At 33.5% G+C, this 261,681-nt stretch overlaps 3 protein-coding genes, 2 non-coding genes and 1 pseudogene across 11 annotated transcripts; 3 read left to right on the top strand and 3 right to left on the bottom strand.

Annotated features, from left to right (window-relative positions):
- Positions 1 to 3,011: 3,011 nt before the first annotated feature.
- Positions 3,012 to 57,018, top strand: LOC143237624 (developmentally-regulated GTP-binding protein 2-like). Its single transcript, XM_076477085.1, has 13 exons — positions 3,012 to 3,178; positions 4,571 to 4,656; positions 5,424 to 5,495; positions 7,136 to 7,225; positions 17,068 to 17,128; positions 17,600 to 17,690; positions 24,562 to 24,663; positions 24,887 to 24,975; positions 35,742 to 35,916; positions 42,190 to 42,278; positions 56,356 to 56,414; positions 56,596 to 56,649; positions 56,770 to 57,018. The coding sequence occupies exons 1-13, from the start codon at positions 3,115 to 3,117 to the stop codon at positions 56,854 to 56,856; spliced, it is 1,119 nt and encodes a 372-aa protein (XP_076333200.1). The 5' UTR covers positions 3,012 to 3,114; the 3' UTR covers positions 56,857 to 57,018.
- Positions 57,019 to 60,715: 3,697 nt separating this feature from the next.
- LOC143237844 (clusterin-associated protein 1-like) lies at positions 60,716 to 107,781 on the bottom strand. 3 transcript variants are annotated; one of them, XM_076477516.1, is made up of 11 exons: positions 107,758 to 107,781; positions 105,596 to 105,707; positions 89,984 to 90,068; positions 84,802 to 84,981; positions 79,166 to 79,261; positions 76,458 to 76,541; positions 64,898 to 65,031; positions 62,997 to 63,138; positions 61,560 to 61,695; positions 61,339 to 61,400; positions 60,716 to 61,035 (listed from the first exon to the last, which is right to left on the bottom strand). In XM_076477516.1, the coding sequence occupies exons 2-11, from the start codon at positions 105,694 to 105,696 to the stop codon at positions 60,898 to 60,900; spliced, it is 1,158 nt and encodes a 385-aa protein (XP_076333631.1). In that variant the 5' UTR covers positions 105,697 to 105,707; positions 107,758 to 107,781; the 3' UTR covers positions 60,716 to 60,897. The 3 variants fall into 3 exon arrangements, with proteins under 3 accessions (XP_076333631.1, XP_076333630.1, XP_076333632.1); XM_076477515.1 differs by having other exon boundaries at positions 107,615 to 107,778; XM_076477517.1 differs by lacking the exon at positions 107,758 to 107,781 and adding an exon at positions 107,728 to 107,746.
- An 11,424-nt stretch (positions 107,782 to 119,205) lies between these two features.
- LOC143237202 (glutamate receptor ionotropic, NMDA 2B-like) lies at positions 119,206 to 178,026 on the bottom strand (annotated as a pseudogene). The gene is made up of 16 exons (XR_013019915.1): positions 177,889 to 178,026; positions 164,083 to 164,639; positions 163,567 to 163,748; positions 160,835 to 161,088; positions 158,643 to 158,826; positions 152,231 to 152,357; positions 150,234 to 150,454; positions 149,114 to 149,252; positions 147,839 to 148,022; positions 142,040 to 142,165; positions 139,203 to 139,423; positions 136,926 to 137,085; positions 130,123 to 130,304; positions 128,870 to 129,105; positions 124,678 to 124,847; positions 119,206 to 119,678 (listed from the first exon to the last, which is right to left on the bottom strand). The product of XR_013019915.1 is annotated as a glutamate receptor ionotropic, NMDA 2B-like (transcript).
- An 11,025-nt stretch (positions 178,027 to 189,051) lies between these two features.
- TRNAS-AGA (transfer RNA serine (anticodon AGA)) lies at positions 189,052 to 189,133 on the top strand. The gene has a single exon. It is a non-coding gene; the product is annotated as a tRNA-Ser (tRNA).
- Positions 189,134 to 190,123: 990 nt separating this feature from the next.
- Positions 190,124 to 190,205, top strand: TRNAS-AGA (transfer RNA serine (anticodon AGA)). Its single transcript has one exon. It is a non-coding gene; the product is annotated as a tRNA-Ser (tRNA).
- A 4,845-nt stretch (positions 190,206 to 195,050) lies between these two features.
- On the bottom strand, positions 195,051 to 248,645 carry LOC143237182 (diacylglycerol lipase-beta-like). 4 transcript variants are annotated; one of them, XR_013019909.1, is made up of 13 exons: positions 248,313 to 248,622; positions 247,546 to 247,693; positions 243,787 to 243,952; positions 242,580 to 242,729; positions 236,136 to 236,302; positions 230,112 to 230,205; positions 220,490 to 220,598; positions 218,904 to 219,081; positions 218,078 to 218,726; positions 210,186 to 210,317; positions 199,144 to 199,247; positions 196,229 to 196,867; positions 195,051 to 196,143 (listed from the first exon to the last, which is right to left on the bottom strand). XR_013019909.1 is itself a non-coding variant. In XM_076476159.1 (12 exons), exons 2-12 carry the CDS (start codon positions 247,638 to 247,640, stop codon positions 196,750 to 196,752), a joined length of 1,962 nt encoding a protein of 653 aa, XP_076332274.1. In that variant the 5' UTR covers positions 247,641 to 247,693; positions 248,574 to 248,645; the 3' UTR covers positions 195,051 to 196,749. The 4 variants fall into 4 exon arrangements, 3 of the variants coding, with proteins under 3 accessions (XP_076332274.1, XP_076332273.1, XP_076332276.1); XM_076476159.1 differs by having other exon boundaries at positions 195,051 to 196,867; positions 248,574 to 248,645; XM_076476158.1 differs by having other exon boundaries at positions 195,051 to 196,867.
- Between the last annotated feature and the right edge of the window lie 13,036 nt (positions 248,646 to 261,681).

The raw sequence follows: 261,681 nt of genomic DNA, 5'->3' as shown, positions 1-261,681 counted from the left end.
ACTTCTCCAAATATTTTGCATACTTGACTAAGATCACCTATTTTCTTCATATCCTGCTCTAGAACTTACTTTGGATATTTCATTCTGGCGTGTCATTCCAGACCTATTGATTAAGGCAGCTATTAATGCTTGATCGTCTTAACACTATTTCAGATGGAATGTTACTTAATGTTGTTAAAACCGGTCATTTAAAATGGTATGAATCTATTGTAACTTTTTCTCTATAGTTCGTTTGTTTGTTAATTGGGTATATCAACTCACCGTAATTTTAAACAAGAACCGAACATCAATAAACGCAAAACAAAACGAAGTCATCATAACTGGACAAAATTAACACCAAGCAGTGTCAAAATACCTTTATTAAGCTGTTAAGCAATCTCTAGTCGAGTAACCTCTTTGTTCCATTATACATATATCAGGTCATCCCATCAATAATGTCCGAAAATTTAATACAGAAAGTGGATAATCATTTCTGTCTTTGTAGATTCTATAGAAGGTTTAATGGCGAAATGTGTAGTAGACGTGTATAAAAATATTCAGACAAATAAAAGAAATTAACCCAAGTCCACTTTTTCAAATCATTTATCCAATAAACTCTCATGAACATGGATGTGTTTGAGGAGCACATTAGGCTTTATGAGTTTAAAAAAGGCAATAGTGCAGTATAAACTACGCGAAACATTCAAAGGTGGTTTCAAAAGTTAAGATCAGGTGATTACAGCTTAAGTGATGCGTTACGTTCAGGTCGTCCTGTTGAGTTTAATGATAACTTGCTGCTGGCTGCAATTGGTGTATATCGTGCTGTAACAGTTGAAAAATTAGCACAGAAGCTTAATTCAACCCACAACAGTTCACCGTCATCTGAAACAACTTGGAAAGGTGTCAAAACGTGGAAAATGGGTCACCCATGATTTTATAGAAGCCAACCTCAGAGCAATAACGGAAATTTGCACTTCTCTGCATTCTCGTTAATGTAACTCACTTTTTTTCGGCAGGTTAGTGACTAGAGATGAAAAATGGATATCTTATGAAATTGTTAAGTGCCACAGACAATGGTTCAGTGCAGGTACACTGGCTAATGTACAGCTAAAAATGGACTTCCACCCTAAGAAAGTCTTGTTAAGCGTTTGGTGTGATATTATTGGTGTGGTTCACTTTGTGTTGCTGCCACTCAATGTAACGATTATATCAGAATTCTATTATCAAAAGTTAGAGGGCTTGAATGTTGCACTGAAAGAAAAGAGGCCTGCTTTGATCAATCTTTCACCATCAAATAGTGGAATTGACCGTCACATAATATCTCCCCCACGGCTGAAAGGGCGCGAATGTTTGGTGTGACGGGGATTCGAACCCGCCACCCTCGAATTACGAGTCGAGTGTTTTAACCACCGGGCCAAAAAGAATAACTAAAGGGGATTTGTTTGAGCTGTTTAAGATTGTTTAGGGAATAGAGTTGACGCCTCATCTTTTTCTCATATTAAATGGTGAGAGTGGTAAGACTAGGGGACACAAGTATAAATTTTAGCAGGGCAGGTTACATCTTCAGCTAATACAGTTTTTTTTTTTCTCACAACATGGTTGCCCATTGGATCAAATATGGCTGATGCAGTTAATTCACTGGAGTTTAAGGGAAAGCTTCATATATATTTGATTGATAAAGGAAGGATTTGATATTTTTAGTGTTCATTTTAACATTATGAATAAGGCGGGATAGATGAGTTAAAATGTTACTCTACTGTTATGATTACAGCAGGGAAACTAAAAACCGAAAATTGCAATAATCTCAATATTGCTAAAGCATGTAGAAAACATAATATATTCCTGTACATCACAATAGCATCAGTTGTAAGTATTCCCGGTTTGACTGCGGTCTAAAATTGATTCTTATTAATAAATTTAATTTTATCTTAGATATTAGGTATTATGTATGTTTTTACTTTTGTTTATTAATACAAGAAATGCAAGTCAAAGTAATATTACTAAACCGTAAAACTAATTATTGTCTACTATTGTAAAATATTCAATGAGTTATTTCTTCCTGTCTTTCAGATTATCTTTTATTTTTAACAAACTAAAGACATATCACGTCGTAAAGATATTCTTGAATAGCAAACATTTATCCAATCTTGGAAAAAATTTTGTGAAACGTAATGTTTGAGTTTGTTTAATAATTTAATTAGTAACATTTAATGTTTTATAGAGAATTTCCTTTGATAAAAGACAGTTTTTACCTTTTAATATTGGCATTTATTCAAGTATACATATTTATAGATACACACACCTAAGTAGCGTTACTTTAATTATTGTATGTTTCAAAGCTCTCTACGGACAATTAGTTTTAATTATTAGGTTTTGTTATTTATTATTTCTACAAAATGTAGCGTGGTGTAAAGATGTATCTGAGATATTGTGTTCTACATACTATACGGTGAGCTATTACTAGCTGAAGCAACATTTCTCTTCATTAACTGTTTAAAGTTTTGTAATTGTTTTTACAAGATGCAGTGTATACTAAATGCATTTTTTTGTAATAAAAATTACGTGAAGAAAAAACAACAACCATAAATAATGTATTTTAGTATTTGAAGTTGTGATTAATTTTGTGATTATTAAAAGACAGTTTTACCTTTTAATATTGGCATTTATTCAAGTATACATATTTATAGATACACACACCTAAGTAGCGTTACTTTAATTATTGTATGTTTCAAAGCTCTCTACGGACAATTAGTTTTAATTATTAGGTTTTGTTATTTATTATTTCTACAGAATGTAGCGTGGTGTATAGATGTATCTGAGATATTGTGTTCTACATACTATACGGTGAGCTATTACTAGCTGAAGCAACATTTCTCTTCATTAACTGTTTAAAGTTTTGTAATTGTTTTTACAAGATGCAGTGTATACTAAATGCATTTTTTTGTAATAAAAATTACGTGAAGAAAAAACAACCACCATAAATAATGTATTTTAGTATTTGAAGTTGTGATTATTTTTGTGAACACCAGAGGCCGCGTTATTATTTCTGTGTGGTAGTGTACTATAACTGGCGATAAGTTGTTTTTGAGATTAATTATTAGAGGGTGATAGTAGTTTGATACATTTAAGGTAAAAATGGGGATTCTTGATAAAATAAGTGAAATTGAAAAAGAAATCACACGTACCCAAAAGAATAAAGGTACGTCGAATGTAAAATGTAAAGGACATTTACGATGTAGTTAATATACGATTTACGATGCTAATAGTAATATTAACACTTCTAAGTTCTATTAATACTACTAGTATTAGTAATTAATAGTAATACAACTATTAACTATATTATTACTAATATTAGTAGTAGTTGTTCTAAAATACACTGTAAATTTATACGTAATATTTCACAATCACACTGCAAAGCAAATAAACAAGTGGAGAATCATAATTTACTGTTTGAAGGTTCCGAATACTTTTGCGAAACTGGTTAGTACTAAGAATGTGTCATTTTTCTTTAATAAATTAAAAATACAGTTATAGTTTCGATACAAATTAACATACGGTCCATCTGCTATCCTCCAGAAGCCTTAGAGGATGTGAAAATATCATGCTTTGGAATATAATGAACTTAAATGTCCCATATTATCAAAATTAATAAAGGTAGGCACTGCTATACTATGATTATGTAAGATTTGTTCTGCCCTTGTATAATATCTTTTATCTTCATATATTAACATTCAAACTGATTTAGGTGTTCTGCTTTGGACTGTAAAACCTGGTCAGTTTATGTAGAGTACATCTACATTTTAACTTCTTATGAAAAATTGATCTGTTATGTATAATTAGTTCATTGTGCAGAATCAACATCTTTTAGTATCAACCAGTAATGCAAAACTTGAAGAAATTAAGCAAATTCTGACACATGAAAGTTGTGTGAAATAGCACAATACAGTTTGGGTTATGAATGCACATACTGTGCAATATATGATTGCAACATCTACTGTTCTAGCAGATCTTACTTTGGATGAACTAGGACCGATATACTTTTGTCAAAATTTAAGCATAATTATATTTTAACAGATAAATGCTGACTTTCAGCATTCACTCAATTTATATAAAATCTCGTACTACTTTCACTTTTATCTCCTCTTTAAGTGCATGTTTTAGTTCTGAGAATATGTTTACAAGAGTGTTTTACTTGTTTTTTAATGTTTAGTTTTATAAAACAGTGTTGAATTAACATTATGATAGATTAGATATATCAACCCTGTGATAACACAACTGATGTTAATAAATTAAAAAATAAAGAATTTGATACGTTAGTGACATACTGTGCCTGTTGACTACTTAGACTATTATCATTGCCATGTGAATAGCAGTTCTTGTGCTAGAAAAAGGTATTTGTTTTGTGATTAAACAGAGCAATGATTATTATTAACCATTGAAATAGCATGACTTTGAAAACAGTGCATGAAATCTTTTATTTTCCTTGAAATAATACAAGCTATTTGTAGCTGATATGGGTGGTAGGATTGTCACAGTATAAATAAAAACCTTTGGAGGGTTCATCAATAAAATTATATTTTTGTTCTCATAGCAACTGAGTACCATCTGGGGGTTCTGAAAGCTAAACTAGCAAAATATCGTGCTCAGTTGATTGAACCTTCTGGAAAAAAAGAAAAGGTGAGGATACATCTATATGATTAGTTGTATCACATTGATAATACTGATATAGATTTATACTGTTCAACTTGTGCCTTATATTCACAATGAATATATTCTGATTCCAGTTCTTTTAGAATAGTTGATCTTATCTTAATCTGTATTTTCTGTGTTTTGATGAAACTTTGTGGACATTTCCAGCCAATTTTCTTTGTGTTAGGATGATATTTGTGCTGCTTGGTATTTTTTTCTAGCACTTAGTTGTGAATCATTATAGACTACACAGATATATCTAAGTCCCTCAAGCCTTTAATTGTGAATCTGTACTGACATGATCATCACAAACTAAACAGTTATATTTGGCTAAGTTCCTCAAGCCTTTAGTTGTGAATCAGTACTAGCTGGTACTTTATGATCAACATAGACCAAATAGACAGCTTTGACTGAGTTCTTCTTCAGGCCTTTAGTTGTGAATTGTTACTAGGGGATAATTTACAATCACCATGGACTGGAGAGAATTGTGTTGATTTATGTTTGTGTTACTTAATGTAAAAAAATATAAATATTTGTTATTGTATAATAATAATTGATTATAATGTTTATGATGACAAGAAATGGCTTAATTTGCTTCAATTAAAAAGACAGTGTTTTTCAAAAATTTTATATCAGATATCTGTGTGTGTATGTACATATCATTTTTTTCCATTTTTCTGGTTATTGACATTTATGAACAAGAAGTCTGCTGTGTATGGAAGAAATCAAAATCTGTTTCTGTGTGCTTCATTTAGGGGGAAGGTTTTGATGTTATGAAATCAGGTGATGCTCGTGTAGCACTTATTGGGTTTCCATCTGTTGGGAAGGTAAGAAAATTCATGTTTAACATCAAAGAAATTAAAGAAGACTTGTGTTTAAAGAAAGAATTAATATTAAAATAGTTGTAGCTTGCATTTAGTTAAATAAAACTAAATTTTCAATGTAGTTAATTTGGTCTTTAAAATGATATTGTAGTGACAGTTTTGAAATAATTTTAAACAGATGATTTCATAATTGAAATCATTTTTAACAGAAAATATGCATCATAAAAGTTAGCATTACTTATAATGTGTGTGTTAGTTGTGTTGCAATACCAGTAAATGATATTTTAGTCATGTTTCGTTACTTATAATTTGTTTGTTAATGATGTTTTTGTTACTTAAATTTTATTGTTCATTATGTTTTATTTTCTTATAATTTGTTTGTTACTCATGTTTCATTACTTATAACTTGTTTGTTACTCATGTTTCATTACTTATAATTTGTTTGTTAATGATGTTTTTGTTACTTGAAATTTATTGTTAATTATGTTTTATTTACTTGTAATTTGTTTGTTACTCATATTTCATTATTTATAATTTGTTTGTTAGTCATGTTTGTTTACTTAGTTGTTTGTTGATCATGTTTCTTTACTTGTAGATTGTTTATGATGTTTTGTTACTTGAAATTTGTTTGTTAATGATGTTTTTGTTACTTGAAATTTATTGTTAATTATGTTTTATTTTCTTATAATTTGTTTGTTAATCATGTTTTATTTACTTATAATTGGTTTGTTAGTTATGTTTCTTTTTTATAATTTTATTAATCATGTTTTTATTATTTATAATTTGTTAATCATGTTTTTATTACTTGGAATTTGTTTGTTAGTCATGTTTTATTACTTATAATTTGTTTGTTAGTCATGTTTTATTACTTAAGTTGTTTGTTAACCAATGTTTTAGTACTTACAATTTATTATTAATTATGTTTTATTTACTTATAATTTGTTTGTTAGTCATGTTTTATTACTTATAATTTGTTTGTTAGTCATGTATTATTACTTAAGTTGTTTGTTAACCAATGTTTTAGTACTTACAATTTATTATTAATTATGTTTTATTTACTTATAATTTGTTTGTTACTCATGTTTCATTACTTATAATTTGTTTGTTAGTCATGTTTTATTACTTATAATTTGTTTTTGTTAGTCATGTATTATTACTTATAATTTGTTTGTTAGTCATGTATTATTACTTAAGTTGTTTGTTAACCAATGTTTTAGTACTTACAATTTATTATTAATTATGTTTTATTTTCTTATAATTTGTTTGTTACTCATGTTTCATTACTTATAATTTGTTTGTTAGTCATGTTTTATTACTTATAATTTGTTTGTTAGTCATGTATTATTACTTAAGTTGTTTGTTAACCAATGTTTTAGTACTTACAATTTATTATTAATTATGTTTTATTTACTTATAATTTGTTTGTTAGTAATATAGCATTATTTAAGATTTATTAGTCAAGTTGCTTTGCTTATATGTTTCTTAGTCATGTTTCATTGTTTATAATTTGTGCGTTAGTCATATTGCATGACTTCTGATTCATATGTCAGTCATGTTGCTTTATGTTAGTTGTATGTCAGTGATGTGTGAAAGTGTTTGAGTGTGGGAAACGTCTGTTATCATGCATTCTTCTCTCTGCATAGTCTACTCTGCTTAACACACTGACAGATACCCACAGTGAATCAGCAGCATATGAGTTTACAACACTGACCTGTATTCCTGGAGTTATTCAGGTTAGTAACATGAAGAAATCAATTTATAGAACTGTACTTTCTTATTGTTAACACTAAATAAATATGTAAAGTCTGTTGTAGAAAAACTGTGTCAGATATGTAGACATCTAAGTAGATGTGAAGTTACTACAGATGAGCCATGTTTTAAACATGTATAAAGCTTTGATTAATAGTTGAAGTTACTTCAGATAAGCCATGTTTTAGACATGTATAAAGCTCTGATTAACAGTTGAACTTACTACAGAATAACCATGCTTTAGATATGTATAAAGCTCTGATTAATAGTTGAAGTTACTACAGATATTCCATGTTTTAGACATGCATAAAGCTCTGATTAACAGTTGAAATTACTACAGATAAGCCATGTTTTAGACATGTATAAAGCTCTGATTAACAGTTGAACTTACTACAGAATAACCATGCTTTAGATATGTATAAAGCTCTGATTAATAGTTGAAGTTACTACATAGTAGCAATGTTTTAGATGTGTTGCAATTAATACAGAGTAACCATGTTTTAAATATGTATAAAGGTCTGATTAATAGTTGAACTTACTACAGATAAGCCATGTTTTAGATATGTATAAAGCTCTGATTAATAGTTGTAGTTACTTCAGATAAGCCATGTTTTAGACATGTATAAAACTCTGATTAATAGTTGAAGGTACTACAGAGTAGCAATGTTTTAGATATGCATAAAGCTTTGATTAATTGTTGAAGTTATTACAGATAAGCCTTGTTTTAGACGTATAAAATTCTGATTAATAGTTGAAGTTACTACAGAGTAGCAATGTTTTAGATATGTATAAAGCTTTGATTAATTGTTGAAGTTACAACAGATCAGCCTTTTTAGATATGTTATAAAGCTCTGATTAATAGTTAAAGTTACTACAGAGTAGCCATGTTTTTAGTATGTTTGAAACTCTGATTAACAGTTGCAATTACTACAGAGTAACCATGTTTTAGATATGTATAAAGGTCTGATTAATAGTTGAAATTACAACAGGGTAGCTATGTTTTAGATATGTATAAGGCTCTGAATAACAGTTGAAGTCACTACAGAGTAGCCATGTTTTAGGTATGTATAAAACTAATTGTTTGTGAAGTTACTACTTAGAATTCACGTTTTAGATGTAGAAAACTCGGAGTTTGAAGTCTGTCACAGAGAAGCTATGGGGTCATTCCATGTCAAATCATCCAGGGGGCTGCAGGTGACCCCCACAGAATTCCTTGAAAAAATCTACATGTGCTCATCTACCCATATAATGAAAAATTGCCAAAGGTTAGATTAATATCTCTAATAGTTTCTGATTTACAGCCCTGTAAAATTTAGTTAATTTTTTGTTATTTTTGGCGAATTCATTTTCTGGCAACTTTGGCTGCTTAAAGCTGCAAGAGTAATGGTGGTAGAAGGCTGAAATTTGCTACACTGACTGAATTAATCTCACAAAATTCAAAAACGGTCTCAAACCAAGTTTATCTCTCTTAGGATTTTCATAGTGAGGTTGAAAAAATCAGCTGGAAACCCAAAATTGTAAAAAACATTTGTTTATTTAACAAGCCTTAGCTCTAAGACTTAATATGATTCAAAGTTGAATTTTGTTTTTAAATTTCCTATAATATATCAGTTGATAAATCAGCAATTGTTGTAATTAAAATTCTATTAGATCTCCTGTAAAATAATGTAGTTGCATGCAACTTTTTATGATTTAGCTAAAAATAGCCCTACTTCAGGCTACAGTTTAATCATGTCACCAGTTATTCAGCCTTTTCAGATTTTTCCCATATATTCTTACATCTCTGAATATGATCCACAATAAAAATCAGGGTGGTGTTCAACCTACTTTTTGAGTTATAATTTTTAAAAGTATCCTCTGTCCATACATTTTTTATTTAAAAACAATTCAGTTCAGGTGTGTTACTGTGTGCAAATATATCCATATAATTTTGAAAAATACCTGTCAGAATTTTATGAATTCCACTGAAATATTCTAACCAGCCTTTTACAATGTTATATAATGAAGTTGTAAGAAACAAGAAAGAATTAATTCATTTCTGAACAAGTTTATTGACATAACTAGTTAGATCACATGGCAATGCAAATATATTGTGTATGCATTACAGTTACGCATATATGGCTGAGTTTAAGATTCATAATATAATACATACAAAGATAAATCAGACACAAAAAACATAGTGCTACAACAGAGGATAACTGAGAAAAATTATAGTCATATCAAACTGCAATAATCGTGACAATGAAATGTTTCAAAAACTACTTTGGCAATAAATTAGCCTTAACAACATCAAATAAACACTGATTTGTTCAGACAGCTTGAATAAATTTCTAAAATTTGAGTTTGGTTATATTGAGATCACTTTGACTTAGAACATAGAGGCGAGCACTACTGCCTTGCACGGTAGGTGCACTTATCAGACAAAGAATATGTTGGAAAGGAATCCAACTTTCATCTTTACGTGACCTTGCAGGCCATGGGAACAGTTCATTTCTTGATTTCTTCATAAATAACACATCGGAATGTTCATCTGATCTATCTTTTATGTTTCCCACATACTATTCATGATCGTATATGCATGCCACATATTTCCCTGACTGATAATTGTCATTGCTCTCATTAGACCCTATTTGAGCTGCTGCAGCATCATTTTCACTGCTACTACCAACAGTTACAACTGTGTACAGATCATCACCTTCTCATGTACAATTTGTTGGTAGAATAAAGTTATGATGTGACCTAATACCTGCCACAGTTTTGTATTTTTTCATAGTGCTCAAGTAGATCAAACTTTACACAATTCTGCAGCACTGATTCCTGATTGATAAGAAAAAACTGAATGCCCTGAATGTGGTCCTTTGCCCAATGTTACATATCACAGACACTTAAAATTTGATAATTTATTATTTTACACAACCTTGATTTTTTTGAAGATCATGTTCAGAGATGTAAGAATATATGGTAAAGTCTGATTAGAATATTTCAATGGGATTCATAAATTATTTTAAAATTGAATGGATGTGTTTGTACACAGTAACACACCTGAATTTTTTGTCAAGTAAACAATGTATGGTCAGAGGATACTTTAAAATATTATAACTCAAAAATTAGGTTGAACACCATCCTGATTTTTATTGTCGATCATATTTAGAGATGTAAGAATATATGGTAAAAATCTGAAAAGGCTGAATAACTGGTGACATGGTCAAACTGTGGCCTGAAGTAGGGCTATTTTTAGCTAAATCATAAAAAGTTGCATGCAACTACATTATTTTACAGGAGATCTAATAGAATTTTAATTACAACAATTGCTGATTTATCAACTGATATATTATAGGAAATTTAAAAACAAAATTCAACTTTGAATCATATTAAGTCTTAGAGCTAAGGCTTGTTAAATAAACAAATGTTTTTTACAATTTTGGGTTTCCAGCTGATTTTTTCAACCTCATTATGAAAATCCTAAGAGAGATAAACTTGGTTTGAGACCGTTTTTGAATTCTGTGAGATTAATTCATCCAGTGTAACAAATTTCAGCCTTCTACCACCATTACTCTTGCAGCTTTAAGCAGCCAAAGTTGCCAGAAAATGAATTCACTAAAATTACAAAATAAATTAATTAAATTTTACAGGGCTGTAAATCAGAAACTCTTAGAGATATTGATCTAATCTTTGGCAAGTTTTCATTATATGAGTGGATGAACACATGTGAATTTCTTCAAGGCATTCTGAGGGGGGTCACCTGGAAAATTTTCCAAAATCTGGATGATTTGATATGGAATGACCCTATGTTCCCAAGACAATAACACCTATCTTTTCACCCATATGCATTCCACTGGGTTTGAGCTAACTTCACTCAAAGTGATTTTTAATGTGAACTGCACTTGTGGATGATATCATTCACCAATAGGAGGGCAGATTCAACAAAAGTTCTTCACCAATAGGAGGGCAGTACAATCTTCATGTGACTCTGTGGACTTGCACTTGTGAGAACATTATTATTTTCTTCAAAATTATATTAAACGAATCAAGTTAAAATTTCTCATCTGAGTTCAGTTTGAGGTTTTCATTTGTTAACAAAACTTTGATGTTCATTTGCTTTAGCTTTTGTTTCAAAAGCTTTAATTCTTCTGATGAATTCTCAAGTGGCACTGACTTTTACTTCTTCCTGTATAGGTGATAATGTTACACAAACAAGCCATATTTCTACTGTGGTGTTGGAAATATTGTTGACTGTTGAGCAATGTGCCTTCTTTTAAGTGCGATATTGAACAGGAGGGTGATGAATCAGATCACGTGTTCTCTCCATCCGAAGTTCCTCTCTGCACCTCTCTACTGGCTGTTTTTCTTTTATTCTTTGTTTCATGATCCTAAACCTTAATGATGTAATGCTTATTCCTTTCTAGAACAGTTTCACACATGGACCAACATGTCTCATTCTTCTTTGTTCTCATGCTTGTAGCTATCTTTCCATTTTAGATTTTCATTCATTGGATCTGTATTTTCTGCTTGGGAAGCAGACCTCTTGTGTTCTGTCTTGTTATCTGATGCTCATTTCTTGCATCTTCATATTTTATTCACCCCTATCCTGTAGTGCTTGTTCTTCATACACCTTGCATTTGAGATACTTCATTTTGTTTGAGAAGGGTTTTCAGGGGAGGTTTATCTCATTCCCAAGGTGGCCCAAAAATATTATTTACTTAGTTCTTTTGCTGCTGGGTTAGAATATATTTCTTACCTGCATGACATCCATCAGGGTTTATTTCTTCAACTTGATGTCTTTGGTAGTGTTCTTGATGCATTGCAGTCCAGAGCCAAAAGCCTGACATCAGCTCTCTTTTAACTCATTTCTTACCTTTCATAACCTTGCAATTCTACTGATGCTACTTATCCAGTTTAGTCTGCCCCTGATCTTCCCATTTTTACCTTCCAGACATTCTTCTTCTTCTCATCTTCCCCCTACCTTTCATCAGATTCATTGCATGTCTTATTGGTGATTATCCTGTTGTCTATTTTCACTGACTTTTGGTCACTCTGCTCTGCTCTTTGGTCTCTCCCCTCTATCCTCTTTCCATTTCCTTCCTTCTTTTCTCCAACTTGGCCCATTTTTGGAATCTTGAGGTTGTAGTATCAGATCTTTTGAGAATGTATATGACACTTTTCTTTGTTTTACTTGTATCTCTTTGTGTATCCCAAGAAGATTGGGGATTGGCATCTGGTAATTGACCTTTCTTCTTTCAACTAATATTTGGTCATTTCATGATTTCAGATGAAGATTCTTTTTTTGTCTACTGGTTCTTTTCACCTTTGCTGTGGATAACTAAGGTTAATACAATTGAACACCTTCCTCCACGTTCTGATCACACCATTTTCCTGATGTATTCTATGATAAGTCCAGTGGAATTGTGTCTTTCAATTCCCTCCATTTCCCTTTGTCATAACACTGGATTCTTGTGAATTCAGTTGAGTGATGAAGACTTTCTCTTGGCACTTTCATGGCCTGGGACTGAGATTCCACTCCGAAATGGTCAGCTGGCTACTCTTAGCTTGTTTCCAGGCAGTATCCTCTTCTGACATTTCTCTTTGTATACAGGAGGCTGTTTGTCAAGATATCCAAGTTGTTTTTCATGTCCACTCAATATTTGGTATATCTTGACATCATTTTCAGTTCTAGTCTTGGTTGAACTCAGCCTTCTCCCATTTGATTGTGAGCTATGGAATGTTTGGTCACCAAGATTTTTACTTCTTATTCTGCACAAGAGGTTCTTTTGCTCATGGGGACTATAGCTTTCATGGAACCATTTATTTCTTTGGGGGGACACGCACACGTGCCTCCTGTAGTGGACCTTGTAAGATCAATGGATTCTTTCTTAAGTTTCACTTTCCTTAATTGTGAACCTGCCCTTTCCTGTACTTGAATAATTGTCAAGGTTACTGAACTGTGTCAATACTATTTTGGGTATTCCATTACCACCCACACATGTGATTCATTCCTACAATTTCATGGCTGTTTCTTATGAACACAACCCAGTACCTTTTGTTTTTTGACATTGGACATACTATTCTAGATTCATTTACACTGGGTTTTTCTTGGTACTTGTTGTATGCTGGGAATTATGAACTTGGCAGAAGATTCTCAGTTGGGCATACCTCTTGTAGATACCTTTGCTGTTACTTTCTACTCCATGTTCTCTGTTCCTCATTCTTCAGCTTTGACTATCAGTGTTCTCAGGTTGAGTTGTTCTAACCCTTTTCTGTATGCCTATCTTCTTTCCTCAGTTCTTTGTGTTGATAAACAACACTTGTTTTAAAGTCCTACTGAGGGTACCTCTTTGGATATCCGAGTCTTAGTTTTCTGTGGTTACTTGCTTGGCATCCAAATCTTCACATTTTCTACCTAATCTTCTCTTTCTGTTGCTTCAACTTTATATCTACATTTCTTAACAAGGAATATCATCCATCTGGGTTCTGTGATTGTGCAGCATTCTTTTTTCTCTTCCACTATGTCTGTCTGTCAATGAAATTGGCAGATTTTTTGTTATTGGTCCATATGTTACTCCTTTTCTCATGGCTATCTTGTTGTTGGCTACTGTATGCCTTTTTTACTTGTCTGTCTGACCATGGTTTGCCAGTTTACACTGTAATTGGTTATCAGGCAGCCTTTGTCCAGTATATTTCACCTTTTCAGGTACCAAAGCATTTTCTTTGCCTGTTGTCTCTACTGTATTCCACTTTATTTTTTACTAACCTCCTTGCCTAACTGCCATGCCCGAGTAGGATCTCAATATGGTTTTGAACACATTCTAATGTGCCTCATTGAAGCTTATTTTATTTGATTATCTTTTTCTCAAAACTTTTTTCATCCTTCCTCCTCTCTTCCAGTCACTGTCATTTGAAAGTCTTTGTGGTTAATGCCCTCTCACATTCTCTTCCACTGCACCTATGTCTTCCTCTGCCTGGACTAGTTTTTCTTTCCTAAGGCTTCTGCTGTTTGGGAAGACAACTGTCATTTCTCTCTTTTACCCTAACTGGATGTTTGTTATTCATTATCTTCATAAACTGGCTTTTTAATATGCTGCAGGATTTTAGCTTCACCCAGTTGTCATTCTACAAAACAGGATTCTTCCAGTTGTCTGGTATTTCCTTAAAGTTGTGTTTATATCCCCAAATCATAATTTCATCATCATCAGGATAATAGATAGTATTCAGAATCTGGCTCTACCAGTTTCCACCATAAGATGGAGTATTTCGTTAGATCACTAGAAGCATATTCATGGTGAATTTACTCAGTTTGGTACAGACCATACCAATTCCATGGATTACCTTAGAAAAAGCTAGCACCTTGAAAGTGAGGTTGATTTATGCTTGATAGCTTTTAAAAGATAGGGTTTCATGGTCACTTATTACACTGTCCCCAGCCATTTCTGGCTGGCAGTCCAATGGGAATTTGCACACTTTTTTTAGATCTCCTAACAACATTACCAGCCCCTCTTTGAATGAAGAATGGGAGATCCTTGTTATATACCAGTTCCTAACCACTGTAATGGTGTACCATGGAAAATCCTTATTAGTTGGATTTAGCAAAATAAGATAAGAAGTAGGTTGATGGTAACACTGTCAATGTAATATGGGTCATCCCTTACACAACTGATTTGTTCTTCTGCAGCCATAGTATGTCCAGTAGCATACACGATACTGTCTAAGTGAGCCCTAATCTCACTACACTTCTTGATTTACTGACTGTTTTGTGCATGTGTTCATTTGGTTGGTTGTAACGCTGTCAGTGTAATACGGGTCATCCCTTACACAACTGATTTGTCCTTCTTCTGCAGCCATAGTATGTCCAGTAGCACACACGATACTGTCTAAGTGAGCCCTAATCTCACTACACTTCTTGATTTACTGACTGTTTTGTGCATGTGTTCATTTGGTTGGTTGTAACACTGTCAGTGTAATATGGGTCATCCCTTACACAACTGATTTGTTCTTCTTCTGCAGCCATAGTATGTTCAATAGCACACACCATACTGTTTGAGTGAGCCCTAATCTCGCTACACTTCTTGATTTACTGACTGTTTTGTGCATGTGTTCATTTGGTTGGTTGTAACACTGTCAGTGTGATATGGGTCATCCCTTACACAACTGATTTGTCCTTCTTTTGCAGCCATAGTATGTCCAGTAGCACACACCATGCTGTTTGAGTGAGCCCTAATCTCGCTACACTTCTTGATTTACTGACTGTTTTGTGCATGTGTTCTTGATCATGTTCCACCTACTTCACGATGCTTCCCTCCCTTTCATTTTGTATAGAGAAGAGAACACCTTGGTGAAGTTGAGATGCAGTCTGCCACAGGTGTATATCCCTTTGATGCTCTTGTTATCAGATGTCACATTTCATGGGCTTTTCCCTTCAGGCACTTTTTGAATTGGGCTCATATAGGTTTACTTTTTGCACTGGCTTCCTCTACTCACTTCAAAGTGGGATTCTAGCATTTCTTTGTGAGAGGTGATTTGTTGTATTGGAGATTAAAACTTTCCTAATCTGAAATTATATTTTCAATAAATACTGGCTTCTTCATACATTCCAGCCTATTTTCCCCAAATCTTGTGCACTTTTTTATCTTGCCTTGTTCAAGAATAAAGTTATCACAAGTGCAAGTGTATAGAGAAGTTACTTCACAGAAGATTGTGACACCCTCATTGTGGCGGAGGGCTTTTGTTGCAAGGTGATATCATCACATACCATGAATTTATGTAAAAAATAACTGAATGCTAGAGGTAAGAAGGAAATAACATTTTCAGGTTAGAAAATGTTAAATTTATTAAGTCTGGAGTATGTGAATGAGAATCTTTGTCTTAGATATGTAGACAGCTCTGATTGAGTGTAGCACAGAAAAACATACACTTAGATATGTAGACAGCTCTGATTGAGTGTAGCACAGAAAAACATACACTTAGATATGTAGACAGCTCTGATTGAGTGTAGCACAGAAAAACATACACTTAGATATGTAGACAGCTCTGATTGAGTGTAGCACAGAAAATCCATATTTAAAAAGAGAAGTAAAAGTGGGAAATAATTGAAAGCCACCTGCCCATTAAAAAGCACAGTATATGTGCCCAACATAAGCTTAAACAGAATTAAAGAAAAGTGCCTACAGTGCATCATCAGGTAAAGCACTTCAGAAGTTTTCATTCTTCAATGAAAATCTCCATCAAAGGTTAAACAGGTATCCAAAAGATTCCTGTTTCATATTTATTTTATCTTAAATGGACACAAAAGGTTTGATTTAATATATATGAAATTTTATGAAAATTTCCCGTAATTTCTAATAGATAAATCTGTTTTTTGTTAGTATGACTTTACACTATCAAACATAAACATGGGCCAGTCATTTATTTGTAGTAAAATTGACCACATTTAGTTTTTCATTAATTTTGGTTTTAATCTGTTGCCATAGAAATGATATTCTGTTTAAAGTGAGTTGCTTGTCATTTCTTCTGTTTGATATCATTAGAAGTACAGATTTCTAATATTTTGAAATATAACTATATTTGAAATGTTCCAACTCTTGTTTTATCTAAACAACTGGAGAGTGAGATGTCACTTTATAACAACATGTGTTCTCTAGCTTTACAAGATCATTAATATTATCCATTTCCAGTGGCCAGTACATCAGTTATAGTTCTCTACTGGAATAGTAAAATACTGGGTTCTGTATCCTCCTTAAATTTTATTATTTGTTTTGGTGCATGATCCTAAAATAATTGAAAGAGTGCTACACATTTCTGTAGATTTTATGATTTTTTTTCCTATTCAACACAGTATGAAGGTGCCAATATACAACTTCTAGATTTGCCTGGAATCATAGAAGGTGCTTCTCAAGGTAAGCCATTCATAAAGATAATTTCAGAAGTGTTATATGATGAGTTATTGTCATATATTCTGGAAACTATTGTATTCTGTTAATGAAGGGTGTAATTGTTGTATATTGTAGCCTACATGTAGCTTTACTGAATGTTTAAGTGTTTACAGCATTACTATTGGTTGTGTAAGGTGTTTACAGCATTAGTAAATATCTTACACCACTTCTCTTGGTTTGAATGGAACCAGTTTAAGATGTTTATAACTTTACTGATTGTTCAGTTTGAGTGGGAGAAATATAATATGTTTACAGATTTAATTATTAAGAAAACTGCAAGGTGCAGGTACCATATGAACTTTCAGTTTGTAAGACAAGTAAACACTGTTTAGGTGTTATAGCTGTAAGTAAACAGTTTGAGTTCATGTAGTTAGTTTCTCAATATTTTAAGTAAACTACTTCATACTTGATGGTATTTAAACACTTTCTGTGTAGGAAAGGGTAGGGGACGTCAAGTAATTGCAGTAGCACGCACGGCTGATTTGGTGCTAATGATGTTGGATGCTACTAAAGGTGAAATCCAAAGGTTTGATTCATGTTTTTATTTAATATTTGTGCTGAAGATTGTTGTGACAATGACATATTATAAAAAAAATAAAACAACTTTGAAGTGTTAACATTGCTGGATGTTCACTGTAGTGACCTATAAGTCTTATAGCACAGAAATCTTAATGTGTAGCGAGACAGATCTTAGTACCAATATGTGAAACAGCTGAAAGTAGTGGAATGTATATGAAAGGTATACAGAAAGAGTATAATTGTGTTTTTTGTTTATAATAAAATTCAGCAGAGATTAAATTAATCAAAAACTTGTTTTTAAACCTGTATAATTAAGACATGCATTTTATATGTAGTGTAAATAAAAGAAAACAAACTATATGGATACACAAGTGATTAAAGTGACCCATTAAAATTTTTGTGTTTAGATGCTCAAACTTTTCTCATTTTTGTGATTATTGGTAACATTATCTCTCTTGGGTAATAAGAATTGACATTGCTCTGAACTGGAAATCTCAGTTTGTTCTGGTGTGGATTTTGTTAGATTATGATTCCAAAACACACCTTTGCTAACACTTTGTCTGCCCATCTAAGTGTTGATGTGAATTCTATGCTTGCTCTTGACTTTATATCCCCCCGTCACGTAATCTAAGTGTTGATGTGAATTCTATGCTTGCTCCTGACTTTATATCCCCCGTCACGTAATCTAAGTGTTGATGTGAATTCTATGCTTGCTCCTGACTTTATATCCCCGTCCACGTAATCTAAGTATTGATGTGAATTATACTATGCTTGCTCATGACTTTATATCCCCCCGTCACGTAATCTAAGTGTTGATGTGAATTCTATGCTTGCTCCTGATTTTATATCCCCCCCGTCACGTAATCTAAGTGTTGATGTGAATTATACTATGCTTGCTCCTGACTTTATATCCCCCGTCACGTAATCTAAGTGTTGATGTGAATTCTATGCTTGCTCCTGACTTTATATCCCCCCGTCACGTAATCTAAGTATTGATGTGAATTATACTATGCTTGCTCATGACTTTATATCCCCCCGTCACGCAATCTAAGTGTTGATGTGAATTCTATGCTTGCTCCTGATTTTATATCCCCCCCGTCACGTAATCTAAGTGTTGATGTGAATTATACTATGCTTGCTCCTGACTTTATATCCCCCGTCACGTAATCTAAGTGTTGATGTGAATTCTAAGCTTGCTCCTGACTTTATATCCCCCCCCGTCACGTAACCTATAGAGATTTTGATCTTCTTACTCTCTTTACCTATCTTAATGCTACCTCTACATCAGATCCATATATATAAGCTTCTTGTTATCATTTCTTATTCACTTTTGGTAAATAGCAGAAATTACAATGACAGTCCAATGTGATTATTGTTGATTTCTCTTCAGTGTCGCTACTATGGTTTTATTCTTTGAGACCTGTTTTTCTTCTGTTTATTGTTTATTTTACTACAACAACATTGAGTGACTTAATATCTTTTGTGTCTTCCTTTTCAGGAATCCTTTCCTCATTTGCATTAGATATTTTTAAATTGTGCTCTAGCTACCAGTTGACCAGTCATTAATCTTCCTGGTAGCAATAAGCCCTGCAGAGATGGGAGTGTACCATAAGATCACATCATGTTCTTTCCATGTGGTACAGAGCTATAGTTGCACCACTGGGTCACCAGTCATGGACTATATGGATCACCAGTAATGGACTAAATAGGATTTTGCACATTCCTCGATCCCTTCATTAAATAAATCATGGTCAAATGTGTTTTTCAAACTAAAGAACATGGTTCACATATTGCACTATTTCTGAAGCATTGCTCCTCGGGGCTCCTCAATATTCTCCTCCCCATTTCTTCTGGTGGAGCATGGGAGCCACTACCACTTCGAGTTTCCATTTGCTGGAGTTGTGGATAGAGGTTATTTCTTCTCAGTGATGCTTTATTCTACTCAAGGAGAAATGGGTGAAGCTGTGCACTCACCTACCAATAACCCTGAATGTATGGTAGGAACAAGACAACCCTATACGGGAGTCTCCTTTTAATTTCAGTTCAGAGGTGTCTCTGCTCTCCAATTAGATTGTGCATGGTCCTTCTTGATAATCATTTTCTTTATTTCAGTGATCATGGAAGAGGGTCCTAGACTCCTTGTAATATCGAACGTGGAGTGTCACTTCTTGTGCCATAGGTTGAACTTTGTTTGTTCTACTTCCTCCTCGTAATTCTGGAGCAGAAGGGATTTTGCGTTCCCTCTCAGGTTGAAAAGTTAGGATTTGGGTTTGTAATCCCAGGCTGTTTTATACAGGTTGAGTAAAGTATGAATGGCTCCATAATTTCAAGTTTGTTTTCATAGCTTATGCACTTCTGTAGGATTTGTTCACTTGGGTGTTGCTTGCCTTTTCTTTTTAATTCTGGTGGCTTACAAGCAATATTTTGTAACTTCAGGTTGAGTGCCTTTGTCCATAATTATGAGTTCGATTTGTTGTATTTTGTGCTTCTTCAAGTTGGGGTGAGGACTTGTCTTCTTTTGTGTTGCTTATTGCTTACAGTTCTAATGGCTCAACATGCAACATTCTGTATCTTTCTGATTTAGTTCCCTTAATATTGTGTTACTAGAACATAGTGATATCTTACTACAGTCCACATGCCTTTGCCACTATAATTTGGATTTAGCTTTGGGTCAAAAGCCCTAGGATTTCAGCGATGAGACTTGTGAGTTTGTCTGCATCATAGGGGCTTGGATGACTCTTGTGTGCACATACAATATTTCCAGACCAGATGTATCTCCTATGGCAGGGAGAACCAGTTGTGGAATAGATGTCCATCATTATATGTCCCTTCTTACAGTGTTAGTCTAGCCATTACTACCCAAGTTTTTTAGGTCAGACACATTGAAGCCAATTGGCCATTACTACTCATGTTTCTTCAATTTAGACATTGAAGCCAGTTGGCCATAAACATCTGTTTTTAGTTTAAAGACATTGAGGCCGTTTAGCTATTACCACCCAAGTTTTTAGTTTAAAGACATTGAGGCCGTTTAGCTATTACCACCCAAGTTTTCAGTTTAGACATTGAAGCCAGTTGGCCATTACCACCCAAGTTTTTAGTTCAGACATTGAGGCCATTTGGCCATTACCACCCATGTTTTTCAGTTTAGACATTGAAGCCAGTTGGCCATTACCACCCATGTTTTTAGTTCAGACATTAGAGCCAGTTGGCCGTTATCACCCATTTTTTTAGTTTAGACACTGAAGCCAGTGAATTTGTATTATCCAGGCAAAGGGCATATATGTTCAAGTACTAGTGCAGACCCCATTGATGTGCTATACTACATCACATCTGTTTTTCGATATAGTCACTTTCTGCCTGTATTACACCCATATTGTCCCCTCCATCTTGTCATTATAGGATACAAGGTAAAGAGTGAGAGGATGTATCCCACTCTTCCTCCTCATGATGGCTTGTGTTGAGGTGTGGTAATTTTACCAGTGTTTACAAAGTGAATCAAAATTGGTAAAGTTGAGCTAATATACAGACGTGTTATAGAGGACTTGTTGATGTGCTTATATACAGACGTGTTATAGAGGACTTGTTGATGTGCTTATATATAGAGGACTTGTTGATGTGCTTATATACAGACGTGTTATAGAGGACTTGTTAATGTGCTTATATACAGACGTGTTATAGAGGACTTGTTAATGTGCTTATATACAGATGTGTTATAGAGGACTTGTTGATGTCCTAATATACAGATGTGTTAGAGGACTCATTGATGTGCTTATATACAGATGTGTTATAGAGGACTCATTGATGTGCTTATATACAGATGTGGTATAGAGGACTCATTGATGTGCTTATATACAGATGTGGTATAGAGAACTTGGTGTGCTTAGATACAGAGGTGTTATAGAGGACTTGTTGATGTGCTTATATACAGACGTGTTATAGAGGACTTGTTAATGTGCTTATATACAGACGTGTTATAGAGGACTTGTTAATGTGCTTATATACAGATGTGTTATAGAAGACTTGATGTCCTAATATACAGATGTGTTAGAGGACTCATTGATGTGCTTATATACAGATGTGTTATAGAAGACTCATTGATGTGCTTATATACAGATGTGTTATAGAGGACTCATTGATGTGCTTATATACAGATGTGGTATAGAGAACTTGGTGTGCTTAGATACAGAGGTGTTATAGAGGACTTGTTGATGTGCTTATATACAGACGTGTTATAGAGGACTTGTTAATGTGCTTATATAGAGACGTGTTATAGAGGACTTGTTAATGTGCTTATATACAGATGTGTTATAGAGGACTTGTTGATGTCCTAATATACAGATGTGGTATAGAGAACTTGGTATGCTTACATATAGATGTGTTATAAAAGACTTGATGTGCTTAGATACAGAAGTTTTATAGAGGGCTTGTTGATGTGCTTATATGCAGATGTGCTTATATACAGATGTGTTATAGAGGATTTGTTCATGTACTTATATAGAGATGTGTTATAGTGGGCTGATCTGGTTATATATAGATATGGTAGGTAGAACTTGATGTGCTTATATAGAGATGTGTTACATAGGACTTGTTGATGTGCTCATGTACAGATGTGTCATAGAGGACTTGATGTGTCAGAGGACGTGATGTGCTCATGTTCAGATGTGTCATAGAGGGCTTGGTGATATGCTTATATACAGATGTGTTATAGAGGATTTGTTCATGTACTTATATAGAGATGTGTTATAGTGGGCTTTTTTATGTTGTTATATAGAGAGGTGTTATAGAGGACTTGTTGGTGTGCTTACACGTACAGATGTGTTATATTGGACTTGTTGGTGTGCTTACACATACAGATGTGTTATAGAGGGCTGGTTGATGTGCTGAAATACAGATGAGTTAGAGAGGGCTTGTTGGTGTGCTTATATACTTATGTTTTATAGAGGACTTTTTGATGTGCTTATATACAGATGTGTTATATAGAGCTTGTGATGTGCTTATATACAGATGTGTTATAGAGAGCTTGTGATGTGCTTATATAGTGATGTGTTATGAGGACTTGTTGAGATTACATACAGATGTGTTATAGAAAATTTGTTGACAACCTTACATTCAGATGTGTTATAGAGGACTTGTTGATGAACTTATATATACGTGTTATAGAGGACTTTCTGATGAGGTTACATACAGATGTGTTATAGAGAGCTTGATGTACTTATTATAGAGATGTGTCATCGAGGGCTTGTCGATGTACTTATTATAGAGATGTGTCATCGAGGGCTTGTCGATGTACTTATTATAGAGATGTGTCATCGAGGGCTTGTCGATGTACTTATTATAGAGATGTGTCATCGAGGGCTTGTCGATGTACTTATTATAGAGATGTGTCATTGAGGGCTTGTCGATGTACTTATTATAGAGATGTATCATCGAGGGCTTGTCGATGTACTTATAGAGATGTGTTATAGAGGGCTTGTCGATGTACTTATATACAAATGTGCTATGAGGACTTGTCGATGTACTTATATACAAATGTGTTATGAGGACTTGTTTATGTACTTATATACAAATGTGCTATGAGGACTTGTCGATGTACTTATATACAAATGTGTTATAAAGGACTTGTTGATGAGCTTATATACAGATGTGGTTTAGAGGACTTGTTGATACAGGTGGAAGGAATCGCAAAATTAATCTTGCTTTTGGTAATATAGTGGTGCATAAATTCTACAAAAAGTGAGCCATAATTCATACCAATGTTTTGATGGGAAGAGAGGAGAAACCTTTATTGGGATAAAGCTAAACTGTGAGAAGAGGTAAATATTACTGGACATACATTGTTCATATAGGAGAATGTAAACTTTCATGTAGTTCTTAACCTGTTCTTGTATTTTGTTAGATGATATCGGTTTGTATGTTTTTATTTTTATAAATTTTTTAGCATGTTCTTGTGTGTATTTAGTAACATAATATCAATTTGCCTGTTTTCAATTTTCCTGTAGCTCTTAGCATGTTCTTGGATGTATTTTGTTAGTTAATGTGAATTTGTATGTTTTCATTTTTCATAAAGTTCTTAGCATGTTCTTGTATGTATTTAGTTAGATAATATCAGTTTGTATGTTTTCATTTTTCATAAAGTTCTTAGTATGTTATTGTATGTATTTAGTTAGATAATATCAATTTGTATGTTTTTATTTTTCATAAAGTTTTTAGCCTGTTGTTGTATGTATTTTCTTTGTTAATATGAATTTGTATGTTTTCATTTTTGATAAAGTTCTTGTTCTGTTCTTGTATGTATTCCGTTAGATAATATGAACTTGTGTGCATCCATTTTATTAAAATTTTAGCTTGTTATGGTAATGATTCTTTAACACACCCACAAAACCTTGCTGTTGTGTACAAAATGTATATTGGTTGTAAAGTAGCATCATTGGTCATTATATCTTACTGCAGTACACACACATGTACATATGTATTGCTTATTAAAATGTGTTTTAATCTTCTTTTATTGTTATTAAATGTGTTGATCAAAGCACAGTGTTGTTGTTGTTAGGATGCTTGGACTGTAAAGTCTGTTAACACAAAATTGAGCTCTGATTTTTGGAGTCATGGGTGCAGTATAAGAGTGACAGTCAAATCCTTGTTTTTTGTGAGAAAAGGATAGCCCAGTTAGCAGTAAGTAGTGTTGACTAACTGCCTTCTCTCTATTCTAGCAGTTTAAAAATGACTGCTCTATTGCACTGACCAACATTCTGTAGAAAATGAATGGGCAAGTTATTAAAATTCACATATCTTTTTCTTAAACAAGTTTTTTTTGTTATAGTTTTCTAAATTGTTATGGGAAGAGGCTTTGTTTAATACTGTTAAATATTTTGTTTCAGGAAACTGCTTGAGAAAGAGTTGGAGAGTGTAGGAATTAGGCTTAACAAAAGTAAGCCTAATATCTATTTTAAGGTTTGTGCCATTACAGTGAATATTATAGAGCTTTCGTGCATTACTATTTTATTGTTTTTGTTTTTAAAGATTGAATTTCATTGTTATATCAACCATATTATGTTTTGCTGTTAGGTACTAAAGTAAAATAAATTGTATTATTCAAGGTTTTTTTATTTCTCATAGAGATTTGAAAGATAGTAAACATTTCCATATAAATTTAGAATAATTTGTATATAAAATCTATCCATTTTCTATGTATATGTATAGGAGAAAAAAAGCTGGAGGTATTGCATTTAATTCAACATGTGCTCTGACCATGTGTGATGAGAAACTTGTTCAAATGATACTACATGAGTACAGTATCCTTTGATATTGTAATTGATACCATGTTAGTACATTATCCTATGATATTGTAGTTTGATACTATAAGACTATCTTTTGATGTAGTTGATAATACATGAGTACATTATCTTTTGTTGTTGTGGTTTGTCCTGCATGAATACATTATCTTTTTGTTGTTGTGGTTTGTCCTACAGGAGTACATTATCTTTTGTTGTTGTGGTTTGTCCTGCATGAGTACAATATCTTTTGTTGTTGTGGTTTGTCCTGCATGAGTACAATATCTTTTGTTATTGTGGTTTGTCCTGCATGAGTACAATATCTTTTGTTGTTGTGGTTTGTCCTGCATGAGTACAATATCTTTTGTTGTTGTGGTTTGTCCTGCACGAGTACAATATCTTTGTTGTTGTGGTTTGTCCTGCATGAATACATTATCTTTTGTTGTTGTGGTTTGTCCTATAGGAGTACATTATCTTTTGTTGTTGTGGTTTGTCCTGCATGAGTACAATATCTTTTGTTATTGTGGTTTGTCTTACAGGAGTACATTATCTTTGTTGTTGTACTTTGTTGTACATGAGTACAGTATTTTTTCTTGTTTTGGTTTGTCCCACATTAGTATGGTATATTTTGTTGTTGTGGCTTGTATGAGATGAGTACAGTATCATTTGTTGTTGTAGTTTGTCATACAGGAGTATAGTAGTTTTTCTTGTTTTGGTTGGTCGTTTACGGTTGTATACGAATATAGTATTTTTCTTGTTGTGATTTGTCCCACGATATCATTTGTTGTTGTGGTTTATCATACATGAATATGGTATTTTCTTTTGTGGTTTGCCGTTACATGAGTATTTGTTCTTTTTGTGGCTTGCCCTACATTAGTACAGAACGTTGTTGTTGTAGTTTGTCCTACGTTAGTACAGTACCTTGTTGTTGTAGTTTGTCCTACGTTAGTACAGTACCTTGTTGTTGTAGTTTGTCCTACGTTAGTGCCCCTCAGTGTGGATTCCTGTATGTGGTCAGTTTACCTCCTCTGGGACTTAAACATCCACCCACGTGTTTGCTGTGCGTAGCAACCCGTGAAGGGGAGGAGAGGATCCTGGTGGTTGAAGGGTCCAATCCTAACACACCACTTTGGCCTTGAATTTCTGCAGACAGGCAGTCTTGGAGTAGCCCCCCTTGGGTCAATCGGCTGGTCCAATTGACCACAAGAACCAAGTACCAGTGTTGGATGTTCTCCAGGTGTTGTGGACATTGTATTTGATGCTGATGTTTTGTATAGTGCTCATGAAACCCTGGCGTTGCTGCAGTGTCCTTGTTTGACATTGTAGTGCATCCCCTCGTAGGGCTCCATGGTGGGTGGGGTCAGTGGGTACCGAAATTTTTCTTTTTTCCTATGGATCCTCTTTCAGAAAATTTAAATAAAATAGTGAAGAAACAGTCAATGGGTAAGCGACCACGTCTTGAAGACTGAACAGCAATCTTCAACATCTGTAACACACGTACCTCATTTTCTTATATTACATTCTCTTTCGGATAAACCTTTAGGGCAAATGTCCCCCTTTTTTATTCAGAAGAGACTAGAGGGACTTGCTGGCTCTTCAAAGTCAGTAAAGAAGCTTCATTATGGTGACGTATTGGTTGAAACATCCACATTTCAACACAGTGATCTCCTGTTGGTTTCAAAGGCAATTGGGGATATAGCTATTGAGGTTATACCTCATGCTACTTTGAATTCATCACAAGGAGTTATTGGTGAGAGGGATTTCAAGGATATCCCAGAGTCAGAGATTCTTACTGGTTTCTACACCCTAGGAGTTTCTGCAGTGAAGTATATATTCACTCACAAAGATGGAATTATGGTGCCGACCAATGTCCTCATTTTGACATTTACATCACCACGTTCTCCTGCCACCATCAAGGCAGGTTATCTTAATTGCAGAGTACAGCCATACATTCCAAACCCTCTCCAATGTTTCCAGTGTCAACGGTTCTGTCACTTGAAGACATCATGCTGTGTTTCCCTGGTGTGTGCTTGTTGCAGTGGCAAGAACCATGATGTCTACGAGTGTGAAACGGACCCTCATTGCATCAATTGCAATGGATTTCACCAGTCCTACTTTCGTTCTTGCCCTAAATGGTTGGAAGGAAAAGAGGTGCAGCATTTGAAAACGATTCATAACATTACTTATCCTGAGGCTCGAATGTTGCTGTCCACCACTTCATCTCGGAGATATGCTGCTGCACTTCATTCCACTGCTATTATGGGAGTGCAGACAGATCTCTCTGTGTCTCCTAAAGAATCATTCTCCAAACAAATGAAAAGTCTTTTGACCTTCATGGTTACAAAAGTTGATGAGTCAATTTCGACACCTATCTCTGTCCCATATACCCATTCCACCAAACCCCAAGATCCACATGCTTTAGTTCCAGGTACAGGTATTTCTTCAGATCCATCTTCCTCTCTCACCCCAAGATGCAAAACAATCATTTGCGCTCATCCTCAGTCTCTGGAATCCCTATCAACAACAAAGTCCTGCCCAATCAAACCAGGGCAGGATACATGGAGGTTGATAGATCTCCCTCGAATAAGGAAAGTAAGGTAAAAAGACATGGTCATAAACAGAAGGGATCTCTGTCCAATTTGCCTACACGTAAATAAAAATGGCCACCGTGATACAATGGAACTGTCAAGGTTTACGTTCTAATCTGGATGGCATCAAAACACTGATTGTTTAATACCATCCTGTTTGTCTTTACAGGAAACATTTCTGAAACCTGTCGATACAGTCTTCTTTCGGCAGTTTTCTTTCTACAGAGATAACATGCTGTGTGATGGACGAGTGCATGGAGGGGTGGCACTGTTGGTTGATCAGCATATGATCACTGTCTTTGCCACTTGACACACCCTTGGAGGCCGTAGCCATCCATATTTCCTTGGGTTATACCATCACTGTTTTTTCTCTCTACCTGTCACCTGGAGAGACATATGATCAATCAGACCTTGATTCTCTCATTGAACAGTTGCTGTCTCCATTTTTTAATTCTGGGGGACTTTAATGGACATCATTCCCTCTGAGTAAGTGCTGATATTGACAGGAGGGTTTGCTCTCTAGAGCATATACTCTCTGATCATAATCTTTCTCTTTTCAGTACTCGTTCTTGTACTCATTTCTATTTGCCTAGTCAGTTCTTTACTGCTACTGATCTCTCAATTTGCTCCCCTTCATTATTTTCCCATTTTTCATGGAGGGTTGACAATAATCCACAAGGCAGTGATCATTTTCCTATAATCTTGAGAGAGACTGGCTGTGGTCGAAGCCACCTGACCCATGTGCCCTGGTGGAAGCTGGATCAGGCAAACTGGCCCTCTTTCACTGCTCTTGCAGAATTGGATCCTGCCATTGTCTGTAAGCCATCAGTAGATGTCTGTGTGTGTGGCAGCAGTAACTCACAGTATTATACAAGCAACTGCTTAATGTATTTCTAAAACCTCAACACCTTTTCCACTATATCCTCGTCCATAGTGGAATCCTGCCTGCCACATGGCACGGAAGGATAAAAAATGAGTCTGAGATACTCTCCATAGATATTCCACACTTTCGAACCTCACCACTTTCCAGCGGGCCTGTGCACATGCTCGATGGGTAAGATGTCAAATCCAGAAGGAATCTTGAATTAAGTTCACAACCAGCATATCTTCTACTACCAGTTCCAAAGTCATTTGGGACAAGAAAGGTCAGTGGACAATATAATTCTGTTCTCTCAATCTTGCTCTCTGATGGCCAGGAAGTAGCTGATACCTGAAGTATTGCAGACACTCTGGGTGAAAGCTTTTCCCAGATATCTAGCACTTCTGCTTCATCCTCCGCATTCTTCGCCATCAAGACTTCGGGTAGAGCGATCACCTTTTTCCTTTTGAGCTGATTGTCTCTATGACTATAATTGTCCCCTCACACTGGTTGAACTCAAAGTGGCCCTTCATCAGTCTGGCAGTACATAAGTCAGACCTGATGATATACACTATGAGATGCTGCACCATCTATCTCCTGTTTCTATTGCTATTTTTCTGATTATTTTTAACTGGATCTGGCAGGAAAATGTTTTTCCTGATACCTGGCACTGGGCTATTGTCATACCTTTCTCTTAGCCTGAGAAGGATCCCAAGATTCCTTCAAACTACCATCCAATTGCTTTGACGAGTTGTCTCTGTAAGACCTTAGAGAGGATGGTTAATGCTCATCTTGTTTGGTTCCTTGAATCGAACAACCTCCTCTCGCCCACTCAATGTGGGTTCCAATGACAACGCTCTATCATGTACCACCTGATTCAAATTAAAACATCAATCAGAGAAGCCTTTCTCAAATGAGAACATCTTGTATCAATATTCTTTGACATTGAGAAGGCTTATGATACAACATGGGTTACATGGCCATTTGACCATTTTTATTAAAAATTTTTTTAATGGACAGGAGATTCAGAGTTCATGTGGGCTCGACACTCTCCTGTTCTTTTCTACAGGAACTTGGAGTCCCTCAGGGCTGTGTTCTGAGTGTCACACTTTTCAGTATAAAAATTTATGCCATCACTGAACAACTCTCTCTCACTGTTGCAAATGCGCTCTGTCAACCACTTTTACATCTCATGTCAGTTGTCGAACATGAGGTATATTGATTAGCAGCTACAACTGCCCTCAATTGTTTACTGAAGTGGATCACAGAAAATGGCTTTACTTTCTCTCTCTCTAAAACTATTTGCATGCACTTTTGCCACCAATGGGTATTCACCCGGATCCTGAACTCTGTATTGGTGAAATTGTGCTGCCTGTGGTCTCTGAATTCTTGGGGCTTATATTTGACTGTAAGCTAACCTTTATACCACACATCAAGCAGCTGTGGGTCAAATGTACAAAAGCACTGAACATCTTCCATGTCCTCTCTTCCACCACTTGGGGAGCGGATTGACGTCCTATATTAAGGATATATTGTGCTCTTATTCGATCGAAACGTAACTATGGATCACTGGTCTAAGGCTCTGCCAGACCATCGGCCTTAAAGATGCTAGACCCTATTCGTTATCGAGGACTCCGGCTCTGCACTGGGGCTTTCTGCACTTCCCCAGTTTAGAGCTTATACATAGAGTCTCATGAAGCTTCTTTGCACCTACCCCATTTGCAACTGTCTTTACTATATGCTTTGAAACTTCATTCCTTACCAAATCATCCCACCTGTGGTTGTATTTTTCTTTCTTGATGGGCCGTGCTCTTTCAGACAAGATGGTCTGCCATTGCTCCTTTTGGCCTTCGTATCCAGGCACAGTTAGAAGAATTGGGTCTGTCCTTGGATAACATTGCTGTATCCACTGGTCAGCTCATCCCACCATGGCTTCATACAGTCCCCAAATGTGACTTATCTTTAAGTCATCTGAGAAAAGTAAACACTCCTGATTGGAAATACTGTCTGCTATTTGCTGAACATCTTTCAAACCATCCTTCCATTACTATTTATACAGATGGCTTGAAATCAGGTGACTGTGTGGGCTTTGCCATGGTTTGTTGTGGTTCGTGGTTGCTCGCAGAATCCCCTCTTCAGCTTCTGTGTTCACTGCTGAAGTGTATGCTATTTCTCTTGTCCTGGATCACATAGAAGCTAAACAGTACTCAAACTGCACGATTTATTCTGACTCGCTTAGTTCTCTACTGGCCCTGGAATCGCTTCACATTGGTTCACACTCTGTTCTTGCTGATATTCAAAACCAACTGGCCCATTTCTCTTTAACACCTACTTCTATCCAGTTTTTCTGGATACTGAGCCATGTTGGTATTTGCAGGAATGAGCTTGCCTGCACTGCAGCTAAGTCTATCTGTTCTGTCACTATCATCGCTGTGCCTGTCCCATATATAGAGTATGGTCCTGTATTTAAGGCTTGGATCAGTGCCAGCTGACAGTCGACTTGGAGTGAGCAACGCGAAAACAAGCTTTTCTAAATAAAACTTTATATTGGACTTTGGCCGTCTTGTTACCGTAAGGATTGGAAAGAGGAAGTTGTTCTAACTAGGCTACGCATTGGTCACAGTTTTTTAACTCATCGTTTTCTTTTACCTGGAACTGATGCACCAGTGTGCAGATTGTGCAACACTCAGATCACAATAAGCCACATTTTACTTTCTTGTCATCGTTATAATTCACAACAACGGCCCCATTTTAAACATGTTCTGTTCCAAGGTTTGTCCATGATGTTAGACAGTGTTATTGGTGATGGTAACACTGTCCACCTTGAAAATGTTTTTAGTTTTTTAAAGGCCATTAATCTTTATAATACCATTTAAGTTTATAATTTATACATTACGCCTTTTTAATGTGGCTCCCTTTTAAAAATCACAATTCATCTAGTTCAATTTGAAATTAGAAACTGACCGTAACATTAAGTACTGTGGTTTTTGTACAGTCATGCTACAGAAAGTCCTTTACAAACTTGTATTACTGTCGTTTTTCTCTTAACATTGTAGACTAGATGTAAACATTGGTTTTATGCTATTTATGTTTTTTTAAACTTTGTTTTGTTTTACGTTAATTTCCTTTTATGAATTTTACTGAATTTACTTTTAACTTTTTACTGGACGTTTGGTGCAGACAGCCTAGCTACTTTGTGTCGTAAAACACTAAATCAACCAACCTACATTAGTGCAGTATCTTGATGTTGTGGTTTATTCTACGTTACTGCAGTATCTTGTTGTGGTTTGTCATACATGAATATATTATATTTTCTTGTTGTTATTTGTACTACATTAGTTAAGTATGTTTTTTTGTTGTGGATTGTCATGCATTAGTATTTTTTCTTGTTGTGGTTTGCCATACATGAGTATTTTTTCTTGTTGTGGTTTGCCTTACATGATTATTTTTTCTTGTTGTGGTTTGTCATACATGAGTATTTTTTTCTTGTTGTGGTTTGTCATACATGAGTATTTTTTTGTTATGGTTTGTCCTACATTAGTATAGTATTTTTTGTTGTTGTGGTTTGTCATAAACGAGTATAGTATTGTTTCTTGTTGTGTTTTGTTGTAAATTAAATGAAAACAGTATTTTTTGTTGTTGTGGTTTGTCGTAAATGAAAACAGTATTTTTTGTTGTTGTGGTTTGTCGTAAATGAAAACATTATTTTTTGTTGTTGTGGTTTGTCGTAAATGAAAACATTATTTTTTGTTGTTGTGGTTTGTCGTAAATGAAAACATTATTTTTTGTTGTTGTGGTTTATCATACATGAGTATAGTATTTGTTGTTGTGGTTTATCATACATGAGGAAAGTATTTGTTGTTGTGGTTTATCATACATGAGTATAGTATTTGTTGTTGTAGTTTATCATACATGAGTATAGTATTTGTTGTTGTGGTTTATCATACATGAGTATAGTATTTGTTGTTGTGGTTTATCATACATGAGTATAGTATTTGTTGTTGTGGTTTATCGTACATGAGTATAGTATTTGTTGTTGTGGTTTATCATACATGATTATAGTATTTGTTGTTGTGGTTTGTTGTACACGAGTATAGTATTTTTTTGTTGTTTGTCTGACATTATTACAGTATTTTGTTGTTGTGGTTTGTCCCACAGTAGTACAGTATCTTGTTGTTTGTCCTACAGTAGTACAGTATCTTGATATTGTTTACACTACCTTAGTACAGTATCTTGATATATTTTACACTACCTTAGCACAGTGTCTTGATATTGTTTACACTACCTTGGTACAGTATCTTGATATTGTTTACACTACCTTAGTACAGCATTTTGATATATTTTACACTACATTAGTACAGTATCTTGATATTGTTTACACTACCTTAGCACAGTATCTTGATACTGTTTACACTACATTAGTACAGTATCTTGATATATTTTACACTACCTTAGTACAGTATCTTGATATTGTTTACACTACCTTAGTACAGTATCTTGATATATTTTACACTACATTAGTACAGTATCTTGATATTGTTTACACTACCTTAGTACAGTATCTTGATATATTTTACACTACCTTAGCACAGTGTCTTGATATTGTTTACACTACCTTGGTACAGTATCTTGATGTTGTTTAAACTACATTAGTACAGTATCTTGATATTGTTTACACTACCTTAGTACAGTATCTTGATATTGTTTACACTACCTTAGTACAGTATCTTGATATTGTTTACACTACCTTATTTCAGTATCTTGATATTGTTTGTCCTACATTAGTGCAGTATCTTGTTGTTTGTCCTACTTTAGTAAGTATCTTGTTGTTTGTACTGCATTTGTATAGTATCTTGTTGTTTGTACTACATTAGCATAGTATCTTGTTATTGGTGGTGTTTGTCCTACTTTAGTACAGTATCTTGTTATTGGTGGTGTTTGTCCTACATTACTTGCTCCAATATATTGTTGTTGTGCTTCCTTCATTGAAGCTCAGAAAAAAAAACAAAGTGTAACAAAACGTCATTGGGATTAACTAATACTGTAATGTTTTATATTCAGGTTTAGTGTTAACTAATACTGTAATGTTTTATATTCAGGTTTAGTGTTAACTAACACTGTAATGTTTTATATTCAGGTTTAGTGTTAACTAATACTGTAATGTTTTATATTCAGGTTTAGTGTTAACTAATACTGTAATGTTTTATATTCAGGTTTAGTGTCAACTAATACTGTAATGTTTTATATTCAGGTTTAGTGTTAACTAATACTGTAATGTTTTATATTCAGGTTTAGTGTTAACTAATACTGTAATGTTTTATATTCAGGTTTAGTGTTAACTAATACTGTAATGTTTTATATTCAGGTTTAGTGTTAACTAATACTGTAATGTTTTATATTCAGGTTTAGTGTTAACTAATACTGTAGTGTTTTATGTTCAGGTTTAGTGTTAACTAACACTGTAATGTTTTATATTCAGGTTTAGTGTTAACTAATACTGTAATGTTTTATATTCAGGTTTAGTGTTAACTAATACTGTAATGTTTTATATTCAGGTTTAGTGTTAACTAACACTGTAATGTTTTATATTCAGGTTTAGTGTTAACTAATACTGTAATGTTTTATATTCAGGTTTAGTGTCAACTAATACTGTAATGTTTTATATTCAGGTTTAGTGTTAACTAATACTGTAATGTTTTATATTCAGGTTTAGTGTTAACTAATACTGTAATGTTTTATATTCAGGTTTAGTGTTAACTAATACTGTAATGTTTTATATTCAGGTTTAGTGTTAACTAATACTGTAATGTTTTATATTCAGGTTTAGTGTTAACTAATACTGTAATGTTTTATATTCAGGTTTAGTGTTAACTAATACTGTAGTGTTTTATGTTCAGGTTTAGTGTTAACTAATACTGTAATGTTTTATATTCAGGTTTTGTGTTAACTAATACTGTAATGTTTTATATTCAGGTTCAGTGTTGACTAATACTGTAATGTTTTATATTCAGGTTTAGTATTAACAAATACTGTAATGTTCAGATTTAGTGCTGACTAATACTGTAATGTTGTATTAGTTAACACTAAACATAAACCATTACAGTATTAGTTAATACTAAACATCAATATAAAACAATACACTATTAGTTAACACTAAACATAAACCATTACAGTATTAGTTAATACTAAACCTGAATATAAAACATTACACTATTAGTTAACACTAAACAAAAACCATTACAATATTAGTTAATACTAAACCTGAATATAAAACATTACACTATTAGTTAACACTAAACATAAACCATTACAGTATTAGTTAATACTAAACCTTTATAGTGTTAAATAATATAGTTATTAACAATTATCATATCTAGGTATAGTGTTAAATAATATAGTTATTAATAATTATCCTATCTGGTTATAGTGTTAAATAATATAGTTATTAACAATTATCATATCTGGTTATAGTGTTAAATAATATAGTTATTAACAATTATCATATCTGGTTATAGTGTTAAATAATATAGTTATTAACAATTATCATATCTGGTTACAGTGTTAAATAACATAGTTATTAATTTTCATATGATAGTATAGTGTTAAATAATATAGTTATTAATAATTATCATATCTGGTTATAGTGTTAAATAATATAGTTATTAACAATTATCATATCTAGGTATAGTGTTAAATAATATAGTTAACAATTATCATATCTAGGTATAGTGTTAAATAATATAGTTGTTAACAATTATCATATCTAGGTATAGTGTTAAATAATATAGTTATTAACAATTATCATATCTGGTTATAGTGTTAAATAATATAGTTATTAATAATTATCCTATTTGGTTATAGTGTTAAATAATATATTTATTAACAATTATCATATCGTGTTATAGTGTTAAATAATATAGTTATTAATTTTCATATGATGGTACAGTGTTAAATATTATAGTTATTAATAATTATCATATCTAGGTATAATGTTAAATAATATAGTTATTAGTAATTGTCATAACTAGGTATAGTGTTAAATAATATAGTTATTAATAATTATCATATCTGGTTATAGTGTTAAATAATATAGTTATTAATAATTATCATTTCTGGTTATAGTGTTAAATAGTATAGATATTAATAATTATCATATCTGGTTATAGCATTAAATAGTATAGTTATTAATAATTTTTATATGTTTGTATTGTGTTAAATAATATAGTTATTAATAATTTGTATATGTAATTACAATGTTAAATAATATATTACCATATAATGGGGTAATAGTGTATTTTTCCTGTAAGTAAATTATTTCCTTACCACAAATGTGTTATCAGAGATATTTAATGCAGAAGTCCTGTTCAGAGAAGACTGCAGTCCAGATGAATTCATTGACGTAATTGCTCGAAATCGTGTGTACTTACCCTGCTTGTATGTCTTGAACAAGATTGATCAGGTGTCAATTGAAGAAGTGGACAGGCTTGCTAGACAACCTCACACTGTTGTAGTGAGGTAAGTGTGTATTTATCATTCTCAAGACTAAATCCAAGTCTAAAGGGGGATTCTAAACCTTAAAACCAAAGATATAGGAGGGAAAAGAAAAAAGGTGTGTATCTATAAACTATTGGTTGACATGGTTTACTACATCACTGTGAACTACAACAGTTAAGCGTTGTACAACACACTGGATATAGTGTACTATCACTGTACAACACACTGGATGGTAGTGTACTATCACTGTACAACACACTGGATGGTAGTGTACTATCACTGTACAACACTCTGGATGGTAGTGTACGATCACTGTACAACACTCTGGATGGTAGTGTACGATCACTGTACAACACTCTGGATGGTAGTGTACGATCACTGTACAACACACTGGATGGTAGTGTATGAGCACTGTACAAATACACTGGATAGTAATGTATGAGCACTCTACAACACACTGGATAGTAGTGTATGAGCACTGTACAACACTTGATAGTAGTGTACTGTTACTACACAACACTGGATAGTAGTGTATGAGCACTGTACAACACACTTGATAGTAGTGTACTGTTACTACACAACACTGGATAGTAGTGTACTATCACTGTACAACACACTGGATGGTAGTGTACGATCACTGTACAACACTCTGGATGGTAGTGTATGATCACTGTACAACACACTGGATAGTAGTGTACTATCACTGTACAACACACTGGATGGTAGTGTACGATCACTGTACAACACTCTGGATGGTACTGTACGATCATTGTACAACACACTGGATGGTAGTGTACGATCACTGTACAACACTCTGGATGGTACTGTATGATCACTGTACAACACTCTGGATGGTAGTGTACAACCACTGTACAACACACTGGATAGTAGTGTACTGTTACTACACAACACTGGATAGTAGTGTATGAGCACTGTACAACACACTGGATAGTAGTGTATGAGCACTGTACAACACACTGGATAGTAGTGTATGAGCACTCCACAACACACTTGATAGTAGTGTACTGTTACTAAACAACACTGGATAGTAGTGTATGAGCACTGTACAACACACTGGATGGTGGTTTACGATCACTGTACAACACTCTGGATGGTAGTGTACTGTTACTACACAACACTGGATGGTAGTGTACTATCACTGTACAACACACTGGATGGTACTGTACGATCACTGTACAACACACTGGATAGTAGTGTACTATCACTGTACAACACTCTGGATGGTACTGTACGATCACTGTACAACACACTGGATGGTAGTGTACAACCACTGTACAACACACTGGATAGTAGTGTACTGTTACTACACAACACTGGATAGTAGTGTATGAGCACTGTACAACACACTGGATAGTAGTGTATGAGCACTCCACAACACACTTGATAGTAGTGTACTGTTACTAAACAACACTGGATAGTAGTGTATGAGCACTGTACAACACACTGGATGGTGGTTTACACTGTACAACACTCTGGATGGTAGTGTACTGTTACTACACAACACTGGATGGTAGGGTACTATCACTGTACAACACACTGGATGGTACTGTACGATCACTGTACAACACACTGGATAGTAGTGTACTATCACTGTACAACACACTGGATGGTAGTGTACGATCACTGTACAACACTCTGGATGGTACTGTACAACACACTGGATGGTAGTGTACGATCACTGTACAACACACTGGATGGTAGTGTAATGATCACTGTACAACACACTGGATGGTAGTGTATGAGCACTGTACAACACACTGGATAGTAGTGTATGAGCACTCTACAACACACTGGATAGTAGTGTATGAGCACTGTACAACACTTGATAGTAGTGTACTGTTACTACACAACACTGGATAGTAGTGTATGAGCACTGTACAACACACTTGATAGTAGTGTACTGTTACTACACAACACTGGATAGTAGTGTATGAGCACTGTACAACACACTGGATGGTAGTGTACGATCACTGTACAACACACTGGATGGTAGTGTACGATCACTGTACAACACACTGGATTGTAGTGTACGATCACTGTACAACACACTGGATAGTAGTGTACTATCACTGTACAACACACTGGATGGTAGTGTACGATCACTGTACAAAACTCTGGATGGTAGTGTACGATCACTGTACAACACACTGGATAGTAGTGTACTATCACTGAACAACACACTGGATGGTAGTGTACGATTACTGTACAACACTCTGGATGGTAGTGTAATGCGATCACTGTACAACACTCTGGATGGTAGTGTACGATCACTGTACAACACACTGGATGGTAGTGTACTGCATCACTGTACAACACTCTGGATGGTAGTGTAATGATCACTGTACAACACACTGGATGGTAGTGTACGATCACTGTACAACACTCTGGATGGTAGTGTATGATCACTGTACAACACTCTGGATGGTAGTGTACATCACTCTACAACACACTGGATGGTACTGTACGATCACTCTACAACACACTGGATGGTACTGTACGATCACTGTACAACACACTGGATGGTAGTGTACAACCACTGTACAACACACTGGATAGTAGTGTACTGTTACTACAGAACACTGGATAGTAGTGTATGAGCACTGTACAACACACTGGATAGTAGTGTATGAGCACTCCACAACACACTTGATAGTAGTGTACTGTTACTAAACAACACTGGATAGTAGTGTATGAGCACTGTACAACACACTGGATGGTGGTTTACGATCACTGTACAACACTCTGGATGGTAGTGTACTGTTACTACACAACACTGGATGGTAGGGTACTATCACTGTACAACTCACTGGATGGTACTGTACGATCACTGTACAACACACTGGATAGTAGTGTACTATCACTGTACAACACACTGGATGGTAGTGTACGATCACTGTACAACACTCTGGATGGTACTGTACAACACACTGGATGGTAGTGTACGATCACTGTACAACACTCTGGATGGTACTGTACAACACACTGGATGGTAGTGTATGATCACTGTACAACACTCTGGATGGTACTGTACAACACACTGGATGGTAGTGTACGATCACAGTACAACACTCTGGATGGTACTGTACGATCACTGTACAACACTCTGGATGGTACTGTACGATCACTGTACAACACTGGATGGTAGTGTACGATCACTGTACAACACTCTGGATGGTACTGTACGATCACTGAACAACACACTGGATGGTAGTGTACGATCACTGTACAACACACTGGATAGTAGTGTACTGTTACTACACAACACTGGATAGCAGTGTATGAGCACTGTACAACACACTGGATAGTAGTGTATGAGCACTGTACAACACACTTGATAGCAGTGTACTGTTACTACACAACACTGGATGGTAGTGTACTATCACTGTACAACACACTGGATGGTAGTGTACGATCACTGTACAACACACTGGATGGTAGTGTACGATCACTGTACAACACACTGGATGGTAGTGTACCATCACTGTACAACACACTGGATGGTAGTGTACCATCACTGTACAACACACACTGGATAGTAGTGTACGATCACTGTACAATACACTGGATAGTAGTGTATGAGCACTGTACAACACACTGGATAGTAGTGTATGAGCACTGTACAACACACTGGATAGTAGTGTACTATCACTGTACAACACACTGGATGGTAGTGTACGATCACTGTACAACACACTGGATGGTAGTGTACGATTACTGTACAACACTCTGGATGGTACTGTACGATCATTGTACAACACTCTGGATGGTACTGTACGATCATTGTACAACACACTGGATGGTAGTGTACGATCACTGTACAACACTCTGGATGGTACTGTACGATCATTGTACAACACACTGGATGGTAGTGTACGATCACTGTACAACACTCTGGATGGTACTGTATGATCACTGTACAACACTCTGGATGGTACTGTACGATCACTCTACAACACACTGGATGGTACTGTACGATCACTCTACAACACACTGGATGGTACTGTACGATCACTGTACAACACACTGGATGGTAGTGTACAACCACTGTACAACACACTGGATAGTAGTGTACTGTTACTACAGAACACTGGATAGTAGTGTATGAGCACTGTACAACACACTGGATAGTAGTGTATGAGCACTCCACAACACACTTGATAGTAGTGTACTGTTACTAAACAACACTGGATAGTAGTGTATGAGCACTGTACAACACACTGGATGGTGGTTTACGATCACTGTACAACACTCTGGATGGTAGTGTACTGTTACTACACAACACTGGATGGTAGGGTACTATCACTGTACAACTCACTGGATGGTACTGTACGATCACTGTACAACACACTGGATAGTAGTGTACTATCACTGTACAACACACTGGATGGTAGTGTAATGCATCACTGTACAACACTCTGGATGAAACTGTACAACACACTGGATGGTAGTGTACTGCGATCACTGTACAACACTCTGGATGGTACTGTACAACACACTGGATGGTAGTGTATGATCACTGTACAACACTCTGGATGGTACTGTACAACACACTGGATGGTAGTGTAATGCGATCACTGTACAACACTCTGGATGGTACTGTACGATCACTGTACAACACTCTGGATGGTACTGTACGATCACTGTACAACACTGGATGGTAGTGTACGATCACTGTACAACACTCTGGATGGTACTGTACGATCACTGAACAACACACTGGATGGTAGTGTACGATCACTGTACAACACACTGGATAGTAGTGTACTGTTACTACACAACACTGGATAGCAGTGTATGAGCACTGTACAACACACTGGATAGTAGTGTATGAGCACTGTACAACACACTTGATAGCAGTGTACTGTTACTACACAACACTGGATGGTAGTGTACTATCACTGTACAACACACTGGATGGTAGTGTACGATCACTGTACAACACACTGGATGGTAGTGTACGATCACTGTACAACACACTGGATGGTAGTGTACGATCACTGTACAACACACTGGATGGTAGTGTACGATCACTGTACAACACACTGGATAGTAGTGTACGATCACTGTACAATACACTGGATAGTAGTGTATGAGCACTGTACAACACACTGGATAGTAGTGTATGAGCACTGTACAACACACTGGATAGTAGTGTACTATCACTGTACAACACACTGGATGGTAGTGTACGATCACTGTACAACACACTGGATGGTAGTGTACGATCACTGTACAACACACTGGATGGTAGTGTATGATCACTGTACAACACACTGGATAGTAGTGTACGGTCACTGTACAACACACTGGATGGTAGTGTACTGTTACTACAACACACTGGATGGTAGTGTACTGTTACTACACAACACTGGATAGTAGTGCACTGACACTTTACATTATACTGAATAGTAGTGTAATATTTCTGAACATCACACTGGATAATAGTGTACTCTAACTATACAATACAATGGATAGTAGTGTACCAGTGTAGTTGGCTGGTACTTATAAGGTAGAGAGGAATGTCTTGACTTTTCTATGTCAATGGCATTGTAACATGTAGGATTAAACAGTTGACACTGTACAATGACATGATAATATGTAAAATTAGACAGCAGACACTGTAGAATGACATGAAAACATGTAGGATTAGACAGCAGACACTGTAGAATGACATGAAAACATGTGGGATTAGACAGCAGACAGTGTACAATGATATGAAAACATGTAGGATTAGACAGCAGACAGTGTACAATGATATGAAAACATGTAAAATTAGACAGCAGACTCTGTAGAATGACATGAAAACATGTAGGATTAGACAGCAGACACTGTAGAATGACATGAAAACATGTAAAATTAGACAGCAGACACTGTAGAATGACATGAAAACATGTAGGATTAGACAGCAGACACTGTAGAATGACATGAAAACATGTAGGATTAGACAGCAGACACTGTAGAATGACATGAAAACATGTGGGATTAGACAGCAGACAGTGTAAAATATGAAAACATGTAGGATTAGAGAGCAGACAGTGTACAATGACATGAAAACATGTAGGATTAGACAGCAGACACTGTAGAATGACATGAAAACATGTAGGATTAGACAGCAGACACTGTAGAATGACATGAAAACATGTATGATTAGACAGCAGACAGTGTACAACGATATGAAAACATGTAGGATTAGACAGCAGACAGTGTACAATGACATTTTGAAGGATTAGCTTTCTTTTTGGAGAGAAACTTAAAATGTTTTTTCTGTTTTAGCTGTAACATGAAGCTCAACTTAGACTGCTTACTTGAACATCTTTGGGAAAATCTTGCTCTAATTAGAATCTATACCAAGAAAAGAGGACGTAAGTATATAGAAAACTAACAGAGACACCATGATCTTGTGTAATGTGACACAAGTTTTAGTTGTCTGTGGTGTATCATGTGTAATGTGACAATGTTTAGTTGTCTGTTGTGTACTGTGTTATGTGACACAAGTTTTAAATATCTGATATGTATTATATGTAATGTGATATAAGTTTTATTTCTCTGTTTTGTATCATACGTAATGAGACACGTGTTTTATTTGTCTGTTTTGTACCGTATGTAATGTGACACAAGTTTTAGTTGCGTGTTTTGCATCATACGTGATGTGACGCAAGTTGTAGTTCTTTGTTTTGTATCATACGTGACATGAAGCAAGTTTTATTTGGCTGTTGTGTATCATATGTAATGTGACACGAGTCTTAGTTGGCTGTTCTGTATCATATGTAATGTGACAGAAGTTTTGTCTGTTTTGTATCATATGTCATACGACAGAAGTTTTATTTGTCTGTTTTGTATCATATGTACTGTGACACCAATTTTTGTCTCTGTTGTGTATCATATTTCATATGACAGTAGTTTTTGTTGTTTATTCTGTATCATATGTAATGTGGCATGAGTTTTTTGTATGTTTTGTATCATATGTAATGTGACACCAGTTTTTGTTGAGTTTTGCATCAAATCATTTGACAAGTTTTATTTGTCAGTTTTGTATCATATATAATGTGATAAAAGTTTTGTTTGTTTTGTATCATTTGTCATCTCACAGGTTTTAGTTGTCTGTTGTGTATGATGTGTAATGTGACACAAGTTTTAATTGTTTCTTTTGTATCATCTATAATGCCACACAAGTTTTAGTTGTGTTTTTGTATCTTATGTAAGTTGACACGAGTTTTGTGTCTTTTATATCATATGTAATGTGACTCAGGTTTTAGTTGTCTCCTGTGTATTATATCTAATGTGACACAAGTTTAGTTTAGTATCATATGTAATGTGACATAAGTTTTAGTTGCATGTTTTGAAACAAGTGTTATTGCTTGTTGGGATTCGTGTGTAATGTGACACGACTTTTTCGTGTTTTGTATCATATGTAATGTGAGAAGGTTTATTTGTTTTTATCATATGTAATGTGACAGAAGTTTTATTTATCTGTTGTTTTACTTGTCTATTTTTTATCATACATTAATAACAGAAGTTTTAGTTGTCTGTTGTGTATCATATGTAATGTGACACAAGGTTTAATTGTGTTTGGTATCATATGTAATGTGTCACAAGTTTTACTTGTCTGTTGTGTATCATGTGCAATGTGACACAAGTTTTATTTGTTTTTTATCATATGTAAAGTGACAAAAGTTTTATTTATCTGTTTTGTATCATATGCCATATGATAGAAGTTTTCTTTTGTGTCATAGATAATGTGGCACAAGTTTTAGTTTTATATTTTGTATCATCTATAATGTTACACAAGTTTTAGTTTGTTTTGTTATGTACAGAATGTGATACGAGTTTTAGCTCTGTTTTGTATGATATGTAATGTGACAAAAGTTTTATTTTCTTTGTATTATAAAATGCATATGACAGAAGTTTTTTGTATTATAGATAATATGACAAGTTTTAGTTGTCTGTTTTGTATCATGTGCAATATGACACTATATTTGGTTGTCTGTTGTGTATAATATGTTATGTGATACAAGTTTAAATTGTGTTTGGTATCGTGTTATGTGACACTAGTTTTAATTGTCTGTTTTGTATCATATGTAATGTGACAAGTTTTATTTGTATGTTTTGTGTCGCACATGACAAGTTTTATTTTTCTGTTTTCAATCATGCATAATGTGACAGAAGTTTTAGTTTTGTATCATATGTTATGTAACACAAGTTTTGTTTGTTTGTATCGTATGTAAGTTGACACAAGTTTTGTCTGTTTTATATCATATAATGTGACTGAGGTTTTAGTTGTCTGCTGTGTATCATATCTAATGTGACACTAATTTAGTTTGTTTGGTATCATATGTAATCTGACACGAGCTTTAGTTGTCTCTTTTGTATCGTGTAATATGAAACAAGTTCTATTGCTTGTTGTGTATCATATGTAATTTGACATGACCTTTTGTTGTGTTTGGTATCATATGTAATGTGACAGAAGTTTTATTGATCTGTTATGCATGATATGCCATATGATAGAAGTTTTATTTGTTTTTATCATATGTAATGTGACACAATTTTTACTTGTCTGTTTTGTATCATTCCTAAAATGACACAAGTTTTACTTGTCTGTTTTGTATCATTCCTAAAGTGACACAGGTTTTACTTGTCTGTTTTATATCATTCCTAAAGTGACACAGGTTTTACTTGTCTGTTTTGTATCATTTCTAAAGTGATGCATCTTTTACTTGTCTGTTTTATATCATTCCTAAAGTGACACAGGTTTTACTTGTCTGTTTTGTATCATTCCTAAAATGACACAAGTTTTACTTGTCTGTTTTATATCATTCCTAAAGTGACACAGGTTTTACTTGTCTGTTTTGTATCATTTCTAAAGTGACACAGGTTTTACTTGTCTGTTTTATATCATTCCTAAAGTGACACAGGTTTTACTTGTCTGTTTTGTATCATTTCTAAAGTGATGCATGTTTTACTTGTCTGTTTTATATCATTCCTAAAGTGACACAGGTTTTACTTGTCTGTTTTGTATCATTCCTAAAATGACACATGTTTTACTTGTCTGTTTTATATCATTCCTAAAGTGACACAGGTTTTACTTGTCTGTTTTGTATCATTTCTAAAGTGATGCATGTTTTACTTGTCTGTTTTATATCATTCCTAAAGTGACACAGGTTTTACTTGTCTGTTTTGTATCATTTCTAAAGTGATGCATGTTTTACTTGTCTGTTTTATATCATTCCTAAAGTGACACAGGTTTTACTTGTCTGTTTTGTATCATTTCTAAAGTGACACAAGTTTTAATTATCTCTTATGTATCATATTTAATGTGACACATTTTCGTTCTCTGTTGTGTGCCATATGTAATATGACGTGAGAGTTAGTTGTGTCTTGTATCATGTGTCAAATGACACTAGTTTTGGTTGTCTGTTCTGTATCATATGTAATGTGACACGAGTTTTTTGTATGTTTTGTATCATATGTAATGTGACATAAGTTTTAATTGTCTGTGTTGTATCATGTGTAATGTGACACAAGTTTTAGTTGTCTGTTTTGTATCATGTATAATGTGACACAAGTTTTAGTTGTCTGTTTTGTATCATGTATAATGTGACACAAGTTTTAGTTGTCTGTTTTGTATCATGTGTAATGTGACACAAGTTTTAGTGGGTGTTTTGTATCGTATATAAGTTGACACGACCTCTTGTTGTGTTTTGTATCATATGTAATGAGACAGAAGTTTTATTTATCTGTTGTGCATCATGTGCCATATATCAGAAGTTTTATTTCTTTTGTATCATGTAATGTGGCACAATTTTTATTTGTCTGTTGTGTATCATCTGTAATGTGACACAAGCTTTAGTTGTGTTTTTTGTAACGTATGGAATATATGTGTTTTAGTTCGTTTTGTATGATATGTAATGTGACACAAGTTTTATTTGTTTTGTATCTTATGTAATGTGACACAAGTTTCAGTTGTCTGTTTTGTATCATATGTAATGTGACACAAGTTTTATTTGTTTTGTATCTTATGTAATGTGACACAAGTTTTAGTTGTCTGTTTTGTATCTTATGTAATGTGACACAAGTTTTAGTTGTCTGTTTTGAATCATATGGAATGTGACACAAGTTTTAATTGTCTGTGTTGCATCCTGTGTAATGTGACATAAATTTTAATTGTCTGTTTTGTATTGTAAAAAATGTGACAGAAGTTTTAGTTGTAAGATTTGTATCATCTGTAATGCATCACAAGTTTCAGTTGTATATTTTGTATCACATGCAGTGCGACACAAGTTTCAGTTTGTTTTGTATCACATGCAGTGCGACACAAGTTTTAGTTGTCTGTTTTGAATGATATGTAATGTGATACCTGATCTTATGTCTGTTACATAGGATAAAGGTTAAACTTACAACTATATGAACTTGTATCTGTTACACAGGATATACATGAAAGTAACAACTACCTGGCCTTTTTTCTGTTACATAGGTTAAACTAACAACTACCTGACCTTGTATCTATTACCTTAGTTATAGGTTAAACTACAACTACCTTATCTTGTGTCTGTTACTCAGGATATAGTTCAAACTAACAACTATAAGAACTTGTATCTAATACACAGGATATTATGTTAAAGTAACAACTACCTTATCTTGTGTCTATTGCATTGGATATAGGTTAAACTAATAACCATAAGAACCTGTATTTATTACAAAGAGGTGCAGACATTGTCTATACGTATGAGTTTAACCCTCATGTATGTCAGAAAGGTTTATAGGTGTATTCAAAGTGTAATTAATATTGTTTATAAATAAGTTTAGCATTATCAACAAACCAGTTTTTTATGTTATGTAACTTTTAAGTTATTAATATTTGTAAGGATATTTTTAAAAAGTCTTTCAACTTCTTTCAGTATAAGAATTGTTTATTTACCACTTCTTTGACAAATACATAATTTAATGTATATTAATCATTATGATGTAGATGCTATTAATATTTAGTCAGCAACATTATTTCTTTTATAGAGACATAAACTAGAAAATGAGACACATGCTAAACCCACCTGTCATTATTTCTTTAATAAACTGTCAGTAGTTCTCTCCAACATTTTACTTTATACTATTTATAAACAGTAAAAATATTTTATCTGTATAATGCTACAGTTCACGAAATGTCAGTTCTTTATAGTATAAATATATATATATATATATATATACTGTGTTGTTAGGCTAAGGTTTCATCTACAGTAGGTGTCTGTGAGTTGTTGGTGATATATACAACAATGAATGAACAGCACACATTCCACTTGTTTACCAAGTAATATATATATACACAAACACACACGCTTGGAGCAAGTTAACTGTATGTATAACAAATTCTTTACACTGTAAATATCATAGGAATATGATAAACACTTTGTGGTTCTCTTCGTCTTATCAAAAATCCACTTAAGCATATTCAATTAGTTTACAGTTTCAGTTTACAGACTGAACTACGTTTTCCTGTTTCTATTACAGTAGTATTCTGTGTATAGTATACTTACAAGTGATATATTAACTCTTTTTACCGCTGTGGTTCAATTTGACTGATTACATGACTTCTTTGTACTTATTAAAAGTTTTTATAGATTTAATACTTGTCAGTTTTAAATAGATTGTATATCTTGACAAAAATGACAATCTTTATAAGTCACATGCAAAAATCATATTTTTTGGTTAACTATTTTTAATAAACTAAAATACAGGTTTCTCTATTAATATATTGAGTATTTATTTTCAATAGTTTGTGGTCAAGTTAATTTACAAGTGAATATTCAAAATGTTTTTTATTTTAAATTTCCTTTTGTACAACAACTATACACATTTCCTTTTGTATAATCCACAAGACATCATAAATACATTTAAAACTTTATGTACAACAACTATACACATTTCTTTTTGTATAATCCACAAGACATCATAAATACATTTAAAACTTTATGTACAACAACTATACATATTTCTTTTTGTGTAATCCACAAGACATCATAAATACATTTAAAACTTTATGTACAACAACTATACATATTTCTTTTTGTATAATCCACAAGACATCATAAATACATTTAAAACTTTATGTACAACAACTATACATATTTCTTTTGTATAATCCACAAGACATCATAAATACATTTAAAACTTTATGTACAACAACTATACATATTTCTTTTTGTATAATCCACAAGACATCATAAATACATTTAAAACTTTATGTACAACAACTATACATATTTCTTTTTGTATAATCCACAAGACATCATAAATACATTTAAAACTTTATGTACAACAACTATACATTTCTTTTTGTGTAATCCACAAGACATCATAAATACATTTAAAACTTTATGTACAACAACTATACATATTTCTTTTTGTATAATCCACAAGGCATCATAAATACATTTAAAACTTTATGTACAACAACTATACATATTTCTTTTTGTATAATCCACAAGACATCATAAATACATTTAAAACTTTATGTACAACAACTATACATATTTCTTTTTGTATAATCCATAAGACATCATAAATACATTAAAACTTTATGTACAACAACTATACATATTTCTTTTTGTATAATCCACAAGACATCATAAATACATTTAAAACTTTATGTACAACAACTATACACATTTCTTTTTGTATAATCCACAAGACATCATAAATACATTTAAAACTTTATGTACAACAACTATACATATTTCTTTTTGTATAATCCACAAGACATCATAAATACATTTAAAACTTTATGTACAACAACTATACATATTTCTTTTTGTATAATCCATAAGACATCATAAATACATTTAAAACTTTAGTTTTTCAGTGAAACTTTTAGTTTTGTGTTTTATTTTCTCTACGCTTACTCAAAATGAGATCTATCAAATTGACAGGCCAGGTAACTGTCAAAAGTAAAGAAATAAATCTAAGTTATCTTTTTTTCTTTCTAAAATGACTTCAGATTGTAACATGAAATTTCATTTATCCTTAGTTGCTTTAAGTTCATTACAGTATACAACTATTTATAATAAAAGTGAAGCACATTTAGCTTGTGTTGAAGTACATTACCCCATTCTGCTTGCATGCAACTTATTATTCTTATTTACTATACCTAATCTAATCTCAGCTAACCTAAAAAGATCACAGTTTTTACACATTAGTTATTTTTATAATATTAAGTAAAGAATGAACATGAAAATCGGGAAATAAAAATATTCACCCAATTGTTGAGGTCAAATTATCATACTTTTCTTTATATTAATGGTTGTAATGCACCCAAACCATAAACTAATAACATGCAAAATGTGGACAATTTCCTCTAACTCTCAGTTTTTCTGGCTTCTTAACTATGTGACAAGATCCATTACAAATTCATCCAAGCTAGTTATTAAGTTTCCCACTGGAGCACTCTCCAAAACACAACATTATGCAATACATTTATTTGATAGATAAAAACATCGACTTTTTGTCAGTTACATGTGATATATAATTAAACATAAGAGGAAACCAGGAATATATCCTCAAAGAGAGGATATGACAGGTGGGTGTAGCAGGAAAAGTATGATTTTCTACTTGATAGCTCTTTATCCAAATAAAATTGAAGGCTATAAAAATTATGGTTTGTCTGAACTATACAATGAATAGTTTGTGTTTAATTTCTTACTCTTTCAAGGGGTGGTAGAAAAAATAGAAAATGTGCCTCAAGTAAATATATTGTGTTTCATACTAGGGGAATTTGTAAAACAATTACTTGTAGAATTAAAAACTTGTATACAAGTAAAATATGGATTATTACCTAAGATTTTATGCTATAGTAATTGGTATAACACATAAACCAAAAGTAATTTAATAACACTTTGGATATAAGACACTGAAACTTTGCAGAGTAAAGGATACCTGGATTGAAAATGTTAAAAGTTAGGCCTATCACTTCTGTTGTAGTTAACTTCACACCAAATATTTCTTTGGCTATGGGTTTACTCTTTCCTGCTTTTGTTTTTGGCTTTTCCTGCTAATCTCACACTACGTATACAGTGGTACCTCGGTTTTTGAACTTAATCTGTTCCAGAAGGCTGTTTGAAAACCGATTTGTTCAAAAACTGAATCAATTTTTCCCATAAGAAATACTGTAAATTAAATTAATCTGTTACAGACCTCCAAAAATTATGTATTATGAAGCATTTTAAGTAAAAATATTGCTTATTTATACCTGTATAATAATACTTACATGTATAAAGTCAACCACAAAAACTATAAACACAAAAAAAAACAATAAATGAAAATTTAACTGAACTTTACCTGTGCTGAGGAGAGCTGATGGTGTAAGTGAAAGGTGGTGAGGAACATGGAGAGTAGGAGGGTTATTATTGTTTGGAAGGTGAGTCATTTGACATTCTTGGGTTCTTTCTCTTTTCTGTCTCTTTGCCTGCTTGAGACTCACTGGACCTATTTGTCACTAAAAACTTGTCTAATGAGGTTTGTTTCTGCCTGCATTTTAAAATGTTTCTCAAGTAAGGCATGACATTGTCATTGAAAAGGTTTATGCTGCAGTTTGCTACAGCTTTGTCAGGGTGAAAGTTTCCACAAAACTTTGTAACTTTTTCCATTTCCCACTTGATTAGTGAACTAGGAACATCCTCCCTTCCCTCCTCCTCATCTGAAGACACTTCCTCAGTTGACTTCTGTTGCTGCTGCTTCTGAAGGTCTTGGAGTTTTTCCGTGGTGAGCTCAGTGTTGTGGTCTTACACCAACTCCTCCACATCATCACCACTCACATTCAAGCCCATACACTTGCCTAGTGAGACAATATCCTTGACAACAGGCTCAGCCTCAAAGCCTTGAAAGTCTATCTGCTACTGAGTCTGGCCACAATTTCTTCCAAGCTGAGTTCATGGTCCTCAAGTAATGAAGGATATTAAAGTGATTTTTCCAGAACTCTCTGGAACTCTGAGGGTTAACTCTGTGTCAGAGGTCACTTTAAAGCACCTTTGAAACAGTGCTTTGGTGTAGAGTTTCTTAAAGTTTGATATGACCTGCTGGTCCATGGGCTGAATGAGAGGAGTCGTGTTAGGGGGCAAGAGTTTCACCATAATGAAACTGTACTCCTCCACCAACCCATCCTCCTCCTAGCCTGGTGGGTGAGCAGGTGCATTGTCCATCACAAGAAGGGCCTTGAGTGGCAACTGTTTTTCCATGAGGTTATTCTTTACACTTGGGGAAAACACTTCATGGTCCCACTCCATAGAAAATTGCCTGGTTACCCATCTTTACTATTGGCTCTCCACATGACATATAGTTTACTTTTCAGGACATTATATTTCTTAAAAACCATCGGGTTCTCAGAATGGTACTCAAGCAAAGGCTTAAGTTTTAAGTCCCCACTTGCATTACTACATAACAATAGAGTTAGCCTGCCCTTCATTGGCTTGTGCCCTAGCAGTGACTTCTCCTTGGTGATGTAGGTCCTCTTTGGCATTTTCTTCCAAAAGAGGCCTGTCTCATCACAATTGAACACTTGTTGGGGAATAAAACCCTCAGCTTCTACATAGTCCTTAAATTCCCTAACAAATTTATCAGCAGCATCTTTGTTAGAACTAGCACCCTCCCCATGTCTCACCACACTATGTATGCCACTTCTCTTCCTAAATTTTTCAAACCACCCCTACTAGCCTTAAAGGCATCAATTGTATCAGCCCTCATTCCAGGGGTGTTTTTCAGGAGGTCAGCATGCAACTGCTTTGCTTTCTCACAAATGATGGTCTCAGAAATGCTATCACCAGCTAACTGTTTTTCGTTTACCCGACTCAACACCCCTCGGTGTGGATTCCTGTACGTGGTGAGGGGACCTCCCAGGAAAGGTTCTGTTCTATCTGGTTACCTTCTCTGGGATCTAAACATCCACCCACGTGTTTGCCGTGCGTGGCGACCCGTGAAGGGGAGGAGAGGATCCTGGTGGTTGAGGGGTCCAACCCTAACACACCACTTTGGCCTTGAATTCCTGTAGACGGGCAGCCTTTGGGTGGCCCCCCTTGGGTCAATCGGCTGGTCCACTTGGGCTAGAGTCAACCAAGTACCAGTGTTGGAAGTTCTCAACGGATGTTGTGGACATTGTGCCTGATGCTGGTGTTTGGGTATAGTGCTCACGAAACCCTGGTGTTGCTGCATTGTCCTTGCATGACTTTGTAGTGGGTCCCCTTAGGGCTCCATGGTGGGTGGGGTCAGTTGGTACTGAAATTTTTCTTTTTTCCTATGGATCCTCTTTCAGAAAATTTAAATAAAATAGTGAAAAAACAGTCAATGGGTAAGCGACCACGTCTTGAAGACTGAACAGCAATCTTCAACATCTGTAACACATGAACCTCATTTTCTTATATTACATTCTCTTTCAGATAAACCTTTAGGGCAATTGTCCCCCTTTTTTATTCAGAAGGAACAAGAGGGACTTGCTGGCTCTCCAAAGTCAGTAAAGAAGCTTCGATCTGGAGACATATTGGTTGAAACATCCACATCCCAACACAGTAAACTCCTCTTGAATTTAAAGGCAATTGGGTATATACCTATGGAGGTTACACCTCATGCTACTTTGAATTCATCACGAGGAGTTATTGTTGAGAGGGAGTTGAAGAACGTCCCCGAGTCAGGAGATTCTCGCTGGACTCTCCACTCAAGGTGTTTCTGCAGTGAGGCGCATCTCCACTTGCAAAGATGGAGTTACACTGCCAACAAATACCCTCGTTTTGACATTTACTTCATCAGCGTGCACCTGCCACCATCAAGGCAGGTTATCTCATTTGCAGGTACGGCCATACATTCCAAACCCCCTCCGATGTTTCCAATGTCAGAAATTCAGCCACTCAAAGACATCATGTCGTGGTTCCCTGGCATGTGCTTGTTGTGGGGGCAAGGACCACGATGCCTATGAATGTAGCATGGACCCACATTGCATCAACTGCAATGGTTCTCACCTCTCCTACTTTCGTTCTTGCCCAGTATGGTTGGAGGAAAAATAGGTGCAGCATTTGAAAACGACTTGTAACATTACTTATCCTGAGGCTCGGAAATTGCTGCCCACCACTTTATCTCAGACATATGCTGCTGCACTTCATTCCACAACTACAGTGGGAGTGCAGACAGATCTCTCTGTGCCTCCAAGAGAATCGTTTTCAAAACAAATGAAAAGCCTTTTGACCTCCATGGTTAAAAAGATTGATGAATCGACTTCCACACCCATCTCTGTTCCTCCCATACATTCCAACAAACCTCAAGATCCACATCCTTCAGTTTCGAATACAGGAATTTCTTCTGATACATCTTTTTCTCCCACTCCAAGAGGCAAAACAATCATTCATTCGCGTCCTCAGTCACTGGAATCCCCTTCCACTAACAAAGACTGCCCACTTGACCCAGGGCAGGATCCATGGAGGTTGATAGACATCCTCCGACTAAGGACAGTCAGGAAAAAAGACGTGGTCATAAACAGAAGGGTTCTCCAGCCACTTCACCTACCCGTCATTGAAAATGACCACCTTGATACAATGGAATTGTCGAGGTTTACGTTCTAAACTGGTTGATATCAAAACACTGATTGCTTCGTACCATCTTATTTGTCTTTCCTTACAAGAAACAGTTCTCAAACCTGCTGATACAGTCACCATTCAGCAGTTTTCTCTGTACAGAAATGACAGGCTGTGTGATGGACGAATACATGGAGGGGTGGCACTATTATTTGATCAGCATGTGCTCACCCTGTCTTTGTCACTCAACACACCCTTGGAGGCCGTAGCCATCCGTGTTTCCTTGGGTCATACCATCACTGTTTGTTCTCTCTACCTGTCCCCTGGAGAGACATATGATCAATCAGACCTTGATGCTCTCGTTGAACAGTTGCCGTCTCCATTTCTAATTCTGGGGGATTTTAATGGACATCATCCCCTCTGGGGAAGTGCTGTTATTGATGGGAGGGGTCGCTCTGTAGAGCGTATGCTCTCTGATCACAATCTTTCTCTTTTCAATACTGGTTCTTCCACTTATTTTCATGCACTTAGACAGTCCTTTACTGCTATTGATCTCTCGGTTTGCTCCCCTTCATTATTCTCCCATTTTTCATGGAGGGTTGACAGTAATCCACTAGGCGCTGATCATTTTCCTATACTTTTGAGACTGGTCGTGGTCGATGCCACCCTACTCGTGTGCCCTGGTGGAAGCTGGATCAGGCAGACTGGTTCACTTTCACTGCTCTCGCAGAACTTGATCTTGCCATCGTAAATCAGCCATCAATAGACGACATTGTGGCAGCGGTAACTGGCTGTATTACACAAGCAGCTGCTCAGTGTATTCCTAAAACCTCGACACGTTTTCCACGATATCCTCGTCCGTGATGAAATCCTGCTTGCTACTTGGCACGGAAGGCTCAAAAACGGCCTGGGATACTTTTCGTAGATATCCCACACTTTTGAACCGCGTCGCTTTCCAACGGGCCCGTGCACATGCTACGTGGGTAAGACGTCAAAGCCAGAAGGAATCTTGGATTAAGTTCACAACTAGCATATCTTCTACCACCAGTTTCCATATGGGACAGAATTCGTAAGGTCAGTGGGACTACAATTCTGTCCTCCTCTTGATCTTGCTCTTTGATGGTCAGAAGGTAGATGCTGTCCGAACATCGCTGATCCTCTAGGTGAAAGCTTTTGCGGGTATCTAGAACTTCTGCTTGTTCCTCCACCTTCTTGGACATCAAGACCGGGCAGAGTGTTCACCTCTTTCCTTTTGAACTGACTGTCTCTTTGACTATAATTGTCCCTTTACACTGGTGGAACTGAAAATGACCCTTCATCGGTCTAGCAGTACATCTGTTGGACCTGATGATGTTCATTATGACATGCTGCACCATCTATCTTGATGTCCTTCTGATCATCTTTAACCGGATCTGGCAGGAGAATGTTTTTTTTCCTGATGCCTGGCGCCACTACCTTTCTCTTAGCCAGGGAAAGATCCCAAGATTCCTTCAAATTACCGTCCAATTGCTTTGACGAGTTGTCTTTGTAAGACCTTAGAAAGGATGGTCAATGTTCGTCTTGTTTGGTTCCTCGAATCAAACAACCTTCTCTCGCCCACCCAGTGTGGGTTCCGACAACAACACTCCACCACAGACCACCTAATTCGATTTGAAACATCTATCAGAGAAGCCTTTCTCAAATGCCAACATCTTGTTTCCATATTCTCTGACATTGAGAAGGCTTATGACACAACATGGAGGTATGGCGCTTTGCGAGACCTCCATACATATGGGTTAAGTGGCCATTTACCCATGTTTATTAAAAAAATTTAATGGACAGGAGATTTCAAGTTCGTGTGGGTTCGACACTTTCCCATTCTTTTGTACAGGAACTTGGAGTCCCTCAAGGCTGTGTATTGAGTGTTACACTCTTCAGTATAAAGATAAATGCCATCACTGAACAACTCCCTCTCACTGTTGCAAATGGGCTGTATGCCAACGACTTTCACATCTCATGTCAGTCGTCGAACATGAGATATATTGAGCGGCAACTACAAACTGCCCTCAATCGTGTACTGAAGTGGACTATGGCGAACGGCTTTAATTTCTCTCTCTCTTAAATCGTATGCATGCACTTTTGCCGCCAACAGGGTATTCATCCTGATCCTGAACTTCACATCGGTGAAGTTTCGCTGCCAGTGGTCCCTGAGACCAAGTTCTTGGGGCTTATCTTTGACTGTAAGCTGACCTTTATACCGCACTTAAAGCAGCTTCGGGTCAAATGCACAAGAGCACTGAGCATCCTCTGTGACCTCTCTTCTACCAGTTGGGGAACAGATCGATGTTCAATGTTAAAGGTATGTCGTGCTCGTATATTTGTTATATATATAACAAAGTAACATGACAAATAATTGGTACAATATCCTGTTTTATTTATTCTTGAAATTAGTTATGTTAACATTGAACCATTTCTATATATTTGTATAATTGTTTGTCAGGGTTTTTTTATTCTTTTTATTACACTTTATCCCTATACTGAGCTTTTAGAGAAAGCTTTACCATAGCATGGTGAGTTTGTTGTCTGTATGCAGCAGGTTATACGGGTGATGTGTCTAATAGTAATTCCAATTAGAAGACATATATACATATATTGAAAATGCAACAACTGTTTTTTGGTGTGTTTGTTGTAATTGATAATTGGGCCCTTACAATGACTCTTGGGTTTTCCTAAAGATCCTCTCTGATTTGTTTTATATAATAATGTTCTGTTGGTTGGGTTTTAATTTGTATTGTTCAGGTTTATATTATGAATTTCTGGTGACTGGGTTTATACAATAACATTCAGTTATGTTGAACTTGCATAACACATGATTTGAGTGTTATGTATTTCAGGAAATGTATAAAGGTTTATTTGTTTTTAGAACCACCTGACTTTGAAGAAGGTATAATATTGAGAAGAGGATCTACAATTGAACATGTGGTAAGATCTACGTTTGCAAATTTATTTTCTCACACTTACTAGGTAGCTTTAACCCTATTTTCAGGTCTTACTTTGAACTGTTTTTTGACACTTTCTTGTAGACATAGTGTTCAGAAATGTGTATTTCAGTACTAGAAATTTTGGTTTTAGAAAGTTATTCATAAGTGTTTCTGTATTTTAGTGTCACTCTATCCATCGGAGTATCGTTAGTGTTTTCAAGTATGCCTTGGTTTGGGTATGTATCTTTTTGAGTTTTGTGTTCCCCATATACTGTATTTCCAGGTTATCATGGTTAAGAACATATGTGAATCTTTATCAGTGCTTTCTAACACTAAGATTTCTTGTCATATTCCAGGGTACCAGTACCAAGTACAGTCCACAGCGAGTCGGACTTCAACATGTAGTTCACCATGAAGATGTTATTCAGATTGTTAAGAAATAACCAGGTGTCAAAGCCTTAAGAAATTGTTATATACTTATACAACTATGATGCACTTGTTTGAATTTTCTAGCATAAAGAACTTATTTGTGAATTCAGCTTCTTCATTAATAAAATACTTATGGCTGAGAAGCATTATTTTCAAATAAAAGTTATTGAAAACAATGGTCAGCATCTTTTAACATTCCGAGTTTAGTTTTACAGTATCACGTGATCCCTGGGAATAATACAGTTACATTATACAAGCTCGTTAAAAAAACTTCCTTTTATTAACTATTTAATCACTGTTGCAGTCTGTTTAACTTATTTAAAACAGTAACTGTTAGGCTGTTTTTTGTTTAGTTTATTCAATATCATAGCATTGATTGTAAAGAAACTAAAAACAGTATAACAGTTAGTGTGTTGAACAACAGTTTACAGTCAACAACACTATGATATTGATCAGTGATGTCGAGAAAACCCACTTGTCGAGAAATATATATGCAAAAACGGCTCGTTTGGGTTGACAAAACCCCTTCCAAACATGCGGTCAGCTTCCGGTCAGTTACCTCTTTCTTTGTGAACCTGACGATGACTGAAGAAGGTCGAAACGTTGTTCGCTCTTCTATGTAAAATATTTTCTCAACCCAAACGAGCCGTTTTTCCATATATACTATGATATTGAATAAACTAAACTAAAAACATAGTTCTTCTTCACAATGTGTAGCATTGTTTAGATGACATTTTGTTGTACAAAGTTGCTGCAATGTCATTATTTGGAATTGTACTGTATAGTGTCAGTGGGCATCATGGATTCTTGAAATAAAATAGTGATAAAACAGTCCATAGATAAACGACCATGTCTTGAAGACTCTGAGGAGCAATCTTCCACATCTGTAACACACGTACCTTATTTTCTTATATTGCATTCATTTTCAGATAAACCTTTGAGGCAAATGTCCCCCTTTTTCATTCAGAAGAGACTAGAGGGACTTGCTGGCTCTCCAAAGTCAGTAAAGAAGATTCGATCTGGTGACATATTGGTTGAAACATCCACATCTCAACACGGTGAACTCCTGTTGCATTCAAAGGCAACTGGGGATATACCTATTGAGATTATGCCACATGCTGCTTTGAATTCATCATGAGGAGTTATTGTTGAGAGGGATTTGAAGGATATCCCAGAGTCAGAGATTCTCACTGGTTTCTGCAGTGAGATGGAGTTATGACACCGACCAATATCCTTATTCTGACATTTACATCACCATGTCCACCTGCCACGATCAAAGCAAGGTATCTTAATTGCAGGGTATGGCCAAATATTCCAAACTCTCTCAGATGTTTCCAGTGTTTACAGTTCGGTCACTCGAAGACGTCGTGTTGTGGTTCCTTGATGTGTGCTTGTTGCAGTGGTAAGGACCATGATGCCTATGAGTGTGAAACGGACCCTCATTGTAACAATTGCAATGGTTCTCAACCATCCTACTTTTGTTTTTGCCCTAAATGGTTAGAAGAAGAGGTGCAATATTTGAAGAGGATTATATTACTTATCCTGAGGCTCGGAAATTGCTGTCTACCACTTCATCTTGGATGTATGCTGGTACACTTCATTCCACTACTACAGGGGAAGTGCAGACAGATCTCTCTGTGCCTCCAAAAGAATCATTATCAAACCATATGAAAGTCTTTTGCACTCCATGGTTAAAAAAGTTGATGAGTCAACATCCATCTCTGTCCCTAACATTCATTCCAGCATACCCCAAGATTTAAAACTATATTTCGTTCATGTCCTCAGTCACTGGAATCCTCTTCCAACAACAAAGACCTGCCCAATTGAAGCAGGGCAGAATCCGAGGAGGTCGACAGACCTCACTCAAATAAAGACAATAAAGAATGGTTAATGAGCAGCAGCTACAAGCTGCCCTCAATCATTCACTGAAGTGGACCACAGCAAACAGTTTTAACTTCTCTCTCTCTCTAAAACCGTTGGCATGCATTTTTGCCACCAATGGAGTGTTTACTCTGATCCTGAACTCCATATTGGTGATGTTGTACTACCTGTGATCCCTGAGACAAAGTTCTTGGGGCTTATCTTTGACTGTAAGCTGACTTTAATATACCACACATCAAGCAGCTACGGGTCAAATGTACAAGAGCACTGAACATCCTCCATGTCCTATCTTCCACCACTTAGGGGGTGGATCAGTTTTCTATGCTAAAGATATATCATGCTTTTATTCAATCAAAAGCAGACTATGGGTCTCTGATCTAGGCTTCTGCCAGGACCTCAGCCTTGAAGATGCTGGACCCCATTTATCACCAGGGCTTTCTGCACTTCTCCAATTAAGAGCTTATGCACAGAGTCTCATGAACCTCCTCTGCACATCTGCCGTTTCCAACTCTTTTTAATGTATGCTTCGATACATACCACAGCATCCCACTGGCGGTTGTGTTTTCCTTACTCAGTAGGCCATTTTTGGTCAGAACAGATGATCTTCCATTGCTCCTTTTGGCCTTCATATCCAGGTGCAGTTGGATGAATTGGGTCTGTCCTTGGATAACATTGCTGTATCCACTGGTCAGCCCATCCCACCATGGCTTGTTACAGTGCCCAAATGTGACTTTTCTTTAAGTCATCTGAGAAAAGCAGACACTCCCAATTGGAAATACTGTCTGTTATTTGCTGAACATGTTTCAAACCATCCTTCCATTCTTATTTATACAGATGGTTTGAAATCATATGACTCGGTGCACTTGGCAAGGGTTTATTGTGGTTCAGTAGTTGTGTGCAGAATCTCTTCTGCAGCTTCTGTATTCACTGCTGAACTGTATGCCATTTCTTTTTAACATTTACTTCTATCCAGTGTTTCTGGATACCAGGCCACGGTGGTATTCGTGGCTTGCTGACACTGCAGCTATATCTGCTTGCTCTGGCACTATCACTGCTGTGCCTGTTGAATACATGGACTATGGTCCTGTATTCAAGGCTCGGCTCTGTGCCAGTTGGCAGTCGATTTGGAGTGAGCAACACGACAACACGTTTTTCCAAATAAAACCCTATATTGGACTTTGGTTGACTTGTTTCTGTAAGGATCGGAAAGAGGAAGTTGTTCTAACTAGACTATGCATTGGTCACAGTTTTTAAACTCAACTGGGACTGATGCACCAGTGTGTTGTTTATGTGGCACTCAGGTCACAATAACCTGCATTTTACTGTCTTGCCGTCATTATGACTCTCAACAATGGCACCATTTTAAACTTGTTTTGTTCCAAGGTTTATCCGTAACATTAGACTCTGTCCATCTTAGAAATGTTTTAAAGGCCTTTAATCCTTTTAATTTATACATTAGACTTTTTTCACGTGATTCCCTTTTAAGAATTAAAGTACGTCTAGTTTAATTTGAAATTAGAAAATGGCTGTAACATGAAATAACTTGAAATCAGGACTGGAAAGGCCAACTTCAGGTGACTAATGCTGCTGTTTGAACTACCCCTTAATCATCCTGGTGAGTTATCATAATTAAAATATTTCTACAAGTCTTTTAAAACTTCATTATTATTTTACTTTCTGAAAGTGGCCATAATGTCAAATAACTCAACTTCAGGTGACTAACGGTTTTTGAACTTACCTGGCAAGTTATGATAATTACAATTATGCTACAAAGTCCTTTACAACTTGTATTACTGCTGTAGACTAGAGGTAAACATTAGAGTTAATGCTATTTACGTGTTTCATTCAAAAATTAAACTTTGTTTTATCAGATGTTTGCAGATAACCAACTAACCAAAAACAGTTACATCTTCAGGTTCTGTATGTACTGGAAGATGTATCTAAAGGTTTGTGTTCTGGCTATTAATATAATATAAAAACAGCTACATCTTCTGGTTCTGAATGTAGTGGAACATTTATTATTCAGGGTATTATTACAAAGTTACAACAACATCCTCTAATCAACGACCATTTTGTTCTTTGTAAAAGTAAATTTCCACCTGGATGAGTTTAAAATAATTACTAGATTGTAATTGTCACTATTTTCTCTCCTATGTACCACGAATTCAGCAACTTTAAAAGTCATCATCCATCTCCTGAAACATTCTAGGAATCTTCTTACTTGTAAGTTTTGTGTTAAACTTTATCTGCTCATCAGATGAAGCTTCATCATCATCTTCCATTCCAAGATCTGAGCCAGTGTCTGAATTTTCCTTAAAGAAATAATTCAGAGGTTACTAGTCAAAAAGAACTAACAAATAAAAAGAAAAGGGCTGAATATAAATGATTTTATTTAAATTCTATTTATCAGTTGTAAAATAAAGACGTTTATGGTCTATCAAATTAGGGTGAGGTCAAAGATTTTGAAGATACAACCACAACCTTCTGTTGTTACATCATCATAAATTTAGTGCTGGGACACAAGATGACATTAAAGTTAAGATAAGCATTTCTGTCTCAGTTAGTAACCTTTACTTTACCCTGAGGTATAAACTATTGTTTATAAACAACTCACTTTTTTCATCCCTTCCAGTCATTGATCCAAATACTCTATGTCTTGATGGCTCTTTCTTCACTTCTAAAATTAGAACATTAATATTCATACTTCCAACTGAATACAGATCCACAAATTAATTCACTCTTATTACAAATCTTAACACAATACTCTTTAACAGACTCTGTTTAGCTTAATTTGAAGGATAAATTGTAATTATGTTGGATGAATAATGAAGTTTACCAGCTGGCTTCAGTTCCACTGGGTTCTTTAGGGCTACTAGGCGATCAATGTTGTTAATGTCCACCAAATCACAGGCTCTCCACATCTCTTCCTGTTGAACTTTCTCTACCATCTTCCTTATCCGTAGGGCTCGCTCCTGTGCATCATTACATTCAATACAGTAATGAGTGTGTAGGTAAAACTTTAATGTCATAGAACAATATATTAACTATCTACCTCAAAAACTATGCCATTGACTGGACATTTCTTTTAAAAACTGAACATGAAACCTCAGCCATACATTGTACACTGAGTGATGCGTAATTTTAATATTTCAACTTACTTGTAATTGACACTAAAATAATTTAGTGCAATTTTACATGGAATAAAATTATCAATGGGCCCCATGAAGACCATGGACCTTGGGTCAGAGTCCCATCTAGTTCTTAACTGAATATGCCAACTGATTAATTAGAGAAGGTTCAGAGAGCCATAAAACAATAAAATACAAGTAGAAACAGTTGTATACTGTTACAAGAGTTCTGCTTTTTACAATAAAAAATTACCAATTTGAAGTTACTTCACAGGAAAGAAAAAGTTAATTTAGAATAATTTCATGGTGTGGATGATGTCCATAACTTCATACTGAAATATTATGTTTTCTAAAGAAAAGCCGAGGTTTTTCAGACCATGAAAATCATTTTGCACTTGAAGCAGTCAACACTTTTACTTCATACACTCATGGGAAAATTTTTAATTAAAATAATTCATTAAAAATTCTGATGTTTTGTCAACAAAAGTCTAAATAACTATTGAAAGTTTGTTAATTTGTGTGAAGAAACATCATCAATTGAGAGTATGGAAATTATACAAATTATACAGACTACATTATACAGAACAAATTGGGTTCAAGATTCAGGTAAAATCAAGTCAACCTGTCATGAGAAATATAAATGTTGAATGTGCTGCACGTCCTATCACTGTATGAACATTGAGAGATTTAAATGTTGAATGTGCTGCACGTCCTATCACTGTATGAACATTGAGAGATATAAATGGTGAATGTGCTGCATGTCCTATCACTGTATGAACATTGAGAGATTTAAATGTTGAATGTGCTGCACGTCCTATCACTGTATGAACATTGAGAGATATAAATGGTGAATGTGCTGCACGTCCTATCACTGTATGAACATTGAGAGATATAAATGGTGAATGTGCTGCATGTCCTATCACTATATGAACATTGAGAGATTTAAATGTTGAATGTGCTGCACGTCCTATCACTGTATGAACATTGAGAGATATAAATGGTGAATGTGCTGCACGTCCTATCACTGTATGAACATTGAGAGATATAAATGGTGAATGTGCTGCATGTCCTATCACTGTATGAACATTGAGAGATATAAATGGTGAATGTGCTGCACGTGCTGTCACTGAAAGTCCTCAACTTACTTCACTGTATTCCCGTTCAGCTTTCTCCAGCTCTTCCAGTTGTTGATCTAGAAATGCTAGACAACGAAACTTAACAGTGTATTCCTCGTACGTCTTCTCCAGTTCCTTTTCCAAATGTTCATATTCATCCATGAACGGAGGTCTAAAAGATAAAAGAAAAAATCTGCATGTCCAATATGAAGTCTGCTTAAAAACAGTAATTACAAACTCAAGTATATGAAAGAAACTTTCCTCCTTTTACTGAAGGAAATCTCAACTTTCAATAATGTATTATGACTTAGAATCAATAAAAATAAATTTTCTATCAGTACAGATTTGCACCTTAACCATTTACTGTCTCATAAAAATAGATATTTTTCATCTTTACAGATAATCTATGTAACACATTAACCATTCACAGTCTGTTCAAAGGTCTACAGGAAATGAAGTTCCTAGCAGTTTACTTTCAACAAAATACACTCAGAGAAAAATGTTCTATTAGATCTATATATTCTGAGGTAGATAAACCTACAGATTCCTCCAAATTGATTGATATTTGTTGCTTTTTTATATATGGTAGTTTTAACTGTCTGTTAACACTAGTCAAAAATAACAATATACAAGTAATTTCACTGAAAGTTTAGGATTGTTAAGTGTGCAATATCAGATAACTGTGTATACATTCAAAACATTAATCTCCTGCACATCTCAAGCAATTGTGAACACAGACTTTAATGAAAGTGTACAGTGCAGACAATTGACCTAATACATTAGTTCTGCAAATTCACAAACCTCAACAATGGTAAGTTTGGGTTTCACTATCAGCTGTAACCATCCCTAATTTAGCAGTGAAAGGCTAAAGAGAAGACAGCTAGTCATCACAACCTACTGCCAACTGGTGGTTTAGAACAGTGGGATTGTCCATTCCTTGTACATCTGATACGTTGATCTAGTGGTTAGTCCTTTGTGCACCTTGTTTGTTCATTTATTGGTTAGTTGATCTAATTAGTGAGTATGGATGACTCTAAGTGAGAGACAATGTATTTACAAGTACATGCTGAAAGATAGATTACTGTTACAGTCAATAAATTGGGTTAACTCACAGTACAGAGACAATGTATTTATAAGTACTTCCTAAAAGATAATTGTTACAGTTAATAAATAGGGTTAACTCACAGTACAGAGACAATGTATTTATAAGTACTTGCTAAAAGATAATTGTTACAGTTAATAAATAGGGTTAACTCACAATACGGAGACAATGTATTTACGAGTACTTGCTAAAAGATAATTGTTACAGTTAATAAATAAGATTAACTCACAGTACGGAGACAATGTATTTACGAGTACTTGCTAAAAGATTATTGTTACAGTTAATAAATTGGGTTAACTCACAGTACAGAGACAAAGTATTTATAAGTACTTGCTAAAAGATAATTGTTACAGTTAATAAATTGGGTTAACTCACAGTACAGAGACAATGTATTCACAATTAGTTGCTGAAAGATTATTGTTACAGTTAATAAATAGGGTTAACTCACAGTACAAAGACAATGTATTTACAAGTACTTGCTAAAAGATAATTGTTACAGTTAATAAATAGGGTTAACTCACAGTACAGAGACAATGTATTTATAAGTACTTGTAGGATATGTCACAACAAAAAGTTTCATTAAACTGTTGGAAGTATTGACAACAAAATTATTGCTGTACATTGAAGAAGGTTTGATAATCTGGGATATTTTCTCTATGTTGTATTTGTCTATAGCTAATTCTCTTGTACCTTATCAGAAGAGTTAATTCTACAAATAAAGATCATGAATACAGAGAAACTACAACATTAAAATATTTTGTATGACAGATGTTCATTGTTGAACATTAGAAGAAATACTGTATTTACAAATCTTCAAGGTATATATTACCTAACTGTTTTCAATGTTTGTAAACGTTTCTGGTTTCTTTCCAAGTCAGATTTTCTTTTTTCTATTTTGGCTTCCAACTTTGCTTCATCTGTTGCCACATTCTCTATCAAGATATTTATTTTCTGAATTCTTTCCTGAAAACAAAGAATTGTTTTCATTTAATACAGAGATAAAACAGGAATCATCTCATCTCTATGCTGCCAGAAAGAGTGGTGAGTGACGTCTAATGCAGATTATTTCTACTGAAAAACAAAAATATATACATTGTAAAAGGATTTTAAAATAATGATTTTATGATTTCTCCACAAAATCAATCTAAATATACTTAATTAATATTTTAAAAAGCAATAAAACAATATTAAAGTTACTTAGATACACTAGATTATTAAATAAACATCACACAACAGACAAATGTATTCTAAAGATGGCCAGTATTGGTAGTGAAACTTTAATTAAAGAATAAATTATTACTTCAAGTCAGTTTCTCATCATCATGAACAACACAGAATACTTCACTTTACAAAACAGAGAAAGGTAGCAGTATCTGTTCTAACAAGGAAATATAACAAAATGTCCAAAATAAGTCATTTTCCTTAACTTCAATCTATTAACAATTCTCTATGATGCTTTCTTAAACTCTGGTACTTATTATAAATTCAATCTATAAATAATTCTCTTGTGGTGACTTTTCTAAACTTTTGTAATTGTTATACAATCAGTCTATCAATAATTCTCTACAAGTGACTTTTCTAAACTTTTGTAATTGTTATACATTCAGTCTATCAATAATTCTCTACTAATGACTTTTCTAAACTTTTGTAATTGTTATACATTGTCTTTTCAATAATTCTTTACTAGTGACTTTTCTAAACTTTTGTAATTGTTATACATTCAGTCTATCAATATTTCTCTACAAGTGACTTTTCTAAACTTTTGTAATTGTTATACATTCAGTCTATCAATAATTCTTTACTAGTGACTTTTCTAAACTTTTGTAATTGTTATACATTCAGTCTATCAATAATTCTTTACTAGTGACTTTTCTAAACTTTTGTAATTGTTATACATTCAGTCTATCAATAATTCTCTACTAGTGACTTTTCTAAACTTTTGTAATTGTTATACATTCAGTCTTTTCAATAATTCTTTACTAGTGACTTTTCTAAACTTTTGTAATTGTTATACATTCAGTCTATCAATAATTCTCTACAAGTGACTTTTCTAAACTTTTGTAATTGTTATACATTCAGTCTATCAATAATTCTCTACAACTTTTCTAAACTTTTGAACTTTTCTAAACTTTTGTAATTGTTATACATTAAGTCTATCAATAATTCTTTACTAGTGACTTTTCTAAACTTTTGTAATTGTTATACATTCAGTCTTTTCAATAATTCTTTACTAGTGACTTTTCTAAACTTTTGTAATTGTTATACATTCAGTCTATCAATAATTCTCTACAAAGAACTTTTCTACACTTTTGTAATTGTTATACATTCAGTCTATCAATAATTCTCTACAAGTGACTTTTCTAAACTTTTGTAATTGTTATACATTCAGTCTATCAATAATTCTTTACTAGTGACTTTTCTAAACTTTTGTAATTGTTATACATTCAGTCTTTTCAATAATTCTTTACTAGTGACTTTTCTAAACTTTTGTAATTGTTATACATTCAGTCTATCAATAATTCTCTACAAGTGACTTTTCTAAACTTTTGTAATTGTTATACATTCAGTCTATCAATAATTCTTTACTAGTGACTTTTCTAAACTTTTGTAATTGTTATACATCCAGTCTTTTCAATAATTCTTTACAAGTGACTTTTCTAAACTTTTGTAATTGTTATACATTCAGTCTATCAATAATTCTTTACTAATGACTTTTCTAAACTTTTGTAATTGTTATACATTGTCTTTTCAATAATTCTTTACTAGTGACTTTTCTAAACTTTTGTAATTGTTATACATTCAGTCTATCAATAATTCTCTACAAGTGACTTTTCTAAACTTTTGTAATTGTTATACATTCAGTCTATCAATAATTCTTTACTAGTGACTTTTCTAAACTTTTGTAATTGTTATACATTCAGTCTATCAATAATTCTCTACTAGTGACTTTTCTAAACTTTTGTAATTGTTATACATTCAGTCTATCAATAATTCTTTACTAGTGACTTTTCTAAACTTTTGTAATTGTTATACATTCAGTCTATCAATAATTCTTTACTAGTGACTTTTCTAAACTTTTGTAATTGTTATACATTCAGTCTATCAATAATTCTCTACTAGTGACTTTTCTAAACTTTTGTAATTGTTATACATTCAGTCTATCAATAATTCTCTACTAATGACTTTTCTAAACTTTTGTAATTGTTATACATTCAGTCTATCAATAATTCTCTACAAAGAACTTTTCTAAACTTTTGTAATTGTTATACATTAAGTCTATCAAAAATTCTTTACTAGTGACTTTTCTAAACTTTTGTAATTGCTATACATTCAGTCTATCAATAATTCTTTACTAGTGACTTTTCTAAACTTTTGTAATTGTTATACATTCAGTCTTTTCAATAATTCTTTACTAGTGACTTTTCTAAACTTTTGTAATTGTTATACATTCAGTCTATCAATAATTCTCTACAAGTGACTTTTCTAAAATTTTGTAATTGTTATACATTCAGTCTATCAATAATTCTTTACTAGTGACTTTTCTAAACTTTTGTAATTGTTATACATTCAGTCTTTTCAATAATTCTTTACAAGTGACTTTTCTAAACTTTTGTAATTGTTATACATTTAGTCTATCAATAATTCTCTACCAGTGACTTTTCTAAACTTTGGTAATTGTTATACATTAGTCTTATCAATAATTCTCTACTAGTGTAGTAGAGAAGTCATTTAAGTCATTTTCCTTAAATTCAATCTATTAACAATTCTCTATGATGCTTTCTTAAACTCTGGTACTTATTATAAATTCAATCTATCAATAATTCTCTACAAGTGACTTTTCTAAACTTTTGTAATTGTTATACATTCAGTCTATCAATAATTCTTTACTAATGACTTTTCTAAACTTTTGTAATTGTTATACATTGTCTTTTCAATAATTCTTTACTAGTGACTTTTCTAAACTTTTGTAATTGTTATACATTCAGTCTATCAATAATTCTTTACAAGTGACTTTTCTAAACTTTTGTAATTGTTATACATTCAGTCTTTCAATAATTCTTTACTAGTGACTTTTCTAAACTTTTGTAATTGTTATACATTCAGTCTATCAATAATTCTCTACAAGTGACTTTTCTAAACTTTTGTAATTGTTATACATTCAGTCTTTTCAATAATTCTTTACTAGTGACTTTTCTAAACTTTTGTAATTGTTATACATTCAGTCTATCAATAATTCTCTACAAGTGACTTTTCTAAACTTTTGTAATTGTTATACATTCAGTCTATCAATAATTCTTTACTAGTGACTTTTCTAAACTTTTGTAATTGTTATACATTCAGTCTATCAATAATTCTCTACTAGTGACTTTTCTAAACTTTTGTAATTGTTATACATTCAGTCTATCAATAATTCTTTACTAGTGACTTTTCTAAACTTTTGTAATTGTTATACATTCAGTCTATCAATAATTCTTTACTAGTGACTTTTCTAAACTTTTGTAATTGTTATACATTCAGTCTATCAATAATTCTCTACTAGTGACTTTTCTAAACTTTTGTAATTGTTATACATTCAGTCTATCAATAATTCTCTACTAATGACTTTTCTAAACTTTTGTAATTGTTATACATTCAGTCTATCAATAATTCTCTACAAAGAACTTTTCTAAACTTTTGTAATTGTTATACATTAAGTCTATCAAAAATTCTTTACTAGTGACTTTTCTAAACTTTTGTAATTGCTATACATTCAGTCTATCAATTATTCTTTACTAGTGACTTTTCTAAACTTTTGTAATTGTTATACATTCAGTCTTTTCAATAATTCTTTACTAGTGACTTTTCTAAACTTTTGTAATTGTTATACATTCAGTCTATCAATAATTCTCTACAAGTGACTTTTCTAAAATTTTGTAATTGTTATACATTCAGTCTATCAATAATTCTTTACTAGTGACTTTTCTAAACTTTTGTAATTGTTATACATTCAGTCTTTTCAATAATTCTTTACAAGTGACTTTTCTAAACTTTTGTAATTGTTATACATTTAGTCTATCAATAATTCTCTACCAGTGACTTTTCTAAACTTTGGTAATTGTTATACATTAGTCTTATCAATAATTCTCTACTAGTGTAGTAGAGAAGTCATTTAAGTCATTTTCCTTAAATTCAATCTATTAACAATTCTCTATGATGCTTTCTTAAACTCTGGTACTTATTATAAATTCAATCTATCAATAATTCTCTACAAGTGACTTTTCTAAACTTTTGTAACATTCAGTCTATCACATTCACTAATGACTCTAAACAATTGTTATACATTGTCTTAATTCTTTACTAGTGACTTTTCTAAACTTTTGTAATTGTTATACATTCAGTCTATCAATAATTCTTTACTAGTGACTTTTCTAAACTTTTGTAATTGTTATACATTCAGTCTATCAATAATTCTCTACAAGTGACTTTTCTAAACTTTTGTAATTGTTATACATTCAGTCTTTTCAATAATTCTTTACTAGTGACTTTTCTAAACTTTTGTAATTGTTATACATTCAGTCTATCAATAATTCTCTACAAGTGACTTTTCTAAACTTTTGTAATTGTTATACATTCAGTCTTTTCAATAATTCTTTACTAGTGACTTTTCTAAACTTTTGTAATTGTTATACATTCAGTCTTATCAATAATTCTCTACAAGTGACTTTTCTAAACTTTTGTAATTGTTATACATTCAGTCTATCAATAATTCTCTACAAGTGACTTTTCTAAACTTTTGTAATTGTTGTACATTCAGTCTTAACAATAATTCTCTACTAGTGACTTTTCTAAACTTTTGTAATTGTTATACATTCAGTCTATCAATAATTCTCTACTAGTGACTTTACTAAACTTTTGTAATTGTTATACATTCAGTCTATCAATAATTCTCTACAAGTGACTTTTCTAAACTTTTGTAATTGTTATACATTCAGTCTATCAATAATTCTTTACTAGTGACTTTTCTAAACTTTTGTAATTGTTATACATTCAGTCTTTTCAATAATTCTTTACAAGTGACTTTTCTAAACTTTTGTAATTGTTATACATTTAGTCTATCAATAATTCTCTCCCAGTGACTTTTCTAAACTTTGGTAATTGTTATACATTAGTCTTATCAATAATTCTCTACTAGTGTAGAAGAGAAGTCATTTAAGTCATTTTCCTTAAATTCAATCTATTAACAATTCTCTATGATGCTTTCTTAAACTCTGGTACTTATTATAAATTCAATCTATCAATAATTCTCTACAAGTGACTTTTCTAAACTTTTGTAATTGTTATACATTCAGTCTATCAATAATTCTTTACTAATGACTTTTCTAAACTTTTGTAATTGTTGTACATTCAGTCTTAACAATAATTCTCTACTAGTGACTTTTCTAAACTTTTGTAATTGTTATACATTCAGTCTATCAATAATTCTCTACTAGTGACTTTTCTAAACTTTTGTAATTGTTATACATTCAGTCTATCAATAATTCTCTACAAGTGACTTTTCTAAACTTTTGTAATTGTTATACATTCAGTCTATCAATAATTCTTTACTAGTGACTTTTCTAAACTTTTGTAATTGTTATACATTCAGTCTTTTCAATAATTCTTTACAAGTGACTTTTCTAAACTTTTGTAATTGTTATACATTTAGTCTATCAATAATTCTCTACCAGTGACTTTTCTAAACTTTGGTAATTGTTATACATTAGTCTTATCAATAATTCTCTACTAGTGTAGTAGAGAAGTCATTTAAGTCATTTTCCTTAAATTCAATCTATTAACAATTCTCTATGATGCTTTCTTAAACTCTGGTACTTATTATAAATTCAATCTATCAATAATTCTCTACAAGTGACTTTTCTAAACTTTTGTAATTGTTATACATTGTCTTTTCAATAATTCTTTACTAGTGACTTTTCTAAACTTTTGTAATTGTTATACATTCAGTCTATCAATAATTCTCTACAAGTGACTTTTCTAAACTTTTGTAATTGTTATACATTCAGTCTTTTCAATAATTCTTTACTAGTGACTTTTCTAAACTTTTGTAATTGTTATACATTCAGTCTTATCAATAATTCTCTACAAGTGACTTTTCTAAACTTTTGTAATTGTTATACATTCAGTCTATCAATAATTCTCTACAAGTGACTTTTCTAAACTTTTGTAATTGTTGTACATTCAGTCTTAACAATAATTCTCTACTAGTGACTTTTCTAAACTTTTGTAATTGTTATACATTCAGTCTATCAATAATTCTTTACTAGTGACTTTTCTAAACTTTTGTAATTGTTATACATTCAGTCTATCAATAATTCTCTACAAGTGACTTTTCTAAACTTTTGTAATTGTTATACATTCAGTCTATCAATAATTCTCTACTAGTGACTTTTCTAAACTTTTGTAATTGTTATACATTCAGTCTATCAATAATTCTCTACAAGTGACTTTTCTAAACTTTTGTAATTGTTATACATTCAGTCTATCAATAATTCTCTACTAGTGACTTTACTAAACTTTTGTAATTGTTATACATTCAGTCTATCAATAATTCTCTACTAGTGACTTTTCTAAACTTTTGTAATTGTTATACATTCAGTCTATCAATAATTCTCTACTAGTGACTTTTCTAAACTTTTGTAATTGTTATACATTCAGTCTATCAATAATTCTTTACTAGTGACTTTTCTAAACTTTTGTAATTGTTATACATTCAGTCTATCAATAATTCTTTACTAGTGACTTTTCTAAACTTTTGTAATTGTTATACATTCAGTCTTTTCAATAATTCTTTACTAGTGACTTTTCTAAACTTTTGTAATTGTTATACATTCAGTCTATCAATAATTCTCTACAAGTGACTTTTCTAAACTTTTGTAATTGTTATACATTCAGTCTATCAATAATTCTCTACAAAGAACTTTTCTAAACTTTTGTAATTGTTATACATTAAGTCTATCAATAATTCTTTACTAGTGACTTTTCTAAACTTTTGTAATTGCTATACATTCAGTCTATCAATAATTCTTTACTAGTGACTTTTCTAAACTTTTGTAATTGTTATACATGCAGTCTATCAATAATTCTCTACAAGTGACTTTTCTAAACTTTTGTAATTGTTATACATTCAGACTTTTCAATAATTCTTTACTAGTGACTTTTCTAAACTTTTGTAATTGTTATACATTCAGTCTTATCAATAATTCTCTACAAGTGACTTTTCTAAACTTTTGTAATTGTTATACATTCAGTCTATCAATAATTCTCTACAAGTGACTTTTCTAAACTTTTGTAATTGTTATACATTCAGTCTTAACAATAATTCTCTACTAGTGACTTTTCTAAACTTTTGTAATTGTTATACATTCAGTCTATCAATAATTCTTTACTAGTGACTTTACTAAACTTTTGTAATTGTTATACATTCAGTCTATCAATAATTCTCTACAAGTGACTTTTCTAAACTTTTGTATTTGTTATACATTCAGTCTATCAATAATTCCCTACTAGTGACTTTACTAAACTTTTGTAATTGTTATACATTCAGTCTATCAATAATTCTCTACAAGTGACTTTTCTAAACTTTTGTAATTGTTATACATTCAGTCTATCAATAATTCTCTACTAGTGACTTTACTAAACTTTTGTAATTGTTATACATTCAGTCTATCAATAATTCTCTACAAGACTTTTCTAAACTTTTGTAATTGTTATACATTCAGTCTATCAATAATTCTCTACTAGTGACTTTTCTAAACTTTTGTAATTGTTATACATTCAGTCTATCAATAATTCTCTACTAGTGACTTTTCTAAACTTTTGTAATTGTTATACATTCAGTCTATCAATAATTCTTTACTAGTGACTTTTCTAAACTTTTGTAATTGTTATACATTCAGTCTATCAATAATTCTTTACTAGTGACTTTTCTAAACTTTTGTAATTGTTATACATTCAGTCTTTTCAATAATTCTTTACTAGTGACTTTTCTAAACTTTTGTAATTGTTATACATTCAGTCTATCAATAATTCTCTACAAGTGACTTTTCTAAACTTTTGTAATTGTTATACATTCAGTCTATCAATAATTCTCTACAAAGAACTTTTCTAAACTTTTGTAATTGTTATACATTAAGTCTATCAATAATTCTTTACTAGTGACTTTTCTAAACTTTTGTAATTGCTATACATTCAGTCTATCAATAATTCTTTACTAGTGACTTTTCTAAACTTTTGTAATTGTTATACATTCAGTCTTTTCAACAATTCTTTACTAGTGACTTTTCTAAACTTTTGTAATTGTTATACATTCAGTCTATCAATAATTCTCTACAAGTGACTTTTCTAAAATTTTGTAATTGTTATACATTCAGTCTATCAATAATTCTTTACTAGTGACTTTTCTAAACTTTTGTAATTGTTATACATTCAGTCTTTTCAATAATTCTTTACAAGTGACTTTTCTAAACTTTTGTAATTGTTATACATTTAGTCTATCAATAATTCTCTACCAGTGACTTTTCTAAACTTTGGTAATTGTTATACATTAGTCTTATCAATAATTCTCTACTAGTGTAGTAGAGAAGTCATTTAAGTCATTTTCCTTAAATTCAATCTATTAACAATTCTCTATGATGCTTTCTTAAACTCTGGTACTTATTATAAATTCAATCTATAAATAATTCTCTTGTGGTGACTTTTCTAAACTTTTGTAATTGTTATACATTCAGTCTATCAATAATTCTCTACAAGTGACTTTTCTAAACTTTTGTAATTGTTATACATTCAGTCTATCAATAATTCTCTACAAGTGACTTTTCTAAACTTTTGTAATTGTTATACATTCAGTCTATCAATAATTCTTTACTAATGACTTTTCTAAACTTTTGTAATTGTTATACATTGTCTTTTCAATAATTCTTTACTAGTGACTTTTCTAAACTTTTGTAATTGTTATACATTCAGTCTATCAATAATTCTCTACAAGTGACTTTTCTAAACTTTTGTAATTGTTATACATTCAGTCTTTTCAATAATTCTTTACTAGTGACTTTTCTAAACTTTTGTAATTGTTATACATTCAGTCTATCAATAATTCTTTACTAATGACTTTTCTAAACTTTTGTAATTGTTATACATTGTCTTTTCAATAATTCTTTACTAGTGACTTTTCTAAACTTTTGTAATTGTTATACATTCAGTCTATCAATAATTCTCTACAAGTGACTTTTCTAAATTTTGTAATTGTTATACATTCAGTCTATCAATAATTCTCTACTAGTGACTTTTCTAAACTTTTGTAATTGTTATACATTCAGTCTATCAATAATTCTTTACTAGTGACTTTTCTAAACTTTTGTAATTGTTATACATTCAGTCTATCAATAATTCTTTACTAGTGACTTTTCTAAACTTTTGTAATTGTTATACATTCAGTCTATCAATAATTCTCTACAAAGAACTTTTCTAAACTTTTGTAATTGTTATACATTAAGTCTATCAATAATTCTTTACTAGTGACTTTTCTAAACTTTTGTAATTGCTATACATTCAGTCTATCAATAATTCTTTACTAGTGACTTTTCTAAACTTTTGTAATTGTTATACATTCAGTCTTTTCAACAATTCTTAATAGTGACTTTTCTAAACTTTTGTAATTGTTATACATTCAGTCTATCAATAATTCTTTACTAATGACTTTTCTAAACTTTTGTAATTGTTATACATTGTCTATCAATAATTCTCTACAAGTGACTTTTCTAAACTTTTGTAATTGTTATACATTCAGTCTATCAATAATTCTTTACTAATGACTTTTCTAAACTTTTGTAATTGTTATACATTGTCTTTTCAATAATTCTCTACAAGTGACTTTTCTAAACTTTTGTAATTGTTATACATTCAGTCTTTTCAATAATTCTTTACTAGTGACTTTTCTAAACTTTTGTAATTGTTATACATGCAGTCTATCAATAATTCTCTACAAGTGACTTTTCTAAACTTTTGTAATTGTTATACATTCAGTCTTTTCAATAATTCTTTACTAGTGACTTTTCTAAACTTTTGTAATTGTTATACATTCAGTCTTATCAATAATTCTCTACTAGTGACTTTTCTAAACTTTTGTAATTGTTATACATTCAGTCTTTTCAATAATTCTTTACTAGTGACTTTTCTAAACTTTTGTAATTGTTATACATTCAGTCTTATCAATAATTCTCTACTAGTGACTTTTCTAAACTTTTGTAATTGTTATACATTCAGTCTATCAATAATTCTCTACAAGTGACTTTTCTAAACTTTTGTAATTGTTGTACATTCAGTCTTATCAATAATTCTCTACTAGTGACTTTTCTAAACTTTTGTAATTGTTATACATTCAGTCTATCAATAATTCTCTACTAGTGACTTTACTAAACTTTTGTAATTGTTATACATTCAGTCTATCAATAATTCTCTACAAGTGACTTTTCTAAACTTTTGTAATTGTTATACATTCAATCTATCAATAATTCTCTACAAGTGACTTTTCTAAACTTTTGTAATTGTTATACATTCAGTGTTTTAATATTTTACCAATGAACTGTTGTACACTTTTGGAATTGTTATACAGGGTGTTTGGAAAGTCACTGTGCACTTATATATTTATTAACAGACATGTTTCAATATAGAATACAGGAGGTAAATATGAATGACAATTATAAACAATGTTGAAAGTGACCCCCGTTTGCATCAATACAGGCCTGGATCCTTCTTATTTAGTTTCTAAACACTGCTATCAGTTGCTGGCTTGAAATAGACTGAATAAAATATGATTACAAAACTGTACAGTGACTTTCCGAACACTGTGACTGTATATTCATTTTATCCACAGACCTTACAAGTATTAACTTTTTCTTACAAAAGTTTTGCAATACATATACAATCTAGTCTATTAAGAATGTTTTAATAATTATACAGAATATACTGAAAATTCTCTTAGCAACTTACTCATTTTATAACTTTTTAAATTGTAAATCTATGTTCCAATTACATAATCATTTAATTATGTACGTGCATTATTCATTCACTGAATTAATAAGATTTTTACTTGAACATTTCTGTGTGTACATTATTCATTCACTGAATTAATAAGGTTTTTACTTGAACATTTCTGTGCGTGCATTATTCATTCACTGAATTAATAAGATTTTTACTTGAACATTTCTGTGTGTACATTATTCATTCACTGAATTAATAAGGTTTTTACTTGAACATTTCTGTGCGTGCATTATTCATTCACTGAATTAATAAGATTTTTACTTGAACATTTCTGTGTGTACATTATTCATTCACTGAATTAATAAGATTTTTACTTGAACATTTTGAATTGTATTTTGCAGATCTTCTTCAAGTTCCCTGATGTTCAGTTGTTTGTCAAGCACTAGTTTTCGCACATCCTAAAACCACAAAACAACACAATCATTACATGGATAAACTACCAAAATAAACTCTTTCTAATGGTTAAAGTAAAAATGTCTATTTTGCTAAAATGAAATTATAGAATTTCAAAAAGAATCCTTAAATCAAAACTGTTATATTTAGCTTTTATTTATAAAAAAATAAAAAAATATGAAACTCAAAATAGTTATAATTAAATAACTTAAGTTCTATCAGTATGTATGTATGTATGCTATCAGATCTTATTAATGAATTAACTTAGATAAGGTGTCTTTCTGTGAGCATATCTGATGAGTCTTTGTGTGTGAAATAAACACAGATTCTTTTAAAAGTAATCCCTTCTTTACATAATGCCACTTTATATCATCAGTTCTCAGAGTTATATTAACTTTCTTTCTCTTTTCTGAAAGAATACTTTCTTTTTCATATGCTTCTCATTTATCTGAGCAGTTCTTAATCACTGAGTTAGTAATAAGTTATTCTAAAGAATGACTCCCCTTTTTATGTCTTGCTGGGTTTAAGGCTTTTTCCAGGGATAATTAGTTACCACAACCACAATATTCTATTTTTACTTGGCCTATTTATTTATTCTTAATCACAGTATTATGCCTAAGTTATTCTAAAGAAGAGGAACTGCTTCATGATTGATATCCATATCTGATCAGTTGTTTCTAATCACTGAGTTAACCCTACACTCTTTGAAAAACAGCCCTGTCCATAAACTGCCAGTAATGTCTACTAAAGATCACATGGTAGAATTACATGTTGTTAATGCTAGGTACATGACAAGGAATTAAAGTTTCCTCATCACCAAGATCACATGGTAGAATTACATGTTAATGCTAGGTACATGACAAGGGATTAAAGTTTCTTCATCACCAAGATCACATGGTAGAATTACATCTTGTTAATGCTAGGCACATGACAAGGGATTAAAGTTTCCTCATCACCAAGATCACATGGTAGAATTACATGTTGTTAATGCTAGGTATATGACAAGGGATTAAAGTTTCTTCATCACCAAGATCACATGGTAGAATTACATCTTGTTAATGCTAGGTACATGACAAAGGATTAAAGTTTCTTCATCACCAAGATCACATGGTAGAATTACATCTTGTTAATGCTAGGTACATGACAAGGGATTAAAGTTTCTTCATCACCAAGATCACATGGTAGAATTACATGTTGTTAATGCTAGGTACATGACAAGGGATTAAAGTTTCTTCATCACCAAGATCACATGGTAGAATTACATGTTGTTAATGCTAGGTACATGATAAGGGATTAAAGTTTCTTCATCACCAAGATCACATGGTAGAATTACATCTTGTTAATGCTAGGTACATGACAAGGGATTAAAGTTTCCTCATCACCAAGATCACATGGTAGAATTACATCTTGTTAATGCTAGGTACATGACAAGGGATTAAAGTTTCCTCATCACCAAGATCACATGGCAGAATTACATCTTGTTAATGCTAGGTACATGACAAGGGATTAAAGTTTCCTCATCACCAAGATCACATGGTAGAATTACATCTTGTTAATGCTAGGTAAATGACAAGTTATGAATATAAACACAAGATTCATATAATACTGTTGTTGTGCCTAATAACTCAAATTAGTAATTCATTAATATCAAAACATAAATACACTTGCTGACTCCCATATGACCTTTCAGTTTTTTTGGATAAGGTGTATGAGGTCTCTTTGAAGTATTGGATGACTCTGTCAGTCTGTTTATCCTTTGAAGTATTGGATGACTCTGTCAGTCTATTTATCCTTTGACAGATTGTTTAGGCAGAGTATTCATGATGAAACTTTGTAGAATGGATGTCAACTGTATCTTGTAGAGACACAAGGGTAGAGAATGACATTTAACCTGAAGACAAAAGGTAGAAAACTTTCAAAACATCATCCTCTACACTTCTGTCTCCACAAGAAACAGTTGACATTGATTCTACAAAGTTTCAATTTTGTCAGTCTATTAAAAATGTGTAAATATATAATAAAATATAAAAACTGTGACTTACAGATTACAACTAGTGAAACTATTAACAAGTATCTCCTTTTATTCTTGTTACAACAGTTTAGTTTTACAGCCAGATTAACTCAGCACAGTTTGAGTTAAACCTACTTTTCATGTTGATATATTTTAGTCATTTGGTGCTTTTCTCTCACTTATTTCACACTTCTAATATAGAACGTTTTCATTATCATTTCTTCTATATAATCACTCATTACATATAAATATATTAATACTGTTTAATGTTTTGGAGCTTGATATACTTTTTGTGTAAATTAAGCATATTTTACATGTTAATGAACTTTAGTGTATAAATACCTATATTCATTTTTTCTCATTATGCCTACAAGGACAACATGATTTATAATAGCATATGTATCTCTATTATCATTTATTAGCTTCCATAGTTACAGGTTAAGGCACTTTTGTGTTCTGGTTCTGGATATGCCTATTTAAATATGAGTTCACCCAAAGTGGCATACAATGATGGATTAGTTTTAAGATCTATTTCATCTCAATATTCCTGCAGACATAATTGTTTTTATAAGACTTAGCCACATCATCACTCATAAGCTGTTATAAACATTAACTTACCTTTAGATCAAGCTCTCTTGCAAGCAAGTCACACAAGGCAGCTCCTTTAGCAGTTATTTCAGAGGCCAACTGTCTTGTTCGTTTTAAATCACTAACCTGTAATTAAAAACACAGTTTGTGACATTTTAAACAGTAGGTCCAGCTGCAACACAAATATTACAGTAAGTCCAGATGTAACAGAAATATTACAGTAAGTCCAGCAATAATAGGAATATTACAGTACGTCCAGCAGTAATAGGAATATTACAGTAAATCCAGCAGTAACAGGAATATTATAGTAAGTCCAGCTGTAACAGAAATATTACAGTAAGTCCAGCTGTAACAGAAATATTACAGTAAGTCCAGCAGTAATAGGAATACTACAGTAAGTCCAGCAGTAACAGGAATACTACAGTAAGTCCAGCAGTAACAGGAATATAATAATATTATGAGCCATAACATATAAAAACATTTCACACATTTCTTCATACTCTTCACATCAATTTTCCTTAGTCTATTATCTATTTAAGATACCCTTAATTGTAGGTATTATTTCTTAGATCAATAAACAGTAGTCCATTCATTCAAAACAGTGTGTTAACAACAAAGTATAGTAATGGTATTTACAACAGTGTACAATGTATCAAAAAATTATGAGTGTTCAGCAGTTTATGAATTGAAATACAAAAATAAAAATGAATAATAAAACCAATATTTATGGCAGTATATGAAACTAACTGAAGCTAAGTTATTACAAAGAAATCAAACTTAATTAAACATGTTTGAATGCATGATGACACAGCGATAAGCACATGGTTTAGAATGAAATACACATGCATATTTTAGACCTAAATAAATCAAGAAAACCTATAACAGTTCTACTTAGTGTAATGTTAACTTTATTTCTTAGCAAATACTTTGTAAATAAAAACATTAAAGTTGAAATCAAAACTATTCGTGAAATGATGATAGCAATGTTGTGTCATCATGCTGGATACGTCCATCAACAAGTTTTATGCAAGAAAAATCAAGGTAACGTCATTTTGAAAGGAAAGAAAATATATAATAAGATATGTCAGACAAAGATTTTTCTAATGATATGAAATTTGATATTATTTATAATCTTATGAACTATGTCAAAGTTCAGATAACTATGTCTAAAACACAGTAACTATGTCTAATATTGTAACAACAACAAAACACAGTAACTATGTCTAATATTGTAACTACTACAAAACACATTAACTATGCCTAATATTCTAACTACAACAAAACACAGTAACTATGTCTAATATTGCAGCTACCACAAAACACAGTAACTATGTCTAATATTCTAACAACCACAACACACAGTAACTATGTCTAATATTGTAACAACAACAAAACACATTAACTATGCCTAATATTCTAACTACAACAAAGCAGAGTAATTATGTCTAATATTCTAACTACAACAAAACAGAGTAACTATGTCTAATATTGTAGCTACCACAAAACACAGTAACTATGTCTAATATTCTAACTACAACATAACACAGTAACTATGTCTAATATTGTAGCTACCACAAAACACAGTAATTATGTCTAATATTCTAGCTATTACAAAACACAGTAACTATGTCTAATATTCTAACTACCACAAAACAGTAACTATGTCAAATACTTTAGCTACAAAAACACACAGTAGCTATGTCTAATATTCCAGCTACTAAAAAACACAGTAGCTATGTCTAATACTGTAGCTACTAGAAAACACAGTAGCTATGTCTAATATTCCAGCTACTAAAAAACACAATAGCTATGTCTAATACTGAAGCTGCTAGAAAACACAGCATTTATGTCTAATACTGAAGCTACTAGAAAACACAGCATTTATGTCTAATACTGAAGCTACTAGAAAACACAGTAGCTATTTCTAATACTGTAGCTACTAGAAAATACAGTAGCTATGTCTACTAATCTAGCTATTATAAAACACAATAACTATGTCATATATTCTAACTACTACAAAACACAGTACATATGTCTAATATTCTAACTAAAACAAAACAGTAACTATGTCTAATATTCTAACTACAACAAAACACAGTAACTATGTCTAATATTGTAGCTACCACAAAACACAGTAATTATGTCTAATATTTTAGCTATTACAAAACACAGTAACTATGTCTAATATTCTAACTACCACAAAACAGTATTTATGCCTAATACTTTAGCTACAAAAACACACAGTAGCTATGTCTAATACTGAAGCTGCTAGAAAACACAGCATTTATGTCTAATACTGAAGCTACTAGAAAACACAGTAGCTATGTCTACTAATCTAGCTATTATAAAACACAATAACTATGTCTAATATTCTAACTAAAACAAAACACAGTACATATGTCTAATATTCTAATTACCACAAAACACAGTAACTATGTCTAATATTCTAACTAAAACAAAACACAGTACATATGTCTAATATTCTAACTACCACAAAACACAGTAACTATGTCTAATATTGTAGCTACCACAAAACACAGTAACTATGTCTAATATTGTAGCTACCACAAAACACAGTAACTATGTCTGATATTGTAGCTACCACAAAACACAGTAACTATGTCTCATATTGTAGCTACCACAAAACACAGTAACTATGTCTAATATTCAAACTACAACAAAACACAGTAACTATGTCTAATATTCTAACTACAACAAAACACAGTAACTATGTCTAATATTGTAGCTACCACAAAACACAGTAACTATGTCTGATATTGTAGCTACCACAAAACACAGTAACTATGTCTAATATTCAAACTACAACAAAACACAGTATCTATGTCTAATATTCTAACTACAACAAAACACAATAACTATGTCTCATATTATAGTTACCACAAAACACAGTAACTATGTCTAATATTCTAACTACTACAAAACACAGTAACTATGTCTAATATTCTAACTACCACAAAACAGTAACTATGTCTAATATTCAAACTACAATAAAACACAGTAACTATGTCTAATATTCTAACTACTACAAAACACAGTAACTATGTCTAATATTCTAAGTACAATAAAACACAGTAACCATGTCTAATATTCTAACTACCACAAAACACAGTAACTATGTCTGATATTCTAAGTACAATAAAACACAGTAACTATGTCTAATATTCTAACTACAACAAAACACAGTAACTATGTCTGATATTCTAAGTACAATAAAACACAGTAACCATGTCTAATATTCTAACTACAACAAAACACAGTAACTATGTCTAATATTCTAACTACCACAATACACAGTAACTATGTCTAATATTCTAACTACCACAAAACACAGTAATTATGTCTACTAATCTAGCTGTTACAAAACACAGTAACTATGTCTAATATTCTAACTACAACAAAACACAGTAACTATGTCTAATATTCTAACTACCACAAAACACAGTAATTATGTCTACTAATCTAGCTGTCACAAAACACAGTAACTATGTCTAATATTCTAACTACCACAAAACACAGTAACTATGTCTAATATTCTAACTACAACAAAACACAGTAACTATGTCTAATACTCTAACTACCACAAAACACAGTAATTATGTCTACTAATCTAGCTGTTACAAAACACAGTAACTATGTCTAATATTCTAACTACAATAAAACACAGTAACTATGTCTAATATTCTAACTACAACAAAACACAGTAACTATGTCTAATATTCTAACTACAACAAAACACAGTAACTATGTCTAATATTGCAGCTACCACAACACACAGTAACTATGTCTAATATTGCAGCTGCCAAAAAACACAGTAACTATGTCTAATATTCTAACTACAACAAAACACAGTAACTATGTCTGATATTCTAAGTACAATAAAACACAGTAACCATGTCTAATATTCTAACTACAACAAAACACAGTAACTATGTCTAATATTCTAACTACCACAAAACACAGTAACTATGTCTAATATTGCAGCTACCAAAAAACACAGTAACTATGTCTAATATTCTAAGTACAATAAAACACAGTAACTATGTCTAATAATATAGCTACAACAAAACACAGTAACTATGTCTGATAATGTAGTTACCACAAAACACAGTAACTATGTCTAATATTCTAACTACTACCAAACACAGTAACTATGTCTAATATTCTAACTACCACAAAACAGTAACTATGTCTAATATTCAAACTACAATAAAACACAGTAACTATGTCTAATATTCTAACTACAACAAAACACAGTAACTATGTCTAATATTCTAACTACAACAAAACACAGTAACTATGTCTGATATTCAAACTACAATAAAACACAGTAACTATGTCTAATATTCTAAGTACAATAAAACACAGTAACCATGTCTAATATTCTAACTACAACAAAACACAGTAACTATGTCTAATATTCTAACTACCACAAAACACAGTAACTATGTCTAATATTCTAACTACCACAAAACACAGTAACTATGTCTAATATTGCAGCTGCCAAAAAACACAGTAACTATGTCTAATATTCTAAGTACAATAAAACACAGTAACTATGTCTAATAATATAGCTACAACAAAACACAGTAACTATGTCTGATAATGTAGTTACCACAAAACACAGTAACTATGTCTAATATTCTAACTACTACAAAACACAGTAACTATGTCTAATATTCTAACTACCACAAAACACTAACTATGTCTAATATTCAAACTACAACAAAACACAGTAATTATGTCTAATATTGCAGCTACCACAAAACACAGTAACTATGTCTAATATTCTAACTACCACAAAACACAGTAACTATGTCTACTAATCTAGCTGTTACAAAACACAGTAACTATGTCTAATATTCTAACAACCACAAAACACAGTGACAATGTCTAATATTCTAACTGACACAAAACAGTAGCTATGTCTAATACTGTTGCTACTAGAAAACACAGTACATATGTATAATACTGAAGCTACTAGAAAACACAGCATTTATGTCTAATACTGAAGCTACTAAAAAACACAGTAGCTATGTCTAATACTGAAGCTACTAGAAAACACAGTAGCTATGTCTAATACTGAAGCTACTAAAAAACACAGTAGCTATGTCTAATACTGAAGCTACTAGAAAACACAGTATTTATGTCTTATACTGATGCTACGTCTAATATTCTAGCTATTACAAAACACACTTTAAACTATACAGTTTTACAGATGTAATTAAACGGACCAAATCTGAAATAAAAACTAAGGTTTAATAGAGATAATAATAGTTGTTGCTACATACACAGAGATAATAATAATAAAAGAAAATTTCATTTAAGTTCCATAATGGAACAGAATTCTTGTTGCAGAATTTTATGTTAATAACCAGGGTTTTATTAACATATCCTTACATAATTCTTTTTCAGTAATGAAAATGTCTAGTTGTTAGCTGGAATTCAAAATGAAAAATGTTTGTACAACCTGTGACCTTTAATAAAAAACAACTTTTTTAGAAATGCTAAACAGATGTACTTAAACATTTAAGTTTTTTTAATTAATTAACAATTAAAAATAATAAATGATGGTACAAATAAGAACAAATGTCACAAAATATGTACTCTATGATGTAGTACAATAAGTTATGCTGTAGTATACATACCCTTTCAGATAAGTCCACTCTTAAACTGGAAAAACCTTCTTCATCGATACCATCTTCTCCTGAATCTTTAGTTCTTGTTGCATTGTAGAGAAGTGTGGAGATTTTAATTAACTCCTTAACTGAGTATCCATCAGCCATATACAGTTTTTTCATATTCAATCTTATTTGAGCTTTGGTCAGCTGTAAGTAGTGATATGTATAGTTAACGTTTTAACCAAGTAACCATCATCCACATAGAGCTTTCTCATGTTCAACCTCTATGTTTCAGCCACCTATATGCTCAAGTATATATAAAAGTATACAATGTTACTCTCAAATAAAGCTCAAGTTCTACTGATATTATTTATGATAGTGGTCTTATATTAGACTGACATGATTACTGATCTGTGTTTCTTTTCTTGTCACATATGTTCATCAGAGTGTGATTTTTAAATCCAATGATACATCTTTCTTGTGAAGTTCTATGTTATTCTGTATGTAAATTCTTATAAAATTCATACCACAGATGAAGATCTAGATAATTAGAACGTTTGTAGGATGTTATGAGTCAATAACATGAATAGTAATCATTACACGGTGTCGTTACATTCCCATGTTAACTGAAGTAGTGTAAAACATGACCTACAATGTCATCACACTAAACAGTAACACCTTCTTTACTTTAATACTTAATTTGTCAGCCACTACGTTTTCATTTATTGCTTACATCTTAAGGTTTCCATGAAATTTGATACCAGCTAAAGTTATAGTGTTTTACTCTACAACAAGCACAAGGAGTGACAGGAACATATCGATAAAGTATGAATTACAAGGGCTTCTGTTCTAAATAAACAACCTTAGTAACTTTTAAAAATTAACCTGCTTCAATAACATGTGAATGCTAGCTGGATGTAATCATGCAATTAATTTAGATTGTTGTGATGAACCATAGTAAAACATCACAAACTATAATTATACATTTTCGGTACTGTTAACTTCATGTACCACAACAGTTACACAGGTAATAACAACTAAAACTGAACACTTATCTTTGTAATGAGGGGCATACAATATGTTTTCAAATTTACTGAAATTTGGATCTACAGATCAAATATGGTGACATTTTCGGTACTGTTAACTTCATGTACCACAACAGTTACACAGGTAATAACAACTAAAACTGAACACTTATCTTTGTAATGAGGGGCATACAATATGTTTTCAAATTTACTGAAATTTGGATCTACAGATCAAATATGGTGACAGTTTCAGTTTCAACGTGATCTGAAAACACAGGGCTTTTAAAATATTTATCTTCTTGAAGACCACTGATTGCAATAACAAATCACAACAAAAACAACCCTTAGAAACTACATAACAGTTCACTGGTGAATCTTCTAAAAATGATAAACTCTTTGACCACTGTCACCAATGTTTTCTCTTGGTAAATATCTGTCCAATGTCCTGTAAAGGTATTACCTAACAAAGTTTTACATTTGTATTAACTATACACTGGAATGATATGACCTAACCAACAGTTTTACACCTGTATTAACTACATACTAGAAAGATACAACCTAACTGAAAATTTCACATCTCTATTAACTATATACTAGAAAGGTACAACCTAACAAACAGTTTTACATCTGCATGAACTATGTACTTGAAAAGTACAACAAAAAATACAATTTTACAGCTGAATTAACTATATACTGGAAAGATATGACCAAAATGACAATTTTGCATCTGTATTAACTATACAGTGGAAAAATATGACCAAAATGACAATTTTGCATCTGTATTAACTATACAGTGGAAAGATATAACCAAAATGACAATTTTGCATCTGTATTAACTATACAGTGGAAAAATATGACCAAAATGACAATTTTGCATCTGTATTAACTATACAGTGGAAAGATATGACCAAAATGACAATTTTGCATCTGTATTAACTATACAGTGGAAAGATATGACCAAAATGACAATTTTGCATCTGTATTAACTATACAGTGGAGAAATATAACCAAAATGATAATTTTGCATCTGTATTAACTATACAGTGGAAAGATATGACCAAAATGACAATTTTGCATCTGTATTAACTATACAGTGGAAAGATATGACCAAAATGATAATTTTGCATCTGTATTAACTATACAGTGGAAAGATATGACCAAAATGACAATTTTGCATCTGTATTAACTATACAGTGGAAAGATATGACCAAAATGACAATTTTGCATCTGTATTAACTATACAGTGGAAAGATATGACCAAAATGATAATTTTGCATCTGTATTAACTATACAGTGGAAAGATATGACCAAAATGACAATTTTGCATCTGTATTAACTATACAGTGGAAAGATATGACCAAAATGACAATTTTTCATCTGTATTAACTATACAGTGGAAAGATATGACCAAAATGACAATTTTGCATCTGTATTAACTATACAGTGGAAAGATATGACCAAAATGATAATTTTGCATCTGTATTAACTATACAGTGGAAAGATATGACCAAAATGACAACTTTGCATCTGTATTAACTATACAGTGGAAAGATATGACCAAAATGACAATTTTGCATCTGTATTAACTATACAGTGGAAAGGTATGACCTAACCGACAGTTTTACATCTGTATTAACTTTATACTGAAAAGGTATGACCAAACCAACAGTTTTACATTCATATTATCTATATATTGGAATGGTATGACCTAACCAACAGTTTTACATCTGTATTATCTATATACTAGAATGGTATGAACTGACCAACAGTTTTACATCTGTATTAACTATATACTGGAAGGGTATGATCTAACCAACAGTTTTATATATGTATTATCTATACACTGGAAAGGTATGACCTAACCAACAGTTTTATATAAGTATTATCTGTACACTGGAAAGGTATGACTTAACCAACAGTTTTATATAAGTATTATCTATACACTGGAAAGGTATGACTTAACCAACAGTTTTTACATTTGTATTAACTATATATTGGAAAGGTACGACCAAACCAACAGGAGTTTTACATCTATATTTATCTGAAGATGTAATGAGTATTATTAAGTGAGTGATGCTCTGCTAATAAAATCATTTTTATGAAAATTCTACTCTGATAACTTATTCAGTTTTGCAGTACACATTTTCACATGTGAAACAGAAAATTTTCCTGATGATGAGCTGATGAGTGGAGGGCTAATCACTCTTTCAACAGAAAAGTTTCCTGATGATGAGCTGATGAGTGGAGGGCTAATCACTCTTTCAACAGAAAAGTTTCCTGATGATGAGCTGATGAGTGGAGGGCTAATCACTCTTTCAACAGAAAAGTTTCCTGATGATGAGCTGATGAGTGGAGGGCTAATCACTCTTTCAACAGAAAAGTTTCCTGATGATGAGCTGATGAGTGGAGGGCTAATCACTCTTTCAACAGAAAAGTTTCCTGATGATGAGCTGATGAGTGGAGGGCTAATCACTCTTTCAACAGAAAAGTTTCCTGATGATGAGCTGATGAGTGGAGGGCTAATCACTCTTTCAACTTATCAAAAACCTTTTTCCAATACCCACCATAGCCATGAAGAGAAGAGATTCAGTATCATCAGAGTAGATAGAACATAGAATTATCTAATGACTGATATCTAGTAATTAATATAAACGATGTAATTACATATACCTGTTACAAGGCCACTGACTACTACTTCCTGTTACAAGGCCACTGACTACTATTTCCTGTTACAAGGCCACTGACTACTACTTCCTGTTACAAGGCCACTGACTACTATTTTGTGCTACAAGGGCACTGACTACTATTTCCTGCTACAAGAACACTGACTACTATTTCCTGTTACAAGGCCACTGACTACTACTTCCTGTTACAAGGCCACTGACTACTATTTTGTGCTACAAGGACAATGACTACTATTTCCTGCTACAAGAACACTGACTACTATTTCCTGTTACAAGGCCACTGACTACTACTTCCTGTTACAAGGCCACTGACTACTATTTTGTGCTACAAGGACAATGACTATTTCCTGCTACACGAACACTGACTACTATTTCCTGTTACAAGGACACTAACTACTATTTCCTGTTACAAGGACACTGACTACTACTTCGTGCTACAAAGACACTGACTACTATTTCCTGTTACAAAAACACTGACTATTATTTTCTGTTACAAGGACACTGACTACTACATCCTGCCACAAGGACAATGACTACTATTTCCTGTTACAAGAACACTGACTACTACATCCTGCTACAAGAACACTGACTACTATTTTCTGTTACAAGGACACTGACTACTACTTCCTGCTACAAAGACACTGACTACTATTTCCTGTTACAAAGACACTGACTACTATTTCCTGTTACAAAGACACTGACTACTATATCCTGTTACAAAGACACTGACTACTATTTTCTGTTACAAGGACACTGACTACTGCTTCCTGCTACAAGGACAATTTTTACTATTTCTGGTTACAATTTTTTTCCTGTTATAGAGCCAATGACTACTATTTATGTTACAAAGACACTGACTACTATTTATGTTACAAAGACACTGACTGCTATTTTCTGTTATAAGGACAATGACTACTATTTCCTGGTACAAGGACAATGACTACTATTTCCTGTTACAAGGACAATGACTACTATTTCCTGTTACAAGGACACTGACTACTACTTCCTGCTACAAAAACACTGACTACTATTTCCTGTTACAAAGACACTGACTACTATTTCCTGTTACAAAGACACTGACTATTATTTTCTGTTACAAGGACACTGACTACTATTTCCTGTTACAAGAACACTGACTACTGCTTCCTGCTACAAGGACAATTTCTACTATTTCTGGTGACAAGGACACTGACTAATTTTTTTCCTGTTATAGAGCCAATGACTACTATTTATGTGACAAAGACACTGACTACTACTTCCTGCTACAAGGACAATTTCCACTATTTCCTGTTATAAGGACACTGACTACTACATCCTGCTACAAGGACAATGACTACTATTTCCTGTTTCAAGGATATTGACTAGTAAGCTCTTCCACAGGTTCTTGCCATAATGCCTGATAGTAAAAGACATTTTGTATTAATATGCTGATGCTTAATTTCATAGCTTAATACACAAACAACAAAATAATTAGTAGCTAGTAATTGGAAATAAACCTACCATGAAGTGAGCAACTGACTTTATAAATATCACTCTATCTTGCTGTGTGTCGATATCCATGGGCAAATCAACATTGGGATCATACCTGGAAGAAATACATGTATATGATATACTTCAGAGCATCCATCACACTACACTATTTTCTATGATACTATGGCTGTAGTCGTGCCTCACATCACGTGTGTGAAACTTCCAATAGTAATAGATAACCATACACATTATACAAACTTACTTACATATACGAAATTAACATTTTCCTAAACTGAAAATGCATGTCCAATAATAATTATTTTTGTTGACACTATGGCTATTTCTTGATCTCTAATGATTCAACTCTTTGCAATCTAAACATTTGATCATGCTTGCTTCAGTCTCTTATACCAACTCAACTTCTCTCAGCAAATCCTAATATTCAGAATTTACCACCAACTTCAATACTCCCCTCCATCTGTATACAAACACTTCTTTCAGATAAGGTGATAACTGTTTTGAAACATACACTGCCTCTTAGTGCGTAGGTATGGCAAAAGAGCGTCAGAGGAAAGTATTATTGCAAATAGATTTTCAGTTTTTGGTAATGTTAACTTCTAAAACATACTTACCACCACTGACAATATAGCTGGAACCCCACAATGAGAAGGTTCATAGGCTATTGCAGGCATGTGCCAATATGGAAGAGAAATGTACCATGAAAAAAGGTGGAAGAATAACACTACATCCAGAATAGGTGTGCTCTTTGACCAGAATCTTGTTCCTTGTATCCAGATAAAGGGTGGAAGAATGACATTACATCCAGAATAGATGTGCTCTTTCTCCAGAACCTTGTTCCTTGTACTAAGATAAAGGGGGGAAGAATGACATTACATCCAGAATAGATGTGCTCTTTCTCAGGAACATAGTTCCTTGTACCAAGATAAAGGGTGGAAGAATGACATTACATCCAGAATAGATGTGCTCTTTCTCCAGAACCTTGTTCCTTGTACCAAGTTAAAGGGTGGAAGAATAACAACACATCCAGAATAGATGTGCTCTGTCTCCAGAACTTTGTTCCTTGTACCAAGATAACAGGTGGAAGAATGACATTACATCCAGAATAGATGTGCTCTTTCTCCAGAACCTTGTTCCTAGTACTAAGATAAAGGGTGGAAGAATGACATTACATCCAGAATAGATGTGCTCTGTCTCAGGAACATAGTTCCTTGTACCAAGATAAAGGGTGGAAGAATGACATTACATCCAGAAAAATTTGCTATTTCTCCAAAACATAGTTCCTGCATGAAAATAATAGGTGGAAAAATAACACTACATTCAGAATAGGTGTGCTCTTTCTCCAGAACCTTGTTCCTGTATCAAGATAAAGAGTGGAAGAATAACACTACATCCAGAATAGGTCTGATCTTTTTCCAGAACCTTGTTCCTTCTACCAAGGTAAATTGTGGACGAATGATACTACATTCAGAATAGGTGTGCTCTTTCTCCAGAACTATGTTCTTCTACCAAGATAAAGGGTGAAAGAATAACACTTCATCCATAATAGGTGTGCTTTTTCTACACAAGCTTGTTCCTTTTACCAAAATAAACGGTGGAAGAATAACACTACATCAAGAACAGATGTGCTCTTTCTCCAGAACCTTGTTCCAAGATAAAGGGTGAAAGAATGACACTACATCCAGAATAGGTGTGCTCTTTCTCCAAAACTATGTTCCTCTACCAAGATAAAGGGTGAAAGAATAACACAACATTCAGAATAGATGTGCTCTTTCTCCAGAATCTTGTTCCTGTACCAAAATAAATGGTGGTAGAATAACACTACATCCAGAATAGGTGTGCTCTTTCTACAGAATCTTGTTCCTGTACCAAGAAAAATGGTGGAAGAATGACACTATATCCAGAATAGGTGTGATCTTTTTTGAGAACCTTGTACCAAAAGAGTGGAAGAATAATACTACATCCAGAATGTGTGCTCTTTCTCCAGAACATTGTTCCTGTATCAAGATAAAGGGTGGAAAAGTAACACTACTTCCAAAATAGGTGTGCTCTTTCTCCAGAACCTTGTTCCTTGTACCAAGATAAAGGGTGAAAGAATGACACTACATCCAGAATAGGTGTGCTCTTTCTCCAAAACTATGTTCCTCTACCAAGATAAAGGGTGAAAGAATAACACAACATCCAGAATAGGTGTGCTCTTTCTACAGAATCTTGTTCCTGTACCAAGAAAAATGGTGGAAGAATGACACTACATCCAGAATAGGTGTGATCTTTTTTGAGAACCTTGTATCAAAAGAGTGGAAGAATAATACTACATCCAGAATGTGTGCTCTTTCTCCAGAACATTGTTCCTGTATCAAGATAAAGGGTGGAAAAGTAACACTACATCCAAAATAGGTGTGCTCTTTTTCCAGAACCTTGTTCCTTGTACCAAGATAAATGGTGAATGAATGACATTACATCCAGAATTGATGTGCTCTTTCTACAGAACCTTGTTCCTTGTACTAAGATAAAGGGTGGAAGAATAACACTACATCCAGAATAGGTGTGCTGTTTCTCCAGAACCTTCTTCCTTGTACCAAGATAAATGGTGGAATAATAACACTACATCCAGAATAGATGTGCTCTTTCTCCAGAACCTTGTTCCTTGTACGAAGACAAAGGGTGGAAGAATAACACTTCATCCAGAATTGGTGTGCTCTTTCTCCAGAACCTTGTTCCTTGTACCAAGATAAAGGGTGGTAGAATGACACTACACCCACAATAGATGTAGTCTTTTTCCAGAACCTTGTTCCTTGTACCAAAAGGATGGAAGAATAATAATACTTCCAGAATATGTGGGCTCTTTCTCCAGAACCTTGTTCTTTTATCAAGATAAAGGGTGGAAGAATAACACTACATCCATAATAGGTGTGCTCTTTCTCCAGAACCTTGTTCCTGTATCAAGATAAAGGGAGGAAAAATAACACTACATCCATAATAGGTGTGCTCTTTCTCCAGAACCTTGTTCCTGTATCAAGATAAAGGGAGGAAAAATAACACTACATCCATAATAGGTGTGCTCTTTCTCCAGAACCTTGTTCCTGTATCAAGATAAAGGAGGAAAAATAACACTACATCCATAATAGGTGTGCTCTTTCTCCAGAATCTTGTTCTTTGTATGAAGACAAAGGGTGGAAGAATAACACTACATGCAGAATAGGTGTGCTCTTTCTCCAGAACCTAGTTCCTGTATCAAGATAAAGGGTGGAAGAATGACACAACATCCAGACTAGATGTGCTCTTTCTCCAGAACCTTGTTCCTTGTACCAAGATAAAGGGTGGAAGAATGACATTACATCCAGAATAGATGTGCTCTTTCTCCAGAACCTTGTTCCTTGTACTAAGATAAAGGGTAAAAGAATAACACTACATCCAGAATAGGTGTGCTCTTTCTCCAGAACCTTGTTCCTGTATCAAAGTTTAAATAGAATAAAAGTAAGCCAGCCCCAACCAGATGAGCAAGGTTCTGGAGAGTGGGAACAGAATTAATTAAGGGGTCTTCCATATTACCTATATGCCATTTTGGTGGCTGGGACCAATGAATGACATATACTTTAGACTAGGTTCCAACCTGCAACAACAGAGTGATGCATTTCAACCAGCAGTCTAACATATGTGGTCAAAATGTCTACAGGGAGTAGATGAAAACCCTCACAAAAGAAAACTACCAGATTATGTAAGTAATGAATGTCTTCCAGCGGACAATTCAACCAGATAACTAATGACAAATCTGGTGAGATGTGACATACAAGAGATTCCTTTCTGTAACGATAATTCACCCTAGGTTATATGAATCAATCTGTGAAGTTACCTTGTTAGGGTAATGGGAAATAAATCAGAGGAAACTGAAAAATCCTATGAATGCGTGACTCCTAGTATTTCAAAATAAGTTAGTATGAGCCACATAACACTTGAAAGCCCTGACAGAACATAACAAATGATCAGAATAACAGCAATCATAAAAATGAAAAGCATCTTTTCCCTTCTCTGGCTGCCTGAATCTTGAGAAGAAAAGACTTATCAGGGTAGAGCAGACAAATGTGGAATGATAAGTCATCTGATGCACATGAATTGCAAACAACTCTGACCAATGACATCTACAATCCAACAACAAAATATACAATTTAAAGGAAAGGTAAAACAAAAGATCATGAAGCTAAGAACTCAGAAAGAGAATGAGACAATACCTGTAAAACAACTGTAAAATCCAAATCCCATTATTTAAAAGGTCATCTGGCCTGAAGAATATAAAAGGATTTCAGTACATCTGGTAGTATAAGGGATTCAAAAATCTTCCAATACTTGTAATACCAAAAAATAGTGGATACGAATGATTCATATACAGCCACCATAGATGAAGAGAGACTCCTCTCAAATACCCAAGTCATAAAATGGGATATGGTAGATACTTTAGAATGAAGAGTGTTTAAATACCACTGACAATATGTACACCACTTCTGTTAATAAACAGCCACAGTTGATCTAAGGAGAGATTTAATTAAATATGGAAAAACCTTAGAAGTTAATCCCTTATTTCAAGTAAAGGACCAAACAACTTCTGATCATACAGATTGAGTTTCCAGCCATCTGGGTGGAGAATGTCTCACTGAGATTTTCTCAACAGAGATGCCCAATGTGAAGATTTCATTGCTTGGTTGGCATTTATTGGCACAAAGTAACTAGGTTACCTGTCTCAAACAACCAGTAAAAAAAAAAAAAAAAAGAGTAAAAATTATTATATGTAAAAAGAAATGAGTTAAAACAAGAGAATGGCCAATATTTGGATACAAGATGTAAACAGCAACAAAAAGGTTAATAACCCTTAAAAAACAATAAGGTCAACAAGCGTCACTATCACCAGCATCAGGGGTAAAAGTGTGAAAAGAACATGTCTAGAATGGTGCTGTTGTTCAGAGTCATGATGCTGACATGAAAGTAAAATGTGAGCTATTGCCACTTCAGTGTCACAAAGGCCACATATTGGTGCATCAGTCTCAGATAAAAAAAATGATGAATTAAAAACTGTGATCAATGCATAGCATAGCCAGGAAAACTTCCTTAAGATCCTTATGGAAACAAAACAGCCAAAGAGCAACAGAAAGTTGATCTGGAAAAACTTATCATGTTACTTATACTGACAACTGGCACAGATCCAAGTTTTGAATACAGGACCATAGTCCACGTATGAGACAGGCACTGCAATGATAACATCAGAGCACATGGACTTGGCTATGGTGTTAGTGAGTTCATTCCCATGAATACTGACGTGGACTGGTATCCAGAAAAACTAAATAGAAACAGAATAATGTGGCCTGGTATCCAGAAAAACTAAATAGAAACAGAATGATGTAGTCTGGTATCCAGAAAAACTAAATAGAAACAGAACGTACAGAAAAATTGGCCAAGTGGTTTTGTATAAGAATGATGACCAGAAGGAATACTAAAGCCAGTAAAGAGAGTTCATATAAATAGTACAATTGGTGTACCGTACATGATCACAAGAAATGGCATAAAACTTGACAGTGAACACAGAATTGTAGAGGGGATCCTATGTACAACCACCAAACTACAACAAACCATAGCAGAGCCCACAGAATCACCTGACTTTGAACCACCTGTTTGAATGGGAATAATGGTACTTCCAATCAAGATTATCTACCTTTCCAAGATGACTCAAAGAATAGTTACAGGTGGGGATGTTAATAAGCCATGGTGGGGTTGGCTGACCAGTGGAGACAACATCATCATCCAAGAACAGACCCAATTCAGCCAACTGTGCCTGGATAAGAAGGTCAATAGAACCATCTATCCCAAAACAGCACAGACCACTGAGGAAGGAAGACAACCACAGGTAGGATGCTGCAGTAAGGATAAAAGTTTTAAAGCATACTGTAAAGAAAGTTACAAACAGAAAAGGTGAAGAGGAGGGTTATGAGACCCAATGTACAATCTGTACACTGAAGAAGTGCAGAAAGTTCTCCATGTAGAGCTGAAGCCCCCAGATGGTGAATGGGGTCCAACATCTTCAAGGCCAAGGTCCTGGAAAACCATAAACCATAGACTCATAGTCCAGTTTGGATCAAATGAGAACACAGTAGATCTTTAGTATAGAATGTCACCAAGAAATGGAAGACAGGATGTGGAGGATGTTCAGTGCCCTTGTACACTTGACACATAGCTGCTTAATGTGTTGAATGTTGATCATCTTATGGTCAAAGATAAGCTCCAGAAATTTTGCCTCAGTGATCACGGGAAGAACAACATTATCAAAATGAAGCTCAGAATCAGGGTAACTACCTTGTTGGCAGCATCTCATGATCAATGACTGATAAGACATGTGAAAGTCACTGACACAGAGCCCATTTGCAATGTTAGGAGGAAGCTGTGATAGCATTAATCTTCACACTGAAAAGTGTGAAACATAAGAATTCTCTGAGGGACTTCAAGTTCCTGTGGAAAAAAAAAAGAAAAGCATCAAGCTCATATGGACTTGGAACTGCTAATCCATTAAAAAGTTGTGAAATTCTCACAAAATGCTGTACCTCTAGGTTGTATTGTAAGCCCTTCAAAGGTCAAATAACACAGAAACAAGATGTTGTTACTTAAGACAGGCTTCCCTGCTCCTTAGTAAAGCTATGTCATTGAAACCCACATTGGGTAGACAAGAGGAGATTGTTTGATTCAAGGAACCAAACAAGATCTACAAGATCTTATAGAGACAGCTGGTCAAAGCAATTGGATGATAGTCAGAAGGAGTATTGGAATCCTTCTGAGGCTTAAGTAAAGGGAGGACAATAGTCCAGTGCCAAGCATCAGGAGAAAAACATTCTCCTGCCAGATCAGGTTAAAAACAACCAGAAGAATAGCAAGAGAGGCATGAGAGAGATGGTGCAGAATCTCACTGCAAATATCATGAGGTCCTGCTAATGTACTGTCAGACTGTTGAAAAGCAAACACGAGTTCCACCAGTGTAAAATGGTGATTACAGTCAAAGAGATGATTGGCCCAAAAGGAAAGAGGCAAATGCTTTGCCCTAAGACTTGATGGTCAAGGTGGGGGATGAAATAAGAGGTTTTGGACTCACAAGAAAAGCTCTTGTCTAGAATACTGGTGATATTCCAGGCATCAGCAACTTTCTGGTCATCAAAAGGGGGAGGGAAGTATATTGAATCTTCTGAATCTTGTCTCATAAAGGGGGAGGGAAGTATATTGAACCTTCTGAATTTTGTCTCATATGATTTTGGAACTGATGGTAGAAGAGATGCTGGATGTGAAATTAATCCAAGACTCTTTCTGGCTTTGACCTCTTACTTGCTGAGAATTGGCACAGGCTTGCTGGAAAGCAATGAGGTTTGAAAGTGTGGGATACCTACAAAAGTATTTCAGGCCTGTTTTTGAGCCTTCATGCTACTTGGTGGCAGGTAGGACTCCACTATGGGTGAAACTACTGGGAAAATATGTTGAGGTTTTAGGTAGAGCCTGAGTAACCACTTGGACAATGTAATTAGTCACTGCTAACATGTAGTCATCTACTAATGCCATAGAGACAACAATACGATCAAATTCTGAGAGAGTAGTAAAAGAGAGTCGCTTTTCCTGATCCAATTTCCACTTAGGCATACAGGTTGGGTGGCATCAACCACAGCCAGTCTTCCCAAAATGACAGGAAAGTTATTACTGCTCTGTGAAAGTAGGAGAAAAGTGAAGGAGAGCAGACAGAGAGATCAATAGCAGTAAAAAACTGACTAGTTGCATGAAAATAAGTATAAGAACCAGTATTGAATAGTAAAAGGTTGTGATCCAAGAGCATATGTTATACAGAACAACTCTCCCATCAATATCAGCACCACAGCAAACATGGTTAGCTTCCAAGATTGTACTGAGAGGCAAAGACAGAGCAGGTACATGCTGGTCAACTAGCAGTGCCACCCCTACATGCACTCATCCACCACACAATGTCATTATGGTGTAAAGAAAACTGCTGAAACGTAACTGTATCAACAGGTTTCAGAAGTGTTTCCTGTAAGGAAAGACACACAGGATGATATTATTCAATCAAAGCCTTAATGCCATCAAGATCAAAATGAAAACTTTCACTGTTCCATTGTATCAATGTGGCCATTTTTATTCAGGTAGAGAACTCTTCAGTTCATCATCATACAATTTTCCTTTATTAGAATGAGGTTTTTTTTACCTCCATGGATTCTGCTCTAATTCTAGTGGATAGGTTTCTGTCAGTATATGTACATTCCAGCAACTAGGGTTCTGAATGAATAATTGTTCCAAAACTCTGAGTCAAGAAGATGGTTCTGAGCTATAGCAGAAGCTGGGGCCAAAGTAAATGGACCCAAGTAACCACTGGAAGGAATGATGTAAACAGAGATAGAAGTAGACTTGGACTTGTCAACACAATTATCCAAAGAGAACAAAATTCTCTTCACAAGTTTTGAAAATAACTCTGTTGGAGACATAGATAGATTTATCTGCACTCCCACTGAAGCAGTGGAATATAGTGTAGATAGATCTTGAGGACAATAACTTCAGAGCATTGGAGTAAGAAATGTTATGAAACATTTTGAAATGTGTTATCTCTTTGTTCTCCACCTACCTAGGGCAAGATAGAAAGTGGGTGAAAGCCACTACAATTAACACAGTGAGAGTCCAGTTCACACTTGTAGGCATTATGGTCTTTCCCATCATTATAAGCATATATAAAAGAACCATAACAAGATGTCTTTGAGTGATTGAACCCCTGACATTGAAAATGTCTGAGAAGGTTTAGAATATATGGCCATACCTTACAATTCGGATAGCTGCAGGTGGATGTGGTGATGTAAACATAAAAATTTGAACATTGGTTGGCAGCATAATTCTGTCCTTGTGAGTGTACATGTCTCACTGCAAAAATTCCTTGGATGAAGAAACCAGCAAGGATCTTTGACTCAGGAATGTTCTTATAATCCCTCTCAACAACAACTCATGAGGAATTCAAAGTAGGATAGGGAGTAACCTCAATTGGCATATCCCCAATAGGTTTTGAATTCAAAAGGAGTTCAGTGTTTTGGAGTGGATGTCCCTAAAGCAAAGCTTCTTGACTGACTTAAGAGAGCCAGAAAGCCCCTCTCATTCCTTCTGAATAAAATATAAGACATTTAACTTAAAGATTTGTCTAACAAAAAATGTAGTATGAGAAAATGAGGTATAGGTGAAGAAGGAAGTGAAGACAGCTGTTCACAATCTTCATGACGTGTGTCCACCAATATTATTTTATTTGGATTTAGATGATCCATAATGTGAAAAGAAAGATTCAGTGCCACATGGAGTCTTATGAGGGGATATGCTACAATGCAAAACAAGGACACTGCAGCAATACCAGGGTTTCATGAGCACTATATCCATGATCAGCATCAGATACAGTGTACACAACACCTGATGGGAACATCTAACACTGGTATTCAGTTGACCCTAGCCAAATAAGACCAGCTGAATGAACATGGGAAGCCACTCCAAGGTTGCCTGTCTACAGGAATTTGAGGTCAAAGTGGCATATTCAGGTTGGATGCCTCAATTACAAGGATGCTCTCCTTCCCTTCACAGGTCACCACGCAAGTCAAATACATGGATGGATGTTCATATCCTAGAGGAGGTAAACTGAAAGCACAGAACCTTCTATTGGAGGTCCCCAAATCATGTACAAGAAGAGGTAGATAGAAATACCTGCAGATATTGAAAATGCAAAAAAATTTTTGAGATGGTCAATATGGTGCAACCAAAAGTATTTGACAAGGAGTGGAATGAACATAGTCAGAACCTGGAGCAAAAGTCAAATTGGGGAAAGGCATACAAACATAAACCTTTCCAGAACTGACTGAATAGATCTACTGCTAATCCTGGAGGATGAGGTATTGGAAGCCAAAACAGCTGCAGTTGAGAATCTAACCCATTGAAAAACCTTGCTATGCAATGTACATTCCATCATAACAATCCAGTTGGGTTGAGACAAGTGTTATGCAATTAAATTCATCAATCCTTGAACATGAGATGCTATAAGACTGATATGAGGAGAATGAGCCCAGTAGAGAAGATCCAACGTCCAAACACAAAGGTTTTGAAAATGTGTGCCTCTTTGATGAGAAGTCTGAGGTAACAACCATGGAATTATTGGAAAATATCATGGCAATTTTGACCTTCATGAGAGACAGACCTTGACCCACTGCTCAGTGTACTGCAAGGAATTTGAGAACACTGATATAGAGAGTAGACTTGTCTTCTATGCAAATACTCTGGAACTCCTGACCTTGAAGATATGTGTCTGGAAACAGATGGATCTCAAGACGAGGTGGTAGAATGAATACTCCAACAGTAGCACTACTTGGCTAGGTGATTTCTATGTTACTACTGTATTGCTTGTGTTGTCTAAGTTACTAATGCTACTACTATATTGCTTATGTTACTACTGTGGTGCTTGTGTAGACAATGTTACCAATGTTACTACTGTGGTGCTTGTGTAGACAATGTTTACAATGTTACTACTGTATTGCTTGTGTTGTCTAAGTTACTAATGCTACTACTATATTGCTTATGTTACCAATGTTACTACTGTGGTGCTTGTGTAGACAATGTTACCAATGTTACTACTATGGTGCTTGTGTAGGCAATGTTACCAATGTTACTACTGTGCTTGTGTAGACAATGTTTACAGTGTTACTACTGTGGTGCTTGTGTTGACTATGTAATGAATCACAGCAGTATGAAGGCCCCTCGGGTGACCCTACATCTAGATTAGGCAACAGGAGTATTAATTGAGGTTACAAAAGAAACTAAATGTTAAGAAAACTAAAGTAGAAGATTGAATAAATGAAACAGTTATGCTGGATGAGTCATATATATTGTGTAATGTGTAAATAAAACAACAGCATCTATAAAATGGTAATGAATAAACATGTGACACTGGTTGTGCAGGTAAAAGGTGTTTTACTAAGACATGTGCAAATGTCAAATTGACTGGGATAATATATATAGAAACTAACCACAAGTAATGACCATTAAAATAAGAGTTAGTATTTGCAAGAGAAAGTGACTGTACCAATAAAGTAAACATGAAATGGTATTAACAAGTAACAGAGTAGTCATAAAACAAAGAATTATAAAAGATAGTTTAGTCCTTATGCTATAGAGTGAAGTCAGTTCCTATAAGGGGTGGTAATTTAAAATTATGTATTGATTTTAGGAAGTTTAACCATCTGATGTTCAAGGGCATTACCTGACATACAAAAAACCTTAAAACAGCAACTTTTCCTCCAAACACTTACAAAGTGACTGTTGGTTAGTCAAGGCTGAAAAAACAGATAAAACCACCAAGAAGGTATCTGTCCATTAGCAAGGGTCCACACACTTTTATCATTGATATGACAATTTGTGTTAGGTTTCAAAACATACTTAGAGTTGAATGTATTTTATTTTTTAGGTAAGGGGGTGACTACAGATGTTGTGAGGTTCAATGTGAAAAAAAGTTAAAAAATATAGATTTTCTGGTAGTAAAAACAGTAAAATATGTTTTATGTATAGTCTATTCTACATTTTATAATACCCTTACTAGAAGTGACAAATTAGAAGGAGGAACTGTTTCAGAATTAATAATATTTATTATTAAAAGTTCCAATTTCAAGTTATGCAGATTTACATTAAATAAAAGTGCTTCAGTGGGCTATCTGTGCTCTGCCCACCATGAGTATCAAAACCCAGTTTTTAGTGGTGGAAGTCTGCTGTGCCACTAGAGGGCACTTCTATGTTGTGTGTTCCTTTTAACTACACCTGAAGAATGTACCAACTGAATATAAGCACAAGCCAGTAATCATAACTTTGTGATTCTCACAAATAATTGTTCATAATAATTTTGTAATAATACCAGTACACTACTCTCATATATTCATTTAGTGATTTTTTCTTTCTGTTCACAATAAAAATATTTCCAAGTGTTCTATTTTCTTTACAAATTAGAGATACTAATTTGAAAATGTCTGAGAAGGTTTAGAATATATGGCCATACCTTACAATTCGGATAGCTGCAGGTGGATGTGGTGATGTAAACATAAAAATTTGAACATTGGTTGGCAGCATAATTCTGTCCTTGTGAGTGTACATGTCTCACTGCAAAAATTCCTTGGATGAAGAAACCAGCAAGGATCTTTGACTCAGGAATGTTCTTATAATCCCTCTCAACAACAACTCATGAGGAATTCAAAGTAGGATAGGGAGTAACCTCAATTGGCATATCCCCAATAGGTTTTGAATTCAAAAGGAGTTCAGTGTTTTGGAGTGGATGTCCCTAAAGCAAAGCTTGACTGACTTAAGAGAGCCAGAAAGCCCTCTCATTCCTTCTGAATAAAATATAAGACATTTAACTTAAAGATTTGTCTAACAAAAAATGTAGTATGAGAAAATGAGGTATAGGTGAAGAAGGAAGTGAAGACAGCTGTTCACAATCTTCATGACGTGTGTCCACCAATATTATTTTATTTGGATTTAGATGATCCATAATGTGAAAAGAAAGATTCAGTGCCACATGGAGTCTTATGAGGGGATATGCTACAATGCAAAACAAGGACACTGCAGCAATACCAGGGTTTCATGAGCACTATATCCATGATCAGCATCAGATACAGTGTACACAACACCTGATGGGAACATCTAACACTGGTATTCAGTTGACCCTAGCCAAATAAGACCAGCTGAATGAACATGGGAAGCCACTCCAAGGTTGCCTGTCTACAGGAATTTGAGGTCAAAGTGGCATATTCAGGTTGGATGCCTCACTACAAGGATGCTCTCCTTCCCTTCACAGGTCACCACGCAAGTCAAATACATGGATGGATGTTCATATCCTAGAGGAGGTAAACTGAAAGCACAGAACCTTCTATTGGAGGTCCCCAAATCATGTACAAGAAGAGGTAGATAGAAATACCTGCAGATATTGAAAATGCAAAAAAATTTTTGAGATGGTCAATATGGTGCAACCAAAAGTATTTGACAAGGAGTGGAATGAACATAGTCAGAACCTGGAGCAAAAGTCAAATTGGGGAAAGGCATACAAACATAAACCTTTCCAGAACTGACTGAATAGATCTACTGCTAATCCTGGAGGATGAGGTATTGGAAGCCAAAACAGCTGCAGTTGAGAATCTAACCCATTGAAAAACCTTGCTATGCAATGTACATTCCATCATAACAATCCAGTTGGGTTGAGACAAGTGTTATGCAATTAAATTCATCAATCCTTGAACATGAGATGCTATAAGACTGATATGAGGAGAATGAGCCCAGTAGAGAAGATCCAACGCCCAAACACAAAGGTTTTGAAAATGTGTGCCTCTTTGATGAGAAGTCTGAGGTAACAACCATGGAATTATTGGAAAATATCATGGCAATTTTGACCTTCATGAGAGACAGACCTTGACCCACTGCTCAGTGTACTGCAAGGAATTTGAGAACACTGATATAGAGAGTAGACTTGTCTTCTATGCAAATACTCTGGAACTCCTGACCTTGAAGATATGTGTCTGGAAACAGATGGATCTCAAGACGAGGTGGTAGAATGAATACTCCAACAGTAGCACTACTTGGCTAGGTGATTTCTATGTTACTACTGTATTGCTTGTGTTGTCTAAGTTACTAATGCTACTACTATATTGCTTATGTTACTACTGTGGTGCTTGTGTAGACAATGTTACCAATGTTACTACTGTGGTGCTTGTGTAGACAATGTTTACAATGTTACTACTGTATTGCTTGTGTTGTCTAAGTTACTAATGCTACTACTATATTGCTTATGTTACCAATGTTACTACTGTGGTGCTTGTGTAGACAATGTTACCAATGTTACTACTATGGTGCTTGTGTAGGCAATGTTACCAATGTTACTACTGTGCTTGTGTAGACAATGTTTACAGTGTTACTACTGTGGTGCTTGTGTTGACTATGTAATGAATCACAGCAGTATGAAGGCCCTCGGTGACCCTACATCTAGATTAGGCAACAGGAGTATTAATTGAGGTTACAAAAGAAACTAAATGTTAAGAAAACTAAAGTAGAAGATTGAATAAATGAAACAGTTATGCTGGATGAGTCATATATATTGTGTAATGTGTAAATAAAACAACAGCATCTATAAAATGGTAATGAATAAACATGTGACACTGGTTGTGCAGGTAAAAGGTGTTTTACTAAGACATGTGCAAATGTCAAATTGACTGGGATAATATATATAGAAACTAACCACAAGTAATGACCATTAAAATAAGAGTTAGTATTTGCAAGAGAAAGTGACTGTACCAATAAAGTAAACATGAAATGGTATTAACAAGTAACAGAGTAGTCATAAAACAAAGAATTATAAAAGATAGTTTAGTCCTTATGCTATAGAGTGAAGTCAGTTCCTATAAGGGGTGGTAATTTAAAATTATGTATTGATTTTAGGAAGTTTAACCATCTGATGTTCAAGGGCATTACCTGACATACAAAAACCTTAAAACAGCAACTTTTCCTCCAAACACTTACAAAGTGACTGTTGGTTAGTCAAGGCTGAAAAAACAGATAAAACCACCAAGAAGGTATCTGTCCATTAGCAAGGGTCCACACACTTTTATCATTGATATGACAATTTGTGTTAGGTTTCAAAACATACTTAGAGTTGAATGTATTTTATTTTTTAGGTAAGGGGGTGACTACAGATGTTGTGAGGTTCAATGTGAAAAAAAGTTAAAAAATATAGATTTTCTGGTAGTAAAAACAGTAAAATATGTTTTATGTATAGTCTATTCTACATTTTATAATACCCTTACTAGAAGTGACAAATTAGAAGGAGGAACTGTTTCAGAATTAATAATATTTATTATTAAAAGTTCCAATTTCAAGTTATGCAGATTTACATTAAATAAAAGTGCTTCAGTGGGCTATCTGTGCTCTGCCCACCATGAGTATCAAAACCCAGTTTTAGTGGTGGAAGTCTGCTGTGCCACTAGAGGGCACTTCTATGTTGTGTGTTCCTTTTAACTACACCTGAAGAATGTACCAACTGAATATAAGCACAAGCCAGTAATCATAACTTTGTGATTCTCACAAATAATTGTTCATAATAATTTTGTAATAATACCAGTACACTACTCTCATATATTCATTTAGTGATTTTTTCTTTCTGTTCACAATAAAAATATTTCCAAGTGTTCTATTTTCTTTACAAATTAGAGATAATGTGAAAGGATATACATACTTCATTTTTTCCTATTAAGTCTGATAATATAACCTACATATTACATAACAGGACACTTAAACTTAGACATCCTTCTGAAGTTAAATCTAATGTTTTAAAATACACATAAATAAATATAATTAAAAAGGAAATAATAGCCCTTAAGAGAGTTTGAAGCAGAAATTTCACTAATTAATGTAGACTCAGTCACAAACACGCATGCATTATTCAACAGATAGTTTAAGATAAACCACAATAAGTGTTTCCTATTCTGACAGCACTACAACAAAACTTACCCTAACAAGTCTTTACATACTTTAAACAGCAGTTCTTACCTTTTCACTAACCATTTAAGAACTTCAGCTACAAGTGGAAAATTTGGATTACAGAAATTTTTCATTGAAACCATTCTGGGATATCCTAATACCCTCATCATTTCTGTAAAGTCTGTAAAACAGGGAAAACAATGAACACCCTCAAAGTTTGCATTTTCGAAATTATTTGAGTGAGGCCTAACAAGAAGTATTCTCAATGTCTTTGTGAGTGACTGAGGCCTGAAAAGTTATTTTTGTTGTAGTTATGAGCAAGGCATAATGCGGAGTATGCTCACTGTTAAATTAAGACTAGATTTAATCCAATGGCCTTAGTTTGATTACTTTGGCTTTGTTATATTAACTTAGAAATCTTTATATTTCTTATACTAAAAAGCCTAATAGTTAAAAATAGCTTAGAATAATTTATAAAACATTTTAGAAATATCTATTCATGTTTAAAAAAATATTTAGAAACTTTTAAAAAATGATGCATCATTTTAAAACAGTTATTTTAAATGTAAACATCCATAACATATAAAACAACTACACATCTGAATACAAAGCTTAAAAAAGTTACTTAATCAAACAAAACTATCAATAGGGTTGTTGTACTGACATTAGAAATTTGTCAACCAATAAAAAATGTCCAAGTGGTTTGTGTTACAAACAAAAGTTACCATACAGTTGTTGTACTGAAAAGAAAAATTTTAAAGGTATGCAGAATACTATTTGGCTCTATCTGTTCACATGAAATGATTTATATATAGGAAGTTGTGAAGCTGGTGCACAGTTTATTAAAATTTTTCATTATTTCTAATTAATCTCTTTTAAGCTACAAACTGGAGAGACTTATTTCTAGTTGGGGTTATGTACAACAAACAAACACTTCACATAATACATCCCAATTAGTATGTCCTGATACTAATGCTAACCCAACTGAATTAGCAGGATTCAAGTTTCAAACAAGTAGTTACTTCAACTGACTACTGCAACAAACATACCTTGAATTGTTTTACGTCACAAAATGATCTTTTCTATCAATTATGTTAAAGACTTGTTCCCACAAAAAGTACAATGGAAAATTTAATCTCAGACACAGAGGCCAATATCACAAGTCCTACAAATACCTCATAAAGCTAATTCTCTTTCCTAAAGTCAATTATTTGTGTATTTTTTGATGACTAACTCACACAACAAGTTTCTTTTTGAAAGAAAATTAAATATAAACAGATTAATACAAAATCTAAATACATATACATTTTAAAAATACACAAACTCATGTTAAATAACACACAAAACATGATAACCATAATTTAATCTAACAGAAAGATCTCTGAAATACTTTACAAGAACACAACCTAGTAAAGACAGAAATGGTGTAATTCAGTCTTATCAAAGTAGCAAGTTTTGTATTTAGATTACATATCAACAACAAATTAAATTCATGATTATCCAACACTTTTCTAACTTACATAGTTTTTACTTAACCAACACAACATCAAAGCAATCTTCATTTCACAAATACTTTCAAGTTTTAGTCCTAAATATTCTTTCTCATAACTGAATTTTATTAAATTTGTTAAGTAATATTTTCATTTAATGATTTATTCAACTAATATTTTTTCTTTAATTTTTTATACATCAGCCATAACCTCCTTGTAGGATTTCAGATTATTACATTTTTACAATTACAACAAAACTGCAATGGATTTTTAAACATTAATGTCTATATTATTGGTTTTACTATGTAAGTTGCAGAAAACGAAAAACACGAAACATGTAAAAAAAGTTCTGTGCAGATACCATGCTGTAAGAGTTAAGACTACAGCCATTTGTATAGCTGTATCAATTCTTCATATTACTTATAGTAAAGGTTATCTAAATGTTAGTACTATGCAGTTTTGTTGATAATATTAATAATCATTAAACTTTACGAGAAATAACTCAAAGTATAAAATAAAATTAAACAGTATAACATAAACAATAAAAAAGTATAATCCTGTAAACAGTACTCAAATGCTCAGTTGTATTTATACTCACTTCGAAGATCTCGGTAGGACATTTTTAACATACTATAAAATACCTTTCAAAATATTTATAAAATTTAATTATTGGAGTTTCAAATTGATATTATAATAAAAACAAAAGTTTACGTATATCACCAACAGAAACCCGTCCCTTACTCTGACAGCTCGCCCTCTCGAGGTAAATAGTCGTACTAAACATAACGATGAAAATGAAAACGCTTATAACCAAGCGCTTTGGAAAAGCAAATCTTTCTTCGACAAGGACAAAAACTGATATACACTGTACTATGCTATAAATTGTACTTCTAAATTTTTACTTAGTATAAAAGTTCTATCTCCCCATGGCACATCGGCCTGTCTGCAGACTTATAACGCTAAAGAGGCCCGGCATGGTCAGGAGGTTAAGGTACTCGATTCGTTATCTGAGGGCCCCGGGTACGAGTTCCCGTCACGCCAAGCATGCTCACCCTTTCAGCTGTGGGGGCGTTATAATGTCACGATCAATTCCACTATTCGTTGGCAAAAGAGTAGCTCAAAGGTTGGCGGTAGGTGGTGATGACTAACTGCCTTCCTTCTAGTCTTACACTGATAAATTAGGGACGGCTAGCACAGGTAACTCATATTATTGCTTTGTGTTTGATTCCAAAACAAAATAAATGCTGTAAATTGTAATAAAACATATATTTATCGTTAAGGCCAAGCGTGTTAAGGTATGTGACTCGTAATCTGAGGGTCGCGGGTTCGCTCCCCGTCGCGCCAAACATGCTTGCCCTTTCAGCCGTGGGGGCGTTATAATGTTACAGTCAATCCCACTATTCGTTGGTAAAAGAGTAACCCAAGAGTTGGCGGTGGGTGGTGATGACTAGTTGCTTTCCTCTAGTCTTACACTGCTAAATTAGGGACGGCTAGCACAGATAGCCCTCGAGTAGCTTTGTGCGAAATTCATGAAATAAACAAAACATTCATTTCATTAATAAGTAAACTCAAAACAAAACTTCTGTACAAAAGTGTTAGGACAAAGTAAATAATTAGGTTTCAAAGAACAATGGAAGATAAATTACAGGAGAAACATCAAATTTTTATTAATCAGTCAGATCAGTGATCTATATATATGTAAAACGATGACCGAAAAGGTCGAAACGTTGTTCGCTCCTCTACTTAAAAATTTTTCTTAACCCAAACAAGCCGTTTTTATATTTTTCTCTACAAGAGGGTTTTCTCGACATCACAGAGCAGTGATCTGTCCCAAAGGCTGCATAAACGAAGACACTTAACATCAATATCACTGAATTTAGGTGTTCTATCTCTTCCTTTATGCGAACTCTCTGCTCTACTAACAATCCTCTACGCGTTTTAAACCGCAGCATGACAACAAAACTTAATATGCAGTGTTAAATACAAAGCAGTGATGTCGAGAAAACACACTTGTAGAGAAATATATATGCAAAAACGGCTCGGTTGGGTTGAGAAAATATTTTACATAGAAGAGCGAACAACGTTTCGACCTTATTTGGTCATCGTCAGGTTCTCAACCCAACCGAGCCGTTTTTGCATATATAGTGTTAAATACTGTTTTAATTTAATACGATTTATATGTGGAGTGCTTCTAGCATATACCGACACAGTATGCTGGCTCCTTGTTAGCTTCTTTTTATATGGTTAAGATACTGCATGGTGTACCATGACAGGTATTTCAGACCTTAAATTTGATCAGTATGACATTCCCTTGGTACAAGTATATAGGAATATCTAAACAATGATAAATATTTCACCCTGGCTCATTCACGAATCAGAGAAGCGTTACCACAGTGTTGAAATTTACATTCTGTAATGGTATGGAAGAATTAGTACCATAAAATGGAAATATAATAGAATATTCTCTTTTCTTAACAGTTTTACATCGTACTGTATTTACAACTCCATACAGTTTTACATCGTACTGTATTTACAACTCTATACAGTTTTACATCGTACTGTATTTACAACTCCATACAGTTTTACATCGTACTGTATTTACTACAACTCCATACAGTTTTACATTGTACTGTATTTACAACTCCATACAGTTTTACATCGTACTGTATTTACTACAACTCCATACAGTTTTACATCGTACTGTATTTACTACAACTCCATAAGTTTTACATCGCACTGTATTTACAACTCCATACAGTTTTACATCGTACTGTATTTACTACAACTCCATACAGTTTTACATCGCACTGTATTTACAACTCCATACAGTTTTACATCGTACTGTATTTACAACTCCATACAGTTTTACATCGTACTGTATTTACTACAACTCCATACAGTTTTACATCGTACTGTATTTACTACAACTCCATAAGTTTTACATCGCACTGTATTTACAACTCCATACAGTTTTACATCGTACTGTATTTACAACTCCATACAATTTTAGATCGTTAGTATTTACAACTCCATACAGTTTTACATCGTACTGTATTTACTACAACTCCATACAGTTTTACATCGTACTGTATTTACTACAACTCCATACAGTTTTACATCGCACTGTATTTACAACTCCATAAGTTTTACATCGCACTGTATTTACAACTCTATACAGTTTTACATCGTACTGTATTTACTACAACTCCATACAGTTTTACATCGCACTGTATTTACAACTCCATAAGTTTTACATCGTACTGTATTTACAACTCCATACAGTTTTACATCGTACTGTATTTACTACAACTCCATACAGTTTTACATCGCACTGTATTTACAACTCCATACAGTTTTACATCGTACTGTATTTACTACAACTCCATACAGTTTTACATCGTACTGTATTTACTACAACTCCATACAGTTTTACATCGTACTGTATTTACAACTCCATAAGTTTTACATCGCACTGTATTTACAACTCCATACAGTTTTACATCGTACTGTATTTACTACAACTCCATACAGTTTTACATCGCACTGTATTTACAACTCCATACAGTTTTACATCGTACTGTATTTACAACTCCATACAGTTTTACATCGTACTGTATTTACTACAACTCCATACAGTTTTACATCGTACTGTATTTACTACAACTCCATAAGTTTTACATCGCACTGTATTTACAACTCCATACAGTTTTACATCGTACTGTATTTACAACTCCATACAATTTTAGATCGTTAGTATTTACAACTCCATACAGTTTTACATCGTACTGTATTTACAACTCCATACAGTTTTACATCGTACTGTATTTACTACAACTCCATACAGTTTTACATCGTACTGTATTTACAACTCCATAAGTTTTACATCGCACTGTATTTACAACTCCATACAGTTTTGCATCGTACTGTATTTACAACTCCATACAATTTTAGATCGTTAGTATTTACAACTCCATACAGTTTTACATCGTACTGTATTTACAACTCCATACAGTTTTACATCGTACTGTATTTACAACTCCATAAGTTTTACATCGCACTGTATTTACAACTCCATACAGTTTTACATCGTACTGTATTTACAACTCCATTTCATTCTTAGTTTAATATGGATGAACAGAGAACAACATTGCAAAATGTCGTACAGAAAGCAAGATTCAATACTGAAGAGTTTGTTTGTTTGTTTTGAAATTCGCGCAAAGCTACTCGAGGGCTATCTACGCTAACCGTCCCTAATTTTGGTGCGTAAGACTAGAGGAAAGGCAGCTAGTCATCACCACCCATCGCCAACTCTTGGGCTACTTTTTTACCAACAAATAGTGGGATTGACCGTAACATTATAGCGCCCACACACCTGAAAGGGCGAGCATGTTTGGTGCAACAGGGTTCGAACCCACGACCCTGAGATTACAAGTCAAACGCCTTAACCCACCTGGCCATGCCGGTCCCAACCTCATAGTCAAGAGATAGTCAGCTGGTATTTGAACTGTCAATAAGCTTCTAGTAAACCAAACCAAAGCTGAAAGTTAGTGAAGGTTAAAATGGAGACTTCACAATATGAATTATTGATTTGACTTGTAAGATATCTCTACTTAAGGTGTAAAAGATTCCCGGTACAAGTACAACTAGGAAAATAAAAATTCTGGTATAAAATTGGGATATTTTGTACAAAGTGATTAATGTTATTATTTCGTTTTTCTGAAGAGAAATGAGTGCGGGATAAAGAATTCTACTTTTATTTTGTTTACCGTTCCTTTATTATTTCTTCTATCTTCTAAATGCAAAGGTTTTAGTTAGTGTGTTGATTAACCTCCGACATTAAAGACCTCTTTTCGTATTTTCAGATAAGCGGATTTTACAATAAGTGTTAGATAGACTAACCATCAGCTTTGTTCAGGAGTCAGAGGGTTTTCTATGTTAGATGACTGTATTAAGCCCTTTTGCTTGTAAACAAAAAACCTAAAGAACTTTAAAAAATGAACAAAATTTTTATTTTAGAAACAAAGCAGGAAAAGCAGTTTTGTATGTAGTGATTGAGGTCGTCAGTTCTACTAATAAAACAGTTGTGACATTCAAGTCGTCTGTTTTACTAATAAAGCAGTTAAAGTAGTGGTGTATGTAGACATTCAAGTCGTCTGTTTTACTAATAAAGCAGGTAAAGTAGAGGTGTATGTAGACATTCAAGTCGTCTGTTTTACTAATAAAGCAGTTAAAGTAGTGGTGTATGTAGACATTCAAGTCGTCTGTTTTACTAATAAAGCAGGTAAAGTAGTGGTGTATGTAGACATTCAAGTCGTCTGTTTTACTAATAAAGCAGGTAAAGTAGTGGTGTATGTAGGCATTCAAGTCGTCTGTTTTACTAATAAAGCAGGAAAAGCAGTTTTGTATGTAGTGATTGAGGTCGTCAGTTCTACTAATAAAACATTTGTGACATTCAAGTCGTCTGTTTTACTAATAAAGCAGGTAAAGTAGTGGTGTTTGTAGACATTCAAGTCGTCTGTTTTACTAATAAAGCAGGTAAAGTAGTGGTGTATGTAGGCATTCAAGTCGTCTGTTTTACAAATAAAGCAGGTAAAGTAGTGGTGTATGTAGACATTCAAGTCGTCTGTTTTACTAATAAAGCAGGTAAAGTAGTGGTGTATGTAGACTTTCAAGTCGTCTGTTTTACTAATAATGCAGGCAAAGTAGTGGTGTATGTAGACATTGAAGTCGTCTGTTTTACTAATAAAGCAGGTAAAGTAGTGGTGTATGTAGACATTCAAGTCGTCTGTTTTACTAATAAAGCAGGTAAAGTAGTGGTGTATGTAGACATACAGGTCGTCTGTTTTACTAATAAAGCAGGTAAAGTAGAGGTGTATGTAGACATTCAAGTCGTCTGTTTTACTAATAAAGCAGGTAAAGTAGTGGTGTATGTAGACATTCAGGTCGTCTGTTTTACTAATAAAGCAGGTAAAGTAGTGGTGTATGTAGACATTCAAGTCGTCTGTTTTACTAATAAAGCAGGTAAAGTAGTGGTGTATGTAGACATTCAAGTCGTCTGTTTTACTAATAAAGCAGGTAAAGTAGTGGTGTATGTAGACATTCAAGTCGTCTGTTTTACTAATAAAGCAGGTAAAGTATTTTTTACACATACATTGGAGTGTTCGTTTCTACTAGAGATTATGTTATTTCGAGTCTTCTTTTTCTTAAGACTGATTCTGAGGAACCATGCATGTTAATTTTCAAAAATCAATGCCTTCTCATCGGTCATCTGGCTGAAAAATGAAGTAAAAAAGCGTGTTTGGCGCCATTACGTGACCCTGACAGTATTGGTCAGCTGTTATTTTCAAACAGAGTCATAATGTAGCAACAACTAATATCATCGTGCTAATATGTTGACCCATATATTCCATATTATGTGAAAATATCCCTGCAGGCAGAGATGTCACCCACTAAAGGGAAGAGATTAATAAGGCAGCTACAATAAAGTAGTATTGAAATCTTTCTGAACCACGTGTTTTCTGCCACCATAACAGTGTGAAAAATAATAATTATTATTTTTTATATCACTATAGAAGTGTGCTGCGTATTATAATTTATCTCCGTTTATTATGTTACGTATTACGATTTCAAATAAACTAAAAGCCAGTTAAACTGTAATTTAAATTTAGAGCTTAATTGAACTTAGAGATGCGTCAAATTTATATTTTTCAACAAGACTGATACACACAGTTTTCTTTCTTAATACAAATATATTTTAATATACAAACAATTATACAAACAAATAATAACGGTTATTATAAATGTTAATACAAATAATGATTTACGAACAAAAGGATTACAAACTTACAAATAATATTAAGTGTTATTTCCGTTTGAAACTTCCTTGAGTGAATTAATTCCGAGCTAACATAAATACAATTCACTGAACAGGGAGCTAACCAGCTCTGTATCATTCTCTTATCTCACACAGTTTATAAGCTCATTTTTCATCACTGAAGCTATTTAACGTTTATGTAAAAATATTGATGTACAATGTGAATTCACTGAAGTTGAATGTTTTGTAATGTTCAAAACCAATAAACGTGTCTGGTTAAATATTTGTAATATCCTGATTAATAAGCGTTAATCATAATTATAACGTTCGAGGTTTATGGTATACCAACTGCAGCAAACCAACAATACACATTATCTCTCGGCGCGTCGGTTTATTAACGTAAAGGCGAAGTTCTAGAAATTTCAGTTGGCCCAAAACTATGCTATTGCTTTCGTAAAACATACATGCTCGAAAATATTTTATAAATTTCAGGAACAGGTAAGAATTTCGCAAAACACATCTAATAGTGTCAGCTGCATGCATTTGCAGATATAAATTTAACTTATACAAACGTCGATATTAAAATATATAATAGCAAATCCGTAACAAGATAAAAAACTCGTGATATGTCCACATACCACATTTTTTCAGGCCCGGCATGGCCAAGTGTGTTAAGGCATTCGACTCGTAATCCGAAGGTCGCGGGTTCGAATCCCGGTCGCACCAAACACTCACTCTTTCAGTCGTGGGGGTGTTATAATGTGACGGTCAATCCCACTATTCGTTGGTAAAATAGTAGCCCAAGAGTTGGCAGTGGGTGGTGATGACTAGCTGCCTTCCCTCTAGTTTTGCACTGCTAAATTAGGGACGGCTAGCGTAGATAGCCCTCGAGTAGCTTTGCGCGAAATTCAAAACACAAAAAAAAACAACATTTTGTCAATCGCGAAACATTTACCAAGAATACATTAAAAATCAATTTATTTGGAAGAATTGAAAAAGAGTGATATATGCATAAATAGAAATTGAAAGGGCTGGAAATTTCAACTTGATTAGTACATTATATACACTTGGAGTAAATGGCCAGTTGATAAACCTGTAATAGCTGATCTAACTTTGGAAATACTGACTAGAAATCAGTATTGCAATATCTGTCGTTACAAGGGCCTAAATCAGACCTTTAAAAAGAATAATGTGCTTTTTATAACATACTCTCAGGTGGAAGACTAAAACGTGTTCAGCAGCAACACCTTCCAAACCTTTTAATCAACAGTTTGACTCGCTAAGTAAAAGGTCACGTCCATCCACTTCTAATCCCTAGTAAAGTAGAGAATATATTTTTATAGTCTAAAATGGTTAGATTACCTTTTTTCAGTTTTTCTCAAACCTACTTGAGCGAGTTTCCTTTATCTGTTGCTAATTTAGAAGTAATACACTAAAAGGAAGGAAACTAGTCAATACCACCTAATGTTAGCTTTTGGAGTATTTTAGTCGAATAGTGAAGTTGACGTTCGCACTATTATGCCCCACAATTGAAAGGATGAGCATCTTCAATCATGGGATTCAAACTCATAAGTTACAGATTGCGAGTCGAGAATAGAATAGTAGTTAGAAAGCCATACTAGACTGTTGTCAGTTATAATTCAAGACGTGTGTATCAATAACTATAGTTACCATCTGTATATGAGATTTGGTTTTTATTATACATGATGTCCTCCTGAAGAGGTATCAGTCTTAAAATGAACTAACTTTTACCCTTGTTTTCGACACAAAGAAACAGCTAAAGTGTGAAAAAATAAACGATTTATTTTCATATATAATTTTTCCAATATTTATAGTTTAATCCCTTAGTAACGAGAAATCACTATACGAATTTATCAAAGCAGTTGAATTACAACTAAAGGTACAAGCTTGTGAATATTTATTTATAATAATGCTTATTTTAATCGAGTGGAAAAATAACAATGTGCAATCTGTTGTTTATTAAAAAGAGAACGTTGATTACTTACATTAATGTTTGTAATCTCTTAGTTAATTCAAATTATTCGATGTGAAGTAATTTTTATAAATTAATTAATACAAGATTGTTTTGGACAAAGAACAGGCCTGGCATGGCCTAGCGCGTTAAGGCGTGCACTTCGTAATCTGAGGGTCGCGGGTTCGCGCCCGAGTCGCGCCAAACATGCTCGCCCTCCCAGCCGTGAGGGCGTTATAATATGACGGTCAATCCCACTATTCGTTGGTAAAAGAGTAGCCCAAGAGTTGGCGGTGATGACTAGCTGCCTTCCCTCTAGTCTTACACTGCTAAATTAGGGAGTGCTAGCACAGATAGCCCTCGAGTAGCTTTGTGCGAAATTCAAAAACAAACAGACAAAGAACATTTCATGGATGTGGAGGAGAAGATGGCTTTTCAGTCTATATGTTCCACAAATATCTTAACACGAAGCCAAATGAATACCTTACTAATATTACATACATTAGTGTTTTTTAGACGAATAAGAATCTTAGCTTCTATAATTTCAACTTTAAATACACAAATTTTACGTTAGTCTAAAGGTATAACATCAATATTGATGTAACATGTTCCATCATGGGACAGATTCTTTTGAATTATTAGTAACGATAAAGAATTATTTTTTCTTAAATAACTTTTGTTACAGTACAAGCTGGGTTCACTTGTAGGCCTACCTTCACAAACAACAGCTCTGTTGAAATGTTGAGTTAATGGTTCTACATTTAATTTACTCATAGAGCCTCCTCCCTAACTTAGTGATTAAAACACGCTGACTGACTTATAAACCAGTTAATAACAGATGCACTAATTCCCATTGCCTAATTCACTAACAGACACTGAATGAAATATTTCAATGATTACACGTTAAATGCACTGGATACTTCACTGGTTACTGGACACAATCACGATGTTCAATTTTCTCTATCAAAGATATATCTAAATTAAATGTTAAAAATATAGGGTATAACATTACTCCTATCTTTCAGATGATGTCTTTAGTGATTTTATCTGTGTTTTTAATGAATTAAAGTTCAATCTTCAACTTCTTAGTTGTACAGCTACATTGTTACAATCTAACTGCTACATCCTCATCTGTTACAGCATCTATAAATTAGTCACGTGTCGAAGAATCCGTCGTAACAGTGAAATATGCAGGTATGCCTTTCCAAATCTTCTGTAAGTTTGGATAAGGTTTCTTGTTTCCTCTGTAACTTTGTTTTACATGTTTCCTTCTGTAGATGAAGAAGCTGACACTTCTTATCATCGTTTGTCTTTCAACTTGAAGGTTAATTAATGTAATTACAACTGCTTATTTTAAATGGGCAACAAAGTAAATTCTTACCTGTCAACTTCAGAAGTTATTTCGAACATGCCTCCCACAGTTCCTTTTCATCAAAATCCATTAGTTTATCGATTGGACAACGTTGTTGTTCTAGTAAGCAAAATTCTGAAACTGGGCTTGGTGGTAACATAGCTGGAGTAGTCCAGGAAAGTCTCGAAGTCATAAACTACGTAGTAGCAGTGGTAAAAAAAGTGTAGATACAGTACTTTTTTATATATACTTATTTGTTTGTTTGTTATTAAGCACAAAATTACTCAATAGGCTATCGGTGATGTGTCCACTACGAATGCCAAAGCCTGATTTTTAACCTTAAAAGCCCTCAGACTTACCGTTGGGCCACTGAGTGAATCCATATTTTATATTAAATGGTGTTTTACGTTGGAATTCCTGGGCAGATGCAGAAATATTTGTGGTTCATTTGATATTCATTTTATAAATGTTTTATTCTTTCATCGGTCTTCTTTCTACTTTAATGTTATTATTGCGAGTTTTCTAACAGTTTCGTTGACCTTCTCTTAAATCATATATATTTTAAAATATCATTTCAATATTATACCCGTTTCTTTTATAATCCTTCTGATTCATTGTTTCATTCTTCTAATTTCATGTTTTACATCTCGTTTCATGGACGTCTGCAGGATATATCAGTGAGAGAGCAAGATGACAAAATGATAGCAAATCAATAACGAGTGAATTACAAAACTGATAATCCAGGTAAATTGTTCATTAGCAGATTCCCATTTCTTGTTTTTATATTTGTCCTACAGACTACAGAATATTTCTAGAGCAGCACATCGTTATCGCGTTGTTCAAAGTAACTTTGTGAAGATAAGTAAGGACTATGAACATGACGACGAGAATCCCACTGGAAGTAAAAATGCATTCTTAAGACGGGTGGTGTGTGTATTCTCATGTTAATTAAAATAAAATACAGAACAACGTTTTGACCTTCCTAAGTTATCTTCAGGTTAACAAAGAGAGTTTGCAACTGACAATTGCCAAGCACACGTCATACGGACGAGAGTGTATGCGGGTACAGGATTGTATGGGGCGTCGTAGTTTGATGTTAGGTTACTAATTAGTATAGGTGTAAAGGTTTTCCTTTGTGAACCTGACGATGACAGAAGAAAGTCGAAACTTTGTTCGCTCCTCTATTAGTGCTTTCTCTATCCATACCAGCCGTTTTTAAATATATAAATGTTTTTCTTTATATCGGTTTAATTTTGGTTTTAGTTGCTATAAAGTAGGGTTTCTTTGATCTTGCGTTTATTTATATTTGTTTTCCTTCTTAGTATCTGGGAGTTTTCTGTGGTTATGTTATATTTACTTGACTTGCAGAGTTCAAAAACGTGTGGTTTTTTTTTCGTTCTTTGAATATAGATTCCATTTTTCTGCTTGTTGCTCCAATATAGAAGTTGTGACAGTTGTTGCATTGTATTTGATAAACAACGTTGGTGTTGTTTATTTGTCAGTGTAATTGTTATACAGTATAAACGTTAACTTTGAACCTGAAATGTGTTTTGTTGTAAGTTTTTTTTCCAAATGTTGGTTATTTTTTCTGGAATATATAGTATGCACTAGTATAAGATTTTGTAGTCTGTTGTTTTTTGGGATTTATGTTGTTAATTTGTTGTTGGTCTAGGTGTGTGCGAATAATTTTTTCAACAGTTTCTGGAGGAAATTTGTTGATGTTGATGAAGTGCTGTTTTATTTTGTTTGTTTCATTGTTAATTTTATCGGTTGAGCATATTAAGAAACCAAATAACCACAGCCACAAAACCAATGTGTTTATACTAATTACCAGTTGTGTCTGTTTCCTACTGTAGTGCTTGTATCAATTACCACCCATTTCTCTGTTTCCTACTGATGCGAATGTACCAGTTATCACATTTAATTATTTGTAACATATACTTGTTAGTATTATTTACATGTTCATGGGGTTATGAAGTGGTAACTTGAATGTTTAATCACTCCAGTAGGTTGTTTAAAAATAAAGTTTTTAATAATTATGATTCAAAACTATTTGTTGTTATAAGACACATTTTAATGTTCTGGGTTGTTTAAAATCTGACAAACTCATAGTAAGTTAACTAGAAAGTTCATAACCAAAATATAGCTTTAGAAGTATTGGAGCTAGCTGCAAGTAAGACGACTAAAAACCTGTAAGAATGAGGACTTGTAGTAAGACGACTAAAAACCTGTAAGAATGAGGACTTGTTGTTTCACCAACTGGGTTACTGTTATTATTGATATTCTTGACTATAATTTCTGTAAGATGAAATTGTTTTACTGTATTTCTATCATATTTCGTCAGAAGCCAACTAAAAAGCCTAAATAACAGTTCCAGTCACAGCACAAACAACAATTTCGGTTACAGCACAGTTTCATGCTCTGTGACTTCAGTGTTTTCATCGTAACAGTAGAAGCTAGAAGGAGGTAGACATGGGTCGCTGGTGCACATGTGGTTTCTTGTCATCAAGTCATTGGGTGAATTCCTGTGAAAATACACACACCAGTAAAACACACGAGACAAAGTCAGAAACACATTTAATTTATTAATGATGAAATCATAAGTACACACAACATTATTTTAGGATTATACTGAATGATTAATTACAGGTAAGTACTTGTATACAGAATACTGTAATATTGACAAAATTCATCTGTGGACAAGATTCAAACCCAGTGCTTTAAACCAACTAAAGCATTGTATTCTAACACTGGACATTTCTGACTCATTTGATTTGAGTAAACGATGGTATACAGGACCACTTACGTAAGACAAGTCATCTCAAACACTACTCATGTATTTAGTGAACCCTGAACTACCCAGAAAACGATGGTATGCAGGACTACTTACGTAAGACAAGTCATCTCAAACACTACTCATGTATTTAGTGAACCCTAAACTACCCAGAAAACGATGGTATACAGGACTACTTACGTAAGACAAGTCATCTCAAATACTACTCATGTATTTAGTGAACCCTGAACTACCCAGAAAACGATGGTATACAGGACTACTTACGTAAGACAAGTCATCTCAAATACTACTCATGTATTTAGTGAACCCTGAACTACCCAGAAAACGATGGTGTGCAGGACTACTTACGTAAGACAAGTCATCTCAAACACTACTCATGTATTTAGTGAACCCTGAACTACCCAGAAAACGATGGTATACAGGACTACTTACGTAAGACAAGTCATCTCAAACACTACTCATGTATTTAGTGAACCCTGAACTACCCAGAAAACGATGGTATACAGGACTACTTACGTAAGACAAGTCATCTCAAACACTGCTCATGTATTTAGTGAACCCTGAACTACCCAGTAAACGATGGTATACAGAACTACTTACGTAAGACAAGTCATCTCAAACACTACTCATGTATTTAGTGAAACTTGAACTACCCAGTAAACGATGGTATACAGAACTACTTACGTAAGACAAGTCATCTCAAACACTACTCATGTATTTAGTGAACCCTGAACTATCCAGAAAACGATGGTATACAGGACTACTTACGTAAGACAAGTCATCTCAAACACTACTCATGTATTTAGTGAAACTTGAACTACCCAGTAAACGATGGTATACAGAACTACTTACGTAAGACAAGTCATCTCAAACACTACTCATGTATTTAGTGAAACTTGAACTACCCAGTAAACGATGGTATACAGAACTACTTACGTAAGACAAGTCATCTCAAACACTACTCATGTATTTAGTGAACCCTGAACTACCCAGAAAACGATGGTATACAGGACTACTTACGTAAGACAAGTCATCTCAAACACTACTCATGTATTTAGTGAACCCTGAACTACCCAGTAAACGATGGTATACAGAACTACTTACGTAAGACAAGTCATCTCAAATACTACTCATGTATTTAGTGAACCCTGAACTACCCAGAAAACGATGGTGTGCAGGACTACTTACGTAAGACAAGTCATCTCAAACACTACTCATGTATTTAGTGAACCCTGAACTTCCTAGTACAAACAATTTACTACTTATATAGTTAGTAAACTCTGAACTTCCTAGTACAAATAATTTACTACTTATATAGTTAGAAAACTCTGAACTTCCTAGTACAAACAATTTACTACTTATATAGTTAGAAAACTCTGAACTTCCTAGTACAAACAATTTACTACTTATATAGTTAGTAAACTCTGAACTTCCTAGTACAAACAATTTACTACTTATATAGTTAGAAAACTCTGAACTCCCTAGTACAAATAATTTACTACTTATATAGTTAGAAAACTCTGAACTTCCTAGTACAAATAATTTACCACTTATATAGTTACAAAACTTTGACTTCTGTGGTACAAGCTTTTCACTACCTACCTAGTTAGCAAGCACTGAACTACCTGATACATACATTTCACTAACTGTCTAGTTAGTAAACCGTGTACTACCTGGTACAAACATTTCACTACCTGTCTAGTTAGTAAACCGTGTACTACCTGGTACAAACATTTCACTACCTGTCTAGTTAGTACACATTGTACTACCTGGTACAAACATTTCACTACCTGTCTAGTTAGTACACATTGTACTACCTGGTACAAACATTTCACTACTTGTCTAGTTAGTAAACCGTGTACTACCTGGTACAAACATTTCACTACCTGTCTAGTTAGTAAACCGTGTACTACCTGGTACAAACATTTCACTACCTGTCTAGTTAGTAAACCGTGTACTACCTGGTACAAACATTTCACTACCTGTCTAGTTAGTAAACCGTGTACTACCTGGTATAAACATTTCACTAACTGTCTAGTTAGTAAACCGTGTACTACCTGGTACAAACATTTCACTAACTATCTAGTTAGTAAACCGTGTACTACCTGGTACAAACATTTCACTAACTGTCTAGTTAGTAAACCGTGTACTACCTGGTATAAACATTTCACTACCTGTATAGTTAGTAAACCGTGTACTACCTGGTACAAACATTTCACTAACTGTCTAGTTAGTAAACCGTGTACTACCTTGTACAAACATTTCACTACCTGTCTAGTTAGTAAACCGTGTACTACCTGGTATAAACATTTCACTACCTGTATAGTTAGTAAACCGTGTACTACCTGGTATAAACATTTCACTACCTGTATAGTTAGTAAACCGTGTACTACCTGGTACAAACATTTCACTAACTGTCTAGTTAGTAAACCTTGAACTACCTGGTACAAATATTTCACTACCTGTCTAGTTAGTAAACCGTGTACTACCTGGTATAAACATTTCACTACCTGTCTAGTTAGTAATCTCTGAACTAGCTGGTATAAAAATTTCACTGACTGTCTAGTTAATAAACCGTGTACTACCTGGTATAAACATTTCACTACCTGTCTAGTTAGTACACCTTGAACTACCTGGTATAAACATTTCACTACCTGTCTAGTTAGTAATCTCTGAACTACCTGGTACAAACATTTCACTACCTGTCTAGTTAGTAAACTGTGTACTACCTGGTATAAACATTTCACTACCTGTCTAGTTAGTACACCTTGAACTACCTGGTATAAACATTTCACTACCTGTCTAGTTAGTAATCTCTGAACTAGCTGGTACACACATTTCACTACTTTTAGTGTTAGTAAATTCCAAACTTTGTGGCAGATACATTTCCCTACCTGTCTTGTCAGTAAGCCCTAAACTACCAGGTAAAAACTTAGCACTACTTATATAATCAGTAAACCCTGAACTTCCTGAAACAAACATTTCACTACCTGTCTAATTAGTAAACTCTGAACTATCTGGTACAAGGAATTCATTACCTGTCTGGCTAGTAAACTCTGAACTAACTGGTACAAACATTTCACTGAAGTACTTGGTTTAAGCATTTCACTACTTATATAGTTAGTAAACTCCAAACTTCCTGGTATAAACATTCTTAGTGAAATGTTTGTACTAGATAGTTCATGGTTTATATAGTTAGTAAACCATGAACTACCTCTCTAAATAGTAAACTCTGAACTACCTGGTACAAACATTTCACTACTTGTATAATCAGTAAATTCTGAACTTCGTGGTACAAACATTTCACTACTTATTTAGTTAGTAAACCCTGAATTACCTCATACAAACATTTTTAGTAAACCTGGAACAACCTGGTACAAACATTTCACTACTTATTTAGTTAGTAAACCCTGAATTACCTCATACAAACATTTTAGTAAACCTGGAACTACCTGGTACAAACATTTCACTACTTATTTAGTTAGTAAACCCTGAATTACCTCATACAACATTTTTAGTAAACCTGGAACAACCTGGTACAAACATTTCACTACTTATTTAGTTAGTAAACCCTGAATTACCTCATACAAACATTTTTAGTAAACCTGGAACTACCTGGTACAAACATTTCACTACTTATTTAGTTAGTAAACCCTGAATTACCTCATACAACATTTTTAGTAAACCTGGAACAACCTGGTACAAACATTTCACTACTTATTTAGTTAGTAAACCCTGAATTACCTCATACAAACATTTTTAGTAAACCTGAAACAACCTGGTACAAACATTTCACTACTTATTTAGTTAGTAAACCCTGAATTACCTCATACAAACATTTTTAGTAAACCTGGAACTACCTGGTACAAACATTTCACTACTTATTTAGTTAGTAAACCCTGAATTACCTCATACAACATTTTTAGTAAACCTGGAACAACCTGGTACAAACATTTCACTACTTATTTAGTTAGTAAACCCTGAATTACCTCATACAAACATTTTTAGTAAACCTGGAACTACCTGGTACAAACATTTCACTACTTATTTAGTTAGTAAACCCTGAATTACCTCATACAACATTTTTAGTAAACCTGGAACAACCTGGTACAAACATTTCACTACTTATTTAGTTAGTAAACCCTGAATTACCTCATACAAACATTTTTAGTAAACCTGAAACAACCTGGTACAAACATTTCACTACTTATTTAGTTAGTAAACCCTGAATTACCTCATACAAACATTTTTAGTAAACCTGGAACTACCTGGTACAAACATTTCACTACTTATTTAGTTAGTAAACCCTGAATTACCTCATACAACATTTTTAGTAAACCTGGAACAACCTGGTACAAACATTTCACTACTTATTTAGTTAGTAAACCCTGAATTACCTCATACAAACATTTTTAGTAAACCTGGAACAACCTGGTACAAACATTTCACTACTTATTTAGTTAGTAAACCCTGAATTACCTCATAGAAACATTTCTCTATCTATTTAGTTAGCAAAACATTAAATACATGGAGCAAACATTTCACTACGCATTTAGTTAGGGAAACCTTAACTACCTGGTACAAACCTTTTGCTACTTATTTTGTTACTGAACTCCCAACTACCTGGTAGAAAATGCGTACTGTTTATGTACTTAGTGAACCCTGAACAACATACATGTTACTCTTTAGTCAGTTAATAAACCCTGAACTGTTAGGTAGAAACAGCTTACCGTTTATTTATTTGGTTTTCAAGGTGTTTTAGTTTCTGCCTGGTTATTTGTAGTTCGTGTTGCAGTTTCCACCGCTCAGAGTTACACGCTGGGTCACAACACCGTTGGTGTTTCACTAAATCCTGAGTTTCGTGAACAATTCCCCTGAATCTCAACGAGTTTCCCATGCTCTAGAAGAAAGTAGAATATTTCTGTTATTTGTGACACTTATACCATGAGTCAATAAAAGAATTATACGATCGTAACTGGTTTTCTCGCTACTTGTTTCATGTCGTATCGAACTTTGTACTGCTCTTAACAATAAATACAATTTTAATGATGTTGTACTAATAGTATTTTACAGTAACAGTGTTATAATAGCACATCTTACTTCCAAATTTTGTTAAACTAACATCTTTTCAGTTGTACTATGGTGAATAGCGTTCGTAGAGGACATTACAGTGTTATCAACAGTTAAAGATGCAAAGCTTCTAAGTGAAGGAAATAAACATCATACTAGTGTTTTGTTACATCTAAAGAACATGTTCTATAACAATAATAGTATATTATGACATCTAAAGAACGTTTCATATAACAATACTTTTAAATGGACACACTTAAATAACATATTATATAAAAATACTTGTATACTGACACGTCTAAAGATTGTGTTTTAAAACAATGCTTGTATACCATGACACTTAAATAATGTTTTGTAACAATACTTGTATGCTGTCCCATCCAATAAATATTTCATATAATATTACTGGTAAACTGTCCCAACTAATAAATATTTTATTTAACAATACTTGTATACTGTCACACCTAAGAATATTTTACATAACAATACTTGTATACTGTCACACTTAAAGAATGTCTTATATAAAAACATTTGTGTAATATCACACTTAACGTTTTTTTATAACAATACATGTATACTGTTACCCGTAAACAATGTTTTGTGTAACAATACTTGAATGCTGTCACACTTCAAGAACGTTCAATATAACAGTATTTGTATACTGTTACACTTAATTAAGGTTTCATATAACAATATTTGTATACTGTTACACTTAAGGAATGTTTTGTAAAACAATACTTGTATGCTGTCACACTTGAAGAATGTTTACTGAAATAATAATTGTATGCTGTCACATCTCAGAAACGTTGATATAAAATACATGTATACTGTCACACTTAAATAACATTCCATATAACGGTACTTGTATACTGTGACACCTAAAGAATGATTTGTATAACAAAACTTGTGTGCTGTCACACCTCAAGAATGTTCCATATAAAAATATTTGTTCACTGTCACACTTAAATAACGTTCCATATAACAATAGCTGTATACTGTCCCACCTACAAAGGTTTTATGTATCAATATTTGTATGCTATCACACTAAAGGAAAGTTTTATATAAATATACTGGTATGCTGCTAAACTTAAAGAATGTTTTATATAACAATACTTGAATACTGTGACACCTAAAGAATGTTTTGTATCACAATACTTCTATGCTGTCAACCTCAAGAATGTTCCATATAACAATACCTGTAGTGACCCACCTGAAACATTTTTATATGACAACACTTGTGTGCTATCACAGCAAAGGAATTTTTTATATAAATATAATTGTATACTGTCATTCTTAAAGAACGTTTTATATAACAATACTTTTATACTGTCACACTTAAAGAACGTTTTGTATAACAATACTTGTATACAGTTACACGTAAACAATGTTTTGTATAACAATACTTGTATACAGTTACACGTAAACAATGTTTTGTATAACAATACTTGTATACAGTTACACGTAAACAATGTTTTGCATAACAATACTTGTATACAGTTACACGTAAACAATGTTTTGCATAACAATACTTGTATACAGTTACACGTAAACAATGTTTTGCATAACAATACTTGTATACAGTTACACGTAAACAATGTTTTGCATAACAATACTTGTATACAGTTACACGTAAACAATGTTTTGTATAACAATACTTGTATACAGTTACACGTAAACAATGTTTTGTATAACAATACTTGTATACAGTTACACGTAAACAATGTTTTGTATAACAATACTTGTATACAGTTACACGTAAACAATGTTTTGTATAACAATACTTGAATACTGTGACACCTGAAGAATGTTTTGTATCACAATACTTCTATGCTGTCAACCTCAAGAATGTTCCATATAACAATACCTGTAGTGACCCACCTGAAACATTTTTATATGACAACACTTGTGTGCTATCACAGCAAAGGAATTTTTTATATAAATATAATTGTATACTGTCATTCTTAAAGAACGTTTTATATAACAATACTTTATACTGTCACACCTAAAGAACGTTTTGTATAACAATACTTGTATACAGTTACACGTAAACAATGTTTTGTATAACAATACTTGTATACAGTTACACGTAAACAATGTTTTGTATAACAATACTTATATACAGTTACACCGTAAACAATGTTTTGTATAACAATACTGTATACAGTTACACGTAAACAATGTTTTGTATAACAATACTTGTATACAGTCACACGTAAACAATGTTTTGTATAACAATACTTGTATACAGTTACACCGTAAACAATGTTTTGTATAACAATACTTGTATACTGTCACACCTAAAGAATGTTTTATATAACAATACTTGTATGCTATCACACCTCAAGAACGTTCCATATAACAATACCTGTACAACGTTTCACCTAAAAATGTTTTATATGACAATACTTATATACTATCACACTGAAAGAATGTTTTGTATAAATGTATGCTGTCAAACTGTTTCATGTAAAAAATACTTGTACACTGTTACACCTAAAGAATGTTTAGTAAAATAATACTTTATGTTGTTATACCTCAAAACTGTTCCATATAAAATACTTGTATACTCTGATATGTAAGGAATGTTTTGTATGGTAATATGTGTATGCTGTGATTCTTAAAGAACGTTTTGTATAACAATACTGTATGCTGTCACACCTAAAGAACGTTTTGTATAACAATACTTGTATACTGTCACATCATAAAGAACGTTTTGTATAATAATACTGTATACTGTTACACCTAAAGAACTGTTTTATATAACAATACTTGTATTCTTACACACTTAAAGTGTATTTCACATAACAATACTGTCATATTTAAAGGACGTTTTGTATAACAATATTTTTATGCTGTCACCCAAATGAATATTTTATACAACAATAACTGTATACTCTCACACATAAAGAACGTTTCATATAACAATACTTTATACTGTCACACCTAAAGAATATTTTGTATAACAGTACTTGTATGCTGTTACAAATAAAAAATGTTCTACATAACAATACTTGTATACTGTCACACTTAAATAACGTTCCATGTAACAATACTGTATACTGTCACACGTAATGTCTCATACATGTATAAGAATACTTGTATGCTGTCACACTTAAAGAACGTTCCATGTAACAATACTTGTACTGTCACACGTAACGTCTCATACATGTATAAGAATACTTGTATGCTGTCACACTTAAAGAACGTTTCATATAACAATACTGTATACTGTCACACCTAAAGAACGTTTTGTATAACAACACTGTATACTGTCACACCTAAAGAACGTTTCATATAGCAATACTGTATACTGTCACACCTAAAGAACGTTTCATATAGCAATACTGTATACTGTCACACCTAAAGAACGTTTCATATAGCAATACTGTATACTGTCACACCTAAAGAACGTTTTGTATACCAATACTGGTATGTTCTCACACTTCAAGAATGTTTCATATAACAATACTTGTATACTGTCACACCTAAATAATGTTTTATTTAAAAATACTTATATACTGTCACACTGAAAGAATGTTTTGTAAAACAATACTTGTACGCTGTCACTCCTCAGAAACGTTCCATACAACAATACTTGTATACTGTGACATCTAAAGAATGTTTTATGTTAGAATATTTGTATACTGTTACTCTGAAAGAGTTCTTTGTTTAATAATACTTGGATACTGTCATACTTAAATAACGTTTCAGATAACAATACTTGTATACTGTGGCACTGAAAGAATGTTTTCTATAACAAAACTTGTATACTGTCACACTGAGATAATGTTATATAACAATACTGATTGTTCGGTAATTCTTCATATATTTTTTGAAACTTTGTGTACTTACCATGCTTACGAGAGTGAAGCAGCCTCCCGTGTCTGTTTTTGGCAGGTGTTTTCTGATATAGTTGAAGTACAAGTGTTCCAATCCTAGAAGGGTGATGGTGAATAGAATTCCACAGCCCAACAGAATAAAGGCACTCATGAACTGATTGATGTCCAAAGGGTTGGCAGTGTTGCTTTTACTCTTTGTTGGTTTGCACGCTCCTTGTAGCCAGAATCTTTGAAGGCGCTCCAAGTCTCCTAACAAAATTAAAATCCAGAAACGTCTCAAGAGTTGAGATAGTAAATCATGTTTAAATTCTATTTGTTACTCAAGTACAATTGTGACGGATTAATTTTGAAACTCAACTCTTCAGCTGTGTGAGAACTGAAACTGGACCATGAAAATCCCAATCTGCTGTTACACAATGTCGTTAGAACACACTAATTTTAGTGTTACAAGATGAAGGTTTGTTCTTGACACAGAGGAGTCATAGGGATAATATCAAGAAAACTTATTCTGTGTTTCAACGTTTAAGCTGTCGTATATAAAATACTTGATAAATGGTCTGATAACATTCAACACACCAATATATACAGTACCACCTTATTAACAGAATCTTCATCTGATTAGCTAATCAGTATATTCTATGATAATTAACAATTAACACAACCTTACTGTAGTCTTAAGAGTAATGTATTGAGTCTATTTGTTACGAGGGCTATCCGCGCTAGCCGTTCCTAATTAAGCAGCGTAAAACTGGAGGGAAGGTAGCTACTTATCACCACCCACCGTCAACTCTTGGGCTACTCTTTTACCAACAGACGGTGGAATTGAACGTAATAAAATCACGCTTCCAGTGCTGAAAGAGTGAGCATGTTTGATGTGTTAGGGATTCAACAACGAGCCCTATATCACGAGTCAAGCACCCTCACGAGCTGGCCATTCTAAGCCTACGTGGTGACACAAGAACAGCTTTAGATTGGCTTTTCTTCTTGCTTTACTGATTGCGGTCGTTGTATTAACAAAACGTGACATATAATATTCAGATGATTATATCAAGTTAAAAACAACGTTTTAATATTTTACACGAATGGATTTCTACTTTACTAATAAATATTAAATTAAAAATCGAATAGGCATAATACACTAAATAATTTATAAATGCAGTCAAGGTTATTAGCTCCCTTTAGGTAACAGTGGGACTCTACGGGAAAATTATGTTGCTAAAAATAACAACGGAAAATGTACCTTAACAAAGACATCTAACACCCTACCGTTTTCTCTGTAGTGTATCATCCATTTGTTAAACGCATTCAGGTACTTGGAATTTTTGGGAAGAGCAAATCCATATCCTGTGGTGGCATACCAAGAACCAACGGTCAACAACCTGCATTCATTGTCTTGTCCCGCTAAGTATTCCAGGACGGTGGCGTCGTATATAAAGGCGTCCAACTCCCTACAAATTAGACATCCTTAACATGACAGAGGCATCCAACTCCTTACAAATTAGACATCCTTAACATGACAGAGGCGTCCAACTCCTTACAAATTAGACATCCTTAACATGACAGAGGCGTCCAACTCCTTACAAATTAGATATCCTTAACATGACAGAGGCGTCCAACTCCTTACAAATTAGACATCCTTAACATGACAGAGGCATCCAACTCCCTTACAAATTAGACATCCTTAACATGACAGAGGCATCCAACTCCTTACAAATTAGACATCCTTAACATGACAGAGGCATCCAACTCCCTACAAATTAGACATCCTTAACATGACAGAGGCATCCAACTCCTTACAAATTAGATATCCTTAACACGACAGAGGCGTCCAACTCCCTACAAATTAGACATCCTTAACATGACAGAGGCGTCCAACTCCTTACAAATTAGACATCCTTAACATGACAGAGGTGTCCAACTCCCGACAAATTAGACATCCTTAACATGACAGAGGCATCCAACTCCCTACAAATTAGACATCCTTAACATGACAGAGGCATCCAACTCCTTACAAATTAGACATCCTTAACATGACAGAGGCGTCCAACTCCTTACAAATTAGACATCCTTAACATGACAGAGGCGTCCAACTCTTACAAATTAGACATCCTTAACATGACAGAGGCGTCCAACTCCTTACAAATTAGACATCCTTAACATGACAGAGGCGTCCAACTCCTTACAAATTAGACATCCTTAACATGACAGAGGCGTCCAACTCCTTACAAATTAGACATCCTTAACATGACAGAGGCGTCCAACTCCTTACAAATTATATAACGTAAACAGTTAAGGGTGTCTAGCTGTACTTAAAGTAAATATTGTCAGTATATTGCAAGACATTAAAACCGTCTAACTTCCAACTACGCTGATACAAATATTATAACACATCAGAACGTAACACTCACCATAATACAAAGAATATGACTATATACTAGAACACAATGGGACATAAAGCACATCATTATATCTAAATTGTGACTATGTACTACAACAGATTAGAACGTACGGCTTACCATAATATAAAAAATACGACTATAGCATGTTAGTACGTAAGACACACCATAATATAAATATTGTGACTATAAATTACAACACATTAGGACAGTGGTTCCCAACCTTTTTTATACCTAAAAAATTGTAGCATGTTCTCGCATCCTTCACAGTAATTATTTATTTAAGAATAAAGGTGAAGGTGGCCAAAACAACTGTTATCTCGCAACCCCTGGAACGCTATCTTGCACCCCTGGTTGGAAACCACTGCATTAGGACGTAAAGATTGCTATAATAGAAATACTGGGACTATATACTACAGCACATTAGGACGTAACACTCTCCAAATGATACCCCCTCACACTGATTGGGACAGTACATATAAAGATGCCCCCTCACACTGATTGGGACAGTACATATAAAGATGCCCCCTCACACTGATTGGGACAGTACATATAATGATGCCCCCTCACACTGATTGGGACAGTACATATAATGATGCCCCCTCACACTGATTGGGACAGTACATATAATTATGCCCCCTCACACTGATTGGGACAGTATATATAATTATGCCCCCTCACACTGATTGGGACAGTATATATAGTTATGCCCCCTCACACTGATTGGAACAGTACATATTTTTTTAATCCTACTATAATAACGGTAATTAAGTATATATGAAAATCCGTTCTATGAAATGTGTGTTAAGTGTTTTGTTTCGTTGTTAAATTTATAAAAGTGTTACTGCATAGTAATATTTTATTTCCGATTAGAAAATGTTTTATGAACTCAAAGTTTTAAATAATGTATGATATCACCTTTGTAAAGACGATTTAAACAGAGGTACTTTATGTGCAGTGAGACAGAAATTTCATTAACTGATGAATTATCAAATAAATGATTTAATTAGTGTTAAGCGTTATTTTTGAGAGGATTTAATTAATTAATTACCAAGATGATAAGACAGTTATTGTATGAAAAGTGGCGCCCCAAACGCACGTTCTGTACTGCACAATAGTATTATATAGTCATCCATCATGGCTACTTGTCATGGTGGCCTGACAATATGTCTCTAATGGCAGGCAAATTCTGACAACTTTAGCATCCCCCTCACGTAACGTCGGCCTGTTAACACGGCCTTGACAACGAGTCATCTGGTTGCAGCTTTTGGAACTATGAGCTCCTCATCTTTGAAGATATCTGCCCCTACCGTGAAGCGGCCAATCAGCGTGATGCAACATCCTGTGTAACACTGATGTATTAGGTGTACGAGGGCTGTTCAAAAAATACGCGGACTGACGTCATAAAACAAAATGTACTTTATTTAGAAGTTACAGGTCTGGGACCCCTTCAAAGTACTCTCCTCCCCAATGCACACACTTATCCCAACAGTGTTTCCACTTGTTGAAACAGTCCTGGTACGATTCTTTTGTAATGTTCTCCAGCTCCTTCGTCGCATTTGCCTTAATCTCGGGAATCGTCTCAAATCTTCTTCCTTTCAAAGGTCTTTTGAGTTTGGGAACAAGAAAAAATCGTAAGGAGCAAGGTCAGGTGAGTAGGGGTGGGGGGTGGGGAAGAACAGTGATCGAGTGTTTGGCCAAAAACTCACGAGTTCTGAGGGCTGAATTTCGCAGCAACGCGGTGCATCTTCAATTTTTCGATCAAAATCTCGTAACAAGATCCAACTGATATCCCACACTCTTCAGCAAGCTCCCTGACAGTCAGACATGTGGGTCGTCAGTTGACGTGGAAGGACGTCCAGGACGCTCATCATCTTCAATGGACTGTCGACCATTCTTAAAACGTTCATGCCACTTGAAACATGTCGTACGCTTCATAGCAACATCACCGTAAGCCGTGTTAAGCATAGCAAAAGTTTCAGTCGCAGATTTTCCAAGTTTAACACAAAATTTCACAGCAAGTCGTTGCTCCTTCAGATCATTCATTCTGAAATCCGCCAAACGAAAAAATCGCACCTCACTTAAAACCGCATAGCTAATACACAAATGAAGATATCTGCAATCGGGAAATAGCGTCATAATCAGCTGATTGTGCGAACATAGCGACACCAAGCGGATTCCCCTGGAACCAACTGGAGCCGCGCAATTCAAACAGTCCGCGTATTTTTTGAACAGACCTCGTACTCTATATGAATGGATCACTTTAACTGACTGCTACTTCTGCTAAATTTCTAGGTCTAACCTATGATTCAAAATTAACGTGGTTAATTAAAATTATATTTTATTTATATTAAATTATATTAAAAATATACTGATACAAATCTGGAAAAGAGCAAACTATGCAAGAAGTCTTTCAGGTAAAATCCAAGGAACATCACCAGACAACATACTTAAAATCTACAAAACGTACATTAGACCAACAATAGAATATGCATCACCTGCCTGGATTAACATAGCACCCACACATGTACAGAAACTTCAACGTATACAAAATTCAGTACTAACTTCAGCATATAAAGTACCACGTAGCACCTCAACCACATTCATGCACAAGTATGCAAACATAGATACAATATCTGAAAGACTCTTGCATAATTCTCTAAAATATTTCAATAAGAATTGGCATAAAAATGACTTAATGTGTGATCTCGACAGATATCACGTACATGATGTAAATGGTCCTAAATACCTCTTCCCTTTTAACATATATTTAAGAAATGTAACACAAGCTGGCCACTATGCACCAGACACTTAGTCCTTGTTTCTTTTTATTATTATAATTATTATTTTTCTTTTTTTAATCATTATTTTTTTCTTTCTCTCTTATTGAATTATTATTCAAGTATTGAATAATAATTATTATTATTTTCTTTGTGTGTGTGTGTGTGTGTGTGTGTGTTACTACAAGTAGTAGTAGCATTCTCTCTATGAAGAAAAAGGAGAAAAATACAAAAAAAAATATATATATGAAAATACAAAAAAATAAAAAAAAAAAAAAAAGAAGAAAAAAAACCGCAAGAGAAATAATAAAAGGAAAAAAAACAAAGACTTCTTGTTCGTCCATGCATGGACTGAGCCATGAAATGGGCCTGAGTATGATGTTATACTTTTACTCTGGCCCAAAGCTAAAAAAAAACAAACCCTAAAGACAGACGCTATAATCGTTCGGGAGGGAGGAAGAGGTCAAATGTACCTGACCCTCCTGGTTATTTAACATCAATACCCAAATACCGACACAGTGAACTTGGAACAGACCTCGTATTACTTAGTGTAACATTGATATACTGTGTAAACGTTATGTTATGTGACCGTTCTAACATAGACTGATAATGAAGCAGTAAAACAAAGGTATTTATAACAACGTTGGTGGAGTGTGTAAATGTAATTATCTTCAATCTTTCTAATACCAACTTACAGTGAGCTGTGGTTCAAGACAATGATACCAACTTACAGTGAGCTGGGGTTCAAGACACTGATACCAACTTACAGTGAGGCTGTGGTTCAAGACAATGATACCAACTTACAGTGAGGCTGTGGTTAGGGACACTGATACCAACTTACAGTGAGGCTGTGGTTCAAGACAATGATACCAACTTACAGTGAGCTGGGGTTCAAGACACTGATACCAACTTACAGTGAGGCTGTGGTTCAAGACACTGATACCAACTTACAGTGAGGCTGTGGTTCAAGACACTGATACCAACTTACAGTGAGGCTGTGGTTCAAGACACTGATACCAACTTACAGTGAGGCTGTGGTTCAAGACACTGATACCAACTTACAGTGAGGCTGTGGTTCAAGACACTGATACCAACTTACAGTGAGGCTGTGGTTCAAGACACTGATACCAACTTACAGTGAGGCTGTGGTTCAAGACAATGATACCAACTTACAGTGAGGCTGTGGTTCAAGACAATGATACCAACTTACAGTGAGGCTGTGGTTCAAGACAATGATACCAACTTACAGTGAGGCTGTGGTTCAAGACAATGATACCAACTTACAGTGAGGCTGTGGTTCAAGACAATTATACCAACTTACAGTGAGGCTGTGGTTCAAGACAATGATACCAACTTACAGTGAGGCTGTGGTTCAAGACAATGATACCAACTTACAGTGAGCTGTGGTTCAAGACACTGATACCAACTTACAGTGAGGCTGTGGTTCAAGACAATGATACCAACTTACAGTGAGGCTGTGGTTCAAGACACTGATACCAACTTACAGTGAGCTGGGGTTCAAGACAATGATACCAACTTACAGTGAGGCTGTGGTTCAAGACAATGATACCAACTTACAGTGAGCTGTGGTTCAAGACAATGATACCAACTTACAGTGAGCTGGGGTTCAAGACAATGATACCAACTTACAGTGAGGCTGTGGTTCAAGACAATGATACCAACTTACAGTGAGCTGTGGTTCAAGACAATGATACCAACTTACAGTGAGCTGTGGTTCAAGACAATGATACCAACTTACAGTGAGGCTGTGGTTCAAGACAATGATACCAACTTACAGTGAGCTGGGGTTCAAGACAATGATACCAACTTACAGTGAGGCTGTGGTTCAAGACAATGATACCAACTTACAGTGAGCTGTGGTTCAAGACAATGATACCAACTTACAGTGAGGCTGTGGTTCAAGACAATGATACCAACTTACAGTGAGCTGGGGTTCAAGACAATGATACCAACTTACAGTGAGGCTGTGGTTCAAGACAATGATACCAACTTACAGTGAGCTGGGGTTCAAGACAATGATACCAACTTACAGTGAGGCTGTGGTTCAAGACAATGATACCAACTTACAGTGAGCTGTGGTTCAAGACAATGATACCAACTTACAGTGAGCTGTGGTTCAAGACAATGATACCAACTTACAGTGAGGCTGTGGTTCAAGACAATGATACCAACTTACAGTGAGGCTGTGGTTCAAGACAATGATACCAACTTACAGTGAGGCTGTGGTTCAAGACAATGATACCAACTTACAGTGAGGCTGTGGTTCAAGACAATGATACTAACTTACAGTGAGGCTGTGGTTCAAGACAATGACAAAAATAAAGAAGTTCACTTTACTGAGCAAGTAATAAAAATCATAACATCAGGACATAATAACAAGTATTGAACATCTTGTCAAAACTAAGTAATTTTATTAAAATATGCTATCTTTATATATATATAATGTATGGTTAACTATAACATCTCAAAACAGTAGGCTTATTTATCTGCTCGAGTCAACAACTCTAGTCTTTGTAAAACAATGTAATGAAAGGATAAAGAAGGTGACGAAAAACACACGATAGGAAACGTGTAGTAAGAATAAACTAATCAGTTGCTTAAATAGTGTTTCTTCGGGTTTGTTGGCAAATTGATAAAATAAAGTCTTGAAAAGCACAAACTTTACAATATAAGAAACATCTGATCTCCGTGATGACGAGAAGACCCACTTGTAGAGAAATATATATGGATCTTCTCAACCTGTACCAGCCATTTTTACATATATATTTAACACCTGATCTCCAGAATTCGAGAAACATTCCAAATATATTGTAACAGTTTCGAGAAAATAAGCCTAATCTATACCTGGTTCTAAATTTAAAAACTGCCTTACCCTTTCTTAATTGCTTTAACTCCATCAATCACTGAAGATCGGTTGAACTTCTTCATGTACTCGTGGATTTCAGGTTTGAACTCCTTCAGTACTGCAGCCAGTGTTTCATAGGTATAGTTCCAAAACGGAACGGTGGTTCTGTCAACCGGGGGTTCTTAAGCTTGAATAAAACGATTATTATCTTTAGAAAAACAAACACTTATTCATTTTATTAACCTGACTGTCATTGTACAATAACAGACATACAAATAACCTTCTCTGTTTCTATAAACCTCAAATAATATCAGTCATTGATTTTGTTAAAGGTCAAGCCATGGTTCTAGTCTCTCCATATAGCCTCTTCCTTTTTTACCCTTCAAAGTACCAAATGTATTAATTGAAAGTACTGATTGTAACAATGATGTATTAGATGTATTACTTGAATGTACTGGGTGTAACAATGATGTATTAGATGTATTATTTGAATGTACTGGGTGTATCAATGATGTATTAGATGTATTACTTGAATGTACCGGGTGTAACAATGATGTATTAGATGTGTTACTTGAAAGTATCGGGTGTAACAATGATGTATTAGATGTGTTACTTGAAAGTATCGGGTGTAACAATGATGTATTAGATGTGTTACTTGAAAGTATCGGGTGTAACAATGATGTATTAGATGTGTTACTGGAAAGTTCCGAGTGTAACAGTGGTGCACTAGATGTATTACTGGAAAGTTCTGAGTGCAACAGTGATGTACTAGATGTATTACTGGAAAGTTCCGAGTGCAACAGTGATGTACTAGATGTATTACTGGAAAGTTCCGAGTGCAACAGTGATGTACTAGATGTATTACTGGAAAGTTCCGAGTGCAACAGTGATGTACTAGATGTATTACTGGAAAGTTCCGAGTGTAACAGAGATGTACTAGATGTATTACTGGAAAGTTCCGAGTGTAACAGTGATGTACTAGATGTATTACTGGAAAGTTCTGAGTGCAACAGTGATGTACTAGATGTATTACTGGAAAGTTCTGAGTGCAACAGTGATGTACTAGATGTATTACTGGAAAGTTCTGAGTGCAACAGTGATGTACTAGATGTATTACTGGAAAGTTCCGAGTGTAACAGTGATGTACTAGATGTATTACTGGAAAGTTCTGAGTGCAACAGTGATGTACTAGATGTATTACTGGAAAGTTCCGAGTGTAACAGTGGTGCACTAGATGTATTACTGGAAAGTTCCGAGTGTAACAGTGATGTACTAGATGTATTACTGGAAAGTTTTGAGTGTAACAGTGATGTACTAGATGTATTACTGGAAAGTTCTGAGTGCAACAGTGATGTTCTAGATGTATTACTGGAAAGTTCTGAGTGCAACAGTGATGTACTAGATGTATTACTGGAAAGTTCTGAGTGTAACAGTGGTGCACTAGATGTATTACTGGAAAGTTCTGAGTGTAACAGAGATGTACTAGATGTATTACTAAAAAGTTCTGAGTGTAACAGTGATGTACTAGATGTATTACTAACAAGTTCTGAGTGTAACAGTGATGTACTAGATGTATTACTGGAAAGTTCTGAGTGTAACAGTGATGTACTAGATGTATTACTGGAAAGTTCTGAGTGTAACAGTGGTGCACTAGATGTATTACTGGAAAGTTCTGAGTGTAACAGTGGTGCACTAGATGTATTACTGGAAAGTTCTGAGTGTAACAGTGATGTACTAGATGTATTACTGGAAAGTTCTGAGTGTAACAGTGGTGCACTAGATGTATTACTGGAAAGTTCTGAGTGTAACAGTGGTGCACTAGATGTATTACTGGAAAGTTCTGAGTGTAACAGTGATGTACTAGATGTATTACTAAAAAGTTCTGAGTGTAACAGTGATGTACTAGATGTATTACTGGAAAGTTCTGAGTGTAACAGTGATGTACTAGATGTATTACTAAAAAGTTCTGAGTGTAACAGTGATGTACTAAATGTATTAACGGAAAGTTCTGAGTGTAACAGTGATGTACTAGATGTATTAACGGAAAGTTCTGAGTGTAACAATGAGGTACTAGATGTATTACTTGAATGTACTCAGTGCAACGTTTATGTGTCAGCTCTCTATTTTTATAAAGACTTTGTTATACTTAGTTGTAATGCCTAAAATTACTTAGCATTGGTTGTGATACAAAGACATATTTCATATAGTCAGTTATTTTTCAGATTCGTGTGCTTCATATTTGTAGAATAGATTGCAGATGAAGTATATTACAACTAGAGTGACAGAAAACACAGGCCATATTACCCTTTTGTCATCAATGCCGGACAAATCATAAAATTCTTCCCTGGTTATCATGAAGGCTGCCAAGTTCGCTGTGTATAAAGCCAAGAATACAACTGCAAACATCGCCCACACACTTGCCATGAACCTTGCTGTATAGCCCCTGGGGCAGTCAATGTTGACACTGGCGCCAAATAAGATAGCCCACATCAACCAGTAAGTTCGAAGTAGGGAGAATTTGTAACCTAAAGAAGCAGGTAAAGTGAATATCTTGATATGATACTTCGAATACCACTAACATAAAGTGAGTATCTTGATATGATACTTCGAATACCACTAACATAAAGTGAATGTCTTGATATGATACTTCGAATACCACTAACATTCCAGATTATAGAAAAAACAAATACGTTGTCATTTTTATTTTGCAAATATTATCAGTTCAATTGTTATTCTGAATATATTAAGAAAATATTATTTAAAGTAATTACTAGCAACTAATTAACCTTTATCTAAAGCTTCTGTGAATTATATCACAATAACAAAGGTCAAATATTCTTACACTGTAAAATAAATTGGAGCAATTAGGACCAGATATTCTTATCCTGTGGATTATATCACAGTAATAAGGACAGATATCCTTATCCTGTGGATTATATAAGAGTAATAAGGCAAGATATCCTTATACTGCAGATTATATCACAGTAATAAGACCAGGTATCCTTAGACCGCAGATTATATCACAGTAATAAGACCAGATATCCTTATCCTGTGGATTATATCACAGTATTGGTTTTTACTATTAAATATAAACACATCGGCTTGTAGTTATCTTTTAACAAATGATTCAACATCCTTTAAACTGGTACATGAACTCAATATGTATTTTGTCACTACATCTTCACCCTGATGTTAGAAACGTTATTCTGTGGATTATATCACAATAACAAAGGTCAAATATTCTTACACTGTGAAATAAATTGGAGCAATTAAGATCAGATATCCTTATCACTGTGGATTATATCACAGTAGTAAGGACAAATATCCTTATTCTGTGGATTATATCACAGTAATAAGGCCAGATATCCTTATTCTGTGGATTATATCACAGTAATAAGGCCAGATATCCTAATCCTGTGGATTATATCACAGTAATAAGGCCAGATATCCTTATCCTGTGGATTATATCACAGTAATAAGACCAGGTATCCTTACACTGCAGATTATATCACAGCAATAAGACCAGGTATCCTTACACTGCAGATTATATCACAGCAATAAGACCAGATATCCTTACACTGCAGATTATATCACAGTAATAAGACCAGATATTCTTATCCTGTGGATTAAATCACAGCAATAACTCCAGATATTCTTATCCTGTGGATTAAATCACAGCAATAACTCCAGATATTCTTATCCTGTGGATTAAATCACAGCAATAACTCCAGATATTCTTATCCTGTGGATTAAATCACAGCAATAACTCCAGATATTCTTATCCTGTGGATTAAATCACAGCAATAACTCCAGATATTCTTATCCTGTGGATTATATCACAGTAATAAGGCCAAATATCCTTATCCTATGGATTATATAAGAGTAATAAGGCCAGATATCCTTATACTGTGGATTATATCACAGTAATAAGACCAGATATTCTTATCCTGTGGATTAAATCACAGCAATAACTCCAGATATTCTTATCCTGTGGATTATATCACAGTAATCAGGCCAGATATCCTTACATTATGGTTTATATTAGAGTAATGAGACCAGATATCCTTACACTGTGGATTATATCAGAACAATAAGGCCAGATATCATTACACTGTGATTTATGTTAGAATTATAAGACCAGGTATCCTTATACTGCAGATTATATCACAGTAATAAGACCAGATATCCTTATCCTGTGGATTATATCACAGTAATAAGGCCAGATATCCTTATACTGCAGATTATATCACAGCAATAAGACCAGATATTCTTATACTGTGGATTATATCACAGTAATAAGACCAGATATTCTTATACTGCAGATTAGATCACAGTAATAAGACCAGATATTCTTATACTGCAGATTATATCACAGTAATAAGACCAGATATTCTTATACTGTGGATTATATCACAGTAATAAGACCAGATATTCTTATACTGTGGATTATATCACAGTAATAAGACCAGATATTCTTATCCTGTGGATTATATCACAGTAATAAGGCCAGATATCCTTACATTATGGGGTATGTTAGAGTAATGAGACCAGATATCCTTATTCTGTGGATTATATCACAGTAATAACACCAGATATCCTTACATTATGGTTTATATTAGAGTAATGAGACCAGATATCCTTACACTGTGGATTATATCAAAGTAATAAGGCCAGATATCCTTACGCTGTGGATTATATCAAAGTAATAAGGCCAGATATCCTTACAATGTGGATTATATCAGGATAATAAGATACCTCAGGCTAAACAGACTTGACAAGTTTTCTTAAGAATGAATGTGGAATCTGAAAAGCCTTTTAAAGCTGGTCTTTGCCAAGCCCAGCAATTTTGGGTTTGTTTGTTTGGAATTAAGCACAAAGTTACATAATGGACTATCTGTGCTTTACTCACCACAGGTATCGAAACCTAGTTTCTAGTGATGTGAGTCTGCAGACATGCTGCTGTGCCACTGGATGGGCTTTTGGTAAAGAGTCGAGATTGTTTTAAAGTTTGCAACAAGAGAAGATTATAAATGTTTTATTGGTTTATTATAAAGACTTACTTTAAAATTTATGAATTAAATTTATTTTAAGAAAAATATCTTTGAAACATATTTTAATCTGAGGAAGGTTGAATAACTTACCACTAGGTGGAACTAATTTCATGTCATATCCAGAGGGGCTCATCCATTCAAAGACAAAAACAAAAACAGCTGCTAACTGGATACTAACAAGCAAAATTAGCAACCAAGATACTGTATCGAATGGCTCTGTAGCAGAAAGATAACAAATAACTGTTAACTGGACACTTGTAGAGTAAGAAAGCTATTTTTATAATACAGTGGATTTTTGAACGTTATTTGGTTTTATCATTTTCATATTTAAAAATTACAGTTGAATAACAAAAAATAACTAGATTTATTAAGATTGGGGATTAAAAAAAGTAGATATAAGCTTTTAATTGAAATTTTGGTAGTCCATCATGTAGTATAATTTTACATTAGATTTAGTACATATAACAATTCTTCAGTCTTAGTTATAATTCAACTTGCAGTAAGATTGTAGGGTAACTTAATGCATTGTTTTATTTAATAAATACAGTCTAAAAACAAGTTGTCAGATTTAGGCTTAACAGTGTTAACAACTGGCTACTGGTGTTTAATCATATTATCAAGTGTTTAACTTTACAAATACAGTTAAGACACTACTTCGATAGTTATGTGTTAGAGTTGTTAGGTGCAAAGAATGGATTTGTTTAAGAACTCTGGACAAGTATGTACTTTTAAGAAAGCTACTATCAAAGATGTTTAATTTATATATAGAATTTGCAGGTTGGAGCCTATCCTAACTAAAGTTGAGGAAATAGAAAAGGAGAAGTACAAGCAGTGGGAAATAACAGCAGGACTACACGATGAGCTTCAGTTTTTACATACAATGGAAGCATTAGCTGAAATTAACAATGACATTTAGGAAGTTGGAAAGGAAAGCATTAGAGTTAAAAGTAGTAGACTTATTAATTGTAAAGGCCCTATCATATTGAGCAACAGATTTCAACTCTTGGCTTGTGCAGACAAGGAACTGTTGGAAGGAGGAAAGCGAAAGGAGAGGAGGTTGATATTGATTATAGTTATAAGTGATTCCTTGACACAGAATGTGGACAGAATAGTCTGTGGGATAAATAAGGTGAAAAAGAGTTAAGATTATGTAACACTTGGGAACAGGAGGAAGATATAACTGATTGAGTAAGAGATATAACTGACAGAGGAAGAGATATAACAAAAGGAATTAGCAACAATGAAGTCTTTGTTATAAACGAAGGGGCTACTGATATAAGGAAGAGTTAGAAAGAGTTAATTAATAAGTACAAGGGGTTCATAAAAACATTTAAAGATAAAGGCCATAAATTAATTGTGTAAGGGATACGGCCAAAAATTACTTTAGGAGGTAAAATTTTGAGTGGGTTACTAGGGTAAAATGCAAGACCGAAATTAATAGGTAACGATGAGCAGGTTAGCTGGTTGAACTTCTTGGATCAGTTCAATCGGATGTAAGAACATTTTGGAATGGATGGTTTATGTTTAAATATGAAAGGACCTGTCTGTAAAGGAAGTTTCAAACTAAGAGTATATACTGATGAAGGTAAAGATAAACTAAACAACACTGAGATTTAAATGACAGTTTAGCATAGAAAATCAGTATACTAGAAGTTATAAACATAGATTTCATTATTAATATAATAATATTAGAAATATATGTAAAGTGCAAGTTACATCCTGTTGAAATTGAAATACATGGTTACAGGATATTTAATAGGAACAGAGCAGTAAAGAGATGGGGGTGTGCCTATATATATATATATATATATATATATGTATAGTATGAGATACATACTGTTGATGTAGAAATACACAGTTATAGGTTATTTAATATGGAAGGAGAAGTAAAGAGAGGTTATTTAACAGGGACAGGAATGAGAGGGGAACTGACTCTATATATATAGTATGAGATACATACTGCTGATGTAGAAATACACAATTATAGGTTATTTAATATGGAAGGAGAAGTAAAGAGAGGTTATTTGACAGGGACATGTCAGGAATGAAAGGGGGACTGTATTTAATAGGAACACAGAAGTAAAGAGGGATGGCTCTATATGTAAAGTATGAGTTGCATACTGTTGATGTAGAAATACATAGTTATAGGTTATTTAATATGGAAGGAGAAATAAAGAGAGGTTATTTAATAGGAATACAGAAGTAAAGAGGGAGTGGCTCTATATGTAAAGTATGAGTTACATCCTTTGAAGTTGAAATACATGGTTATAAATTATTTAATAGGGATAGAGCGGTAAAGAGATGGGGGTGTATTTTTATATATAAAGTGTTATTTACATCCTGTTCAAGTTGAAGTACATGGTTGTAGGTTATTTCATGAGGATAGAGCTGTAAATAGAGGGGGGAGTGGCTCTTACGTACAGTGTGAGTTACGTTTTGTTGCAGTTGAAATACATGGTTGTAGGTTATTTAATATGGAAGAAGTAGTAAAGAGACGTTCATTTAATAGTTGCAGAGCAGTAAAGAGAGGGGGGAGTGGCTCTATATGTAAAGTGCGAATTACATCATTTTGAAGTTGAAATACATGGTTATAGGTTATTTAATTGGAACCTAAAAGTAAAGAGAAGGGCAGAGGCTCTATATGTATACTGCAAGGTACATACTGCTGAGCTTGAAATACATGGTTATAAGTTATTTAATAGCTGTAATGAGATAGGGGAGTGTCTATATATAAAGTGTATTTACATAGTGTTCAAGATGAAGTACATGGTTGTAGGTTATTTCACAGGGATAGAGCTGTATAGAGATGGGGGAGTAGCTCTTTATGTAAAGTGTTAGTTAAATCCTGTTGAAGTTGAAATACATGGTTAAAGGTTATTTAGTATGGACAGAGCAGGAAAGAGAGGGGGAGTGGCTTCATATGTAAAGTATAACTGACATCCTGTTGACGTTGAAGATATCAAAGATAATATCAGGGAGACTGAATACATTTAGGATTCTGTTAGTAGATATAAAGAGCTCTTAGTAGGAATTTGATAGACCACCAGTTGATACTGAAGATATCTGTCAGCGAGATTATGATTTCAGTTGTTAATAAAGCCATAATTATGGTTAAATTTTATTTGAAATGTTCTTATTTGTAAATGCTAGAGTGAAACTATGAGGTTTTTGGAAACTGTTCAAGATGGAATTCTTGAAGTGGTCAAGGAAACTTTGGAAAGAATGCTATTTTCAATTTATTGTTGACATGTAATATAGAAATTGTTGAGAGGGTAGAAATTGTGGAACATCTAGGTAGAAGTGATTATTGCTTCATTAGGTTTGATGTTTTCATACATGTGGATAAAAGGAATGACTTTTTGGTGACAAATTTCAAAGAATTAAATTTTGTAAGGAAATAACAATAATTATCTGTTGTGAAAATGGTAGCTGAGTTATCTGAAGACCATTATGAGATGTAGAAAATATTTACAGAAATATATTTAGTAAAAAAAAAAGTTGTCTCACAAATGATATGAGAGATAAAATCAACATGAAGAGCATCAAATATTTAAGACATTTAAACTGATTTGTATTTAAAAGATTATAGAAGGCAAAAACGTTGGATAAACATGATAATTAGGTTTGTTTTCTGTTAATTGCTTAACTTTATATAGATCATGGTTTGTTTTTAACTCCTTAACTTTATATAGATCATGGTTTGTTTTTTAACTCCTTAACTTTATATAGATCATGGTTTGTTTTTTAACTATTTAACTTTATATAGATCATGGTTTGTTTTTTAACTACTTAACTTTATATAGATCATGGTTTGTTTTTTAACTACTTAACTTTATATAGATCATGGTTTGTTTTTAACTACGTAACTTTATATAGATCATGGTTTGTTTTTAACTACTTAACTTTATATAGATCATGGTTTGTTTTTTAACTACTTAACTTTATATAGATCATGGTTTGTTTTTTAACTACTTAACTTTATATAGATCATGGTTTGTTTTTAACTACTTAACTTTATATAGATCATGGTTTGTTTTTTAACTACTTAACTTTATAGAGATCATGGTTTGTTTTTTAACTACTTAACTTTATAGAGATCATGGTTTGTTTTTTACCTACTTAACTTTATATAGATTATGGTTTGTTTTCTCAACTCCTTAACACTATCTACATTATAGTTTGTTTTCTCAACTCCTAACACTATCTACATTATAGTTTGTTTTTCTCAACTCCTTAACACTATCTACATTATAGTTTGTTTTCTGTTAACTACGTAACTTTATATAGATCATGGTTTGTTTTTAACTACTTAACTTTATATAGATCATGGTTTGTTTTTAACTACTTAACTTTATATAGATCATGGTTTGTTTTTTAACTACTTAACTTTATATAGATCATGGTTTGTTTTTCTCAACTCCTTAACACTATCTACATTATAGTTTGTTTTCTGTTAACTACTTAACTTTATCTGGATCATGGTTTGCTTTTTGTTAACTACTTAACTATATCAAGATAATGGTTTGTTTTCTGTTAAATACTTAACTTTATCTAGATCATTGTTTGTTTTTTGTTAACTACTTAAATTTATCTTGATCCTGGTGTGATTTATATCTTCTTGATTTTAGCTAGATCATGATTTGATTTTAACTACTTAGCCTTATCTAGATCATGGTGTGTTTTTTGTTAACCACTTATCTTTATCTAAAGTTATGTGTAAAAGTTAAGACACCCTATGAAAGCCTGTGTATTTGTGTAACATTTTTGTATATATAGATAGTTAATCTCAGTTTCAACAATACTGAGAGATTATAGGAATATAACAAAACAATTAAAACTGAAGAAAAGACTTTTCAAGATCTTCTGTAAATGTAATTCTACAAAAATGCATATTCCTATAATCTCTCAGTATTGTTAAAATTGAGATTAAATATCTATATATCCAAAAATGTTACAAAAATACATAGGCTTTCATAGGGTGTCCTAACTTTTTCACATGACTGTAGATAATAGTTCATTTTTTGTTAACTACTTAACTTAATATAGATCATGGTATATTTTCTGCTAACTACTTAACTTTATATAGATCATGGTTTTTTGTATTTCTTGAATTCTTCTAAGGAATTTGCTATGCTGTTCTTTGCTTTATTCATTTTGTTATCTTGAATACAGCGATTTATAACTGGTGATTATCTAGTTGCTGTGAGATTTCTTTTGATTGTTTGTTTAATAATGCATGTTGTTTTTAGCCATCTGTTTATCTCAATATCCACACAGTTCATGAACATGTACAACAGAAATATCAGTAACAGATGCAATGGAATTATTAAAATAATTCATGGAACCTTAATTAACCTCTTGATGAACTGCAGTATGCACATCTAATGCTGTGGGATGCAATATGTTTATGGAACCTTAATTAACCTCTTGATGGACTGCAATACACACATCTAATGCTGTGGGATGTGATATGTTTATGGAACTTTAATTAACCTCTTGATGGACTGCAGTATGCACATCTAATGCTGTGGGATGCGATATGTTTATGGAACCTTAATTAACCTCTTGATGGACTGCAGTATGCACATCTAATGCTGTGGGATGCGATATGTTTATGGAACCTTAATTAACCTCTTGATGGACTGCAGTATGCACATCTACTGCTGTGGGATGCGATATGTTTATGGAACCTTAATTAACCTCTTGATGGACTGCAGTATGCACATCTAATGTTGTGGGATGTGATATGTTTATAATATTCTTGTCTCATAACAAACTTTGACAGTACCTGTTACAAACATGACATGTATGGTGTGAAAACGAGTCCAACATTTGTTGTTTGTTTAAATAACAGTTTGCAATTTGTTTTATGTCATAACAACTGCTCACCAAGAAAGGCTTGAGGTGAAATGATGCCGGTTCGTTTAGCAACGGCAATTGTTATCCCCGTGTCCAGAAATGGGATAGTGAAGTCGACTGCTGTTTGACGTTCCGAGTTGATCTTAATACTTGTCACAACCACATCAGCTCTGCCCGACAGAACTTCTGCTATCAAACCATTCCAGCTGTCATTCTGAATGAAAGTGAAGCTTTTGTTTATGTTACACTATTACATACTAATACACAACTCATGATGCTTTAGTAATGAAAAAGTTTTGATGAGCAGGAGAGTGATGAAGATTCTTAAACAATTGATGGAAATATGAAGAAAAGTTTTAAACTATAAGAAGGCAGACATTTAAAACAGCATAGCATGTAATAAGTCTATATTAGACACTACACAAATTACAGTACATATTAGATGGTACACAAAATCCTTAAACATAACATGAAATAAACAATAGAAATAAACACTGACATATAATATGTCTTCATTACACTGTAGACAAGAAATCTAAACAATATGACATCTAACGTCTTCATTTAATAGTAGGTAATTTGAGGTAAGTAAACATGTTAATCAGTGTATTAAATGTTGTTTGGTGGTAGAGGTAGGTAAACATGTTAATCAGTTTATTGATGTTGTTTGGTGGTAGAGCTTGGTAAACAGGTTAATCAGTCTATTGAATGTTGTTTTGTGATAGAGATAGTTAAACATGTTAATCAGTTTATTAAATGTTCTTTGGTGGTAGAGATAGGTAAACATGTTAATCAGTTTATTGAATGTTGTTTGGTTACAGAGGGAGGTAAACATGTTAATCAGTTTATTAATTGTTGTTTTGTGATAGAGGTAGGTAAAAAGGTAATCAGTTTATTGAATGTTGTTTTGTGATAGAGGTAGGTACACATGTTAATCAGTTTATTGAATGTTGTTTGGTGGTAGAGGTAGGTAAACATGTTAATCAATTTATTGAATGCTGATTTGGTGACAGAGGTAGGTAAACATGTTAATCAGTTAATCAGGAGAATTTCAATTGCCATGGCATTTAAGGATTCCCTCTTGTTTCATTTTAGTGGGATACTTGTGCATGTGTTGTATTTTGCAGTCTAGATACAGTTGTATGTCTGCTTTTTCAACAAAGGATATTCATAGTTTATCTTTTTTTTTCTGTTCCAAACCAATAGAGTGAAAATGGTTGTTGGTATTGCAAACAAAAAATGCATTACAAGAGTTCAACAAACCTCATTAGGTAAATGGCTAAACTATAAAAGAAATGTCCTTACATTTAATGCTCCCCACGTTCCATCAGACACTCGAAACAAGTCATATGTAAAACCTAAATCAAGTGCGAATCTCTTCAGAAGGTCTATGCAGAATCCTGAGCAGCACTTGAAGTTCCTGGTGTCCTTAGACATATTACTCCTACAAAAGTTTAATGATAAAAGCTTTTTTAAATACATTACAAACAAGTTAAAACTGGTCCAATAAATCTTAAGAACACTTAGCTGGAGCTATTACAATAATCAATGTTTCTTAGTCATTAAAAATGCATTGAAAAAAACAAAGAACCACTAAAGTAAACTGAACAGACAGTTGAAGTGTATAGATTGCAGTTTGTGTAGTATTGTAGGTGTCATATACGAGTGTTGGAAACATTCATTAGCTACTTGTGGTACTGTAAGTGTTGTAGATGAGTTTTGGAGACAATCCTCAGCTATTTGTGGTACTGTAAGTGTTGTAGATGAGTTTTGGAGACAATCCTTAGCTACTTGTGGTACTGCAAGGTTTGGAGACATTTGTTAGCTACACGTGGTACTACTAGTGTTGTAGATGAGTTTTGGAGACAATCCTCAGCTATTTGTGGTACTGCAAGGTTTGGAGACATTTGTTAGCTACACGTGGTACTGTAAGTGTTGTAGATGAGTTTTGGAGACAATCCTCAGCTATTTGTGGTACTGTAAGGTTTGGAGACATTTGTTACCTACACGTGGTACTGTAAGTGTTGTAGATGAGTTTTGGAGACAATCCTCAGCTATTTGTGGTACTGTAAGGTTTGGAGACATTCGTTAGCTACTTGTTGTACTGCAAGTGTTGTAGATGATTGTTGGAGATATTTGATAACTACTTGTGATACTGTTGGTATTGCAAGTTATGTAGATGAGTGTTGGAGACATTTGTTAGCTACTGTTGGTATTACAAGGGTTGTGGGTTTGTGTTTTTGTTCTGAATTTAAATTGCTATTGTTATCATGCTATGGTAGTTAGACCGATCTTTTTTACATTCTTATTCACTATGGTAGTGACTACAATGTCACATTAGTGAAGTTATATTTTTGTACAATAATTTTAAGGATGTTTTCATTTCGTTAGTTTAATATTTACACAAGCAGTAAATACATTTTACCCAATAAACTGAGGTTCTGGCCCAACTCGACATCTTACAGATCTACTGGGTTTACACTCTCCAGTTTCATTATCCATTGGATAAACGTTAATGTATGGTGGCTCTTCCAAAAAGGTAATCTTCAGATTAAATTTTTCAGGCACTCCTGGAGGGGGCACAGGTGAATCACCTGGCCAGACAATGTCTTTAATTTCCAAACCAATTTCAGTCCACACACCAACCTATTGAGATAAAGTATAATTATAAAGTAGACTTGAAACATCCTTTGTGCTACAAAACTGATATTTAGTAATTGTCACATTTAAATCGGAAACTATTCAGTAAATGTTTATCAACATCTACTAATTTAGGTTTCATTTTGTGAAATGAAAGCAAAGTATTTACAAAATAAACATAAACAGCAGCATCAACAGTCCAGCATCAGATAGGTTACTTACTTTGTGATTGGTATTAAATAAAGATAAGCAGCATCAACAGTCCAGCATCAGATAGGTTACTTACTTTGTGACTGGTATTAAATAAAGATAAACAGCAGCGTCAACAGTCCAGCATCAGATAGGTTACTTACTTTGTGACAGGTATAAATAAAGAAAAACAACAGCATCAGATAGGTTACTTACTTTGTGACTGGTATTAAATAAAGATAAACAGCAGCATCAACAGTCCAGCATCAGATAGGTTACTTACTTTGTGACAGGTATAAATAAAGAAAAACAACAGCATCAGATAGGTTACTTACTTTGTGACTGGTATTAAATAAACATAAACAACAGCATCAACAGTCCAGCATCAGATAGGTTACTTACTTTGTGACTGGTATTAAATAAAGATAAACAGCAGCTTTAACAGTCTTAATATCAGATAGGTTACTTACTTTGTGACTGGTATTAAATAATCATAAACAAACCTTTAACAATCTAACAGATAGATTACATACTTTATAACAAGTATTAAATAAACATAAACAGCGGTGTTAACAATCTAATTTGACATAGTTTACACACTTTGTGACTTGTATTCTATAAACATAAAGTACAACTTTAACAGTCTATCCTCACATAGGTCACATTTTCTGACTTGTATTAATTAGGTAAAATTTGTGTCCTTCCGTTGACTCGTGTTCTATGATCTGAGTGTAAGAATAGTCGGTCCTATTTCAAAAACAAAACTAAAACTTATAAGAGTACCTATAATTGATAACATCAGCATCACCTACAGATTACTAGAATACTGAAAGAATATGAAACTTACTCTCATCTACACATTACTAGAATACTGAAAGAATATGAAACCTACTCTCATCTACACATTACTAGAATACTGAAAGAATATGAAACCTACTCTCGTCTACACATTACTAGAATACTGAAAGAATATGAAACTTACTCTCACTACACATTACTAGAATACTGAAAGAATATGAAACCTACTCTCGTCTACACATTACTAGAATACTGAAAGAATATGAAACTTACTCTCGTCTACATATTACTAGAATACTGAAAGAATATGAAACTTACTCTCGTCTACATATTACTAGAATACTGAAAGAATATGAAACTTACTCTCGTCTACATATTACTAGAATACTGAAAGAATATGAAACTTACTCTCATCTACATATTACTAGAATACTGAAAGAATATGAAACTTACTCTCGTCTACATATTACTAGAATACTGAAAGAATATGAAACTTACTCTCATCAAGACATTACTAGAATACTGAAAGAATATGAAACTTACTCTCACATACACATTCCTAGTATTATGAAACTTACTATCACTTACTCATTACTACAATACCCGTAGAATATGAAACTTACCATCATCTACACATTCCTTATATAATGGAAGAATATGAAACCATCACCTGCACATTACTAGTATACTGGAAGAATATGAAACTTTTCATTACCTACACAATCGTAGTATGCGGGAAGAATATGACACCATCACTTACACATTTTTACTATACTGGAAGAATATGAAACTTACCCTTTCCCAGACATTTCTACTGTTCAAGTTGAGTACATCAAGGTGCACATGCTTCAGTGTTCCGTCCGTATTAAACTGTATATCAGACTGACCTTTTCTTGTTTCTATGTTCACTCTTTGAAGATACCTTTGAAATTAAAAGAAAGAGTAATGAAAATAACAAAGAAAGTGATAACAATGATTGAGTTGGAATGAAATGTAAGTAATCATTCAGAATTATAGGTAGGTGTACCTAGGGCCATCTTGTTTTATGAAGAATTATCTATTTTAACGTACTCAGTCAACTATTCTTTCTTTGAGAACTAGTATGTTACGCATTAGAGATGTTGTAACACTTAAAATAGAAACTATAACGAATGATTCCATATGAGATAGTATAAGCAATAAACATAGTTTATAGCAGGTACTGACTACAAAAACGTGTCTCCATCGTTTACTGTGAAATCAAAATTTATACAGTAAAACCTGTCTAAGCTGGATTTATCAACATTTTGAAGTGTTATAAATCTCTATATGGCGGAACCTGCGTAACGCAGTGGAAAACTATCTTTCACCTACATCATCTGTAAACGAATAGTATTAGAACCTGAGAAAGGCGAAAATGTTTTGATTAAATATTAATTTCTTATTTAATTAACTATTTCTTTAAATACTTATAAATTATTGTCTATTTACTAGTTTATTTAAATATTAATAAATTATTGGGTATTTTATCACACTATTGGTTAAATATATTCTGTTCTTTTTTCTCCCGTCATGATTTTTGCAGTTAAATTGGATTCATGATTTTAGAAATATATTTGTCTTTTAAATGCAAAATTCTACTGTTTAAATAATTCTCATGAGAAAAATCAATTCCTATCTTCCCTAATTTTAAAATTTAGGAAAATTCACTTAATGCTTTCATTAAAAAAAAGATACTATATACCCTCATTTAAAAAAAAAAAAGCTATTCAATATGCATGTAATCTTTTAATGAATTTGGGGTTAGGGTTAAAGTTAAGTTTAGGGTAAAATTTGGGTTGAGGTTAGGGTTAGAGTTGGGGTGTTTGATATTCATTTGGATAAAGATATTTGGTAAAGCTTTGGATAAATTATATTAGATAGTCAAATGATTTTTATTTCATTAAAGTATTAAGATGGAATAAATATAACTCATAAATTTATTTTTATATAAAACATTGGACTTAAGCATGTATTTATAAAATGAGGTATTTAGAAGTTTTTCTTAATATAATAGGGAATTTAGTAGAATTTAAAAACATCTCGGTATTAAGTTCCTTACCCTAAAATTTATAATTCTAATTTGAATAACAGGCTGCCAATAAAAGTCAGAAAAAAAAAGAAAATAACAATAAAATGAAGTTGTTGTAGTTTTATTTTGAATATGTTTTATTTTTCAGAACCGTGGAGAAGAAATTGAAAATCTTAAATCTGGAGAAAAAGTTTTATGCCATTAAAATGGTCTGTAAGGAAAAAAAGAGCGTTAGAGAAGTCACTGCTCATTTCAAATGTGGAAAGACACAGATTTACAACATTGTCAAGAAAAACGATAAAATAATGGAAAAATATTTAACGAACAGCAAAAGCAATTTGGTGAAAAGAAAATGGTACAAAGTACCATGAGCTAAATCGCATCGTGTTTGAGTGGTTTTCAGTAGCAAGAACAAAGAACTTCCCTATATCTGGACCAATTCTGGAAGGAAAAGCAAAGGAAACTGCAAAGATCCTTCATTTAGATGGCTTCTCTGCATCGAATGGGTGGTTGGAAAGTTTTAGGAGAAGACATGGAATTACATTTAATGTTTCCTGTGGGGAAGCAAATGACGTTGACAAACATCAAGTGGAAAACTGGGATCAAAAGTTAAAAGAAATTATTCGTCATTACAACCCAAAAGATATTGCAAATGCAGACGAAACAGCTTTGTTTTTCAGAGCTCTTTCCAATAAAACGTTGCAGATTAAAGGAGAAAAGTGTTCCGGAGATCACTATTTGAGAGAACGATTGACTGTACTTTTGATCGCATTTGCTGATGGAAAATTACAGAAACCATGAATAATAGGTAAAAGTGAAAATCCGTGCTGTTTCAAAAATTTCAGGAAGAAAAACTTTCTGTGGAATAGAAAGTGAATAATAAAGTGTAAATGACAAGTGCCATATTCGAGGAATTTTTGAACAAAGTTAACAAAAGAATGGAATAAAAAAATAGGAATAGTCTACTTTTCGTGGATAATGCAACTCGTCACCCAAAAGTTCAGCTTTCAAATATTCGTTTAGTCTTTCTACTTCTATGTACAACATCAGTTCTACAACCACTAAATAATGGAATTACACAGTGTATAAAATTAAAATACAGAAAATTGATTCTTCAGCATGTTATTGGAAACATGGACAATTGTAAGAGAGCATCTGAAATGATTATGAAAATTAACGCGTTAGATGCAATTGCATTTTTAAGTCATTCAATCAAATGCGCAAAAGACGAATGTGTAATAAAGTGTTTTCGCAACTGTTGATTTATTCTTGATAATGGCAGAGATTGTGGAGAAGTTGTTTGTTATGGCGATTCTAGGGATATCCATTGATGCAGATGATTCCGTGAACGTGGAAAGTTTTGTGAACATTGACAAGAATGTTTTAACATAAACTGAAGAAATTGATTTAAAAGATTCAGAAGATGAACAAAATGGTAGAGATAGTGAGGTAATAGAAATTCTTACTTCATCACCAGTGTTAAATTATATTAATGCTAGTTTTTACATACAAACTGTATGTAAAAATGAACTTCATGAAAAGACCGAAGAATTGGCGTTTTCTTTTAACCGCATGAGGAAATCCTTTAAAATCTAAACAGTTGAAATTGGACACTTTCTTTAAATAAATTTGATTAAGGTTTTATTTACTTATAAATATTTTGAATGTCTATTTTTGTTCTTCTAACAGTATAATAACTTTATTTATAAACGTCTTACTTCCCTTGAGTCAAGCAAGTATAACGTCCTGCTCAAAATGATATATAATTAAGGAAATGCATGTTTACTAATTAAGCCGGAAATTTTTCTTGGTCCCGTACGATTCCGCCTTAGACAGGTTTTACTGTAGTATATATTGACCAGAAGAACGTGTCACCAAGATTCCTCTGTGAAAACAAAGTTTATAGTAGATACTAACTTGAACGTGTCTTCACGATTCACTATGAAAACAAAGTTTATAATATATACTGACCAGAAGAACGTGTCACTATTCCTCCGTGAAAACAAACTTTATAGTATCAGGTCGACCCTTAAGTAATGTCCTATTTTAGGTCCAGAAAGAGAGAAAGGAATTCAAACGCATTTAATGTTATTTAATGAATAATGTATGTTTCATTATTATTAATTACATCCTGCCAATGATTCACAAGCTTCTGAATGCCACTTCTATAAAATTCTTGGGGTTTGTAGGAAAAGAATGTAGAGAGAGTAGTTTTGACATCTTCATGTGTTACAAGCTCTTTTCCACCAAGATAGTTCTGCAAACTTCAGAATAGATGATAATCAGATGGGGCAAGGTCTGGAGAATAAGGAGGATGTAGAAAGTTTTCCCAGTCTAGCTCTTCAGTCTTTGAAGATGTGATCCTTGCTGTATGGAGTCGAGCATTATCCTGGTGTAACACAACACCTTTATGATTAATCAAAGCAGGCCTCTTTTCTTTTAGTGCAACATTCAAGCGTTCTAACTGTTGACAGTAAAAGTCTGATGTAATCGTGAAATTGAGTGGCATCAACTCAAAGTGGATCACACCAACAATATTCCACCAAACACTTAAATTAAAATGGAGGTCCATTTTGGGCTGACCTATGGCAAGTTTACCTGCACTGAGCCATTGTCTGTGGCGCTTAACATTTTTATAAAATATCCATTTCTCATCTCCAGTCACTAACCTGTCTGAAAAAGGTGAGTTACGTTCAGGAAGGCGCAGAAAAGTGCAAATGTCCACTTTTGCTCTAAGGATGACTTCTGTAAAATCATGGAAAACCCATTTTCCAAGTTTTGACACCTTTCCAAGCTGTTGCTGGTATTGGTGAACTGTTGAATGGGTTGAATTAAACTTGTGTGTTAGTTCTGCAACTCTTACAGCACAATCTTCATCAAGTGCAGCCAGCAGAAAGTCATCATTAAACTCAACAGGACGATCTGAACGTAGCGCATCACTGTAGTCACTTGATCTGAACTTCTGAAATCACCTTCGACATTTTCTTTCATTGAGAGACTGTGCACCATAAACACCTTGAATGTTTCGTGTAGGTTCTACTACAGTACTGCCTTTTTTAAACTTATAAACATTATATGCCTAATGTGCTCCTCAGACACATCCATCTTCATAAGGGTTTATTTAATTAATGATCTGTAAAAGTGGAGTTGGGTAAGTTTCTTATATTTGGCTGAACATTTTGATACACGTCCTACTACATATTTTAGTCATTAAAGCCTTCTACAAAGACAGAAATAATGATGTACTTCTGTATTAAATTTTCGGACATTACTTATGGGATGACCTGATGTATATATACTGCTGGCCAGCATCTTAAGGACAATGAACATAAAGGAAAAATATTCATTTTGCGTTGTTAGACTCACCCACTTATTTAAGTAGAGCTTCGAAAGATGAAAATCAGAAAATTGAAAATAAAAATAAAAAACGATAATTTCAAGTGGTTGGCACAAAATAATTTCGTTGAGCAGGAGGATTCGACGGATTGCCCAGCAAGACACCAGCCAATCGTCGAACCAGATTAAGGCCCTTACGGCCGCAGAATGCAGCTCAAGAACAATAAGACGGCATCTTCGAGAGAAAGGCTTTAAAAACCGTAAACGTCTTCAAAGGTCACGCCTCCTTCCACACCACGAAACAGCTCGGTTAAACTTTGCTTAGAAGCACCAAACATAGGACGTAGAAAAGTGGAAGAAGGTTTTGTTCTCTGATGAGAAAAAAATTATCCTGGATGGTCCAGATGGCTTCCAATGTTACTGGCACGATAAGGATATCCCATGGAGGACATTTTCTACACGACACAGTGGAGGAGGTTCCATCATGATCTGGGGTGATTTCTCCTTCCATGGAACAATGGAGCTTCAGGTTATACAGGGGCGTCAAACAGCAGCTGGCTACATTGGCATGTTGGAGAGAATATCCTTATTGACTGTGTGGAAATAACTGGATCTTTCAGCAGGACAACACTACAATCCACAATGTCCGCAGAATAAAGGACTTTTTCATGGCGAATAACGTGATTTTTTTGGACTGTCCAGTGTGTTCGCTCGAACTGAACCCCATTGAAAATGTTAGTGGGTGGATGGCAAGGAAAGAGTATAGAAATGGACGTTAATTCCAAACAGTGAATGACATTCGTGAAGCCATCTTCACTACTTGGAATAACATTCCAGCCAGCCTTCTGCAAACGCTTTTATCGACCATGCAACTCATTACTGAGACTTCTTGTTGCGCATTTCCTACCCTGTTTCGGACTTCTTTTTGGTATGGTTTTAAACTTTTGATTATCTAGTATTTAGGGTAATTTCATAGTGTTCACACTTTCCCTCTTAAATACTAAAAGAGTTTTTTTTTCCCTTTCCTTATTTTCATCTTTCGAAGCTCTACTCAAGTAAGTGGTTGAGTCTAACAACGCGAAACGCATATTTTTTCTTTATGTCCATTGGTCTTAAGATTTTGGCCAGCAGTGTATAATGGAACAAAGAGGTTATTTGACGAGAGATTCCTTAACAGTTTAATAAAGGTATTTTAATATTGCTTGGTGTTAATTGAAAGTAGGATTGTTTTGTGCAGTTATGATGTGTTTTTTTTTATTTTGCGTTTATTGGTGTTCGGTTTTTGTTTAAAATTATGGTGAGTTAATATATGCAATTAAGAAGCAAACAACCTATAGAGGATATTGTAAATACTTACCAGAAGAACGTATCTCAGTGATTCTACTGAGAAATCAAAGTTTATAGTAAATACTGACCTCAAGAATGTGTCTCCATGGTTTACTACAAAAATAAAGGTTATAGTATATACTGCCCAGAATAATATGTCTCCATTGTTCCACTGTGAAAACAAGAGGATATAATAAATACTTACCTGAAGAAGGTGTCTCCATGATTCCACTGTGAAAATAAAGTTTATAATATATACTGACCAGAAGAATGTGTTTCCTGTTTTCCATTGTGAAAAAAAAACGTTTATAGTAGTTACTGACCTGAAGATAGTGTCTCCATTGTTCCACTGTAAAAACAAAGTGTATAATATATACTCACTACAAGAATGTGTCTATACGGTTTACTGTGAAAACAGATTATAGTATATACTGACCTGAAGAATGTATCTCCATAGTTCCGCTGTGAAAAACAGAGGTTATAGTAAATACTGACCTGAAGAATGTATCTCCATGGTTCCATCGAGTGTCTCCAAGTCCACTACAGTGTAGGTTGTGAGAGAGTGTCTGATTGTGGTTCCGGCGATTTTTAACATAAAGTTCTAAACCATGGAAAAATATTGTTATGGCTCGTTCCATTTCGTTTTCTAGTACGTTAGTGCTGGCATTGAAGTGAATAGCTTGATAAAAAGACACACAAAGAAACAACAGCTTTGAGTGAAATGTTTCATTGTTTTAAACACGAATTTTTTGGAAGAAAGTCACTTGTTATGTCACCCGAGCTGTGACACTTTGTACAAACTAATTGTATGTGTACTACATTGTCCCTAGCTGTGACACGTTGTACAAACTAATTGTATGTGTACTACATTGTCCCTAGTTGTGACACGTTGTGCAAACTAATTGTATGTGTACTACATTGTCCCTAGCTGTGACACGTTGTACAAAATAATTGTGTATGTACTACATTGTCCCTAGCTGTGACACGTTGTACAAACTAATTGTATGTGTACTACATAGTCCCTAGTTGTGACACGTTGTACAAACTAACTGTATATGTACTACATTGTTCCTAGCTGTGACACGTTGTACAAACTAATTGTATGTGTACTACATTGTCCCTAGCTGTGACACGTTGTACAAAATAATTGTAGATGTACTACATTGTCCCTAGCTGTGACACGTTGTACAAACTAATTGTATTTGTACTACATTGTCCCTAACTGTGACACGTTATACAAACTAATTGTATTTGTACTACATTGTCCTTAGCTGTGACACGTTGTACAAACTAACTGTATGTGTACTACATTGTCCCTAGCTGTGACACGTTGTACAAACTAATTGTATGTGTACTACATTGTCCCTAGCTGTGACACGTTGTACAAAATAATTGTGTATGTACTATGTTGTCCTTATTTCTACATCAGTATACTAGTATAACTCACAAAGTCTCTAATCCTACAAAACCCTGTTTCTCCATGCATGTTTACGTGTAAAATATCCTCATGTCTTCCAGTCACTCACAGACAGATCTGAGAGCTTATAACGCTAAAAATCGAATTTCGATACGTCTGGTGGGTAAAGCGAAAAACTTTTCACTTAACAAATTATTCAGATTTTATATATAAATATCTTATGTATCATATTAATTCAATGTAATACATTACTCTCTGATTTCATAGTTTATATCCTTCTAGGTACATGGTTCGCAAAACTATTCAACTTTCAAACATTTATCTTATCCATCACGCTACGTAAATTCAATACAATAATTAAAAACTAATAGTTTGGACAGATACAACTATACTCAGTGTATCAAACACTGATTGAATATCAAGACCTGTCACATCTGAACTTACTCTATAATTAATTCTATATTAACCTTTTGTTGCCATTCATTAAAGAAAACTTGATACTGGGCTTTCTCAAACAAATTTTTAAACGAAGTGCTACCATAAAAATTGATTTAGTTATGAGAACATTTCAAAAACAGATTTTTGTATTATATAAACTAACAACATTCCTGCTTTTCAAAACCTCGTGGCATCTGATGTGGTATACCAACATTATCAATACCACATAACATCTGATGTGGTATACCAACGTTATCAATACCACATAACATCTGATCTGGTATACCAAAGTTATCAATACCACATAACATCTGATGTGGTATACCAACATTATCAATACCACATAACATCTGATCTGGTATACCAATGTTATCAAAATTACTATAATACATGATCAGAACCAATTACTACAATGAATATTAACTATATTGACTTCAACCAGAGGTATATTTACTATCATGGATTTAAGTTATATCGACTCGACCAGAGGTGTATTTACTGTAGGGTATTTAAGTTACATCGACTCCAACCGGAGGTATATTTACTGTAGGGGATTTAAGTTACATCGACTCCAACCGGAGGTATATTTACTATAATCGATTTAATTTATATCGACTCCAGCAGGAGGTTTATTTACTATGATGGATTTGGGTGAAATCGACTTCAACAACAGGTATATTTACTATAATCGATTTAAGTTACATCGATTTCAACAGAATTATATTTACTATAATGGATTTAAGTTATATCGACTCAACCGGAGGTATATATACTATATCTATTTACAGATCAGTCAGTGAAAGTGTGAAGTGTACTTCTGGTTTGTCCTTACCTAACATACCCATGGGAAATTGGTCAGGAGCAAAGTGAACTGTTCCTGACCCAGCCACTGATTGGCTGGCTATCCACATGTAGTTTTTGCCAGTCATCCCCAACTCGGTGGCCACACTCATGATGTCGATTCCTTCTTCCTTTGTAGCGTACAGTAGAATTACTCGTGTGTCGCTCCGCTTCATATGTTCCAGTTCACCTCTTAATTCGTGTTTAGTGTTTCCTTTCAGCACGAACACTCCGAGAATGTTGAACCTACAATTTAAGATAGATTAATAACAACAGATGTGTGTTAAGTTTACAAATATGTACACATAGTACAACGTTAAAATAAGTACACTAAACAATTTATTAAAACAGGAACCAGCCCTTAAACGTCTCTACATGTTTCCGTTTGTATGTCACAACATTCAAGAAAAGTTTGAAGTTTGGTTGTTACTTACGTACTACATAGTTATTTATATTCGTTTAGTGCCACCTATGTTAAAAACACCCAGAGTTTATAAACATATGTAATATACTTTACTTCTTCTAAACGTGAACCAACTTTGTCTTCAGTCTATACTATTTCTGCAATATTTCAACGTTTATCTGATTTATCAATTTAACGTCACCCCAATTTATAACATGAGGTGTGTTTGTCACGTGTTAGTCTGTCACATGTTCTGCTAAGACCGACTAATTTAATTTACATTTATTTTATACATTCTTATGTTTAAGAAACGTGTTAAATCCCACATTTATTAACCTCTTCTGTTCTACCTTTTATACCCTTAAGAATATTTGGGAGAGAATGGCACGCTAGATCACATATATTATGTCGTCTATTGTTGTTGGTAAACCATCATGTTGTCAACGTTACACACGATAACAGTTTGAACTTATTTGACCTATCGATAATTTCATAACCATATCGTGTAGTAACGTATTTCAAGATAAGTAACTCTGATCTTAAACTACAATCGTCAGCGGAGATTTTTAAAGCTCTGAATACAATGTGGAATAGACAGTTATGTTTTGTGTTGTTCCTGGTGACGCGTTCTATTGTGTGGTACTACTAAAACAAAAAATGATTTTCTGTGAACAGACAGACGTCCGTAATCAGGTCATGTATAAGATATTTAAGTGGTCGTCTTTTTGTGTCTACAGTGTAAAGGTTATAGTTGAACTTATCAACCTTTACTTCTTTTAATCTGTATTAATATGTCCACGTTACTTCGCCACACCAGAAACACACATTAACCATATCAAAGGTTTCACAAAGAAGTATTAAATGTACATATTTGAATGTCAATACCTCGTATTGAAGAGAAGACAGCAGAGATCCCATAGCTAAACCTTTTCGACGTATTTAAACATACATTGCATACGTTAAAATATGAATTTATCACAGCTGAACGTCTTTAATCACCAATTTTTAAGACAAACCAGTGCTTCTTATCTGTAACACTTGTGAATGGAGAAAGAACATGAGAAGAGGATACTTGATATCAAACGAAAGTTTCTGACAAATACATTTTGGAACAATGAACCCATTCTTATAAACAACTGGAAGAAAGGGCTTCTATTTTTATAATTTTAGGTACATTTTGGGACAATGAACCCATTCTTATAAACAACTAGATGAAAGGGCTACCATTTTTATAATTTTAGGTACATTTTGGAACAATGAACCCATTCTTATAAACAACTGGAAGAAAGGGCTTCTATTTTTATAATTTTAGGTACATTTTGGAACAATGAACCCATTCTTATAAACAATTGGATGAAAGGGCTTCTATTTTTATAATTTTAGGTACATTTTGGAACAATGAACCCATTCTTATAAACAACTAGATGAAAGGGCTACCATTTTTATAATTTTAGGTACATTTTGGAACAATGAACCCATTCTTATAAACAACTGGATGAAAGGGCTACCATTTTTATAATTTTATGTACATTTTGGAACAATGAACCCATTCTTATAAACAACTGGATGAAAGGGCTGCCATTTTTATAATTTTAGGTACATTTTGGAACAATGAACCCATTCTTATAAACAACTGGATGAAAGGGCTACCATTTTTATAATTTTAGGTACATTTTGGAACAATGAACCCATTCTTATAAACAACTGGATGAAAGGGCTACCATTTTTATAATTTTAGGTACATTTTGGAACAATGAACCTATTCTTATAAACAACTGGATGAAAGGGCTGCCATTTTCATAATTTTAGGTGTCGCAAAGTATACTTTATTATTTAAATATACCAAGATTTTAACAAGAAGTCAATGTTAAAACATTTGTGTTGAGTTTAACAGTCTCTATCAAACTGTTTATAAAACAATCAGTGTTGACGGACGTATGTTTTAAAAAACTGTTAACAAAAGAGTCAATATGGACAAATGTGTACTGAATTTACTAATCTATTGACAAAACAACACATGTCTACAGACATGAATATATCAGAACTTATCCAAAAGTCAATGTTTTGAGTATCCTAGTGTGTATCAAACAAACTTTCAGCACATCATCAAACTACTACGAACGATTGTATTTACTCATAATAAAACATTTTAATATTAGAAGAAATAAGTATATCCAACCTAATACATTTCAATATTTCTTGGACCCATTGTGTTTTAGCTTTAATATCGTCTTATTGCTGTTTTTTTATAGTTAGAATAAATCTTGGAAAAGTGTAAATAGTGAAAGTAAAGCGACCTCTGTGTTTACTCACGTACTTACATAAATTCTGTACTCTCCAGAACGAGATCTCTGACGGCACGTATAAAGTGATCATGTCCGCCGATAAGTGTGGTAACAATGGAAAATTGGTGCCACGAGTACCTCCTGAGGATACTCAACATGGCAGCCGCCTGGTGTTCCATTGACGGAGCAAGTTGAAGAATTCTGGATTCTGAGACTCGCTGGAAGAGAATAAACTTCGTCGTTAATTAAACATAACAAATCGTCGTATCTACCTGTTTAAACAACACATGGCATCGTATCTTCCTGTTTAAACAACACATGGTATCGTATTTACCTGTTTAAACAACACATGGCATCGTATCTAACTGTTTAAACAACACATAGCATCGTATCTTCCTGTTTAAACAACACATGGTATCGTATCTACCTGTTTAAACAACACATAGTATCGTATCTACCTGTTTAAACAACACATGATATCACGTCGTATGTACACAATATACATAATATACCTTTACCTGCAGAACGCCATGTTGTGTAATGTTTTCATACCTGCTCTACGCCAATGTTGTCAGCATTCCATGATATCACCGGAATCCCCAGGTAAGCTGTGAGCTGTAATAAATATTGCACAGACGCTGCGTTGCTGCCAAATATATTGGAGTTAGTGAAGTAAAGAATAGTAATGACGTTTCGTTTCACTACTTTGTTGCACAACACGTTTAATATTTCTGTAGGACTTGGGTTCAAAGACATGGATGTTCCAGAAGGGGAGGATATTTCGTAGAAGTCTTTAAAATGATATTTAACGTGCCTGTTGAGAGTAAAGGCTTCTACAGATTCGGTGAGTGTTTTGAAGTAAGACCTAGCCACTGTGATAAGCAGGGTTTTAGGGAGTATTACACCGAATGTGATCTGTATTTTTGAAGAATTCGTAATAGGTTCTGGATGAGGAAGAGCAGCCCAAGCTCCAGCCAGTAAACAAGCCAGACAGATAAGAAAAGTCGACAGTTTCATGCTATGAAATATGTTGAGTTGTCCATTACAATAAAGACTGAAGACAGTTACTTGAAGTTCCTGGTCTTCCTGTAACAAGTATCAAAAATAATCTGGAAGTAAATAACAATGAATAACAGTTACTTTAATATGTAAACTGGTTTACACTCAAAGAAAGATAATTACAATTTTTATATAACAGTTTTATTATTAGTCTAGTTTCACACCTGAGACGTTGAATCACCAGTCCACTAAGGTTTCCATTTAGTGATAACAGACTTAGAACTTGACCGGTTATAATATATAATTGAAAACGAATTCTTTACTTCAGGTCATATAATTGTAAGGTGTTCCGGTTTATTTCAAATTATTTTATAAAATACAATTCAATGACAGCATGAATCCGTTCCTCAGAGCTCTATACTAGTTCAAACCGAAAAACTAAGGGAAAATTAAGAACAACTAAAGAGACTTTATCTTTCACAAGTGAAAATTCTCTAACAGCTACTCAGCACCGAATTTACCTAAAATAATCTGGAAAATAAGTAAATATCATTACCCAGGTCACAAAAGCACAGATTGAAGAGAAAAATAGGACTTTTCCATATACTTCAGGCATAAGCAATTAGGAAATAACACTTTATGTCCAGGAGCAAGAAAGAATAAAAATGTTGTTGCACAGAGCAGTGGTTGAGTCGGGACATACAAAATGAAATATTCAATCAGGATTCAATGAACGTCATGAAGTAAATTAATAACACATAAAGTAAACTAATAGCTGGTAAATTAAACTAATAACCGATAAAATAAATTAATATCTGGTAAACTAAACTAATAACCGATAAAATAAATTAATATCTGGTAAACTAAACTAATAACCGATGAAATAAATTAATAACTGGTAAACTAGACTAATAACCGATGAAATAAATTAATAACTGGTAAACTAGACTAATAACCGATGAAATAAATTAATAACTGGTAAACTAAACTAATAACCGATGAAATAAATTAATAACTGGTAAACTAGACTAATAACCGATGAAATAAATTAATATCTGGTAAACTAGACTAATAACCGGTGAAATAAATTAATAACTGGTAAACTAAACTAATAACCGATAAAGTAAATTAATAACTGGTAAACTAAACTAATAACCAATGAAATAAATTAATAACTGGTAAACTAAACTAATAACCGATGAAATAAATTAATAACTGGTAAACTAGACTAATAACCGATGAAATAAATTAATAACTGGTAAACTAAACTAATAACCGATAAAGTAAATTAATAACTGGTAAACTAGACTAATAACCGATGAAATAAATTAATAACTGGTAAACTAGACTAATAACCGATGAAATAAATTAATAACTGGTAAACTAGACTAATAACCGATGAAATAAATTAATAACTGGTAAACTAGACTAATAACCGATGAAATAAATTAATAGCTAGTAAAGTAAACTAACAACCGATGGAGAAAATGATGAAGTAAATTACTAACTCATGAAGTAAACTAATAACCGACGAAGTAAACTAACAACTAGTGAAGTAAACTAATAACTGGTGAAGTAACTTATTAACTGATGAAATAAATTAATAACCTATGAAGTAAACTAATAAATGATGAGGTAAACTTATAACCGATGACGTAAATTAATAACAAGTTAAGTAAACTAATAACTGATGAAGTAAACTGGTAACTGGTAAAAAATCTAATAACTGGTTGAGTAATCTAATAACTGATGAAGTAAGTTAATAACTGATGAATTAAACTGATAACTGGTGAAGAAAACTAATACGAGATTGAGTTTGTAATAAATTATAAAATAAATTAATTGTTTGTTTTGGAATTTCGCGCAAAACTACACGATGGCTATCTGCGCTAGCCGTCCCTAATTTTATAATGTAAGACTAGGCTAGAGGGAAAGCAGATAGTCATCACCACCTATCGCCATCTATTGGACTACTCCTTTACCAAAAAATAGTGGGATTCACCGTCACTTTATAACGCTCCCACGGCTAAAAAGACGAGCATGTTTGGTATGACGGGGATGCGAAACCGCGACCCTCAAATTTCGAGTCGCACGCCTTAACCCACCTGGCCATGCTGGGCCGTGAAATAAATTAATAACGCATGAAGTACACAAATTACGGATTAATTGAACTAATATACGATAAAGTAAACTAATAACCGATGAATTAAATTAATAACTGATAAAGTAAACTAATAACCGATAAAGCAAACTAATAACTCGTGAAGTAAACTAATAACTGATGAAAAAATCTAATAACTGGTAAAGTAAACTAATAACTGCTGAAGAAAACTAATATCAGGATGAGTTTCTAATAAACCATGAAATAAATTAATAACCGATGTAAACTAATTACGGATGAATTAAATTAATATCTGATAAAGTAACCTAATAGTTGATGAAGTAAACTAGTAACTGCTGAAAAAATTTAATAACCGGCTGCGTAATCTAATAACCGATGAACTGAACTAATAAATGGTGAAGTAAATTAATAACTGATAAAGTCAACTGGTAATCGGCAATCTAAACTAATAACTGTTGAGAAAAACTAATAACTGATAAATAAATTAATAACAAGAGATGTAAACTAATAACTGATAACGTAAATTAATTACCGATGAAATAATCTAATACCTGGTGAAGTAAAGTAATAACCGAAGAAGTAAACTAATAACTGATAAAGTAAATTAATAACTAATGAGGAAGACTAATAACTGGTGCAGTAACCTAACAACTGAGAAAGTAAAGTAATCACAGATGAAGTAAAATAATAACTGATGAATTAAAGTAACAACTGGTCAAGCAAACTATAACTGGTTAAATATACTAATAACTGAAAAGTAAGTTATTAACTAGTGATGCAAACTAATAACTGATGAAGAAAATTCATAACCGATGAAGTAATTTAATAACTGGTGAAATAAACTAATAACTGAAAGTAAACTAATAACATATGACGTAAATTAATAACAAGTTAAGTAAACTAATAACTGGTGAAGTACACTAGTAACAAATAAAGTACACTAATAACTTATGAGGTAAACTAATAACTGGTGAGTCAAGTTATTACTTTTGAGGTAACTACTAATTAGTGAAGTAATCTAATAATCGATGAAGTAAATTAATAACTGGTTAACTAAACTAAAAACCGATATGGAAAACTAATAACCGATGAAATAAGCTTGTAATAAGTCAACTAATAAATGGTGGAGTAAACTAATAACTGATGAAGTAAAGTAATAATTATTGAAGTAAAGTTATAACTGATAAATTAAACTCCAGCGGTTTTTATTCAGTCTTTTGTCTTTTGTTTGATCTTATTACTACCGTCCTGAGACTGCTATTTGATGTTCTTAGCACCGTCTTCAGTCTGCTGTTTGGTGTTATTAGTGCTGTCTTTTGTCTGTTGTTGGGTATTATTAGTACCGTCTTGTGGTTGTTTTTTGGTGTTATTAATACCCTCTTGAGTCTGTTGTGTGTTATTAGTGCTGTCTTATGTCTGTTATTTGTTGTTATTAGTACCGTCTTGTGTCTGTTGTTTCGTGTTATTAGTGCTGTCTTTTGTCTGTTGTTGGGTATTATTAGTACCGTCATGAGGCTGTTTTTATGTGTTATTAGTACCCTTTTTAGTCTGTTGTGTGTCATTAGTACCGTCTTGTGTCTGTTGTTTTGTGTTATTAGTACCTTCTTGAGTCTGTTGTGTGTTGTTAGTGCTGTCGTGTGTCTGTTATTTGTTGTTATTAGTACCGTCTTGTGTCTGTTGTTTTATGTTATTAGTGTTGTCTTTTGTCTGTTGTTGGTTATTAATAGTACCGTCTTGAGGCTGTTTTTATGTGTTATTAGTACCGTCTTGTGTGTGTTGTTTGGTGTTATTAGTACCGTCTTGAGTCTGTTATTTGTTGTTATTAGTACCGTCTTGTGTGTGTTGTATGGTGTTATTAGTACCGTCTTGTGTCTATTGTGTGGTGTTATTAATACCCTCTTGAGTCTGTTGTGTGTTATTATTACCGTCTTGTATCTGTTGTTTTGTGTTATTAGTGCTGTCTTTTGTCTGTTGTTGGGTATTATTAGTACCGTCTTGTGGTTGTTTTTTGGTGTTATTAATACCCTCTTGAGTCTGTTATTTGTTGTTATTAGCACCATCAAGTGTCTGTTGTTTTGTGTTATTAGTGCTGTCTGGAGTCTGTTTTGAATCATTAGTACCGTCTTTTGTCTGTTGTTATGTGTTATTATTACCGTCTTGTGTCTGTTGTTTTGAGTTACTAGTGCTGTCTTTTGTCTGTTATTGGGTATTATTAGTACCGTCTTGTGGTTGTTTTTGGTGTTATTAATACCCCCTTGAGTCTGTTATTTGTTGTTATTAGCACCATCAAGTGTCTGTTGTTTTGTGTTATTAGTGCTGTATGGAGTCTGTTTTGTGTCATTAGTACCGTCTGTTGTTATGTGTTATTAGTACCTTCTTGAGTCTGTTGTGTGTTATTAGTGCTATCTTGTGTCTGTTATTTGTTGTTATTAGTACCGTCTTGTGTCTGTTGTTTCGTGTTATTAGTGCTGTCTTTTGTCTGTTGTTGGGTATTATTAGTACCGTCTTGAGGCTGTTTTTATGTGTTATTAGTACCCTTTTGAGTCTATTGTGTGGTATTAGTACGGTCTTGTGTCTGTTGTTTTGTGTTATTAGTACCTTCTTGAGTCTGTTGTGTGTTGTTAGTGCTGTCGTGTGTCTGTTATTTGTTGTTATTAGTACCGTCTTGTGTCTGTTGTTTTATGTTATTAGTGTTGTCTTTTGTCTGTTGTTGGTTATTAATAGTACCGTCTTGAGGCTGTTTTTATGTGTTATTAGTACCGTCTTGTGTGTGTTGTTTGGTGTTATTAGTACCGTCTTGAGTCTGTTATTTGTTGTTATTAGTACCGTCTTGTGTGTGTTGTATGGTGTTATTAGTACCGTCTTGTGTCTATTGTGTGGTGTTATTAATACCCTCTTGAGTCTGTTGTGTGTTATTATTACCGTCTTGTATCTGTTGTTTTGTGTTATTAGTGCTGTCTTTTGTCTGTTGTTGGGTATTATTAGTACCGTCTTGTGGTTGTTTTTTGGTGTTATTAATACCCTCTTGAGTCTGTTATTTGTTGTTATTAGCACCATCAAGTGTCTGTTGTTTTGTGTTATTAGTGCTGTCTGGAGTCTGTTTTGAATCATTAGTACCGTCTTTTGTCTGTTGTTATGTGTTATTAGTACCTACTTGAGTCTGTTGTGTGTTATTAGTACCTGCTTGAGTCTGTTGTGTGTTATTAGTGCTATTTTGTGTCTGTTATTTGTTGTTATTAGTACCGTCTTGTGTCTGTTGTTTCGTGTTATTAGTGCTGTCTGTTGTCTGTTGTTGGGTATTATTAGTACCGTCTTGAGGCTGTTTTTATGTGTTATTAGTACCCTTTTGAGTCTGTTGTGTGGTATTAGTGCTATCTTGTGTCTGTTATTTGTTGTTATTAGTTCCGTCTTGTGTCTGTTGTTTCGTGTTATTAGTGCTGTCTTTTGTCTGTTATTGGGTATTATTAGTACCGTCTTGAGGTTGTTTTTTGGTGTTATTAATACCCTCTTGAGTCTGTTATTTGTTGTTATTAGCACCATCAAGTGTCTGTTGTGTATGTTATTAGTGCTGTCTTGTGTCTGTTATTTGTTGTTATTAGTACCGTCTTGTGTCTGTTGTGTGGTTTTATTAGTACCGTCTTGTGTCTATGGTGTGGTGTTATTAATACCCTCTTGAGTCTGTTGTGTGTTATTATTACCGTCTTGTGTCTGTTGTATTGAGTTATTAGTGCTGTCTTTTGTCTGTTATTGGGTATTATTAGTACCGTCTTGTGGTTGTTTTTAGGTGTTATTAATACCCTCTTGAGTCTGTTATTTGTTGTTATTAGCACCATCAAGTGTCTGTTGTTTTGTGTTATTAGTGCTGTCTTATGTCTGTTATTTGTTGTTATTAGTACCGTCTTGAGTCTGTTGTGTGTTATTATTACCGTCTTGTGTCTGTTGTTTTGAGTTATTAGTGCTGTCTTTTGTCTGTTATTGGGTATTATTAGTACCGTCTTGTGGTTGTTTTTGGTGTTATTAATACCCCCTTGAGTCTGTTATTTGTTGTTATTAGCACCATCAAGTGTCTGTTGTTTTGTGTTATTAGTGCTGTATGGAGTCTGTTTTGTGTCATTAGTACCGTCTTTTGTTATGTGTTATTAGTACCTTCTTGAGTCTGTTGTGTGTTATTAGTGCTATCTTGTGTCTGTTATTTGTTGTTATTAGTACCGTCTTGTGTCTGTTGTTTCGTGTTATTAGTGCTGTCTTTTGTCTGTTGTTGGGTATTATTAGTACCGTCTTGAGGCTGTTTTTATGTGTTATTAGTACCCTTTTGAGTCTGTTGTGTGGTATTAGTACGGTCTTGTGTCTGTTGTTTTGTGTTATTAGTACCTTCTTCAGTCTATTGTGTGTTATTAGTGCTGTCTTGTGTCTGTTATTTGTTGTTATTAGTACCGTCTTCTGTCTGTTGTTATGTGTTATTAGTACCTTGTTGAGTCTGTTGTGTATGTTATTAGTGCTGTCTTGTGTCTGTTATTTGTTGTTATTAGTACCGTCTTGTGTCTGTTGTGTGGTGTTATTAGTACCGTCTTGTGTCTATTGTGTGGTGTTATTAATACCCTCTTGAGTCTGTTGTGTGTTATTATTACCGTCCTGTGTCTGTTGTTTTGAGTTATTAGTGCTGTCTTTAGTCTGTTATTGGGTATTATTAGTACCGCCTTGTGGTTGTTTTTTGGTGTTATTAATACCCTCTTGAGTCTGTTATTTGTTGTTATTAGCACCATCAAGTGTCTGTTGTTTGTGTTATTAGTGCTGTCTGGAGTCTGTTTTGTGTCATTGGTACCGTCTTTTGTCTGTTGTTATGTGTTATTAGTACCTGATTGAGTCTGTTATGTGTTATTAGTACCTTCTTGAGTCTGTTGTGTGTTATTAGTGCTGTCTTGTGTCTGTTATTTGTTGTTATTAGTACCGTCTTGTGTCTGTTGTGTGGTGTTATTAGTACCGTCTTGTGTCTATTGTGTGGTGTTATTAATACCCTCTTGAGTCTGTTGTGTGTTATTATTACCGTCTTGTGTCTGGTGTTTTGTGTTATTAGTGCTGACTTTTGTCTGTTGTTGGGTATTATTAGTACCGTCTTGTGGTTGTTTTTTGGTGTTATTGATACCCTCTTGAGTCTGTTGTGTGTTATTAGTGCTGTCTTGTGTCTGTTATTTGTTGTTATTAGTACCGTCTTTTGTCTGTTGTTTTGTGTTATTAGTACCGTCTTGTGTTTGTTGTTTGGTGTTATTAGTACCGTCTTGTGTCTGTTGTTATGTGTTATTAGTACCTTCTTGAGTCTGTTGTGTATGTTATTAGTGCTGTCTTGTGTCTGTTATTTGTTGTTATTAGTACCGTCTTGTGTCTATTGTGTGGTGTTATTAATACCCTCTTGAGTCTGTTGTGTGTTATTATTACCGTCTTGTGTCTGTTGTTTTGAGTTATTAGTGCTGTCTTTTGTCTGTTGTTGGGTATTATTAGTACCGTCTTATGGTTGTTTTTTGGTGTTATTAATACCCTCTTGAGTCTGTTATTTGTTGTTATTAGCACCATCAAGTGTCTGTTGTTTTGTGTTATTAGTGCTGTCTGGAGTCTGTTTTGAATCATTAGTACCGTCTTTTGTCTGTTGTTATGTGTTATTATTACCGTCTTGTGTCTGTTGTTTTGAGTTACTAGTGCTGTCTTTTGTCTGTTATTGGGTATTATTAGTACCGTCTTGTGGTTGTTTTTGGTGTTATTAATACCCCTTGAGTCTGTTATTTGTTGTTATTAGCACCATCAAGTGTCTGTTGTTTTGTGTTATTAGTGCTGTATGGAGTCTGTTTTGTGTCATTAGTACCGTCTGTTGTTATGTGTTATTAGTACCTTCTTGAGTCTGTTGTGTGTTATTAGTGCTATCTTGTGTCTGTTATTTGTTGTTATTAGCACCATCAAGTGTCTGTTGTTTTGTGTTATTAGTGCTGTCTGGAGTCTGTTTTGTGTCATTAGTACCGTCTTTTGTTATGTGTTATTAGTACCTTCTTGAGTCTGTTGTGTGTTATTAGTGCTATCTTGTGCCTGTTATTTGTTATTAGTACCGTATTGTGTCTGTTGTTTCGTGTTATTAGTGCTGTGTTTTGTGTTATTAGTACCGTCTTGTGTCTGTGGTTATGTGTTATTAGTACCTTCTTGAGTCTGTTATTTGTTGTTATTAGCACCATCAAGTGTTTGTTGTTTTGTGTTATTAGTGCTGTCTGGAGTCTGTTTTGTGTCATTAGTACCGTCTTTTGTCTGTTGTTATGTGTTATTAGTACCGTCTTGTGTCTGTTGTGTGGTGTTATTATTACCGTCTTGTGTCTGTTGTTTTGAGTTATTAGTGCTGTCTTGTGTCTGTTATTTGTTGTTATTAGTACCGTCTTGTGTCTGTTGTGTGGTGTTATTAGTACCGTCTTGAGTCTGTTGTGTGTTATTATTACCGTCTTGTGTCTGTTGTTTTGAGTTATTAGTGCTCTCTTTTGTCTGTTATTGGGTATTATTAGTACCGTCTTGAGGCTTTTTTTATGTGTTATTAGTACCCTTTTGAGTCTGTTGTGTGGTATTAGTACGGTCTTGTGTCTGTTGTTTTGTGTTATTAGTACCTTCTTCAGTCTATTGTGTGTTATTAGTGCTGTCTTGTGTCTGTTATTTGTTGTTATTAGTACCGTTTTCTGTCTGTTGTTATGTGTTATTAGTACCTTCTTGAGTCTGTTGTGTATGTTATTAGTGCTGTCTTGTGTCTGTTATTTGTTGTTATTAGTACCGTCTTGAGTCTGTTGTGTGTTATTATTACCGTCTTGTGTCTGTTGTTTTGAGTTATTAGTGCTGTGTTTTGTCTGTTATTGGGTATTATTAGTACCGTCTTGTGGTTGTTTTTGGTGTTATTAATACCCTCTTGAGTCTGTTATTTGTTGTTATTAGCACCATCAAGTGTCTGTTGTTTTGTGTTATTAGTGCTGCCTGGAGTCTGTTTTGTGTCATTGGTACCGTCTTTTGTCTGTTGTTATGTGTTATTAGTACCGTCTTGTGTCTGTTGTTATGTGTTATTAGTACCTTCTTAAGTCTGTTGTGTATGTTATTAGTGCTGTCTCGTGTCTGTTATTTGTTGTTATTGGTACCGTCTTGTGTCTTTCGTTTGGTGTTATTAGTATCGTCTTGTGTCTGTTGTTATGTGTTATTAGTACCTTCTTGAGTCTGTTGTGTATGTTATTAGTGCTGTCTTGTGTCTGTTATTTGTTGTTATTAGTACCGTCTTGTGTCTGTTGTGTGGTGTTATTAGTACCGTCTTGTGTCTATGGTGTGGTGTTATTAATACCCTCTTGAGTCTGTTGCGTGTTATTATTACCGTCTTGTGTCTGTTGTATTGAGTTATTAGTGCTGTCTTTTGTCTGTTATTGGGTATTATTAGTATCGTCTTGTGGTTGTTTTTAGGTGTTATTAATACCCTCTTGAGTCTGTTATTTGTTGTTATTAGCACCATCAAGTGTCTGTTGTTTTGTGTTATTAGTGCTGTCTGGAGTCTGTTTTGTGTCATTAGTACCGTCTTTTGTTATGTGTTATTAGTACCTTCTTGAGTCTGTTGTGTGTTATTAGTGCTATCTTGTGCCTGTTATTTGTTATTAGTACCGTATTGTGTCTGTTGTTTCGTGTTATTAGTGCTGTGTTTTGTGTTATTAGTACCGTCTTGTGTCTGTGGTTATGTGTTATTAGTACCTTCTTGAGTCTGTTATTTGTTGTTATTAGCACCATCAAGTGTTTGTTGTTTTGTGTTATTAGTGCTGTCTGGAGTCTGTTTTGTGTCATTAGTACCGTCTTTTGTCTGTTGTTATGTGTTATTAGTACCGTCTTGTGTCTGTTGTGTGGTGTTATTATTACCGTCTTGTGTCTGTTGTTTTGAGTTATTAGTGCTGTCTTGTGTCTGTTATTTGTTGTTATTAGTACCGTCTTGTGTCTGTTGTGTGGTGTTATTAGTACCGTCTTGAGTCTGTTGTGTGTTATTATTACCGTCTTGTGTCTGTTGTTTTGAGTTATTAGTGCTCTCTTTTGTCTGTTATTGGGTATTATTAGTACCGTCTTGAGGCTTTTTTTATGTGTTATTAGTACCCTTTTGAGTCTGTTGTGTGGTATTAGTACGGTCTTGTGTCTGTTGTTTTGTGTTATTAGTACCTTCTTCAGTCTATTGTGTGTTATTAGTGCTGTCTTGTGTCTGTTATTTGTTGTTATTAGTACCGTTTTCTGTCTGTTGTTATGTGTTATTAGTACCTTCTTGAGTCTGTTGTGTATGTTATTAGTGCTGTCTTGTGTCTGTTATTTGTTGTTATTAGTACCGTCTTGAGTCTGTTGTGTGTTATTATTACCGTCTTGTGTCTGTTGTTTTGAGTTATTAGTGCTGTGTTTTGTCTGTTATTGGGTATTATTAGTACCGTCTTGTGGTTGTTTTTTGGTGTTATTAATACCCTCTTGAGTCTGTTATTTGTTGTTATTAGCACCATCAAGTGTCTGTTGTTTTGTGTTATTAGTGCTGCCTGGAGTCTGTTTTGTGTCATTAGTACCGTCTTTTGTCTGTTGTTATGTGTTATTAGTACCGTCTTGTGTCTGTTGTTATGTGTTATTAGTACCTTCTTAAGTCTGTTGTGTATGTTATTAGTGCTGTCTCGTGTCTGTTATTTGTTGTTATTGGTACCGTCTTGTGTCTTTCGTTTGGTGTTATTAGTATCGTCTTGTGTCTGTTGTTATGTGTTATTAGTACCTTCTTGAGTCTGTTGTGTATGTTATTAGTGCTGTCTTGTGTCTGTTATTTGTTGTTATTAGTACCGTCTTGTGTCTGTTGTGTGGTGTTATTAGTACCGTCTTGTGTCTATGGTGTGGTGTTATTAATACCCTCTTGAGTCTGTTGCGTGTTATTATTACCGTCTTGTGTCTGTTGTATTGAGTTATTAGTGCTGTCTTTTGTCTGTTATTGGGTATTATTAGTATCGTCTTGTGGTTGTTTTTAGGTGTTATTAATACCCTCTTGAGTCTGTTATTTGTTGTTATTAGCACCATCAAGTGTCTGTTGTTTTGTGTTATTAGTGCTGTATGGAGTCTGTTTTGTGTCATTAGTACCGTCTTTTGTTATGTGTTATTAGTACCTTCTTGAGTCTGTTGTGTGTTATTAGTGCTATCTTGTGTCTGTTATTTGTTGTTATTAGTACCGTCTTGTGTCTGTTGTTTCGTGTTATTAGTGCTGTCTTTTGTCTGTTGTTGGGTATTATTAGTACCGTCTTGAGGCTGTTTTTATGTGTTATTAGTACCCTTTTGAGTCTGTTGTGTGGTATTAGTACGGTCTTGTGTCTGTTGTTTTGTGTTATTAGTACCTTCTTGAGTCTGTTGTGTATGTTATTAGTGCTGTCTTGTGTCTGTTATTTGTTGTTATTAGTACCGTCTTGTGTCTGTTATTTGTTGTTATTAGTACCGTCTTGTGTCTGTTGTTTCGTGTTATTAGTGCTGTCTTTTGTCTGTTATTGGGTATTATTAGTACCGTCTTGTGGTTGTTTTTTGGTGTTATTAATACCCTCTTGAGTCTGTTATTTGTTGTTATTAGCACCATCAAGTGTCTGTTGTTTTGTGTTATTAGTGCTGTCTGGAGTCTGTTTTGTGTCATTAGTACCGTCTTTTGTCTGTTGTTATGTGTTATTAGTACCTGCTTGAGTCTGTTGTGTGTTATTAGTACCTGCTTGAGTCTGTTGTGTGTTATTAGTGCTGTCTTGTGTCTGTTATTTGTTGTTATTAGTACCGTCTTGTGTCTGTTGTTTTATGTTATTAGTGTTGTCTTTTGTCTGTTTTGGGGTATTAATAGTACCGTCTTGAGGCTGTTTTTATTTCTTATTAGTACCGTCTTGTGTCTGTTGTTATGTGTTATTAGTACCTTCTTGAGTCTGTTGTGTATGTTATTAGTGCTGTCTTGTGTCTGTTATTTGTTGTTATTAGTACCGTCTTGTGTCTGTTGTGTGGTGTTATTAGTACCGTCTTGTGTCAATTGTGTGGTGTTATTAATACCCTCTTGAGTCTGTTGTGTGTTATTATTACCGTCTTGTGTCTGGTGTTTTGTGTTATTAGTGCTGACTTTTGTCTGTTGTTGGGTATTATTAGTACCGTCTTGTGGTTGTTTTTTGGTGTTATTGATACCCTCTTGAGTCTGTTGTGTGTTATTAGTGCTGTCTTGTGTCTGTTATTTGTTGTTATTAGTACCGTCTTTTGTCTGTTATTTGTTGTTATTAGTACCGTCTTGTGTCTATTGTGTGGTGTTATTAATACCCTCTTGAGTCTGTTGTGTGTTATTATTACCGTCTTGTGTCTGTTGTTTTGAGTTATTAGTGCTGTCTTTTGTCTGTTATTGGGTATTATTAGTACCGTCTTGTGGTTGTTTTTTGGTGTTATTAATACCCTCTTGAGTCTGTTATTTGTTGTTATTAGCACCATCAAGTGTCTGTTGTTTTGTGTTATTAGTGCTGTCTTATGTCTGTTATTTGTTGTTATTAGTACCGTCTTGTGTCTGTTGTTTCGTGTTATTAGTGCTGTCTTTTGTCGGGTAGTATTAGTACCGTCCTGAGGCTGTTTTTATGTGTTATTAGTACCGTCTTGTGTCTGTTGTTTGGTGTTATTAGTACCGTTTTGTGCCTGTTGTTTGGTGTTATTAGTACCGTCTTATGTCTGTTGTTTGGTGTTATTAATTTCTTGTCACGTTTAATTACTTGCTCGTTAACTTAGCTAGTTCATAATTTTAAATCTTTTTATTTGTTCAGTGTTAAGTACAACGTCACCCAGTGGACTCTTTGCATTATGCTCACTGCTGGTATCCAATTTTTAACGCGAAACTCCCTTTATTTTATTGGTAAACAGGATTCAGGTTTAGTAGTATATTTATAAAACGTCTTCAGTTCGGAGCTATACATTACAAGTGTCTTGATGGACGTATAGCTGGGATATACTCATCACTAATATGGCCATCAAGTAGCCGTCATGGTCAGTTTCTGATACTTAGAGTGTAACTGTTGGTGGAGGTAATCAAAGGGTTAATACCAGGAAACTGCTGTAGAGCCGAAGCTAGGAATGAAGCGCACTCTATGAAGGGGTACTAAAGCAGGACCCTGTTTTCAGAATTATTTCTATCTTGTTAATAACAAACAGTTAGAAAGAGACAGGCACAAAATCACTGATATACTAACCTTGGTAAATAACGTCGTATTGTCGTTCAGGATACCCGTCTCCACAAGAGTTTCGTCCTCCTCATGTAAACTTCACTTTAACAATCAGAATAAATAGGTTGATCTATTTTGGGGGTGTTAGCTCTCTCTGACGAGTCGCATGGTGTACATGTACATGGTGCAGATTCAAGTTAGACAGTTAAAAAAATATTTATTTTATATTTAGAACTGAAACTGTCAAATAAAATTATGCGAGTTAATTGATCTAAAAATGTTTGTTTCTGTTGCGAGTTTTAATCAAAGGCTCCTTTGTTGAATACTGTTTCATTACTGTTACTAAATGTTTTAAATTAATGTTGTAGGACTGATAGTTTTCTTTACTGTTTATTAATTAAAACGTTTTCTGGTGTAGAATTAAATATTTTGTGAGTTAAAACGTTTTCTGACTACATACTCTGGTGTTGGACTAAATATTTTGTGAGTTAAAGCGTTTTCTGACTACATACTCTGGTGTTGGACTAAATATTTTGTGAGTTAAAACGTTTACTGACTACATACTCTGGTGTTGGACTAAATATTTTGTGAGTTAAAACGTTTTCTGACTATATACTCTGGTGTTTGACTAAATATTTTGTGAGTTAAAACGTTTTCTGACTATATACTCTGGTGTTGGACTAAATATTTTGTGAGTTAAAGCGTTTCTGACTACATACTCTGGTGTTGGACTAAATATTTTGTGAGTTAAAACGTTTTCTGACTATATACTCTGGTGTTGGACAAAATATTTTGTAAGTTAAAACGTTTTCTGACTATGTACTCTGGTGTTGGACTAAATATTTTGTGAGTTAAAACGTTTTCTGACTACATACTCTGGTATTTGACTAAATATTTCGTGAGTTCAAACGTTTTCTGACTACATACTCTTGTGTTGGACTAAATATTTTGTGAGTTAAAACGTTTTCTGACTATATACTCTGGTGTTGGACTAAATATTTTGTGAGTTAAAACGTTTTCTGATTACATATTCTGGTGTTGGACTAAATATTTTGTGAGTTAAAACGTTTTCTGACTACATACTCTTGTGTTGGACTAAATATTTTGTGAGTTAAAACGTTTTCTGACTATATACTCTGGTGTTGGACTAAATATTTTGTGAGTTAAAACGTTTTCTGACTATATACTCTGGTGTTGAACTAAATATTTCGTGAGTTAAAACGTTTTCTGACTACATACTCTTGTGTTGGACTAAATATTTTGTGAGTTAAAACGTTTTCTGACTATATACTCTGGTGTTGGACTAAATATTTTGTGAGTTAAAACGTTTTCTGATTACATACTCTGGTGTTGAACTAAATATTTTGTGAGTTAAAACGTTTCCTGACTACATACTCTGGTGTTGGACTAAATATTTTGTGAGTTAAAACGTTTTCTGACTATGTACTCTGGTGTTGGACTAAATATTTTGAGTTAAAACGTTTTCTGACTACATACTCTGGTGTTGGACTAAATATTTTGTGAGTTAAAACGTTTTCTGACTATGTACTCTGGTGTTGGACTAAATATTTGGTGAGTAGAGTACTCCAGTATTAAATCATTTTTTTTCTGTGAATACTTTATAATTGGACTAAGAGTTCAGTGAAAGCTCCAAGATTAATCTATGGTTTCGTTTCTTACGAATATTCTATGATATGGCTAATTATTCTAGGATTAGACAGGGTTTAAATCAATGTTCTAGGACTGGATGAGGTTTTTGAGTGAATTGGACTAGAATCTATAGTTTGTTTTCATGTTAAATGTTAAGAATAAGCCTACAACAATAATGTCTGTCTGTCAATTGCGGATATCTAAACTCGAATTTTAATGTTAAAAAGCCACGGATTTAGCGCTAACTCATTGGGGAGAAAATAATGTAAGACGTTTAAATTAGCGAATGTATTAGACACTAAACTTAGGAGTGAATTATGTGTGTTTCAAATTACATATATCACAAACTGAGTAACAATGGCCTACGAACACCGTAGTGTCATTGGGTTGTTATTAAGTTCCTTTAAGTTAAAGATTTTATTATATGATAGATAGATATTTCTTGTGACGATTTAAGATAAATCGAAGAACAATAAATTATTAATATTATTTAACCAACTTACTGTTGTGGATTGTTGTACTTAAGTTCAAATTATAGATCTAAAATAATAAAAACCGTAATTAAAGATATATTTGGATTCAAAATTCTAAATTCGAAAAATGTACCATTCTAACTCAAAACTAATGATCTGTGAATAGTTAAATGATCCTTCAGCATGGTACGCTTTTCATCACTCTTCAAATATTTTATTTTAAATTGAAAGTATGGACAATGACCCATGTTACCACTTAGAAATTACTTACACACATTCACAAGTTATTTTTAAGTAAGTGATTGACTGTTATATCTTGTTATACTCATGATAATCAGAACATGGTTGTATTGTAAATATCTTATTAACACAAGATATTCATCTTTCACTATCATTGACGAATGGAGAAGAAAACAAACCAATAAGCAACCCGAGTAATGCTTGTAATGTACAATACCTATCCTGTAGTGCTTGAAAGATACAATATCCATCCTGTAATGCTTGTAAGGTACAATATCCATCCTGTAATGCTTGTAAGATACAATATCCATCCTGTAATGCTTGTAAGATACAATATCTATCCTGTAATGCTTGTAAGGTACAATATCCATCCTGTAATGCTTGTAAGATACAATATTCATCCTGTAATGCTTGTAAGATACAATACCTATCCTGTACTACTTGTAATAAACAACACCTATCTTCTATGATGACGAGAAACCCAGTTGAAGTAAACATATATTCAAAAGAAGGCTGGTATGGGCATGAGAACTTTTATTAAAATAAAGCACAGAACAACGTTTCGACCTACTTAGGTCCTTTAGTACCTTGGTCCTCTAGTACCTATCTTCTCTAGTACCTATCTTGTAGCGTTTCAAGAATAAAATCAAATTAAAAAGTACCATCCAATAGACGAAGTTCCAAGAGTACCATTATCATATGGAATCTAACCAACATCCTACAGAACCTAGAGTTATCATCAACACTGACATCCTACAGAACCTAGAATTATCAATAACACTAAGTGACATCCTACAGAACCTATAATTATCAATAACACTAAGTGACATCCTACAGAACCTATAATTATCAAAAACACTAAGTGACATCCTACAGAACCTATAATTATCAAAAACACTAAGTGACATCCTACAGAACCTATAATTATCAATAACACTAAGTGACATCCTACAGAACCTATAATTATCAAAAACACTAAGTGACATCCTACAGAACCTATAATTATCAATAACACTAAGCGACATCCTACAGAACCTATAATTATCAAAAACACTAAGTGACATCCTACAGAACCTATAATTATCAATAACACTAAGCGACATCCTACAGAACCTATAATTATCAATAACACTGACATCCTGTAGAACCTACAATCATCAATAACACTAACTGACATCCTGTAGAACCTACAATTATCAATAACACTAACTGACATCCTGTAGAACCTAATATGCTAAGAGGACTACTATTCTACAAGAAGTACTTGATAAAGTTAGGTTATCCTTTAGAATAAGTTTGTACAGCCCTGAAATAAAAACTCTCATATTTAGGACTTGTAGACCCAGCAAAATTATACGAATAATTTTTAAAGAAGTTTGTACAGCCCTGAAACAAAACTGTTATATTTAGGTAAATAGCTTACAGGTCTACCATTTTCTCCTATCGACGCTATAGGAACATAAACATTTTCAAAAATTCACAAAACCCGAAATACTGAAAGTGGCGAACATCAAAAGAGACTGCATGTAGACTTAAACCAACCTTTCATTTCTTAAAATGGAGAGTTTGTGAATGAACTGGACATTCTGAAAACCTAATTCAGCGTATTTTATTTTAACATTAGTATTACAAAGCTGTAATAAGTGCTTACACTTTTATGACTATATTATAAACTTCCTTGAATATTCCCCAGTCATTAAAACCATGTTGTTGGTTTGTGACATACGAATTCAAGGGTGGCTTCAGAAGTGTCAGTAATATTTGTTTACTAACACATGTTGGAACAAAAAATATGAGTACTATTAATCTTCTAAACTTATGGTTTACCATAAAAATGATTATTTGTGCGGATTATGTGGAATATAAAATATATAAAGTCGGAGAAGCCAGAAAGTGTTTAAACGACACGCCCCAAACAGATCGAAGGTTTGTTTGTAACTCTTAGTTCGCAGGTGATGTGACAATTTGGAAAAGCTCTTAACTTTTTTAATAGCCGCTACAGAGTGCTTCTTTAAATGCTTTAACAAAATTCTATATAAAAATGACTTATTAACATCCCTAGGTAGCTATATCCTACATGATAATGACAACCCAAAATGCACATTTCCATTCAACACGCACCATAATACAAAGGTCACTTATGCTAGACCATAAACTATCCCTCAGAATAAGGTATTACAAATGCATTTAAAATGATACGTATGTCAAATAAGCGTCTGATGAAGAAATCTAATAAAAGATGACAATTCGCCAACCGAACTGGTTATGAATTGTGGGACTATTACACGCCCAATTTAAGAGTGGCACTACATATTGTAGTGTTACGTTCATGGACTGGTTCAGTATAGTTTAGTTATCCGTTTTGAGTGTAGTTAGCTCTTGACCCTACCAGCAGTGGCGGATTTAGGGGCTGGTGGCGATTTATCCCCCTTTTTATTGTTATAAAAAATTATGTCACATCTTAAAAAAATGTATTATTTAATGATTACTTAATAATTGATTAATGAGTCACTAAAATTCATGAGCTGACTAACTAATATTTATACCGTGTAATATGTCAGTAAGCAATCGACAGAACAAAATGTTTCCTGCTTGTTTCTCTGAGCCTTTGCAAGGTATTTAAATGGAAACCGAAACCACCTTATCTTTTCATATAAGATTTCAAAGAAAGGTATTTAAGGAACTCAAAATTTCATATTTGATAGTTTTATAAATTGTAGTGGAGTTCTATGGTATTATTATAGTAATTTATTATTGTTGTTGATTTCAAAATGTACATATAAAACCTAAAAAAGATTATTTCGTTTTATATTCTCCAAGTGTGAAATTTCTTAAAGTTTAGTAACTCATGGCAGACGGTTTTTGTTGTTTTTTTAATTTCGCACAAAGCTACTCGAGGGCTATCTGTGCTAGCCGTCCCTAATTTAGCAGTGTAAGACTAGAGGGAAGGCAGCTAGTCATTACCACCCACCGCCAACTCTTGGGCTACTCTTTTGAAAAAGAATAGTGTGATTGACCGTCACATTATAAAACCCCCACGGCTGAAAGGGCGAGTATGTTTGGCGCGATGGGGATGCGAACCCGCGACCCTCAGATTACGAGTCGCACGCCTTAACATGCTTAGCCACGCCGGGCCCATGGCAGACGGAAAACGAGTTCAAAAGTTGGGACTAAAAGAGATAATTATTGTCTATGAATCTTTATTCACTGTTCTGTGTTTTAAGATATTGTATATCCATATAAAATGTACTAAAACTGAAATACGACTATATTACAAAATACTAGTCCAGTAAAAGTAAAACACATCTAAAGCATGTCACTTTGTGAAGATTAGTTTCATACTCTTGGATTCAATAACATAAATGCACGTGCATCGCATCATTGCATAATATTAGGTACGGTTGAAGGGTCAATATAATAAAGTAATAGATGTATAGTGTTAGGAAATTTAAACTATTTAGGCATAATATTTGTGGTGTTGTGATATATTAACAGATAAAATACTTAGCTAAATTAATTTTTTATAAGTACCTTGAAAGGCCCGGCCAAGCGTGTGACTGGTAATCTAAGGGTCGCGGGTTCGAATCCCCGTCGCACCAAACATGCTCCCCCATTCAGCCGTGTGGGCGTTGAAATGTGACTGTCAATCCTACTATTTGTTGGTTAAAGAGTAGCCCAAGAGTTGACGGTGGGTGATGATAACTAGTTGTCTTCCCTCTACTCTTGCACTGCTAAATTAGGGACGACTAGCGCAAACAGCTCTCGAGTGGCTTTACGCGAAATTGAAAAACAAACAAACAAACAAACGAAAACAAACCTTATGCTGCTGCATACCATATGTTCCCGACATCAGCCAAAAAATAACCAACATTTGGAAAAGACTTATAACAAAGCACAACATTCCAGTAAACATCAAATTTGTTCAAAACTAAAGTCCATACTATGTAAAAACTACACTGACAAACACAACATCAACATAATTTATAAAATACAATGTGATAACTCCTACAACTTCTATACTGGAGAAACAAGCAGAAAAATGGAAACTAGATTCAAAGAACAAAAAATAAAAACACCTTCAGATGTTTTTAAACACTGCAAATCAAATAAACACAACATAACTATATAAAACACTCAAATATTAAGTTAGGAAACAAATAAAAACAAAAATCAAAGAAGCCTAAACCAGTATAAAGCAACACCTGTACCAGCGGTTCACAGCGCCTTTCGTGTTTCAACAATGTTTTTTCTCGGCGCTCGTAAACGAAAAGAAAAAAACACACTTAACATTTACTTAATATGTCCCAATAACTTAGTAGCCGTTTGAAATAATAATATATGTATATTGAAAGTAAAAACAATATTTTCATTTCATTTTTAAATAACCACAATTACTAATAAGATGTGTGCGCCTGCTGGGCACTGCACAGCTTCTCAAATCTTGGAATTTGATTGGACACCGCCACCTCATTTCCTGTTCCACACCGATTTTGGCGCGGTACTTGCTTTGTATCACATCAACCGCCGAAAACCCAGCTTTGGAGAGATATGACGTCACAAATTGAATTAGGATACGCTGGAACTTTAGCACTTAGCAGCGAATATTCATCTTTTACTGATATCCAAAATTCAGTTAGTTCGATTCTGCCAAATTTTGTTTTTTAAAGTCAGGTAAATTCAGATAGAGCCTTAGCTTTGAATGGGTCTCGGATCCATGCAAACTTCTCCATATCTTCTGGAAAGCAATTTTCAAACCAATCACTGAGCTGTGTTCGGTGATTCTCAAAAACACATTTTAGTTCATTGGTCAAATAAACTTCATTGGATATAACAAATTGTTGTGAGAAACAGTCTTTACCATCATCTTCATTCATTTTTCTTCTCCACAGTAGTAACTTTTTCCTGAAAGCTGAAACATTTTCTATGAATATGCGTGTTCCTTCCCTGCAGAGAGAGATTCAAAACATTCAATTTTTTGAAGAGATCGAAAATCTAAGAAGTTTTGGCACAAAGATGTGTACTCAGATCTCGTATCCTCACACAGTTTTTTTAAAAATCTCGCCTTTTGAGGCCGAATTTTTACAAAGTTCACCACTTTCAACACACTTTTCAAGACTAGGTTCAGTGGAGGGCTCAGGTGCTTTGACGCAAGGGCTTCCCTGTGGATTATGCAGTGGGTCCACAGTGCATCAAGAGGTTTGCTTCGTATGAGTGCCTGTAATCCTCTATAACAGCCGGACATAGTGCAATCACCATCGATACAGACACCAATGCAGTCCAATCCAAGTTGTTTTCACACATAAAAGTGTCAAGGATCTCAAAGATGTCTCACCTGCAGTGAAAAATTTACAAAAAGAGATCTTCCACAATTTGTTACCATCCACGAAGCGTGTGTAGCAAATCAAATGACCATCCTTGTTATTATCTGTCACATGACCATCCTTGTTATCATCTGTCACATGACCATCCTTAGTGATGTCGAGAAAAGCCACTTGTAGAGAAATATATATGTTAAAAACGCCTCGTTTGGGTTGAGAAAATATTTTACGTGGAAGAGCGAACAACGTTTCGACCTTCTTCGGTCATCGTCAGGTTCACAAAGAAAGAAGGTAACTGACCGGAAGCTGACCACATGTTAGGAAGGGGTTGTGTAACTGATTGTCGGAATGTAGAGGGCGGTGTTAGATGTGGAGATGCACGGGCATTCTCCAAATATGTAACATCAGCCAGCTCATTCATCAAAGACTCTTTTAATTTCAAGTCTAATCTAAATCAACTTAATCACAAAGCCTTAATGGCCAGTTTCGATGTTATATCCCTCTTTACAGAAGTTCCAACCACTGAAGCCTGCAAGATAGCCTTAGAACTCTATATTCGTGACCCTAACCCAACTATAGACATTCCCAGTAACCACTTAGCAACCCTCATAGAATTCACCACGATAAAGACAAACTTCATGTTCAACAACCACAACTATATAGAAACAAATGGCCCTAAGCATGGGCAACCCAGTATCACCAGTTCTAGCCAATATTTTTATGACACAAGTTGAAACACAAGCAATTAACACAGCATTACATCCACCACTATACTGGTACAGATATGTAGATGACACGGTTGTGGGATTCAGATCTACAGAACACATACTTAATTTTTTCAATCACATTAACTCCATACATCCCAACATTAACTTCACATGTGAACAGGAAGAAAGCAATCAAATATCATTTCTTAACCTCAAACTTACAAGAACCGACACAGAATTCAAAACAGAAATCCACCGAAAAATCACCCATACTGGACTATACATTCCTTGGGACTCAGCACATGAAACAAAACAAAAACTCAACATACTAAGAAACCAAATAAACACAGGCATAAAATTATGCTCACCAGATAAAATTAACGATGAATCAGACAAAATAAAACAATACTTCATCAACATCAATAAGTTTCCTCCACAAACCGTAGAAAACATCATACGCACACACCTAGACAGAAAGCAAAATCAACCAACTAAAGTAAATATATCTCACGAATCAAAAAAATCACGAAAGCATATACTGCTGCATACCATATATTCCCGACATCAGCAGACAAATAATGAACATTTGGCAAAAACTAGTAACCAAATATGACATTCCAGTGAATACCAAATTTATTTAAAAAACCACGCACAAAACTGAGGTCTGTACTATGTAAAAACTACACTGACAAACACCACACCAACATTATTTATAAAATACAATGTGATAACTGCCACGACTTCTATATTGGAGAAACAAGTAGAAAAATGGAAACCAGATTCAAAGAACACAAAAAGTCACCTTCACACGTTTTCGAACACTGCAAGTCAAATAAACACAACATAACCATAGAAAACACTCAAATACTAAATAAAGAAACAAACATAAACAAACGCAAAATTAAAGAAGCCTTACTTATACAACAACTTAAACCCAAAATAAACCAATATAAAGAAACGCCTTTGTACCTATATTAAATATAATAAAATGAAATAATATATTCAAACATCTAACACCACCCTCTGCATTCCAACACTCAGTTACACAACCCCTTCCTAACATGTGGTCAGCTTCCGGTCAGTTACCTTCTTTCTTTGTGAACCTGACGATGACCGAAGAAGGTCGAAACGTTGTTCGCTCTTATACGTAAAATATTTTCTCAACCCAAACGAGCCGTTTTTGCATATATATGACCATCCTTGTTATTATCTGTCACGCTGTAACCCAAATCATTCACATTTATTTCTGCAATTAGCTGATTGTTGAAATCTTTGGTCATGTGTTGGATTCTACGACTGATAGTATTGTTGGGTAAATGGACCTTTGAAAGTAGTCTTTCCACAGATTCATCAACCATAATGTTCACCATATCCACTACAGTCGGTACAATCAGTTCTTCTGCGATGATGTGAGGTTTTTTACATTTCGCGACTCCATATGCCACCTTATTTCTAGGATGCTAGCTTGGTATTGATGCTTGTTTGAAAAATGCACCTTTTGTTCTTTTAATTATTTTAATTTTCTGGTAAAATAATCACGTGATTTACTAACCATGTTAAGATCATTGGTCTCTAAGTTGCGTTTTAGTTTACTTGGAAGCATGCTCTCTGGAGCTAAAGCTTTTAGATATAATATACACTGCGAACACTCTACGTAGTTCACAGCTACTGAAGTAAAACCAAAATCTAGATAATTATTGTCATATTTCCGTTTCTTCACACTTTTGCCACTGGTCTGTGGTTCACCATCCATTTCTTCACTCCAACACTTCTTACTAATGTTCAAAAATCTTTCTATTTTCATGCACAAGGACTAAAAATCAACAAAATAATTCACTGAACTTCACTAGACCTCTCAGACACTTGATCACAACACCTTCAGTTATTTCGATTATTGACGGACAGAAAGTCGACAGGTATTTATATACAAAATCTAAGAAACGAGAAAGTTCGAGAAGATACTGGCGTAGCTTAAAGTACAAGTAAACAAAAACATATTTCAAACATTCGAGAATGTCATGAAAAGGAATGTAGCACGAACTAATGTTAAAACCGTGTACTATCTCGAGCTAGTAATTCTCGCGGTGTCCGACAGATGCCAAAAACGCTGTGATTCCCACAAAAATTTGAAATATCCAGTGGCGCCCCTGCGAGTTCGCCGCGGTGAGAAGTTTGGGAACGACAGACCTGCACTAATTAATAACCTAACATCTGACTGTAACGCCACGTTTATACTCTCGTCCTTTAGACATGTGCCCAGCAACGGTCAGTTGCAAACTGTCTCTTCATCAACTTGAAGATACCAAAGTAGGTCGAATCGTTGTTCACTGTGGTGTGTTAATACCCACACAAGCCGTTCTGAGATACGTAACCTAGATAGCTGGGTAATATACCTAACCTAGCTAGCTGTGTAATATACTTATCCTAGATAGTTGTGGTAATATACGTAACCTAGTTAGCTATGGTAATATACATAACCTAACTAGCTATGTAATATACGTAACCTATCTAGTTGTGCAATATACGTAACCTATCCAGCGATGTAATATACGTAACCGATGTAACTGTGTAATATAAGTAACCAAGCTAGCTGTGTAATATCACTTCTGTACTTAGATTGCCTAAGTGACCCCATATTTATATAAAAGTTGAAATTTATCAATGAAACTAATATTATCCTTTTTATTATTATTATAATAAAATAGGATCATGATTATTAAACAATTTTCAAATTAGATTAGTATAAACAAAGAAGAATCTAGTTTGTTAATATATCTAACGAATTATCAGAAAATATAATCAGCAGTCGTGGCCGAGTGGTTAAGGCGACGGACTAGAAATCCGTTGGGGTATCCCCGCACAGGTTCGAATCCTGTCGACTGCGAGGATAAGACATTGAATTTTAAACATTTATTCAATGTTTTGTTTTTTTATGTATTGAACATCTCCGTCGGCATATCCAATTTCATGACGAGAGGGCAAATAGATCTTCACTTTACAGAGATAAGGTAAACAACAATATTCACTTCCTCAAAACCTCTTTTATTGCCATCTGGCGACATTTATATTTACCTTCCTACTTCAAATAAATAACTTTGTTTTCGAATGAAACGGAAAATAAGTCTTGAGATAAGTCATCTAATAATAATAAAGCTTACAGTTAAGGAAGATAGTGTTAATGTATGATCTCTCATATTTAATAGAATGACAGGACCTGAGATGGAGAGTGTGGATGTATGATCTTTCATATTTTATAGTTAGAATGATAAGACCAAGGAAGGATAGTATTAATGTATGATCTCTCATATTTAATAGAATGACAGGACCTGAGATGGAGAGTGTGGATGTATGATCTTTCATATTTTATAGTTAGAATGATAAGACTAAGGAAGGATAGTATTAATGTATGATCTCTCATATTTAATAGAATGATAGGAATAGAAATGGACAGTATTGATGTATGATCTTTCATATTTTATAGTTAGAATGATAGGACTAAGGAAGGATAGTCTTGATGTATGATCTTTCGTACATAATGGTGAGAATAGAAGGACTATGGATTGAAAGTGTTGGTTTATGATCTTCTTTCATACTTAAAAGTTAAAATGGAAGAACTTGGGATTTCTAGTGTAGATTATGATCTTTCATATTTAATGATTAGAATGATAGGACAGGGATGTACAGTGCTGATGTATGATCTTTCATATTTAATATGGTAGGACTAGAGATGGATTGTGTTGATATATGACCTTCTTTCATACTTAATAGTGAGGATGAAAGGACTAAAGATTGATATTGTTGATTTATGATGCTACATCGTCAATAGTTAGAATGCGTGGTCTATGGATTGATAGTTTTAAAAAAGACTTACGCAGCAGTCGTGGCCGAGTGGTTAAGGCGACGGACTAGAAATCCGTTGGGGTATCCCCGCACAGGTTCGAATCCTGTCGACTGCGAGTAAAGAGAACGAAATTTTAATTGTCTATTTTGAGAAAAAATGTGTTATTTCGTATTGAACATATCTGACGTCATATCTAATTTGATTTGTAGAAGGCCAATAGAAATTCACTTTACAAAGACATTTATATTTACTTGTGGAAATACCTTACTTACTTCAAATAAATAACTTTGTTTTCGAATGAAACGTTAAATGTCTTGAGATAATTCATCCATTAATAATAAAGCTTACAGTTTCGTCTGATTTATCGGTGTACTTTTCAACAATTCGTACAGGATATTGACTTCATGAGCTATGACATTAATTGTACTTATTCGCAAATAAAGCCAGTTTTAAAAAATCACAAAGTTTTATGAAGGAGATGAGTGTTTACCAAATTACAAACACACTAGTTCCTCAACAGAAACGCCAACAAACAAGAGGGCACTCAGTAGGGAGCATACTTTCGCAACACTAATCATATTACTGTCAAGAATATACGATGTTATGTGTCTGTGTGTATTCTAAAGACGGCTGGTGTTTGTATGATTTGTTCCTAGTTTCATCATATCATCCGAGACTGTTGAGCTGGCTAGTGATAAAACGGATGATATAGTTAGACCTTTTGTGTCTCTTGGTTCTGCATCTTTGACACTGCTGTTCCCATACCATATGTATTGGACGTGAATAAAGATTAATTAATGTTCAACTAATATTCACCGAGCCAAGTTTAATCAGAATGTATTCATTTATGAGTCACAGAACAAACATAGTGTGAAATATAGGACCCCATGGTAAGAGAGAGAAATTGTTGTGATTTTCACACACTTGTTGTAGCCCTGACTCTCCAAAAACTAATTAATTCTAAGTTGTGTTCGCTTCTTCTTTGTGGGTATTTTGGATACCCAGGAGGTTCAGGTGCAAAAGACCATTTCCTCAATCTCTAAATTTCATGTTGGCTACTACTATGTTGTGGTTGTAGTGCTTTACTCCGGCCCTTTTAAGGACAGTGTCCATATCTTGTCTTGAGTTGCCTGTTTTTATTTTCTTGTTTTACATTTTTTAAATCTATTTATATATATACATATTTAACGAAAAGAGAGAGAGAAAAAAACAACGAATATTATACTAGTTCTAAACGTTTAGTGCATGAGGCCAGCTTGATTTATCGTTCTTAAATATATTTTAATGAGAGAGATATAAAGGACTATGTTCATCATGTACGTAGATACACAATAAATCATTTTTATGCCAATTTTTATTAAAATAATTTAGTGCATTATACAAGAGTCTTTCGGATACTGTCTCTATGTTTGCATACTTGTGCATAAATGTAGATATGCTGCGTCGTACTTTATAAACTGAGGTTAAGATTGAATTTTTGTACTTTGTGTAATTGTTTCTGTGTTATGTTTGTCTAAGTTGGACATTCGTATTCTATAATAGGTGAAATGTATGATTTGTAGATTGTTTATGATATTATCAACTGATGTGCCTTGATTTTTACCCAATAGGCTTCTTGAATAATTTGCTCTTTTCCATATTCTAGTCAGGATACTGCTGGTATGCTATATCCACGTTAATTTGGTATCGTAAGTTAATCCTAAAAATATAGCCGAAGTAGCAGTATATAAAAGTGATCCGTTCGTGGATAACTTTGGTGGATGTTTTTTTCAGTTTCTTTAACCTGGTGAATAGTGTTACTGGGTTTTTCGGAATCCTGCCAGAAGTATAGAATAAAAATAAATATTCCGAAAAACCAAGTAATATTATTCACCAAATTAAATAAACTGAAAAAAAAAACAACATCCACCAAAGTTATAAGTAAACGGATCACTTTTACAGACTGCTACTTCGGCTAAATTTTTAGGATTAACTTACGATACCAAATTAACGTGGATACAGCATACTGACAATATCCTGACTAGAATCTGGAAAAGAGCAAATTATGCAAGAAGCCTATCGGGTACAGATGAGTTGTGTTATGTTTGCTCGTTTTTGTTTTTGAATTTCGCGCATAGCTACACGAGGGCTATCTGCGCTAAGTTGTGTTATAGTCGAAATTTAAACCAAATACATCTTTGCCCAATAAATCCTGCTGCAACATACAAGCATACACACGCAAGCGTTGAGAACATAATGAGGTTTGTTGTTTTGTTATAATGCAAAAAGTTACAGTCTGTCCACCACGGGTACAGAAACACGGTTTTAGCAGTGTAAATCCGCATACGTGACACTGTAACTGTGGTAGACAACATAATAAAGAACAAAAAAAAACCTGTTCGCTTTATATTGCTGTAAGTACTGAAGATTAAACCCACGAATTTACTTAAGATGGAATTTGATAAACTTGCCATTCAACACGTGAAAACGTAACAAAAAAGTGATAAGTTATAAGTGAAACATGAACGAAACATTTTTATATTTACAGTAAATATTGCTTCACCTCAGTCCATTTTTGTTGCTACTTTTTACCTTAAAAGAATTTTCTCTTATTGCGAGTACTACGCACGTTTAATCTGATATAATAAACTAATGTATGATGAGAAATATGACAACTAGTTATCACTACTCACCGCCAACACTTGGGATACCTTTTCACCGTCGAATAGTTGGATCAGCTGTCACATTATAACGCCCCCCACGGCAGAAAAAGCGTGCATATTCAGTGTAATGGAGATCCGAACCTGTGAGCCTCAAATTGCGACTCTCGCGCCATAACCACCAGGCTGGTGAAAATGGTAAAGCAAATAATTTATAATGTTGATGTATTATATTTAACATTTAGAATGGTAGGCCTAGCTATGGATTGTGCTGATGTATTATCTTTCAAATTTAACATTTAGAATGGTAGGCCTAGCTATGGATTGTGTTGATGTATTATCTTTCAAATTTAACATTTAGAATGGTAGGCCTAGCTATGGATTGTGCTGATGCATTATCTTTCAAATTTAACATTTAGAATGGTAGGCCTAGCTATGGATTGTGCTGATGTATTATCTTTCAAATTTAACATTTAGAATGGTAGGCCTAGCTATGGATTGTGCTGATGTATTATCTTTCAAATTTAACATTTAGAATGGTAGGCCTAGCTATGGATTGTGTTGATGTATTATCTTTCAAATTTAACATTTAGAATGGTAGGACTAGCTATGGATTGTGCTGATGTATTATCTTTCAAATTTAACATTTAGAATGGTAGGCCTAGCTATGGATTGTGTTGATGTATTATTTTTCAAATTTAACATTTAGAATGGTAGGCCTAGCTATGGATTGTGCTGATGTATTATCTTTCAAATTTAACATTTAGGATGGTAGGCCTAGCTATGGATTGTGTTGATGTATTATCTTTCAAATTTAACATTTAGAATGGTAGGCCTAGCTATGGATTGTGTTGATGTATTATCTTTCAAATTTAACATTTAGAATGGTAGGACTAGCTATGGATTGTGCTGATGTATTATCTTCTTTGATACTTAATAATGAGAATTGTAGGGCAAGGGATATATGGTATTGATGTATTATCTTCTTTAATACTTAATAGTGAGAATGATCAGACTAGGGATCGATAGTGTTAATGTATTATATTTCATATTTAACAGTGAGAATGGTAGGACTAGTGACACATACTTAAATTTTGACACAGTGGGAGTATTATTTTTCTAACAGTGTTGCCTTCAGATGTGCTGATTCATTCAAGTTACAAAAGGTAAGGAGAAAGCTTGGTAAGTATTTGAATGAGAGGTGCTGGTTTTTGAGGTTTTATTTTAAAGTTTAGTATGGTGGATGAGATGGCCTAGGCGAAAAGCAAGACCAATTTTGTCCTTGAAGTTCGTGAATGTACATGTGTAACAAGAAATAAGTCTTGACTTGAATGTACATGTGTAACAAGAAATAAGTCTTGACTCAAATGTTGAAGTTACAAGAAATAAGTCTTGACTTGAATGTACATGTGTAACAAGAAATAAGTCTTGACTCAAATGTTGAAGGAACTTTTGTAATGGTTTTACTACATGTGTAACAAGAAATAAGTCTTGACTCAAATGTTGAAAGAACTTTTGTAATGGTTTTACTACATGTGTAACAAGAAATAAGTCTTGACTCAAATGTTGAAGGAACTTTTGTAATGGTTTTACTACATGTGTAACAAGAAATAAGTCTTGACTCAAATGTTGAAGGAACTTTTGTAATGGTTTTACTACATGTGTAACAAGAAATAAGTCTTGACTCAAATGTTGAAGGAACTTTTGTAATGGTTTTACTACATGTGTAACAAGAAATAAGTCTTGACTCAAATGTTGAAAGAACTTTTGTAATGGTTTTACTACATGTGTAACAAGAAATAAGTCTTGACTCAAATGTTGAAGGAACTTTTGTAATGGTTTTAGTACATGTGTAACAAGAAATAAGTCTTGACTCAAATGTTGAAGGAACTTTTGTAATGGTTTTACTACATGTGTAACAAGAAATAAGTCTTGACTCAAATGTTGAAGGAACTTTTGTAATGGTTTTACTACATGTGTAACAAGAAATAAGTCTTGACTCAAATGTTGAAGGAACTTTTGTAATGGTTTTACTACATGTGTAACAAGAAATAAGTCTTGACTCAAATGTTGAAAGAACTTTGTAATGGTTTTACTACATGTGTAACAAGAAATAAGTCTTGACTCAAATGTTGAAGGAACTTTTGTAATGGTTTTACTACATGTGTAACAAGAAATAAGTCTTGACTCAAATGTTGAAGGAACTTTTGTAATGGTTTTACTACATGTGTAACAAGAAATAAGTCTTGACTCAAATGTTGAAGGAACTTTTGTAATGGTTTTACTACATGTGTAACAAGAAATAAGTCTTGACTCAAATGTTGAAGGAACTTTTGTAATGGTTTTACTACATGTGTAACAAGAAATAAGTCTTGACTCAAATGTTGAAGGAATTTTTTTAATGGTTTTACACAAACTTTATGTTATATTACCACTCTTGTGGTTCAATCTAATTGTCTTCATTAATTATGTGATATAAAAGCAGGTAAGGAACATACATTTTAATTATAAAAATACTATTTTCTTATAGATAGCTTCATCTGTCAAAAAGTTTTATTCATATTGTATTTTTTTTTCCCACAATGATTAAAAGAGAATGTTACAATTTTTATTAACTTACTGTTGCACACTGTACAGATAGGTCTCTTACTGGCAACAGAATACTGTTGTATTGTTTTTCAAAGTATATTGTAGAACATAAATTTGGAGCATACAATTATCTGTTTATAATAATAATAATTTACAATTACATTATTTAGTTTATCTACACTAACTTCAAAGTATCTTTCGAATACAAGTTTTTACCAATAAATATTTACTGCGAAAACATAATCTCTCTATTAATTTCAAAAATTAAAAATTATGTAGTTAAATTCAGAAAACGTAACTACAATGACATATTAGTTGAAGAACAAATTCTCAAAGTGAACAGACCACTGATATTTACAAAACGCATTAAGAATGAACTCAGATGTTTACAACACAGCCACTAGAAATATGATCCTAAGTTTTACACATGAAGATCTGAGTGGTACTTCATTTTTTCAAATATATAGAAAACAACAAACAAAGATTATTTTATCTCACACTGCAGCAACAAACAAAATAAAGAATTTGCATTTCCAGTCATTTCATGGATTTCTTTATTACTTATACACATTTTACAAATGAGCAACAACTGACAAGGGGAGTTTTTTCACCAAAGTATTCAGTGTAAGAAATAATATGTAATTTTACAGGTGTCTTCACTAACAGGCAAATTATGCTTAATGTTGTTGTGAAGAGTAAGGAAGAAATCAAAACACTTTGAAACTTACAACAGTGTCTATTTTTGTGAAGAAAAACAAGGGTCTGAAACAAATTTAGAAGTTCAAATATTGGTTAATCAAGAAAAATATTCAGAAACCATTAGATCTGTGACTCCATTATGTCATAATGTCATTAGATCTTACATGTGACTCCATTATGTAATAATGTCATGAGATCTTACATGAAAAACCTGTGACTCCATTATGTCATAATGTCATTAGATCTTACATGAAAAACCTGTGACTCCATTATGTCATAAAAGTGGAATGTCAGATATTAGCAGAATAAATTATAATTCTGTGTCAACATACAACCACACTACTAGTACAGTTAACTTACATTCTGTACCACCATACAACCATACTACTGGTACAGTTAACTTATAACAAATTATATGGTTTTGGGCACCATCAAAAACATTAACTTTTAAGAACTACTTCCCTTACAGTTGTTGTTATATTAATAACAATAAGCACAGAGATATACATATATTAACACTGACTTAACATTTATTTCTGAAACAACTTAACACAAATAATGTTTGAGATTGAAGATACCTTGTTAAATCAATAAATAATTACATGCAAATAAAGTACAATCTTCATCAATATGGCAATCACATGAAACACAAATCAAAGAATTAGATCAACCCTTATTTATTTGTTTTCTCTCAGGTTCATGACTAGCATCAGCGTTGAGAACCACAGAATATTACTGAGTGAAAGTCTGAAGTACTTTATGAAGGGTATCAGGCATGTGGTCTGACAACAGTTTTGGAGTGATGGTAATCCTATCAAAGAAAGAGGCTTCTACCCACTTCCACTGGTACCTGTGGAACACAAAGTAGTTTTTATCTGTTACAAAAATTCTTGAACAACACTTGTGACTGTCAACCTGTGTCTAACAGCATTCCTAAACAACACTTGTGACTGTCAACCTGTGTCTAACAGCATTCCTAAATAACACTTGTGACTGTCAACCTGTGTCTAACAGCATTCCTAAATAACACTTGTGACTGTCAACCTCTGTCTAACAGCATTCCTAAATAACACTTATGACTGTCAACCTGTCTCTAACAATATTCCTAAATGACATTTGTGACTATCAACTGGTTTCTCTTAGAATGTTTACTCCTCTGGTTTTAAGGTATAATAAACTTACATTTTACTGTTTAATGATGACATAATTAAACCAAAGAAAATAAAACTTGAAACGTCTAAAAGTTCAGAACTGTACTATTCAAATTAAATGTGGTATTATATTAGTTAATGGAAAATATATAAACAACAGATAAATACAGAAATATATTATCATAATGATATTGATTGAATGTAAACCTAATACTTACCCTGTACCAGTCTTCCTTCTGTATGTGTAAGTTTCCCTGGTGGAACAGTGTTGGACTGGATGTAAGCTTAATACTTACCCTGTCTGTACCAGTCCTCTGTGTGTACAGATGTTTCCCTAATGGAACAGTGTTATACTGGATGTAAGTCTAATACTTACCCTGTCTGTACCAGTCCTCTGTGTATACAGACATTTCCCTAATGGAACAGTGTTAGACGAGATGTAAGTCTAATACTTACCCTGTCTGTACCAGTCCTCTGTGTGTACAGATGTTTCCCTAATGGAACAGTGTTAGACTGGATGTAAGTCTAATACTTACCCTGTCTGTACCAGTCCTCTGTGTGTACAGATGTTTCCCTAATGGAACAGTGTTAGACTGGATGTAAGTCTAATACTTACCCTGTCTGTACCAGTCCTCTGTGTGTACAGATGTTTCCCTAATGAAACAGTGTTAGACTGGATGTAAGTCTAATACTTACCCTGTCTGTACCAGTCCTCTGTGTGTACAGATGTTTCCCTAATGGAACAGTGTTAGACTGGATGTAAGTCTAATACTTACCCTGTCTGTACCAGTCCTCTGTGTGTACAGATGTTTCCCTAATGGAACAGTGTTAGACTGGATGTAAGTCTAATACTTACCCTGTCTGTACCAGTCCTCTATGTGTACAGATGTTTCCCTAATGGAACAGTGTTAGACTGGATGTAAGTCTAATACTAACCCTGTCTGTACCAGTCCTCTGTGTGTACAGACATTTCCCTAATGGAACAGTGTTAGACTAGATGTAAGTCTAATACTTACCCTGTCTGTACCAGTCCTCTGTGTGTACAGATGTTTCCCTAATGGAACAGTGTTAGACTGGATGTAAGTCTAATACTTACCCTGTCTGTACCAGTCCTCTGTGTGTACAGATGTTTCCCTAATGGAACAGTGTTAGAATGGATGTAAGTCTAATACTTACCCTGTCTGTACCAGTCCTCTGTGTGTACAGATGTTTCCCTAATGGAACAGTGTTGGACTGGATGTAAGTCTAATACTTACCCTGTCTGTACCAGTCCTCTGTGTGTACAGACATTTCCCTAATGGAACAGTGTTAGACTAGATGCAAGTCTAATACTTACCCTGTCTGTACCAGTCCTCTGTGTGTACAGATGTTTCCCTAATGGAACAGTGTTAGACTGGATGTAAGTCTAATACTTACCCTGTCTGTACCAGTCCTCTGTGTGTACAGATGTTTCCCTAATGGAACAGTGTTGACTGGATGTAAGTCTAATACTTACCCTGTCTGTACCAGTCCTCTGTGTGTACAGATGTTTCCCTAATGCAACAGTGTTAGACTGGATGTAAGTCTAATACTTACCCTGTCTGTACCAGTCCTCTGTGTGTACAGATGTTTCCCTAATGGAACAGTGTTGGACTGGATGTAAGTCTAATACTTACCCTGTCTGTACCAGTTATCTGTGTGTACAGACATTTCCCTAATGGAACAGTGTTAGACTAGATGTAAGTCTAATACTTACCCTGTCTGTACCAGTCCTCTGTGTGTACAGATGTTTCCCTAATGGAACAGTGTTAGACTGGATGTAAGTCTAATACTTACCCTGTCTGTACCAGTCCTCTGTGTGTACAGATGTTTCCCTAATGGAACAGTGTTAGACTGGATGTAAGTCTAATGCTTTCCCTGTCTGTACAAGTCCTCTGTGTGTACAGATGTTTCCCTAATGGAACAGTGTTAGACTGGATGTAAGTCTAATACTTACCCTGTCACCGTCCTCTGTATGTACATGAGCTTCCCTGGTGGCACTAATGTTGGAATAGACGAACATTTCGACCAATGGCGTTCTAAGTTGCCTAAACGTTTGCCCTGTTAACACAAAATGCATACTCTAAACCCTTCCTACATAATAATGTATGTTGTACTAAAACAAAGATAACTATTATGTAATGAAGAATTCAATATAAATAGTAATTAATATCTAACCTCTGGAATATTACTAACAGTTAATTTAACATAAAGGCATTTAATATAGTACACCAGCAAATGATATTTGGGATATGTGTGTTGGGTAAATGGTACAAGTAGTAGTGTGAAATAATGATTTTGGTTTTTCAGGTAAATCATTTATATAAATGGCTGGTTAAATATGGAAATCAATCAGCTAAAATAAAAATTGGATACTAATGAACAACTGTCTTTAAATGTTGACTTCTGAGTAAAACTTTGATGAGTTTATGCATGTGAATTAAATAATTATGTTAGGTAAACATTCTGACAATTCTAAACATACAGGATGTAAAGAGAGCTTGGTCTGGTGTTTTCACAAACATGTGATGTCAAGACAGCTTCGTCTGGTGTTATTAAACATACAGGATGTAAAGACAGCTTGGTCTGGTGTTTTTAAACATACAGGATGTAAAGACAGCTTGGTCTGGTGTTTTTAAACACACAGAACATAAAGACAGCTTGGTCTGGTGTTTTTAAACACACAGGATGTAAAGACAGCTTGGTCTGGTGTTTTTAAACACACAGGATGTAAAGACAGCTTGGTCTGGTGTTTTTAAACACACAGGATGTAAAGACAGCTTGGTCTGGTGTTTTTAAACATACAGGATGTAAAGACAGCTTGGTCTGGTGTTTTTAAACACACAGGACATAAAGACAGCTTGGTCTGGTGTTTTTAAACACACAGGATGTAAAGACAGCTTGGTCTGGTGTTTTTAAACACACAGGATGTAAAGACAGCTTGGTCTGGTGTTTTTAAACACACAGGATGTAAAGACAGCTTGTTCTGGTGTTATTAAACATACAGGATGTAAAGATAGTTTGGTCTGGTGTTATTAAACATACAGGATGTAAAGACAGCTTGGTCTGGTGTTATTAAACATACAGGATGTACGTTTCACTGTGTCAGTATTTGGGTATTGATGTTGTTAAATACCCAGGAGGGTCAGGTACATTTGACCTCTTCCTCCCTCCCAAACGATTATAGCGTCTGTCTTTAGAGTTTTTTTTTTTTTTTTTAAGCTTTGGGCCAGAGTAAAAGTATAACATCATACTCAGGTCCATTTCAGGGCTCAGTCCATGCATGGACAAACAAGAAGTTTTTTTTGTTTTGTTTTTTCCTTCATTTAATTTTTTTATATATATTTTTTTGTATTTTCATATATATATATATATATATTTGTATTTTTCTCCTTTTTCTCGATTGAGAGAATGCTACTACTACTTGTAGTAACACACACACACACACACACACACAGCTTTGTAGAAAAAAGCTGGGGAAAAACATATAGGAAAGAATATGTGACAGCAAAAAAGCATTCGACAGCGTTTGGCACAATGCCATCATATACAAACTAAACCACCTACAAATAAATCCTACGATAGTCAAATGGATTTCAAATTTTTTAACCAATAGAACAGCACAAGTAAAAGTCAATAAAACCATATCCAAATTATTTAATATAACGGCAGGAGTGCCCCAAGGATCAGTCCTCTCTCCACTTCTTTACATAATTTTCGTCAGTGACATACCTTTTCCAAATCTAACATACACACACAATTCACAATACGCAGACGACATCGCAATCTGGAGCACCTCCAGAAACCCAGTAATGGCCATGTCTCATGCAAGAATCACTAAACAACGCCTCAACATGGAGCAACAAGTGGAGGGTCGTGTTAAATCCGACAAAAACACAAGCAATCACCTTCTATAGAAAACTAAAGAAGCAAAGAAAAATCTAGAAAAATAAAACTATCACTTGGAAACACAACCATTAACATGAGCAAAAACATCACATTCCTTAGGCCACTTTCGACACAAAACTAACATGGAAAAACACATAAACAATATACACTCATCAATAAGAAAAGGATTTCATATCTAAAGACTATAACTGGTAAACAATCAAAATGCGCACCAACACCATTATACAAATATACAAGGCTTACATCCGTCCACTAATAGAGTAATGGATGTCAAGTAACATACAACATGTCAAACAACACACTCCAAAAAATCCAAGTGCAACAAAACAAAATATTAAAATCCGCATTCAGTTTACCATCTTTTACACCAACAAATTATCTACACCAAATTAGTAATTTACCAACTATAAGAGAAAGAATAACAGAACTTTCTCTGAAATATTATCGAAAAGCAGAAAACAGAAACAAACTAACGGCATCACTACACAAATTATCAAGTGCACCAACAAAATACATATCACCATACAACATATTTCAAGAATCACAATCCACTCAACAAAGAGTTTAAATACATAAAAACTATGTTATTAACATGAATTCCTTTTTTTCAGGTACAGGGCACACGACAGGCAAAACTTTCGGCGCCTGTCGTGTGAAAGTGGGTTTTCTCGGGGTACTCCCGTTTCCCCCCACATCAAAATCTTCAGGCATTGGATTTCTAGATCCCAGCCCAGGCAACCTTTTTGCCCGACCCAGAATCGGGCCGTTTGATTTGAACTGAACTTGAATGAATTACATTCATGTTCACATCTACCCAACTTTTTCTTTTCGAGACAGGTCCCGACCTTTCCTTCTTTCCACTGCTACCTTTGCCTCCACCCAAAAGACCATTTAGTGAGACATTCCCCACCCAAAAAGTCAAGAATAATAACGATAATTAATTTATTAAAATAATAATAATAAAAAAAAAACCCACCACTTAATCCTAATAACAATCCACGAAAGGGGACGAAGAGGAACTACAAAGTTCCTGAACACCCCAGTTGGAGAGAGAACTCTTTTTGATTTCTCTCTCTCTAAACTGAACCCCTGCCACGTTAGTTTTAGTTTAGTTTTTAGTTTTATATATATTTGTATTTTTCTCCTTTTTCTCGATTGAGAGAATGCTACTACTACTTGTAGTAACACACACACACACACACACACACAAAGAAAGTAGTAATAATTATTATTATTCAATACTTGAATAATAATTCAAAAAAGAGAAAAAAAATGATTAAAAAAGAAAATAATAATTATAATAATAAAAAGAAACAAGGACAGTGTCTAGTGCATAGTGGCCAGCTTGTGTTACATTTCTTAAATATATGTTAAAAGGGGAGAGGTATTTAGGACCATTTATATCATGTACGTGATATCTGTCGAGATCACACATTAAGTCATTTTTATGCCAATTCTTATTGAAATATTTTAGAGAATTATGCAAGAGTCTTTCAGCTATTGTATCTATGTTTGCATACTTGTGCATGAATGTGGTTAAGGTGCTACGTGGTACTTTATATGCTGAAGTTAGTACTGAATTTTGTATACGTTGAAGTTTCTGTACATGTGTGGGTGCTATGTTAATCCAGGCAGGTAATGCATATTCTATTGTTGGTTTAATGTACGTTTTGTAGATTTTAAGTATGTTGTCTGGTGATGTTCCTTGGATTTTACCTGAAAGACTTCTTGCATAGTTTGCTCTTTTCCAGATTCGTATCAGTACATTTTTAATATGTGGTAGCCACGTTAATTTTGAATCATAGGTTAGACCTAGAAATTTAGCAGAAGTAGCAGTCAGTAAAAGTGATCCATTCATATAGAGTTTTGGTAGATCTTTTTTCAGCTTATTCAGTCTGCTTAATACTATGACTTGGGTTTTTGGAATATTGATTTTGATTCTGTATTTCTGGCAGTATTCTTCGATGTTATTTAGGACTGGTTGTAGGTTCGTTGCTGCTATTGTCGGAGTGGGGGCACTTTTCCAGACTGCTACATCGTCAGCGAACTGTGATGCATAACCTAAATTTAGATCCGACAGAGGCATATTACTCACGTACATGATAAATAATATAGGGCTAACAACCCCTCCCTGCGGGACTCCTGCTTCGGGTGAAAAGGACCCTGAGTGGGCCCCATTTACATTTACTTTACACATTCTGTTATCCAGGAAGTTAGACAGCCAGCGAATAGTTTCCTGGGGTAATGCCATTTCAAGTAATCTATGTCGTAGTCGTTATGCCACACTGTGTCAAATGCTTTCTCAATGTCGAGAAGCAAGCTACAGTGCATTCTTTTGTTGAAGCTGTCGGTAATTGATTCTGTAAGTCTAATCAGGTGGTCTGTAGTTTGGCGGTTTTTTCAAATCCGCTTTGAATTTCTGGTAATTTTGAATTTTCTTCTAAGTAAACTGACAGACGATTACTAATTATCCTCTCTAATACTTTGCCAATACAACTGGTTAAGCTAATCGGGCGGTAGTTGTTTGGTTTATTCGGTGGCTTTCCTTCTTTCTGGAACATTAATATTATTGCTTCCTTCCAAGAAACGGGGATATATCCTGCTGATAGTGAGAGATTAAATAACGCTGTTAGGTGTTCATATAATCTCTGAGTGCCTTGTTTTAGGAGGATAGCTTCAATACCATCTTCTCCAGGGGCTTTGTTTTTTGTGTTGTTAATAGCAGTTACGACTTCTGTTACAGTGATATGTTTTATCAGTTGATGAGTGCTCCAGTCTTTTGTTTATTCTTGGTGTGTAATAGTGTTGACTGGAAATTTAGGTGTAAAAATGCTTCTGTTTTGATCAATAAAGTTATTAACTGTGTTATAGAAGTATCTGTTCATGTCTGGTTCATGATGTGTCTTGAACGTGTTTTCTAGGTGTTTTTTAAATATCTCGGCTTTTTCTGTGTTAGTGTATGCTGTTTCTCCATCCAGTTCCAGTGGTGGATATACTGTGTTTGTTGTTCCTGTATTTGTAAATCTTTTCAAGTGTGTCCAGAATTGTTTAGGATCAGTTTTGTGATTTAGATCGGAACAGAAGGTGTCCCAGTTTTCTTGTTTCTGTTGTCTGATTAAGTTTCGTATTTTATTCCTTATTGTGTTTATCTGAGTTTTAAGTGTGGGGTTGCGATTTTGTATGTACTGTCTGCGGAGTATACGCCTGTTTTTAATTAAGTGTATTATGTCTTTATGTGGTTGCCATGAATGAGTTGTTGTGAAGTGTTTTTGTTTCGCTATCGAACTGTTGGCCGCATGTTTTAGACACTCAGAGATGATATACAGGATGTAAAGACAGCTTGGTCTGGTGTTTTAAAACACACAGGAGGTAAAGACAGCTTGGTCTGGTGTTATTAAACACACAGGAGGTAAAGACAGCTTGGTCTGGTGTTTTAAACACACAGGATGTAAAGACAGCTTGGTCTGGTGTTATTAAACACACAGGATGTAAAGACAGCTTGGTCTGGTGTTTTTAAACACACAGGATGTAAAGACAGCTTGGTCTGGTGTTTTTAAACACACAGGATGTAAAGACAGCTTGGTCTGGTGTTTTTAAACACATAGGATGCAAAGACAGCTTGGTCTGGTGTTATTAAACATACAGGATGTAAAGAGAGCTTGGTCTGGTGTTATTAAACACACAGGATGTAAAGACAGCTTGGTCTGGTGTTATTAAACACACAGGATGTAAAGACAGCTTGGTCTGGTGTTATTAAACATACAGGACATAAAGACAGCTTGGTCTGGTGTTATTAAATACACAGGATGTAAAGACAGCTTGGTCTGGTGTTTTTAAACACACAGGATGTAAAGACAGCTTGGTCTGGTGTTTTTAAACACACAGGATGCAAAGACAGCTTGGTCTGGTGTTTTTAAACACACAGGATGTAAAGAGAGCTTGGTCTGGTGTTATTAAACACACAGGATGCAAAGACAGCTTGGTCTGGTGTTATTAAACACACAGGATGTAAAGACAGCTTGGTCTGGTGTTATTAAACATACAGGACATAAAGACAACTTGGTCTGGTGTTATTAAACATACAGGATGTAAAGACAGCTTGGTCTGGTGTTATTAAACACACAGGATGTAAAGACAGCTTGGTCTGGTGTTATTAAACATACAGGACATAAAGACAGCTTGGTCTGGTGTTATTAAACACACAGGATGTAAAGACAGCTTGGTCTGATGTTTTTAAACACACAGGATGTAAAGACAGCTTGGTCTAGTGTTATTAAACACACAGGATGTAAAGACAGCTTGGTCTGGTGTTATTAAACATACAGGACAAAGACAGCTTGGTCTGGTGTTATTAAACACACAGGATGTAAAGACAGCTTGGTCTGGTGTTATTAAACATACAGGACGTAAAGACAGCTTGGTCTGGTGTTTTTAAATATACAGGATGTAAAGACAGCTTGGTCTGGTGTTTTTAAACACACAGGATGTAAAGACAGCTTGGTCTGGTGTTTTTAAACACATAGGATGCAAAGACAGCTTGGTCTGGTGTTATTAAACATACAGGATGTAAAGAGAGCTTGGTCTGGTGTTATTAAACACACAGGATGTAAAGACAGCTTGGTCTGGTGTTATTAAACACACAGGATGTAAAGACAGCTTGGTCTGGTATTATTAAACACACAGGATGTAAAGACACCTTGGTCTGGTGTTATTAAACATACAGGACATAAAGACAACTTGGTCTGGTGTTATTAAACATACAGGATGTAAAGACAGCTTGGTCTGGTGTTATTAAATACATAGGATGTAAAGACAGCTTGGTCTGGTGTTATTAAACACACAGGATGTAAAGACAGTTTGGTCTGGTGTTATTAAACACACAGGATGTAAAGACAGCTTGGTCTGGTGTTATTAAACACACAGGATGTAAAGACAGCTTGGTCTGGTGTTATTAAATACACAGGATGTAAAGACAGCTTGGTCTGGTGTTATTAAACACACAGGATGTAAAGACAGCTTGGTCTGATGTTATTAAACACACAGGATGTAAAGACAGCTTGGTCTGGTGTTATTAAACATACAGGATGTAAAGACAGCTTGGTCTGGCGTTATTAAACACACAGGATGTAAAGACAGCTTGGTCTGGTGTTATTAAACACACAGGATGCAAAGACAGCTTGGTCTGGTGTTATTAAACACACAGGATGCAAAGACAGCTTGGTCTGGTGTTATTAAACACACAGGATGCAAATACAGCTTGGTCTGGTGTTATTAAACACACAGGATGCAAAGACAGCTTGGTCTGGTGTTATTAAACACACAGGATGCAAATACAGCTTGGTCTGTGTTATTAAACACACAGGATGTAAAGACAGCTTGGTCTGGTGTTATTAAACACACAGGATGTAAAGACAGCTTGGTCTGGTGTTATTAAACACACAGGATGTAAAGACAGCTTGGTCTGGTGTTATTAAACACACAGGATGTAAAGACAGCTTGGTCTGGTGTTATTAAACACACAGGATGTAAAGACAGCTTGGTCTGGTGTTATTAAACACACAGGATGTAAAGACAGCTTAGTCTGGTGTTATTAAACATACAGGATGTAAAGACAGCTTGCTTTGGTGTTTTCACAAACATGTGATGTCAAGATAGCTTGGTTTGGTGTTGTCACAAACATGTAATGTCAAGATAGCTTGGTTTGGTGTTGTCACAAACATGTGATCTCAAGAGAGCTTGGTCTGGTAATGTTATACACACACATTCTGTCAGAATATACTGAAACGGTATAGAGGACTGACTATGTAGGGTAAACAATGGTACAGAGGACTGACAAGAAAGTGTAAACAATGGTATAGGGGACTGACTTGAAAGTGTAAATAATGGTATAGGGGACTGACTTGAAAGTGTAAATAATGGTATAGGGAACTGACTTGAAAGTGTAAACAATGTTATAGGGGACTGACTTGAAAGTGTAAATAATGGTGTAGGGGACTGACTTGAAAGTGTAAACAATGATACAGAGGACTGACTTGAAAGTGTAAATAATGGTATAGGGGACTGACTTGAAAGTGTAAATAATGGTGTAGGGGACTGACTTGAAAGTGTAAACAATGATACAGAGGACTGACTTGAAAGTGTAAATAATGGTATAGGGGACTGACTTGAAAGTGTAAACAATGATACAGAGGACTGACTATGCAGTGTACACAATGATACAGAGGACTGACGAGAAAATGTAAACAATGGTATAGGGCACTGACTTGAAAGTGTAAATAATGGTGTAGGGGACTGACTTGAAAGTGTAAACAATGATACAGAGGACTGACTTGAAAGTGTAAATAATGGTATAGGGGACTGACTTGAAAGTGTAAATAATGGTGTAGGGGACTGACTTGAAAGTGTAAACAATGATACAGAGGACTGACTTGAAAGTGTAAATAATGGTATAGGGGACTGACTTGAAAGTGTAAACAATGATACAGAGGACTGACTATGCAGTGTACACAATGATACAGAGGACTGACGAGAAAATGTAAACAATGGTATAGGGCACTGACTTACTAACATTTATTATTTCAAGAACTCGTTAACATTTAATACTCATAGATCCTCTCAACATTTACTATTAGTAGATCTTACTAAAATTTATTATTTACAGAACTGACTAGCATTTATTATTTACAGAACATACTAACATTTATTATTTACTCAACTTACCAACATATATTATTTACAGAACATACTAACATTTATTATGTACAGAACATACTAACATTTATTATGTACAGAACATACTAACATTTATTATTTACAGAATTTCTAACATTTATTATTTACAAAACTTACTAACATTTATTATTTACAGAACATACAAACATTTATTATTTATAGAATTTCTAACATTTATTATTTACAGAACTTACCGACATTTATTACTTACAGAACTTACCGACATTTATTACTTACAGAACCTACCGACATTTATTATTTAGAGAACTTACCAACATTTATTATTTAGAGAACTTACCAACGTTTATTATTTACAGAACTTACCGACATTTATTATTTACAGAACTTACCAACGTTTATTATTTACAGAACTTACCGACATTTATTATTTACAGAAGTTACCAACATTTATTATTTATAGAACTTACAGACATTTATTATTTGTAGAACCTACTAACATTTATTACTTACAGAACCTACCAACATTTATTATTTAGAGAACTTACCAACATTTATTACTTACAGAACCTACCAACATTTATTACTTACAGAACCTACCAACATTTATTATTTAGAGAACTTACCAACATTTATTATTTAGAAAACTTACCAACATTTATTATTTAGAAAACTTACCAACATTTATTATTTAGAGAACTTACCAACATTTATTATTTAGAGAACTTACTGACATTTATTATTTAGAGAACTTACCGATGTTTATTATTTAGAGAACTTACCAACGTTTATTATTTACAGAACTTACCGGCATTTATTATTTACAGAATCTACCAACATTTATTATTTACAGAATTTACCAACATTTATTATTTATAGAACTTACCGACATTTATTATTTAGAGAACTTACCGACATTTATTATTTAGAGAACTTACCGAAATTTATTATTTAGAGAACTTACTGACGTTTATTATTTAGAGAACTTACCAACGTTTATTATTTACAGAACTTATCGACATTTATTATTTACAGAATTTACCAACATTTATTATTTATAGAACTTACTGACATTTATTATTTAGAGAACTTACCTACATTTATTATTTAGAGAACTTACCGAAATTTATTATTTATAGAACCTACTAACATTTATTATTTATAGAACCTACTAACATTTGTTATTTACAGAACTTACCAACATTTATTATTTAGAGAATTTACCAACATTTATTATTTATAGGACTTACTGACATTTATTATTTATAGGACTTACCAACATTTATTATTTATAGGACTTACCAACATTTATTATTTATAGGACTTACCAACATTTATTATTTATAGGACTTACTAACATTTATATTTATATGTTTAATTTCCTAGATGTTTGAGTACTCAAGAAGATAAGTACATTGTAACTAATAATGTGACATACACATATAGATGCTTACAAGAAACAAAAGTTGACACAACTATATCATGATTGAAGTTTTTCAAGCACAATTTAAAAGCATCAGTTGGCATGTATATATTTCATACTGATAAAGCAGTATTATATATCTTAGAATAATTTATATGATTAAATAAAAATATACAGCTCACAAATCAATAGGTCAGTTAAGGGCGATAACAAAACCCCTCTGAGCAGTGTACATACAAAAGTACAATTACAGGTTTGTTATCATGTTGGGACGAAACAAAAATGATGTAACAGAAGATTATATCCAGTGAATATGATAATGTTATTCTAATTTTTCCTCAGTCTCTTCTGTGATGTCCAAAAGTGAAAGAAATGTTAGTTACTCATGGGGCCTGTAAAAAGAGTTGTGAAATAGCACTTACAGATCTCTGTCAGGAAAAGCAGCTGTGTTGTCTGATGCTGAAATGTATCATTCTACAGGACATATTAGGAAGACAGTAAACCTTATCAAAGATGTTAGTCATTCTAGTTAACATGGCAAAGAAATACATTATCTGTAGCTAGAGCTGAGTGATTAGATCAGTATCACTGAATCCCCATGAACATTGATTATAGTGGTTATTCCAACTGCCCATCATTCTGATTTTCCCGTTTTACTCTGAATTATTTCAAGTTTCTTCACCTGAACTGATGAGTAAAGTGACTCATGAAAATAATAACTAGCTAAAAACAGGGTTTCCAACCATTACTCCTCAAGTAAGTGAAATAATACCATTATATCTGTTACTGTTAAGTGGAAGTTACACAATAGGATATGTGCTTCACCCATTATCAGTACTTCTACATATATTTTAACATTATGATTTTCACCATCTTCCAGAAATAATCAATTAGTTTAATGTACTTAACCATTAACCCCAACAGATTAGCAAACTCCAGTAATAATATGTCTTGAGATGCAACACAAAATCACTAACCTGAACAGGATGAGTATAAGGAAGAGTTGCACCATGGAAGGACGAATTTAACAGAGGTACACCAGCGCCAGGAGAGGAAACCACCATGTTCCCTTTGACAACATTCCACAAACCACATAAGAGGACCTTATGCTTCAAAGATGTAAATAATACATAATGATTTACATTCATTAAATACATATATCATTTCAACAAGTTTCAGATATAAAAATAAAAATATTACAGAACCTAATTGAATCAAACTACAGAGATAAACAAACTTTTACCGACAACATCAAACTGCACTAAATAAACTGAATATCACCAAATCAATCTATACAAAATAGTATGTATATATTGATACCTAATATACTAACAACATATAGTATGTATATATTGATACCTAATACACTAACATATAGTATGTATATATTGATACCTAATACACTAACAACATATAGTATGTGTATATTGATACCTTATACACTAACATACAGTATGTATATATTGATACCTAATACACAAACAACATATAGTATGTATATATTGATACCTAATACACTAACAACATATAGTATGTATATATTGATACCTAATACACTAACAACATATAGTATGTATATACTGATACCTAATACACTAACAACATATAGTATGTATATACTGATACCTAATACACTAACAAGATATAGTATGTATATATTGATAACTAATACGCTAACATATAGTATGTATATATTGATACCTAATACACTAACATATAGTATGTATATATTGATACAAAATACACTAACATATAGTATGTATATATCTATACCTAATACACTAACAACATATAGTATGTATATATTGATACATAATACACTAACAACATATAGTATGTATATATTGATACCTAATACACTGACATATAGTATGTATATACTGACACTTAATACACTAAGAACATGGTATGTATATATTGATACCTAATACACTAACAACATACAGTATGTATATACTGATACCTAATAAACTAACAACATACAGTATGTATATACTGATACCTAATACACTAACAACATACAGTATGTATATATTGATACCTAATACACTAACAACATATAGTATGTATATATTGATACCTAATACACTAACATACAGTATGTATATACTGATACCTAATACACTAACATACAGTATGTATATATTGATACCTAATACACTAGCAACATACAGTATGTATATACTGATATCTCATACACTAACATATAGTATGTATATATTGATACCTAATACACTAATATATAGTATGTATGTATTGATACCTAATACACTAATATATAGTATGTATGTATTTATACCTAATACACTAACAACATACAATATGTATATATTGATACCTAATACACTAGCAACATACAATATGTATATATTGATACCTAATACACTAACAACATATAGTATGTATATATTGATACCTAATACACTAATATATAGTATGTATATATTCATACCTAATACATTAACATATAGTATGTATATATTGATACCTAATACACTAACAACATACAGTATGTATATACTGATACCTAATACACTAACAACATACAGTATGTATATATTGATACCTAATACACTAACAACATATAGTATGTATATATTGATACCTAATACACTAACATACAGTATGTATATACTGATACCTAATACACTAACATACAGTATGTATATATTGATACCTAATACACTAGCAACATACAGTATGTATATAATGATATCTCATACACTAACATATAGTATGTATATATTGATACCTAATACACTAATATATAGTATGTATGTATTGATACCTAATACACTAATATATAGTATGTATGTATTTATACCTAATACACTAACAACATACAATATGTATATATTGATACCTAATACACTAGCAACATACAATATGTATATATTGATACCTAATACACTAACAACATATAGTATGTATATATTGATACCTAATACACTAACAACATACAATATGTATATATTGATACCTAATACACAAACAACATGGTATGTATATATTGATACCTAATACACTAATATATAGTATGTATATATTCATACCTAATACATTAACATATAGTATGTATATATTGATACCTAATACACTAACAACATTCAATATGTATGTATTGATACCTAATACACTAACAACAAACAGTATGTATATATTGATACCTAATACACTAACAACACATAGTATGTATATATTGATACCTAATACACTAACAACACATAGTATGTATATATTGATACCTAATACACTAACAACATACAAAATGTATATATTGATACCTAATACACTAACATATAGTATGTATATATTTATACCTAATACACTAACAACATATAGTATGTATATATTGATACATAATACACTAACAACATACAGTATGTATATACTGATACCTAATACACTAAAATATAGTATGTATATATTGATACCTAATACACTAACAACATACAGTATGTATATACTGATATCTCATACACTAACATATAGTATGTATATATCGATACCTAATACACTAACAACATATAGTATGTATATATTGATACCTAATACACTAACAACATACAGTATGTATATATTGATACCTAATACACTAACAACATATAGTATGTATATATTGATACCTAATACACTAACAACATATAGTATGTATATATTGATACCTAATACACTAACAACATACAGTATGTATATATTGATACCTAATACACTAATAACATATAGTATGTATATATTGATACCCAATACACTAATAACATATAGTATGTATATATTGATACCTGATACACTAACATATAGTATGTATATATTGATACCTAATAGACTAACAACATATAGTATGTATATATCTATACCTAATACACTAACAACATATAGTGTGTATATATTGATACATAATACACTAACAACATAGAGTATGTATATATTGATACCTAATACACAAAGAACATGGTATGTATATATTGATAACTAATACACTAACAACATATAGTATGTATATATTGATACCTAATACACTAAGAACATATAGTATGTATATATTGATACCTAATACACTAAGAACATATAGTATGTATATATTGATACCTAATACACTAACAACATACAGTATGTATATATTGATACCTAATACACAAAGAACATGGTATGTATATATTGATAACTAATACACTAACAACATATAGTGTGTATATATTGATACATAATACACTAACAACATACAGTATGTATATATTGATACCTAATACACAAAGAACATGGTATGTATATATTGATAACTAATACACTAACAACATATAGTATGTATATATTGATACCTAATACACTAAGAACATATAGTATGTATATATTGATACCTAATACACTAACAACATACAGTATGTATATATTGATACCTCATACACAAAGAACATGGTATGTATATATTGATAACTAATACACTAACAACATATAGTGTGTATATATTGATACATAATACACTAACAACATACAGTATGTATATATTGATACCTAATACACAAAGAACATGGTATGTATATATTGATAACTAATACACTAACAACATATAGTATGTATATATTGATACCTAATACACTAACAACATACAGTATGTATATATTGATACCTAATACACTAACATACAGTATGTATATATTGATACCTAATACACTAAGAACCGAAATACAATTTACAACATATATCTTCACACATAAACCTTCATTCCATTAGTATATTCAATCTGAACTTAATACAACAGACATATCTTGATACCAATACCTGTTTACATAGATGAAGATCAAATACAACCAAGACTGTTGTACATGTACACTACCTGTTTACACAGATGAAGATCAAATACAACCAAGACTGTTGTACATGTACACTACCTGTTTACACAGATGAAGATCAAATACAACCAAGACTGTTGTACATGTACACTACCTGTTTACACAGATGAAGATCAAATACAACCAAGACTGTTGTACATGTACACTACCTGTTTACATAAATGATGATCATTTACAACCAAGACTGTTGTACATGTACACTACCTACACAATCTATAAAATAAATGTTGAGCTATTTTTACTGTTATTACTTTATAATTTATTTAATGGAAATCAAAATCTCAGTAAACTTGGATGGTTTAGTTGAAATGTTAACACAACCCTTGATTAAAGAATAAGTGTTTTCATTTTCCTAGATTGTGATGGTGTTTGCTGTAAATATATTTAATTATGGTGAAAAAAAAACACAGTTAACTCAACTGAGAACTCAATATGAGAGTAGAGCACTAAAACTACTGAACCAGTTTGACTTACAGTCTCTGAAATCCAATGTTAAGACATATTTCAAATCCCTAATTTAAACTAACATAATATTGTGATTTTCTCCAAATACTGAAAGAGACTTCTTTTATCACTGATCAAATATAAATAAACATTTATGAATTCATAAATATTCCAAATGGACTACAATTTGAATGAGAGACTTTCCCTTGTGGTTCTGGTGCTCCAACTACTGAGTCAATTTCAGTGTTACTACCAGACAGCTAATGTTCAACTGACACTTACATCTATTACTTGTCTGACACAGTTTCTTCTTTTGTCTGTCTAAGCATTTTTCAGATTTTTTCTCTCTTACTTTATTATTTTATACCCCACATAACTGCCCTTAGTGATATGTATCTGATGACCCTCTCCACCAATGTACACTCTATCTTGGTACTGTATACAAGTGTCTCATTCACTAACACTGGCTCTTAGTGAAGAGAAAGGGTAAGATTGTGTGAAAAAAAGAGATAAATGTTAAAGGAAGTAAATTTGTGATTTAAGAAAATGTTAACTTCAAACAAACCTCAAACTTACAGCTGGAACCTCACACTGATAAGGCTGATGGGGGCATTATCCTTACAGAAAATATCAGATGTACCTAGGTAAAAGATGTATATCCTATGTTGGTAGCTATGGCAAATGGACCCCTACATTACATATATATACACACACACATGCATGCATATCCCAAAGTGTAGCTACAACATGATGTATTCATGTGAGGGAATCACAATAAGAAACACTGAACAGGACAAACTTTATCCTCCACCTGAAGAAGCCAACACCCGTAAGTTGAAATGATGGGCTCATTTATGCTGTACTTAACCAAAGGAGCAGAATTCCTCTGGTTTGGAATTAAAAACATCCATACTCACTCCCCAACTCAGTGGAAAAGCAGCATTCTTCAAGCCCAAGGAATTATGGAGAGGATGTACAACAAATGTGCTCAACCAAGGATCTAGGATGGCACCATTCTGTATTATGTGGTGATTGTGGACCCTCTTTCATAAATAACATACTGAACCAATCAATATTGATCAAAAAGAATGGCCACTCTCAAACCAACTTTACAGCATAGCATCAAATACTGGGAGTACACTGGATGTTAGGAGCAGGGGGATCTGACAAAGGAGGGCTTTGCCCTCTTCTCCAAGAGTGGAGGAATTCACTCTATCACTCTGGAGGAAAATCCTCTGGAAACTGGGTGTGTTAAGGACCCCCTACTTACACTAGTAGAATCTTGGGAGTAATACACATTGGGAAGTTCTGAGGAATATATTAACCCTGATTTGTTCAACTGAATGATTGGTAGGGATGGGTAAGATCCCTTCATGCTTTACTCACAATAGTCCACGAGTGGCTCTTCAGCATAGTACTGTAATACCATCCAGTCAGACTCTAGGTGGACTTATGGAACACCTTATTCCTAGAGAGCTTGTTGCAACCTGTACAACTTATATTGAATTAGCTGTTGCTATTGTGGAAATAGTTTGATAAAAGCTCACCTGCCACAGAATGGGTTCCTGTGAAAGCAAGGTTAGGGACACCAGACGGTAGTAATGAAAAATACATACTCCTTTGTAAATCTGGCAGATTTGGTTACTACAACTACAGGAGGGGTCTGATTTTCTATTTGTTAGCTCTGTAACCAAACAATATAGAAAACCAAAAAACTATAGTTTGTCTTAGCAATGATGATTTTATAATGTGTATTTTGTGTTTCATTTCTTACTGTTTGAAGGAGTGCTAAATAAAATAGATTATAGAAAATGCCTAGAGAAATGTCACGTGTCACTCTAGGAGAAATTCAGGTATTTTTAAAAAATTGCCTTATGAAATTAAGAACTTAAAACTTTTATTCTATTAAAGTATCATTTATTAGCTAAGATATTTGGTTATACTAATTGGTATAACACAAACAAAAGGGGGGTTAATAAAATATTGAATGAAGTCTCTAAAACTTTGTAACACGTGTGCAGGGAAGCATGCCAGTCAAGACAGGGTTAAAAGGATCTCTTGTGCTTTCATCCCAAAGGTATGAGATGCCCAATTTCTCATAAGAGATGAAAACACCCACAATGATGACATATTAAGTTGGAGCAAGAATAGATGTCTTGGTCTTAACAAAGAAGTCTGCCTTCATTGTTATCTGAAAATAGAATTAGCATGCAATGTTCTTACACAACTGATAAAATATTGTCAGCAGTAACCAGCTGTATAGGGAATAGTACAATGAGAAAAAACTCACAATATGGCAGAACCCATGTGAAGATGATGGGAGTTTGAAGGTAAGAACTCAGAACTGCAGTACCTGACCCTTGTGTAGAAGAAATGCATATACTGATGGAAGACCTTCATTATGGTAATGTGCAGAAGTACAATAAACTTGGACATCCACAATCCCAGTAAAGAATGTCAACTCACAGTGACAAATGAGTAACTTATGAAAACTGGACATTGATATAGACATGAAAGATCAATGAATGGATACAAATTTTTCATAAATTAATGGAAATAAAACCTCAGAAGAAACAGCATGAATACACTTTCAGTCAAACTCAGTCTCACAACTAAGCTCTAAATCCCAAGGATCTGTGGGATAGTTGGGTGGATAATATTGGTATAAATGTGAATTGAATGAAGAATAGTGACTTAAGGATCTATAGTTCTCATGGATCCGTGATATTAAGGTTACCAGACATTTATTGCACTAAGCCCCTACAGACAATAATTACTGACATCACTTGGACAATCTCAACACAGAGTGACCCTACCAATTGTTATGCAATGCTACACACAAGAGGTGAGACAGGAGAGACTTGAATTGCCTCTGAGCCAGAAATAGTAATCCAGGAATTCTTACTGTGCACTGGTTTAGCAACTGGAATAATTTTGTTTTATGATTATTATTATCATTATATAATAGATATAAATATCTCCACATGATTGTAATATTGAAGAACCCATCAGTGATGATTTGTTAAGAAAAAGTGACATCATTATCTGAATGAGGTGCTTATGTATAGAGGAAGTAGTGACACAGGTCGAGAGTGTCACAAGTGTATCAGCTGGGTGGGATATGGAAGACTTGTTCAAGCAAGAAAAAACTCAGACCAGATGGACTTAGATGGACAAAGGAAGAAGCCTGTAAGTGTGAGAAAAGGTATGTTTTACACACACTTACATTCATACATATCTATAGATAAATAATATACATACACATACATACATATATCTATAAGTAGATAATATATACACACATACATACATATCTATAGAAAGATAGATTATTCAAAATAAATCTAGCGAGTGCTGATTGTAATATATGACAGTATGAGAACAAATATTAAAACCTTTGTGAGAAACTGTTTGTCTGAATTCACAATGGAAAATAGTTTTTAATACATGGAGGGCACTTGAACTATTTTAGACAAATAGTGGCTGGAGTTAAGATTTTTTAATATAAACTGCACTAATGAATTAATATAATTCTGTAAATGGGAATATTATCTTCCCACAATTAAAAACTCTACCTTTGGTTGATCACATTCCAATATACACTGTAACAGATCACTTTTCAGTTCTTCAATTGCAGGAATACTGAGTCTTGGAATAAAGTCATCCCCTAAAATCACTGACAATATAAACTCTTCTGACTGCTTTGCTAAATCTGGACTCAGAAGTCCACCTGGAGGTGAGAAAGCAAAGCAATGAACCCCTGGATACTTCTCTTTCAGTAAAATAGCAAGAACCGAAGCTGTTCCAGCTCCCAAACTATGGCCTGTGATGACAAGAGAATAATTCTGATACAGAGATAGAGCATCATTCAGAGCATTGCTTTCTTCAAGCTTATCTCTCACAAAAACAGCTGCACGATATATTCCTCTGTGACACAGAGAACCACTAGGACAGTTCTCTAGATGAAACATAAATTCACACCCAGCATTCAGATCTGTTAGAGCATCTCTTAAGGAGAGTGTTCCTCGAATAGCCACAACAATGGAAGATGTGGCATGATCTACTGCTACATAAAATGGAACAGCATAAACACGGTTATGAAATGACACATATATCAAATCACTGTCTTTCAGCCCTGTAATATTCTTTAGTGCAGCTGCATGACACAGGCAACAGTTGTCATCTACAACGAAGTCTGGCCGTCTTCGACAACACAAGCAGCAACTGAAACGAGGACATGTGAAAACAGATATTAATCTTAACCATCTGAAACACTTTCACTCACATAATAAATGTAAATTAAAATTCTTTACAAAAACCTCCAGACTGATCTAAATCTAAGATTTACTGATGTATTAGTGCTGTGTTATGACCATGTTTTTAATGACATCCTAAACTCACTTGATTTCTGTCCAGAGCTGGCACAAACCTGTACCAATGTTGGAATACATAAACATTGGCCAGCCATAGCTGCCTCTTGCAAACTTCATGAAATGACAAGCAGTCTCTATGGTCATCCACTCTTGCTCCTGTGTGGGTGTGTTGGTTATTACTGAAGAGCAAGGTCCAGTTGTAATATCTGTGTATGAGAAATTTGGAGAAGTTAATCTAAAAACAAAATAAAACTTAGTACCAAAAAGTCCTAAATATCATTCTAATTTTGAAAATAAAGTGAATATTAATTATGAAAACCTTCAATAAATTATTCTGTAAATGTTTGAAGTTGATAATATGGAGGTTTCCATATAAAGTTTATTGTTCAGATTTGTTGTTGATAATATGGAGGTTTCCATACAAAGTTTATTGTACAGATTTGTTGTTGATAATATGGAGGTTTCCATACAAAGTTTATTGTACAGATTTGTTGTTGATAATATGGAGGTTTCCATACAAAGTTTATTGTTCAGATTTGTTGTTGATAATATGGAGGTTTCCATACAAAGTTTATTGTACAGATTTGTTGTTGATAATATGGAGGTTTCCATATAAAGTTTATTGTAAAGACTTGTTGATAATATGGAGGTTTCGATATAAACTTTATTGTAAAGACTTGTTGATAATATGAAGGTTTCCATATAAAGTTTATTGTAAAGACTTGTTGACAATATGGAGGTTTCCATATAAAGTTTATTGTAAAGACTTGTTGATAATATGGAGGTTTCCATATAAAGTTTATTGTAAAGACTTGTTGATAATATGGAGGTTTCCATATAAAGTTTATTGTAAAGACTTGTTGATAATATGGAGGTTTCCATATAAAGTTTATTCTGAAGATTTGTTGTTAATAATATGGAGGTTTCATATACGTTTACTGTAAAAGTTTGAATTAGTTTTCAATTGTAATAAAGTTTTCTGTAATGAGATTTGATCATTTGTATTAGTTTTAAATGGTGATAGTTTCTGTAATGACATTTGATCTAATATGTTTATTCTAAAGTTTAGTAAAAAGAGTTTAAGTTTCACCTCTAAATAACATTCATTACACTAAATTAAAAAAAAAGTTCTAAGTGGAAGTTAATATATCCGTTAAATCACACAGATGTAATGTAATAACTACTGTCACCTGAGGTCTTTGTACTTATGAAGGAAGCATTCAGTGCATTATTATCAAGCTGAAATACAACAACTCCTGAGAGATGTACTACAAACAGAGGTAGAGTACACTAGAGATAATGGGTCTCCACACCCTTGATGAACCAACATATCATCTAACAAATTATAAATATTACATTAATTTGCCACCCTAGGTGACTCTAACTTTTCCCTGTAAAACCTGAAATAACTCATTAAATTTCCACCCTTATTAACCATACATATCCTTTAATAACAGAATATAAATATCAAACTAACTTGATACAAACATAGAGTAAACCTAAACCACAACTAGTTTATCCACAGAATATTTCATATAAATATTATCAAATATACAAAACAATTTATTTTTCTTCTTCATCTTTAACTGTTCTGTGTAAAAAATACTATGATACCTGTATTTGGTTGATCACGTGTTAAACTCGCTGCCTGTAACTTTTGGAATTGTTTCGTATGTAAAAGGACAAGTCCTACAACAATATCTGATGGCACCAGGTCAACATCCTGGAATATAAAACATTTATATTATATAAATTCACTAACTGAGTATATACATAATGTATATATAATCTAAATGTTGGTGTGAACCAGTAGCTTTGTAATATAAACTAATACAAAACATATATAATAGAATGATTACCATATAATCTAAATGTTGGTGTGAACCAGTAGGTTTGTAATATAAACTAATACAAAACATATATAGAATGATTACCATATAATCTAAATGTTGGTGTGAATTATTAAGTTTGTAACGTAAACCAATACATAATGGCATTAACCCTTAAACATCAACCATGATCAGTTGATGCTGCTTTCTACAATATCCCCATTTTTTAAGAGTTAAAAGGATATAAAAAGATACAGGAATGTTACCGTAAACCTAAATACTGATGTGAATTATTATGTTTGTAATATAAAGCAATACAGGACAGCACCCTTCACTGCTTGCAGACAGTTGAAGGAAGGCAACCACTTTCCAAAGTAAAGATGATAATAAGGAAAAGGAAATAAAGTACTGCCATCTGGTAGTCAAACTTAATAACAACATTAATAACAAATATTAATAATTGTGAAGTTATAATGTTTACAACAGAAGAGTATGGTACACATTATTATTAAAACAGGGTAAACTATATATTGAAAAATATTTTCCTTCTTCAAATTATTTAGATTGATATTATTATCAATTATTTTCATTTCTAGAGCTAAATACTGCACCTATATATAATAAAAGAAAGTATTTTTAATTTCTAATTCTACTGCGTAAATAATATCATTTATACCAATTAAATCATCTATATATCTGTAAGTTAAAGCAAAAATGTCCAGGTATATGTATTTTTAAATAAACTTATTCTCATTAAAATACAGATACGTACACTGCTGGTCAATATCTTAAGGCCAATGAACATAAAGACAAAATATGCATTTTGCATTGTTAGACTCAACCACTTATTTGAGTAGAGCTTCAAAAGATGAAAATAAGAAAAGGGAAAATAAAAAACTTTTTTAGCATTTAATAGGGAAAATGTGAACATTATAAAATTAGCCTAAATACTAGCTGGTCAAAAGACCATACTAAAAAGAAGTCCTAAACAGGGTAGGAAATGCCCAACGAGAGGTCTCAGTAGTGCGTTGCATGGCCATCATTGCGAATAACTTCAAACATACGCTTTGGTATGGTTGATATAAGCATTTGTAGAAGGCTAGCTGGAATGTTACTCCAAGTGGTGAAGATGGCTTCACAAAGATCATGCACTGTTTGGAATTGACATCCATTTCTACAGACCTCCCTTGCCATCCACCTCCAAACATTTTCAATGGGGTTCAGTTTGGGCGAACACGCTGAATGGTCCAAAAGAATTACGTTATTTGCCATGAAAAAGTCCTTTGTTCTGCGGGCATTGTGGATTGTAGTGTTGTCCTGCTGAAAGATCCAGTCATTTCCATACAAGCGAGGGCCTTCAATCAATAAAGATGCTCTCATCAACATGCCAAGGTAGCTGTTTGATGCCTCTGTATAGCCTGAAGCTCCATTGTTCCATGGAAGGAGAAAACACCTCAGATCATGGTGGAACCTCCTCCACTGTGTCGTGTAGAAAGTGTCTCTGATGGGATATCCTTATCGTGCCAGAAATGTTGGATGCCATCTGAATCATCCAGGTTAATTTTTTCCCATACGAGAACAAAACCTTCATCTACTTTTCTACGTCCCATGTTTGGTGCTTCTCAGCAAAGTTTAACCGAGCTGTTTCGTGGTGTAGAAGGAGGCATGGCCTTTGAATACGTTTACGGTTTTTAAAGCCATTCTCTCATAGATGCCATCTTATTGTTCTTCAGCTGCATTCTGCGTCCGTAAGGGCCTTAATCTGGTTTGACAATTGGCTGGTGTCTTGCTGTTCAACCTGTCGAATCCTCCTGCTCAACGCTGGCGAAATTTTCTTGGGTCGACCACTTGAAATTCTTGTTCCGTATTCCTCAGGGTCTTTTAAGAAATTTGCAACAGCAGTTTAACTACACCCAATCTCACCAGTAATGACATATTGAGAGACACCTTGCTTTTGCAGCTCGATAATTCTGCCACATTCAAACTCTATCAACTTTTGAGCTTTTGCCATGTGTTTACCCAATGTAACACAGGAGATGTTGACAATGCTAATGCTTGAACACAAATGACTAAATTTCGTTACATGTTTACCAATTAACGCTTTGTTTCAGTATGTTCTTAAACTTTTGACCAGCTGGTATTCAGGCTCATTTCATAATGTTCACATTTTCCCTATTAAATGCTAAATAGTTTTTTATTTTCCCTTTTCTTATTTTCATCCCTCAAAGCTCTACTCAAATAAGTGGTTGACTCTAACAACACAAAATGCATATTTTATCTTTATGTTCATTGGCCTTAAGATTTTGGCCAGCAGTGTATTTGCTACAAAACTAGAATAGCTTGCTCCTACTGGAACTCCTATTACTTGTTTAAAAACCTTGTTACTAAAAAAATATAATGATTACAAATGCAGAAACTTAATATTATGTTTTTGAGCTAAGATTTTTGTTTTTTTTACAGAAGGTTAACAGAACCTAATGAATTCATTAGAAAAATTAAACAATTTAATGTAATTGTTGTGTACAATAAAATAAAATGTTTGAATATTCTTTATTTGTTCCTCAGATATTGATTATTGATTATTTTCTAGTATTAAAATTGTGCGTTTCTTACTTGTAATACTTATATTTTTTAAATTTAATAATGAACTGACTGCTGCATAAATCTCAAAGTCATCAAATATTTTACATTTAAAGTAACTACAAAATATTAAGTTTTAATTTAATCTCTCATTTTCAAAACTACATAAACAAATTTTAATCAATACTTTATGTCTATACATAAGTGCTTTGTATGATCATTTCAAAAATTAAAAAAAATTTATTATATTAATTAATTTGCTATTTTAAAAGATTATGTTGATAAACATTTTTAAAAATAATTTACATGCAATAATACTAGAAAAACTATCTAAATTACTACAAAGTAAAAACAAAATTAACTCAATTTATTTTTTCTTTTACCTTTTATTTTGTTAAATTTTGAAAAAAAGTCATATAAAGAAGAAATGAGTAAAACAGTAATTATTACTCAAAGTCAAAGCAGTAGAGTTATTAAAATATTGGTTTAATTCATACGGATATAACATTCCTAATTTCAAAATATTGAAGTCCTTGTTGAAGTCTATTGGTATCTTCATTAAGAATTTCTAATATAGTTATCTTAATAGATGTAAAAGGATGAATTCTAAATATTTTTAATTCTATGAGAGTCATAAATTGTTTTTCACTTAAGATCTATGCCAGTTTATATATATATTTAATTTTGAAGTTTGTACCACATGTTCCATATTACATTTAGTATAAGTTCACAGATATTCTGCATTACTTATTTACCAGATTTAATTTGTATAAGTAATAGGATGAAAAGTGTTTAGAACAGGATGTGTGAGACATCATTTTTTATTACATTTTATAACATAAGCAGAAATATAATTATTAAAATCAGCTCACTAGGTTAAATTACAGTTTACACAACAATTTGCCCATTAGTTAAGACAATGACACTTAACTGTATAAAGATTGAACAATGTAATGGAGAAGTGTGATATAGTCAGCAAAACATTACATTCATTGAATATATGTATAGAAGATTAATACTGAACAGTGCAGTGAAACAAAATCAAAACAAAGGACTGTGTTAAAAATAACAAACCTTTCACTCATGATATTTTATAATAAACAAAAACAAGCCCACCAAAAAATAAAAAATACTACACAAATCAGAAGGATCCCCAGGGTATAGGCTACAACGTGAGATATAAAATGTACACAAGGTTTTGGAAGTGACTGCAAAGTAGGACCTGCATTCTGGTGGGGATACACTATCTGTCAGTCTTAACCTCAGTTCACCTGTCTCACAAGACAAAATTCATGAAAGTAAATAATAAAAACAAAAAATAAAACAAAATTAGGAGAGCAAGATGTGGGTACTCAAGCCCACAATGTTCCACATAACCCTTCAGTATCTGCTCTCCAAAGTTAAGAAAAAGACGTAATAATCATGTATAGGAAACAAATTCTGATGTGACGTAGTAGGTTTATACGTCTGTTTGAATCTTACCTTTTATTTTTGTAATCCATGCATTAGAAAAAGATAAACCTAAATTATTTATTTGAAAAAAACCTCATACTGGCATTAATTAGAATCAGATTTCTAAAACATTCTATATATTCATTTCATTCATCTATTTATTTTATTTAATTATTAATTTTATCTTCCTTTCAACTTTTAAAATTATCTAACATTGTCTAATCCTTAAAACACTGTTTCACTAACCGTCAGTTCAAAACAATACAATTTAAATATAAAATAATTCTAAATGTATAAAAAATTACATCAAGTTAAATAATTCCTGTTTAAAATCAGAAAAATATAAATATACTGATACAATAAAATATAAATCATTCTCACATAAAAGCTAAAATATATTCTTGAAACTTACAATAAATTAAGAAGTTACAATTATCCATTAAATCTTTAGTACATATGTTGATAAATATCTTATTCTCTATTTGTTTTCACTTTGTAACTAATGTATTGTACCTTAAACCATTTAATTAAAATAGGTGGAAAATATTACTTTATTAAGAGCTCTCTCTGTTTTATTATTACATTTTCCTCAATAAAATTTTTCGTAATTTTCTAATTTCTTTTATTTCATCACCAAAAAAAATGATTAACCTTAGAAATGTCTACTCATCCTCATCCTATTATATATTTTTTTAAATTAATTGGTAACATTAAAGGTAGCTTGGGTTGGGCTTAAATGTGGGTTTATGTAACTAAGTTCTAATATTTCACCACATGTATTTCTTAATATATTGTACAAATTAAGTTACGTATAATAATTTTGAATCACAATCAACAGTTTAATTTATTTAAAATAAAACACGTTATGGAATACAGGATATACACATTATTTAATGTGTTATTCTTCATGACGTATACATGGCAAGATTACTTCTTATAAAATTTGTCTTTCTTGTATTCAATAATTTGTACTGGTTTTTTCAGGCATGTCTTTGATAAGATTATATTAACATTATTGAATACTTTCTTTAGGATAACAACTTCCTCCACATGTTTATCATCAAAACAAACATGTCAGTCATATGTGAACACAAGAAGTGTTCTTTTTCCTATTTAGATTATTTATCATTTGAATTAATTTTTACTATGTTGAGCCTTCATTCAATTTCTCTATCTAAATAATAACCCTCTTTTAAAAATATTTGTAGTTCTTTGAGGCTCACTTTTCTATCTTTTTCTTCACAAACCAAAGTTTAAATCCTTTGAACTAAAGATACTGTGCTCTAAGTGATTATTAAAAGAACCTAAACTTCCATATTAATTGGTACATCTATAATAAATACCTGAAATAAATTCTCCATTGTCTTTAACTTTAACTAAAATATCTGGAAATGATAACTTTGTTTCACTCATCTTAATATAGAATTGTTTTATAATAATTATTCCAGATTCAAAAGCCATTATCACAGATATACACATTGATATGTATGTGTATGTTTATAGGTATGTATATGTTTATATACATGTACATTTATGTACACGTACATTTATAGGTATGTGTATGTTTATATGCATGTATTTTTATATGTAGGTGTATGTTTAGATAAGTGTATATTTATATACATGTATGTTCATATATACGTGTTTACATGCATGTCTATGTTTATATGTGTGTATGTTTATATGTATATGTGTGTATGTTTATATGTATATGTGTTTATATCTATGTATTTATATACGTCTACATTTATAGGTACATGTGTATGTTTACATGCATGGATAAAAATAGAACTGTAATTCATCTTACTTCTGCTCATTACAAAACCAACCAGGTGCTTTTCTCTATCTCGATATGAAAGTTTTATAAATACACACACAAACATACTATTCTGGTACCTATACCTAATAATAATACCAAACAACATCAACCATACAATGTGGTGAAGAAACTTACAAGTACCTATACCTAATAACCAGCTGTACAATCTTTCACACAAATAACATCTATCATATGATGGACTGTGTCACCATCAACCAGCTCTATCAGTTCACAATTCATTGGACTGTATCACCTACAACCAACAGTATTAACGTATGATTCACTGGATCGCATCACCTTCAACCAACTAATTAATGTATGATTCACTGGACTGTATCACCTTCAACCAACCATATTAATGTATGATTCACTGGACTGTATCACCTACAACCAACCATATTAATGTATGATTCACTGGACTGTATCACCTACAACCAACTGTATTAATGTATGATTCACTGGACTGTATCACCTGTAATCTTATTAGTTCAATGTCTTTACACAAGTCAAGGCATTTTTCTTCTTTTTAACTGAGTTTAGAAGTTTATACCACTGTGACTGGAGATGGGTGTATTTATATATAAAGTTCAGTGACCAATATTTTAGACCAGAGGTGGACAAGTTATTTTTTTATAGTGGCCACATACTGTGGCTAATGAAAACAACATTAAGATAGAGGAGGTTTAGCCTCCTCTGTGAATTGAAATTCATGAAAAGACTGCGATTGCTCACTTATTATTTTACCTCTTCCCTGAAGCTTCGTATTCAAATTATTAAAGTGAGCCATCATATCCCACAGAAAGTACAAATCACACTGCCATGACAAAGTTTCAATTTCAGGGAAATTTTCAATCTTACCTTTTTCAACAAGATACTCTTTTATTTGAGGAAATAAGAAAGTAAATCATTCCAAGACTTTTCCTCTACTGAACTATCTTACATTTACAAAATCAGTAAGATTATCGAAAATACAGTCACTACTTTTCTTCAAAGACTCAACAAACTGTCCATGGATGAGAGGGCTTCCACTTCTAATTCACAATTTTTACAACCGTGCCCCTCAATTGTTTCAATTCATCACTTTTAGACATTTGAGCACATAAATTTTCCTGATGCAAATTGCAATGGAAAGATGGCAGCGTGGGCTTCACATTATTTACAATTAAATGCTGCTTCAAAAGAGAAGCAAATCCTAATTTCACTCTAGTCATGGTGGGAGCACCATCTGTTGTGAGAGAAACCAGTTTCTTAAAATACAGATTGATTAATTTTGACATTTTGAGAAATTTTTCAAAGACGTTTTTTCTACATGCTCGATCTCATAATCTACAAAGGCCAAACAGTTCTTCCCTCACTTGAAGATCTGAAGTTACATATTGAACTCCAAATATCAACTGTGCAGTGTCACTAACATCTGTTGACTCATCTAGTGCTAAAAAAAAATACAAACAGTCTTTTAGTTGTTGAAGCAACTGATTTTCTGTCTTTCGCTAACTCTAACATTCTGTGGACAATTGTTCTTCGACTTAATTGCAAATGATTTACTTTTTAAAGAATATATCATCTTTTATTTTTGAATCATAATTCTCCAACAGTGTTTCAATGGCCACAATAATTTTTTTTACTAGTTCAGCATCAGAAAATGATTTCTTTTTTGAGCTAGAATCCAAGCTACTTTATAGGTAGCTAATGTAACTAGTTCTATTGATGATAAAAATTGTTTTAGGCCTCCCTTTTGTTCATGAAATTGTGCTTTCAGACGGTTAATTTCATTCACACGATTTTTGCTATCAACTGGAAGTTTTATATCATATTGTTAAATTGTTGCTTAAGGTTGTATACTTTATCATTTCTAAAAAACTTTGTTACACAAAACACATACTGACATATTTACATCAATAACTACAAATTTTAACTCTAACTTCATTAAATTCATGTTTCTCCAGTCATACGTCATTTTCTTTTTGTCAGTAATGCCATAATTAATTAAATTATCTTTATTTTCTAAGTGTTCACCATCATCTGGATTGTTTTGTTTTCTAATTATACACTTATCCATATTATGGGATTAAAAATATATTTAAACACTTGTAAGTTATACAATAAAAATATGTTTGCAAGTGCATGAAAAACAATGTAAACCCAATTGCAAACATCTAAACCAGACTGATATCACAAAATGGGCAATGTCTGTGGTAGTGATGAAGCACACGACATTAGCGATGACGAGAGGCAGTGTAGTTGCTGATTACCAAATTTGCAATAAAAAATAAATGATGGAAAAAGTTGATTTCAAAACTTGAGCTGACCACATGTGGCCAGTGGCCATGGAGTTCCCCACCCCTGTCTTAAAGCAACCCAACAATGAAACTGTTTTGGTATGCTGCCTCTTTTGTATGCTGAATCTGTCTTTTTCTTTCCCCATATCTCAGTTACTTTGCCCTGTATAAATCACCTAACACTTCATGTAAACTAACTGCTCTGAAAGAATGTATAGCTCCTAATAAAATAAGCAGATGGATAGAGAACCTAACACATTACAAAAAATGGTTTGGTTATATACCTAAAGAGGTTTTTATTAACATGTACCTCACACCTGAATAACAAACAAACAAAAAGAACCTTAGTGAGTGTGTGCAGATGCTTCAAGTATTAGTAAATGTAAAATAAAATTATCTTTCGTCACATGTTGCAAGAGTTGCTTGTTTACAAACAGGAAGAAAGGTCAATATAGCCTTTGCAGGTGTCAAAGAGTAGTAATCAGAAACCATACAATAATCACATAAAGCAAGGAGAAACTGTAAACATAGGTATACATGTAACAAGAAGAAAGAGTATATAATGTAACGAGAATAAACTGTAAACATACAAGTATGTATACATGTAATAAGAAGAAAGAGTATATAATGTAACTACAATGAACTGTAAACATACAGGTATGTATACATGTAATAAGAAGAAAGAGTATATAATGTAACTACAATGAACTGTAAACATACAGATATGTATACATGTAATAAGAGGAAAGAGTATATAATGTAACGAGAATAAACTGTAAACATACAAGTATGTATACATGTAATAAGAAGAAAGAGTATATAATGTAACTACAATGAACTGTAAACATACAAGTATGTATACATGTAATAAGAAGAAAGAGTATATAATGTAACTACAATGAACTGTAAACATATACATGTAATAAGAAGAAACTGTAAACATATGGATGCATATACACTTTCTAAAAGTGTATATTTCATATTTAAGGTTAGCAACAAAGTTTATCAAATCTAAAAACCAATTTGTACCTTAAACATAATCATTCTATTAAAGTAGTTTATCAGTGATGTCAAGAAAACCAACTTGTAAACCTTGAAACTTTGTTCATTCTTCTGCATAAAACATTTTCTCAACCCAAACAAGCCATTTTTACATATATAAAATAGTTTATGTTTAATTAACTAAATGTATTTAAAACATGAAGTATTAGTAAGTTCAAAGTAGATTATTAAACAGAGAAACAGTTTATATCATAGAATATGTGAATTATACTTACTTCAAATAAAGAAGCGAACAACGAAGCTATGTCGGAATACGCATGTTGGCTATTTTCATCAAGTCCAGCACAACAGCAACACAGGAGTTTCATCCTAAACAAAACAGACAAGGCACAATATGATTGTACTTGACATGAGAGTATTATTGCTTTATGTCTAATGAAAACATTAGAAGTGAATTTAGAAAATACAGCCAAAATGATTTTAAATATAGCATTATATTAACAAAAATAGCAACCAAGTAAATATATTATGAAAGAAAATAAATGCCTAACATAATTAGTGTCATACATCTAACACCACAAAATACACTTTCATAACTTGGTTACTATAATTAGTGTCATACATCTCACACTACAAAATACACTTTCATAACTTGGTTACTATAATTAGTGTCATACATCTCACACTACAAAATACACTTTCATAACTTGGTTACTATAATTAGTGTCATACATCTCACACTACAAAATACACTTTCATAACTTGGTTACTATAATTAGTGTCATACATCTCACACTACAAAATACACTTTCATAACTTGGTTACTATAATTAGTGTCATACATCTCACACTACAAAATACACTTTCATAACTTGGTTACTATAATTAGTGTCATACATCTCACACTACAAAATACACTTTCATAACTTGGTTACTATAATTAGTGTCATACATCTCACACTACAAAATACACTTTCATAACTTGGTTACTATAATTAGTGTCATACATCTCACACTACAAAATACACTTTCATAACTTGGTTACTATAATTAGTGTCATACATCTCACACTACAAAATACACACTTTCATAACTTGGTTACTATAATTAGTGTCATACATCTCACACTACAAAATACACTTTCATAACTTGGTTACTATAATTAGTGTCATACATCTCACACTACAAAATACACTTTCATAACTTGGTTACTATAATTAGTGTCATACATCTCACACTACAAAATACACTTTCATAACTTGGTTACTATAATTAGTGTCATACATCTCACACTACAAAATACACTTTCATAACTTGGTTACTATAATTAGTGTCATACATCTCACACTACAAAATACACTTTCATAACTTGGTTACTATAATTAGTGTCACACATCTCACACTACAAAATACACTTTCATAACTTGGTTACTATAATTAGTGTCACACATCTCACACTACAAAATACACTTTCATAACTTGGTTACTATAATTAGTGTCATACATCTCACACTACAAAATACACTTTCATAACTTGGTTACTATAATTAGTGTCATACATCTCACACTACAAAATACACTTTCATAACTTGGTTACTATAATTAGTGTCATACATCTCACACTACAAAATACACTTTCATAACTTGGTTACTATAATTAGTGTCATACATCTCACACTACAAAATACACTTTCATAACTTGGTTACTATAATTAGTGTCATACATCTCACACTACAAAATACACTTTCATAACTTGGTTACTATAATTAGTGTCATACATCTCACACTACAAAATACACTTTCATAACTTGGTTACTATAATTAGTGTCACACATCTCACACTACAAAATAGACTTTCATAACTTGGTTACTATAATTAGTGTCATACATCTCACACTACAAAATACACTTTCATAACTTGGTTACTATAATTAGTGTCATACATCTCACACTACAAAATACACTTTCATAACTTGGTTACTATAATTAGTGTCATACATCTCACACTACAAAATACACTTTCATAACTTGGTTACTATAATTAGTGTCATACATCTCACACTACAAAATACACTTTCATAACTTGGTTACTATAATTAGTGTCATACATCTCACACTACAAAATACACTTTCATAACTTGGTTACTATAATTAGTGTCATACATCTCACACTACAAAATACACTTTCATAACTTGGTTACTATAATTAGTGTCATACATCTAACACTACAAAATACACTTTCATAACTTGGTTACTATAATTAGTGTCATACATCTCACACTACAAAATACACTTTCATAACTTGGTTACTATAATTAGTGTCATACATCTCACACTACAAAATACACTTTCATAACTTGGTTACTATAATTAGTGTCATACATCTCACACTACAAAATACACTTTCATAACTTGGTTACTATAATTAGTGTCATACATCTAACACTACAAAATACACTTTCATAACTTGGTTACTATAATTAGTGTCATACATCTCACACTACAAAATACACTTTCATAACTTGGTTACTATAATTAGTGTCATACATCTCACACTACAAAATACACTTTCATAACTTGGTTACTATAATTAGTGTCATACATCTCACACTACAAAATACACTTTCATAACTTGGTTACTATAATTAGTGTCATACATCTCACACTACAAAATACACTTTCATAACTTGGTTACTATAATTAGTGTCATACATCTCACACTACAAAATACACTTTCATAACTTGGTTACTATAATTAGTGTCATACATCTCACACTACAAAATACACTTTCATAACTTGGTTACTATAATTAGTGTCATACATCTCACACTACAAAATACACTTTCATAACTTGGTTACTATAATTAGTGTCATACATCTCACACTACAAAATACACTTTCATAACTTGGTTACTATAATTAGTGTCATACATCTCACACTACAAAATACACTTTCATAACTTGGTTACTATAATTAGTGTCATACATCTCACACTACAAAATACACTTTCATAACTTGGTTACTATAATTAGTGTCATACATCTCACACTACAAAATACACTTTCATAACTTGGTTACTATAATTAGTGTCATACATCTCACACTACAAAACACACTTTCATAACTTGGTTACTATAATTAGTGTCATACATCTCACACTACAAAATACACTTTCATAACTTGGTTACTATAATTAGTGTCATACATCTCACACTACAAAATACACTTTCATAACTTGGTTACTATAATTAGTGTCATACATCTCACACTACAAAATACACTTTCATAACTTGGTTACTATAATTAGTGTCACACATCTCACACTACAAAATAGACTTTCATAACTTGGTTACTATAATTAGTGTCATACATGTCACACTACAAAATACACTTTCATAACTTGGTTACTATAATTAGTGTCATACATCTCACACTACAAAATACACTTTCATAACTTGGTTACTATAACTAGTGTCATACATCTAACACTACAAAATACACTTTCATAACTTGGTTACTATAATTAGTGTCATACATCTCACACTACAAAATACACTTTCATAACTTGGTTACTATAATTAGTGTCATACATCTCACACTACAAAATACACTTTCATAACTTGGTTACTATAATTAGTGTCATACATCTAACACTACAAAATACACTTTCATAACTTGGTTGCTATAATTAGTGTCATACATCTCACACTACAAAATACACTTTCATAACTTGGTTACTATAATTAGTGTCATACATCTCACACTACAAAATACACTTTCATAACTTGGTTACTATAATTAGTGTCATACATCTCACACTACAAAATACACTTTCATAACTTGGTTACTATAATTAGTGTCACACATCTCACACTACAAAATACACTTTAGTAACTTGGTAACCATATGACAATTCTTAATTTCATTTGCAAATAGCGCCATTACTAACACACAAGTAATTTCCTTACACTTTGCCAAAACATGTGATATAGTCACAACACAGAATAAATCGCATGTTTATGTATATTAAACAGGATCAATCATGTATAAATTAAAACAAGATGAGCCAGATTTAAAATTCTCTTTTGTGAAACTTATCTCTACTGGTTCCATATCCACTGTATTGGTAAGTGAAATACTTATTGTAGTATACAGATATGATCTACTTTAGTTTTCACATGTCTCTTCTCATGAAAAACAAAATAATTTTGTATGAAAACACATGGTATCTCTTTGCATGAAAAACATAATAACTTTGTATGAAAACATGTGGTGTCTCTTCTCATGAAAAACATACTAACTTTGTATGAAAACATGTGGTGTCTCTTCTCATGAAAAACAAAATAACTTTGTATGAAAACACGTGGTATCTCTTTACATGGAAAACATAATAACTTTGTATGAAAACATGTGGTGTCTCTTCACATGAAAAACAAAATAACTATATGAAAACATGTGGCATCTCTTCTCATGAAAAACAAAATAACTATATGAAAACATGTGGCATCTCTTCTCATGAAAAACAAAATAACTTTGTATGAAAACACGTGGTATCTCTTTACATGAAAAACATAATAACTTTGTATGAAAACATGTGGTGTCTCTTCACATGAAAAACAAAATAACTATATGAAAACATGTGGCATCTCTTCTCATGAAAAACAAAATAACTATATGAAAACATGTGGTATCTCTTCTCATGAAAAACATAATAACTTTGTATGAAAACATGTGGTATGTGTTTCAGAGAGAATATTACAAGAGGATGTGACAAGTGGGTATGGAATGAAGGGTTTGATTTTCTAAGTGGGTATGGAATGAAGGGTTTGATTTTCTAAGTGGGTATGGAAGGAAGGGTTTGATTTTCTAAGTGGGTATGGAAGGAAGGGTCTGATTTTCTAAGTGGGTATGGAAGAAAGGGTTTGATTTTCTAAGTGAGTATAGAAGGAAGGGTCTGATTTTCAAAGTGTGTATGGAAGGAAGGGTCTGTTTTTCTAAGTGGGTATGGAATGATGGGTCTGATTTGCTAAGTGGGTATGGAAGAAAGGGTCTGATTTTCTAAATGGGTATGGAAGGAAGGGTCTGATTTTTAAAGTGTGTACGGAAGGAAGGGTTTGATTTTTCAAAGTGTGTATGGAAGGAAGGGTTTGATTTTCTAAGTGGGTATGGAAGGAAGGGTCTGATTTTCTAAGTGGGTATGGAAGAAAGGGTCTGATTTTCTAAGTGGGTATGGAAGAAAGGGTCTGATTTTCTAAGTGGGTATGGAAGGAAGGGTCTGATTTTCTAGTTTATGTCCTGTGAATAAGATTGAAGGTTATTAAAATTATTCTTTGCCTGAGTAATAACAATATAATAATGTAATAACATTACATACCTGAGTGATAACAATATAATAATGTAATAACATTACATACCTGAGTGATAACAATATAATAATGTAATAACATTACATACCTGAGTGATAACAATATAATAATGAGTACTTTATGTTAAGTTTCATACTTCTCGGAAGAGTATTAATGAGTTAAGACCTAGAGAGCAAATGTCACAATTTTTGTACATGGGGAAATTTAGGGTTTCTTAAAATATTGAATTATTAAATTCACAACTTGTATAATATTAATATTTGGCCTATTTTGATGCCAAAGTTGTTCTTAAACAATGATAATAAAGTTGTTTACTTAAATTTTGAAAGAAACTCTATAAAAGGATGCTCATATGAAAAGAGTTAAAATTTCCTTCAACTGTAACTTACCCTCAACTTGGTGATCAAACAGGCTGATTTCCATTATTAGGACAAGAACTTGGACGATGACAGCACACTCCTCTCTATTAACTCATCTTAAGAGTCTAAACCAGTATTTTCACCTTACAGTTCACAACTTTAAATGATATTTTTGTCCAACTAAAATAAACAGTGTAACAATGTCCCAAAAGCAACTTTTTAACATAGTATCCTAAAGTAAAACATACCTATATTTAAATGATACGATTGTAAGTATTGTAAAGTAAAACATACCTATATTTAAATGATACGATTGTTAGTATTGTAAAGTAAAACATACCTATATTTAAATGATACGATTGTAAGTATTGTAAAGTAAAACATACCTACATTTAAATGATACGATTGTAAGTATTGTAAAGTAAAACATACCTATATTTAAATGATACGATTGTAAGTATTGTAAAGTAAAACATACCTATATTTAAATGATATGATTGTAAGTATTGTAAAGCAAAACATACCTATATTTAAATGATACGATTGTAAGTATTGTAAAGTAAAACATACCTATATTTCCACACTTGTTTTGCTTTTAATGCTGCTATTGTTGGGAGTTCTACATAAAGATGTGAATCACCTGAACTCTCCAGTTTGACTGCTCCCAGAGGATCAAACACAATAAACACACCTAATAATGTGGCCACAAGTATGATCCAAGCTAAGATATTAGCAATCTGGGGAAAAATAAGAACCTTTTATAGTGTTCTCAATAGACTGATTATCTTAGCATACTTATTACATAGAGAAAATGAAAGTCAAATGAGCATAGGAAATATGTCATACTATTAACTTCAAAGAGTATCATACTGTAACAATACAATACAAAGAGATCAGGAAATATATCATACTATTAACTTCATATAGTATCATAGTGTAACAATACAATACAAAGAGAATAGGAAATATGTCATAATATACTCTTCAAAACAAGAAATGCAAAAGGGATATTTTTTTAATTTTAAAGAGAAATATATGTAATAACGTTACAAGCTCAGAGTATGTGATGTTACACGTTTTAAGGCATTGATTGTCAGACCAAAATGACAATAAAAGTTATGCACTTTGAAAACGGAGGAAAACATCGGATTTTTCGTCAAAACGCATTCGTGTCCAATAAATTTGTTTGAGAGATCTGCATGTTCTGCAAGTACAACATGTGCAAAATCCCTACAAAAGTGACGGGTACTCAGTTTCCATAGCTCAGTGTTAAGCCATCGACACGCAATACAGTTACGCCAAGACTGACTGAAGCACAACGCAACAACGCCATTGGTCGCTTGGAAGCAGGCGAATCTTGATCAGATGTTGCCAGAGCTGTGAATTTCCACCCAAGCACATCACAAGGCTATGGAATCGTCACCAACAACATGGATAAACTCGTGACCGTCCACGATCTGGCAGACCTCATGTGACCACATCTGCACAAGATCGCTACATTTGGTTACATCACCTTCGGGATAAAACCACCACTGCGACGTCTACTGCCTCAACCATACCAGAGTTGCGTAGGATTTCTGATCAGACCGTACGCAACCGTCGAGGAGATTCTTAGGTCCCATGTGCAACCCATCATGGTGAACGTCAACAATGGTTTTCAACATGACAACGCCCATCCTCACACAGCCCAACTCACCACTGTCTTCTTGAGACACCACAATATCAACGTTCTTCCCTGGGCCTCCAGATCACCAGATTTAAACCCCATCAAACATCTTTGGGACAACTTGGACCGACGTCTGCGATGGTGACAACCTCAACCACAGACTCTACCTCAGCTTGCAGCAGCTTTGCAGGCTGAGTGGACAGCCATTCCACAGGATGTGATTTGTCATCTCATCGCTTCCATGGGCAGGAGATGCCAAGCAGTTATTGATGCTCACGGGGGGCATACTCTTTATTGACGTTGAGTGACGTTAAACTTCAACTAGTAAGCGTGAACTTCGCCTTTGCAGACTTTGGATGTTCAGCAGTGAATGTGCAAAGTTTCACAAATGTCATACACAACTACCCGGAATAAACTTGTTAACAATTTGTCTCAAATTTTGCCTTTTGTGTTTCTTTTTTTGAAGAGTATATTAACTTCATATAGTATCACAGTGTAACAATACAATACAAAGAGCTTAGGAAACATGCCATACTATTAACTTTATATAGTATCACAGTGTAAGAATACAATACAAAGAGCTTAGGAAATATGCCATACTATTAACTTTATATAGTATCACAGTGTAAGAATACAATACAAAGAGCTTAGGAAATATGCCATACTATTAACTTCATATAGTATCACAGTGTAACAATACAATACAAAGAGAATAGGAAATATGTCATACTATTAACTTCATACAGTATCATAATGTAACAATACAATACAAAGAGGTCAGGAAATATGTCATACTATTAACTTCATATAGTATCATAGTGTAACAATATAATACAAAGAGGTCAGGAAATATGCCATACTATTAACTTTATATAGTATCACAGTGTAACAATACAATACAAAGAGCTTAGGAAATATGCCATACTATTAACTTCATATAGTATCATAGTGTAACAATACAATACAAAGAGAATAGGAAATATGTCATACTATTAACTTCATATAGTATCACAGTGTAACAATATAATACAAAGAGGTCAGGAAATATGCCATACTATTAACTTTATATAGTATCACAGTGTAACAATACAATACAAAGAGGTTAGGAAATATGTCATACTATTAACTTCATACAGTATCATAATGTAACAATACAATACAAAGAGGTCAGGAAATATGTCATACTATTAACTTCATATAGTATCATAGTGTAACAATATAATACAAAGAGGTCAGGAAATATGCCATACTATTAACTTTATATAGTATCACAGTGTAACAATACAATACAAAGAGCTTAGGAAATATGCCATACTATTAACTTCATATAGTATCATAGTGTAACAATACAATACAAAGAGAATAGGAAATATGTCATACTATTAACTTCATATAGTATCACAGTGTAACAATATAATACAAAGAGGTCAGGAAATATGCCATACTATTAACTTTATATAGTATCACAGTGTAACAATACAATACAAAGAGGTTAGGAAATATGTCATACTATTAACTTCATATAGTATCACAGTGTAACAATATAATACAAAGAGGTCAGGAAATATGCCATACTATTAACTTTATATAGTATCACAGTGTAACAATACAATACAAAGAGGTTAGGAAATATGCCATACTATTAACTTCATATAGTATCACAGTGTAACAATACAATACAAAGAGGTTAGGAAATATGTCATACTATTAACTTCATACAGTATCATAGTGTAACAATACAATACAAAGAGGTCAGGAAATATGCCATACTATTAACTTTATATAGTATCACAGTGTAACAATACAATACAAAGAGGTTAGGAAATATGCCATACTATTAACTTCATACAGTATCATAGTGTAACAATACAATACAAAGAGGTCAGGAAATATGTCATACTATTAACTGTATCACAGTGTAACAATACAATACAAAGAGGTTAGGAAATATGTCATACTATTAACTTCATACAGTATCATAGTGTAACAATACAATACAAAGAGGTCAGGAAATATGTCATACTATTAACTTCATACAGTATCATAGTGTAACAATACAATACAAAGAGGTCAGGAAATATGTCATACTATTAACTTCATACAGTATCATAGTGTAACAATACAATACAAAGAGGTCAGGAAATATGTCATACTATTAACTTCATATAGTATCATAGTGTAACAATATAATAATGTTTGTTGTTATCCTTCTTTAAAAGTGAAGCTGAAGAGACTACTTGACTGGAATTGTGAAGAATAGATAAACTAAGGAAAACTACCAGTTAATTAATAAGCTTGAATGGCACTTGTGCACAAGATCATGAAATGAAAAGAAAAATTAAATGAGTAATACCAGTGAGTTGTCTGCTACCTATTCAACAGTTAACAATAACTCTTGGCAGTTAGTGGTACCATCCAGTTCTCTTTCCTCTAGTCAACAGACACAAACAACAGCAGTAACACAAACATAAAAACTGTTGGTAGCTGGTGTTGCTAAAGAGTCATCTTTCTTTTACTGTGCAGTTAGAAACTGTGAAATTGGAACATAGACTTAACAGTTTTGTCATAAGAAAAGTTAGGTGAACAATCTTTGGTGGAAATATTTCAGTTGGAAATCTTATCGTGAAGAAGTCATTACCATATCTAAATAATTTATATCAGTTTTTATATGGTAGCTGGCTTATTAAATTGTGCCTTTTATTTCAGTTTTTTATAAATGATGATTTAAACACCATTCCTCATCTTCAGTAGTTAACAGATGGAAACAAGACACCATTCCTCATCTTCAATAGTTAACAGATGAAAATAAGACATCATTCCTCATCTTCAATAGTTAACAGATGGAAACAAGACATCATTCCTCATCTTCAATAGTTAACAGATGAAAATAAGACATCATTCCTCATCTTCAATAGTTAACAGATGGAAACAAGACACCATTCCTCATCTTCAATAGTTAACAGATGGAAACAAGACACCATTCCTCATCTTTAATAGTTAACAGATGGAAACAAGACATCATTCCTCATCTTCAATAGTTAACAGATGGAAACAAGACACCATTCCTCATCTTCAATAGTTAACAGATGGAAACAAGACATCATTCCTCATCTTCAATAGTTAACAGATGGAAACAAGACACCATTCCTCATCTTCAATAGTTAACAGATGGAAACAAGACATCATTCCTCATCTTCAATAGTTAACAGATGGAAACAAGACACCATTCCTCATCTTCAATAGTTAACAGATGGAAACAAGACATCATTCCTGATCTTCAATAGTTAACAGATGGAAACAAGACATCATTCCTGATCTTCAATAGTTAACAGATGGAAACAAGACACCATTCCTCATCTTCAATAGTTAACAGATGGAAACAAGACATCATTCCTCATCTTCAATAGTTAACAGATGGAAACAAGACACCATTCCTCATCTTCAATAGTTAACAGATGGAAACAAGACATCATTCCTCATCTTCAATAGTTAACAGATGGAAACAAGACATCATTCCTCATCTTCAATAGTTAACAGATGGAAACAAGACATCATTCCTCATCTTCAATAGTTAACAGATGGAAACAAGACACCATTCCTCATCTTCAATAGTTAACAGATGGAAACAAGACATCATTCCTCATCTTCAATAGTTAACAGATGGAAACAAGACATCATTCCTCATCTTCAATAGTTAACAGATGGAAACAAGACATCATTCCTCATCTTCAATAGTTAACAGATGGAAACAAGACACCATTCCTCATCTTCAATAGTTAACAGATGGAAACAAGACATCATTCCTCATCTTCAATAGTTAACAGATGGAAACAAGACATCATTCCTCATCTTCAATAGTTAACAGATGGAAACAAGACACCATTCCTCATCTTCAATAGTTAACAGATGGAAACAAGACATCATTCCTGATCTTCAATAGTTAACAGATGGAAACAAGACACCATTCCTCATCTTCAATAGTTAACAGATGGAAACAAGACATCATTCCTGATCTTCAATAGTTAACAGATGGAAACAAGACACCATTCCTCATCTTCAATAGTTAACAGATGGAAACAAGACATCATTCCTGATCTTCAATAGTTAACAGATGGAAACAAGACATCATTCCTCATCTTCAATAGTTAACAGATGGAAACAAGACACCATTCCTCATCTTCAATAGTTAACAGATGGAAACAAGACATCATTCCTCATCTTCAATAGTTAACAGATGGAAACAAGACACCATTCCTCATCTTCAATAGTTAACAGATGGAAACAAGACATCATTCCTCATCTTCAATAGTTAACAGATGGAAACAAGACATCATTCCTCATCTTCAATAGTTAACAGATGGAAACAAGACACCATTCCTCATCTTCAATAGTTAACAGATGGAAACAAGACATCATTCCTCATCTTCAATAGTTAACAGATGGAAACAAGACATCATTCCTCATCTTCAATAGTTAACAGATGGAAACAAGACATCATTCCTCATCTTCAATAGTTAACAGATGGAAACAAGACACCATTCCTCATCTTCAATAGTTAACAGATGGAAACAAGACATCATTCCTCATCTTCAATAGTTAACAGATGGAAACAAGACACCATTCCTCATCTTCAATAGTTAACAGATGGAAACAAGACACCATTCCTCATCTTCAATAGTTAACAGATGGAAACAAGACATCATTCCTCATCTTCAATAGTTAACAGATGGAAACAAGACACCATTCCTCATCTTCAATAGTTAACAGATGGAAACAAGACATCATTCCTGATCTTCAATAGTTAACAGATGGAAACAAGACACCATTCCTCATCTTCAATAGTTAACAGATGGAAACAAGACATCATTCCTGATCTTCAATAGTTAACAGATGGAAACAAGACACCATTCCTCATCTTCAATAGTTAACAGATGGAAACAAGACATCATTCCTGATCTTCAATAGTTAACAGATGGAAACAAGACATCATTCCTCATCTTCAGATGGAAACAAGACATCATTCCTCATCTTCAATAGTTAACAGATGGAAACAAGACACCATTCCTCATCTTCAATAGTTAACAGATGGAAACAAGACATCATTCCTCTTCATCTTCATTCCTGATCTTCAATAGTTAACAGATGGAAACAAGACATCATTCCTCATCTTAAATAGTTAACAGATGGAAACAAGACACCATTCCTCATCTTCAATAGTTAACAGATAAAAACAAGACACCATTCCTCATCTTCAATAGTTAACGGATGGAAAGAAGATAAGAAAAACATAACTGCATTAATTCTGTGCCACACATACCTAACAGACAAATTGAAACAAGGTTCCTTACCTCTACAATAAGTACAACATCTTCTGACTCACAGCTGTGGCTATTTGGTGAAAAAGCCCACAGAGTTCCCAAAATCGTCCAAGCTACTTCTGGTATTATTAACAACAATCGAAAGTACAACAGCTTTGAAACAGCTTGTCGAGGACGTGTCTGCAAAATATTTTATGCACAAACTTTCAAAATATTTTATTGGAATTTAAAGCTCTTTTATATTATTATTATTATCAGTAATACACTTTCTTCATCCATAATACTCTATATGTCAGACATCTTGATAAGTAAATCAGTTCACTAGTGATTTCTTAATTAAGCACTGAACACCAGTAATTATTGTTGTTTTCCTTCATATTTGTGCATCTGTTGAAGCAATATTTAAGTGAAAACAGTCAACACAGTGTACAAACTTATCAACAGAGTGCACAAACTTATCAACACAGTGTACAAACTTATCAACACAGTGCACAAACTTATCAATACAGCATACAAACTTATCAACAGAGTGCACAAACTTATCAACACAGTGCACAAACTTATCAACAGAGTGCACAAACTTATCAACAGAGTGCACAAACTTATCAACACAGTGCACAAACTTATCAACACAGTGCACAAACTTAACACAGTGCACAAACTTATCAATACAGCATACAAACTTATCAACACAGTGCACAAACTTATCAACACAGTGTACAAACTTATCAACACAGTGCACAAACTTATCAACAGAGTGCACAAACTTATCAATACAGCATACAAACTTATCAACAGAGTGCACAAACTTATCAACACAGCATACAAACTTATCAACAGAGTGCACAAACTTATCAACACAGTGCACAAACTTATCAACAGAGTGCACAAACTTATTTGTGATGTTTATATTACTTACATCAGCCAGTTTACTGGTATCACTTGTTTTTACAGTTTGAAATACTGTTGGGATTTATTTACAGAGAGAGTTCCACTTCCAGGTGGATTTTGGAAGAATAAGGTAATTATATACATTGTAGGTGACAGACAAAGGAGTTGCACAAAACATCATGATTAACTAATTCATAATATTGCACTGTTCTTCATAGTCTAACTGTGCAATAGATTAGGAAATTTAAAATAAAGAGAAATTACATTTAACATTTTAGTGACACTGTTTTAATAAATGAGAAGTAACTAATTTGAAACCAAGATAATCATGCAGAGAAAATCTTACCTCAATAACTGATCCCTTAGTAGTAAACCATATGATCACACTGTTGACAGCTATAACAAGGGTCAAACAAACTAAAACTCCAATCAAGTAAATGCTCAACAGTTCTGAACCATTGCAGCCTGCATGACTTTGATGTTTCACAAACACTCCCACGACAACACATAACCTTTAAAATAGAAATACAGGTTCACTGACAGTATTAATTACTAGATATATAACTAGTTTTTACTTCAATAATCAACAGCACACTTCAATATCTACACATTTAACTCACAGTTTTTTATGTGAAGCTTCAATAAACCATATACAAACATTAGGAATATGAGACAAGAAAATGTGAATATACCCAAACATTAGGAATATGAGACAAGAAAATGGAAATATACACAAACATTAGGAATACGAGACAAGAAAATGGGAATATACACAAATATTAGGAATACAAGACAACAAAATGGGAGTATACACAAACATTAGGAATATGAGGCAACAAAATGGGAGTATACACAAACATTAGGAATATGAGGCAACAAAATGGGAATATACACAAACATTAGGAATATGAGGCAACAAAATGGGAATATACACAAACATTAGGAATATGAGACAACAAAATGGGAATATACACAAACATTAGGAATACGAGACAAGAAAATGGAAATATACACAAACATTAGGAATACGAGACAAGAAAATGGGAATATACACAAACATGAGACAAGAAAATGGAAATATACACAAACATTAGGAATACGAGACAAGAAAATGGGAATATACACAAACATTAGGAATACAAGACAACAAAATGGGAATATACACAAACATTAGGAATATGAGGCAACAAAATGGGAATATACACAAACATTAGGAATATGAGGCAACAAAATGGGAATATACACAAACATTAGGAATATGAGGCAACAAAATGGGAATATACACAAACATTAGGAATATGAGGCAACAAAATGGGAATATACACAAACATTAGGAATATGAGGCAACAAAATGGGAATATACACAAACATTAGGAATATGAGGCAACAAAATGGGAATATACACAAACATTAGGAATATGAGGCAACAAAATGGGAATATACACAAACATTAGGAATATGAGGCAACAAAATGGGAGTATACACAAACATTAGGAATATGAGGCAACAAAATGGGAATATACACAAACATTAGGAATATGAGGCAACAAAATGGGAATATACACAAACATTAGGAATATGAGGCAACAAAATGGGAATATACACAAACATTAGGAATATGAGGCAACAAAATGGGAATATACACAAACATTAGGAATATGAGACAACAAAATTTGAATATAAACCAAGGGTTTATTAAGAATTCACATCTACTTTTAATTAAACAAAAATTAAGAAAATATTTTTACAATACTCCCTAAAAGAGCAAAGTAAAACACAAAATTCCCAGAATTCATTATTTCACAGCAGGATAAGATAGGCCTGAAATTATCTTACCACCTTTTGAAACCACCCTGGTACTTTTACAACAATACATGAGGCACAATGTGACAATAAGAAATACAAGAGACAGTTAAACATATTTTGTTCACTCCCACTTTTTACAATCAGTCTAATTCACCAAACTCAACTTTGGTTATACTTCTCAAAAGGAAAAGGTTCAACAGGCAATACAATAAATGTTTACAACAGGAAGGGACTAGAGAGAAAAACTATATTTATTTTGTTTAAATATGCTGTGTAAAAGTGAAGTAGGAATGAGACATAGTTACATACAGATGAACCCTTGCCCTACAGGCTCTCTTGATGTTAATAACCATCACAGTTTCTGTACTATAACTTTTAATACGATAAGTACCTTCACAAAATACGACAAAGAAATTTAATGTTTGAGATATTGTGTTTACATCTTATTTTCTAGCTACAAGTCCACATGTTGACACTCTTAAATATTATGGCTTGTAGAGAGAGTCAGAATATGGAATTGTAGCATGAGAAAATAATGACAACACCACATCTCAAGCACTGAGCTTGTTACACACCACATCTCAAGCACTGAGCTTGTTACACACCACATCTCAAGCACTGAGCTTGTTACACACCACATCTCAAGCACTGAGCTTGTTACACACCACATCTCAAGCACTGAGCTTGTTACACACCACATCTCAAGCACTGAGCTTGTTACACACCACATCTCAAGCACTGAGCTTATTACACACCACATCTCAAGCACTGAGCTTGTTACACACCACATCTCAAGCACTGAGCTTGTTACACACCACATCTCAAGCACTGAGCTTGTTACACACCACATCTCAAGCACTGAGCTTGTTAATTTGTTTTCATTGCACTTGCATTTTTATTTCAAGCTGTCTTGTTTCTGAAATCTTTGAAGATTTCAATTCCCCTCTTTTTAATTAAACAATTTTATTAATAGTTTCATCTCTCATAGTTTCTCAAATGATTCCTTATCTGAGTGACATTTTGCCATTAGCCAAGTTTATAGGATGTTTACTCATGAATCACTTTGAAGTCTGTTTTCATGACTTCAGTGCACACTATATAACAGTTTAGTATTCTATAAACAGAGTCACTTTAGATGACTGAATTCATTCACAGAGTAACCACACTGAAAGAACTATGAATTACTTCTAAGTCTGTTCTCCAACCAATTCTTATAACAGGCAGCTATTAATAAAATAATTAGTGTTTACTGTTGACCCTGTTGGCTTGTTAATTATTTTAACAAAAACACACGTATCTCATCTTAACTGAACTATTTTAAGCAGCCTAACAACTTGTTTGATTTAAACATTAAAAACCAAGTTGTTACATAAAATATTTATATAACTTATATTTCATATTTAATTGTTAAGTTACTTTAGTTCATTACTCTATTCTTCTCACTTCAAACTTTTATTACACTTACTTCATATTTGTACTCTGGCTGTTCTGACTACCATATATTACACTTTATCATATCCATTAAGAAATTGTGTACTTTTTCTATGAATGTTTTTATCTCTCGGCAATGAAAAACAGTCTTTTTAAATGAAATGACTAAATTATTTTAATTTTTCATTCAATAAACAGGTGTTATGAATAAACCTAAAGCAAATGATAGAACATATCATTGTAAACAGCATATCACAGGTTGCATCATCATCTTATTTCACAATATACAAAACACCAACAGCTTTATATTAGATTTTCATAGCAAATGTCATTATACATATACTGTAGAAATGCCCATCATCTGTGTCACATCCATTATACATACCCCGATACAAAAGTAATATTAAGAACAACATACTGTAGAAATGCCCATCATCTGTATCACATCCATTATACATACCCCGATACAAAAGTAATATTAAGAACAACATACTGTAGAAATGCCCATCATCTGTATCACATCCATTATACATACCCCGATACAACATAGTAAAATATTAAGAACAACATACCCGATACAAAAGTAATATTAAGAACATGTATAAATGCCCATCATCTGTGTCACATCCATTATACATACCCCGATACAAAAGTAATATTAAGAACAACATACTGTAGAAATGCCCATCATCTGTGTCACATCCATTATACATACCCCGATACAAAAGTAATATTAAGAACAACATACTGTAGAAATGCCCATCATCTGTGTCACATCCATTCCATGTTTTACGATACTTCATATTACGACACAAAAGTCCCAACTGGTGATTCATATAACCTTTAATTTTAAATCATATCTACCTACCATAGCATACGGATCCCTATCTCAAATAATGCTGGAAATAGGAGGTCGTCACTTCCAATTCCCCAACGACGGTTACAAGCAATGAGACCAGGCATTTTAATCGGTAGTGGTTCCTGAACTCCAGACCATGGTTAATAATATCACAAGTCTAAGAGAATGAAATAACATTAAGTTATGAATAACATTATGTCAAATTCAATCTGAGACGAATTTTCTAAATTTTTATTTTTTAATCTAAAAGGTAAAAAAGGATGTTGAATTTTTATGTAAGAAATGAATATTACTGTTAATTTGCCTTACCAAAGCAATTTCATATTTCTCATATTCAAAACTTTTTATTTTTAATATGAAGTTTCATTAGCATTAGCTTAACAAGCAAAAATAAATAAAAAAGAAATTGCACGTACTTTGTATATATAATTTGTGTTAAAAATGTGTTGTGTAGATATTTGTGTTCATAAATTATAATTTTATAGGTAGACTTAACACGTAGTTCTAGTACTAAAAACTATTTAATTTGAGAAAGTTTAAAATATTATAACTTAATTTTAACGAAAACTGACATCCTTTACCATGAATGAATAAAAAATATTTTATTAAAACTGTGATACAGTACATATAGTTTAATACACATAAAGTTTCACCTTGTTCGACTTTAACTGTTACAAGTTTCAGTGTATCTTATATACTATTTTTTAGTATAACAAGGCTTTTTGTCATGAGATTATATCACCATTACGAATTACAATAAATTTAATGCTAATTACCTTATAACATAATACATATATCACTTTCTGTACAGTCAGCGATCAACTCATACTTAGATCGTTTGAGCCAAAGTTGTTTGCCAGCACATGACATCAACCATCATTGTATTTTCATACAAAAGAGAAAAGGGAACCAAATATTTGATAATGACATTCAAAATGATTGTTAACAACATCTACAGAATGAAATACATTTGAAACAATATCACTATATATATGTGTATGTTATAAACTAATAATATAAAATAATTCTTAACTTACTGAGGTTACTCGTTAACAGTTATCTCTGGTCATAATATTTTATAAAGTCAAATTTAAAAAAAGGTGGCGGTAAATATGTAATACAATTCAGAAATATTTATGAATTTTTTAAGAGACCTAAAAGTTTGACATTATTTTGAAATTATAGTATTGACTAAACTTTTAATAATTAGATGGAAACATCGTCGTAGTTTTACATATTTTAGCGAAGAGAAACATGATGAATATTACACTATCGTGAGGAACCCATTTGAAGTAAATATATATATATGTGTGTGTGTGTGTGTGTGTGTAGAAGGGATGGCTGATATGGATATTGTAAACTTTTATTGAAGCACAAAACAAGTAACATTTCAACTTCTTTAGGTTATCATTAGGTTAAGAATAAACATTAATTGATTATATTTTATTAGTATGTACTATAGGTTTCGACAACAGCTTTATTTTTAATACAGTATCGAAACAACTTAAAATTTGACGATGCTAGTTAAAGGATACTAAGAAATAAACTTCAATTTTTTTAACGTTTAGTCCATATAAGAGTCACAGAGTGGTAACAGATTTCAGTGTATTTATTAGTTCAGTGCTACAATTGAAATTTAATTATGACTGAATTAGATAGTTCAATAATTTATAAGTGAGCTGTCACCGCAGGATTTTCGGGATAACTTGAAGGGGCACATAAAATGAAATGCAAGATGAATAAGCTTTAAATGTGTTACGTATGTTGCTTTCATTACATTTCTCGACTATTTATCCCTCAATATCCTATTCAAGACTGTATAAATGCAATGTTCTTAAATTTGCACGAAATATCATATTTACTCAGAGTGAATATTGTTAATCCTATGACTGGTTATTCACATTAGAACATTAGTGAGGCTGTAACATCCAGGTATCACTTCAACAATGTTTATCATTGAAGCAATAGTTTCCTAGATAGAACAGGTATTATCTACTAATGAACAACAAAGGAACAAAGCCAACTAGAATAAAATCATCTTAATAAAAACCTGTCTTATGCACGATAAAGAATAAATTCAGAATAAATACCACAGTATTACAGGAAGAATAGAAACGTGTGATACATACACAGTTTCTTACCTTCTCTACTACATGTTTGTCATTGTTAGATACACACGACTGTTTCAATTTAAGTTTAATGCAAGTGTTATGGTTTAGGTAGTTCCATGATAATGTGAGTGTTAAATTCAGTTATTTTTAAAAGAGATAGATTATTATAAATTTGTCTACATAACTGCTTAAGAATCTTTACGTAATTGTCGTGAATTGGTGATTATTATAACATTGCGCCATGTTCCTATAATTTTTTAAAGTTTTCTCGTTGTTTAAATCGAGTATTATTGCATCATAAAATGCTCCCAGTTGCACAGAAATATGTCTATTGATTTACAACACTAGAAACCGGGTTTCGATACCCGTTGTGGTTAGAGCACAGATTGTCCAGTATGTAGCTTTTGCTTAACTACAAACAAAGCATCGTAAAATCTCGTAATGCGTGAAATGTTCTAGGTTTCTTTCCGGCTATATCCCCGTCACACCAAACGTACTCGCCCTATCAGTCGTGGAGGCGTTATAATGTGACGGTCAATCTCACCATTCGTTGATTAAAGAGTAGCCCAAGAGTTGGCGGTGGGTGGTGATGAATAGCTGCCTTTCCTCTAGTCTTACACTACACAATTAGGGACAACTAGTGCAGGTAGCCCTTGAGTAGGTTTGCGTGAAACAAACCTATAAATACGCGTCTAAAATATAGTTTGATATAGATAGATCGGAACAAAATTATTGTAAGTTTGGCCATAGTGACAATTTCTAAAGTGAAATTATCACAGTTTGTATGATTATAACAGAGTATAGAAGAAATAATTTGTCTTGTGAACTGTGTTCTAAAGGAACAGAACTAGTCTGTGTAGGGCTTGACAAAAAAAATGATATTATTTAAAGGTATAGATACAACTGTGATGACCAAGAATGTATTGTTTGCTTCAACCACCTGGCTATGGCGGGCTCAAAGCAAGACGATATTTAATTTTAATTTTAACCCATATAAAACTAAAATAATATGTGTTCTGTTCGAGTAATTTTTAGATTTTTCTCTCGTCTGTGGAAACACTTTAAGTTCTACAACTTTTACAGCTGTATTAAAAAAATAAAACCATTATATGATCAAACCTGAAACAAAAACCACGCGTAAGACAGACACAAGCAAACAATGCAATATGATAAACATCGTTTAACACAGTAAAGGTATTACAACATATTATAAACGATAATTCTATAACAATGAACTATAGTGGTAATTAAAAATTATCATAAAAGAAAACCCTTCAGTAAACTAGTTGTAAGACATGACAAGAACCACTATTTTGTAGTTGATAGCAATGGTACAACATAATTTTCATAACTGGTTGAATGAATAAGTTTTGTAGATTATAAACATCCATGCTGTTATCTTTAATTCTGAGTAAGTCACACTTTATCTTGTAAAATAAGAAGGAATACCCATGTTTGTTCTTGGAACGTTAACTGTACTTTCTGAAGTTCTTAATCCTGGATACCTGTAGCAGTTTACACTACAACCTTATCTGTCACAGCAAACTGAAGTTATAAAGTAGGAGCTTTAATGAAACCACAGTTAACTCTTTGGAAGTACTGGAAAGATCAATTAAAAGATCATGACTTAACACAGGTCATGCAGCAAACTCAAGTTTGACCTGTATTAATAGCATGGATGAACTAAGCCTGTGAAAATTGTACGGTCAGATTCAAGTTGTACTGTACCACCACTTTAAACCAATTGGTACATACATATTTGTTGTCACTGGTTATTTCATGAAGTGCAATGAGGCTTATCCATTGTTAAACACATAAGAACAGTCCGTGTTGGTGTGCTGGTTCAATACTGGATAAGATGTTTTGAAATACAGTGAATGCCAACTGTTCTTCGAGTTGTGTAGGGTGTTAGATGTGGTGAATGTGCAGACTTCACTTTGTCATTACCCACTATGATAAGTTGGCAGTAAAGGTAACACAGACTGACAAGTGGATGCTTGTATAGTTTTTGATCTTGACAACTGACTCGTATGAATATTTACCATATGTAATGACAGTACACATAGAAACTAAGCAGATATCTACAAACTATTTACACAATTAGCTCATGTAACGCAGAAAATGATACTTTATGTGATGTATGAATGAGAGGAAGCCCTTATTGGTAATTACATGATACTTTATGTGATGTATGGATGAGAGGAAGCCCTTATTGGTAATTACGATTTCAAGTTCTGTCTATTGATTACATATGTTATTAAGTACATTTATTGATTGAACATAAAACATTTTATCTACAAGTCACCAGTTTACTTAGTTATCAATAGTCACCAGTTTACTTAGTTATCAATAGTCACCAGTTTACTTAGTTGTCAATAGTCACCAGTTTACTTAGTTGTCAATAGTCACCAGTTTACTTAGTTGTCAATAGTCACCAGTTTACTTAGTTATCAATAGTCACCAGTTTACTTAATTGTCAATAGTCACCAGTTTACTTAGTTATCAATAGTCACCAGTTTACTTAGTTGTCAATAGTCACCAGTTTACTTAGTTATCAATAGTCACCAGTTTACTTAGTTGTCAATAGTCACCAATTTACTTAGTTATCAATAGTCACCAGTTTACTTAGTTATCAATGATCACCAGTTTACTTAGTTATCAATAGTCACCAGTTTACTTAGTTGTCAATAGTCACCAGTTTACTTAGTTATCAATAGTCACCAGTTTACTTAGTTGTCAATAGAAGCAGCAAATGGACGGATAAAACAATAATTTTATGTATAACATATTGTTTAGGGACGACAAGGCACCTGTTGGTCCATCTCGGATATTTAAAACTATTAAATGAATAAATTTAAAGCCACTCCTTATCGTTCATATATTTATCAAGCTTTCTTTTAAACTGACTTGAATTTACTGCCTCTACAACATTCAAAAACAACCTATTCCTTAGGCCAACTACCCTATTTGAAAAATAAAATTGTCTTAGCTGAAGACGGCTTCTACCTTGCCTATTTCTATATTTGTGTTCCGTAGTTCTATAATTTTCGCTGTTAAATATGGAAAAATATCATCCATCAACGTTATCAATTTCTTTTACAATCTTAAACACTTCAATCAGATCTCATCTAACTCTTCTTTTTTCAAGAGAAGACAATTTTAAGGATCTTATTGTCTCCTCATGTGACTACCCCTCCATCCCAGGTACCATTATAGTAACCCTTTTCTCAAACCTTTCCAACATTTCAAGGTAAAGAGCTCAGAACTGAACATAATACTCCAAATGTGGCCTAACCAGTGGCTTGTACAATGATATACAACCTCTCTAATCTTGTATTAAATATTTCTATAGGTACAACCTAAAGTCCTATTTGTTTTATCCGACTATTTAACGTTTTCTGAATAACTAAGTGAACTAGCGATTATATTATATTTTTATTTAAGTTTATAATAATCTTTGTGTCACGGTTCTCAGATTTTGCTGAAGATGGACTAAGTTATTCCGAAACGTTCGAGCCTTGTAAGTAAGATGTTTTATGAACCGCCTTCACCTTCATTATTAGACTTTGGTTTTCCCATCACGAGTCCATTGCTAAGTTATAATATCAATGTGGAATATCTCAGTATGTTTCATCTACACATCTTAGATGAGTCTTTCGGACAGTAGTCTGAGACCTAACAGTTCCAGGATAATGAATATACCATCTGAAAACTTAGTCTGAGACCTAACAGTTCCAGGATAATGAATATACCATCTGAAAACTTAGTCTAAGACATAACAGTTCTAGGATAATGAGTATACCATCTGAAAACTTAGTCTAAGACATAACAGTTCTAGGATAATGAGTATACCATCTCAAAACTTACAAACAATCGTTATAAGGAAAAACAGTTAACAGTACTTGTCTGTCTGTCCATGATGATTCATATGAATAGTCTCTAGAAATGAAGGTAAAAGACAGCTCAGACTACCTGTTGATGTAATTACTACAGTCAGGCAATTAAAAGCTACTGCCTAAAAGTTATAACATTCTTTACTTTTCGTGTCATTGAGTGATAGTGTGTGGTAACAAAGTATGCATTACATATACGATTAGCACCCAATCATTATAACACTTACCACAATAAATAGAGCAAACAACTAGTGACTTAAATGGTGTTCCAACATAAGATTTCTGATCAACCAACTGGTATTGTCACTTACGATACATTGTGTTTTTATTAATCGATTACCAGCAGCTAAGATAGTCATTAGATTGCACAACAATATAATAACTGGTACATGAAAAGTTTGCATGACCAAATATGACAACAAGAAATTTGAAAAACAAATTATAAGGAAGGTATTGTAGCACTTGCTTTCTGAGTTGTCAGATAGTATTTCGTATCTGCTATTTGATGTGTTTCAAAACAACAATAATCAGGTGACTAAAAGGGCATTGCTTTCCAAGTCACTGCGTAACTGTGAAACATTGTCTGGCATTGTGATAGAATCATTATCATGAGTTAGCTAACTGGTGGCAATATTATGAAGCATGCTGTCTATTTTTACATTCTATATTCCTACTTACGTACTTAAGAAATATACTGTTTGTTTAATTTCGCGCAAAGCTACTCGAGGGTTATCTGCGCGGGAGTACACTGATTATATAAGCAGTGAAGAGGATGCATTTCTTCTAAATAAGTATTGAGATATAGTAGTGAGAAACTAGTATTAATTAATAGTGTCTGATTAGACGTTTATTTACAAAGTCTTGGTTGATTCAGTTTTTATCAGTGATTATTTATTTTCTGATATCAGAACTGAAAACTCAGTTGAAGGTGACAACTTCCAGATGACAATACCGTGGAAGGTAACAAGAATATTATCCTAGTACTGTTGTAAGGTAATTTGTAAACTATTAGAGTCATAGACAATTTTTGATGGTAATACACTGCTGATCAAAATCTTAAGGCCAATGAACATAAAGAAAAAATATGTATTTTGCGTTGTTAAACTCAACCACTTATTTGAGTAGAGCTTCAAAAGATGAAAATAAAAAAAGGGAAAAAATTAAAAACTGTTTTAGCATTTAATAGAGAAATATGAACACTATGAAATTAGCCTAAATACTAGATGGTCAAAATTTTAAGACCATACCAAAAGGAAGTCCTAAACAGGGTAAGAAATGCCCAATAAGAGGTCTCAGTAGTGAGTTGCACGGCTGTCATTGCGAATAACTACAAAAATTCACTTTGGCATGGTCGATATAAGCGTTTGCAGAAGGCTGGCTGGAATGTTATTCCAAGTGGTGAAGATGGCTTCGCGAAGATCATGCACTGTTTGGAATTGACATCCATTTCTACAGACCTCCCTTGCCATCCACCCCCAAACATTTTCAATTGGGTTCAGTTTGGGCAAACACGCTAAATGGTCCGAAAGAATCACGTTATACGCCATGAAAAAGTTCTTGTCCTGCGGGCATTGTGGATTGCAGCATTGTCCTGCTGAAAGAACCAGTCATTTCCACACAAGCGAGGGCCTTCAGTCAATAAGGATGCTCTCTCCAACATGCCAATGTAGCCAGCTGTTGTTTGACGCCCCTGTATAACCTGAAGCTCCATTGTTCCATGGAAGGAGAAAGCACCCCAGATCATGATGGAACATCCTCCACTGTGTCGTGCAGAAAATGTCTCTGATGGGATATCCGTATCGTGCCAGTAACGTTGGAAGCCATCTGAATCATCCAGGTTAAATTTTTTCTCATCAGAGAACAAAACCTTCTTCCATTTTTTTACGTCCTATGTTTGGTGCTTCTCAGCAAAGTTTAACCGAGCTGTTTCGTGGTGTGGAAGGAGGCGTGGCCTTTTCGGTTTTTAAAGCCTTTCTCTTGTAAATGCCGTTTTATTGTTCTTCAGCTGCATTCTGCGTCCATAAGGGCCTTAATCTGGTTCGACTATCGGCTGGTATCTTGCCGGACAACCCGTTGAATGTTTCTGCTCAACGCCGGCGAAATTTTCTTAGACCGACTACTTGAAATTCTCGTTCCGTATCCCTCAGGGTCTTTTACGAAATTTGCAACAGCAGTTTTACTACACCCAATCTCACCAGTGATGGCATGTTGAGAGAGACCTTGCTTTTGCAGCTCGACAATTCTGTCATGTTCAAACTCTGTCAACTTTTTAGTCTTTGCCATGTAACACAGGAGATGTCAGTGGGAGATGTTGATAACGATAATGCTTGAACACAAATGACTAAATTTTGTTATGTGTTTACTGAATAACGCTCCTTTCAGTACGATCTTGAAACTTTTGACCAGCTAGTGTTTAGGCTAATTTTATAATGTTCACATTTTCCCTATTAAATGCTAAAAACGTTTTTTATTTTTATTTTCCATTTTCTTATTTTCATCTTTCGAAGCTCTACTCAAATAAGTGGTTGAGTCTAACAACGCAAAATGTATATTTTTTATTTATGTTAATTGGCCTTAAGGTTTTGGCCAGCTGTGTGTATAGTTTTGTAGCAAAGCGTATGTATAAATAAAGATATGTGTACATAATTTTACTGAATCAGCTACAGAACAGAATGCAACATGGACATAGAGACACAGGACTTGATTTCCACGTTAAGAATTGATGACTGCTAGATTAACTGTGATAATGTACTTAGAAAGTGTTATTCTGAAGTACATACACTTGTTTTCATTAATGCTTTAAGTTTAAAGCTGAAATGTTTGGCAGATATTGAATTTTCATGGAAGAGACACATTTACTTCTACAGAAATCAGTTGCATCACATTTTTCTAGTAACACGGTTTTGTCTGGTCTTTCTCATAAAGAGTAGCGCAAAATGTATGTAAGTTGGATCGTGAATTGCTGAAATGATCAGTAATAAAGAAAACTGACACTCAAATATCATAAAGATATGAATTCTGTGTACCCAGTATTTTATTTCATTGTAATAGAATATTTGCACTCATGCAGACTGAAATATTTTTGATAAACATATATATGCAAAATCGGCTCGTTTGGGTTGAGAAAATATTTTACATAGAAGAGCGAACAACGTTTCGACCTTCTTCGGTCATCGTCAGGTTCGCGTTGTTCGCTCTTCTATGTAAAATATTTTCTCAACCCAAACGAGCCGTTTTTGCATATAAATTTCTCAACAAGTGGGTTTCTCGACATCACTGATGATAAACATATAGTTTTACTAAATATTTTTAAATATTGTTTCAGCGCAAAATGCAGTATTAACTTTGTACGTCATGCCAAAAACTTGTACTAAACTTGTAACTGAGAGAGTTTCCCCTGAGGAAAGATAACGGAAGTATTAGTAAAGATCAAAGGTTATGACAGGCCGAACTTCACTCGAGTCAGCTCGTATGTGTAGCACCTTGTTACACTTTCGACCTTACTAGAACTAGACACTGTATATGTGACAATCAGACAGTGGTAAGTAGATTTAGGCTAGGCAAGGCAGTAAAATAAATAAAATTCGTGGCAGGTATTTCGAAGAGATGCAAAAGAATCGAGGGCGCTCAGAAGAGACCTTCTATTCGCCCTACACACGAAGTTAGATCAAACTGGGTTGGTGATTAAGAGCTATACCTACAAAATTAATAGTTAACGAGATTATGCAGTCAACTGGTGGCAAAGGTCCGTTGGTGTTTTGTGAGAAGTTAAACAATGACTCCATGAAAAAAAACAACACAACACGATGGTAGAGATCTGTAAATCCTAAAACCCCAATAATTTAGCTGTGGAAGGAAAACGAGAGTACCCCGAAAACAACCGCACTTTCACTAACCAGATGCCGAAAAACATATCTGGTTAGTGCCTAAGCTGTAAACAGAAAAGATAATTAGACAAGATAATCATAACTAAATTGAGATAAAAGACATTAGAAAATAGAGTTGAGTGTATTTGCCAATAGGCGGGGGTAGTGATAAGTCGGTAAACAGGGCTGTAAGCGAGTTACGGTTTACTGCTTTTTATAAAATTTAGTGGCTAGTTGAAGTAAACGTGTGTTAATAGGTGGTATGTCGAATATTTTATCCAGGTCGCAATGGAGAGTGTAGCATGGTAAACGGAAGGCAGTTCTGATAGCTGTGCATTGTAATGCACGTAATTTTTTGGTGAGAGTTGTTGTTGTTTGAATTAAGCACAAAGCGACACAATGGATTATCTGTACTCTGCCCACTACGGGTATCGAAACCCGAATTTTAGCGTTGCAAGTCCGCAGACATACCACTGAGCCATTGATGGGTATTTGGAGAGAGAGTCGGGCATGTTACAGAGTAAAAACCAACCGTACTCGACCAGGGGTCTAATGTATACTTTGTATATGAACATAATAGTTGGAGGGGTACAACTTTTGTTTATATCGCTAATCCTTCGAAGGAAGGAGATGCGTTGATTGATACGTGATGCAATTATGTTAATATGGGTTGACCAGGTAAGTTTAGAATTAAAATGGACATCTAGAAATTTAACATATTTTGAGAGGGGGATCACAGTATCATGGACTTTAATTTGTACCTTGGGCGACTTTTCTTTTTAAAATGAAATGGCTTGAGATTTGTGAGAATTGAGCACTACTCGCCATTTGTCGCACCATTGCGTGATGGTCGTCTGAACACAATAAGCGGCTCTAACCGGGTTAGTAGACGTACTACAAACTGTTGAGTCATCGGTGTATTGTGAGGAATAAGTGTGAGTAATGTCATGGAAAGGAATGTCATTTACAAAAAGAACGTATAACAAAGTGCTGAGTACGGAGCCTTGGGGGACTCCTGCTAGTAAGGGGAACGAGTGAGAGAGTTCATTGTTAAGCACGGAGCCTTGGGGGACTCCCGCTAGTAAACGAGTGAGAGAGTTCATTGTTAAGCACGGAGCCTTGGGGGACTCCCGCTAGTAAACGAGTGAGAGAGTTCATTGTTAAGCACGGAGCCTTGGGGGACTCCCGCTAGTAAACGAGTGAGAGAGTTCATTGTTAAGCACGGAGCCTTGGGGAACTCCCGCTAGTAAGGGGAACGAGTGAGAGAGCTCATTGTTAACTTTAACTCTGGGGAAGCAGCTATTTAAAAAGCTACCTATCCAACGGATAAAGGTATTCGGAATATTCATGGAGAACAACTTATAAAGGAGAGCGTTATGCCACACAGAATCAAAAGCTCGCTTCACATCAAGGAATACGCCCACGGCTATATGGTTCCGGTTAAAGCTTGAAATACAGTTTCGGTAAGTCAATCGAGGTGGTCAGCAGTTTGACGTTTTCACTCTGAATATTTGACAAGAGATTATTAGTCTCAGCGAAGAAAATAAGTCTATCAGTAATGACTTTCTCTAGTAATTTGGGTGTTAATAATATGTCTATAATTTGAAGGATCAGACAAGTTTGGTGAAGACTTGTGGAGGACAGTTATAGATCACGGTTTACATTGGTAGTGATCACCTTCCTGTTACATGGGTAGTGATCACCTTCCTGTTTACATGGGAGTGATCACCTTCCTGTTTACATGGGTAGTCATCACCTTCCTGTTTACATGGGTAGTGATCACCTTCCTGTTTACATGGGTAGTTATCACCTTCCTGTTTACATGATAAGTGATCACCTTCCTGTTTACATGGGTAGTGATCACCTTCCTGTTTACATGGGTAGTTATCACCTTCCTGTTTACATGGGAGTGATCACCTTCCTGTTTACATAGGTAGTCATCACCTTCCTGTTTACATGGGTAGTGATCACCTTCCTGTTTACATGGGTAGTTATCACCTTCCTGTTTACATGATAAGTGATCACCTTCCTGTTTACATGGGTAGTCATCACCTTCCTGTTCACATTGTATGATCGTGTTAATATGTGTGTGTTGGATGATCGTTATTGATACACAGTAGATTGTTAACATGTGTGTGTGTGTGTTGGATGATCGTTATTGATACACAGTAGATTGTTAACATGTGTGTGTGTGTTGGATGATCGTTATTGATACACAGTAGATTGTTAACATGTGTGTGTTGGATGATCGTTATTGATACACAGTAGATTGTTAACATGTGTGTGTGTTGGATTATTGTTATTGATACACAGTAGATTGTTAACATGTGTGTGTGTGTGTTGGATGATCGTTATTGATACACAGTAGATTGTTAACATGTGTGTGTTGGATGATCGTTATTGATACACAGTAGATTGTTAACATGTGTGTGTGTGGATGATCGTTATTGATACACAGTAGATTGTTAACATGTGTGTGTGTGTGTTGGATGATCGTTATTGATACACAGTAGATTGTTAACATGTGTGTGTGTGTGTTGGATGATCGTTATTGATACACAGTAGATTGTTAACATGTGTGTGTGTGTGTTGGATGATCGTTATTGTTACACAGTAGATTGTTAACATGTGTGTGTGTGTTGGATGATCGTTATTGATACACAGTAGATTGTTAACATGTGTGTGTGTGTGTTGGATGATCGTTATTGATACACAGTAGATTGTTAACATGTGTGTGTGTGGATGATCGTTATTGATACACAGTAGATTGTTAACATGTGTGTGTGTGTTGGATGATCGTTATTGATACACAGTAGATTGTTAACATGTGTGTGTGTGTTGGATGATCGTTATTGATACACAGTAGATTGTTAACATGTGTGTGTGTGTGTGTTGGATGATCGTTATTGATACACAGTAGATTGTTAACATGTGTGTGTGTGTTGGATGATCGTTATTGATACACAGTAGATTGTTAACATGTGTGTGTGTGTGTTGGATGATCGTTATTGTTACACAGTAGATTGTTAACATGTGTGTGTGTGTGTTGGATGATCGTTATTGATACACAGTAGATTGTTAAATATGTGTGTGTGTTGGATGATCGTTATTGATACACAGTAGATTGTTAACATGTGTGTGTTTGGATGATCGTTATTGATACACAGTAGATTGTTAACATGTGTGTGTGATGATCGTTATTGATACACAGTAGATTGTTAACATGTGTGTGTGTTGGATGATCGTTATTGATACACAGTAGATTGTTAACATGTGTGTGTGTTGGATGATCGTTATTGATACACAGTAGATTGTTAACATGTGTGTGTGTTGGATGATCGTTATTGATACACAGTAGATTGTTAACATGTGTGTGTGTTGGATGATCGTTATTGATACACAGTAGATTGTTAACATGTGTGTGTGTGTTGGATGATCGTTATTGATACACAGTAGATTGTTAACATGTGTGTGTGTTGGATGATCGTTATTGATACACAGTAGATTGTTAACATGTGTGTGTGCTTGGATGATCGTTATTGATACACAGCAGATTGTTAACATGTGTGTGTGTGTTGGATGATCGTTATTGATACACAGTAGATTGTTAACATGTGTGTGTGTTGGATGATCGTTATTGATACACAGTAGATTGTTAACATGTGTGATTGTGTGTTGGATGTTCGTTATTGATACACAGTAGATTGTTAACATGTGTGTGTGTGTGTTGGATGATCGTTATTGATACACAGTAGATTGTTAACATGTGTGTGTGTGTGTTGGATGATCGTTATTGATACACAGTAGATTGTTAACATGTGTGTGTGTGTGTTGGATGATCGTTATTGATACACAGTAGATTGTTAACATGTGTGTGTGTGTGTTGGATGATCGTTATTGATAAACAGTAGATTGTTAACATGTGTGTTTGATGTTCGTTATTGATAAACAGTAGATTGTTAACATGTGTGTGTGTGTTTGATGTTCGTTATTGATACACAGTAGATTGTTAACATGTGTGTGTGTGTTTGGATGATCGTTATTGATACACAGTAGATTGTTAACATGTGTGTGTGTTGGATGATCGTTATTGATACACAGTAGATTGTTAACATGTGTGTGTGTGTGTTGGATGTTCGTTATTGATACACAGTAGATTGTTAACATGTGTGTGTGTGTGTTGGATGATCGTTATTGATACACAGTAGATTGTTAACATGTGTGTGTGTTGTTGATGATCGTTATTGATACACAGTAGATTGTTAACATGTGCGT

The sequence above is a fragment of the Tachypleus tridentatus genome, chromosome 13, assembly GCF_004210375.1.
Source record: "Tachypleus tridentatus isolate NWPU-2018 chromosome 13, ASM421037v1, whole genome shotgun sequence".
NCBI lineage: Eukaryota > Metazoa > Arthropoda > Merostomata > Xiphosura > Limulidae > Tachypleus > Tachypleus tridentatus.
Note: the sequence above shows the minus strand (reverse complement) of the source record. Positions and strands in the feature narration are given on the sequence as shown.

Excerpts from the sequence above, each read along its gene's own strand:
- LOC143237624 (XM_076477085.1), top strand. The coding sequence starts at position 3,115 with ATGGGGATTCTTGATAAAATAAGTGAAATTGAAAAAGAAATCACACGT. Across the intron at positions 17,691-24,561 it reads ACTAAAGGTGAAATCCAAAG|GAAACTGCTTGAGAAAGAGT; the intron begins GTTTGATTCATG and ends ATTTTGTTTCAG. Across the intron at positions 24,976-35,741 it reads AATGATACTACATGAGTACA|AGATATTTAATGCAGAAGTC; the intron begins GTATCCTTTGAT and ends ATGTGTTATCAG.
- LOC143237844 (XM_076477515.1), bottom strand. The coding sequence starts at position 107,645 with ATGTTAAAAATGTCCTACCGAGATCTTCGAA. Across the intron at positions 76,542-79,165 it reads CAAGAGAGCTTGATCTAAAG|GATGTGCGAAAACTAGTGCT; the intron begins GTAAGTTAATGT and ends TTGTGGTTTTAG. Across the intron at positions 63,139-64,897 it reads CAAACATTGAAAACAGTTAG|ACCTCCGTTCATGGATGAAT; the intron begins GTAATATATACC and ends TTTATCTTTTAG.
- LOC143237182 (XM_076476159.1), bottom strand. The coding sequence starts at position 247,640 with ATGCCTGGTCTCATTGCTTGTAACCGTCGTTGGGGAATTGGAAGTGAC. Across the intron at positions 210,318-218,077 it reads TGGAATGTGATCAACCAAAG|CATAAGGTCCTCTTATGTGG; the intron begins GTAGAGTTTTTA and ends ACATCTTTGAAG. Across the intron at positions 199,248-210,185 it reads CTTATACTCATCCTGTTCAG|GGCAAACGTTTAGGCAACTT; the intron begins GTTAGTGATTTT and ends TTGTGTTAACAG.